Genomic DNA, 240963 nt, shown 5'->3' on the forward strand with positions numbered 1-240963 from the left:
ATTTGCAAGTCATGCCATCACCTTCCTGATGTCATGGTCCTCTTCTAGAAGGAAGGACAAACAACAACAGCAAAGTCTAGGGGTTGAAGGAATGAGTTCAGAGTTAGGTTTTCCTGAATTCTGCTGAGATTATAATATCGTGGACAAGATACCTTTCATAGACTTTGACAGATTTTGACAGTGCCCTCCTCCAACCCCCAACCCCTAACCCCTACCAGCAGCAGCACCACACACTCCTCAAAATACTCCTGCACATATGTCTTAAGGAACAGATACCTGAAGAAAACTGTGAAAGGGACCACCTACAATAATCCTGTTCCCATCACAACTTTCTCCATCGTGGGTTTTGACATATCTCGTGTCAGTGTGAGAAATTAAATGGAAATTTTTGGGGGGAGTTTTGCAGAAGCCACAGACAACATGCAACAGCCAGCAGAAAACACAGAAAAAATTTAGAAACTCAGAAATGCATAAAATATATGTATATTATTATAAAACATCAACCGAAATTTTACAATAAGGTACTATAAACACCCCATAAAAGAAAAAGAAAAAATTCAGACTTCTTCTCTGGTCTGAAGGGAGGGACAAAAATTTTATGCAGATTTTCCAGATCACAGAGGCACTGCACCCCTAAGCCCCATGATGTAGAAAGGATAACTCTAGTTTTCCCAAAAGTCAAGAACAACAAAACTCATTTCAAATACAAGGAGCAAATTAGTGCTGCATTCTTCAAGTTAAAGCACCCAGTTTTCTTTTCTGTTTTTTTTTAAACTACCAAAAGGGTAAATAAGGACAAAAACAGAAAGCAAAACTTTTTTAGTTCTTTGGGTTTAACAGTCTTCCTTTGTGGGAGTTTGTGCATTGGGATGGGCCTGCTGTGTCAAAAGCAAGTATCAATTAAAAAACCCAAACTATTCTTCAGGGCTTCCCACTCTTTTCCTTTCAGCAGCCCTGGCCTCAGGACCCACCTTGAAGCTGGTCTCTGGCAGTTCAGGACTCCCATTCCAGCAGACCAGCTAGAACCCAAATGGTGAGGGTGGGTGGGTAGAATTTCCTCCTGCCATAGAAGACCAGATTCTATTCCTAGTCTGTGCCCATAGACTGGCCATGCCCAACTCCCACCTTTAATGGTCATTCAAAAGTTGGGTGGGTTTCCTCTGTAAGTAATGAGTTGCCCATCACTAAAGTTCTTCAAACAGTTCTTCAACCATTTGTCAGGGATGAGGAAGGGTTTCCTAATCAGGTATGGCTTGGACTGTTGTTGTTTGCCCTTCATTCTCAAAGAGGACCATGACATCAGGAAGATGACGCCATGACTTGCAAGTGAATTAGATTGAAGCGAGACGATGCTGTGCAAAGTCACCAGCCTCACTTTCTTCTCCAGAGCCATCTGGGTCCGGTGGTAAGATACAGGTCAGGATGACTGGAGGTGGCCCCCATGACTTAGACTAGAGCATTTCTGAAGTACCTTCTGACTCAGAACCCATGATTCTAGGACTTATGCTTCCAAACAACGTCCAATGCTTTACAGAGCCCCATCCCATCCATAACATTCCTGGGTGTTCGTGAGTTGAGAGCCAATTGTTAAATTTTCACTGTGAGTATTTATACCTACAAAATCAGCAAACCCTACAAATCCAGACTTGATTTATTGTTTTGTTAATTCCTTAGACTTAAGTAAGTGATGAAATGTTAAGAATGCAAATTAAACTTGTGTTGCGCATATTTTTTTTTTCAGAGAGTGGGTTGTTAAACATTTATAAGTGCATCCCTGGTTCCTGTTTCCTGGACGGCTTTAAGCAGAGGCAAGATGACTACTTGTGGGGTATATTATAGTGAGATTTTAGGGGTTGGACTACATGGTTTTTGAGATCTCTTCCAACTTTGATATTCTGTGATTCAATGGATTGAGAAGTCCCTTTATTGACACAGATCCCATCTTTTCATGATGTCCATGGTGACTCTGAAAAATTCCAAACATACTGTGCCATAACAAGGGATGTACTGGTAAGTGTTTAACAACCATCTCTCTGGGGGGAAAATGTATGCACAACACACTTTTTTGTTTAATTGCATTACTGATATACTCTACATCACTTTCTGAAGTCTAGACAATCAACAAAACAATAAAATAAGCCTCAGAATATAGTATTTGCCAATTTGCAAGTTATAAATTCTCACATTGAAAATTTAACAATCATCTTGAAGACAAGTGCACCCCCCAAGTAACCTAGATAGGGATAATTCTTCTCCCTCAGTCCATAGAAGCCCAGCCACAGTGTATTTTCTTTGTAAAGCTAAAGGACTGTAATTGTCTCTTGGGGTCCATTCAGGCAGCACACCCTACATCTTCAGTTCTCATCATTACTGCTAGATGGGGTCCAGTGGACAGGATCCAGAAAAGGTTACTGGGGTAAGGACTAATTTCTTTTTTTTTTTCTTTTCTCTGTCATAAATTTAAATTTTATTTCCAAATCTTTATTCTTTTCCTTCCACCTCTTCTTCCCTCCCCCCACCCCAACCCCAGTTTAGAAAGCAAGAAAAACAAATTGGATAGGAGCTCATTTTTTAAGGGCCTGGGTGAACCTGGAGGGAGCTGGTCTGTTCAAACGCCGCTAAGATCCAAGACAGCCCCTGTAGGATCAGTCATTAGAAATTATTCTATCCCAGGAAGCATTTGGACAGTAAGTTGTCATGCTATCCATTTGTGTGTAGGAGAAAGTTACTGGTATTGTGACAAGAAGGGGGATAAAGTATTGGGGAAGGGGCTGGTTGCTGGGAGGCAGTTGGGGAAAAGTCGTGAATATCCCGGCTCTCTTTATGTCAAAAAGCCAACAGCAGAGGGCAGCACAAAACCACTGAAACTTGAAGAGAGTCAGGAATGTTACAATGGCTGGGGAAGGCAGGAGCTGCCTTGGCAGAGTCAAGGAGGTGGTGCCTTAGAGATCAAGGCTGGCGAGAAGAGAGAAGAAGCAGTAGAGTTCAACAGGAAGAGCATTGGTCTTGGAATTTACTAATCGAGGTTGGAGTCTGGTTCTTTGGAGCCCTGGACTTTGATGAATCGTTTCCTCTGCCTGAGTCTCAGTATTCTCAATTATATAATGACACCATCATACTAGCTGATCCAGAAGGTTTCTCCCAGTTCTGAAATATTCAGGAAGTCTATAAAACAGAGATGGAGACAGAGGCAAAAATACAGAGAGAGGAGAGATAGAGAAAAAAGAGAAAGGAGAAAGAGAGACTGACAGAGAGAGACAGGAGAGATGGAGAGAAGAGAGAGGAAAAGAGTGTGTGTGACAGAGACAGGAGAGACACACACACAGAGATAGACAAAGAAAGAGGAGACAGACAGACAGACAGAAGCAGAGAGAAGAGGGAAGGAGAGAGAGAAAAGAGAGAGACAAAGAGAGAGAGAAAGGAAAGAGACAGGGATGGGGGGAGAGAGAAACAGAGAGAGACGGAGACAGAAAGAACACTAGCACAGTAACAACTAGGGGGATTATGAAGGAGGATAACTAAGAAGTGGTAGCATGATCCAGTGGGTAAGATTTAGGACCTGGAGTCAGGAAGATTTGGGTTCAAATCTTACCTCAGGTCCTTACTAACTTACTCCATACTCTCTGGACTTTTTCACCTCTTCCATATCAACCATCTCATCCTATAGATTCCTCTTCCTTTCTGTATCTCCTCTGATTGGTAAGTCCCTGGCTCAGACCACCATTCTATGACGTGCCCTGCACACCATGCTCATTCTACTTCCGGCCCTCCTCTTCATTCACCAGACTTCTCCTCCACCTCCTTGCCAGCAGCTTCCCCAACCTTCCACCCCACTTCTCCACACTTCCTTCTAGCTCTCCTTTATATTTTTCTTTGCCTCATTAGAATGAAAGTTCCTTGAGGTTAGAAACTGATTTTCTTTTGCTTGTATTTTCATCAGCAGGACTTAGGACAGAACTTGGAACACAGTAAGTAGTTAATAAATGCACAAATTTCCTTCCTTCCTTCCTTCCTTCCTTCCTTCCTTCCTTCCTTCCTTTCTTTCTTTCTTTCTTTCTTTCTAGCTGTGTGACCCTAGGCAAGTCATTTAACCTCTCTGGATCTATTTCCTCATCTATAAAATGAGGGGATTGAACCTGATGACCTCCAAGGTCTGCTCCAGTTCCAAATCTATGATTCTGCAGTGTCTGGGTTGAGCTTTGAAAGAATCCAAGCTACTTAAGAGGCAGAGCTGAAGAGGGTGTGTGTTCCAGGCATGAACATGTCACAGAAGCATGGATTTGGAGCTAGGAGAGACCCTTAGAGACCATCTAGTCCAATCCTTGCCTTATACAGATGAGCAACCGAAGCTTTGAAGGGTAAAGTGATTTGCCTGACGTGGTGGAAGTAGTGAATAGCCAAGTTATTCCTAGCAGAGCAGCAAAGAGCACAATCCAGTTCCTCTGACCCAAAAGCTACCATTCTCTTCACTATAACACATTGTCTTGACTTCACTAAAGTGAGCTGGCAACAAGTCACCTGAAGAGTGCAGAACCTGGAATCAGGAGAGGAGAGGCCGAAATTCAAACCCTGCCTCTGCCATTTACTAATTTTGTTGCTTCATGTCATCTCTATTTCTATATTTGTTTCTGGATCTGTAAGAAAGACAGAGTGATGCTTATACAATCTACCTCATAAGGTTATGAAGAAAGCTCCTTATGAACTTTAAGGTGCTGTAGGAGTTATCTTCCTGATTAGAAGGAAGAGGTACAGGGTAAGGGATCTCTATTCAAAAAGGCAAAGTGAATCCTTGGGATGCTAACCAAGCCCTGTGCTGTGGGTGGGACCACATTGTTAAGAATTATCTAGGTTCTCTGTGAGTTTTACTAGGTCAGTGATATCAAATTCAATGAGAAATGGTGGCCACTAAACCACACATAAGCAGTCCTGCGTATTAAGGGACATATATGCATATGTGTATATATAATACACATACACACACACACACACACGTATATATGTATGTGTGTGTGTGTGTGTGTATATATATATATATATATATATATATACACACACACACACACACACGTATATATGTATGTGTGTGTGTGTGTGTATATATATATATATATATCTATATATATATATGTATGTATATATACATAAAGTTGTTGGAACATCCAGGTTGAATGTCTTTTTTTTAATTGCATGTAAAAACAATTTTTAGTGTTTGTTTTTTAATTTTGAGTTCTAAATTTTCTGCCTTCCTCCCCTCCCCCCTCATTGAGAAGGCAAGCAATTTGATACATAAGGGCTGCATATTGGCTTAGAAAATCACATTAATATTATCTATGTTTTATTGTATTTTTGCTTATTTTATTTTATTAAAATTTATTTTATTAAATATTTTTCAATGACAGTTTAATGTGGTTTGGGCCACATGAGAGGGTGGTGGGATGCCAGGTCCACATGTTTGACACTTCAGTATTAGGGCTCAAGATTAGAATTTAGACAGAGCTCAAGCTGGAATAAGAGAACCATGCATGGAGGTGATCATGTGGGAAAATTGTATTCAGATTCATATGAATTATATCCAACAATTGGATCCCAAGAGCTGACCCCCTAAATCCTCTGTTCCAGCATGAATCTTTCCAGTCTATTATCTATTTCCCTCCATCCTCTACCATCTAGGATCTCAAAGCTCTTATAGATTTGACCGTGTACTATGTTCCAGGTTCTGAGGTAGTTTCTGAGAATACAAAGACAAAACAGAAATAGTTCCTGCTGTAAAGGAGCTTACGTGCTTTATACAGAGGCATGTACACACATAGGCATATTCAAAACAAATACAAGGTCATTCATAAGCAGGATGGCACTAACAGCTAGGGGGAATGAGGAAAGGCTAACCTGGCTCTTGAAAGGAGTTTTGAAGGAAATTCCAAGAGTATTCTAAGGTGAAGAAGGAATGCATTCCAGGCATGGAACACCTGAGCAAAGGCACAGACATGGAATGTAATGTGTAAGCAAGAGGAAGAGGGCTAATTTGACTGGACTGCAGAATATACTAAGGGGAGGAATGTATAATAATGTTGGCAAGGTAGATCAGAGCCAGATTGTGAAGGATTGTAAATAACAAACAAAGAAGCAAGTATTTATTCCTAGAAGTAATAGGGAGCCATGGGAGCTTATTGAGTAGGAGAGTGACAGTCAAATACTCCTGTGCCCCTAAATCCCTGCTTTTCAGCTCCCTTTCATTGCTGTCTCCCCCGATTATATTATGAGCTTCTTGAAGGCAGGAATTGTCTTATGTCTTCCTTTGTACCCCAGTGTTTAGCACATAGCAGGCATTTAATAAATGCTTATAACTCTGACTTTCATATTAGAAAACTCTCTTTGGCAACTGCATGAAGAATAGACTGGAGAGGGGAGGGACTGAAAGCCAGAACAGTTGGCAGGCTTTTTACAGCACTCTTAGTGGAAAGCTATGTAGTACTGAACTATGGTGGTGACTGTGTGTGTAGAGAAAAGAGGAAGAATGAAAAAGATATTGCAAAAATCGAATTGACAAGAAACCCGGGTACCTGGAAGAATGGTGGTACCTGCTACCAGAAAGAGGGAAGTTTTAAAGAGGAGTGGGCTTGGAGGGATTATTCCATTTTGACTAAATTGGCTCTTGGAATGAAATTCCATTTTGGACATTGTTGATTTGAGTTTGAGGCACCTTTGGGACACCCAGTTGGAAATATACAATAGGCAGTTGTTGATGAGGGACTGGAACTCAGAAAAGAGAAATCTTATGATAATTAAGCCTGTGGGAGCTGAAGAAAGTGTAGAAAGAAGAGAAAAGAGCCCAGGGCAGAGCTTTGAGTCATACCTACAGTCAGGATTTGTTCATTCACCTTTGGTGTCTACCTGGCACTCAACTCTCACCTGTGGTTCCAGGAAGCCATAGTGTGCACAATGGCCACAACCTGGTAAACTGTCTCAGCAGACAGGCTACACCAGATTGAAGGTAACTGACGGGCCTCAAACTCATCGATGAGTTAGGGGGCTGTCTGCCTCAAGCAAGTGAAGACTTTCTCCCAGTGGAATGGGTAGATGAGAACAATTTGTTCCAAAGTTATAAAGGCAGCTAAAGCAGGCACTGTGGAGCACTTAGAACTCTTATTAGTTATCAAAGACACCAATGTCATTCATTGCATTTCTGGCCATCACCAGTCATCTTGGTTTTTGTCCTACCACTGGACTTCAATTACTCTTGAAGAGAGGGTGATGCTGACAATTTTGTTCAAGTACAACTCTGCCTCACTTATATCCATTTCATACATGAGTTAAGACATTACCTCATGATGTCATTGGTCCTCTTCGAAAATGAAGGATGGGGAGAGACTTCCACTTCCCAGAGCCAAGACGGCACAGTAAGAGGTGAGTCTCTCTTATCCTCCCCTATTAATCCTGAAAGCCCAGAAAATATCACCCCAGTAAAAACCCTGGAACAGCTGAAGAAGAAGAAAGATGGGGTGCAGCAGTCCAGTAGCCCAGGTAGCTTGAGGAATTAACTGGACAGTCCCCTCTTACCTTGGGGGAAGGGGAGCAGTACAGAATGGGAGGCATCCCAACAAGTTAGTGGAAAGCCCCACCTCAGCATACCAGGAAGAGATCCTGAAGCCTAGGTGGTGGAGCAGGCAAACACCAACACTTGGACCCCTGAGTGCCTCATTGAGGGTGGGGGAACTGGTAGAAACCAGCTCAGAAAACTACCAGGTGCCTCGGCATTCTACAGCAACTGGCTCTCCCAGTGCCTCAAGAAAACTAAAGGAAGCAGAGCTCCAAGGGGCCCCAGGTGGATAAACACCCTACAACATCCATCTGAAAGGAGCTGAAGAAAGCAAAAGGAAGGAAAAGCTTGGGTGAGCAGGAAATCTCCAGGAGGCACGCTACCCAATCCTGGTCCCAGACACTTGGCATTTACTATCTGTGTGACCCTGGGCAAGTCACTTAACCCCAATTGCCTCACAAAAAAAAAATTAAATTAAAAAAGGATAACAATTAGAGGTAATGATAAGGATCACGATTGAGCAAAGGAGACAGAGAAAGAGTGGGCAGTCAAATAAGAGAACCAGGGTATAGCAGTGTCATGAAAAGGGAGAGAGCAGTACAGTACGATACAGAGAATAGAGAGTTGGACTTAGAGTCAGGAAAATATGGGTTCAAGTCTCATCTCAAATACTTCTTAGTTGTGTGAAGCTGGGCAAGTAACAATTCTTCTGTGCCTAAATTTCCTCCTTTTTTAAATGAGAGGATAGGCCTCAATCACCTTTAAGATTTCCTCTACCTCTTTATGATTCCGTCAACACCTGGTGAAAAGAGAGTATCCAGAAGAAGGTGTTCAATAGCTGCAGAGAGATCAAGGAAGATTAGGATTGAGAAAGGTCATTGGATTTGGCAATTAAAAAATAGCTAGTAATTTTGCAGAGAGAGGTTTCAGTTGAGCTGTAATGATAAATTCAAAAGTCAGATTGCAAAAGGGTTTAGAGGGGAAGTAGAAGCAATGAGAACAAGTAGCTTTTTCTTGGAGGTTAGCTGAGAAAGGGAAGAGATATATAGGACAACAGCTTAAAGGGAAAATAGGGGGATGTCTACAGGTAGCAGGAAAGGAACCAGTAGCTTCAAAGAAATTAAAGATTAGCTAGAGAAAGGCGATGATAATGGGTGCAAATTGCCAGAGGAGAATCATAGTATCATAGCTTTAGAGCTGAAGAGATCTTAGAGGTCATCAAACCCAATCTCTTTCTTTTACATATGAGGAAACTGAGGCACAGAGAAGTTAAGTGACTTGTATGTGTTTACACAACCAGTTCAGTATCCGAGGCAGGTCTTTGTGAGAATAATCCCAATGACTTACCCACTACACCATGAAAGGGCATGGATGGGATCAGGGATACATATAGAGTTGTTGACCTTGTCTAAGAGACAGGCCTCTTCTTCATCATAGATTGGCGTATAGGAGGAATGAATGAGGGATGATCTCAAGGGAGATGTAGAAAACAAGAGGAGGGGGAGCTCATCATGAATTACTTTGCTTTTGGGGTGGCGTGTACTCCAGAGCTACTTTCCCAACTCCCACTTACAACTGTAGTAGGGTCCCCATAGGATGTTTTCTCTATGTCTCCTCAGGGCTCTAAGAGGTAACCCTGAAGAGGTGGTTTTCTAACATGATAGCTTATGAGCCCCCACCAGTGAACTTCTTCCATTATCAAATAATATCAACTGGCCAGCCAAAATGAATTAGCTTTTAGATATAGGTGTTTACTAAGGCGGTTTGGTAAGAATCGGTACAAAGTATTCCCCCCATAATTCTATGATACAACCCACCAGTACATATAGAGTGTGGTAAAAGAGTAACTCATAGCTCCTGGTTCTCCTCTTTTCCCCTTCATCAAGTTCCTTTTAAGTGCTACATAATTTTCTACTAGGCTCCTTGTAGAGGCCTGAAGCTGCTTATCCTGAGCACGGGTAGTTTGTCCTAAGCTCCTGAAAAAGATGATGCCCCAGTCGCTACTGTTCTGGGGACACTGGTAGGGTACAGATGGGAAGTCCAGACCTTCCAAACCTTTGAAATTCACAAGGTCTTCCTCTGGTCAAAGCGGGGGAGGAGAAAGAGGTACTTACCTCCCTTCCCCCTCTCCCCAAGCAATTTCCTCTCAAGGGTTTGGCTGAGATTGCTCCCACCATTCACTGGCCAGAGATTAGAATCCCCAAATTTGAACTAGCTTGATAGTTTTATATAAGTCCCATAAGGTATGATAAAGTATCCTCAACCAATCCAAATATATCTCCTGTCACACCTCTTGAAACACCTTTGATTGACTGATGCAGTAGAGGTACAATAACTTTAAGTGGGGTGGGATGATTGATTGACTCAATCAACCCTCACCATTATAAGCAAGAGGCAAGTTTCTCAGATGAGAGAGAGTGGGTGGAAGGAGGTTAAGTAAAGAAAAAAAAATTGGAACAGCTACTGTGGGGAGTGTGATAAAGAATCAGTTAGTGGTGTGGGTAGTAAGATTGCCTTAGTGTAGTAAAGGCCTGCTTGTTATTAGAGAAAATATTGTAGAGAACCTAGTCGTAACAGTCACACGACTTTCACCAGCTCTGTTCACAAGCACATGAGTAGGACTGCAGAAGGCAGATGTCAAGAGTAAACCAGAACTGGGGTTTAGCAACATACAAGCTGTGATAGGCCAAAGGAAATAGAATGTGAGAGTAGAAGAGAGTGGTCAATGAATGAATCAATTAACAAGCAGTTATTAAACAATTACTATGTATCAGCTACTGGGGAAGCACTGGGGATACAAGGAAAAAGCAAAACTAATCTCTGCCCTCAAGGAGCTTACATTTGAACAGGGAGACAACATCTACATAAATAGGTATAGTCAAAATACAAACGGAGTAGATAGAAGGCAATCTGAAAGGGAAGGCTAGAAGCTGGAAGAACTAGAGAAGGCCCCCAGAAGGAGCTGTCATTTGAGCTGAGTCTTAAAGGAAGCCAGGGATTCTCCAAAGTGGAAGTTGGGATGGAGAGCATTCCAAGGATGACAGACACTCAATGCAAAAGCAGGAAAATGGGAGACAGGGCATCATGTGGAAGGAACAGCAAGGAGGCTGGCGTGATTCAACTCTAGAGAGAAGGTGGTTAGCTAGGAGGTTGAGACTGGGAAGAGAAGAACATATAGCTAGAGAAGGGGGTGATGGTCTGGCAAAATGCTGAGGGATCCAGGGATTGGAGATCATAGTGAGAACAAAGAATATGTTTGGAAGGAGTAAGTCACAGTAGGACCTGATGACCAGAAAAATATACTACCGTCCTTATTAGAACATGAGCTCCTCGAGGGCAAGGACTGTTTTTGCCTTTCTTTATAGTTCCAGGACTTAGTATAGTGTCTGACACATAGAAACATTTAATCAATGTTTTTTGACTGACTGCCTGAAGTGGAAAGGGAGTCTATTCCAAGCTGTGTGAATAATGAACCTTTCCCCGTTCCTCCAGCTCTCCCCTGCATAGGACAGTTACTACTTCTCCAGCCTCTTCAAAGCCCATTCATTCTTCAGGAAGTGGGGAGATGGGGAGGTGGGAAAGCACATGGCATGTTTGTGATTAGATCTGACTGGATGAGCAAAGTGTTCAGCTTGACTAAGGTCCTTTCTTTCCGGTCCTAAATCACCAAGATTTAAATTAGTGGAAGCAATGAAAAGAGAAAGTTTGAGAGGCAGGTTGTATTATTGTTCAGGTGTGTTCAGTGACCCCATTTGGAGTTTTCTTAACGGAGATGATGGAGTTGTTTGCCATTTCCTTCTCCAGCTTAATTTTACAGATGAGGAATTGAGGCAGAGTTAAGTGACTTGCCTAAGGTCACACAGCTGGTAGGTGTCTGAAGCCAGATTTGAACTCAAGAAGATGGGTCTTCCTGACTCCAGGCTTGGCACTTCATCCATTGTGCCACCTAGCTACCCTAGAAGTAGGTTAGAGCTAGACTATGGAGGACCTTGAATGCCAGTCTGAGCAGTTATGTTGTTTAAAAATGATGGGTTCACAATAGAATAAGGTCAGAGGTGAGATGGCAATGGAGCTCTACAGTGAGACCTATGGGTGGATGTAGGCTAGCCAAAGCTTAGAACTTAAAAGAAAAAAAAAACCCTCCCTGTGCTATCGCTTCATTTGCTTTCCACTCCCTGACTTGTGCATCTCTCTTAGGGCAGAATACCTTCATCTTGAGGACCTAAGGAACATTTTAATGCCTCCAGAATGCCAGTGTTCCTAGCTCCTCCCAGCCTGTAGCCAAGAAAAGGATCCCCTGATACCTTCCTCCCTTCCCTGGCCTTCACTTTCCAATTTCCCAGTCCAGATCTGGTGTGAGATCATAAGTCACAGCATCATAAACCACTCCAGAGTGTGTAATAAGTGAATTATTTACCAATGACCCTGGCTAAGTGTTCAGTGGAATAAATGATTAAGCCACAGATCTGTCAAAAAGTTCTCATAAATAAGTAATTCTAGGCCTCCTTAATGGGCTCTGTAAATTACTCATTTGTGCCGTGGTGGGGTGGGATTGCTCTCTGGGGTAAATTCCTCACACCAGGATGATTTGTGGCTGATGCCTTCAGCCAGGTGGGACAACTTCTGCCCAGTATGCTTGGCAAATTCCCAGTCTGGCAGGCTTCTAAGCAGACCACAGCTTGAGGTGCAGCTTCCCAGGAATTGTGCCATCTTGTGTGACATCACCAGGAAAGTAGGGTCAAATGCACAGACTCACATTCCAGGCTCCTGATCCTTCCTGCTGCCTATAATTGTAGTGGGAGGAATGCTGTCCTGGGAAGCAGGAGACCCCAAATAAGACTTCATCTCCCTGGGCTTTATTTGCCTCAGTTGTAAAATGGGAATAATAATTGTTTAGGTTTATGATGGTAGGAGATCGCTGAATGTCCCTTCTGGCTTTAGGATCTATGATTCCATTCTCCAGTTACTATCACCTTCCTCCCCTCCCCCATGTGCACTATTTTGTGATCTTCCTTTGATTAAATTCTGGGCTATCTCTAGTGTGTTGCCATGCTTTTTTTTCTCCTTGGGGCCTGTAGCCCTCTCAATATCAGGCTATGTGCCAGCGGGCCCTAGGAGAAGAAGGAGATGCCAAGCAGATATGATTTGGGCTCCCCTGTCTCCCCTGAGGACAGGGAGACATCTGTTCTTATGGGCATCACAACATGGGCACTAAACCTGCTCAGAGGGAACAGAGAAAGGAAATCATATAAATTGGCTCATTTTGTACCATCATTTTATGCTTGCTCATAAAGGCATCACCCGTGTAACAGGAGGAGGGCCCTGGACAGCCACCCACTCCTGAGGCTAGCTCCCTCTCTCCCTCCCTTCCTCCTCCCTCTGCTTCCACCAAGGGTTATGGGGCTTAATGAACTGATTGTCTCTTTAGCTGAAAGAGGGCACAATTAAGAAGAGGAAGGTCATGGCCTGTGCTATCCAGGCAGCCTTAAAGCAGCCAGGAGGCTTTATCTCCCACTTGAGAAAGAGGAAATGCTTTTCCATCTTCTATAATGTAACCACCTCTCACCTGCTGCTTAGCTGAATTCCAGACTTGTAGGCTGATTTTTGTTTTGTTATGTTTTTGTTTGTTTTTAATCCACAAAGCTGGTCATTTCCCTCTTCTGCACAAAAATTTTCAGAAAGCTTTATCTACCATCTTCTACCCAAAGCCTTTTCTTATACTCCCAATAGCTCATTGCTCCAGGTATCCTGTATTTATTCTGCATAGACATAACTTATGCACGTACTACCTCTCCTGATAGAATATAAACTCCCTGAGAGCAGAGATTGTTTCATTTTTTTTGTCTATGCATTTGCAGTACCTAGCATATTGCCAGGTACGTATTTGTTTATTGATCAATTGATTGATGGAGTACTGACTAAAGTTCAAACTTGATGACCTGGCACTTACCAACGGTGTGACCCCAGACACTTAACAACGCCTCTGGGCCTTAGTTTCCTCATGTGTAAAATGAAGAGGTTGGACATGATGACCTTTTAGGCTCCTTCTAGAGCTAAATATTTGTTCCTGTAATCCTTATGATATCACTTCCCTGAACGCACTCCACATTCTGACCAAACTGGACTATGAAATTATGGACTGCTGGATCCCCAAACCATAGACCCTGCAGGGCCTTTCCTTTCTTAGTGCTTTTGTTCATTCACATTGGATGGTCTTTTAAGGTCCCTTCAAACTTTAGATAAATCAATCAATAGACATATATTAAATGCCTACTATATGCCAAGCATTCTGCTAAGCCCAAGGGATACAAGAAGGGGCAAAGGCATTCCCTGTCCTCAAGGAGTTTATAATCTAATGGGGGAGACAGCATGTAAACAAATATATACAAAGCACGGTATATACAGGATAAATAGGAAAGAATCAAAAGAGGGAAGACACTGATTAAGGGGGTTGGGGAAGGCTTCCTGCAGAAGGTGGGATTTGAGGACTTAAAGGAAGCCAGGGAGGTCAGTAGTTAGAGTGGAGGAACAAAAGCATTCTAGGTATGGGGATAGCCAGAGAAAATGCCCAGAGCCAAGAGATGGAGTGGAACATCCAGGAGGCCTGTGTCACTGGATAGAAGAATATGTGTTGGGGAGTAAGGTATGATTCTTTGTCTGATAGTCTGAAGTGAACTTTTCCCATCTTCCACTATTGAATTCTGGTTGCCTTTTCCATGAAGTCATCCTTGATCACCATGCCTACCTCACACAGTACTATGAGCATCCTCTCTAAACTGTATCTCTAGGGCCTAGTGCAATGAATTCAAGTATAATAAACATTTATTATTTATAGTAAATACTTAATAAAGATGCATAATAAAGGTTTGTTGAATGGAACCAGAATCCCATAACTCACATTGTTAGTGCCTCCATTTAGCCTTTATCATACTCCTTTGGAGTGATATGTATGTTTCTAAGTTGCATAGGATTTAACCATGGTACACATTAATGTATTTATCTAATCTTCCCATTAGACTAAGCTCTCAGAAGGTAGGTGTGTATCCTCTACAGCACCCAGAACACTATAAGCATGAATACTCTAGGAATCTGTGATGTTATCAATCTAGGGGCTCCCACTGACCCATTTCGTGGTCTTTATTTGCCTCAGTAAGTCTTTGATAGATGCTGTGATCCAATATTTCATCATCATGTGGCCAACCTGGGGATGATTCTCTCCAAACTGAAGCAGGCTACTGTCCATCATCAGGCCTTTACTCAAAAAAAAAAAATGACCTCTAGTTTTGCAAGACCTAGCAGAGATTATGGTCCAGCTTAATGGCCTTCAAGGACCCAAGATCTTCTGCTGCACAATGAGACATCAGAACAGGATATTAGTGGAGGACACTAGTAGATAGTCAATAATCCTTGCTGAACAAATAAGTGAATTCCAACAAATTCCATTTAATAAGGCATCTATTAAGTACCTGTTATTATTATTTAAGAAGTACAAAGATTAATTAGACATGTCTCTTACAAGAACTTACAATTCAGTGGGGAAGATAAGCCTAATACACAAATAACTATGTAACAAAGCTTTGGAACATAGCCAGATCACCTAAGATGGAGGCACCGACATGGTGAAGAAATGCTGAATGTCTTCTCTGGCTTGTCTTATTACAGCTATAATACCAGATAGGATGCAACAAAGGTAGGGAAGGGTTGGAGTGAGGCAGTGAGAGCACAGAGGGGGAAAACAATACTGATGGCTAAGGGAACTGAACTCACCGTATGGCATGGTGAGTGTGGCAGGAGTAGGTGGCAAGGCTGGCAAGTCAGACTGGAGCTAACTCTAGGTTGGCCTTGGATGCAGGGTCAAAGAATTTGAACTTTATTCACATACAGTGGGGAGCCACGGAAATTTTTTTTTAGAAGGGGAGTGATATGATATGATATATGTATATATATACATATATACACACATATCTACAATACACATATGTACTTACATAATCCATATGTGTATAGAGATATATATATGTACATTTATACACACATGTATATTCATACACACATAAGAAAGACAATTCTCAATGATGTAATGACTGAATTACATTTTTGGGTAGATAGAGCTTCCTAAGAAAGAAGTTTTTCTTCACATCAAGATTACATTTTCCTCTTTGCAACTTCAACACATTGTTCCTACTCTTTTCTCTGGGGGTCAAACAGAACAAATCTAATCCCTCTTCCACAGCGACAACTTTTCAAATACTTGAAGACAATAATCATTTCCCTCTCCGGTTTCTTCAATTGATTTTTATATGCCTGGACTCAAGACTCTTTGGACACTTGCCAGATAACCACTGTCATTGTGTGGTGTGGTGTGTGTGTGTGTGTGTGTGTGTGTGTGTGTGTGTGTGTGTATGTGTATTCTATCTCACCCAGGCTGGAAATGCAATGGCCACTCATTGGGCCAATCCCACTGCTAACTGGTATAGAAGTTTTGACCTGCTTTGTTTCCAACGTAAACTGGTTTGCTCCTTCTTAAACATCCTGATGGTCCATTGCTCTCAGAGGATCTCCGTATATTTTTGCTCCCTTAGTGCAGACACCCAATTGACTTTAGCCCTACTGTAGCCCAGAACTTCTGAACTCAAGCAATCCACCAACCTTAGCCTCCCTGGCAGTAGAGATTATGGGCATACACCACCATGCCCAGCCCAACCGTGACTCTTAAACTACAATCTGGAGAACCTAATTCAATATTCCAGAGGCAGGTGGTCTTACAAAGGCAGGGCACAGTGTTCTGTCACCTTAATACTAGATGCCATGCCTCTTTTAACATAGCTAAGATTGTACTGCCATTTTTGTCTGCCATATTGCACACTATTGACTCATATTTAACTTGCAGCCACTAAAATTTCTGGACTTTTTTCAAATGAAATAGTATCTAGCCATACCTCCCCTCCATCTTATATTTGTAAAATTGATTTTTGTAACCTAAATGTAAGATTTTAAATGTACCTATTAAATTTCATCTAGTGAGATTTGGTCCAATATTCAAGAGCATCAAAACCTTTCAGAATGCTGACTCTGTCATCTAGTGGGCATAAATTGCCTTTATTCAAGTCATTTTTTTAAAAAGTCAAACAGCACAGGACCAATGCATTCCCATGATATGGCAGGAAGATAACCCAGTGGAGACTCTCTTCCAAGGTGATGTCATACAAATAATGACTACTCTTTGGGTCTGGCCGTTCATTCAAGTCCAAATCCACCCTATTGTAGCTGTAATCTAGTCCACATCTCTCCAGATTCTCAACAAGAATAGGTTGACAGATTTTGTCCATTGCTTTTTTGAAATCTGGGGCGAAGTATAATTACTATCTAGAAATCCTATCAAAATAATAATAATGATAATGATGATGATAGCATGTACATAGTGCGTTAAGGTTTGCAAAGAGCTGTTATATATGTTATCTCGTTTGATCCTCACAACAAGCCTGGGAGATGGGTGCTATTATTATCTCTACTTACAAATGAGGAAACTGAGGCAGACGAAGATTAAGTAACTTGCCCAGGGTCATACAGATAGTAAATAAATGAAGTGGGGTTTGAATTCAAGTCTTCCTGACTCTAAGACCATAATTCTTACTCCCTGTGACACCTCAGTACCATTTTTTTTCCTCCTAAGAGAGAAAATGAAGCTAGTTTGGCCTGAAGGATTCTTAATGAAGCCATACTAGCTTTTTATTATTGTGGCTTCCTTTTCTAAATGTTCACTAGCCATCCTTTTCACCTTGAAAGGTTACAATAATACCTGTACTTCCTAACTTGTAGGGCTGTTATGAAGATCAAATGAAATGACGTACATGAAAGCACCTTTGTAAAACATTATAAAAATGCCAGCTGCCATTGCTACTAGTACGAGGAAGTTGTATGGCCTTCCTTCTTCTTTTAGGTAGGGTCTCTACTCTATAGCTTCATTATTTGTGAAATGCTATGAATTCCCAAAATACTTGAAGTCTCCATTTTTACAGGTAAGAAGATTGATTCCCAAGACAAAGAAAGATTTTTTTTCATTTTTTTATTCATCTATTCTTTCTCTCCTCTCAATTGGCATGAAGAATGGAAAGTTAACTGAACTGTAGTTCACCCATAAGTAGGAAAAAATGACTTGAAAATTGCCATTTAGCTGAGCCAAGGCCTGGAAAAAGGGTTTCAGGTAGAAGGAGGAAGAAGAGCCAGTTTCTTGCTCCCTGGGGGGAAATCATTGGTTTATTATGTTTCTCCCCAAACTGATGACTCTCTCATATTGCCAGGAGCCAACAGAGGCATGGAACAATGCCATTTGGAGCAGTGTTTCCAATTCTGAAAAATTAATTTTAAATGGAAACCCATCACACCTCCCCATGGAAAGCTTAGCAGGAAAGTGCTATTTAGACCTAACTTGGCTGCTGGGTCCAATCTGCCTGGTACTGTGGGTATTGGGTGGCAGAGGGAGTCTTATAGGATCCCCTACAACTTTGACAGCAACTGAAGGCATAACCCAAGGCAAACACACTTTTATAAAGAGTAGAAAGGTAGCTTTGCTATTTGGGCTAATTTACCCTAGGTCCATAGGATCAAAGATTCAGAGCCAGCAGGGACTTCAGAGAGCATCTAATCTACTCCTTTCATTTTACAGATGAGCAAAGTGAGGTCCAGAGAGGTTAAATAACTTGCCTAAGGTCATAGAGCAAGTAGTAGAACCAGAATTTGAACCCAGGTTCTCTGATGAGTGGGCATGGGCAGCTCCTCCTAAAAAACGGATAATATAGCCCTTGTGTCTTTTCTCACATTGTCCTTCTACAGTGACTTCCTCTACAATTCAATTTGTTAAAATCTTCAAGGATCATCTTGAGACCCCTCTTTTCCATATCACCTTCCACATCTTCCTCCCCACCCCAACCCCTACTTCAGTACAATTTTACAATCAGGACAGGTTTCCTTGCTCGTAGAAATGAATGAAAAACATATTTACTAAGTGCCATGTGCCAAGCATTGTGCTAAGCACTAGGAAAACAAAATATAAAAATCATGCAAGGTACTTACATCTAAATGGGAGGTGGGGAGGAAACCGCAACATACAGGACAGTGGAATATTTTCATTTGGAAAGTTACCAGGATTGTGAGTGAAGCCATAGGGGAGTAGATTGACTCACCCTTTACAGTAGCAATGGCTGTACTGATTTTGATTAGAACCATATTGTGGTCGGGGGAGGGAAGGGGACACAGGGTTAGTGGGAGGCCAAGAAGGCAACTGGAAAGAAGATGACCAAGGACGGAAATGAAGCATGACTGGAACTAGCCCAGATGTAGTCGAGTGTGTCATTCTCCATTGTACTGCAGCTCGAATATAATGTAAGGTTCTTTAGGAAAAGTTCTGTTGCTTTTGTCTGTTTTGTCTAGAAGCCTAGTTAAACTGAATTTATATAGCTATGGGGGTTCCTGTCTTGTCTCACCTATTCCACAGTATGAGGTGAGGGGGAGTAAGGTATGGAGGTAGGAGGAGGGGATGTCCACTGCTACTTCATGGTGGGGTTGGCCTCAGGGTGCACTGCGTAAGGGGAAGGGTGGGCGTAGGTCAAAAGTGCTGACAAATCAGGCTAGGAGGCAGTTCGATCTCTGGCAGAAAACATTCAGCTTTGGCTTAAATCAGGATCCAGGTGTGAGGTCACAAGACAGGGTTGCTGGGTTCGGTCATTTGTCACCTTGGCAACTCAACTATTGGCTTCATAGTCTATCCTCTTGAGCTGAGTTAGCTTCTCCTCTCCCAGTTCCCCTCAGCATCGTCCACAAATGCACGTAGGCAATCATACATACAAATACGCGCGTACACACATATCCACAAACAGCCTCTCTCCTTGATGTGCCCCAGCTACTATTATATGCAACAGTGGGCCACACAGCATGCCTCCTTATGACTAGGGCCTTATTATTAGCAATTATTATTGATAATTATCTGTCAATCAACAGGTATTTATTAGTGCTTACTCTGTGCCGGGCACTGTGCCAGGTGCTAAGGATGCAGAGAAGGAAATAAAGTAGTTTCTGCCATTAAGGAGTTTATATCCTTTTCAAGCTTAAAACTGCACCAGGCTTTTGGGACACCCTGTATAAGTATACACAAAATAAATGCTAGGTAATTGAGAGGGATGCTAGCTGCTTGAGGGATCAGGAAAAGGTTTAATGTGGAAGAGAGTCGTTGAACTGAACTTTTAAGGAGACTTTACTTATCAACAGTTAGTAATCAGTAAGCATTAATTAACACCTACTGTGTGCCAGGCACTGTTGCTAAGCTCTAGACACAAAAAATAAAAAGTCTGCTTATCAGCAATAGTTATTAGTCCTTGCTACATTTTGGAGTAGTGAATGCAGTGATAGCTTGGAGTCAGGAAGACTTGGTTTAAATATTGCCTTTGACACTAACTAACTGTGAGATATGGGCAAGCCAGTTAACTTTCTTTTTTTTTTAGGCAATTGGGGTTAAGTGACTTGCCCAGGGTCACACAGTTAGTGAGTGTCAAGTGTTTGGTCTGAGGCCAGATCTGAACTCAAGTCCTCCTGACCTCAGGGCTGGTGCTCTATCAATTATGCCAACTAGCTGCCCCAAGCCAGTTAACTTCTTGGGGACTTAATTTTCTTATTGGTAAAATGAGAATAATAGCACTTGTATTGCTTACATCATAGGGTTGTGTTGAACCTTCAATGAGAAAATGTAATCAGTTTGTAAATTTTCAAGTGCTATGTAAATGTCAGTTATTTTATTATTATTTCCATAGCACTGTAACATTTAGGAAACACTTTCCTTGCAATAATCCTATGAGTTAGATAGTAAAAAATATTATTATTCCCACTTTATAGATGAAGAAAAGGGGGCTGAGAGAGCAACTCATGGCTGGATAGCAATTCATGTGCAAAGGACCTGGTGGTCTAAATATCATTATTATTAGTTAATAATACTTATTGCTTAGTCATTTTCAGTCATGTCTGACTCTTTGTGATCTCTTTTGGGGGCTTTCTTGGCAAAGATACTGGAGTGGTTTGCCATTTCCTTCTCCATCTTAATTTTATGAAAGAGGAAACTGAGGCTTGCCCAGGGTTAAGTGACTTGCCCAGGGTCATACAACTAGTAAGTGTCTGAAGATAGATTTGAGCTCAGGTCTTCTTCCTGACTCCAGACCAGGCACTCTATCCACTGTGCCACCTACTTTCCTGTTAATAATAAAAGAACCTTATGTAACATGGTTTTAAGTCTCTCTCACTCAGGATGGTCACTCTCCTGTGGACGTGGTGCACACTGTTAATATCCTTCCTAAAATGTGGCATTCAGAGCTAAACAAAACACCCCAAAGGTAGTCTGTCCAAAGCAAAGTATAGTAGGATTCTTAACTCTTTTGCTCAACAAATTTAAAAATTCAGTAAACATTTAAAAAGCCAATATTATACGTTGAAATACAGTTAGGCACTAGAGATAATCAAATATTCAAATGGATCTGTGATGTCGTTGGTGTGGGTATTCCCTCTCACAGTGCTGATAGCAGCTCATCTTGTATAGCTCTTATCTGTAGACTCCCATGTTTGCCACAGGGAGTTCCCCCCAACCTGCTGGAGGTTTCTCTTGGCATAGAGAAGATAGTAGCAGAACACACAAGCTATCTGTTGGCTAACCTTTCTCTTGCCACTTGGCCAGCCTATTTTTTTTCCAACCATACATTTCTTCAATGACATCCTTTACTCCTGTCCTTCATCATTCCTTATTTGTTATATGTTGTGCCCTGCTTCCACTTCTGCATTGATGGTGGTAATGGAGAGGGTGTTAAGAATCACACATGGGTAACAACCTACACCATTATCTTCTGCACTTGGTCACTAGCATTTGTCTCTGTTCATTGCAGAGGGACCCTACCTCTAGTTAGAGGCATTAAGCTTCCTTTACACTCATTGGCATATTAAGCCCCAACCTGGGGTACAGTATTGCTCTTTGTCTCAAGTCTATAGCCCTCTCAAAAAGAGGAGCAGAAAAAAAGAGGAACAAAATGTATATATATTGGATAGAGGGTATTGGGTATTGAGTATATATTGTCTACACGTAAAGCAATGATAGCCACTTGTGAATTGACCATACTGGGCCAGTCCTTGCTTTCTGGTGGCCATTCTATCAGATAGAGGTGCTTTCCTTGCTGTCAGCTACTACCCCTATGGTGGAAACCACTGCCCTTCTTTGCGGGAGGTCAATGTTGTCCCACAATGGCAGATTTCCAAACCTTTCAGAATTTATAAGGTCACCTATTCAGGGAAAAATAAACAAAAGATGTAAGGGTATAGAAACCTAGGTATAAACTTGCCTAGGCATGACATGTGCTCGTGGCCTCATAGGGCAGCCACCCTTCTCCCCACACAACTCTCAGGGAAAGGGAGAGAGAGACACACAGAGAGACAGACAGAAAGAGACAGAGCAAGAGAGAGAGAATGAGAGAGACAGAGAAAGACATAGAGACAGAGAGAGACATAGAGACAGAGACAGAGACAGAGAAGAGGAGAGAGTTAGAGAAACAGAGAGAGGCTACTGAGTAGGTTGCCCCTTTTGGATATCCATTGAATTATGGATCAGCAGGCATTTGGAGATTCTTCATCATTACACAGTATAAATCACTCAGCAGTGAGTCATGTAGGGCTGGAAGTAAGCACCCTGCTACCCCTGCCAATGCTTCCATAGATTTTCCCCTCTACTTATCTATGCATGCTCTGTACAACTATCAGAAAGGCAAATCCAAGCCTGCTCAATGACCCTGTTACAAAACATTACCTTGGCTGTTAAAACTGTAAATGTAACATCCTTGTCCAAGGTTGTGCTATTGAAGGCCCAGGAGATATAAAGACAAAAGTGAAATAGTCCCTGCCCTAAGGAACGTATACTCTACTGGCCTTTTTCCTCTCTCTAATCTTCAGTCTCTTCCTTTCTACTGGCTCCTTCCTGGCTGGCTATTAACATGCCCAGATCTCCCTGATTCTTTAAAAAAAAAAAAAAACCAAAAACCCTCACCCTCAACATCCCCTAAAGCTATCATCCAAAATTACTCCTCCATTTCACCACCAAACTCTTAGAAAAAAAGCTATCCCTTCCTACTGTCTACAATACTCTCTCTTATTCACTTCTCAACCCTTTGCAATTTGTCTTTAGACCTCATCACTGGAATGAAAACTGCTCTGTCCAAAGCTACCAATGACCTCTCAATGGCCAGATTCATTGGTTTTTTTGGAATCCTCCTCCTTCAGAATGATTACCCTGCAGAATTTAACATTGTTGACTATTCTCTCCTCTTGGATAATCTCTCCTCTCTGGGCTTTTGTACACTGCTCTGTCTTAGTTCTCCCTCCATCAATCTGACTGCTCCTTTTCAGTCTCTTTTGTTGGATAATCACCCATATCCTACCTTCTAACTGTGGGAGTGCCCTCAAAGATCTGTCCTAGGCCTTCTTCTCTTTTTATGCACTTTCTCAGTGACTTCATTCACTTCCAAGCATTCAATTAGCATCTCTATGCAGATGCTTCCAAGGCCTCTCTCCAGAGTTCCAGACCTGTGTCACATTTTAACTGTATGCCCCAGAGACACTATGTTCTTCCCTCCACAAACCCATCCATCTTCTGGATTTTCTTATTTCTGTTGAGGGAACTACTCCCCTTCCTGTCACTCAGGTTTACAACTTCAGCTTCATCCTTGACTCCTTCCCCTCTTCCTCATCCCACCTATCCAATCAGTTGACAAATCTTATGGATCTTTCCTAACCAACTACTTTTTTCCACTCACAAGGCCGCCATGTTAATTCAGGCCCTCATCACTTCTTGCCTGGTCTATTACAATAGCCCCCTAATAGGTCCCTCAGCCTGTCCTCCAAACAGCTAAAGCTGGAGCCTGACTATGCCTCTGCTTCTTATTACCTCTACATTCAAATTTAAACTCCTCTGCATTGCATTAAAACTCTTTACAACTTAGCTCCAACCTACCTTCCAAACCTCATTGTATATTCCTCCCTCACACATTCTACAATCCAGCCAAATTGGCCTTCTTTCTATTGCACACATATGTCACTCCAATTCCTGTCTCTGTCTTTTCGTCACTGAGAATGAGAATGCCCTCCTGAGCTGTTGCTTCTTAGAATCCCTAGTGTCTTCAAAGATCAGTGCAAAGGCTACCTCCTACATAAAGCCTTTCCTGTCCCACCCCACAATTGCCTTGTATTTATTTTGCATATACTTACAAGTTGCAGAGAAAGTGCCCACCTGCATTGGTAGAGGGCGGTCCTATCCCTATCCTCTTATATAAGTGCTATATGCTTCTCGAGGGCAGGAATTGTTTCCAGTTTGACTAGTATCTCCAGTATCCAAAACAGTGTTTAGCATATGGTAGATACTTGATAAATGCTTGTGGATTGATCGACACTTTGCTTCAATTAATATAGTTTAAAAATGAATAAAATGTAAAGGTTTGGGGAAGTGGGTTGGCTGCCACTTCACACTGTTGACTCACATTGGGTTTGTAGTCCATTAAAATCCTAATTTCTTTTTTCATCTTCTCATCCAATATTTGTGCAGTTGGCTTTTCCCTCAAGTGAAAAGGAGCCTCAGACATGTGTATTATAAATCATAACTTTAACAGTCAGTGTGTGTTAGAGGAGTGGGGAGATGTGGTGAGGATGTCTAAGGTATGATAACTCCTGGGTGTAGTTGAGGTGGATTGGAGACAGAGCTCACAGAAGTTGTGGAATGAGTTCAAAGCAGGGAGGAGATTGGGTAGAGAAGAATGTTAGTCAGGTATTGAGCTTATTTGGGAGGTGGAAGGGTGATCTGGGGATCCAGAAAGGACAACAGCAAAGGTCTAAACAGGATATAGTAAACTTTGAAAGAGGAACTATGAATACAATGGTGGCAGAAGTCTGAACATAGCAATGGAAGCAGTTAACTCCTTCTAGTTCTCTCTCTCTCTCTCTCTCTCTCTCTCTCTCTCTCTCTCTCTCTCTCTCTCTCTCTCTCTCTCTCTCTCTCTCTCCCCCTTCCTCCCTCCCTCCCTCTGTTGTGGAAGTGGGAAGAGAAGTATCCAGCCTTTGGGAAGTTTTGAAGTCATGTGTTATCTTCAGGAGAAAAGCTAGGTTTCAGTGAATAAGAGAAGATGGAAAAAATGCTAAAGGAAGACTTGATCTTGGTGAAGGAATTTGTTAAAAAAAACTATTTCAGAGAGCACAATGAAAAGGTTGAGTAGAGTAGGCTAGGAACTAAGGATGGCTAAGGCTGAGATGAATAGAGATGAGTGTGTGGAAAGAGGAGAGGAAAGAGATTCAGGGTATGGAGGAGGCCGGTAGGCAGGAGAGAGAGCTTAATCTTCAATCTGAGGTTAGGTGCAATCTAGGCAGGTGGAGTTGGTGGCCTCTGCCCTCTCTCTTAATTTCTATAGTCATTGACATCACTCCCTTTCCCTCTCTTGGGGCTGCCTCCCCCACCCCCTAACACAGCTGGGAGAGGACTGTGAAGTACTAGGTGCTTTGATAAACGGTCTTCAGACAACAACACAGAAAAGGCAGTACATACCTTACGTACCGCGAGAAAGTTCCAACTCATCCTCCCTAGTTACTGATCAAGATATACTGTATGTATATTAGATTCATAGAATCTTGAAGCTAGAAGGGACCTCAGAAATTATTTAATCTGACCCCTTCTCAATGAAAGAATCCTGCCTACAAAATATCCAACAAATGGTCAGCCAGTTTTTACTTGAAGACTTCAATTGATGGAGAAATCCCTACCAGTCAAGGTATTTCATTCTGTTTTGGAATAGTTCTAATTGTTAGGAAGTTTCCCTATGTTGAGTTGAAATCTGCTTTTCTAAACTTCCCCCTGTTGTTCCTTGCTACTGTTTCTGGGTTCAGTCAGAAAATATCTAATCCATCTTTCAAGTGACAACCCTTTCAATATTTGAAGTTAACTATCTTATCACCCCTTAAATCTCTTCTCCAGGATAAATGTTTCCAGTTATGGCATACTTTCTGGTCCCTTCACCATCATTACAATGCCTAGGACCCTAGGATTTAGAGCTCAAAGTGACCTTACAAGTCATTTAACCCTATCCTTTCATTTTACAAAAAGGAAACTGAGGCACAGAAGCTAAGTGGATGCCTTAGATCACACAAGAAGTAAGTAGCAATGAGGATTTGAAACCTGATGCTTTGACTCCACACTCTCAAGTCCACTGTACTGTCTCCTAACACTTTTTTTTTCTCCTTCTACTCTTTTTGTTATGCCCTTTTCAATCCAAAGGTTCTTTTCCTCATTTGGGAAATCCAAAGCAAAATGAGAGTTTGGGACAGGACCAGGGAATATTGTGGTGAGAGCCCCAGAAAAAAACTGAGTGATAAATAGGATGGGGGTAGGGAAAGGAAGGAGCGATTAGAATGGAGTCAGAGGCCGAAGGAAATAGGTTTGTTAAATGACTAGTGTATTGGAAGGGTCTGAAGGGACTGTAGGTGAGAGGATCCAGAGCTAGGGAGAGTCTGGTGAGGAACTAGAAAAGGGAGGCAGCTGATCTTTTAACTCATCTCTCTCAAAATTCCATTTCTCCTGGGCTCACCCTACCCCAGGGCTACATTTTCAATGTCCCTCTGTTCTGTTCTGGGAGCAGAAGGTTTGGCTCTGAGGAGAGGATTGTGTGGCATTCCCCACTCCCTCCCCTTCCTCTCCTCCCTGCCATCTGACAGCCCCATTGTGGCTTCGACCTTTGTGGGGTGATTCCAAGGGGAAGGAACCCCCCTTCTCCCCCTCCTTCCATGTCCTGGCTCCTCTGCTGCTCTGGGTTGATGGTGGGATCAGGGGGAGGAGGCTCTGGAGGGGAGTGGAGACCCAATTTCTGAGCTGCAGTCTGTCCTTGGCCAATAGATTTATCACCCGGCGCAGCTGGTCACCTCTTCCCCTCCCAACCCCCATTCCCTCAGGGGCAGCAGCTGGGCTGGCCCCTCCTCTCCCCTTTTGTGGTTCCAGTTTATTTTCCAGTTAATAAAATGGGGGGGGGGTATGTGGAAATCATTGCACTACTTGGGGAAACATTTCCCTTCTGATGGCATCTTTTCCCCACTGCCCCATTCTAGCTCTTTCCCCTTTTTGTCCACTTACCACACACACCACTCTAAAAACTGCCATTCTGATACACCAAGCAGTCACCACTCTCCTCCAGGGCTCCCCACCTTCAGTTCCTCCCTCCCTCCCCATTCTCCTCTCTTCTTTCCCAGTGTACCCTGATTAATCAGGGGTTTTAAAACTGAAAGGGACCTTAAACCCACTCATTTTAGTGATGGGGAAACTGAGGCCCCAAGGGGGCAAGTGATTTACCCAAGATTACAAGGAGTAGTAACAAAAATGATATTTGGAGCCCCCAAGTTGAAACATATTTTCCCCTTAAGCAAACAACTGTTGTTTTTTTCATTTTTTTTTTTTAGGGATAGATTGTGACTTGTTGAAGGTCACACAGCTGCAGAGAGAGCTGAGATTTGAACCCACCTCCTCTGAGTTCTTATTTTTTACTTTACCAAATTGTTTTATTTACAGAATCCAAAAGTTGCCTCAGAAAAATGAAGCGATTTGCCCAGGGACACATATATAGCTAGAAAGTGACAATGCCAGTATGACAGCTGTCTTCCAATATTTGAAGAGCTGGCCTGTGGAAGAGGGAGTAGGCTTGTTCTACTTGATACAGTAGTGTAGTGGAAAGAGATCTGGCTTTAGAGCCTGGAAGACCTGAGTTCAAGTCTTGCCTCTGACACACTGGTTCTGGGACTCTGAAAAAATTACTTTACCTCTCAGTGTTCTAGGCAATTCCCTAAGATTATCAAATGCAGAAAAGGTGCCAGACTGTATTGGTGGAAAGAGTTTCCTCACCTGAGAGTTTCCTATGCCAATGAAATCATAGGTTCAGTTCCTATCTCTGCCCCTACTTGGCCTACAAGCAATGGGTAGACACCGAAGAGAGAGAGAGAGAGCTTTAGGCCTGATGTGAAGAACCTCCTAACATTTAAGAGATGCTTCTAAGTGGAATGGGTTACATCAGAAGATAGCATGCTTCTGCCCACTGGAGGGTCTTCAAGGAAAAGCTGTTTAAGAGAGGATCATTATTCAAGTATCAGTTGAACTAGATGGTCTCTGAAGTCCCTTTCAGTTTGGAGGTTTTGCAGTAACCTCCACATCAACATGAGAAATCAAACAAAAGTTTAAGAAAAAAGACAGGGAACTAGAAGGGGTAACGAGAAAACTGAGCCCAGAGTAAGAGAGATGAGGGGAGGTCAGGGCAGAGATGGAAGAGGGGATGGACAGGAAGACAGTCTAACCAGAGGTCCACTTGCAGTGAGAGAAAGGGAGGTCCAAACTTCACTCCCAATGAAGGTTGGAATGGGGATAACCCCAGAAAAGGGGCATTGAAGAGATGAAGGGGAATGACCTGGGGCAGCAGTTGCTCTACAAAGTGGTGGAGGTCCCAAAGAGATAGAAAGGGGATGAAACCAGGGCCCCACGGAATAAGCACATCCCTTCTGAACATCATATCCTGTGTGTAAAAAGTCCTTTATCCCTGTGCTAGTTTCCACTCAGGTGGTATTCAAACCCAGATACTCCGATGCCACATCTAGTATGCTGTCCACCATATTGCCTTCCATGTCTTACAGATCTCTGCTATTCTTCCCTAGTGCCCCCATCCCTCATTCCTCTTCCCTGTCTCTTTGCTCTTTCCCCTAGTATCCTCTCAGTTGCCTCCCCTCTCCCATGGTGTTTTCCCATCTCATCCCATTCTTTCCCTTCTCCCCCCATATTCCCATACCTCTGGTCTCTCCTACAAGACTCCTGAATGGATCATGCTGAAGAGTATGGGTCAGTGAACAAGGACTATGGCTCCAGGAAGAAAGAAGGGAGTAGAATAGAGAAGGAAATCAGAAGTACAGGATCCCTCTCACTCTAAGGCATAGGATGATGGGGGTGAGGGGAAGGCAGAGTCTTGGGTTGAAGACGGGGAGAGTTAAAGGCAAATTAAGTTTTTCATAGTATTTTATTTTTTCAATTACACATAAAGACAAATTTTAACATTCGTTTAAAAATTTTTGAGTTTCAAATTTTCTCCCTCGCTCCCTCCCTCCCCTGCCACCTCCCTGAAAAGGTAAGAATTTTAAATAGCTTATATATGTGCCATGTAAAACACATCTCCATAGCAAATTAAGCTTTTGGACCTGGTTTTGGCCACAGAAATCATTGTGCATTGAGATCTCAGAAAACGCTTATGAAATGCATGATCTTTGCCTGATCTTAGAGCTGATCCTGGATAATAATAACAAGAATAACAGCTAGCATTTATACAGTGCTTTGCAGTTTGCGGTTTACAAATATCATCTTTTTATCCTCACAACAACCCCAGGAAGTTATTATTATCCTCACTTTATTATTAATATTATTATCACTATTATTATTATTATTATTATTATTATTATTATTATTATTATTATTATTATTATTATTATCCTCACTTTACAGATGAGGAAACAGGCTAAATTGACTTGTCCAGGGTTGTGCTAGTGTCTTGAGGCCAGATTTGAACTCAAGTCTTCCTTGATTCTAGGCTGAGCGCTCTATCCACTGGGACACCAAGCCCCTAGAGGTGGCTGGCCACTTGTCCAGAAGCTGGACCATAACAGAAGATTTCCTGCTTCCGGTAAACCTTGGACTAGATAGCCTTTGACTGTCCCTGTCAGAAGGGGTGTGAAAAGAGCATGGATTAGGAATGGGTCACAGGCCTGGCTCTGTGACCTTGGGCAGGGCACAGCCCCTCTGTGATCCTGATTTAGCTCATCTGTGAGAAGAAGCCCTTGACCCTAATGACTTCTAAGGCCTTTTCCAGCTCTAAATCTATCATTCTTCCAAGTCTAAATCCTGTGATTCTGTGCATAATCTTGCAATCAATTCTCAATTTTCTGCACTAATAGAGATGAGGAGAGAAAGGAGATTAAAAAGAAAAAAACAAAACCAACAATCATTTCTCTTTGTCTTTGGAGTGTGTCTTTCCCCCTTAATACCCAAAATGGAGGAATGCTGGGATCTCACAATAATAGCTGACACAATTATTAAGCACTTTATGCTTACAAAATGCATTTCATTTTATACAAACATCCTGTAAGGTAAGTAATATAGGTATTATTATCCTCGTTTTACAGATGAGAAAACTGAGGCTCAGAGAAATTGTGGCTGGCCGCGGGCCAACAGGTAAGTTTCAAGGTGAAGAGTTAGCACATGGTAAGCTACTCATTTTCCCCCAAACTGCATTCTCTCATCCTTTTGGTTCCCCATTCCCTAGTCTATACAGGAGATAAATGGCCTCACTTCTCCAAGTGGATATACAATCCCAGTTTAAGCAGACCCGCCCCTCTCCCTCTGTTTTTCTTTCCAGTTCATAACTTCTCTGGCTGAGATCTCCTTTCAAATCCGTTCTCTGACATATACTGCTGTGTGTCCATAGACAAGTCACAACCACTCTGAGCTTCTCTTGGCTTATATGCAAAATGGAGCTATTAGTAGCACCTCTCTAACAGGTTTATTGTAAGGATCAAATTTGATAATTTATGCAAAATGCTTTGCAAACCTTAAAGTGTTACATCCATGCCAGCTATTATTATTATTATCTCCTTGGTGGGAAAGAAAAGATTAAATATTTTGCCCTTAGTAGAGGAAACTTTAATTCTTTCCTTCTGTCTCCTGCTGGGCTGTCAAAAACAAAGGCAATATCAAGAGAGGTAATGGGGGAGCAAAAGATGTGGGAAAGATAGAATGCCAGCTTTGCCCCATCTCAGCTGGAATTCCTGTGAGGTGACTTCTCTCCCTAGCCTTTCCATTGGCTAGCTGGGCGTTTGCTTTTCCCATGGATATCAGGCCTGGGACTGGTAGTGCCCAGAACACACACGGGCCCTACGGCTTCTGCTTTCAAACTTGAATTCCCCCAGAAGCTTCCGCGTGGGTTTGCTTTTGATGGTCCCAGAGCTGCCAAGGCCGAGGGATGGCACGGAGAAGAACCGGCTCTGGGCCCCAGCTTCTGATTGAAGAACTCCAGGGGTAAAGAACTCTGCTCCAGCTCGGTGATGGACAGGACTTAGGTATCTGAGCTCCTCACCATCGCTCCCTGTCCTGTGTTCATGGTTCTTTAGGCTATCCCACTTCACCCAAGAGACTCAAACCAGGCCACCTCAGCCCAGCTGTGATGTTTCCCCAGGAAAGATAGGAGCGTAGCAATGGAGGGAGGGGAGGAGAGAGGGCAGGCAGGCAGGCAGGCGAGAAGTACCAGTGAGTTACACCATTATAAATACACTTTAGGGCCGTGTGACTCGACCATAAATCTCGGGCTCTGCTCAGGTGATGTCACCCGATGCAGGCCTGTATTTATAGCTTTGTTCACTGTTCCCCAGGATTTTTTTTTCCAAGTTCAAGATAATATGTGTGTCCCGTTCCCCCCACCCCCACCCCCAACTCCCTGAACAATGGAAGATAAACTCTTCAGTCACTGCTTCTTTCCTCTGCTTCTTCTCTTCCTCAAGCTCTCCCAGAAGGGTGAATTCATCAACTTCTCCAGCCCCTCAGTACTTCCTGCTATCTAACCTTTCTTGCCTGTTGCAGCATTGAGATGGTTCCCAGTACCCTTTCCTATTTGGGAAGAATCCCCCTTCAGAGCCTTAAATCCCAGGCCACCTTCTCTCATCAGACTTTTTCATCTCATACTTAGATCATAGCTCTAGAGGGGCAGGACCTCAGAGGCCATAAAATCCCGCCTCACGGTATCATAGTAAGGATCAAATGCACTGATATTTGTAAAAAAAAAATTGTTTGCACATAGTAGGTGCTATATAAATGATAAATGCATCTTCCCTTCTCTTCCCCCTCCTAAGCCCAGCCCTTCCTCAGTGATAGTTGCCATATGATACAATTAATTGTCCTAGGTCTTTCCTCAGACAAAACATTGTATAGCTAAGCCTCCCTCTTTTGTGTATCTGAAGCTGATCTTTTAATGTATATTACATGTTTCTCTATTAAATGCCAGTTTTATAGATGGGGAAATTTAGGGCTCAGAAAAGGGAAATGACTTACCTAACATTATAAAGTAAGTGAGTGGTATGTCAGGGCCCTACAGCCTCTGGGTGCAAGGGTCCCCAGTCCTGATGGACTAGGGAGGAATTCAGGACTGTCAAGATCACAGCTGTCGATAACCTTGGGACACAGCTATCACTGCTCAACCTTTTGGTGTTCGCTGTGTCCTTAGATCTCAGGATCACGCATTACAATCCAATGCAAAAGCCTCCCTAGGAATACACATGACATAGTGGAACAGTAGCACAGACCCCACCCCACGTCCAAGAAAAAAAATCAATACCCAGTCAACACCAGCTAATCAATACCCAAAAAGTTTTACTAATCTACTTCAAAGAAGCTTCACCTGTCTCTTTGCTCTCCCTCCTATTAACAAAGCCAGAATGCGCTAGATGGGGCAGCTAGGTGGCGCCATAGTGCAAAGAGTGCCAGGCCTGGAGTCAGGAAGACTCATTTTCCTGAATTCAAATCCAGCCTCAGACGCTTACTAGCTGTGTGACCTTGAGCAAGTCACTTAACCCTGTTTGCTTCTATTTCCTCATCTGTAAAATGAGCTGCAGAAGGAAATGGAAACCACTCCAGTATCTTTGCCAAGAAAGCCACAAATGGGGTACTGAAAAGTTGACATGACAGACAATGACTGAACAACAGAAACGCAGTAGATGGGCCAGTAAAGGAGCACAGACTCAGATGCCTGAGCATTTATAAGCAGGCTACAGGCAGCCTTAGAAGACAAGAGGCTGCTGCCCTCCTGTTGTCTGTCTTGTCCTACAGATTGATTGTCCTGCCTTCCTAACTGATAATACTCTTTCTCAGTAAAAGGGTTATTTTCCCCAAATAGTATTTCCTGGTCTTTAAGGCCTTTCCACCTACTGCTCCTTCCCTAATTCCCTCATCCCTTCCTCCTATATAAATATTTCATTTTCTGGACGACTTCTCCCCCTGGAGCTAAGACTAGGGTGTTCCAGATGGATGAGTCTGAATACCAGCTCCCATCTGCATTGTCCCTTCTATCATCATTTCCCCCAAGGCCTGTCCTTTTTCCTGTTCCTTATTAATTCTGCTTCACAATGACCTTCTCTAGGAAACCTTCCAGGATAAAACCCACCTGGATCCAATTACTCCCTTACCTTCCAGCACCTCAATACTCCTGTTCTTCATTCTAGATAAGCAAAACAAGTTTTCCTTGTTTCTTCATAGGCTTTCCATTTAGAAGGGATCTTAGAAACTCTCCAGTTCAGCTGTTCCATTTTATAGATGAGGAAACTGAGACCCATTGAAGTCACACAGCTACTAACAACTGGTGAAACTAGATCTGAACCCAGGTCCTCTACTGTCAAAGCTGGTTCTCCTTCAGAACTTTACAGGTCCCTCTTCCAGCCTTTACTCTCTCAGGTTGCCTTCACCCTTCTCTACCCAAAGTCCTCCACATTTTCTCAATATATAAACAGCCATATTTCTATTGACAGCTTATAACCCTGGGATGATTATAGGTGGGAGAAGAAAAGGCAGGTGTCCTATCACTTTCATCAGATTAGGCACTCCCTAAATAGTCTACTAACCGTATTATTCATTCATTCACCAAAAAATAAATAAATAAGTAAGCGCTGATAATAACAGCTTATATTTGTGTTGTGTTTCAGGCTCACAAAGCACTGTCACATGAATTGGCTCATTTGATTTTCACAATCTGTAAGGGAATATATCATACTGAGTGCTTCAAAGTTTAAAATGTTCATTCTTCCCAACAAGCCTGTGAGGTAGGCAGGGCAGATATTATTAGCCCCATCTCGCATATGCTTCAGCTGTTTTAACATGTGAAGGGTGCCTCAGCTCCTCTCAGGGCTCAGCTTAAGTCCCATCTTTTACAAGAAGCCTTTCCTAGTTCCCCCAGTTCTTAGTGCCCCATTCCCACCAATGACTTTGTATTTATTTTGTGAATATTTTCTATTTTCTTATCAACATCACTGTTGTTCTCCCCATTGGATTGTAAGCTCCTTAAGGACAGGGGTTGCTTTGTTCTTGTCTTTGTGTCCCTAGTGCCTAGCATGGTAACTAGCATATTACACGCTTGATAATGCTCATCACATATGACCTGAATATGATTTGAAATATGAAACAACTTCCCAAGGTCACCAGCTGAGTCTGTGTGTCCTTGGGTTCAGGACTTGAGCCCCGGTCTTCAGACCTAGTTGTGCCTCTACTCTGGTCCCATCACTCTGCTAAGAGGCACTGTGGAAGGTGAGCCGCAAAGAAGAGTAAAACCTGGTCTTCTTCTTCCATTTGCATCTGCCCCTAGTACTAGGACGGAGTTTGCCAGAGTTGGGGAAGAAGTGGGGCTGGCTTTCAGTGCTGGAGGGGGAAGGAGAATGCCAATGGACTGAAAGTGGTAGGTCAGTGCCAGGGGCTAATCGCTGACCATGCCTTAGAGATTGGCCCTGATTGAGTCCCTGATGGAAGGGGGGGCCCAGAGGGATATTAAACTAGTTTCTCCCATCTGTCCATACTGAAGATGCCACCATGGCCATCAGCTGGATCTTGCTGGCACTGCCAGATATATCCCCTGGCATAAGATTAGGCAGCTGGTGGGGATGGGATGCACAGCAGTCATCCAGTGCCCCTGGCACAGGGCATCTGGTTGTTTTAGGTGACTGTGGTCAGCTGTGGCAAAGACCAGGCTCTGGGAGGCAGGAAAACATGTATCCTTGCCTCTCAGCCTTGGGGAAACACTGTCTGAGGACCGGCTCTAAAAAGGCCCTTGGGTAATCCCCTAGCTGAAAATGATCTCTCCCCCCTCAAATTTTCCCACAGCGCTTTGTCTGCATTTCTCATGTCTTCACCATGCCCTGTGTCATATTATATTTATCTTTTGTTATATTATACACTACCCCTACTCCCATTAGAGTGTAAAATCCTTGAGGGCTGAGGTTACATTTTTTTATTCATTTTCAGAGCAGCTAAGTGGCAGAATGGATAGGGTGCTGGGCCTGGATTCAAGAGGACCTGAGTTCAAATCTGCCCTTATCACTTACTAGCTGTGTGACCCTGGGCAAGTCACTTTACCTTGTTTGCCTCAGTTTTCTCATCTGTAAAATGAGCTAGAGAAAGAAATGACAAACCAGTCCTGTATCTTTGCCAAAAAGATCCCAAATGGAGTCACTCATGAAAAGTCAGATACAACTGAATGACAACAACTACACAGGAAATTCCCTGAAACACACAGAAAGAAGTTAAGAGACTTGCTATGAGTCATATAGCTAATGTCAGAGGCAGGATTTGAACCTGGGTCCTCCTACCTCCAAGCCAGAGCTTTCTCTGTCTTGCATATAAAAGGAAAGGGCTTATAAATATGTATTTCTTCTGCTGTTAAATTATAAACACCATAAAGGCAGAAACAGTATTTCATCAAGGCTCCATACCTCTCCCAGTGGCTAGCAAGGTGGACCACAAACAGTGGGTGCACAGAGCATGTCTGTTAAAAGAACAAATACAACCAGGAATCCCTAAAGTAATGACATAATAATAATATCACATTTATATAGCAGTTTAAGGTTTACAAAGTGCTTCCCTTACTACTTCTTGTTGTTATGGTTTATTATTGTCATCTCATTTTAACAATAATTGTTATCATAGTAGGGCTCTATAGGGAATGGTCCCCACCTGCACTGTCCCAGTCAGAACACAGGCACTGTGACAGACACCTCCACCCACCCGCCCAGGGTGGCTCCTCTCTCTCTGGCTGGTTATCCTAGCCCTCACGATCTGCAGTAGCACAGTGCTACTTAAACACATATTTTGTATTTAACCCTTTAGCCAAAATAAAGGAATGTGTCTGTACCTGTGTGTTGACTCATCTCATTAACCAGCAAAGACCTTAGGTGCTATGAACAGTGTGCTGTACACTAATTACTCACTAGCCTTGGGAATGAATGGAGCTCAAGTTTAGGGTTCTTTCCCTGTTTCCAACACCCCTCCCTAAAACTGAGCTACAATGGGCTGTCCCATTTACACTTTCACTTACTTCTCCTTGCTTCTACTGGGCCAGGCATGGGGAACCTTTGACCTCCAGGCCACATGTGGCCTTCTAGGTCCTTGGGTGTGGCCTTTTGACTGAGTCCAAGTTTTACAGAACAAATCCTTTTATTAAGGGGATTTGTTTTATAAAGTTTGGATTCAGTCAAAGGACTGCATTGAGAGCTAGAGGGCCACATGTGGCCTCAAGGCCAAAGGTTGTCCACCCCCATGTTTTTTAGGCAATCCCTGCTCTCCCCTGCTGTTGTCATACTTCATTCATTGTGGTGGAAAGAGCACCGGAGTCAGAAGACTTAGGTTCAAATCCAAGCTCTGCCACTGACAACATGAATGGTGTCAGGCCTAGTCACTTAACTTCTCTGAGACAGAGTTTACTTACCTGTAAAATAATAGAGTGAAGCTGGATAATCTCTAAGGTTTCTTTTAGTTCCAGATCTTATGCTTCTCTCCTACCCTCTATCTCATCCCCTCAGGACCAGGTTCTCCTTGTCATCTAATGGGGGCAATTAGCTAATCTGTTAAACTCATTGTACTAATGTGCCAAAGGGAAAAGGTTATATGAGCCTCTAATGACCTCTTCAGTTCCTGTGCCATATATGTGCATTATGATAAGGGTCTTCTAGCAACAATAAGTATTGGTTGGACAATTTTATTGCATTATCTGCTATAAATAAAATAGTAGGAGAATGATAGAGTAAATTTTATAAACTAGTACATTTGAGGTTGGTGTAAAATCTCTCTGGAATGAATCAATGATATTGAATACATAGGGTTGTACTCTATAAGCCTCAGTTTCTTTATCTGTAAAATGGTACTAGTAATACTTTCATAACCAGACAAGTCTATTATGAGCAAAATGCTTTATAAATATTTCATGAGAATATACATGAATCTAAAATTTTGTCAAAATAAAGAACTTTTGTTTTAGGGAAGTCCCTTCGCCATCACAGAAAACCTTAGGGAAGTCTGAAGCACATAGAGGTCAAGGGACTTGTCCAGAATCACACAGCTAGTAAGTGTCAGAAGTGGGATCTGAGTTCTAGCCTTCCTGCCTTCCTTCCGTCCACTAGCTCATATTACCTATTCTTTAAACAATATATACATTTTTGTTGTTGGCATTATATACCATATAATTCAACTCTTTACGAACATGTTTCTTTCTTTCTTTCTTTCTTTCTTTCTTTCTTTCTTTTCTTTCTTTCTTTCTTTCTTTCTTTCTTTCTTTCTTTCTTTCTTTTCGAGGTAATTGGGGTTAAGTATCTTGTCAAGGGTTACACAGCTAGTAAACACCTGAGGCTGGATTTGAACTCAGGTCCTCCTGACACCAGGGCCAGTGCTCTATCCACCGTGCCACCTAGCTGCCCAAGAATATGTTTCTTTAGAGAATAACCAAGAAAAGCTCTTCTGCCTTCCCAGGTTACTGATCTTTGTCCTAAATCTAACACTTAACCCCTGACCCAAAAGTGTAATGTTGAGAGTTTAGGGCAGGGCTTTCTGACCCTGTGGGCTTGAGGCCACATGTGGCCCTCTAGGTCCTCAAGTGCAGTCCTTTGAATTTGGATTCAGTCCCCACCCTGGGTTTAGGGCATGGTTATTGTTACAGCATTAAACATTAGTGTTTGTATTATTTAAAGTTATGCTTAATGGTTATTCCTAATTTGAACCCAACAACCCTAATATTACCATTTAGAGGAATCTTACTACTAATCTAACCAGCAGCCCTAGCCACTTAACTCTGAGGCTTTCTGACCCTAATCTAACTCTAAACTCCAGTCATAACTTCTAATCTAAACTAGGGGTTAATCTTGTCCCTGTGACCCCAATCCTATCCCAGTGATTCTTGTGATGATGTAGTTGGGACCTCAAGGAATTTGGGAATTATTTTTAAAATTTCCAAAATATTGAAGCTACAAGGTACTAAGCCCCCAACTGTTTGACAGTGGGGCTAAAGAATAAATAGGAATGACCCTCTTCCAGTCCCACTCATCAACTTTCCCTGCCTCCAGCTATCAGTGATAATTCTTTACATAGAGTCATACCTCTACAGCTGGAAAGAGCCATAAGAGATCCATTTTACAGCAGAGAAGACTGAGGCCCAGAGAAATTAAATGACTTCTCCAATGACATAGGAATTATTAGTTTTCATCATCTGAACCAAAGTTCCCTGACCCCAGAGCCAGCACCCTGCACATGTTAGCCTCTTTATAAATATTTGACTTGAAGGAGACTAGAGCTGCAGAACTTGTGACACTTATTCAATGGTGATGGCACCTGCCACATATGTTGGGTGAGGGATACATAGAGGGGGGCAAGGGAGATGGGGATAAGAAAAGAGTAAGTCGAAATGTTTGAGTCATTATGTGTCCCTACCATCCTCTTCCCCCTCTTTCTGATTCTCTGATTGTATCCCTTGCTGAAGTTTCACCCCATAGCCCCCACTTTATTATTTACCCTGATACCCCATTTCTGCATCCTCCTCTCCCCAGGGTGTACCTCCTTGGTTGGCTGGTCGGTTCAGAGTAGAGATCTTCCCATCCCTGTGTGCTCAAGCAATGAAATCCTAATTAAGCTTAATAAGCGGTAACTGGCCCATTTAGTGCAAATTGTCTCCCCACATTGCAGTCGTAATATGAAGCATTAAAGAGGAAGCACCATAAATGGACAGCATTGGAGTTCAGTCACTTCAGGGAGATGGTAATATGAGGAGTTCTCAATTCCCTAGGTGGACTTATCTCTAAAGTGCCTTCAGTCCCTTGCTACTAAACACACCAGACTCCTGGCAGATAATCTGTAGGAGGTAGATCATCTGAGTCCTGGAAAGCCAGAGGCAGAGCTTAGAGGTCACTTGAGTCAACCCCCTCGTTTCTCAGATGAGGAACCTCAGGCCCAGAAAGGTTGTGGTCAGCCAGTGGTCACACAGGTCCTTTCACTCCAGGGCTCACATCACTCCTCTACAGCCTCCCTCCTCCTCTCAGCCAAGCCAAACCCTACTTCCTAGATCTCCAGGACCCCATTGCTCTTCTTATCTAGGATCTTCTGCCCGGTAGTAAGACCCCCTCTAAGTTCTAAATTCCCTGGATCCTGCTGCAAAAGATCCCTGCTCTCTGTCACTAACAGCCTTATCCAGTACTCTGCCCCCCCCCACCCAGCTCCCATCTCTTCTTGATCCCAGACTCCCCATCTATGGAAGGCAGAGAACAGTGATTCCCCACTTCTGGAGTGACAGTAATTGGCATGTATTGAAATCTTTATCCAGACCTTAAGGCTAAAGGAGCTAAGGCTTCCTTGGGATTGCTCCTTTCAACCTTGAAGAGGAACTAGATGAATGTTGTTCTGAGTGTTACCACTGGGGCAGCTGGCCCTTCAATGAGATTTGAGCATAGCTGGGAGAGCCTTCACTTTTCAGGCTGGAGGAGAAAGCAGGGTGACACTCAGCTTGCAACCTTGCTAGGTGGGACTTTTCCCAGATCAGAACCATCTCTCTTTCCTTCCTTTGAAAAGCAAGGCACCTCTCCACCAAGCAAGTTAGGCCAGGCTGTTAGGGAGGTTGAGGTAGGGGTATGGGGGTGTGGGGGTCAGCCTACTGCTCCTTTCCCTTCTCCCTATAAAAGTACACTGATTGCTAGTTCCTTGAAAGTTCTATGGGACTTTGACACCATTGAGAGTTGTCTCCTAATCCCTATCTTTCTTCTAGTGCACATCAAATACTAAGCACCTTTGGGATGAGCAGGTTGAAGAGAGGATCAAGATGAGAGAGGATCAAGATGAGGACTTTGGAGCAGTCAGAGCTATGAAATATGAAAATGGCAGAGGGGAGGAACAGGGATGTCCCTTTCCCAAAGATAATGAAGGTGAATCCCTCACTACTCTGGGCTGGAGTCCCTGGAAGCCTTGCCCAGAGGGAAGGGGGTGGATAAAATGTGCTCTGTCAATCTCCAGGAACCTAAAGTTCTTGGATCCCTGACTCCTCCCAAGCTGAAATCTAGATTGCATCCCATCTTTTCCTCCTCTCTCTTCTACAGGCAGCAGGGACACGATCCTCTGGCATCTTAGTGGGGGGAAGAGTACAATTTATAGAATTGTTCTGCTGTCCTCAGCCTACATCAGGGAAAGGAATTCATTCCCATCTCTTGCAATGACTTCTCCCACTGACGGACATAAATTGCCCAGCTAGGTTCCTCCCTGACCTCTTGTTCCTTTTGTGCTCAAAAAATGTCTTAATATTTATCCTGACTCTATACGCAATCCTACTGCCTCTCCTTTTATCTAGGAGCAGTGGTTTCTTAGAGTTCACTTATTCAGTCTCTATCAATACCATACCCCACTATTCAATGTACTTCTGTTCTGGGTGTTGAAGAGGGAAGAAGATATGACCCCACCCCTTAGGAAGCTCTCAATGTGATGGGTAACACAGGATATATCCCTAGGGCTCAGGGACAGCACAGATAATTCAGTAATCCAGAACTCTAAACACCAGGACTGCAAAGGTGGGTAGGGGTTTGTTTTTTTCCCAAAGGGCAAGGAAAGATTCATAAGACAGGAAAATGTAGATAGGGCTTGGGAAGAACTAGAGAAGAAAGCTTGAAGTAGAGAAGGGAAGGAAGGGAACCCCAATGGTTCAACCACTGGGCATCCACGAGAGATGGAATGTTAGATTTGCTTACTTATGTAGTTCAGCCCTGCTGGCTAGAGGGAGTTAGGATAAATGAATACTGTGAGATGAAGGGAAAAGGAGTTGAAATCAAGGGGAAAAGAGGCTGGATCTAGGGTGGTACTGTAAGAGAGGGTGAAGGAACCTGGGAAGACATTGGAGGAGAGGTGTAGGAGTTGGGGGGGGGGTGTGCAAGACAGGAGGTAAACCACTTTAGCTATTAGCAGCAAACTAGGGAATCTCCCTAATTTGTTTTCAGGGTGGGAGATGTGTAGTATATATGACCCTTAGATCTCTTCTCTCATAAGGAATGAATGAATTTGGGGCTAATATTAAAACCATAAACCAAGTTGGTGGACCTTGGCTGGGGGACTTCTCCTGCCCAATCTTTCCCTGAACACTTTCATAACTTACTGAAAATAATATAGCTCTTCTCGGCCCCCACCTCCACGTCCATGCTCCTTCCCAGGGCTGGAAAGAAGGAGGCACGGTTCTAATTCTGTGGGGGAAATGAACATGAAGCTCAGGGGGTAGCGATGGGCCTGAAGGTAAACTGGAGGCAGTGGCGACCGTCGGTCAGCAGAGGGCAGCCGATAGCCACTCGTATGAACGGAAAAGCAGACGGCCATTCCTAAAAGGACTTGGATTGAAAAGATGAGGCCAGGGCGGGGGTGGGGGGCTTGGAGTGTTGGAAACAGACGAGAAGAAAGGAGGCCTACGCCTCTCTGGATCACATAAGCATTTGCAAAGTTGTGCAATCTCCGCGACTTCTCTACACCGCCCCTCCCCCCACTTCGCTTCTGCCTTCCTCGATCAGGAGATCCTTGGAACCCAGGCGTCCGGGGTCCCCGGGAGCCTCTCTCTGCTAGCGCACGGGGCTGCGAGCTGAGCAGGGGGGTGGGGAGAGAAAGGCGGATGGTGTCACATGGTTCGTAATAGAAAGAGGGCACTGGGCGCCTGGGTTCGGGAGTGCAGCTCCCTCTCTTTTCTTTCTGGGAATCCCCTCCCCGCACAGTTTCTTTATCTCTGCTCTGAAGGGGACTCAGATTCATGGGTGCTTAGAGATCCTCGCGTTTCCTCCTATTCATCATAAAAAGCCTTTCATGCTTGGCCTTTAAAAAAAAAGGTTCCAGTTTGCTTCTCTTAGGGGAAGGCTGGAGTAGGGGATCAGCAGAAGAAAGGCAAGGGTGTCCGAAGACAAGGGTCACTCTGAACTGGGTGCCACTCTTCCTCGTCCTAGTGGCACCAACAACATTTAACTTGCTCTGCAATGCAGCTGACGGGGGTGAAGCAGCCCCTCGAGTTTGGGACGGGAAGACGCTTGGACTCGTATCTGAGCCCCGTTATCTTTGGGTATGGGAATTCGGGAGAGGGGGCGCATACATCCTAGATTTCAAGAGCATTTACCGGGCAGTGGATATCTGGACTCCAGGGTTCTTCTTTCCCCCAGAGGTTAGAGCAGGGATGGGGTGAGAAAGTATTCCCAAGCTTCCCAACTCCTTTACAGAATTTGCTTCCTCTTATCATATTCACTCTGTCTAGACTCCCTGCCCCACTCCAGGAAGAACAGGCAACCCAGCTCCCTTCTCTGGAACCCTCTCACGCCCTCACAGGAGCCCCAAGGCACACTGAGTGGGTAGGGGGAAGGGTCCGTACCCCACCCCACCCCCGCCCAGCGCCTTCAATGGTCCCGCCTTCTCCTTTTCTTTCTCCTTCTTTTGCTCCCCTCCTCTCTCTCGCGCTCTCTCTCCCTCGATCCCTGTTTCTGCGAGGTTGTAAGGTTTTGGTGTTTTTTTTTCTTTTTGAAGGGGAGGGGGAGGAGGGTAATGTGGGAGGTGCCGTCGGAGGAAAAGTAGACGTCAGGAAGAGGGAAGGAGGGAGGGGAAGAGGAAAGAGAGGGAAAGAGACATAGAGACTCAGAGAGACAGAGATATCGAGAGACAAAGTCAGACAGAAAGGGGGATTAGAGAGAAGCAGGGAGGAGAGAGAGAGAGAAAGAGAGAGAGAGAGAGAGAGAGAGAGAGAGAGAGAGAGAGAGAGAGAGAGAGAGAGAGAGAGAGAGAGAGAGAAACAGGACAGAGGGAAGAGTGTGTGTGTGTGTGTGTGTGTGTGTGTGTGTGTGTGTGTGTGTGTGTGTGTGTGTGGAGGGGGCGGGGGCGGGCGGGGGGCGGGCCCCAGGGCTCCCCCTCCTCCCCCCAGCCCTCTCCTCTCTCTCTCCCTCTCTCACTCGCCAACTCCGGGCCCCAGCCGCGGGCGGGCGGGCGGGCAGACGGCGGACGGACAGCATGCTGAGCCTCCTTGTCTGGCTCCTCACTCTCTCCGACACTTTCTCCCAAGGTAAGGACCCCCGACTTCCCCCACACTCGATCCCTAGTCCCTTGACCCTACGCCTTGGGACCCCCTGTCCTCCTCCTGCTGGGGGCGAGGGGCAGCACGCAAGACGGGGTTCTCGGGAACGATGGGGGAATAGTACGGTTACACCCTCCCCACTTTGCGCCCAGCTTGAGGATGGAGGTGGTGGTGGGAGAGGGGAGGCCACGAGGTGGGCGAGGTGGAGGTCGTGGAGCAACGGGGGAGGGGGCGATCAGAGTGCAGAGGCAGGGGATGAGTTTCCCTTTTGATTTCTCCAAGTTGCTTTCTCTGGCTATGCGGAGGGATGGGGCCAGGAGGACCAGAAGGTTTGGGGATGATGATGGGGGTGGGAGTAAAGAGCGGATAGGACAAAGTGATCCCTACATCCCCCAGGGTTGGAGGACTCACACTCCATGCACCTGGAAACCGGTCCTGAATGTGGCCAAAATCCTGGATGCCTGGGTCTTAGCTAAGGCACAAGGATTTTCTGTTGTCTGGGGTTATTAGAGTATGGGAGGGGTCTTGCCCTTTGTGGGGGTAATTAACTCTGGAAACCCCCTTAGATGTAGGGCTGCCCCCTCTCTACTCCAGCTGGGGCTCTGGGGGTGAGGATGAGAATGGGGGTAGGGAGAATCTGTAGCCACAGCCCTAGAGCTGACTTGACCATGGTGGGTAGAGTTGTTGAGGAAGCTCTGGTTATTATCTCTGGCACAGAAATTGGGTATTTATTTATTTTGTTGAGGGGGGTTGCCAGCCCCCCACCCACCCAATTTTGCAGTTTCAGCATGTGTTGGTGGCTTCCGTTTGCTTAAACCTGACTTAGAAAATGAGTGAGAGGTGAGGGGGGGGGTTACCCTGGAGTCTGTGGTCCTCACTAGAGGGCACAGGAAGATGCTTATGACTTGAATCGATTCTCTGGTCATAAGGGTTGGATGTGGGAAGAGGGGAAGGGTGTCATAGTGACCCTTCTTCAGGTAGAATGTGTAACTTGGGACAAGGACCTGTGGAGTAGGGGGCCTGGCCCGATGGGTCTGGTTGTAAGGGACAAAACAGATACACAGATCTGGACACACTGAGACAGACAATGAGTCACACACATAGACACTGAGACATACAGACACACTGAGACACATACTCAGTCGAGCAGACAGACTCCTAAGAAGCAGATACAGAGTCCTACCAAGGTACATATATCCACGGGGCTAGAATGAGATGTAGAATGACACATGAACTTAAGACATGGACCCACACAGAGAGTGACATAGATACATACTGAGATACACAGTCACACAAAGATACACACATGCACAGAGATACCCACTCATTAACACTCATACATACCAATACACAGTCACATTCTGATTCTCCCTCCCAAGCCACACATACTCCATGAAACAGATACAAATGAACACATCAACAGATATGGGCTTACACATATATATACACAGAGACATCTATGGATACTCCCTTAAGAGAGAGAGAGAGAGACAAAGAGATTCAGACCTATAGACATTCATGCATATACCTACAGAGACATGTAATACACTGCAAAATGGAGGGGCTGATCTTTTATTTATTTATTTATTTATTTATTTATTTATTATTTATTTATTTCTGGTGATGGAGTTGGGAGAGGAGGGGAAGGTAGTCGAGGTTAGGATGCTGGACTGGGGGTTTGCTCTGCCCACTGAGTTATCTCTATGAGTGTTTATATGTTTGTGGAGTGGAGTGTTCCTCCTTCCTACTTCTGAAAACAAAAATTGGCTAGGGTTGGGCTAGGGGAGGCCCGATTCCCTGTTCTCCTTCCAAAGGGCATCAGTCCCTCTCTCCCCACCCCCCCTCTGGAGGGGAGAGGCAGCACATGGGTGGGGGTGGGGCTGGTGCTGAGGCAGAGAGGGAGACCAAGGCCAGAGCCAGGGCCCAGCCTGGCCAGTTAGCAAAAAGTTGGAAAGATGACTTAAGTTCTGACTTTCCTCAGCCAGGCTGCTGAAGAGGGAGGGGACAGGCTTGGGAGGAATTGCTGCTTGGGTCTGTGGATAGGGGTTGTGGGGGAGGGGTTTATGTGCCATGTCCATTCTCCCCCCCCCCCCACACATACCAGCAACATGGATGTGCCTGAGCCTCTAGGAACAAAAGCACAGCTTGCAAATAGGAGAGACATGTGGATTGCATCGAGGACGGAAATGGTCAGAAAGAGAAAAAGCATGTTCTCTCTCTCTCTCTCTCTCTCTCTCTCTCTCTCTCTCTCTCTCTCTCTCTCTCTCTCTCTCTCTTCCTGGAAGGTGTGTATATGTTTCTGTGTGTGTGGGCTCCACCACTACTACCCACCAAACAGGAGGCAAAGGCAACACCATATAAATGTGTTATGTTTTATTGTAGTATTGGGAAGAATCGTTCTTTTTTGATGAGGGGGGAAACCAACTACAATTAAGGAAGAAGTATGGGGGGGCTGTGGATTGCTGGGAAGTTTTTGGGGTGTGTGTGTGTGTGTGTGTGTGTGTGTGTGTGTGTGTGTGTGTGTTTGTAAGGGGTGATAAGGCATCAGGAAGGGAAGGAGGCAGTGGGATGACTGGGATACCTTGGGTGGGTTTAGAATTCAGAGCAATCTTCAGATTCCTCAATCTCTGGTGGGGGGTTGGGCAGTGGGAGGGAAAATGAATGGTGGGTTGCCAGGGGGTCCCCATGGTGGGGGTAGGGGGGATGGGGAGAGAAGAGGAGACAGTAGGAGAAGGGTATAAGAGGGAAGGGGAGAGGAGAAGGGGGCACACAACTGGGGAGAAATAAAATTCGCATTTAAAAAATTTCAATGGGCTTCATCAATCTTCATTTTTCACTAAATAATTTTCTGTATCTTATCTAAATGAAAACCATTATCCTTCCCCCCATTTCCATCATGTGCCGGCTCCTCAGACTGATTGCACTGAAAATTGAAATATTTATTCATTTTCTGGGAGATTTTCTCACTCCCCGGTCTCAGGGAGGAGAAATTGAAAAAGAAAGATTAGAGCTAATCAGAGCAATGTGGGATGACAGGCTCGCTGGGGGCCAGAGCTACCTCCAAAGGTAGCCCCCCCGGCTTCCAAGGGCTCTTTGGACTGATGCTTTAGGGTGCTTGCTGTGGGGGAGGAGGGGGAGGCCATTCTGGAATCCTAGAATTCAACCCTTTATGTGCTGTAGCATCCACAGGGAGAAAGGCAAGAGGGGTTTGGTGACCCTCTTCCCCCAACACAGCCCACCCTGACCGTCCCAGACTCTGAGATGAGGTTGGAGGGAGACAGAAAAGAAACACAAAAGAGGCACATTTGATAATTAGGACTCTCCTGGTTTCTATTCCTGATCTTAATTCTTTACCTTCCCCCTTCCACCCTTTGCTGATGAGGCATTTAGAGGCTAATCTTTCGGTCATTCATCGAACTGGTCCTAGGCATGTGTGGGCAAAGAAGTAGGAGAAGATGTGCCCCTTACCCCAACTCCCAACCCTGGTAGTCATTTTTTTCAGCTTGGCATAGAAGGCTTTGGATTTCTATTCTCCTGGAGGGCTGCTTTTGGTTTTTTGTTGCCGGGGGGGGGGAGTTGGGAAAATCTCTTCTCTCCCCTCCTTTTGGATGAATATCAACCATTACTCTGAGGCCTGCTCTCATTAGGGGTAGGGGGGGCCTCAATCTTCCAAGGGCCTCAGATTCTCACCCTTGGCTCCAGTTGTAGGTGACTGAATTAAGTGCCCAATGTAAGTAGGGACCATGTCTTTTATTCCTTGGATACGTATCCTTATAGCCCACAGCACTGAATTGGGCCCACCACAATATTTGTTAGTTGACAATTAATTGATTTGATCATTGGCATCACTGCCTGCCTCCTTTTGGTAACAGAATTCTCTTGCCTTTCCATTAAAGCCCCTGGAGATAACAACTGGACATTGAGGTGACTGGACCCTTCCTACAGTTCCTCTGTAGGGTTCCATTCTTCTCTCTCTCACCTCCCACTGCCACTTCCTCAGCTTTGTGCCAAAGTACCCTTCCCACCCTGCTACCACTTGGGATGATCAGTCACTGCAGATTTGTTGCCATTTATTTAGCATCTACAATGTGCCAGGCACTGTGCAGCTGGGAATGATGCTTCAGGTTTTAACTGACACAGAAAGGGAAGGGGATGGCCTCTCAGAAAATGGTTCTTGAAAGGTCAAAGGATCATAGATTCTGAAGTTGAAGGGATCTCTGGAAGGGGCTCAAGGATGGCAAAGTGAAGGAGGCTAAGGCTGCTAGAACTTGTTTCTTTTCATCTGTTGGCTTTATAATAATTTTATTATAATTTTATAATAATTATAATAGCAATTATATAGTGCTTTAAGGTTTACAAAGTGCTTTACAAATGTTTGCATTTCAGTGTCTTGGTAAAAGTTTAGCTTCTGGCAGAGGTAGGGATCAGGTAACTCACTGCCTGCCCTGATGTAGATCCCTGAGCATCTGGGAGGACTCCCAGAACAGGGTCAACCCCTATCTCCTTCTCAACCCACCCCAACTCACCCCATCTAATGATCAACTTCTAAGCTAGCCTGGTCTTGGCTGGGTAAAGACTGGGAGTAATATTTATGAGAGACTGACTTCTGTGCCCCATGTAGAATATTACTGCTGAATTTAAAGTTATTGTGCCAGCTGTAGGAAGGGAATGGGGAAGGCCAACGGTCTCCTATTCTTTGCCTTACACACCCCACAACTGGCATGCAGGGCAGTCTAGTTTGGACTTTCCTGAGCCAGTGGCTATTTCTGCTAGTGTCCTTCCTCCCTTCAGTTCTGTCCTCCTACTGTATCCCCCCCAGACCTTTCCCTGCTCCCCAGACTCCATCCCTCTCCCTCAGTTTCCCCTTTGTCTCTGCTCTTCCCCAGAATGTCTTCCTAGTCCTTACCTCTTTCCCCCAGCGTGCTCCAACTCTCACTCCCCCTGTCACCTCAGCCCCCTGCCCAGTGCCAGTCACTTTCTCTCCCAGGTGCTAAATTGCTACGAGATACAAAGCGCCTGAAAACAACCTTTGGGCACAGGGTGGGGGTGAGAACTTTAACCTTCCATGTTTTTCAGTCGCCTATAATTGGAGCATTTTTTCCAGGGCCTGGTTCTATCTGTGGCCAGTGGACTGGGATGCACAGTTCTCACCAATCCCCTCTAGAGCAGACAGAAATTATGCTCCCCTTATGTGCTCCTCTTCTTCCAGGTCCTGCTACCCCAGTCCCAACCAGAAGCCATGGGATAGATTTCTTCCCAAATACTTTGCTTCCTGACAATATCCTGTGGCATAAGTCCCTGGGGAGAAAAGCCTTTCCACTCTCTTAGGAATTCCCCGGCTATAAATCAGGGTTTGATAAAGAATATCTTTATAGGTCTTGAAGTTGGATGGGGGCAGGGAGAAAGAGAAGGAAGAATTACAGTAGGAGGAATAAAAGCCTGCCTTCTTTGCCCTAAGACCTGGCATTGGGAAGGGAAATGGGGCATCTAGGAATAAATGAGAAAGAAGAAACTTGAATACAGAGTACAGATCAAAAACTCCTCTTTTCCCAGCTTCTTTGTTCTCTCATTGCCCCAAGGCCTCCCTCCCCAGTGCCTATCCAATCTGCTGGGAATCCCAAAACAAAGGGACCGGTCAGTATACAGAGCCAGGGTCAGATGGAGAATATACGGAGGTGCTGCTTCTGGGGCAGCTAGGTGATACAGTAGATAGACTTAGGTGTCTAGAGTCAAGAAGACTTGAGTTCAAATCCTTCCTCAGATACTAACTATGTGACCTTGGGTAAGCAGCATCTGCCTCAGTTTCCTCATATGTAAAATGGGGAAAATAATAGCACCTACCTCCCAGGGTTGTTGTGAGGTTGTTGTGAGGATCAGTTGAGGTAAAATTTTAAAAAGATCTGAGCACAGTGCCTGGTCCATAGTAGGCACTATAATAACATTAGCTATTTTTCCTCCATTCCCTAATTCAGGGACTTTAAGGAGCCTAGATGGAAGTCATTAAGACTGCTATCCCTACCCCTTAATACATATTTGAGCCCACACACACATGTAAACATGAGCATGTTTAGCATCAAAGAATCATAGAATATCAGAACTGGGAGGTACTTTGGAGGTCATGCTCTCCATTTTACAGATAAGGAGCTTGAGGTCAGATAGGTGAAGTTATCAATGTTCACACAGCTAATGAATAGAAGAACTGAGATGTGAATGCAGTTCTTCTAATGGTGACAACTCAGCCATCCAAAAGGATTCCAGGGACCTGTCCTTTTTCAGGGTGGGACAAGACCATGGGTAGTGGTTGTATGAGTGGAGAGAAAGGTACCTAGGGCCAATGCTTTTTTTTTTCTACATCAGCAATGTATCCAGGCCCACTCATGAACACATGCACATGTTGTCCTTACTACAAGTCCGTTATGTACCCTATTATAGACTGTACTCCAGTGTCTACACCTGTGGACATGCAACTCCCATGGTTTATCCACTTGTACACCCGTAGAGTACTACCTGTTTCTCTTTTGGCATCAGTGGGCACCAGAAGCTCTTTAAGGGACCAGCCTTTGTCTTACTTAGTCTCTCTAAATGGTCTTCATGCACAAGAAGGGGATGCAAATGCAGTGGGAGGGTAGAACTATACCCAGGGGATGACAATGGAGATCACAGGCTCTAGGCTCTACAGTGGATACTCGACACGCTCCAACAATATAACGGAAACCGTAGGTTGTATGTTAATAGTAAACCATAGCGAGGGCCTATTGGACCAGCCTTAGGGCTCAAGGCAGTGATTCAGAACTGTAGGAGGCCTTGCATCTTTCTAGCCAACCCTCTTATTTGAAAGAGGAAGAAACTGAGGCCCAGAGAGGACTATATGTTTTTCCCAAAGTGATCCAGCAACAGAGATGAGACTAGAACCCGGGGCTCCTGTCCCTTTCGGGGGCCCTTCCCATCTAAGCATGATACCATTCCTGGGTTACATTCAGATCTCCCACTGTGTGACCCTGGTCCCTTCTCAGCTGGATGCCTCTGTTTTCCAGCTGTGATAGCTTCCCACCCCAGATACACAAGACAGTGAGCTATCGTTAAGTGCTTTGAGCTCTTGGGAGGAAGGCTGCTCTATCTGTGCCAGATGGGGCTGAAGATCACATTCGTGTTCTCTCTCCTGGCCCCCAACCCTCCAACCTCCCGACTTTTTCCCTTCCTCCACATTTAATTTCTCCAACGACTTTTATTAACCTCTGTCATCTCCAGGGGCTAGAGCTTCATCCCTCTCTGCTCCCTTCAAGCCCATTTAACAAAATTGTGATCGTATTGAAATAAATGTGTCTTCCAGCCAGCCCGCCTCTCTGGGATTAAAGGTCTTAAATCCAGGGGTGGAAATCTTGAGCTATTCCTGGCAAATTCAGTTAGTTTCTCTGTAGAGACTACTGCTGCTTCTTCATTCATCTTGGGTAAGGATGGGAAGTTAGGTTTGGGTGGGAATGGCTTTGGGAAAAGACAGTGGGGTAGGAGAGTCCTTTAGTGAGGGGCAGGTATAAAGCATACCCCAGAAGGTCATCGGGCATTTACTTAAATGCTTGTAGAGAAATCTGTGTTACCTTTGAAAAGTAGGTGGTGAGGTATAGAAGCCGTGTTCGATGAGCCCAGTGACCTGGTCCTAAAAGCATTTGCCTTGGTTGCTCCTGAGAAGTTGTCCCACCCAGCTCAGAGAGAGAATGCCAGGATTCTTTTTAATGTTGTTTATTCTTGAGGTTTTTCCTCTAAGCTTTTTCATTTCTCTCCTCTGGCATGGGAGAGCAGAAGCCTAGAGAGGATGCAAAATGGGAGGGCCACTGGCCACTGGTGGGATAATAAGCAGTGTAACTGTGCATGGAGTGTTGGACTTGGAGTTAGGAAGACCTCAGATCAAATCTGGTCTCAGACACATATTAGTTGTGTGACCTTGGACAAGTCACTTCACTGCTCTGTGCCTCTGTTTCTTTATCTGCAAAGTGGAGATGATAATAGCACCTACCTCACAAAATTGCTGTGAGAGTCAGATGAGATAACATATGTAAAGCACTTTTCAAACTTTAAAGAGCTATATACCTGCTAGCTATATTTTCTTGGGCTAATGATGTCATCTCTCTGGGCCTCAGTTTCCTCACCTTTAAAATCAGACTTTTGGACTGTCATTCTATGGCCCTTTGACTCAGTTTCAGTCCCTGTTCTTAACCTGATGTATCCTTTGGGGACAAATCACTTAATCAGTTAATCAGTTAATAGGATCTACTATATTCTAGTCACTTTGTCAAGTACTGGGAAGAGAAAAGACAAAGTCAAAACAATCTCTGCCTTCAGAAAGCTTCCATTCCAGTGGAAAAGACCACACATAAACAAGTAAATACAGAATATACACAAGTGATACAAGGTAGTTTTGGAAGGGAGGACCCTAGCAGTTGGTGGAATTGGGAAAAGTTTTATGTAGAAGGTAGCAGTTCAGTTGGGTCTTAGAGGTGAGGAAAGGTACATTCAAAGCATGGGGGATAGCCAGTGCCAAGACACAGAGGTGGAAGATGAGATGTCACATGTGAAAGGCTGTTAACAACAGATTACAAAATGCATAAAGAAGAAGAATGGGTAAGAAAACTGGAAAGGTAGGAAGGGACCAGGTTATAAAGGACTTGAAACGCCAAGCAGAGGAGTTTATATTTAATCCTAGAGATAACAGGGGGTCAGCAGAATTTATCGAAAAGAGGTGGGGGCAGTGACGTGGTCAGACCTTCAATCAGGTCTGGTTTCTGAAGCTCTGTTAAGGATACAATGGGGTGGGAAGAGACTTGAGGTAGAGGGACCAAATAGAATGTCACTGCAATTGTCCAGATGAGAGGTAATAAGGATCTAAACCACAGCATTGGCCATGGGAGTGGAGAGAAGGGAATCTATGTGAGCACGGGCCCTGAAGTCAGGAGGACCTGAGTTCAAATCTGGCCTCAGAGCAAACACTTGACACTTAACTAGCTGTGTGACCCTGGGCAAGTCACTTAACCCCAATTGCCTAAAAAAAAATGTTGTGGAAACTGAAATGAGATTCGGCAACTTTGGGGATACTTGGGGTGAGAGTGAAAAGTTGAGTATGATACTGAAGTGACTGGTGGTGCTCTCAATAGCCTCAGTTTCTTCTTCTCTAAAAAGAAAAGGGCATAGGAAGCAAAAGACATATTAGTTGACTGTTTATTCTTTGCCTTAGAATTGTTCTAGGCATTACATCATGATACTATCAGGAGATAATATGGCATATAACAGAGTCCCTTCCCTCAAGGAGCTTACAATCTTATTAGGGCAATGGCACAAACAAAAACAAAAAAAGAAAAAAATAGATAGGCAACAGTGTAAGGCAGGGTATATAAATGACAATTCATAGGACTGGGAACCTTAAAGGTCCTCTAATCCAACCCTTCCATTTTACAGATGAGGAAACTGAGGCCCACAAGTCACATAATATAGTAAGGGAACTGGGACTCAAACCTATCACTTCTGAATTCAAGCCCAATGTTCTTTTTAACACACTATGGTGCCTTTTTATAAATGCCTTATTATAGGCAGGAAGTAGCACTTACTGTCAACACCAGTCAGCAGTTGAAAGGAAGAAGACATTCCCTGCTGTCTTGGAATTATTGGAAGACTTCCTGGAGGAAGAACTTGAGTTTTTTGCCTTTGTTTGTATCCTCAGCATTTAGCACAGTGCCTGGCATGTGGCGTTTATTCACACTTGTTGATTGATTGGTTGATTGATTCTGCCGCTTTGAAGGATGACTTGAATTTGAATAGTTGGAGGAAAGGGGAAGAGCACGCCTGAAGGGGGAACTGATAAAGCTAAGGAGGCAGGGCTATATATATTTCTGGCATGCTTGGGGAACAGTGAATAGATCAATCTGGCTGGAGCAAAGAGTCTGCATAAGGGAGTAAGCACATCACTACTAAGAGGTTAGTTTGGAAGATATGTGGGACCCAGATAGTAGAGAGCCTTGAATAACTCATTAAGGAGTTTGGACTTTATCCTTTAGGCAGTGGGAACCCTTGGCTGGTTTTTGACAAAGGGTGTGACATAATGAAAGCTCTTGATAAGATTTGTTCCTTTCCCCACCCCACCATAAAACTTTCACCTGCCAGTAAGCTCAGGAAATGACTGAGGTAAAGAGATGCCCAGAGTTTGATGGAGTGGGAAGTAGTTAGCAGTGGGAATCCTGAGACTCTGAGCTTTGGTCTTGCCATCATCACTAACTAGATGTGTGACATTGGGCAAGATTAAGAATAAGTGGCATTTATATATACATCTAGGTGGTGGAGTAGATTGAGTGCTAGGCTTGGGATCAGGAAGATCTGAGTTCAGATCTGAACTCATATCCTGTCTGTGAGAACCTGGACAAGTCCCTTAATCTGTTTGTCTCAGTTTCCCCATCTGCAAAAAGGAGATGATAATAACACCTAACCACCAAGGTTGTTGTGAGGATCTAATGAAATAATATGTGTAATGTGCTTTCTAAACCTTAAAGTGCTCTATAAATGCTAGCGATTGTTGTTTATTATTGTTGTTATTATTAGTATATACCACAAAGTTCAATGTGATCTCTTTTGATCCTCAAAACAATCTTGTGATGAGTAAGGTGTAGCTCAGAGACATCTCAGTGGTCACAGTTATTAAATGTCAGAGAGAATTGAGAAGTTAAGGAACTTGCCCAGAATCATGCAGCTAGTATCAACCAATCAATAAACATTTATTATGCACATACTATGTTCCAGGCATTGTGCTAAGTTTTGAAGATATAAAAAGAGAAAAGAGACAGTCCCTGCCCTCTGTTGTTTTTTTCGTCATCTTTTAGTCATGTCGGACTCTTCGTGACCCCTTTGGGGTTTTCTTGGCAGAGATATACTGGAGGGTTTTACCATTTCCTTCTCCAGCTCATTTTACAGATGAGGAAACTGACGCAAACAGGGTTAATTGACTTGCTCAGGGTCACACAGCTAGTACGTGCCTGGGACTGGATTTGAACTCAGGAAGATAAGCCTTCCTGACTCTAGGGCCTGCACTCTATCCACTTCACCACCTAACTGCCCCTAGGAGTTTATAATCTATGGTATATATGTATCAGAGACAGAATTTGAACTCAGGTCTTCTTGGTTTTGAGACCAGCTCTCTCTCCACTATAACATACTGCATTTCATACAAGTGAAGGAAGCGATTAAATTCAAGGCATAGGAGAATGTCATGGATGGAAACACTAACTGCCAGATATGGGATGGGGAGGAAGAGGTGATGTCTGGGATGAAGGGATTAAAGTCAGGGAGAGGAGGGGTACTAAATATTAGCAGTGGAGGGAGGGAATACAAAGATGCCTGGGACTAAGTAAAGGGAGAGAAAGGATTAAATATGGGGGAGGGGTGGAACTAAGTACCAGGAATGGGGAGACCAGGTACAAGAGGGTTTTGTACTCATCTGTAGGGATGGGGGCACTAAGTGCCACAGAGGAAGAGGCTACGTGCCAAGGTCGAGGAACCAAGTTTGGGGAGTGGAGTGACAGTATGTCTTTTCCAGGGGCAGGATTCTCAAAGGCTGAGGGCTCACAAGGGCAATCCTATTTATGAATGGCCCCTTCTGATAATGCCCAGCTTTGCCCCACCAGATGCTCTAGATGAAGGAGCTCAGGAAGTCAGGCTCCAAAAGAGTTGATTTTTTTAGAAACAAAGGCAGGTCCGATAAAGCTTCTCCTTTCCAAATCTCCTAGCCCCTATGTCCAGTCTCTACATACACCTCCCCCCTCCCCGACAAATCCCCCGACTTCACCCGTGGAGCGCCAATGGCTCCAATTTCTAAATTAACTTTGTCCTTGTAATCAGCTTAGCTGAGGATTTTTTCCCCCCTCTCTGCCTCCTTCCTGAATTCTCCCAGGAAGGGCCTGGGGCTCTCCTCACTCCATTACCCATCATTGTCAAGCCACAAGATGCTTTTAACTGCATCTTCCCGTGCCTTCCTTAACTGGGAGGTTATTAACAGTAAAGGGGCTGAGAAGGGTAGAGGAGCAGGGGCCTTCAGGGGAGGACATACTCCAAGAAGCCAGAAGGCAGAGACAGGCACAGTAGAGCCTATGAAAGAGAAATTGTTTCTCTTTGTTCCTTTCTATCTCATAGTTTCCCTCTCCCCCTTTTCTATCAACATCACCATCATAATCATCATGTCTAACCCTTCTCATTTTACACGTGAAGAAACAACTGAGGTCCTAAGAGTAGAAGTGACTTCTCCAAGATCACACAGGTAGTAGACAACAGAGCAAGGACCAGAACCCATCTTCTCTGATTCCAAATCCAGTGTTCTTTCCAGCCTGCCATGTTACTTAACTTGCTCATTTTCTGGCTAGCAATGCTGATTTAGTCTAGTGATTCATCAGAATAAACCAGCTAGTAATATCTGAGGCTGAATTGGACCTCAGGTCTTCTTGACTCCCACGTTGAGTACTCTAATCACAAAGCCACCTGTGGAGACAGCCTTGATATTCTCTTTGCTTTATAGCCCCCAAGATGATTTTCTGTTGTTCAGTTGTTTCAGTCATGTCTGACTCTCCGTGACCTCATTTGGGGTTTTCTTGGCAAAGATTCTAAAGTCGTTTGCATTTCCTTCTCCAGTTCATTTTACAGATGAGGAAACCGAGGCCAACAGGGTTAAGTGACTTGCCCAGGGTCACATAGCTAGTGAGTATCTGAGGCCATATTTGAGCTCAGCTCTTTCTGACACCAGGCTGGGCGCTTTATCCACTGCACCACGCAGCTACCCAAGATGATTTTTAGTTCATCCGGACCACAGGATCCTGTGATGGAATCTAAAAAATGAACTTTGTGAAAACAGTGTGTTATATACTGTGGAAAGAGCCCTGGCTCTGAACCTTCCTGCCTGTGTGACCTCCCTGGGGCCTGTTTTCTCATCTGCAGCATTACAGGATTAGACTTCATGGCCTCTGAGATCCCATCTGGCTCTGGGTCTGTGATCCTGTGGTCTACATATCAAGACTGACCTTCCCCTTGGACTCTCCTGGACGATCTCAGGGAAATTCCTCAATTGGTCAGAATGGTTCAGAGAAAAAAGCTCTGAACTTATAATCAATTGGTAGCACAGTGGATAAAGCACTTTTCCTCTAGTGAGGACAAATTCAGCCTCAGGCACTTACTAGTTGTGTGACCCTGGGCAAGTCACTTAACCTGTCTATGTTCCAGTTTCCTCATTTGTAAAATGGAGATATTAACAACACTTGCTTTCCCAGTTGTTGTGAGGATAAAATACAATATTTATAAAATACTTTGTAATCCTTAAAGCACTATATAAATGCTTATTATTATGAGCTGTAGTCATCAGATTGTAATGACTGCTTTCCTTATTATCCTCTTCTCATACCTGCTGCAGACTATGGAAAGCAAGTTCTGAAGACATTGTCCCTGCTCTGAAAGCCTGAAGTCTAAATGAGACAAGCTAATGTTGGTAGAAATGTAGAAAGCCAGGCAGTGAAAAAATTGAAATAGAATAATTCTCTATTATCCATGCCAGTGAAGGCATCTGATAGCCTGGACGTTCTAAGAATCATCTTGGGGGTTATAGAGTAGGGAGAAAATCAAGGAAGGCTCTCTAGGTGTCATAGTGATTAGACTATTCAACCTGGAGTCAGGAAGACCTGAGTTCCAATTCAGCCTCAGACACTTAATAGCTGTTTGACCCTGGATGAGTCACTTAGCTTCAGTTTGCTCATGTGAAAAATGGAGATAATAATAACATGTATTTCACAGAGTTGTGAGGATCAAATGAGATAACATATATAAAGTGCTTTGTAAACCTTAAAGTGCTATGTGAATATCAGCAATGATGATGATGATGGTTGAGGATGGAAAGCCAAATGGTTATTTACAAGGCAATAAAGTATGTGCATGCTTTTTTTTTTTAATCAGAAGATGCACCTTCCTAATTATGCTTGGCTCAGTCCAGTATTAAAATGTATTTGTTTCATTCCTGAAAACACAGGAACCCATGGTGGAAGGAAGTGGCAGGTAGCAGGTGGCAGAAGAAAGCTCGTCAAAGACCAAAAACATTTTGTGTACAATTTGAAAATTACATAAGTCCCCTACAGATAATGGAGAGTTAGCTTCTCTGTTTGAAGTCAATTCATCTTTCAGAACTTGGAGTATAGGGAATTGATAGAGTATGGAACTTCTTCTTGCTCCAAATGCTGAGCTTTTTGGTCATGTTTGATGGTGACCCTCCCCTCAACCCACCCACTGGTGAAGTATGACACTGATGAGTTACTTTAACCAACAGGATATAAGGAGAAGAACCATGTTAGGAGTCAAGGACTGGAGAAATCACTTCTGTGTTCCAGAGAAGGGCAGGCAAAGGGATGGTGGAGGGAACATGACACAAAAAACCAACATCTAGCAGGTCATACAACTGGCAATTCTTTCTCCCAAAAATTTCAACTCAGAATATCAGGGGATTTTTATCCTAGGGAACTATATCTCCAATTTTATGGTGAAAGTCAAAAGGAAACATTGGAGTCACTTCTTATAAACTCACGTCAGCTAACTTTGTTGTATTCCATATGCACCATGCCATAAAATGATGAGTATATTTTTTACATTGTATACAGAGGTTAGAGTTCTATGTGTTTGAGATATGGAGGGGGACCTGGGAAGAAAAATTAGTAACAACTCATTCATGTAATAATTGAAGGTTTCCAAAACACTGTACTTTGTTGTTATCTTTGTCGGTCCTTGGTTCTTGAAGAGGACCGATGATATCATAAGGGTGACATTAGACTCGTGCATGAATCAGAGGTGAGGCAGAGCTGAGCAAAGGCATCAGCTTCACTCTCTCTTTGGAGCTGCCAGGTGAAAATATTCCAGCCTCATTTTACAGATGAGGAAACAGAAATAAAGAAAGATGAAGCAACCTGTTTATTGGTAAGGAGGCCAGTAAGAGTAGCAATGGGACATGAACCCAAATCTCCTGACTCCTTAGGGCCAGTGTTCTTTCCACAGTACCACACCCCAAGTGCCAGGAGAGGGCATCTACTTGCCAGAAGAAATTTTCTATTTGCATCTGTAAACCTAGTCACAGGCCTGGTCCTGGAAACCTTTCTCAGCCACCTCTTTCTCATGCCTCCAGTCAATCCTTGGACACAGCTTATTCTCAATAGCTGCTGTCTTCTTTTCTCCTCCTTCATGCCTCCCTTTACTCCCAGCTGGGACCCATGTCAATGATTTTCACTGGAATTTGTTTGTTTACAATTTTTTAAAGCCCCCAGAATGAAATTCTTTATGAGAGGTTTAAGGAAAAAACACTTTGACAGCTGCATATCAGGGCCATGACACTTGGAATGAGGAAAGTGACAGGAGAATATAGCCAAAAAGGGAGTGGGGTGGGAGTGGAATTGTAGCTTCAGAAAGTTTGGAAGGATTGTTTATTGAGTTTATGGGCAATAAAGAGCAGTGGCTTTAGGAGGGGTGGGGGAGTTCTGAGTTCAGGGAGTGGGTCAGCCTTTTGGTAAATCAGTCGGCAATGAAGACTGAGTGTTCTCCACTGGCAAAGCCCAGCCCAGCATAGGAGGCAGGGTGGAAGCATAGAGTGAGGAAGACATTTCCCTTGCCCTCAGCAAAATAAGGGAAACAGGCTATCCCCTTCCCATCTGACTACCCTAACTAAAAATTACTTAATCAGTAGTCTATGTCACTACCTAAGCTATGACCTTGGACAAGTCACTTCCTTTTTCTGCCCCTAGGTTTTATCTATAAACTGGAGGGATTGGACTAGATTATCTCTAAAATCTCTTCTAGCTCTAAATCCCATGACTTACATCAATAAGTCCAGGTGTCTGCAATTGGGAATGCTAACCAAGACGTTCTGAAAGGCTGCAGAAAAGGTCAGTCAGCCTAGAGTCTTGGTTGGGGGAAGGAAAAGCAGAATGGTTTTTCTTCTCTAATGCTAAAGCTTTCTAGAATTTTCTTTTAAGGCTGGAGGTATATCTCAGCCCATTCAAAGAAGGGGGGGTGTCTCTTTTTTATCTCTGAAGGTCTAGAAAGGAGATTTCCTTCATCTCCTTCACTCATCCATTATTACTTCTAACAACCCCCTAGCATTCAGAAAGTTCTTCCTGAATATCCACCTAGGGAACAATGGGAGTACCCCTCTTTCTGTCTGATAACCTCTCCAGGGACTTAAGGATTGTCATTGGTTCATCCTTCTCTCTTTTAGATTAAACCATCCCCTCTCCTCCAAGGTCTTTTTCATTGCCTTATGTATGGTAAAGCCATGGTTGAGGATTTCTGATGTGTGTGTGTGTGTGTGTGGGATGGAGGGAGGGAAGAATTTAACCCCTTTTTAGGTCTTATAGGGAAGTTCCAACTCAAGATCAGAAAGAGGAAGTAACAATAGAAATCCAGTTTGGCTTTAAGCAAACAACAAGGTCTTTCCCCACAACTCGTGTCCCTTTATTTAGTATAATTTACCTTCTCACGGGGTTATCCTGCCTGGAGCAGCTGGAGGATCCCTTTTCACCCCCCATTTGACATTGTATATGTCAACTCCATTCATTTCTCTCCCTCCTATGGGTTGGGCCACACAGGAATACTCACAGGTAGCTGGAATTAAAGCTCAAATCCCTCCAGGGATGGAATTTAGGCAAGGAAGAGATGGCCAGAAGAGTGGTACCCAGTAGGAAGTGCTTGCCTGAGTATCATTGATTCCACATATTCCCTCCCCTTGAGGTCATGTAGTCATGCCCTCTGTCCAGCATTGCCTTTTGGGATTAGGCAGCTGTTTGTAAGCCACAGAGTGATGTAACATCACAGTCAAATGTTCATTGGAGAACCATTCTGCGTGAAAGGAGAATTCAGACAAAAGAAGAAACAGAGTTTCTGCTCTTTGGGAGCTCCCATTCTGGTGAGGCAACATAGACATAGACAAGGGGATATATCAGTAATTACAAATTCTGAATTTGAGGCATCCGCAAGGGAGGTTGTTGAGGACTGAGGAAGTGGAATCAGGAGTCTGCCTGGGGAGGTTAGCTAGAGGACAAGAATGGGGACCAAAATTTGGAAAGTGAGTAGGGACAAACCTGGATGGCAAAAAGTAGAAGTGGTATCTCAAATGGAAGAAAATGGCCAATATGAAGACATGAAGGTGGAGGGATTGAGGGATAAAGAATCAGATTTGTCTTCCTGAGGCAGAGTTCAGCTTGAGTGGTCTCAGGAGAGGAGAGCTATATGTTGTTTCTCAGTCATTTCAGTCAGTATCCGACTCTTTGTGACCCATTTGGGGTTTTCTTGGCAAAGATATTGGAGTGGTTTGCCATTTCCTTTTTCAGCTCATTTTACAGATGAGGAAACTGAGGCAGGCAGGGTTAAGTGACTTGCCCAGGGTCCACAGCTCCTAAGTGAGCGATATCTATGCTTTATTAAGTGTGAGCCTTTGATTTCACCATGACCCAGGGACATAAATCCTTATTCTGGCCACAGTGAGGAAATGGTTAGGTATAAGTGGCCCTGCTGTTTTGCCCTCTGGAAGGTTTCTTACCCAGACTTAAAGACAGAATGCATAGAAAATAAGGTTAGACAGTAGGATGCATTTAATAATAGTACTAGCAATAATAAATGATAATAATAAAATAGGTATTGCATAGTGCTTTAAGGTTTGGAAAGAATTTCCCATGTTGTCTCATCTGGTCTTCCCAACAACCTGTGAAGTAGATACTACTATTATGCCCATTTTGCAGATGAGGAAACTGAAGCTGAGCCAGTGACTGGCTTTTCCTGATGGGGAATCATGGTTATATTTGGTTGGGGAAGCAATGAAATCTTTATTCACATAGATCTTCAGAATAAAATGGCCCCTGGTTTCTAAGTCTAAACTAGGTGCCATCCTGACCTGAGGCTGGAGAAGGGATGAGATGACCTTTGGTGATTTTGCCCTTCATGCATGATTATTCAGTGAAGTCTTCTGATAGAAAGAGGAAGTTAGCATCCTTCCTCTTCCCCCATAATATTGTATTAGCCCAAACCTGCACTTATCCATAGGATTTAGATGCCAAGGGTACTAATGTAGACTCCATGAACTTAAATATATATGTTTGTATACACATACATATATAATTATCAATAAATCATATATAATCATCTATATATAATTATTTCAGTATTAATTGGTTTTCTTGTAAGCTTATATGTTTTATCTTGTGGACTGAAAAACATTAATCTGAGAAGGGGTTCCATGGCTCCACCTATGCCAAATTGGTCAACACACACACACACACACACACACACACACACACACACACACACACACACACACACACAACCCTGATAAGAAACTCTGTTTTAGAGCTAGTCCATTCGTTTCATTTCACAGATGATGAGACTGAAGTCCAGGGAAGGTCAGTGACTTGGTTATGATAACACAGGGAATTTATGTCTGTCAGAATTAGAAACTGGGGGTCTCCCAGTCCAGTGATCTTTCCACTATACCATAACTAGATTCACAGAATATCAGAGCTAGAAAGGTCAATCAGAAAGTCAGTCAGTCAACAAACATCTATTAGGCACTAACTATATGCCAGGCACTATGCTAAGCACTGGGAATATAAATACCAGCAAAAGGAAAATAGTCCCTGCCTCCAGGATCTTCCATTCTAATCAGGGAAGACAACACTTACAAAAGGAAGCTGAAGAAGGGGGCAGGGAGGACTCATCTAGCTCAACTCCCTAATTTTACAGATGAGGAAACTGAGGCAAAGCCTCTTGCCTGCCCAAGGTCACCCAGCTAGCTAATAGCAGAGGTGGGCCTAGGATCCAGGTTTCCTGGCTTCCAAGCCAGTGCCTGCTTTAAGGGCATTGTCCAAAGCTGGGAAGAGGGAGCAGCGTCCAGTGGCTGGAGGCCTCTTCCTAGTGCCCTGGCACCAGGGGCCTCTCCCAGCCTGCTTGGCTGAGGTCACCCTCCTTCCACCCTGGAAATCCCCGGCCTCTCCAGGGCTCCTGGCTCCTGCTGGCCTCCGCCCCTCCCTCCCAGCCGCCTGGCTCCCTAGGCCCTTTCCCCTCCCGCTGTCCTTCCCCGTCTGTCGGTCTGTCACTCTGCAGGAGTAAAACGCTGCCTGCTCCAGGAGCATTCGGCGCTTGATAATTTGTGGATTATAGCTAACTCTCGATAAAGATTCCCCTAATTGCTTGGCTCACCTCAGGTTCTATCATCAAAGCAAAGCCGTTAGGCCCCCCTCTCGCCCTCCTTTTCTTTTTATTATCTCTTAATTAATCACTCTGGCTTTCACACTTAGCAGATAATTACAGTCTCCTGGGCACGCAGCTCATTTTCATAACCTCCTGCTCCAAGTAGGCAGCTGAGGGGGGTGAGGGTGGGGGGGGAGATGAGAAAGGGGGGGAAGGGGGAGGGAGAGGGGAGGAGGTAGGGTAGGGGACAGAAGGGAGGGAAGAAAACTTGATCGAGAGCAGAATGGGTCACACTTGCAGTGTCAAACCCTGAACAGTGAACCTAGGATGCCTGCCAGGTCTGGGCGAAGTGACTCGTTCAGAGAGTGGAAGGGAAAATGCCCAGAATGCCAGGTGACAGTGAAGGCGGCGTGGCCAAGAGTTAACACTGCGGCTTCCTCCCAGTCTCTATGAAAAAGTTCTGATTACCCACCCGAAGGGCCACCAGGCACAGGCCTTAATGCCCCCTGGCCAAGCCACAACACTGTGCCCTGGGCTATTGCAACTGATTGGCTGAGGGGCTTGGAAGAGAGAGGAGATTGTTTGAAGGAAATTGCGGATATTTAACCTGTAGAAGAGAAAACTTCAGGGGCACATGATAGCTGTCTTCAAGTATTAGAATGGCTGTCCTGTGGAAAAGAGATTAGATCGGTTCTGTTTGGCCCCACTCATCATCTCACTGTGTCACTACCTGTTTAAAAATCTTTAATAGCTCTTTATTTCCTCCAGGAGAATATACAAAACCATCAGCCTGTCATTTAAAGACCCCTCCCCCACAACCTGCCTCCCTAACTTTCCAGTGTTATTTCATATTGCTCCCCTTCATACATCCTCTAGCTACTAGCTCCTCCTCTTGTATGACCTTTCATTTCCCCCATCTCCATGCGTTTACACAAGCTGCCCACCTCATACTGGGATGCCCTCCCTCCTCCCTTTCACATCTTAGAATGCCTAGTTTCTTTCAAAGATCAGTTCAGGTGGCACTGAACACAAGTCCCTTAGTGATTCCTCCAGGTGTTAATGACCTCTTTTGTTCAGTCATGTCTCAATCTTCATTACCCCATTGGGGGTTTTGTTGGTCGAGATACTAAAGTGGCTTACCATTTCTTTCTCCAGCTCATTTTACAGATGAGGGAATTGAGGAAAATGGGGTTAAGTGACTTGCCTGGGTTCACCTAGCTAGTGAGTGTTTGAGGTTGGATTTGAACTCAAGAAGATCTGGGCCGACACTTTATCCATCCAGCTATCTAGCTGCCCCTAGCTTGCCTAACTCTTGAAATTACTTTGTACTTCATTTGTGTTCATGTGGTTTCTCTGTTCCCAATTCCTTCTCCATAGAATGTAAGATCCTTGTGGGCAAGGACCATTTTGTCATTGATAATATATCAAATAGAAATGAGTAAGTGTAAATATAAATGGTAATATAAATTGATAATATATCAACTATAAATGAATATGTGTAAGCTGGTTTGTTAACCTTTTTTCCTTAATATAAACATCTATTATTATCATTATCATTATTTCTAGAACAGTCTCAAAGTGAAATCTCTCCCTGGCTATCTCCCCTTCACCTCCTCTGCTTAGAGCACTAACCATTATCAGGCTTGATGGTATGCCATGTGTATTGGTACATAGCATCATATACATCTTGGTCTATGCTGCTGCCTTACTCACCTCTTCCTCCTCACACCTTGTGCTAGCCTTGGCACCACTCAGTGTGCTGGCTATAACTTTTCTGTAGGTTTGTCTGCTTAAAAATCCTCATCACAGCCTCAGCCAATCAATAAGACCTTAGGATACCTTATTGTTCCTCCACCCACAACCACCTGTGATCTCTGGCTCACATCGGTGCTTCATAGCTCATCATTGCTGCACCAGGGGAATATCACAGAACATATGGGCATCAAATAGCTTATAGATAATATCCCCAAAGCAAAAAGAAAACAAACCAGCAAAGGTCACAGAAATCTCATTCTTTCGTACTCCTACCCAGGCCCATCCTATCCTGTCTGCTTCATTCCTACTAGTCTATTCATTCATTCTTCCTTCCCCTAGAGCTACCCTGGGTGGGGAAAGGGGTAGGGTTGAAATGAGAAAAATTAGGCCTCTTCTTTCTCACCTAGAAAATTTGCCTGGATCTAGGAGGGCCATTTAGCCTATGAGTCTAGAGTGCAATAGGGGATGATTAACATGGAATCTAAAATCCTCTGGAGATTTCCAAAAGCAGATGCCTTCCTTTAAATTTATCATTGTGAGGCCTTAGCATACAGTTGTTGGTGACCACAAATGGGCTGTGGTCACAGTGATTCAGTGGTCTGTGGTGTGGCAGAAAGAAAGCTGAATTTAAGAGTCAGAGTACCTGGGTTCAGATCCTGACTCTATTTACTTCTCTTTGAAAATGACATAATTGGATTAGCTTATTTCTAAGGTCTCTTCCAGCTCTAATTTCTGCTATCTCAGCTTTAATCTCTTCATCTGCAAAAAAGAAGGATCGGACTAAATCACCTTTAACCTTCCTTGCAATTCAAAACTCTGTGAGCCTATATAATGTGGGCCTGGCTCCAGCAGAACGTCTTCTTTTTGCTCCCATCCTTCATCCAGCGTCTCTGGCCTTGCATTCCTGCAGTTAGAAATTACCTGCACTACTGCTTACCATGACCAGCCCAAGTCCATCTCTGACAAAACCAACCTGATGGCAGTTGGCATCATGATGCTGGTGGATCTTCCAACCTGTTGGCAACACAATGTCTCATGATGGCTCAACAAGTGGTTGGAAGTGTGAAAGGTTGAACAATAGGACATATAAGGTGGAATTAATGGGATGAAAGTCATTTATGGATGATCTTAGAATGGCTTGTCAGTCAACAAAGCATTAGGTCAGAGTTCTTGATTCCAAATAATAGATTGTAAGGAAATTGCACATAGTAGACACTTAATAAATGTTTAATGTTGAATTGAATGGAAATATACTGGCATTCCAAAAGTATTAGTGAAGTTTTAAGCTTTAGTAGCCAGGATTTTTGGAATACACTGTACTTAAACTGCAGGGTGAGTGAATAAAGTTATCTGATAGTAAAAACTTCTTCACTGGGTTGTCAAATAGGCTGACTCTAAAATCTCATTTTCCTAGAAGGGGAGAGCTTCCCGTCATCTAGAGTTAGGTTTTGGTTGGAGGCTGGGGAATGGACTAGACAAATTTTAAGTCTTTTCTTTTCTCAAAACTAGAAATAGTAGAGGGAGTTCCTAGCTCTCTCCTGAAAGCCATATGAGAACCATTAACTGTGTTCATATGATATTTAACCACATCAAACACTCAGAACTCTTATGGCATTTATTGTATATATCATTTTTGGGGATTGAGGTCTTCTGGACAGATTCTGGGCAATCTGAAGTTGGGAAGACCTGGGTGTGAATCCTGCCTCTGACACAAACTAGTTGTGTAAACCCTGGGCAGGTCAATCTCTCTGAACCTTAGTTTCCTCACCAATAAAATGGGGATAATGATATCTATAGTACTTGCCACATTGCGTTGTGAGATTTAACTGAGATAATGTCAGTTAAAAACTTTGTAAACCTTAAATAACAATGTTAGTTATAAGTGCCTTAGTATATACCCTTCCTGGTAGTATTATACTTTAATGTATATGTTCTCTCTTCCCAACTGTCCTTGGAGATCAGTTACTATATATTCTGTACCTGAACGTTTTTTTAATTAGGGTAGTCATATGGGGAAGGCATATCCTCTACTGTGATTTTCCCTTTCTCCTCCCTCCCAAAGGGTAATTACCTCATTTATTTGATGCAATTCAATTTATTTATTCAACAAACAGACTAAGTCAGTCACTTATTTAATTTAAATTAATTATTTATTAAGAGAAATTCATTAAGTCCCTACCATGTGCCAGGTACTGTGGTAAGCACCAGGTATACAAAGAAAGGCAAAAGATAGTCCATACCTTCAAGGAGCTCACAGTCTAATGGAATCCACTATATCAAGGCTTTCTGTTCATTCAGAGATGGTGCTAGGGACACAGAGGTGGCAATGATATAGGGCCTGCTTTTGAAGAGCTTCAGTCTAATAGAAGGTAAAGGCCTGTCTTGGGGATTTGGGTCATCCTTGAGAATGGGCCTGGAGATAGGATGGTGAAAATCGTGAACCAAGTTAGTTCCCTAGAGGCCTCTAATACAGAGTTTCTAATACTCAAGCACTTAAAATTCCTTCTTCCCCATTAGAGGAACATAGGAAGAAGAGACCACCAAGATATTTCTGCTGGAGAAAACAAACGGGCACCCACAGGTCCAACGAGGATCCCAGCTTCTCTGACGGGGACCTCTAACATGTGGTTTTTTCTATCAGTGGCCTTTACCCAAAGATCGACTTTGCAGCCAAAAAGCTCTGAGCCGGAATCACTAGACCAGTTAGGAATTGTAGAATACAGAATGTCTACTACACTAGGAGTGCACAGACTCCTGAGGTCTCCTCCTGTTTCACTTTTGTCTTTTACCCTTGGAGGAACTTAATAAATATCTATTGATTGATTGCTTAATTGACCTAAGAGGTCATTAGTCCTTCTTCCTTCTAGGGCTGAGGACACTTCACTCCAAAGAGGTAAGATACCATGCCCAATTAATCAGCCAGTCAATCAATCAACATTTAGGTGACCAAGATCACAGAGCTAGTCTGTGGAAGAGTCAAGACTAGAACTCAGTTCTCCTCCTCCCCTTTCCCTATCATTTTACCATAATGCTTCTCCAATACTTCTTCCACTACAGACCTCTGAAGTGGAAATAGGTAGAGTTGGGGCTACAATTTGCTTCTCTCTTAGAAAGTACTCCATTCTTGATTTTTTTCTGTCTGCACTATGGTAAAAAACAGCCTTTCTCTCCTCTCTCCTTAGCAGGGGGAGGCCACAAGGTTACCACCAAGGTTTGTGAGAGGACAACCAAAAATGTGTGTGCTTTCAGGGATGTGTCATTGAGAAGAGCAGGGGTAGCCAAGGGACCCCGTGCCTGGGCCATCCAGTCCTCAGCGTAATTTTTCTCTGCTACAAATAAGTTGTCTACTCAGGCCACTGGTGATTCCAGCTCAGAGCCTGCAGGCATCCAACCCTAGGCAAAACTGATCTTTCCTTTGATGACATCAAGGCCTCAGTCTGCCTGGATGTTGCCATCTTGGGGCAGGAAGTCACGGGCAGAGGCAAGTCCCCTGATGTTAGTGGTTCACTATGAAGTGCTATTTTTTTAAAAATAAAAGAATAATTTGCTTTTCTTGTTTGAGAGTTGTTTTTGTTTTGTTGAGGGTTGTCTGTCACAGAGAGGGCTAACTGTACCAGATCTCAGCTTTGTTTATGATTTTAATGTACCTTCTTTAATTGCCTAAGCATCCCAAATAAGAAAACATTTTCCAGAGTAGTTACCCACCAGCCAGTCAGTCAACTAGCATTTATTAAGCACTGACTATGTGCCAGGCACAGTAGAAAGAGTACTGGACTTACCAGGTAGGGGGTCTAAATTTGAATCTTGATTCCTCTAGTAACTATGTGACCTTGGGCATGTCACTTTCCCTCTGAACCTCCTTAATTTCCTCTTCTAAAACATGAGGAGTTTGGATAACATGATGTCTATGTTGCTTCCTAACTCTAAAGTTCTGTGACATGTGTGAGAGGTTATCCAAGGGACTGGATTTCCCCCAGACAAGAGTTGTTCTAATTTATTTAAGGATGAACCCAGTCTAGAGTTAATTGGCTGGAGAGCCAAGGTAACACTGCTTCACCCCTCCACATCACCTCTTCTCACACCTTTCCCCCCAACACACAGATCAGGCTCAGCAGTACAATGGAAAGAGCAGTCCATCTGGAGCCTGAGGCTTGGGGTTCAAATCCCACCTTTGACACTACCTTTGTGATCCAGGCAAAGTTATTTAACCTCTGTTTGGTATTCAGAGCCCTTTACAACCTGACCCCCTCCTAGTTTTCCAACGTTATTACACTTTACTCATCCCACACACACTTTGATGCCCAGTGACTGGGGCCTCCTTATTTGTAACACACAATACTCCATCTCTTAACTCAGGGCAGTTTCACTGGCTACTGTCCCCCATTCCTGCACTTCTCTTCTTCATCTCTGCCCCTTGTCTTCCTTCTAGCCTTAGCTGAAATCTTGCCTACTACAAGAAACATTTCCCACCCACTCCCATACTAATACCTTCTCTCTGTTGATTATTTCCAATTTATTCTATATATAGCTTATTTATGTAGCCTTTATGTAGTTGTTTGTATCTTGTCAGCCCATTAGACCATGAGCTCCTTGAAAAATAGATGTATTCTGCCTTTATTTGTGTCCCCAGAGCTTAGCACAGTTCCTGGCACATAGGAGGCACTTAATAAATGCTTGCTTACTGCCTGACAACCTCTCTGGGTTCCGGTTTCCTCATCTGTAAAATAAGAGAGTTGAATTATATCATCTTGTAGGTCCCTGGCAGCTCTCCATTAGTGACTTTTGTGATAATTTATACATTTTCTACTTTTCCAAAGGGGTAGAGGAAGTGGGGGAGTGTTTTAGGGAGAAGGGGGCAGTAGGGCCCAAGTCTCCAGGGACTACTTAGTGATCTGGCATCCTGGAAATTTGTGAAGTGTGTGTGTGTGTGTGTGTGTGTGTATGTGTGTGTGGTTGGGTTGGGTTGGCCCACCCTGCAGGAAGGGTATGGGAGAATTTGTGTGTATATTTTGATAAAGGTTTCTCCCTAAAGAAGCAAGCTCTCTGGTTTTGTCTTGAACTTTAGCTTTGGACTATGAAAAGGTTTTGCATAGTCTTGTGGGAACATAAACATTTGGCAGATTTCTTTCCCTGAAAGCTGTTTCTACTTTTTTTTTTTTTTGGTGGGTGAGGGAGACTTTGCCCAGCAAGATTAGGGCCCCCTCTTACAGCCAGGCCTCCCTACCCACCTCTCTCCTCTCAAACAGCAAAACAAAGCTAACTGGAGTGTACTGGGAATCATCTCAAAGCAAACTGGGCCATAAGTAGAAAGGGAAGCAAACAGTTCAGTCCTCCCAAGAGGAGAAATTACAAGGGAGAGAGAATAAGCAAATGGCTTCAGTGGTGAACAGCGAATTCCAGACATTTAAAATTCTTTTGGTTTTAATCATCTCAGAGGCAGGCTAGGAGTGTGGGGGAAGGGAAGAAATGAAAACCAGTACCGTGTCCTAAAAGAAAGAGCCATGATCACAATTTGCATGTCTCCTACACTGTTTGTCCAGAGGGCTCAAAGAGTTTATCATATATAAACTCCCTGGTATGGTATCAATCCATACCCCACCCCCACTCCTTCTAAACTCATCAATTCCCACCCCCCCCTAAGCCTTTCTTGATTAACCCTTTATGATTCCAACCTCTTCTTTCTTCAGTGTTCATCCCCCAGTTTATGAGATCCTTTTTCATTACACTCATTTACATAGGTGTGTCTGTTCATTTTTCCCAATTAGACAGTCAATTTCCCAAGGCTGGGAACCTTATCTTGGAGTTGTCTGCTAAACCTGGCCCCCTTTGCCCCTCTTTGAGCACCCCCAAAGTTGCTCTGAGGATGGTGCTGGCAATGTAAGGGTCTTAACTTGCCAGAACACTCTGAAGGAAGATTCAGGATGTATAAGGGCAGAGAGGTAGAGAGGGATAGAAAAGGAGAGGTCAAGTAGTCTGGGACCCAGAGAGGATGAAAGACTTTGTCCAGGATAATCCAGCAAGACAGAGGCAGAGTTGGGTTAAGGATCATGAGAAGGGGCCTTGGAGCTCATTTTGTCCAATGCCTTCATTTTCTGAATAAGGAAATAGAGGCCCAGGGAGGTTAAGGAACTGGCCATAGACGGCAAAGCCAGGATCTGAATCCAGTCCTGACTCCAAATCCGGTATTCTTTCCGTTGTACAGAGTTTCCCTCCCAATACTCACTCTGCATAGTGATCTGAAACAAAGCTACAACCCTTTTATAAGTGACCCATAGGCTCCTTAATGATAATAAAATAATAACAACTGCCATTTATATAGTACTTTAAAGTTGACAAAGGCCTTTGCACAGACTGTCTAATTTGATCCACACAAGAACCACACAAGGTCAGTACTTCATGTGTTATTATCTCAATTTTCAAATGAGAAAACTGAGGCCCTGAGAGATTAATTGCATTATTAATGATCGTACAGCTAGTTAATTTTCAGAGACAGGTCTTTTCAGATTTTAAGTTTTTAAACTAGGATATCCCTGGTTAGCAATCAGTTACTTAGTCCATTAGTTTTGCTACGCACCCATTCCTGTGCCAGGCAAAGAAGGTAAAGACATCTTCTTAGCTATGGGAGGGCACAGACTATTTTATTTTATTTTTGTCTATTTATACCCATTACCCAACTCAGTTTGACTTATGTAAATGTCCTTAAAAATGCTTGTTGTTTAGTTGATGCTTGCCTACAGGGAGCTTATGCTCTAGTTTTGGAGAAGAGACTGATACACAAAACAGTCAGAAACCAATATAAGAAACTATCCTTAAAGAAGGCAGTGTGGTCTGACAGAGTGCTGGGCCTTGATCTGAGGTCACATCTCACCTCTGTTACTTAGTTGAGTGGCCACAGACTGAGCCTCACCTTCCCCATCTGTAAAATGAGAATGATATGATATATTACCTGTAGCACTTAGCTCAGTGGATTGCTCTGAGGCTCAAATAAGATAATATATGTAAAACACTTTGCAGACTTAAAGTGACATAAACACCAGTTGTTTTATTTTTGAAGTGATAAGTTGTGCGGTATAGACTGTCAACCTCACTACCCTTTCCCCTGCTATTCAGTAAGCATGCTCCCTTTTACCTCCAGGATCAAATATAAAATCCTCTGTTTGGCTTTTAAAGCCCTTCTTAACCCACCCCCTTCCTACCTTTTCAATCTTTTTACTCCCCTTCAATAACTCTGGCAACCAGTGGCCCCCTGGCTATTTCTCCCACTAGATACTCTATCTCCTGACTCTGCATTTTCATTGACTGTCCCCCTCCCGCAGCCAAGGCAGGAATTTTCTCCCATCTAATTTCTACCTTCTGGTCACTGAGCTTTCCAGGCACAGCTCAAGTCCCACCTTCTACAGGAAGCCTTTCCTAATCGTTCTTAATATTAATTGTTGTTGTTCAATTGTGTCCCACTCTTCTTGGCAAAGATACTGGAGCACTTTCCCATTTTCTTCTCCAGGTCATTTTACAGATGAGGAAACTGAGGCCAGCAGTGTTAGTTGACTTGCTTAGGGTCACACAGCTAGTAAGTGTTTGAGGTCAGCTTTTTTTTTTTCCTTTTTACGATTATTTTTATTTTTAAGCATTTTTACACCAAGGACATTGGGAGCTAATTGAAATCAGTTGCCAGTCTGCTCCCCCAAGGAGGGGGTATACTTCCTGATAGAGAAGGCATAGAAGGCAACAGAATGGAGTGGAAAGAACACTGAGCTTGCAGCCAGAAACTGCGGGTTCCACACAATTGCTGTGTGGCCTTCTACATAAAGCCTTGGTTTCCGCATTTGTAAAATGAGGGGGCTAGATGAGGTGATCTCTGAAACCTCTTCCAGCTCTCATATTTTGAAGCCATTTTTGAACTCAGGAAGATGAGCCTTCCTGACTCCAGGCCTGGTGCACTATCTACTACACCATCTACCTGCCCTTTAATGTTAGTGCTTTCCCTCTAGCATTATCTCCAATTTATCCTAACAACAACAACCACAACAAGAAAACAACAGCAAAAATAGATTGTTTGTACTTAATTGTTTCCATGTTGTCTTGACCATTAGACTACCAGCTCCTTGAGAGGATGGGATGTTTTCTGCTTTTATTTGTATCCTCAGTGTTTAGCACATAGCCTGGCATATAATAGGTACTTAATAAAGGCTTCTCAGCTTGATTTGACTGTAAGGTTGTTGGAAAGGGAGATTCAATATCATTTATTCAATAGTACCTATAGTCAAAGTACTGAATTGGACTCTGTGGGGGATCCAAAGTCGAGTTATACAAATGTTCTGCCCCCAGGGAGCTTCCAGTCTGGTAAAGGAGACATGTAGACATATAAATTCAAGATAAAGTTAAGTATAGGCAGCTAGGTGGCACTGTGGATAGAGCTCCAGGCCTGGAGCTGGAAGACTCATCTTCCTGAGTTCAAATGTGTCCTCAGAATGGTAGGATTTTTTTTTTTTTTACAAAAACATTGGGTCCCTACTGGATAGAATAGATGGCTAAAGGAATCCATATTGATGGATAGGTGTTCCTACTAGGGGGAGCACCTTTGATTTCAAGTTGATGGGATCAATGTGGGGCATGGGGCAAAGTTCCCGAGAACTTATAAATGAACTAATTTGGCTGAAGTGTGGAGTATACAAAGGAGAAATCCTTGCTCAATTATGACTACTGCCACTGCTGCTGCTTTGTTTCCTTGGGTAAATTCACTTAACTTCTCTTGGTTCCAGCTTTCCGTTGGTAAAATAAAGTTGGATGAGATAAAGTTCCTTCCAGCTCTAAATCTGTGTTCCTGTGATCAGATTTGAAAAGATAGTTTAGTATTGGATTATCGAGGCCTTGAATGCCAGGTAAGAAATTTCTATTTTATTTACCCAGTAGAGAGGGGTCATGATGGCTTTTGAGTGGGGGAGCGAAATGATCATATAATCATATGTATCACATAATCAATGTATTAGGAAGATAAATTTCGCTGCCATATGAAAGATGAATTTGAGAGGGTTGGGGAAACAGGGAGAGAGAAGATTAGTAAGGGTTGGAGTAGTCCAAAGAGGAAAGACTTTATTTTAGAGGTAGGCTTGAATTGGGCCTTAACTCAGTTGACAATTGTTTGAAGGACTAAACCAAGAGAGTATGATAAGATTTCCCCAAGGAACATTGGGGCATTCTACACACAGTCTGGGGGAACTGGCACCTTTCCAACTTTACCCAGGCCATAGGGTATATAGAAGGGGTTTAGGGACCACCAATTGTCTGAACCATTGGACTGTTACTCCTCTGTCTTGAACTTTCTTTCAGTTCCTTTACCCCAAGGTTGGTGAGGCCTTACTTTCTTTCCCTCCATTCTTTCCCTCTGGCTTTTCTTGGCTAGTTTTCCCCTTGACCAGCTTTTCTTAGCTATGAGGTGAGGGAGGGAGCCTGAAATCTTCTAAGCAGAGATAAGGGGATAAGTGGAAAGACCCAGAGCTCTTTAGCTGAGGAGGTAAGAGACACAAGGAGCTCAGGAAGGAAGCAGGAGGGGGTGAGTAAGAGAGAGTTAGTTCAATCATGAAAAATCATGCCCCAGAAGCCTCTTTTGCTTCATGTGGGTACCCTCCCCTTGACCTTCCTCTCCTTCTTCTTCCTTCTCTGCTTATGTCTCTGCTTTCTTATGCCTTTTACTCACGATTTCCTTACCAACCCATAACCTCTGTCTTTGCCCTCCTCATCTGCTTTGCAACCCTTCTCTTTTACTCAACCTCCAGCTAGCTGCCCCTCCATTTCCCACATGCCCTACAATAATATAATAATAATAATAATAATAATAATAATAATAATAATAATAACAACTCACATCTATACACATTTTACCGTTTAGGAAACACGTCTTACTGTTTTCTGATGTTTCTCAAAATGTTACAATTCACAAAGTCCATCTCCATCCCCATCCCCCACCTCCACTCCCAATAGAAAAAGAGTTTTGGAGCCAAAAGAAACCTTAGAGAAAGAGTCAGGAGACTTGGATTCCAGTCCCAGCAAACCTTTTAACTCTGAGCCTCAATGACTTCATAGGCAAAACAAAGGGACCGGGGTAAATGATGTCTCCTAGTTTCTTTTCACACTCATTTAGTACTCGGTATAATAACAACTCCTCGCTTTGTGGGGTTTGGAGAGAATAAGTGACTTGTCTATAGTCATAGAGCCAGTTAGTGGCAAAACCAAGAGCAGAATCTAGGTCTTCTGAGTTACCATCTTGTGTTCCTGCCTGCTACCTGTGAGACCCTGGGCATGTTACTTAACTGGGCCTCAGTTTCTCTAGTTTACAAAATGAGAGTAATGGACTACATGGCCTCGGAGGTCCCTTCCGCCTCTAAATCTATGAGCCCTATGGTCTCTTTTTGCTCTGTTAAATCATTCTCTCTACTCCTACCAAAAGGGGGGGAAAAGTGTTGGGGTTTTTTTTTCATGATTCTGAGAAGGTAGGAGTAATATGGTAGTAACATATGTTCTTTGTCCTACTTTAGAGGTTGTAAGGTTTTTATCTTTGTCTCATCTTTTCTATCCAAAGTTGATTCTGGAGATGAGGGAGGAGAATTAGGAGCTGAGCAAATGAAAACAATGAAGGCAGGGGTCAGTATGGAGATACATGGGGGAAAGGAACCATCCTTGATTAGGAAGATTCAATGATAGTGGATGTTACAATGAAAAAAACAGGAGGCTGACAGCTAGGAAATGTGGTTCTAGTCCAAATTCTGCTACTAACTCAATGTGTGAATTTGGGTGAGGTGAGTAATTTGAACTGGGGGCGGGGGGGGGAGGGGAGAGGGAGAGTATTATTAGAGATCATTTATTGATGATCTCTAACAATTTTGATTCTATGACAGCATTCCAGGAAGGATGTGCTGCTCCACTGTCTCTGATGTAATAATAGCTGATATTTAGATAAAGTTTACAAAGCGCTTGATAGACACTATTTCATTTGATCCTCACAACAACCCCTATATCAGGTAGGTACTACAGGTTAATCTGTATTTTACAGATGAGGAAATTGAGACTTAGAGAGGTTGACTGATGGGCTTGCAATCATATAACTAATAAAAATGGGAACTGGGATATGAACTCAGATATTACTCCAAATTCAACACTGGAGCCTTGATGTCTACCCTGTTATTCTAGGACACGGGACAAACTTTTCCAGTGGTTCTGGCCTATGCTGCTTCCTTCCTTCCATGCCACTGGCAATTTAAAAAAAAAAGTCAGGATCTTTCCTGGCTACCTGGAAACTGGGGGAAGAGGAGGGAAGGTGAAACCATTACAAAATCATAGAATATTCATCAATCAGTCGATAATCGTGTATTAAGCAGTTACAATGTGCCAGGCACTGTGTCAGGTGTTGGGGATGCCAATACAAAGAATGGAACAATTCTTACTCTCAAGGAGCTTACAGTCTAACAGAGAACAAAAACCACACAGTGATAAAGCTGTAAGGGACCTTAGAGGCTTAAAGATCATTTAGAGGGAAGAAACTGAGGCTCAGAAAAGGAAAGTGATTTGCCCAAGGTCACATAGTGAGTAGTAGTCAGGACTTCAACTCAGAGTCCAACCCCAATCCTACTTGGAAATCATTGTTGGCCCCCCCCCCAGTCTTTTCCTCCCCCATTTCCCCTTTACCCTAAAGACTTCAAAGCACATTACAGAGCATCACTCCTCCTTTCTGATAGGTGTGTGGGGGTTCAGTGGGGGGTGGATAGATGATAAATTGGCTCTCAGTTTTATTGATGGAAGGGGGGTAAATACCTATAGAGAATATTAGAGATATAACCACCAAATCCTGCTCCTTCTTGGAATAAAGACAGATCCCCTCCTCACACCGACACATACACACATTCACTCCATGAACCCCTCCTACTGTGGCCCCCCGCTGGTGCTGTCATAGCAACCAGGGGATTAGGACCAGCTTGGAAACCCAAAGATTTGAGGAGGGGGTTTGCTAGAGAGGCAGGTGGAAGGCGGAAATGAACAAGGAGGAGCGGGAAAATGATAAAGGGATGGGGGAAGGGAGGGGAAAGAGGAAAGCAAGGAGAAAGGGGATGCAAGAGGAGGAAAAGGAAGAAGAGGGGGAGGGAAGGGAGAAAGAGAGATAGCGAGAGGAAGGTAAAGAGAATAGGGATGGATAAAAGAGAGATCTCAGTCAGAGAGGGAGAAAGGAGAGGGGAGGAAGAGGAGAAAGAGGAGGATGGGGAGAGAGAGAGAGGGAGGGGGAGAAAGAGAGAGAGAGGGAGAGAGAGAGAGAGAGAGAGAGAGAGAGAGAGAGAGAGAGAGAGAGAGAGAGAGAGAGAGAGAGAGAGATCCTCAACTTTTATTTAAAATCAGAGAGCAGTTGTATGCCTGGAGTCGTTACTATGGCAACGGCAAAGAAAAGGAGATAGAGAGAGAGTGTAAGGCCGTGAAAACCCAATAGGGGTAAATGTTTAAAGCCAGGAACAAAAACCATTCAGAGATAATTAAGTAACAGACAGCAGGTTCTAGACTCCTTCTGATTGTCAGGGGACCTGCCCCCACATTCCAGCCTGCTGCTTGTACCTCTCTCCCCACTCCTACCTTTTGCCTTCTTCCTTCTCCTCCTAAAGAGGCCTTCAAAGTAGTGGGGAATGAACACTGACCCTCCTCCCAATTTCTTCAAGCTGGGGCCTGGCTTTCTAACACTGCTTGTCTTTGGCTTTTAAGAAAAGATGTGTTGTTTCAGGGTGGGGTTGGGGATGAAAATTTGGAAATGAAAGTAAAATAAAATTGAATTAAATGAATAAAAGGTGTGACTTTGCAGCAAGAGGTGCTTAGGTCAGAGAAAAAGAAGAACTTTCTGACCTTGAGTTTTTAGATGGAAGACTGAGAAAGGTAGTAAAATTTCCTCCACACCAGGGATCATTAAGGAATAATAGATAGGCATTATGCTTGGTTGAGTTTGGATAAATCCAAGGTTTCCTTGAAATAAATGTGAGCTTGGAAAAGGTAAAACTCTTCTTCTAAAAATGGAAATTGCTGTAGTTCTGTGAGACTCAGAGTGGCAAAATATGTGGTGATGATGATGATGATGATGATGATGATGACTATGACAACAATAATAACACACCCATAAAAGGATAGGGTTTTGGAGCTAGAGACTCCTCTGCTGCTAACCAGCTGTGTGACCTTGACAGAGTCATTTCCCTTCCCTTGGCCTCAGTTTCTTGACCTGCAAAAATAGAGTTGGACTAGATGATCTTTAAAATACCTTCCAGCTCGATTCTATTCTGCTTAGCCAAGGGATCTGCCATTTCAGACTTCTCTATGGCATATCCCTTGGCCTCTAGTGACTTAGCTCTCACCAAGCCTCATATAAAATATAGCCAGAAGTTGAGACCAGATTGTAGAAGCTGGGAGTATTCTCTGGAATCAGAAAAGTAGAATTATCCTTCATCTGAGACTCAGAGCCAATAGTTCCACTCTCCTCCAGGACATTTGAAGAGTGCCCCTATTTCCCTCAATTGCTATCTCCTCAGGGAAATAGTCTTTTGGACTCTGCCTCTTCTAGCCTCCAAATTCCTTCTCAGAAGTCTTGATTGCCCTAGAGCGTGGTGATATATCTTTCCTCCAATCATCTCTGGGTGTAGCCTTCAACTGAGAGTTAGGGTAGCCAAGTTGGAATAATACCACTACTAAGTTTACAATTAACCAAGCACTTTCTTTGATGTGCACAGTAGAAATGCTGTTATTCCCATTTTGCAGACTAAGAAGATGTCAGTTTACTTGCCCAAGGTCACACGCTGTCAAAGTGGAGACTCAAACAACATATCTTCTACAGTGAAATCCAAGATCTTTTTGCTAGACAGTACTGCTTTACCTTTATAAAAGATGGAAGGCTAGCTCCAGCCAAGTCTCAATTCTCCTTCCAAAGGCAAGGTGGGGCTTTTAGGCCTTCAGGTCAAAGGCTATCTCACTCCATCCTCCCTTCTATAGAGAGGTGGCATGGAAAATCCTAAATCCTTTCATTTACTGCATTTCTCTTGATATGCCTATTTCCTTGACTTTTCTATCCTTCCTTTCCTTCTCCCCCATTCCTTTAGGGAAAGGAAGTATCCCTCTCAATCTCTTCACACTTGGCTTTGGAATGCACTATTAATAATACAAATTATAATTATCACTATTAATTATGAATAATAACTGTAAGATTTGCCTTGCTGATTGTTTAGTTTATGCCAATATTTAAATGAGTTTGTAATTCCCTGTGCACACCCGGACTGGCAGCCAGAACCTGCTGGGTAGCAGAGAGAAGTCAATCTGTCTGGGATTAAAATTTGGCCATGGATGATCCACAAAATTGAGAATCCATATGAAGATAATAGGTGACAAAATAGTGTTCAGTCAGACCAGATGACACCTTGTCACACAAAGAGGAAGTCCAGGATTAGGGGGGAAAATGATAGGACAGGAAAAGTTTAAGAAAGAAAAATTCCCTCTGTCCCTGCAGCCATCTCTTCCCTTTGTCAAAGAGTAATCTGGTTCCTGCAGCCTGGCTTCTTGATTCTAACTCATTGCCAACCCTCTTTTGATTTGGTCTCTCAACAAAACCTGAGCTTAGTAGCTCTCTGCTTCCTTGGGTGACGTATTCATTTTCTCTTACCTTAGTGGAGTAGAAAGAAAAGAAGTCAGGAGACCTGGGTTTACTGCTTCTCTTAGTTATTTGTGTGACTGTAGCACATCATTTATCTTCTGTGAGCCTTACTTTTACCCATCTGTAAAATGGGGATAATAATACCAATGCTCTTGTTTTGAAAGTTGAATCAGATAATATATTTGAAAGCTTCAAATCACCATACAGACATGAGGGATTTAAGTCAGAAATGCCCTTATAGAATTGTGTGTGTGTGTGTGTGTGTATGTGTGTGTGTGTGAGAGTGATATGTCTTCCTGTTCAACTTTCCTATTTTCTCTCACTTTCTTACAATCCTTTTTTCTTTCTGTTTTCTCATTCATTCTTTCAAGGTCTTTTCTCTTATTCCTCCTCATTTTTCTCCCTGTTATTCTCATTTCCTCTTCCTGCTTTCAAGGTTCCTGTCTTTTTTCTCAAGGTTTGTCTCTATCTCTGTTTCCTTCTCTGTGTATGTTTCCCTTTCCCTCACTTACCTTTTATAAAAGAAGCAAAGCTAGCACCAGCCAAACCAATTTTCCTTCAAAGGTTGCGTAAGGATAAATTAGGGCTCCAGATACAGATATTGTGTGTGTGTGTGTGTGTGTGTGTGTGTGTGTGTTTAATAACTCTCCCTTTTTCTCTCTGTATCTCTTACTCTTCTGTTGTTAGAGATTTTTTTCCCCCTCCCAGTTCCTTCTGGAAAAAAAAAAGGCAGTCTTCCCAATCTCTTTAGGCCTCTCACTTTCAAAGACAAAAGATCCTTCAGAATTAAAGAGGAAGAAGGGAGAAAAAAAAGTTTTTTTTTAAAAAGATTCCAGTTAAAATCCTCCACCAGGGTAAAAAACCTGACAGAAAAGCTTTGTTTGAAGGGAATGTGAAGGGGGAGGACAGGGGGGATGGGGACTGGCAACTCTCAACTTCAAACAGCAAAAATATCTTGAGAGTTGAAGAAAATCTAGAGATTTTGAAAATTCCCATTGAAGTGACTGGGATGACTTTGATTTTCTTTTTAACCAGGGATATTCTGAGAGCGTCTTCTCTGAGGTTCACTGACTGTCTTAAGAGGGAGAATTGAGGGGCAAGAGGAGGGGAGTAGGAAGCCACTGTTTTGATTTTTCAGTTGTTTGGGGTGGGGGCGGTTGTTTCCAAAAGAGTTGGAGGTGAATTTAGATGATAACTCTGCCAGGAGACCTCAAACAGACTGGAGTCCATTTAGCAACATATCTCTTGCCTCAGTTCTCTACTGAGAAAAGTGAGGTTGAGGAGGGAGAAGGACAGGAGCCCATCTTGTGGAACCAACTTGTGGTGGTGAAACTGGTGAAACTTTAGAAGGGACTTGTGGGCAAGTGGGAGGCGGCCTCGTGGTGTTGCCTTGGAAACAGAGTGGCTGAAAGGGGACCGGGAAAGCCAAGGGAAGCAGGAAGGGAGAGGAAAGGAGAGAGTCTGATTGGTGGCGGGAGAGAATGGAGTGTGCGTGGGTGGATGAGTAGGAAGGCAGGTAGAAGGACCTTAGTCAAATCATATTTCATTTCCTGTTGTGCCTAGGCATTTTTTTTTTAAAGAAGACATCCCCTAACTTTTAGCCTTTGAGCTAAAGAAGGCCATAGAGGTCACACAGAATCACAGAATTAGACCCATCTTGCCTAATCCATGCCTCAAAGGAATCCCCACTATAATAGCCAGACTGCGCACTGAGGCCTCCAGTGAGGGGGAACCCACCCCTCTTTGAAGGCAGGCCACTTCTCCTTTTGGGGTAGCTAGGTGGCACCATAGTACACAGAGTGCTAGGCTTGGAGTCAGGAAGACTCATCTTCCTGAGTTCAGATCTGGCCTCAGACACTTACAAGTTGTGTGACCATGGGTGAGTCACTTAACCCTGTTTGCCTTAGTTTCCTTGTCCGTAAGATGAGCTGGAGAAGGAAATGGCAAACCACTCCAGTATCTTTGCCAAGAAAACGCCAAAATAGGGTCACGAGGATTCAGATTCTGCTGAAAATGACTAAACAACAAAAATTGTTAGGAAGCCTGTTTTTGACATCTAGCCTGAATTTGCAGCTTCCCCCTATGGCTTCTGGTACTACCCTCTGGGGCCAAACTGAACAATTTTAATTCCTCCTCTGTGTGCCAGCCCTTTAAACGCTTGAACACAGCTTTCATTTCCCCTGAGTCTTCTCTTCTCCAGGCTAAACATTCCCAGGGTTTTCAACAGATGACATGGGCTCAAGGCCTTTCACTGCCACACTTGCGTGGACTCTCTCTAGCTTACCAGTGTCCTTCTTCCACCATGGTGCCCAGACCTGAAGCCAGTGCTCTGGATGTGGGCTGATCAGGGCAGGGGGCAGGGACACTTATCAGGGATCATCTGGTCCAGTGTCATCATTTTACATATGAGAAATCTGAGGCCCAAGGAAGTGGCATCCAGAGCCATTGAACAAGTCAGTGAAAGAGCCAGGACTCAAATTTAGGTATTCTGATTCCCAGTATATCACTCTTTACAGTGTACCCTGCTGCCTAGCAATCTCCCCGGCTCTATTCATTTCTATATGCTTGACCCTTCTCCTCCTTCCCCCTTCTCCCCCATGGAGTCCATGGGAGGAAAAAAAGCAGAGGGATATCTTTTCTCCTTGGGGAAGGGCAAGAGGAAAAGAAAGACTGGGTGCATAATGAAGCTGGTGGTAGGGGGAAGAAAAAAGAGTGGATAAAGGCAGAAATAGCAGGCAGGAGATAGTTGCACAGGCAGACCCAGGAGAGGAAATCTGGGCAAAGAGAAGAAAGAATAGGGACTGGAACCAATCAATCATTAATCGTATATTAAGTGCCTACCTTCATGGGCCACTCTGCAGTCAGCTCTCAATTATCTGCCTGTGGATTATACACTGGGGACTCTCTGTGGCAAATGTTTAATCCCAGACTGGCTTTGCCCTGACAGCCAGCACAACTCCTGGGCCCCCTCCTCCAGCCATTGGTTGGTGTGTGATCTGGGAATACAAACCCATTTTAATATTAGCCTGAGCAAAACATAATTAGGAAAAGAAATCTGCTTCTGCTGCAGCTGCAAAAAAGTTATATAAGGCATTTCAAAGCCACATAGAAATGACTTTGGATTATCTACACTGCTGCTCCCCACCCAAGTAACTGAAAGTTGACCAAACAAATTGAGGCAAAGGAAAAAAAAAGCCACAGTGCCTGAGGTCCAGGGGTTTCCAGTCTGAGACAGATATGCTGACATGGACAAACCTGAAAGGACTCACAGATCACAGGACAGACATATTACAAGGACATGAGCTGAATGAATTAGGACAGGAATAAAGTATCAGGAGGAGAAGAGACAGAAGGGAAAGAGGCAAGAGAGAATGAAAAAGAAAAGAAACTCAAGGCCAAGGGCTTTCTTTTGGTGTCCTACTGTTGGGGGATGGAGTAGTGAAGGCAGAAGAATTTACCAAATTCTGAGGAACAAATCCCAGGCAGTGAGGGGCAAATGGTATTACTGAATCTTTCCAGCCCAAGAAGCAAAAAAGGCAAAATTAATTCAGTGAGGGATTGCCTCTGTGTGTGTGTGTGTGTGTGTGTGTGTGTGTGTGTGATTATTGTTATTTCTGAAGTTTAAGACAAGCAGAGAGAAGCATTTGGAACTGACTGCTGGCAGGCCCTTGCTTCTTAGGTAGTTGGGAGGGGGTGGGGGAGATCTGGGGAAGCAAATCCTCCTGGGTATCAAGTCCACAAATAGACCCCAGGCCTGGCTCTTCCACCATTCTAGTTCCTCTCAGTCTGGACTATACAGTTTGGACACTTAACTTGGGTGGAGGGAGGCAGGAGTGGAAACTTTAGGGCTAATTATTGGGTCTCTCTCTGCTCTTCTAGGGAGCATGGGGCAGGAAATTCCTCAAATTCCAGGCTTGTAGGATCATTGCTGAGCTTAACCGCAGAGAGAGGGATAGCTGCCTCATCTCCATCTTTTCCTTTGCAACTGAAAACAGCAGGCAAAGTTTAAAAAAAAAAAGGGGGGGGAATGAAGACTAAGATAAAAGTCTCAAGCATAACAGTGCCCCCTCATAATGAAAACTCAAGCTCAGGGAATCTCAAAAAACTTGGCCCTGAAATAAGGAAGAGTATCATTCAAAATAGACTGCTGTGGGCTGGGACAGGAATTTTTCCCAGGGTGAACTTTTTAGATCCATAGAGTAAATCAGTGGAAAGGAACTTGCTTTATGAGAACCACAGCAAGAGCCGTCTTGTTTAAAGAATTGTAGTGGTTCAGGGAGTCCCGTTGGATGGGGCTTGAGGGTTTACAGCCATTTAATTCCATTCAACAAGCATTTGTGGGGTACCTATTATGTGCCTGGCAGTGTGATAGATATTGGGGATACTGAGTCAAAAAAGGAAGGCATCTCGGCCTCAAAGAGTTTGTTAGGTCCTAAGAGAAAGGTAAGCTTGCACCACTCCCATTTCTGTATGGACTCTCCAGTGCTAGAATCACCCCCTCATACACACATACACACACACACACACACACACACACACACACACATGCATGGACACACACACACTTTGTACTGAGGAAAATAGAATCTTGCTTCAGGCAGATATTTACCTCTTTCTCTTGATTGGCTTGCATGTGATTTATCCATTTGGTGGATTATCTGAGGAAAATGTTTAATCCCAGGTCTGGTTCCTTCAGGGATTCCCACCCTCACCCCCCAGTTCCCCTGTAGCCAAGAGACATCTTTCTCTCACCATCAGTTAATGTGTACTCTCAGGGAACACAGACCCATTTTAATATTACCTTCAGCAGAACATAATAAGGTGCTGCTAAAAATTCATTATAATGTGTTCCAAAGCCAAAGAGAAATTGCTTTTTGTATTCTCTACTCTACCGCTCTACTCCATTGGTTTGGCTAATTGAGACTTGAATGCTTTAATAATAATTGTGTAGTGGTCAGAAAGCACCAACCATCTCAGCATGGCTACTCCAGGGGACAGTCCAACCTTTAACCTTATGATAGATGACCTACCTTTTTTAAACTTTGAGAAGCTGGAAGTGACTGACTCCCCCTAAAGCCTAGTGACAAGGGGCTCATGGTCGTTTGCCCCGGTCACTTAGCGTAGGTTGGTCCAGTCTCAGCAACTTTTAAAGTAAGGCAAATGGACAAGAAGAAAGGAGATATAATCTGAAATGAAACCTCAAGAATTCCTGTTCCAAGAGGCTTTCTTCCTGATTTGTTTTTGGCTCTAATAAGACCTTTCTTGGAATGGGATTGCTTAAAACCTTCAGTGGTTTCTACATTCAGCATCTCTCATGGGGATCTTACAACCACAGTATGCAGGCAAGTCTGATCCTCCTGTCTAATTTATCTCTGTGGTTTCCCAACATGCAGCACAGTGCTATGCACATAGTAGGCACCCAACACATATTTGTGAAATTAGAATTCTCTTTGGGTGTTTCCCTTCTATTCAGGGCAGCTCCCTTATCCAGAGAGTGGGGGAGAATTTGCTGGTATGGCTGCCTGGTGTCAAAACAGTTTGTTGTTTTTGTTCATTCAAACAGCTGGTCAACTCAGTGAAAAAAGAAATCAGTCAACCGGGGTGTTGGATAGAATTGACTGGCCTAATTCCTGTGTGACTGGGGTGAGGGGCTAAAGATGGGGAAAGTAACTTACCTGGGGGAGTCCTGCTGCCAGGATGGTCTGATTAGGTGCTGATATATCTATCTCTTCTTGTGAGGTTTTCAGGGGATATTGACTTTAAAGAAGGTATAAATGAGTTCAGATAAATACAGCATAAATTGAGGGCAGAAATACTGAAGGGATATGGACAAGGAAGGGAGTGCCACTAACTACCTGGCCTTAAACTGTTCCACTATAAAATGATGGGGTCAGAGTAAAGAGACTCTAATGTCTCTTGCAGTTCAAACATTTTGGGATGCTGTCAAGTGGTTCTGGGCAAGGCTAGCCTCAGTGGGTTTCCTAAAGCAGACAAACTTTGAACTATACTTAGAGGGAGGAAAAGGAAATATATGGGTAGAGAGGAAGAAAGAGAATATTCTAAGTGGGAGGAGGGACCTTTGGGAAGGTTCAAAGTTTTGAATGAGCAGGTTTACCTGGCTGGAATGCAGAGTGCATTTTGAGGAATACTGAGAAGTGAGGGTGGTCAGAGCACGGAGAGAGGGACACCTGGAGGGAGAGTCTTTAAAAGGCTGTGCTGAGTTATTATAATAAGCACTAGGGATATTGTGCCCCAACAGATTATTTTAAAAATGTTTTTATTATTGACTTTGTTTTTCCATCATCATAGTTTTCCTCAGCATCCTTCTCCTTTTCTCTCCCCCTCCCTGAAAGCCATGCCATATAACAATTAGAATTTTTTAAACATAGAGAAAAAATCATTACGACCTATTGATAAATCAAAAATGTCCTAAAACATATGCAATGTGTGACATTTATGGACCTCCCACCTCTGAGAATGGGTAGGCTGTCCCAAACAGAGTCCTGAGAAGAATAGCATGATTATTTTGGAAGGAAGTTAATTCTTACTACTATGGATGAGAGGTTACAAATACCAATACTGTGATCAAGGGCAAGTCACTTAACTTCTCACTGTCCCTGGCAACTCTCTAATAGTATCAGTTACAGCCCAATTATGATCTATAGCAATAATAATACTAGCTAGCATCTCTATAGCATGGTTTGCAAAATGCTTTACAAATTTTATCTAATTTGGTCTTTACAACATTTGTGGAAAGTAGGTTCTATTATTATCATCCTCTTTTACAAATGAGGAAACTAAGGCAAATAGGTTTTTTGCCCAGCCAATAAGAATTTGAGGAAGGATTTGAACTCAGGTCTTCCTGACTCTGGGTCCAATGCTCTGGCTTCATCAGTAGAGAAAGTTTTCACCCAATGTTTAAAAGAAAAGTTCTCACAAAAAAAAATAGGGGAGAAGGAAGGGAAGATTAGCTATTGGAAGATTCACATGGATGGGCTGATGCAGTTGTTTGGTGGGTGGCAGGAGCCTGGTCCTGGATTGGGGCAGCAATAGGAATATATTAGGTGTGGCTCTCAGTATTAAATTGGGATCTTTGCAGCTGTCTCACAGAGCTCCTTTCTATCAGAGTCTAACCTTGGCAAGTAAATGCCCTGTAGGTAGTGTTTAGCAGACATTTTGTTGTTCAGTTGTTTTTCAATCATGTCTGACTCTTTGTGACCCCATTTGGGGTTTTCTTGGCAAAGATATTGGCATGGTTTGCCATTTTCTTTCTCCAGCTCATTTTACAGATGAGGAAACAGAGGCAAACAGGGTTAAGTGACTTGCCCAGGGTCACACAGCTAGTACGTGTCTGAGGCTAGATTTGATCTTCCTGAATTCAAGTCTGGTGCTCTATCCATTGTGCCACCAAGTTTTCTGCTTAACAGAGATACATTTATCAAAAGCCCCAATGAATTCAGGGACATTTAAAGGTCCTAGGACCCCTGTTGTCTTGTGTTGCCCTATGTCCAAATACAAACTTTGGCCTCAGCTCCCCTACCCTTCACTCTCCCTGACCTACTGACCAGCCACCAAAGGGCCTGGGACTGGTGCCGTTTCCCATACAAACTCAAGAGCAGATTGCTCAATCATCATCCCAAAGGGCAGAGCATCCCAGAGTTCTGGCAAGCCCTGCTCTCATCCAGCTTTTCTTTATCCTCCTACACATCTGCATTCCTTTAAATATGGTCAGGGCATCTGTGAACCTTCTGCTGGTGTCCAAGTCCTCAGCCCCGTTCTTCTCAGCAATTTCATTTTCCTTTTCTGTTCATCCTCCAGTCTAGCAGAGGGAGGGAGGGAGGAATCACTCAGTTTTCCCAAAGACTGTGGGAGGAAGAGACAGTGAGATTACCCTGAATTATCATGAACTTTGGCAGGCTAAAGTTTGGACCACTGGAATCATAGGATTTTATAACGTTGGAGAAATCTTAGGCATAGAGTCCAACCTCCTCACTTTATAGATGAGGAAACTGAGGCCATCAAAATTATGAAATTTACCCAAGGCCACTCACCCTAGGGCTCCTCCATGAGTTTTCATTATCATCTCAAGTACCTCAAGCCAACTCCAAATACAAGGTTGGGCTGGAGAAGGGAAGGACTTAGCGGAATTAAGACCAGGTTTAATAAATGAGATTGGAAGTTCCTTATGGTTCAACTTGCAGGGAACCTCATGAAGGGCATTTAAGAATATTACTTTTTTTTTTTTAATAAAGTCTCCTTTAAATCAGAAAATTCCATTAACCATGCCCTATGAGTATTTACTTTGTGATGTGATATGTGCTAGAATGAAGGCACAAAGGCCCTGGTCCACAGTAACCCCACAGTGAGATGCAATTTTCCAGCCTAGCCTATTGCCCATAAATGCTTTGTTTAGGCTCTAGGGGCAAGCTACTGCTGCTTCCTTTGTAAGCCTTGGAAAAGTGGACAAAGTTCAAGTTATCGCCCAGGGCCTATTGTCCCCTTGGGGAGCCCAGTCCCAAATGGGCCAGTGTTATGTATCATCCCTTTTATCATCAACAGAAAGCCTTTAGGAGCTGCCTATTGTGGTTGGAAACTGTACAGGATTCACTCAAGCCTTGCCCCTGGGGAACGTGTCAAAGATTGGCATCACCATTACAGCCTTAGTTATAAAAAGGCCAGAGGGACTGAAAAGTAAGATTAGTTGAAGTTGTAGAGGGTCAGATTTGGGGCTGATATACTTGGATTGAGATGGGATCAAGACCTGATAGTTAAAGCTATCCCAAAGTAAAATAGTTTGCCTGGATGGGTAGTGAGTTCACTGTCATTGCAGTTATTCAGGCAGAAGTCAGATGTTGAAGATGTTATGTAAAAGACCCTTTAGACTAGAAGGCCTCTGCTCCAAGGTGCTTTCCAGCTTCAAGAATCTGTGATTCCCTATTGACCAAATTTTAAGATAGGCTAACAGTAGAATATTCCAATTATGTTGTTCATCCATTTTTCAGTTGTATCCAACTCTTAGTGACCCCATTTGGTGTTTTCTTGGCAAAGATACTAGACTAGTTTGCTATTTCCTTCTCCAGCTCATTTTACAGATAAGGAAACTGAGGCAAAGCAGGTTAAGTGACTTGCCCAGGGTCACACAGTTAGGAAGTGTCTATGGCTGGATTTGAATTCAGGAAGATGAGTGTCCAGCATTCTATATACGTCACTACCTAGCTGTCTCATTCCTGTTAAACACACATACAATTGTGTTCATTTGAGAATGAGGGCAGTAGTTGCGGCAAGTACATGACCAGTGAAGACAGGAAGCCATCTCCTCTGATGAAGCCCCAAGTCTTGGATTCTAGTCCTGGCTCTTCCTAGAAACAGCTATTTGACCTGGGTGAGTCATTTATGTTCTCAGTCTCAGTTTCCTTATTTGCAGAATAAGGTTGTATTAGTTCATCTTTAATATCTATTTCGGCTCTTAGGCTCTAAGATTCTGTGATCAGTCTATGAAAGCTGTGTGGAGAAACAATGGATATTTCAGGAGCTATTTTGAATGATCAGAGGAAGGTAGCTTGGTAGACAGGATATGATCAACTGGGAGAAGACACGAGATCACAGAACCAAAGCTGGAGGATCATCTTGTCCAAATCTCTCATCTTACAAATGAGTCATGGAGAGGTTATTGCTGTTCATCCTTCATTCTCAAGAAGAACCAGTGAAACAAGGGTGATGGCTTGGCTTGTGCATGAATTGGATTGAAGCAAAGCAGAGTTGCGTGAATCAGGCCCTCCTCCAGAGTCAGTGAAGTCCAGTGGCAAGATAAAAGTCAGGAGACTGGTGAGGGCCCAGGATGCAGTGGATGACTTTGGTCTGAGCTGCACTGATTTGCTCAAGGTTACAATGTTAAGTCAGTGAGCCAGGATTTGGACCTTTGTTCTCTAACTCTGGATCAAGTGTTCTTTGCACAACACTACATCTCAAACTCAACTCAATCACAACTGAACTCATTATTTTCCCCTCCAGAGCTCTCCCGTCTTCCAAACTTCCTTATTTCTGTCAGAAGCACCACCATCCCTTCTAGTTTCCCAGGTTCCTATTCTTGGCATCATCCTTGAATTGTACCTCTCCCATATACCCAACCAATTGCCAAATCTTGCTGGTTCTATCATCACAACATCTCTCACATCTGATCCCTTCTCTCCACTCACAGAGCTACCACTTTCATTCAGGACCTCATCACTGGATCATTGCAGCATCCTTGTAATGAGTCGCCCTGCCTTAAGCCTCCCACCATTGCTGTCCGTCTTATGCTCAGCTGTCAAAATGATTTCCTTAAACACAGGCCTGACTGCTAAGCAGTCAACACCAGTGCTTTCCTTTTGTCTCTAGGATAAACTCTAGCGTTTAAAGCCCTTCACAAACTGTCCCCTTTTTATCTTTCCAACCTCATTGTACTTTATTGTCCCTTCCGTACTCTACAATCCAGTCAAACTGACCTTCTCTCTGTTCCTCAGACACAATACTCCATTGTCCAGTCTCTGTGCCTTTGCAGTTCTGTTCTCCATGCCTGAAATGCATTACCCCTTCACCTCTGCCTCCTGGAATCTTTTTCTTTGACACAACTCAAGTACTTCCTTCTACAGGAACACTTTCTTTTTCCTCTCTCTCTCTCTTTTTTTTTTTAGAGGCAATCAGGTTAAGCGACTTGCCCAGGGTCAAGGGGACAGATTTGAACTCAGGTCCTCCTGACTCCAGGGCTGGTGCTGTATCCCCTACACTACCTAGCTGCCCCACATGAACACTTTCTTGATCCCTTCGACTACTGGTGCCCTCCCTCTTAAACTATCTTGTATTTAATCTCTTTATATTTATGTTAATACTTATGCTTTATATTTTATTTATACTTTATATAGAAATATGTACTTTACATATCATATACATTTAATATATTTTAATATAAATACATATTATATATACATCTTTATATTTATTGTTCTCTTTGTATTTATATTTATATTTAAGTACATTCTCTGTATGTACTTAAATACTGAATATATAAATATTCTCTTATGCGCTTCTTCCCGTTAGATTGTAAACTCCTGGGGGGAAGGAATTGTTTTGTTGTATTTCAATCTCCAGGGATTATTCACAGTCTTGCCATAGAGTAGAAGATTAATAAATTCTTGTCAGTTGATTGATTTGAAGGTGGGAGAGGGATGAATGCCATAATGTAGGGGGAATACTGGGGGATCTGGAGTCAAGAGGATCCTTACTTCAGCACTTACTATGTAATTGTACGTCCCTGGGCAAGCCAAATAATCCTCCTGAGACTCAGTTCCGTCATCTAAAAAGTGGGCACGATAATATTCACATTACCTACATCAGAGTATTGTTAGGAAGGAAGTATTTAGTAAACTGTAAAATGCTTTGGAAATGAGAGTTGTCATATGGAGACAAACCATCACTGCAAAGAGGTTTATTAGGAGGGGGATACAGAAGGATTTTGGGAAGGGCTTTAGAATCCAAAGGGATAGGATTCCACTCAGATTCATTCTGTTTTACAGAAGAAGGAAGAAGTTAATAGAAGATCCCACACTCCTACTTGAGGCTGGGCTTCCCAAACCTGAGTTTGTCATATATCAGGATGTCCACAGTTATCTCAAAGATACTGTGATGCTCTCAGAAGAAAATGAAATCCTTAACTGGAATGTATGCACACCATCAATTTCCTCATCTGCAAAATGGACATGAGGATAATTGTACTCTGACCTCTACTGCTCTATGGTTTCATAAGAGGCAATAGTATGGTAAAGTCAGACATGGAACCTCAAGAAAACTGGGAATCATTTCCAAAAGTCAGGACCAGGGTGGTGATGTCTTGACTTCTAGCCATATCACATAGTTCTGGGTCTTCCTTTCCTTCCCATATTTCTCTAGATCAACAGCACTGCATGCCACTACCACCTCCTACACACATGCAAAAACATCTTACCCCAGAACATCTCAACATGGAGGCTTGAATTTGCAGGCAACCTAGGTGGGGTTTTCAGAGGTTCAGTCACCGTGTGTGACTTGCACTGTGGCATTGGGTGACTCCCACACAAAATAGCATCCCCTTTGCTTCTGCTAGCTCTCATATAGTCACATTCTTTCTCTGTGTCATTGCCCCATCAACCCTTCATTCATTGTCAATGGATTTCATGCTGGGGACTTTCTAGCTAATGGGTTTGAAGGTGGCAGGGGCCCCAAGAAGGGAAAATTTTAGAACTATCCTTTCTCTACATGCTTCTTTTTTTTTCCCCCAGCATGACTTCCTTGCAAAACTGGAATCCAGGAAAGGATGGAATATGCAAAAATTTCTTATATATATATATATTATATAATATATATATATATATATATATACATATATATATATATATATATATATATATATAATATATAATATATATATATATATATATTTCTTTTAGTAATGTGTAAAGGACACATGGGATGGAGAGGGAAAGAGATAAAGGCAGGGCAGGAAGAAAAGAGAAGTAGGGGAGGAAGGAGAAAATGGTAAGAAGAGGAACAGAGAAAACAAGACACTAAAAAGAAAGAAGGAAAAGGGAAAAGGGAAATTAAAATGAGGAGGGGAGAAAAAGGGCAGGGATAGGGAAAAAAAAAGGACCAAGGTACAAAAGGAAAAAAAAGGAGAGATGATAAAATAATCCAAGTTCAGATGTAAAAAGAAGAATGGAGCTAGAAAAGAGGAAAAGTCATGATAGAATAAGAATCAAGGGATATGGGAAGAGAGGAAGGGAGAGGAAATACCAAAGGGGTAGAGAAGGAAAGGAAGAAGAAAACAGCAAAGACAAAGGATAGAGCAGCAGTAGGATTAAAATGGGGGAGGGAAATTTAGTGGAGTGAGGGGAGAAGAGAAGGGACAGGTTTCGGGAGGAGACAATAATGGAGAAGGAGCCAAGTCAAGAAAGGGGAAGATTGAGAGAAAGAAAGGAAATGATAAAGTGACAAAAAAAATAGATAAGAGGGTGAAAGAGGGAACTGGGAGCAAAAGAGGAGGGGAGAGAGGCAGATACATAGAGACACACACACCCAGGGAGAGAGAGAGAAAGAGACAGAGAGAGAAAGAGAGAGAGAAGAGAGAGAGAGAGAGAGAGAGAGAGAAGAGAGAGAGAGAGAGAGAGAGTGAGTTGAAGGGAAGGAGGGAGAGAAAAACAGGGAGGGAGAGGCAAGCAGAGAAGGCACGCTTGGTTGGTTTAATGAGCCACTCTTCTCTCCCACTCCCCAGGAGAAGCGCTGCTAATTATCCCTCCATCCTCCCGGGCAGGAGGAGGTCAGGGGGTCAGAAGAAATGCCCTCATTGAGCAGAATCTGGAGGAAGGGAGTGAAGTGGGAAAGGGGGATGGGGCCCGGATCACTGAACTGAACAGGATGTCATATGGGGCCCTCTCCCAAGCATCTCCTAGCACATTCCCAGGATGGTTGCTTCTGTTTTTCTTTAAGAATGAGGGAGATGGAAAGGCTGGCGGGTTGGGGGGAGGGGAAGGATAAGAATGTTTTAGTTGAGACATTGACCCTCTGGAAAGAGTAGCAGTTCATTGGACTTAGAATCAAAAAACCTGGATTCAAATCCCAACTTATATTGTATAACCTTAGGCAAGTCACTTAAGTTCTCTGGGCCTCATTTACCTCAATCTGTAAAATGAGGGAGTCAACCTGGATGGTCTCTGAGGGCCATCCCTTCCAGCTCTAGATCTGTGGCCCTAAGTCCCAGTTCTGCCACTCTGAGATGTAAGACCTTGAGTGTTTTCCTCCTCTGTAAAATGGGGGTGCTAATATCTCCTGCCTACCTTGACCGTTAAATTAAAGCAAACTATTATTATTAGGAAGGAAAGAGCTAAAGGGGCAAAGGCATAGGGGCCAGAGTTTCTTTATTCCCTTGCCCTAATAATGATTCTAAAAGATATTTATATAAGACTTTCCAAAGCACTTTACATATATTATCTCATTTATGCTCACAACTACCCCACAAGGTAGGTAGTGCAGCTATTATTATCACTTTTTTTTTTTTGGTTCCAACCTGTGATTTCATTGGTGTAGGAAGAGTCCTGCTGAGGAAACCAGCTCAGCAGCTGCTCTGCAATTTATTATCTTGGGAGTTGTCTGTGGTACAGAGAGGCTAAGGGATTTGGCATTGAGTCACACAGCCAATGTGTGTCAGCAGCGGGACTTGAACCCAGGTCTTCCAGAATCAGAAAACAAAACTCTTTGTTCTGTGTCCTACTTCTTCATTTTACAAAAGAGGAAGACAAGAGAGTGAGAGGTTCACTGCCCTGCTAGCAAGTGGCCTAGCCAGTGCTGTATTTGAGCCCAGTTCTTCTGACCCTTTTGTCTCTACCACAGCTGCCCCAGCACCATCTCAACACTGGTGCTTTGCCTGCCCATTTAAACAGCTGAGGATGCTGTTATAGCAGACAAAAGACCAAGGACTTTGTCCCTTCCGGAGGGCACAGGAAGTCCAGAGAGGTTGATGGTGCCTTTATCATACACAGAACCGGGGATATCTGAGTCTCAAGTCTCAGCATCCAGCCCCTGATCTGCCTTAGCTCATGTTTTGCTGGCTAACTGGGGAATTGGATTATATAATAATAACACCCTGGATTTATATAGCACCTTTCTCCCAGAGAGCTTAAGCTACTTCACAGATGTTGAGCTGGCATCTGCCTAGGGTGGGAGCTACTCCCTGGAGTCCACTCTGGAATTCTTTTGTGATGCTGAATTAACCCTTTCAGCTACTAGGCAACCGTGTGGTTTCCAGAAGCTGGAGGGTCAACCCGGATTCCTGGGCAAAAGCAAAGCACAATTTCACTTTAAATATCAAATTCAGTTTTATTCCATTAAACAAATAGGGATTGAACACCTGTGTGAAGCTCTGGGCTAAGCATAATCTAGGTAGGATACATATATAGCAAAGGCAAAAAATAGGGTCTGGTATGGTGGCAACAATAATGGATTTGGAGTCAGGAGACCTGGCCTAAAATCTTTTGGTGTTTGGTCTTGGACAAGTTGTGTAACATCTGTGGGCCTTCAACTATAACATGAGGAAGTTGGATCAGATGATCTCTAATGTCCCTTCTAGCTCTAATCCTTATTATCCTATAAAATAAGGGCTAGAGCAGTGATGCGAAAATGAAATAATATTCTGAATACAGAGATCTCTTTGAAAGAAAAAAAAAGCATAGAGCTACACTGGTAATACTTGCTCACATTTCTGTGTCCCTTTATAGTTTACTAAATGCATTCCTCACAAAACCTCTGTGACAAAAGGCATTTTAAGAATTATTAGCCCATTTTACATCTGAGGAAACTAAAAGCTGGAGAAATGAAATGACCCAGCAGTGTTCATATAGTAAGTGTCGGAGCCCAGGTCTGCTGACTCTTTTCACTACACCATGCTAATTATACATAGCATTCAGAGATTTTATATCAAGTGCTGCAAGAGTTCTGGGAGGAGAAGCTCTCTCTCTTCCAGCTGGGGTGATCAAAACCTTCATGGAGCCTGTGAGTCAACAGGCATTTATGCTTACTATGTGCCAGGTGCTGTGCTAAATTCTAGAGATATAGAGAAAGGCAAAAGCAATCCCTGACCTCAGGGAGCTTACATTCTAATGGGGGGAGGGGGAGGAGAGACAGCATGGAAGTAAGTAGGTACATGCAAAATATATACAGAATTCAATGGAAGGTATTCTCAGGAAAGGATTGGAAAAGGCCTCCAGGAAAAGGCAGCCTTTGATTGGAGTCTAACAGGAAGCCAGGGTAGCTAAGAGGTGGAGATAATGGGGCAGAGTATTCAAGTCATGAAAGGGGGTGGGGGTGGGTAGCCAGTGCAAAGTCACAGAGTTGAGAAATGGAATGTGGTTTTTGAGGAATGGCAAATGGTCCAGTCTCTCAGGCTGATGGAATCCAAGGAGGGGAGTAAAATATAAGAAGAGGGGAGAAGTATGAAGGGACCATATTGTGAAGAAGTTTAAATGCCAAACAGGACAATATATTTGATCCTGGGGGAGTCACTGGACTTTATTGAGTGACTGAGTGATGGGGTGACCTGGTCAGATATGCGCTTTGAGTGATACTTGAACTATACCTTACAGGATGGCTAGGATTGGAATAGATAAAAATGAAGCAGTGAGGTAGGGGTTGGAACTGACTTCAAAGGTCCCTTCCAACTCTAATATATGACCCTCTTATATATACAGAAGCCATTTCCATTTCTCTTTTGAGTGGAGAGAGAGATGAATATTTAAGGCTTTCCACTACTTTGCCTTCCCTCTTCTGTGTCCTTATTTCTCATATTTTCCCCTAAAGAGACCCACCTCTCCAGCCAGGATAACCTGTTTCCTAACCTTTCCACATGGACTTAGCATGGTGCCTGGCACATAGTAGGCACTTAATAAATGATTATTGATTGATTGACTTGATGGTTTCTGCCCCCTTGCCTTGGTTCATGTCATTCTCTCTGCCATGAACAACCTACCCCTTCCTTTCCATCAGTTTATATCCTTCACTTCATTCAAAGTTTAGTTCAGGATTCAGCTCCTCCTGGAATGTCTCCTTTATAGACTCATATAAATTTACAATACTCACGTTCTCAGTTTGTATTTTGGTATGTTAATTAGCAAATGTTGATCAGTTACTTTGTAGAAGTGTTCTTCAATTGTTTTAAGGCTTATATCTCACCCTCCAGATTAGCAGGAGAGAAATATTATCATCTAAAAAGTTCATTCAGATTCAGTAGAATGAGGGGAAAATCCAGTTCTTTCTTACCTCTCTATCCAGTCTCATACCTGGGCACTTGGGAAGGAAGATGTGGTTACTGGTGTGAAGGCATGTGCTAGGTGGACGGGAAGAATGGAATATTTTTCTAGTGAATTGAGAGGGAGTCTCCTTTTTGTACTTTATCCCTGGGAAGACACAATAGTGACAGTCTGATCCCCTGCTCATCTTTGATTCTTTCCTCTCAGCCCTACATTTCAACCATTTGCCAAATATTATTAATTCTTCTTGCAAAACAATTCCTCCAGCTGCCCCTCTTATTATTTTGCTGGAAGAATGCAGCACTCTGCACACAGTAGGTAATCAATAAATGTTTGTTGTATTATATGGTGAATCCCTCACTGCCATTGCTATACTTCAGACCCTAGTTATCTCTTACCTAGACTATTATCCCAGGCTCCTAACTGGTCTCTTTGCATTCAGTCTCTCTCTATCCACCCACTAATCAATCCTACACATTGCTGTCAGACTCATTTTCCTCATTCATTCTTTGGTTCATTCAGCAATGTTCTATTAAACACCCATTATGTTCAGAGTATTATGCTAGGTGCTGGAGAGATAAAGACTTTAGATAGGACACAGTCCCGATTCTCATGGAATTTATAGTATGGTAGGGAGCTGACATAAAACAGACAATAATAATAAATAATATTAAGTAAAAAGTGCACTAGAAAGTTACAAAGTGCTATGTGAAGTCATGAGAGGCAACATGGCACAGCGGATGAATTCCTGGGCCTGGAAGAGAGGAATATTGGGATTCCTGTCCTGTCTCTTACTGTGTGACTAGGGGCAAGTCATGAATCCTTTTTCTGATCTTGAGCTTCCTCATCTGCAAAATGAGTCCAGGGAGGATGATCCCCATAGCACTTATATCATAAGTTGGTAAGGATAGGAACTGGACACATGATTTTTTCAATATAGGAAATTCCAGGGTGAGGAAACCCCTCTACCAATGCAGGTTGGCCCCTTCTCTGCAGCTTGCAGTGTTAGACAGTAGCCTCAAGAACAGAGAATTTCAGTGATGTGCCTGCAGTCAAATGGCCAATATATGTCTCCCTGATACTGAGGCCGATTCTCTATCCACTACTTCGCACAGCTGCTCGCAGGGTAGGGTCGTTGTGAAAATCCTATCAGAACATGTATGTAAAGGGTTTTGTGAATGTTATACAGTTATCCCTTCCACACCACAACTTTCTCCATTGTGGTTTTGATATATCACGGGTCAGCATAAAAAATTAAATGGGAAGTTTTTGGAGTTTTGTGGAAGTCACGACAACACGCCAAGGCTAGCAGACGACACAGGGCCTGTGACCAAATAATACTTAACCCAAACTTTACAATAAGGTACTGTAAACACCCCATAAAAGAAAAATTAAAAAAAATTAGACTTCTTCTTTGGTACAAAGGGAGCACCAAAAATTTTTATGTGGTTTTTCTAGATTGTGGGGGCACCATGCCCCTAACCCCCAAGATATGTAAGGGATAACTGTATAAATGTCAATATCTTATTAATAGGGTATTGAGGAAAACTTCATGAAAGACATGCAGCCTGAGCTGAGCCTTAAAGGCAGAGAAAGATTTAAAATATTTGGGTTGGGGTGAAAGGTGAGAAGCAGAGGGAGGGGAAGATGATTCTAGTTATTGGTGATGACCTGAGTAAAGGCGCAGAGATAGACCAAGAAAGCAGGATGGAATTGGGAAAGGTGAACAGTTTAAATCAGCATAGAGTGCAGGAAGAGGAGTAACGTGAGCTAAGTCCAGGAAGATACATTGGAACCAGATTGTGGCTTTGAATGCAAGGCCAAGGAATTTGGACTCAAAGGGAGAGGATTGAAGGCTTTTGAGCAGTGGCATGATGTAATCAGAGCTGGACATAGAGACAGCCACACCCTGCACCCTTTTGAAACCCTCTGCATTAGAAGGCCAAGATGAGGGGTAGATAATACTACCCATTTCCCACTGCAGCTTCCCAAACATTCCTATCCCAACCATTTCTCAGTGACATTTTTTCCAAGAGCCATGTAAACTATCTGTACTACCTTCTTCCTATTCTTGTTGCTGTCATTTACTGACCTCTGGAACATCTCCCCCGTTTTCTCAATGACCTTTCTACTGTCCTTTCAGCCACATCTTGTCATTATTCACAGAGACTTCAACATTTATGTCATCAACTCTTCTAACAATCTGATAATACAGTTTCTTAGCCTACACAATTCTTCCACCCCACTTTGACCACCCACCAAAAAGCATCATGTATTAGAACTCATCATCTTTTGGAATCACATGTCCAAAACTGGGAACTTCAGAATTCTACTCTTCAACTTCTTATCCTTCTATCTCTCTCCCATTCTCCATTCACATTAAAACTACTCTTCACTTTTGTTGCTGAGCATTACTGGAAAAAAAAAAAGGTATAGAATTGATCTGATTTTTACCCACTACAAATTTATGGTACATAACCTCAGCTTGACCTTCCTTGCTGTTTCACAATCCAATTTATTGACTTGCTATCTCATTCCCCAAGTAGCTGTTCCAAGTCTTTTATACTCTCCTCTGCCTCCCAACTTCATTCCTAGCCCCCCATTCTTAGACTAAATAGCCAAAGCCATTTTCCTCACTTTCCTGAGAAACTTGAGACCATGCAACTTGAGTTCTTCAACTTCCCTGCTTAGTTTCTCAAAACATGCCAGCATTATTACCTACTCTCGTTTCTTCCAAAGGCTCATAGATTTACAACTGGAAGGAAATTCAGAGACCATCAAGCCCAATCCCCTCCTTTTATAGAGTGGGGAAACTGAGGCCCAGGGAGTTTGAGTGGCTTGTCTCTGGATCACTTAGTAAATGCGTGAGGTTGTATTTGTACCTGCCTCACTGACTCCAAGTCCAGCACCATATCCACTATGCCACACTGACTTTCTGATCATAGAAAAGGTATTCCTATTTCTCACCAAGGATAATTCTTCTTTGTGTACACTTGATTCTATTGAGTCTCCTATCTTCTCCAGGATCTTGGTACAGTGAGTACTCAGGCACCCTCTTTCGTGTGAATCTTCAGTTGTTCCCTCTTCTATTTGCCTAGCAAACATGGTCTGGTATCCCCAAATTAAAAAAAAAAAGGCTTCCCTTGACCTTTCTACTCTACCCAACTACTATTTCATCTTTTCTTTGTTCCTTTTGCTGCTAAACTTCTCTAAAATGTTGCCTTTGAAACCTCACTAACTCATCTTTTTCCTTAAAGTTTTTTAGCTGGGCTTCTGCCTCCAGCGTTCTGGAATTACTTTTTTTAAAGACCACCAATGAACTAATCACTAAGTTACAGAATTACTGAGGCCCAAATGGACCTCAGAGGCTGTCTGCCTCAACCCATACCCCAACAAGAATTTCCATAGTCCAGGAACCTTTATTCTGCCCTCATCCTTCTTTACCCCTTACACAGGAGGAGAGAACAACTACCCTTTCCTACCTGACCCACTCTCCTTTGACTTTAGATGATCCTTGATTTCTCCTTCTGTCTCCTGCACTCTCAATTCCTCTTCCTCCTGATCTCTTAACGCGGGATCTCCCCAAGGGTCTGTTATATTCTCCATTTGTAATTTCATTCACTCCCAAGATTTTAACTACCACCTACATGCAAATGACTTACATATTTATAACATGAGCCTGATCCTTCTGAGTGTCACTTGCATCTTTAGAGGTATCATGGGGAAGGAGAAATAATTGTGTGTGAATCCCTATTTTCCTAGCCTTAGCTTCCTTATTTATAAAAGAGGATTGGATTAAATCACTTTTAAAGACCCTTACAGATCAAAATCCTGTGATACCTAATTCTACATGCATGCCCCCTCAACACTTCAGGCTCAACATTCCTAAGACAACTTGTTAGCTCTCCCTACAAACTTCTTCCTTTTTCTTTTCCTCTTTCTCCCCTTGCTACCATTATACAACCTCTCTCCCATAATTGAAACCTTGGGATTATCTTTGAACCTTCCCTATCACCCTTCAGTTAAATAATTTAATAAATCATATGCATTCAGATTCCACAATATCACTTAGATTCAGCCCCACTTATCTGTTCTCATTACTCCCACCCTCAGTCAGGCTTTTATCTCCACTTGCCTCAACTATTGCAATATCCTCATAACAAATTTTCCTATTTGCTTTTTCCCCTTCCCAAATGCCTTTATATGGTAGCTAGCACTATTGTCCTTGTGCCTGTATATTAAAAAAAAATGTAACTCCTCTAATCAAAACCTCTCTTTTGCTTATGGAGAAAAAAATCAAACTCCTTAACTTGGCATTCAAATCTCTTTACAATCTGGTTGTTGTTCAGTCATATCTGACTTTTCATGACCCCATTTGGGGTTTTCTTGGCAAAGATACTGGATTGGTTTGCCATTTATTTCTCCAGCTCATTTTACAGAGGAGGAACTGAAGCAAACAAGGTTAAGTGACTTGCCCAGGGTCACACACAGCTAGTAAGTTTCCCAAGGCAGGATTTGAACTCAGAAAGATGAATCTTCCTGACTTCAGGATCAGTGCTCCATCCTCTGCACCACCTACCTGCCTCACAAACTGGCACCTACTTACATTCTAGTTTACCTAACATTATTTCCCTCTATGTTCTCCAAACAAATGGACTCCTGCCCAGGAACTATATTCTTCTGTTTCTATGTTCCCTATGCTTCGATAATTCAAATGCCACCTCTTCCAGAAAGAAGTTAATTGTTCTCTCCTAGAATTTGTCCTGCTAGATAGATTCCTCCGAAGAGACAGAATGATATAATAATAACAGCTAGCATTTATATAATATTTTGCATGCAAAACACTTAATCTGTATCCTTTTAATATTTTAAATAATACAATTCTTTACTATTAATTCTTTAATTATTAATTAATATTCACTCATTACAAAGATCCTTACAAAAGCCCTGTGAACCAAGTACTAGTATTATTTCCATTTTAAAGATAAGGAAACTATGCCTGAAAGAGGCAAAATGACTTGCCCAGGGTCACACAGCTACTACTTGTCTGAGGCAGGACTCGAACTCAGACCGTCTTTACTCCAAGTCCAGTACTCCGTCCACTGTACCGCCTGGGGAGAGTGTTGAATTTACAGTCAGATGGCCTGGTTTTGCATAATGATTCTGATATTTAACACCTGTAAAATATCAAATGAGTCACTTAAACTCTATGACCCTCAGTTTATTCGTCTGTAAAATGAAAGCATATCCTGCATGGTAACTAAATATACAATCATCTGACCTATATTTTGATTTGCATTAGTTGTCTCTGTGTGCCGTGACTTATCTCTTCTGCCAGATTACAGGCTCCTTGGAAGCAGAGACTGCTGTTATGTCTTGCAAATGAGATCACAGAATCATAGATTTAGAGGTAGGAATGACATAGTAGGTGTCTAATAAATGCTGAATTAAAAAAACTGACAACTTTTCTTTAAGCTAGACTTAAAGGAAATCATTTTGCTCATCTTCATTACCATCCAGCTTTGATGCTGCATAAAGGAAAAGTAGGTCCTGCCCTCAATGGGGCTGCAGTGTGAACTAAATGCATTGGACATGAAATGACATTTCTAGGATGTACAGAGAGCAGGATGAAAACAGTAACCTAAACATGGGGCATTCACAGATCTGGATAGGTCTAGGGTAAACATGTGTCAGAGTTGTGAACAGGGCCATTAGATGTATGGTGTTATGGAAAGAACATTACAACAGGTGTTAGGAGACCAGGGCTATGGGCCCAGCTCTGGCTTTCATTCGATGTTTAATTTTTGGCAAATAACTTCCCCTCTCCAAAACTCAGTTTCCTCATCTGCAAAATTGAGTGGAGAGGGCTTGGGGGGAGGGTTTGACTAAATGACCTCAGACATGTCTTTCAGCTCTGAAATTCTATGTATTTGTGAAATTCCATGATGCTAGGCTTTTAGGCAGTTTTCAATAAACTACTTTTGTTAGTTAGTCCCACCCTTCCCTAAAGTGAAAACATAAATCAAGCATACCACAAATACTGCGGGCAAATACCTTATTGCTCACTCTTGATAGGTTTATAAATAGAATGAGAGGTCCATGCCCAGAAAGGGTGGGTTGGTGGGAAGCGATTATCCTTCTACTCTGGAGGGATTAGAATTTATTCTCCCCATTTTATAGGTGGGGAAAATTGAGCTAAGAAATGACTGAGTAATCCTGACCATAAATAGAAAGCTTTTCCCGTATGGATACTTTGCAGCATTTCTTTGGATACCTGCAACATTCCTGAGAAGAAGGGAGGAAAAACTAGATTGTTAAGCAGGCAGGGTAATGGTCATGATGAGAGGCCAACCAGTTTACCCAAGAGCGCATTGTTAAAGGTAGAGTTGGGATTCGGAGACAGATCTGTCCATCAAACTCTTCTGGCCTGGTGTGAATCTTGCTCCCATCAGGAATTGAAACCGGGGCTTCTTAATCTCATCTCCCTAGAGTGCATTCTAGTGCTCCCCTCGGTACTTAAGAGGGTTCTTGGGGTTAATGATCACCCAGCGTAGGACTTCTTCCTCCAACTTGACACTCACGAGGGCATTTGCCAGTAACCCATAAGGCGAGTGGAGTAACCTGCCCTGTTTATGCATACTACCCTTGAGGAGAGGAGGAGAGGGGAGGGGACCCAGGATAGCAGGAGTGGGCTGAGTCTCTGGAAATTTCATATAATAGATTGGACCTATCATCTTGCTGCTGGGCGGATGGACGTGGTTCGGTGTGGCTCCTCCTGAAAGCCCTCTCTTAAGTCCCCTGGCTTCTAGGTCCCCAGCTCTAGGTGGGAGAGGGATTCAATACAAGTGCTGACTCACACAGCCCTGAGCATCACGTCACCCCATCAAAGCCCCATCTGCTTCGTCCCCATTCCCGATGTGAATGATAATCCCATTATTAAGATATGTCTCATTAAGACATCTGTAAGACAGAGCCTACAAAATGCACGGTAGGAACTCGTCTGCTTCCTTTGGAAAGCTTCCTTTCCCCACCCCCATTCATTAACGATTACGGGTGGGTTTGCTTTTCTTTCTTTTTTTTTTCCCCCTTCCCTTCTTCCCTCAACAAAAAGTGTTAATTAGACATCGTTCAGAACAGGGATGTTACACAGATGAATTAAACGCGACCCAATCAACAAGCCCTCCCCGTGCTTCAGGTCCCCTGAATGAGAGGGGAATTGAAGGCAGTAATGGGGAACAAGCAGTAGGTTGTCTTCCCTAATACAGAATAATAAGCAGCGAGGTTTCCTTCAGCTTCGGTACATCTTCTCAGGTGTCAAACACCTTATATTCCTCTCCCTCCCTTTCTCCTTCTCCCTGGCCCTTACACACACACACACACACACACACACACACACACACACACTCTTCCCTTTCTGTCCTGTTTCTCTCTCTCTCTCTCTCTCTCTCTCTCTCTCTCTCTCTCTCTCTCCTCTCTCTCTCTCTCTCTCTCTCTCTCTCTCTCCCTCCCTTCTTCCTGGATGGCAGGGAGGTTCAGTATTCTAAACGGGACAAGGTTCTCCTCTGGCATCCTGGAGCTCAGCCATGAGGTCATCACAGTCATCAGCTGCCCTCAGAATGTCCCTGCCACAAAGGGGAAGGGGGAGGGGAGAGGAGGGGGGAGTGGGGAATGGAATATTTCTCTTTACAGAGCCTTACAGCCTGACATTCAGCCCCTAGTACTGAGCGCCCCCTGTGGGCCCTAGAAAGGAGAAGCTCAGTCCCTAAGCTTCTGAAGCTCCCACTCTGATAGCAGAGTAGGGCAAACAACAACCAGAAGAATCCAGAAGCAGACAATCTGGGTTCATATCTTGGTTCTGCCTCATCATAAGATGAATGAATGACAAATAACAACAAAATGGGGCTGTGGGAAAGTTGGGTAATATCTAGAATCCTCAGTTTTCCCGTCAATAAAAATGAGGATACTGCATAAAACAAGATGATGTATGTAAAGCTCTATAGAAGTGCATGTGATGTTTAATTGCATTCATAAGTGAATATGAGAGGTCTGGTGAGTGCAGGATATGGCTTAACAAGATGCTGAGTGCTGTGGGAATGATGAGAGCAGAGGAGAGGGGTCAGTCAGGAATCCAGTCCCCACAACACTCTTCTCAGTGGAGAATCCAAGGTGTAGTGAAGTCATACGTGGTGCCAAGAATAAGAGGATTATTAACCCTTGGATGTACATGCCAGTAGAGGGAAGCCATGGCACAGATAATCCCCAACCATAGAATTCATGCACCATTTGCCTTTGGCCTCAGAATGCAGTAAAAAACATTTGCTCCCCTTCTGGCTCCTCTCTCTCTGAATGCATCCCATCCCTGTCCTATTGTCAGTGACCTGAGCAATGGGACACCAGGGTTAAAGAGACCAAGGATCGCTGTAGATAATTCATAAAACAGAAAATTGAGATTGGACTGTACTTTCTGGTTATTAGAGGCTATGGATGTGTTATTGCCTCCCAAACCCTAGACATTGATGAGTATTTATCTTTCACAAGGGAAATAAAGCACACTGGAGGAGGCCAATATTTGAGCTTTGTACTGCTAAGTTAAATGTCTAACAAGACCCTCAGTTAGGCGGGGATATTTTCTGTTGTTTTTCCTGTCATCCTCTTCTGCTTCATTGGGTTTGCCTCTTATTTCTAGAGTCTGGAAGTTGAAGCCAGAATTAGGAAGAGCTTACCTCCTCCCCTTCCCTCTGGCTAGCTACTCAGGCTTCCTTACTGACTCTTTCAAGGGATCAATTACCTCCCATCCATCAGTTCCTTTTTTCTTTTGCAAGGAAACCTGCACAGAACAGCTCCCCAGGGATGTGGGCCCCGGGCAGTGAGAATCTCAGAGAAGGGAGGTCCAGATGTTCTGTTGCCGATACACAATCAGGACCATGCTTGAGATGTTGACAGCAAGGACTGCAGGAAGCTCTCCCCCCCAGCCCCATTTCTGCCAATCTCTCTCTCCTCTCTTTTTCTCTCTCCTCTTTCTTTTCTTCTCTCTCTCTCTCTCTCTCTCTCTCTCTCTCTCTCTCTCTCTCTCTCTCTCTCTCTCTCTCACCTTCTTGAGTTAGAAAGGCATGAGCTGAGAAAAGACAGGATTACCCTTCCTGAGCACCATGGGTAGATAGCTAAGTGGGGAGCATCTAGAGCGAAGGGAATGCATGGCCTTTGTCCTCAGAGAGCACTTCTCTTTCCTCCTCTCCTTTCCCCCAACATGTTCCCAGGTTAGAAAAGATTAAATTAACCTTCTTTCAATGGAATCAGATGTGAGATTGATGGAATCAAGTTTTGGTGGCTCCCAGGCAGCATTCTAACCAATGTCTTAATACCCAGTAATGAACCTTGGAATTTAGAACTTTCCATCTGACTGCTGGGGTATAGACAAATTTGCCTTATGACAGAGGAACAGATACAAATGAATTTAAGACTGGGTCTTAATTTCCTATCCTATACGGGGGAACAGTTTACAATTAATACCAAGAGTAAAATATTCCTCTCCATTCCCATCTAAAAATTATTTCTTGTTGACCTTCTAATGTTATGTGTGTTTGCTGGGTGACATTGAAGTGAATTTGCATTCCCAGAGTGCACATTGACTGGTGGTTGCAATGGAAAAGGTATAAGAAGATGAAGATGGGCAGTTTAGAAGCTAACAAGAGGGCTGGGGGAAGGGTTTCTTTTTACTTATAGTCAAGGAATCGAAGAGTTGGATTGAATCTCCAAGGTCATCTAGTCCAATGTGTAGCCGTGCAGGCATTTCTGTGACCTTCTAAATAAATGGCCATCCAGTCTTCGTTTAAAGATCACTATATCCTGGGCCAGCCTATTCTACTTTTGGAAAATTCTGATGCTTGTTGGGAAATTTGGCTTTACATGGAGCCTAAATCTGCCTCTTTGCAACTTCCATGCATTTTTCCTAATCCTGACCTCTGGGATTAAGGAAGAACAAACCTATTGCCTAAGACAACTCTTCAAATAATTTAAGACATCTATAATATTACCCTTAACCTTCCCTTCCCCAAGTTTTTTCCTTCAGCTCTCATATCTTCAGTCCTTATTGAGCAACCCATTCACGCGGCAATGATCTCTGGGCCCCTCACCACTCCATTTACCCTCTTCTGGACATGCTTCAGGTTTTTAATATCCTTCCTAAAATATAAGGCCCAGATGTGAGTTAGGACCCCAAGTGTATCTGGCCTGAGTAGAAGACAGTAGGACTGTCATGCCCTGTGACAATTCCATTATGCTTAGATTTAATTCAACAAAAGTGTTTAAATGCTAACTATATAAGGCATTATGTTAGGTCCTGAGGTTAAAATGATAACCTAAAATAGACCATAGTGGAATCTTCGTGCAAAAATATTTGAGTGAGAGCTCCTTTAGGGCAGGGACCATATTTTTGTCTTTCTTTGCATCCTAGAACTTAGCATGGAGATTTAATAAATAGCACACAGTAAACGATATATGCTTATATAAATTCAATGCTGATTGAAATAGTAAAGGGGTGCAAGAAAAGTAGAAGATTCAAGCAGTTGTATAATGGTAGCTTCCTAGAGGAGCTGAGTTCAGGGCAGAGTATGAAAGGAAGAGAAGAATCGAGTTTATAGAGAAGTTGGAGGACATCCCTGGGATGGATGGATGGATGGATGGATGGATGGATGGATGGATGGATAGGTGAGTGGGGTTATGACCTCTACTTTAGCTTAGAGGTACAGCTGGAGTGGGGAGCAGGATAACTAGAACCAAAATTCTGTTTAGGAGAGTAATAAGAAAGAAAGATGGTATGATGGGAGAAGAAGGGATAGAGGGAAAGTAAAATGGTTGGGATGGGAAGACGGGCTTTGATAGTCTGATGAAGTAGTTTGATCCAATTGCTTGTTTGGGAAATTAAGGAGGGGCTGCAGAGAGTATCTATGAACTATGTTCATCTCTGTGGCCAAGGAAATTGTCCAAAAATTATTACAGCCCTTTAAGAGCACAGCATTCTATGCTTCCTCTCTGGTAGAAAAATCTAAGGTAGCTCTTAGGGGCCCAGCTTCTAGAGGACCCTTTCTATGTCATATCATCCTCTCCTTTTTTTAAAGGCAATTGGGGTTAAGTGACTTGCCCAGGGTCACACAGCTATTAGCGTAAGTGTCAAGTGTTTGGTCTGAGGCTGGATTTGAACTCAGGTCCTCCTGACTTCAGGGCTGGTGCTCTATCCACTGCGCCACCTAGCTGCCCCACTTCTCCTTCTAAATCCTGTTCATAACTCTCCTCCTCTAGGAAGCTTCCTTTGATTAATCCAATATGACTCTGGCCTTTGATTTATGCCCCAGATGTTTGTGAAACCTTACTGCTCAGTGTCAGTATGTTTGCAATGGGTTTTCAAACTCAAATGAATCTGTGACTTCATCCATCCAGAAGTACTTTCTAAAGACTCAGATCATCACAGCCCATCATGCCTGTCCATCCTGTTTGATTCTTGTCCATCATATCCTCCCATGAGAGGACCAACATGGGAAACCACCAGAGTGCTTGAGGCCTTCCTCACTTCCTCTTAACATCAAGAGGGTACCAGTGATTCTAACCGTTCACCTGTCAACTCTAAATCAAAGCATGAAACTAGCCCATCTTCTCTTCCTGTCATACAATTCTTTGATGAGGCTCTTTGCAACCTTCTTCCTTTAAGTTTCTTGTTGGCTATAAGTGGTAGCCTATTCACACCCACTATGTACCTGTCTATGTAATATTCATCTTTGGTTCTATGAAGCAGTAATACTCTACCTCTTGCAACACTCACCTGTTTTTGTGTTACTTCTAATTGTCCTGGGGGCTGGATTGCTCTACTCTCCCCACCCTTCCACTCTGCCAGCACATACCTCTTGTTCCCAGGATCTTTCCCTTCAGTGTCCAGAACAAAATTCTGCCCACAGGGCACCCTTGCTGACTTCATTCCAGTGACTCCCCATGACTCAGATCCATTTCCTCACCACAGAAAAATAAGGCTGGCAGTTATGTCACCTGCCAGGCTGTCTGCTGCCTTAGGGTTCCTGCTGTTGGGGTAACACTTGGCTCTGCCCCAAAGTAGGCCTGCCACATGTTTGGTGAGGGGATAAAGAGGGAGCTGGTATGGATGGTTCTTTCCCATATTTTGCCGGTCCTCAAAGGAGTTAGAGCTCTGCCTCCCAGAGATGTATGGTTTGGAGGGAAAAGTACTGCTTTTAGAATCAGAAAACCTAGGTTTGACTACCAACTCTTCCATTTACTTTGTGACCTTGGGTAAGCTATTTTCTTTCCCTAGACATTCCTTCCTTCCTTTGCATAATGAGGGGGTCAGAAATGATCTCTGAGGAACCTTCCAGTTTTAAATTCTGTGATGCTTTGATAAAGTGCAAATTCGATCTGGTTGAGAGGAATAGTAAAATTCAGTTAGTGGATGGAATTCCTCAAATAGGGAAACAACAAGTTGGATTTGGAAGCAGAGAGGGGGAGACAGGGAGAATGGGTCATAGGATTTGGAACTCAAACAGGCCATCTGGTCCAGCCCTTACATTTTATAGACAAGTGAAGCCTCAAGGGCAAATGACCATCTCAAGGTCACAGAGACAGTAATAATAAGGCCAGAGTAAGTATTTGCTCAGGAGTCGTTTGATTCTAAATTACACTTACACAAAAGGGTCAGGAGAATTTCTCTTCCCTTGGATTCTCCCTTCCTCCAGCATTATTGGGAGGATAAACAAGGAAGTCACAAAAATTGTATTGGAAAGGGGAAAAGAGAACCAATGCATTCCATTTCCTGATGGCTCAAATTGATAGAGCACAAAACCTTTTTCTCACAATAGCCTTGTGAAGAAGGTACTGCGCTGTATATTGTCTTTATTTTGTTGTCATTGTTGTTCAGTTGTTCAGTCATGTCTGACTCTTCATGATGCCGTGGACCATAGCACATCAGGCTCTTCTGTCCTTTACTATCTCCTCATGTTCGTTGAACATGTTGGACACTTTCTGACCTGAGGGGCTTCTTATGTCATAACTCTTAGCATTTTGATACTGTTCATGGGGTTTTCTTGGCAAAGATACTGGAATGGTTCACCATTTCCTCTTTTAGTGGATCACCTTTTGTCAAAACTCTCTTGGGAAACCCTGCACGGTATAGCTCATAGTTTCTTTTTTTTTTTAATTTTTTTGAGCTTAGTTTTTTTTATTAATTTTATTAATTTATTTTGATTTATCAACAATCACTTCCATATGCTTTTGAGTTGAAAGTTTTTCTCCCCCTTCCTCCCCCCCACCCTCCCCAAGACGGCGCACAATATGATATAGGCTTTACATTTACATTCCTATTAAACATATTTTCACATTAGTGAAGTTGTAAGTAAAAATTAAAACCAATAGGAGGAACCATCAGAAAGATGAAACAAAACTCAACAGAAGGTAAAAATAAGTGATAGTGATTCAACTTCCATAGTTCTTTCTTTGGATATGGACAGCATTTTCCATCCCAAGGCCTCTGGAGATATCTTAGATCCTTGTAATGCTGAGAAGGGTTCAGTTTAACAATATTAGTCATTGCATAATGCGGCTGTTATTGTGTACAAAGTCCTCTTGGTTCTGCTCACTTCACTCAGCATCAGACCATATAAGTCTTTCCAGGTTCTTCTGAAGTCAGCCTGTCCATCCTTTCTTATAGCACAATAGTATTCCATTACATTCATATACCACAACTTGTTCAGCCTTTCCCCAATTGATGGGCATCCTCTCAATTTCCAATTCTTTGCCACCACAAAAAGAGCTGCTTTGAATATTTTTGTACGTGTGGGTCCTTTTCCCATTTGTATGATCTCTTTGGGATATAGCCCTAGAAGTGTATAGCTCATAGTTTCATTGCTCTATGCAAGACCCTCTGACATGACAAGACAGTGATCCAGAATGGAGTCCTAATATTATAGAGGTGCAACTAAGGCTCAGAAGGGCAGTGATTTCTACCCTTATGATCATGCATGTAGTAAGCATACTTGGCTCTAACTGCATTAATCTTTCCATTTTACCCTACTACCTCTCCAAGTCTGTAGCCTCCCCTATTTCCTTTGTATGCTCCATGCCCCAGAGGATAGTCTCAAGAGACTCAGTGAGAAAGACCTTTCTTGCCCTCTAGACTTTGAGATGGAAGGCAATCAGCATAGTGCCAAGTCTGGGGAATGATACAGGAGCACTTGTTCTGGATTCAGAAGACCTGGCTTGAAATCTCATCTCTGATGATTGTTCCCTATGTGACTTTGGAGTCTCAGTTGGTCACATAAAGGGTTTGGATGGGCTGGTCTTTGAGGTCCTTTCCAGTTTTATTGTTGAGGCACCTGGGGAAGAAAAGTGGCGACACATGGGGGAATGAACCATAAGCCCAAAGCTAGAAGGCTTGGGTTTGAGTAGTGATGGCCAAAGTGTTGCTTGGAACAAGGCACTTTGTAAAATGTAAAGAGGTATGTCAATATATGACTTATTGTTATTAATTAATTAATAAGAGAAGATTTTGAGGGGCACAGGGAACATGTTGGGGTCCTCAAATATTTAAAGGGTCATCAGATGGACAAATGATGAACTTATGGGTAGCTCTGGAGAGCAGAATTAGGCACAATTACCAATGTTAGCTTGGTCAAGTTGCTTAACTTCACTGGGCCTCAGTTTCCTCATCTGTAAAATGAGGAATTTGGGATAGATGACCTCTAAAGTCCTTCTGAGCTTTAACTCTATGATCCAAAAATGACAGAGACGCAGATTTCAGCTTGAGAAAAGGAAGAATTCTAACAATTAGGGTTGTCCAACAATAGAAATTCAATTAAATTCAACAAATATGTATTAAGAGCCTACTATTTGCAAGGCAGTAGACTAGGTCTAGGGGGTACAAAGACAAAAGCAAAACAATATTTGCTCATGAGGAGCTTACATTCTACTAGCATGAGGTGAGTAGAGTGAGAAAGAGATTCAATGTGTGCACGAATAAGTATAATTACAAGGTGATTTAAAAGGGGCTGGGGGGAGGGGAGGAGATTAGGGAAGGTTTCATGGAAGAAGTGGTATATGAGCTAGACCTTGAGGAAACTTCAGAATTCTAAGATATGAGGCAGTGCATTTGAAGCAAGGGGAAGGATAGAAGAAAAAGGGCTGCCTGATGAGCTAATAATATTAATAATTCACATTTCTGTTATGTCTAAAGGCTTACAAAGGATTTTACTCATAAAAAGCCCCTTAAGGAAGATAATGCAAGTATTTATTTCTCCATTTAACAGATGAAGAAACCAAAGCTCAGTAAAGTTAAATGATTTGTCCATGGTTACACAGCTATGAAGTATCAGTACTGGGATAAAAACTCTGGTCCCCTGTACCTGGACTCTAGGTCCCAAATAAACCCCTTCCCATCACTGAAGTTGTTTAAGCAGAGGCCAGAAGACTGTTTGTCAGGGGCACTATAAAGGACAGTCCTGCAGGGGCTAGATAAGTTGGACTCTATGACCTTTGAGGTGCCTTACAATTCTGAGAGAAGGTATGACTCACCAGCTCTCTCCAGGCCTAACCTGCCTGGTCTTGCATTGCAAATGCCACATCAGGGCCAATGATGTCTGTATCTTGCTTGCAATAGAATTGTTCAAGTGTGGGAATCCTGTCTGCTCTGCAGTAAAGAGTAAAATCACTTGGAAATATACTTCTCTCTATCGACCCAGTGGCTTTATATTCATTTTATTTTCCCGTATCAGATTGCTATGGCCAACAGTAAAATTGCTGGATGGGAGGCATGTGCTGCTTGCTTCCTTTATGACCCCTCATTCCCAATAAACTGGCCAGTGGAGAAAACAATTAGTGACATTGGCCTGAAACACCGGCTGGTGATGGGAGGGCTGGAACAGGGTCCAAGTGGACAGAGGAGGATGTTGAGAAATGGAGGGACTGAAGGGATTTGACAGACATGCATTAAGGGTGCAGTAGGACTAATACATGTTGTCTCCAATTTCCTGTAGCCCATTCACCAAATTCCTTGAAATTATTCACATTTCTATAGTCCTTAAGGATTTTATTAACTTTAATTTTTAAGCTTATTTTTTATTGACATCAGTGTCATGATAAAGTCATCCTCAAAATCAGGATGATCTGAATTCAAGTCCTTCCTCATTTATATCCTAGTTGTGTGTGACCCTGGACAAGTCATTTAATGTTCACTCAGTGTTCTAAGAGTTCAGAGATGTTTTAAGATGCAGAGAAGGTGTTAAGATGCAGTTCCCCAGGCCACTGAAATCACAGGTCCAGTCTCTCTCCTTATCCTATCTGTAGTTTTAAATTATCCTCACTTCTGGATTTCCCCCTCCTCTTGTCTTACCCAGTGAGCCATCCCCTGTAACAAAGATTTTAAAGGAAAGAGGAAATAAAGTAGTTCAGCAAAACCAACCAATTCATCAACCAAATCTGATAGTATACATGCTATTCTCTACTCCTAGTATTCCATTTCTGCAAAGAAGGAAAGGAAGTGCATTTTCTCCATTTTTCTCCAGGATCAAGATTTATCATTATAATTATACAAAGTTCAGTTTCTTTTCTCATTTCCATTTATATTCTTGCAGTCATTGTGTATATTGTTTTCCTGGTGTTGCTTACTTTAACTCTGTATCAGTTCATATAAGTCTTCCCATGTTTCTCTGAATTCATCAGTCATAATCCTTACGATGCAGTAATATTCCATCATACTCATGCACCACATTCCATTTGGCCATTTTCCAATTGATGTGCTTCCATTACCTTGCTACAAAAAAATGTTGCTTTAAATATTTTGGTGTGTATGGAATCTTTCTTCCTTTAACATAGGAATGAGATATCTAGATCAAAGAATATGTTATTTTAATGATTTTTTCAAGATGATTCCAAAAAGCTTACAAAAACCCTGTGAGGTAGGTAATGCAAGTATAATTATCCCCATTTTACATGAGAAAGATAGGCAGATTAAGTAGGTGGATGGATTAATGAATGGATGGAGAAAGATGTATAGGCAGAAATAGATGAGTAGATAGACAGACAAATGGACAGAGATGGATGGATAAATAGATGGATGGACAGAAAGAGATAGATATGTAGACAAAGATAGATGGATAGACAGATGATAGATAGTAGATAGATAGATGACAGATCATTTATTAAGAGCTTGCTATGCACCAGACACTGTGCTAAGCAGGGGGAATACAGATATACACAAAAAGAAAAAGAGTCTCCAACCTCCAGGAGTTTACATTCTGATAGGGGAATATAGCACATAAAAGTGAGCTGAAAAGCTGGGAGGGGGAGCAGTAGCCATGTGAGGTCAAGGTTTAGAAGTCTGGGGAATCAATAGAGGAACTGGCTTGGGCACTTCCTTTGGGAAGGAACTCACCAATGAAGAAGGAGTGGTTGACAGGACAGAGGCAACTCAATGGTGAGAACATGGATGGGAGGAGATAGGAAAGTCTGGATAGTTAAAATCAGACCTGCGAGAGCAGTGAGGCTCAGAGAATTGAGGGGGAGGCAGAAATAGCTCTAGACTAGAAGTCAGAGGACCTGGATTTAAATTTTGGCTGTTGTCACTCAGTATCTATGTAACTTTGGGCAAACCACTTCATGTGTCTGAGACTTAGTTTCTCCCTGTATCAAATAAGGGTATTATAGTCAATGATTTCTATGTCTCCTTCCAGCTTTAGCAAACTATGACTTCCTATGTGCTCACAGCTGGTGTCAGAGCTAGGATTCAAACCCAAACCTACCGACTCCGGGTCTAGAGCTTTTCCTATTACTCCAACCTTTTTGGGGGGCAGGAAGCCTCTGGAAAATCACCTTATCTAGAAAGCCTTCTCTGATTGAGCAAATCAGTCTGGTGGCTTCTTTCATTTGTCTGGGCATAGTCATTGCACCAAGCACCCATCTGTACTTCCCACTGAGGAAATAGATGATATCAATGTTGTTTAGTCAAGTCTAATTCTTTGGGACTCATTTGGGGTTTTCTTGGCAAAGATACTGGAGTGTCTTGCCATTTCCTTCTCCAGTTCATTTTACAGATGAAGAAACTGAGGCAAACAGGATTAAGTGACTTGCCCAAGGTCACATAGTTAGTAAGTGTCTGAAGCCAGATTTGAATTCAGGAAGTTGAGTCTTCCTAATTCTAGGCCCTGCACTCTATACACTGCACCAGATGACATAAATACTGTCCATTTATATCTTGATTTAATATTTCTACAACATCAACAACAGAAAGCGAGAGGTGTAACTAAGAATTCTGGCACTTAGGAGCAAATTCATTTGGGGGTGGGGAGGGTGGGGTGGAGGTAGATCTACAGAGAGAGCTCAGGGCACTTTGGTGTCTTAAAGACAGACACCTTTCCCAGAACACAGTTTCAAAGGAGACAGCATTCTCTTCACTGGAGGAACGTAGAGGGGAAGAAGTGACCCACTCTTGTTGGCACCTTGGGAGAAAGCTGTACCTTCCCAGTCCTGGTTACTGTTTTGTTTCTACCCTCTTTTTGAAAGGCCTATCTTTCCTTCCTTGTGCCTGTCTATAGTAAAAGAAGCTCACAATGGGATAGAAAAGGCACAGGGAAGAGAAACAAGGGTGAATTATATATTCAGAGGCAGCTTGGTTCACTAGATAGCTTTGTAGTCCGTAAAGCCTGGGTTCAAGTGTGGCCTGATTGACCCTGGTCTTAACCATTTTAAGCACTCAGTAACCCCCAGACAATTCTCTATGACTTGAAGTTGCAGAATAGTTGATAATCTGCATTGGTACAGAGACTTCCCTAAACACAGGTTGGAACCCCGCCCCCCCCAGATATATATACACATGCACACATGCTTTTATGTATCTACATGTAATTATGCATTAAATAATATACATTAATTATGTAGCTGGGATATGGAATAATGGAAGGAGCAGAGCCAGAGTTCATCATAAAGGGCTTCATAGCAGAGATGGAACTTAAATCAAGATTAAGGTTGGGAAGGAAGACAGACAGGATTAGGAACAGCATCCGTGCTGAAGAGCTGGGTAATAGGATTGAGGGGGAATGGCCTGTATGAAAGGTCAGAGGTAGAAATTGCTTAATAACAGCTAACATTTATATAGCATTTACTATGTGCCAGGCACTGTGCTAAGCACTTTACTCATTTGATCCTCACAACCCTGGGAAGTAGGTGCTGTTATTATCCTCATTTTACAGATAAGAACACTGAGGCAAACAGAGATGAGATGACTTGCCCAGAGTCACACAGCTAGTTAAGAGTCTAGGGCTGGATTTGAAATTGGGTCTTTCTGATTCCAGGCCTACCACTGTATTCACTACACCACCCAGATGCTTGAGATATGGCTAGGAAATGAGGGAGAAGTTAGTCGAGGTTGAGTAGAAATGCATTCATGCACTGGGGGGTGGAGAAATGAATTTGATGAGCCAGGAAAGATGAGAGGGTCGATTGAGAGTCTATTTTCAGAGCTTTCTAGGAGAAGGAAAATTAGTGATATCCACAGCAAACATTCTCAGGTATTTAGAGGAGCTCCATAGCGCTGGCATTTACTTTAGGGAAGTTCATACAAATGTACAATCTGTGTGGACTTGTGGACATTCCTTGCAGTTTCCTGAGTTCTGGTATTTCCATTTCCCCTTTTACTTATATGGGAGGGGGAATATTGGGAAAGAGGAGCGGGGATAAGACAAACCTGTAGAGCAAGCAGTTCTCACCCTGGAGGCTGTAAAATTTAAAAAATAAATATTTTGGTAAATGTATTTCAATATGACTATTTTTCTTTGTAATCCTGTGTATTTTATTTTATGCATTTAAAAATGGTATTCTGAGATGGGGTACATAGGTTTCACTGTACCACCAAAGGGGTCCATAACACATACAAAAGGTTAAAAAAAAAGACTCTACAAGTATGAAGGAAGGACTTTTCATGAGTCACATAGTAAAGGCAGGGCCAGAGCCAAAGCCCTAGGGTATAAGCATGGTTTGGCATGGTAGGTCTATGTGTGTAGCTGTGCGCATGTATATTTTCCCATTCAAATGGAGTTATTGGATGAGGATCATAAAATCCTGGGATTTAGTGCTAGGAGGGACCTTAGACATCATACAATACTCTGGTATTAAAGAGATAAGAGAATGTGTTTTTCAGGTGGCCTGGTGAGATAGTCAAGGCACAGAACTGGAAGCAGTTTCACCTGGGTTCCTTCTCTCCATGATCAAAATATGGGGAAGAGAAATGGATAAGGACTGAGAGAGACAGAAACAGAACCTACATTGTTATGATGCTTGCTTTGAGATCCTGGCTGAGATGTGTGTGTGAAGACTCCATTAGAATAGATTGCCAGGACCACAGAGAGGCAGATACCCTGTAACGAAATGTTCTGGCTTTACCTACCTAGTAGCCACATGATTGATTTAATCTCTATGTGAGAACCTCAGTTTCCTCAATTGCACAAAATGAAAAACAAATATTTATTAAATACTGTCTATGTTCAGACCACTTGACTCTGTGTGTCAGAGGGCACAAAGTTGAGTTGAGACCAATTTTTTCTAGCCCTTAAGGAGCTTTCATTCGAGGAGGAAGATCGGTCACCAACACATCACTATAATATGCAGTATTTCATCTGTACAGTACAGTGCTCTATGGAGTTTGGAGGGGGGGAGGTCTGTTATTGGTTCAAGGGAGTCAATTGGAGTTTCTAGGGGGAAGTAGCATTTGATCTAGCCTTTACAGAATGGATAGGAATCCAACAAAAGAATAGAGAAGGAGAGAATTTGGGGTGTAGATAACACCTTGAGCAAAGGCATCAAGGTGGGAGATTGAAGAACCAAGTTTGGAAGGCAGGTAGCTGTTCCGCTTGGCTTGAGAAAAGAGCACGTGGAGAGAAGTAACGGGGTGTAAGGTGGAAAGGTCAGATTGGCTTTGATGCTCAGCAGAGAAATGTGAACTTTACCGGAGGCTGTAGGGAACCCTTGAAGATTTTTGACTAGAGGAGTTACATGACTAGTTCTACTTTGGTAGTGGGACAGTCTTCCAAAGCAGTTCTTTGTATCGATGAAATCACACATCTGGTTCTCTTCTCCCCTCGGCCCAAATGTGTCCTTCCCCCCCCCACCCCATACATGTACATATACATATGCGTCAATCAATCCATCAACATTTATTAAGTACCTACTATGTACCATGCACTGTGCTAAGTTCTGGGGATACAAAAAGAAACCAAAAATAACAACCAGTCCCTGTCCTCAAGGAGCTTACAATCTAATGGGGGGAGACAATAAACAAACAAATCTTTACAAAGTAAGCTATATACAGGATAAATAGGAAATAATTAACTGAGGGAAGGCACTAGAACTAAGAACGTTAGGCAAGACTTCTCATAGAAGGCAAGATTTTAGCTGGTACTTAAAGGAAATCAGGGAGGTCAGTAGGAGTGGAGGAGGGAGAGAGTTTCAGGCGTGACTGGAAACAACCACAGAGAATACCCAGAGCGATGAGGTAGAATGCATAGAACAGTATGTAGGTGTATATTCGTATATGTTTATATCTGTAATATATTAGGTGTCCAAAAAGTCTTAGTGTGGCTTTTAAGCTATTAAAACTTTTAAAAGCTATTACAAAGCTTGCATGAAGATTTCTCAGATATCTTATATATATGATTCTTCTTCAAAAAAATATTTTTTTTCCCCAATTACATGTAACAACAATTTTCAACATTCCTTTTTTTTTAAATTTCAAATTCCAAATTCTCTCCCTCCCTCACTCTCATCCCGTCTCCATGAAATGGTAAGCAATCTGATATCAGTTATTGTATATATGCTTCGTAACAAGTATTATATATATCGTTATTCCTAATTTTACCCTTTTCTTGTATGCAAGTACAAAGAGCTTTGGATCCCAACTTAGAGCAGTGGATTCAAAACCCATTTTCCGCTTAGTGTACCTGTATGACCTTGAACAAATGGGGCTGTTTTTTATCTTTAAAATGAGAGGGTTGTATTAATCAGGGGTTCTTAATCCCAAAGGGTCTGTGATGGATGGATTTCAGGGTGTCTATATACTTGGATAGAGAAAAAAAGTACAGCTTAATTTGAATATAGTTGATTTCCTTTGCAATCCTATATATTTTATACATTTAAATATATTGTTCTAAGAAGGGCTCCATAGATTTCATCAGACTCCCAAAGGGGTCCATGACACCATAAAAAAGTTAAGAACCACTGGGCTAGAGAGATGATCTAAAGTAAGGTCGCTTCTAGCTTTAAATCCTCAAACTCTCAACCCCTTGCCCTTCCCATACAAAGTGAAATTCTTCACTATTCTGCTGAGAGACTCCTCCCTTCCCTCCATTTGTGGCCTCCACCCCAGCTAGGAGCAGACGGGCCTTTGTCTTTCTGCCTCAATGCTTCTTTTCAGGGGTGTAAAAGCCTCTGACTTGGGGAAGACTATAGAGAGGCTATTTGTGGGGCAAGAACCATAGGTGAAAGGAATCTCCCTAAATTCCTTTCTTCTCTGCTTAGGTTTTACTTCTCTCTGTTCATGGCCCTCCCTCTTTTCCTTTCCCAGCTCGCTTGGAATGCACAGAGAAGACTGCAGCCTTCCAGGGCCCCCGGGTGTAGGGAGGGGCAGAGAACAAAGCAGAAAACAGACCAGCCTCCAGTATATGGGGGAGAGGCCAGTAAAGGGGCTGAGCAGTGGGTAGAGGACTGCATAAAGGGAGAGAGGAGGAGGCCTCCTCCCCTTACTCTTCCTTCACTTGTTTCCTTCAATTTAGACAGGACAATGATAAGGGAGATTGTAGCTGCAGAGTTTCCAACATCTCTTGGATGTCAGGACCACCTATGTCTGTAAACTCTGTTCCAGAAAGCCAAAGGACATTGGTCTGGGGGCCATGGAAAAAGATCTGAGGGTTTTAGTTGACCGCAAGCATGATGCACTTTGGCTGCTAGCTAATGCGAAGCCATCTGAAGCTGTATATACGGCTATAGTGTCCAGAATGAAGGAGGTGATAATCCCCCCGAACAATGGCCTAATCAGATCATATCTAGAATACCACATTCATTTCTTGGAGCCACAATATAAGAGGGACACTGACAATCCGGGGAATATGGAGGGTGACTAGGGTGGTGATGGGATAGTACCCTATAAATCTTACTTGAGGGAACTGGAAATGTGTAGGCTGAATAAGAGAAGACTTGGGGGGGGGCATTATAACTCTATTTAATAGCTGTCCTTCAAGTGTTATATAAATGCTAGCTGCTATGCCTATGATAACGATGATGATGAAGGTCTCACTTGTGGATAAGGAGCAGACAAGCTGTGTAGCTCTAGGTATAGAATCAGGACTAAGAGGCGATGGATTTGGAGGCAGAAAACCTGGGTTCAGATCCAGCTCTGTCACTCCCTGGGTGATAATGGGCAATCCACCAATCCAATCCACCAATCCAACAAACATTCATTAAGAATCTACTTTGTGCCAGAGAACTGTGCTAGTCAACAAATAGCACCTCCCCCTAAGGGGATTATATACACTAAGGGCAAGTAACTTTCTGAGCCTGGGAGCTCCCCAGCATAAAATGATGGGCTTATACTAAATGTCCTGTGAGTTCCCTTCCAGCTCTAAATAGACGATGTTACAATGCTAAGTGAGTGGAAGTTACAGGGAGGAGGATTCTGATTTAATAAAAATAGGAGGTTTCCAACAATTTGAGCTGTCTGAAAATGGAACAGGCTGCCTTGCGGAATAACTTCTTTTCTCTAGAAGTGTTGATTCATTCATTCATTCAACAAAAGTTGATTATGTGGGGTGTGGGGATCTTCAGGGAAGATTAGCATCTCTGGTGCGAGGGCTTGCTCAGCCCTTTTCAGGGTTGCTTTTCACTTTTGGTGCCCACCTGATTCACCCAACTCTGACCTTTGGCTCTGAAAGCTGTAGCACACCCAGGTAAAACCATTTAGGCAGATGGGCTACACCAAGTTGAGGGTAACCATGGGGTCTCAAATCCGTCAGTGAGTTGGAGGGTTATCTACCCCAGGCATGTGAAGACTTTTGCTGGCAGAATGAGTGGATGAAAACAATTTGTTCCAATGGCCAAGAAGGGTGGGTGAAGCAAGCTCTGTGGAGAGCTTAGAGCTTGGTTAGACATCAAAGATCCTGAGCTACAACTAGTCATCTTGACTTTTGTCTTGCCACTGGACTTCAATGACTCTGGAAGACAGAGTGAGGGCAATGACTTCAAGCAGCTCCGCCTCACTTAAATCCAATTTATGCTCGAGTCAAAAGATATCACCCGTACCATTTTACCATTTTTACATAGTGATATCATTTTGGTGCTCTTCAAGAATGAAGGACAATAACCTTTAACTAAGTAAGAGGGTAGTTAGGTGGCACAGTGAATAGAGTGCCAGACCTGTAATCAGGAAGATTCATCTTTGTGAGTTCAAATCCAGCCTCAGAAACTTACTAGCTGTGTGACCCTGGACAAGTCACTTAATTCTGTTTGCCTCAGTTTCTTCATCTGTAAAATGAACTAGAGGAGGAAAAGGCAAACCACTCCAGTATCTTTGCCAAGAAAACCTCAACAACAATAAAAAAGAGTACTGTGCTAGGTACTGGGGGAGATTGAGGGTTTAGGCAAGACACACCTGCCCTCATGAATTTTACTGTCTAGTTGAAGGATAAGGAAAGGTCCAGTAGCATGGTGTACATCATTTGGAGTCAGAGGACCTGAGTTTGAATCCTGGATATGCTTCTTATTAGTTATGTGATCTTGGGCCTCAGTTTCCTCATCTGTAAAATTATGGGGTTAAAATAGATGACCCCAAAGACATCTTCTAGCTCTAAATCATATGATCCTATGACACGGAGATCTATAAAATATTATATTATGTAATAATATATATGTATATATATACATGCATGCAAACACATACATACACTAACTAAAGCATCTAAGTAGCATAATTGATAGAGCTCTTGGCTTGGAGTCAGGAAGACCTGAATTAAAATCCAGTCTCAGACTAGCTATGTGACCTTGGTAAGTCACTTAACTTCTGTTTGCTTCAGTTTCCACAACTGTAAAATGGGGATAATAATAGCACCCACTTCCCAGGGTCATTGTGAAGATCAGATTAGATAATATTTGTAAAGTGCGTAGGATACTACCTGACACATAGAAAGTCTATATAAATACAATTTATAATCATCATCATCATCATCATCATCATCATTATTACCCCAGAGAGGTGCGGAGACTTTGGTGGCCAACTGTCAAGGACATTGAAGAGAGGATTCTTGCTTCAGGCAAGGTTTCAAATAGATTACCTTCAAGATCCCTTCCCACTCTGAGATTCTTTCATCCTTTGATTTCACTTGCCTACTATGGGGTGTAGCCCAATCCTTGGTGATGAGACTGGGGCCAGTCAAGACATGGAGGCCTTATCATCGCCAAGATTGAGATGGCATCCAGAAGCACTAGCACTCTGTTTCTCTTGACCCATCTTCCTCTGGTGATGTAGTGTATGGGACTTCCTCTTCCTCCAAAGGGTTTATGTGTTCTGAGCTGCTTTGTAAGCCATGGGGATGCATTGTCTGGAACCATCCACATTCCTCCCTTCAGTGACCAAGGGAATAGACTTATAAGGCAGCCCGACAGGGACAGTTTAGCCTACTAATGAGTAGGCAGTCAACTAGGACACCAAGGGGTCAAACTTGAGATCTTAGCCTCTTTAGTCCCAGGTTATAACCAACTGAATGAGCTGCTCCAGGTTATATTGTGGAGGTGCAAGTGTTGTGTTAGAAAGGTTACTAGAATAATGAAACATATCTCCCTCCTCTTGGCAGAGAGGTGGGGGAGTACCAGGGCAGAATGTGGCATACGTGTTCATACAATCACTGTATTGGGCATTTTTGCTTAACTGCTTTTCTTTCTTATAAAGGAGGGCTTGATCTATTTTCAGAAATGACTGTCATAGAAATAGAATATCAATAAAACCTTGTTTTTTTAAAGAAAGAACACTAGATTCAGAGTCAGTATCAGTAGTTTGACTGAATTACGCACTTGTCCACTCTGTTCTTCCTACACTTTGCTCCTTCCAATGTACTCTGAGATCCAGTGATGCTGGCCTCCTTGGCCTTCCTCATATGAGACATTGTATCAGATTACTCTGGGCTGCCCCCCATTTGTGGAATGCTCCTCTCCTCCCCTGTGCTTCTTAGCTTCCTTTAGGTCACAGCCAAAGTCATGCCTTCTGCCGGAATCCTTTCCCAGTCCTCCTTAATCATAGGACCTTCCCTTGAAATGATCTCTAGCTTATCCTGGCTGTATCTGGTTTGTACATAGTCATTCATGTATTGTCTTCCCCTTTACACTATGTGCTCCTTAAAAAAAATAGTAATAATAAGTAACACATGTAGTGCCCACCGTGTGCCAGGCTAAGTACTTTACAAATGTTATCTCCATTGATCCTTACAACAACCGTGGGAGATAGATACTATTATTATCCCCATTTTACAGAAGAGGGAATTGACTTGCCTTGGGTCACACAGCTAGTAAATGGCTGAGGCCCAATTTGAACTCAGATCTTCCAGACTCCAGACCTACCACTGTGCCATCTAGCTGCCCCACCACCTGCTCCTTGGGAGCAGAGAGTTTTTCACCTTTGTATACCTAACGATTGTTGTTGTTTGTCCTTCATTCTTGAAGAGGACCATGACATCAAGGAGGTGATGCCATGACATGCAAGTGAATTAGATTTAAGTGAGGGAGGAGTGATTACTTAGCACAGTGATGCTTAATAAACACTTCTTGCCTTGGGTCATAGTCCTGGCCCTGTTACTATGTGACCTTCAGTAAGTGAGCCAACTCCTATGGACTACAGCTTCCTTCTCAGAAAAATGAGAATAATAGTGCCCGCTTTTATTTACTTCCCAATTGTTGTGAGGGTCCTAAGAGACGATGAGCATGACAATGCTTTGCAGATGTGTAGGATCATTATTATCAGACCTGAAAGTGCTATATAAAAGTTAGCTGCTTTCCTCCTCATCCCCATCATAGCTCTGGGACTTCCTGACACATCTGACCAGTCTGGGAGCTAGGGAAAGGACCAGCGCATTCACCAATGGACCCCCAAAGATTCTAGGCATCAGTAAACATCCATCATTTGCCAGCAGTGTACCAGGGGCAACAGATCTCATGTCTGAGAACTAGTCGATGCCCATCCTGGGCCGTTATTCGAAAGCATAAGAATATAGAACTTAGAGATCTGGAGGCGGAAAGAGGCTGAGTCTGCTACCCATGTCAAGGACAATCAGCCCTGGATTTTCTGCTTAATGCAGGGAGACAGGGACCTAAATAGTCCACAACAATGGATAATCCAGTGATTATTTCTGTATTGTTTGGTAAATCATTAATTTCATTGGGTGCTTTTTTTTGGAAGAGAGGGAGGGTAGTAGATTCACCTTCCTAATAGTGCCTGCCTGGGGCTAATGGTGAAATTAATTTGCGTTGTTGGAACACACACACACACACACACACACACACACACACACACACACACACCCCAACAGATGGAAGGGAGCCATAGCACAGGCTTGTGCTAGGTAGCAGAGGGAAACCAAACTTGAAATCTGCTTGTTATAGGATGATCTGCCCATTGTGGAGTAGTGCATAGAGAGCTGGCCCCAGAGTCAGAAGTACTCTGGGTTCAAATCTGGTCACATTGGCTGTGTGAGCCTGTATACCCCTCAGTGCTCTGGTCCATAGGGGAAGTTCCTCCCTGCGAACTCTCTACATAGATGAATCATGGGTCTAGCTATAATAAATGAATACATAAAAAATTTGTCTATAGATTTTCTGCATGGCACAATGGAGAGAGTGCCAGGCCTGAAGACCTGGGTTCAAATCTAGCTTCAGACACTAACAACTGTATGACCCAGGTCAAGTCACTTAACTTCTCTTTGCCTCAGTTTCCTCCATTATAAAATGGGAATGATAACAACACCTACTTCCCAGGGTTGTTGTGAAATGAGATAATAATTGTGAAGTACTTAATACAGAACATAGTACATTTTCAGTTCTTTCAGTTGTGTCTGACTCTTCGTGACCCCATTTGGGGCTTTCTTGGCAGATACTGGAGTGGTTTGCCCTTTTCTTCTCCAGCTCATTTTACAAATGAGGAAATTAAGGCCTACAGGGTTAAATGACTTGCCCAGAGTCACACAGTCAGTAAGTGTCTGAAGCTAAATTTGAACTCAAGAAGATGAGGTTTTCCTGACTCCTGGCCTGATACTCTATCCACTTGCACCAGCTAGCTGCCTGCATGGCACAGGTGCTATATAAATGTTAGCTATCATCATCATCATCATCATCATCATCATCATCATCATAGATAATATAGATAAAAACCTGAACTGTATCTGGATAATGGTAAATAAAGGAGACCCTGTGATAGAATCCATACAGGTATTTGAGAAATAGAATAATATAACAGAAACACCATAAAATTAAGAGAGTCAGTGTCCAGTACTGGTTTTGCTGATAACTCCTTGTCTAACTTTGAATTGCTCTGGACTTGAGCTTGAGCTAGGTGGCCCAAGGGATGGAGTGTTGGACTTTGAGTTAGGAATGTCAAGGTTCAAATCTTGCCTCTGACCTTTAGTGGCTGTATGACCCTGGGTGAGTCATAAAATGGGTATGATAATAGTACCTACCTCCCTAGGTTGTTGTGAGGATCAAATACTATAGTTAAAGTGCTTTGTACACCTAAAAGTACTGCATTAATGCTAGCAAGTATTGTTGTTGTTATTATTATTATTATTAAAGCCTCCTTCCTCAAATTCTACAGTTCTTTGATTTCGGGCAAAAATGGGTCTAGGGATCTGCATTATCTAGATAAATTGACTGTAGATGCAGCCTTAAAGAAGATCAGATTGTACTGAGCAGAATCTCTCCCCTTGCCCACCCTCACCCCGCAACTTCCATCATCAGTCACACCTAGCAGCCTTGGGACAAGGGGTTTTGCTCTCTAGGGAAACATCTCCCCACCCCTGTTGCCCAGCTAGACCCTGTAAACTGCTTCCAAATGGCAATTTAATTATTAATTGTCCTTGCATATTTCAAGATCCCTCTGTTCTTCCCAGTTTCCTCTAGCATCTGCTCTTTTCTCCCCTCTTCCTTGCGCACTCGAAGAGATGAGGAATATCAGTGTGGGGCAGGGTGATAAAGCCTCTTGTTTATCCCATTGCCCCCAGGCCTCAGCCAAAGGACAGGATGGTGTTTGCTGTGTGGGACATTTGGGCTTTTGGAGGAGGAGGATTGCCCTGTGCCCCCTCCGAGGGTGACTGGAGATTCCGGGAGAGATGATTGCTCAGACCCCTCACCTTCCACAGCTATCTAGGAAGCCCTACATGTGATTCGGAACCATCATAGACATCTGGCCTCCCTGGGGAAAAGGTGCCAACCCCTTCATCTCACCTATCTAATGCCTTATTTCCCCCATCCTTATAAACCTCCCTTCCTATGAATTTTTGGTATTTCCTGTGAGAATTCCCATTCTAAGAGAGGGGTGCCCTGTGAGATAAACTATCTTCTTGTCCTACCTGGGACTCTACCTTTTTTTTTTAAAAGCAAGAAGTGTTAAATGACTTGCTCAAGGTCACACAGCTAATAAGTATCTGAAGCTAGATTTGAACTTAGGTCCTCCTAACTCCAGCACCGGTGCTGTATCCACCATACCATCTGGCTGCCCCCTCTATCCCTTCTCCATAAGAGTCTGTCCTTTTATTTCCAACCTTGCTCCACATTCCTGTCCTACAGGGATCCTCCCTACACTGATCTCCTTTCCTCTAACACAAACCCCTAGATAGGGTCAGACTGATATTTAGCCCTCAAACTGGCTGGATCATTATTATTAAACCTCTCTGGGGCCTCAGTTTCTCCATCAATAAAATGTGAGAGTTAGGCTAAAGGCTCTCTAAGGTCCCTCCCAGCACTATCATTGTTCTCTGTCCTCATGAAACAGGTAGGCAAAGTAGTGGATTGGGCACAGGACTCAAGACAGGACAGCCTGAGCTTGAGTCCAGCTTCAGACACTCACCAGCTGTGTGATCCCAGGCAAGTCACATCATTTCTCTTTGCCTCGATTCCCTCATCTGTATAATGGGAATGTTAACATTGCCCCCCCCCCGGGTTGTTTTGAGGATCAATAGAGATCACATGTGTAAATGTCTTTGGAAACCTTATGACTCTATAGGAAAATTAGCTCTGATTAGCTGTATCTTATATCTCCCCAAAGGACTGAGACTTTCCTGAGGACAAGGATCATGTTTCTTCCCTTCTCTTGGTGGCCACCATTTAGCATGGGATGGTAGTGGACACAGTTTGCATTTATGTAAAGATTTCTTGTTCCTCATCTCACTTCATCAATCAATCAATCAATCAATCAATCAATCAACATTTATTAAGCACCTACCACGGGCCAGGTATTCTGCTAAGAGTTGAGGATACAAAAAGAGGCAAAGGACAGTCCCTGCCCTCAAGAAGCTCACAGTCTAATGGACTGATCTTTGCCAGAGCCTTGAGAAAGTCCAGGTGGAGAAAGCATAGGATCTGGAGCTGAATAATCTGGGTCAGAATCCCAGCTGGTACTTATGGAACCTTGGACAGGCCACTGAACCAATCTACTCCTCAGTCTTCTGAGATGGGAGATTGGGCCACAGAGGTCCCTCCCAACTATAAGCATATAAATCCTACCTTGCAGATGGAGAAACAGAAAGGAACAGAAAAGTGATCCAGGTTCTATGGGATCCCTCATCTTTTCAAGGATAGAGGGGGACCTCAGGTGCTCTTGGGGAAGGGAGAATGGGATCAAGAGAGAATAAAACAAAACTCTGGGAAATGGAGGAATAAAAAAGCCAGTCTGGAGTACCTCGAGGGGATAAAATTTGGTGTCTGGCCTTAGGAAATGCAATTACAGCCATAGCATCATAGAATTCTAGAGACAGAGGGAACCTAGGGGTAATCTGCTACCACACCCTAATTTTACGGATGAGGATTATAGATCTAGAGCCAGAGGTGACTTTAGCAACCATTCAGTCCAAACCCCTTATTTTACAGATGAGGAAACTGAGGCCAAGGAAGGTCAAGTGACTTGCCCAATGTCATTCAGACATAACTGAATCTGTTGTCAGTGCTCTTTCCCTGTCTCCCAGTTAAATTGAGGACATAGCACTCGTACTCTATGGAAAATCAAAAAGATGCATTTAAAGACCCATGTACATTCACAAATTGCATGATATTTACCAATTAGCAAGTGTTAATTTTGGTGATATGGGCTGAGTTCAGCAGGACTGAAGAGACATAGGGCTAATCTAGGAAGTCTTCCTAGAGGGGTGAATTTTTAATCTGATTTTTAAAGGCAGGGAGAATTGACTGAAAGGATATGGCATCCCTGAGTGGGCAGAGGGGCCTATGCAAATTCATTTTTTAAAAAATTACCATTTGCCATATGCAGAGCATTGTGTTTGGAGTGGGGGAAGGGAGATAGAAATGTGAGAAGAAACATACACAGTATCTGTCCTCAAAAATTTATTATCTAATAGGAAGCCTAAAATATCCACAAGTAAGTACAATCCAAATTGTTGTTGTTCAATGACATCACTGTGGCTGAGCAGTCCAACATGAGCGGGGAAGAGCCTAGCACAGGTCAGGCACAAATAGTCCATTTGGACATTTGGGATGGAGATGTCTGGATTTGCGCATCTCACATTTGCTTTGTGCTACCGAGATTCTGCTTTGTTCATAAAGCACAGTATGTTCTTTTATGTAGGCACTCATGCTGAGCAGTCCTATGCCAGCATCTCCCATGTCTCACAATCAATACTAAATAATATGATAACAGCACTTTGTAAACTTTAAAGCACTCTATAAATGTATACCTTTTGGGGGGTTTTGTTTTGACTTTCTGTCAGAATGTTCCAACAGAGAGAGTGAGAGATTTGGAGAGGGAGGGATCACTTCTAGCCTGGTCAACTGGAGCAGATCTTCATGGAGGAGGTGATGCTTAGAAGACCTAGAAAGAAGAAGACTTGAATGGGTGGAGATATTAGGAGTCAGTGCCCTGAGGCAGGAAAGAACATTACTTAAGGGGAAAAGCCCAGAGGCTGGAATTTGTAAGTTGGAATTTAGTTCTGAGTTGGGGCATTCTTACATAACAGGGTGCTGAGATGGGTATGGCCAGTTCTCAAAGTGACCTAGAATATGGTTTGGCCATGCTAATAATCAAAGGGCAGCTACTATATCAAACTGGGTCTTTGAGCAAGGGAGAATGGCAGAACTGGAGTTCTAAGTCGGGGGTTGTTTGGAAGTCACTCTGTAGTAGAAGGTGGGATGCCTAAAGAACCCTGGAGAAGTATCCTGCCTGGATAAGTGCTTGGTTGACTTTGTGGTCATTCAAGGTCATGGCCAAAGGTCCAAGGTGGGGAGGAGGGCAGGATTCCAAGAAGTCTACTGGGAGGCAAGGCTCTGAAGTGACAAGCATAGCCCACACCTTGTCACTGACCGTCTCCCCTCCACCCCAACCCCCCAACCTCATCATGCCTATGAATTACGAGGAACCATCCCAGGCTTCTTTCTTTTTGACAAATATAGAATAAGAGAACTTACTCAACTGTAGGACTTAGAAGTGACCAGATATAGGGGAGTTTACAATTTATCGCTCATTAAAGTTAAAAAGTCACATTAAGGGGGCAGCTAAGTGGCACAATGGATAGCACTCTGGCCTTGGAGTCAGGAGGACCTGAGTTCAAATCCAGCCTTAGACACTTGACACTTACTAGCCGTGTGATCCTGGGAAAGTCATTTAGCCCCAATTACCTCATCCAAAAAGCAATAAATAAATAAAAAGTCACTTTTAGCCCATGGGGCTCTTCTGAGCAGCAGCTGAGCAATGCAATTGGGCATTTGGGGAAGATCGTATTTATGAACAATGTGTTTGTGATGGAAAGAGCACTGGACTAACAGTTAAAAAGACCTGAGCTGTGTGATCCAGGACAGACTATTTCATAGCTCTCTGCCTCAGTTTCCTTACCTGTAAAATGGGGTGTTTGGATTTAATGATCTCGAAGATCTCATCCAGTTTTAACTTTCTGAGTCCATGGGGACACCTGGGTTCTAATGCCTGGGCAAAGTCACTTTCCTTTATTGGGCCTCAGTTTCCTCATCTGTAAAATGAGGAGAATAGACTAGATTTATTAATTTAACATTCCCAGCTCTTCACAGATGGCAGAGCTCACAGAAGAACATATACTATAGCAGTTATCATTGTGCTTCGTCTGCGCGGGCAGTAATAGCACAGTGACTTGACTTTGGCTGCCTGACTCACATCTTCTCTGCGGGGTAGAGAATAAGCCTGTTTAGTTTTCAAAGGCCAGCAGATGGCTCAGTTGATAGAGCACCAGGCCTGGAGTCAGGAAGACCTGAGTTCAAATCCAGTCTCAGACACTTATTACTTGCATGAAGGTAGGCAAGTCATTTCACCTCTATTTGCCTTGGTTTCTATGTTTGTAGAATGGAGATAATAATAATAATAGAACCTACCTCCCAGGGTTACTGTGAAGATCAAATGAGATAATATTTGTAAAGTGCTTAGCACAGTGCCTGGCACATAGTAGGTGCTTAATAGATGCTTATTTCCTTTCTATTAGCTCTTGCTCAGCTTCCTGTTGTTCGTAGGGCTAGAGGTAATGCGGGAGGGACTCGAGGTGGTATCGTAGAATGTTAGTGGGAGGGAAACACTAAAAATTATTTAGTCCATCCCCATTTTACAGATTAGGGAACTTGAGGTCTCCAGATATAAAGTGACTTGCCCAAGGTCACAGAGACAGTAGCAGGTTGAATCTTGGTCTAGTGGTGTTTCTACAAAGGAAACAATGGTCCTCAAAGCCCCCATTTCCCCTTCGCCAGTTGCAGTTTGTCTTGTGAGGCTGATACTGTCAAAGAGGTATTGAGATGGCACCTCCTCCCCCATGGCCGTCTCTTTAGTTCCTCATCATTCCTCCTCTTTGCCACCCTCTTACTCTTTCTTTCCAAATCTGTGATGGCATCCCTGATTAGGAGCTCCTGGTGAGGAACCTGCAGATTACCAGCTTCTCACCCAGGTAGAGTCCTAGGGAGTTCCCTGGGGGTAACTGAGAGATTAAGTGACTTGCCCAGGGTCTCACAGCCATTATTTATATAAGGCCAGACTTGAATCCTGAGTTTTCCTGACTTTGGGGCCATTCTTAATCCACTAGGCCAGGTGCCTCTCTAACCATCCTATTGTTGTTCAGTCTGTCCGACTTTATGTGACCCCATCGATGTTGTCCATGGGGTTTCCTTGTTCAAAGATATTGGAGTGGTTTGCCATTTCCTTCTCCAGTGTGTCCCCATTTTACAGATGAGGAACTGAGGTAAATAGAGGTTAAGTGACTTGCCCAAGGTTGCACAGCTAGTAAGTGTCTGAGGCCTCATTTGAAATCAGATCTTCCTGATTTCAGGCTCTATCCACTGCATCACCTAGCTGCCCCAACCTTCCCATTACCTAGCCCCAAATCCCAACTACTCTTCCCGGTGAACAGGGGGGAAAATGACTTTCCCCTTCCCACACTATGTTGAAATTAAAATGAGCTACTCATTGATCCTCCATCTTGTCTGGCCTTTGTTCTTCTCACATTCCCCATGACAACCCTGGACTCCTCTCTCATCTCCCCTCGATGAAAATCCTTCTCTTCCTTTAAGGCTCAGATGGTGTGCCACCTCCTCCATGAAACCTTCCTTGATCCACAACTTCCTCACTGAAAGTGACCCCTCCCTCCTCAGATTTCCTTATGGTATTTCTTTTTACCTTTTTTACCCTTTCCACATTCTAGAAGTACTACTTTCAGAGGCAGAGGGTCTTGGCTGGACAGTAAAATGAGAGATTGCATTCATTGAGTTCTAACATACCTCCCAGCTCTCTACTATGATTAGAAAGGAGGGAGGTGGGGAAAGAAATAGCAGAGGGAAGTCCTTAGAAAGGGAGGAGGTCTTTCCGTGGTTCCTATAGGGTGACATTTGCCACCATTACCAAATAGCTGTGCTTAGCTCTACAGTTTCAGTCTCTGCTCTGCCGCCAGGCACTCTCCCTCCTGGCTTATACTTTTTTTTTTTTTTGAGAAACTCAGCAGAAGTTCTCAGCCTCTCATGCTCCCTTCCTCTTTTCCTGATCTGGGAACTGAGTGTGTGGGGGCAGATCAGCTGGCAGGCCTTGGGGAGGTGGAGGAAAGGGCCTGGACCCTGGAGGCCCTGCATCAAGTCACCAACAGGCACCAGGAGTTGGCAGCCTCAATACCCCCAGCCTCACAGGCACCAGCAGCAATCTCTCTCCCTCCAGTACCCCTGCCTTGCGAGCACTGTCTTGGGAATGCAAACACGCCGTTAATTTGTGTGCCTTGCAAATACTTTATTGGCATTCGTGGCGTTGAAAGTCATGTAATTATGAGGAGAATTTATATGTCACTGGGGCTGCCTGGGCTTCCTCCCTCTGCTTCCTTCCAGGCGCTGCAAATATTGAAGGCTGGTTGGGAAGAGAATCAAACCCACCCGCCTTTGTATCTATGCACCCTGTAGATAAGGTTTTAATTGAAAATTGGTTCGTCTGTTCCTTGTGCCTAATTACAAGCCGCCTACGCTGCCGTTGGAGCGGGCAGACAGGAACTGGGGACCCTTGAGGAAAATTTGGGATTGGATCGGGAGACAGTGATGGCGGTGGCTTCAGAGGCTGGCCCTGGCTCCCCAAAGCTTCCCAGTTCTGACAGATGCCTTGGTATCAAAGCGTTTGAGCTGGAAGATACCACAGAGATCTTATGCAATCCAACCCCTCCATTTTTACAGGTGAAGAAACTGAGGCTCAAAGAGATGAAATAATTTGCTTAAGGTCACAAAGAGGCAGGACAGGGTTTATCTTACAACCCAGGTGTCCTTACTTCCAGTCCAGGGATCTTTCCACTATGCCACAGGGGACCAGGTAGAGAATTTATGTTTCTAGTCTGAACCTCAAGGACCCTGTGTATTTTTTTTTAAGGCAATTGGGGTTAAGTGACTTGCCCAGGGTCACACAGCTAGTAAGTGTCCAGTGTTTGGTCTGAGGCCAGATTTGAATTCAGGTCGTCCTGACTTCAGGTGCTCTATCCACTGCACCACCTACCGACCCTGTGTATTAAGAGGAGGGCAGGGCTTGGCATCAGAAAACCTGGGTTCAGACCCTAATAAGTGCTGAAACATATTAGCCATGTTACTTTGAAAGAATATGTTCACTTTGAGCCTGCTTCTTTATCTGTAAAATAAGAATGATGATTTTTACTCTTCATACCTGTTGAAGTCATTGTAAGAAACTGCTTTGTAAGGTAGGAAAGGAATAAGACTTGGGAGCAGGCCCGAGCCTACAACTTCAATAATATAGGGAACTCCCAGGGCTCTTGCCTTCTTTGTCAAAGGGTGGGCATCATCTCTTCTCTTCTCTTTTGACATCTATCATTAGGTAAGGGAACTCCCTCTACCTATGAAGGCTGGCCCTTTCTTGGCAACTTGTCATCTGAGGTGAAGGAATTGCCTAGAGCAGTGACAGGTGAAGTGACTTGCCCAGAGTCACACAGCTAGTATGTGTCAGAAGAGTAAACTTGGACCTGGGTCCTTCTAGCTTTGAGGCCAGTTCTGTATCCTATCCCACTTCATCCACTCTCTGCATTTGATTTTTGAGACATCCTCCCCCATTCTCACTCTCTTTCATTCTTCTTCTGCTCTTTACTCCCTCAAGGAAGACTTGCTTTCTTAGTGCCTCAGTTTCTCCCTTGGAATTTCCCTCCCAGCTCCACTCTCCCTCAGCCCCTGTTCCTTCCCACTTCCCTTCTGCCCCCAGAAGGGAAGGTCTGTTGGGATTGTGTCCCTTTGATTGTGTATCCTTGAGTCTGAATTCTGACTCCTCTAGCACAAGGGAGTGAGATCATGAACTTATAACTGGAAGGGCTCTCAGAAGTCACCCCCTCATTTTATACATGAAGATACTCAGGCCCAAGGAGTGGAAATGAGTTTTCCATTGTCACACAGGGAGTAAGTGGCAAAGCCAGGTTTTGAACTCAGGTCCTCTGACTCCAAACTCAAAAATCTTTGCACTGTACCTAGAGATGCTGCTTTAGGTAGGAGCTTTGTCCATTTTTCCCTCCTTGTCTCTCTAGATAGAGATCCAGAGGGGGTCCAGGAAAACTTCCATGAAGAAAGGGAAATGCATCTCCCATTCTTCTGGGCACAGGGGATGATTCAGACTAGGAGGATGGGAGAGAGGGACACTGGTCAGCTCCTGCCCTCTGCCTGATGACTCTTGAAGGCCGGTGCTGGAAACAGAGATCATGCTGGCTGAAATGGACTAGAATTGGCCGAAGGACGTGGCTCAGGGTTTGGAACCAAGGGGGAAGGAGAGGTCCTGCTTTATGCCCCCCACTCCCCTCCCCCTCTACCACCCTTTTCTCATCTTTGAGTCATGTGCCATGCCTGCTGCATTTTGCTCTAACAATAATTCCCCTGCCAGTGAGCAGGAGGAAGAACTCATTTTCCAGCTCCAGCCGGGCGGCTGTGAAATATGATTTCTAAAGTGTTAATAATGCATCATGTTTAGATAGCTCTTTACATCTTCAGGAGTGGTTGGCTAGGCAGGGGGGCTGTCAGTTCAGGCCTAGGATTTGGAGATACGATGTCCTAGTTCATTTCTGGTGTTTCCCCTCTGAAACAGGGCTCTTGCTGTCTGAATGCCTCAGTTTCTCCCTTTGTAATAAGGTAGGAATCCTATCTTCTCTTATGACATCCATCTCAACTCAGTGTGAACCTCAAAGATCCTCCTACCATCTTTTACCCTGAACCCTGAGGAGATAGGAAACACGGACCAGGCACTTGAGGTAATACTCAGGAACTGTGGACACAGACAGAGAAAGAGCAACAGAATCAGACAATCGAGACCAACAAAGCTTTAGAACTTTGTGGCTGGGAAATTAAAAGGGACTTGGGGAAGCAAAGCCAGTTGTTGAGTCAATCTTGGAGAACTTCCTGAAGTAGGGGAATGTTTTGCAAGACTGGAAAGAATGAGAGTAATGAGAATAAGGGAAGTGGGAATAGGAGGACAGACACCCGTGTGAAACCTGTTAGATGGGAGAAGGTCAGGTAAAGGAGACCAGGGAAGTAGTATCAGAAGCACAAATACCATGAGTCTAGGGAAAGTGATAAATGGAGGGGCCATTGATCTTCCTACAGCTTGTCACACCTCCTTCTTCTCCCCTCTTCCCCTCACCTCACCTACCACTTTTGTCACACTTCTCCTATGGACCTGCAATGTCTGATTTGATATTACAAGTATTTATGTGTGTTCTATCCTTGTTCTAGACTGTAAACACCATGAAGTCAGGAATGGAGTCTTATCCAAACTGTGTATATTATCCAGTGCACTCAAGTGCATAGTAAATGCTTGTTGTTGAATCAAAAATTGAATCCGACGGCTGAGGCTCAGCTTTGGGAATGGGAGTTATGTGTCAACCTCTTCTGGTTACTATAACTTCAACACAGAAGAAGCCAACTTAGTTTTCTGAGCCAGGTGATAAATTCTTGAGTTGAAAGCAACCTCCATTACTCCTAAGGTTCACTCCCAATCTCTCAAATGCTTTTAGGGCCTGTTTCCTAGAGAATTCTGTTGGTTCATTAAAGATGGTGGTATAGAGGCACAAAGCAAGATCCAAGGGGGAGGAAGAGATCAAAGTGTGTCATAGTTGGGGCAAAAAACCCAACTCCATTTGGAGTCAGAAGACTTGGGTTCATCTCTAGCCTCTGATGCCATCTGGAAGAGAAGATGTGTGACCTAGGGCAAATCACTTTCTTTCTATTGGCTTCAGTTTTCTTATCTATAAAATAGTCTGTAGATGTTCTCTTCCAACTCAGTGTATGGTCCTCTATACCTAAATGATTTTCTAGCCCTCTCTCCAGAGCTATTCCTTTCACAAAAATATTTTAGAATCTACATCCCTCACCTCCTTCTCCCAGGCTTTGTTATAGGCTTGGAATACACTACCACTTCCTGCTTCCTCTCACCCCCTATCACCTCAAGCCAATCCTTGCCATACCACACAAACATGCATGTATATTCTCTCTCTGTCTGTATGTCTCTTTCTCCTTGGACTAATCTAAAGAGAAGAAAATTTGGCCTTGTTTGAACTAGAATTGCCTAGGATAGTTTCCTCTTATGTCCCACTCCAAAATACTTTACTCTTGACTGGTATATAGTGTCAACATGGTGTAAGTCTGCCTCCTTCTACACAACAGAAGTGTTCCTGAAAAATGGAAATTCTGTGTTTGTAAATAGAGCTGTCCACAGAGCCTTGGTAAGCTCCCTGGGAGGTCAGATTTGAGTACATTTCAACTCCATGCCATTCAGCAAACGTTTGTTAAAAGGCTACTGTCTGCAAGGTCTGTGCTAGCCCCTTGGAATGAAGGCAAAGATGGAAAATGACAGCCTGGGTCCTCCAGGTGCTTAAAGTCTACCATGAGGCTAAATCTGAATATAAGGAGGAAGAGCAAGCAGCAGCAGGCCAGGATTGCCCCAAGACCCAGGACTGGCACAGCTCCTTCTGTCCTCTGGGGAGACTCTCAACTGCACCAGAACCACCTGACTGCTGTCCCTGCCCCAGACCTCCCCCAAGCCACCCTGGAGGAGGAGGAACAGCTGTTCCAGACAGGCTGAAACTGTTCCAGCCCCAATACCCTCTGCCAGCCCAGCCCTGTGGGGTACAGGGACAGCACCCTCACCACACACAGATGCAAATTATCCCCAGCTTCCACCTCCTATTTTCTCATCCCCATCTTCTTCAACCCAATCCCACCTATGTCCTACTCTTACCCTGTGCATCCCTTTGGAATTCCTTGTTTCATTGTGAACAAAATTCCCTTCATCCTGGACCTGTTTCTCTTACATCTGTTAGCTCTCACTGAGACTTGGATCCCCATGGATAACACTGTATCCTTGGCCCTCCTTTCTACCACTGACTATATTTTTACCCATAAACCTGTCCTCTATTACACTTGTCCTGGAGGGATTCATCATACTCCTTGCTTCCCGCTGCCACTTCCAGATTATTTCTTTGCCACCATAATTTGACAATCTCTCTTTCTCTGAAGTTCACATTATCAACATTTTCTACCTAATATAGATTATAGTACTGTTCTATAATTCTTCCTCCTTTCTCAAGGTGTTCAGTACCTATGCTCAAAATTTTTTCCTCTTCCCCTGTTTTTGCTCTTACACTTGGGGACTGACATTCCCTCAAACCCCCTAACCTTCTAAGTCCTCAGTCTTTTTAATTCCCAGGACCTACTCCTTCATTCTGCCTCCACCACACAAAGGGATGGTCACATCATAGATTTCACCATTATCCACATGTTGCACTTTCCTCATAAAACACTTTGACGTTCTCCTATCTGACCATAACCTCCTAGCATTCCATCTCTCCCTATGCCTTACCCCTCTTAAGACTATTTTTTACCTTCATCAAGACTTTCAGTCCCTCTGCCCTTCCCCACTTTCCCAGGCCATCATCCCTGCTCTCACTTCTGTTCCTCTCTTGTCTGGTGCTTAGAGTCATTCAATTCAACTCTACACTATCTTCTCCTATTGAATTCCTTGTCCTCTGCTATATCCTTGCCAAAGCTCAGCCATGGATTACTCCCACCATCTGCTTCCTCTTATCCCTACTCACATGTTACTGAAGAGAGCTGCAGGAAGTTGCACAGCCAGGCTGTACAAATTCATATTTATCCAGCTTCAACTGGACTCTCACTGCAATAAAGCAAACCTTTTATTGTTCCCTGATTGGTTCTCTGTCTCACTTCCCACAAAATTTTTTTCCAAATCTTCTGTTCTTTCTTTAAGCCTCTCACACCTTCCCCTTATCACCTCTCTCTCTGAACTGCTAACTTTGCCTTTTCCTTTACTGAGGAAATTGAAGTCAATTGACATGACTTCCCCCTCTTCTTCCTCTCTTCATCTAGAAATTCCCTTAACATCTTCTTCTACTCCCCCTTCCTTTCCTTTAGTCTCTGATAAGGTAGCCCTTCTCCTTGCCAAGACCAGCTTCTCTACATGTGCTCACTATCTCATCCCCTGTCTCCTCCAGTAGATTGTAACCTCAATCATCCCTTCTCAATATCTTCAGCCTTGTCTCCATATGTACTACCTCCTTCAAAGATGCCTGAGTCTCTCCCATTCTGAAAAACAAAACAAAACAAAACTCTTGTCTTATCTATATCCTTCCTCCCTTTCTCAGCCAAACTCACAGAAAAAAAGTTGTCTATACTCACTGCCTCCACTTCCTCTCCTTTCACTCACTCCTCAATTCTTTGCAGTCTGGCTTCTAACCTCATCACTTGACTGAACCTTCTGCCTTCAATGTCTCCATTGTCTCTCCCTCCCTCCCTCCCCTCTTCTCTCTCTCTCTCTCTCTCTCTCTTCTCTCTCTCTCTCTCTTCTCTCTCTCTCTCTCTTGTTAAGGCAATTGGGGTTAAATGACTTGCCTAGGGTCACACAGCTAGTTCCATTGTCTCTTTATTGCCAAATCTGATAATCTTTCTGAGTTTTCATTCTTCTTCACCTTTCCACTGTATTTGACACTGTCTGCCATTTGGAACTGTCCTCTTTTACTTTTCATAACACTGCTATTTCCTTTCTACCTGTACCGACCTAACTGCTTCTTCTCAGTCACCTTTGCTAAGTCATAATCTGGATCATGCTTACCAACTATAGCTGCCCCCCCCCCAAAGCTCTGTTTTGGACTCTTTATCCATCCCTTTCTACACCATTTTCATGATCTCAGTTCCCATGAGTTTAATTATCACCCTTATGCAGATGACTCCCAGTTCTATGTATCAAGCCCTACTCTCTACCCTGAACCTCAGTTTCTTACTGGATATTTCAAGCCAGGTATCCCAGGGACACCTCAAACTCAACACATCTAAAATAGGAATTCATTAGCTTTCCCTGCAAACTCATCCTTTTTCTAAACTTCCCTCTTGCCGTTGAGTGCACCCAGGTTCATAACCTTAGTATTATCTTCTACTCTCATTCTGCCTCACCCCACAAATTCAATCAGTTGCCAGATTTTGCTGTCTCTCCCTCTGTAACATCTCTCTCACCCAACCCTTTCTTCCCACTCACATAGCTATACCACCTTAGTTCAGGCCTTCATCACCTCTCATGGATTATGACATCCTCCTAATTGGTCTCTCTGCCTAGTCTCTCCACAATTCTATCCATCCATCCATCCATCCATCCAACAAAGTTGTTTTCCTTAAGGGCAGTTCGGGCTGCTTTATTCCCCTACCCAGTCAAATCCAATGGCTTCCTATTAACACTGGAACCCAATATAGAGTCATCTGTTTAACTTTTTTAAGCTCTTCACAACCTTGCCTCAACCTATCTTAATTTGCTGTAGCACTCTGTGACCTGGCTAACCTGGTCTTCCTCACATATAACAATCGCATTTCCCATTTCTGTGCCCTTGCACTCTCTGTGCCTCCAGCTTGGAATCTACTCCCTTCTCACCTCCAACTCAGAGAATTCCTCTCTTCCTTCAAGACACAGCTCAGGCACCAACCTGTGCAGAAAACCCTTCCTAATCCCCTGAAATGCTCATGCCATCTTTTAAAAAAAACAAACTACCTGGTATTTAACTACTTTGGATTCTCTGTATTTATTTTCATATTTATTCAGTATATACTCATATATATATGTCCTTGTGGTCTCCTCATTTAGAACTGAAGCTGATGGTGAGTAGGGATGGTTTCATTCATTTCATTTGGATCCTCAGTGCCTAGAACAGCGCTCAACACTTGATAGGCACTTAATGAATATGTGCTGATTGCTTGAATGAAGGTAGGGTGTCATAGGGACAAAGGAGAGATACAGAGAAAAAGATCTTGGAAAATTTGAGAAGGGAGAAAACATTCTCAGCAGGGACTGATGATGGGGGCAGGGAAGATGATGGAGAGTTTGGAAAAGGAGGAAGACCTTGAGCTAAGCCTTGAATAAAGAAAAGGATTCCCCGAAGTGAGAATGAGGAGTGAGTGGATTCTAGGCCAGGACAAATGCCCCGAATGAATGTGCAGAGACAGGAGGAGGCCAGTGGAGTTTGGAGAGTGGCAGCCAGCTCCATGTGTCTGAGACATATGGATATTAAAGGGGAGCAGAGTCAGTCAGTCAATAAACATTTAATAAGCACCTTCTATGTACCAGGCACTGTGAAATACAAAGAAAAGTAAAAGACAGTCCCTGCCCATGAGAAGATCACAATCTAAAGGGGTAGATGACAGGCTCTAAAAAACTATGTACAGAGCAGCTATGGACAGGATAAAGAGGAAATATTCAACAGAGGAAAGGCACTAGGTCGTGGATACGTGTTTTTTGTTGCCTGCTTATTTAGAAATGAAGCTGCTTGTGAGTTGGGGCTGTTTGATTCATTTTATTTGTCTTCTCAGTGCCTAGGACAGTAGCTGGCACTTAATGGGCATGTAATATATTGGTAGGGGGATTTGGAAAGGTTCCTGTAGAAGCTGGGGTCTAAGCTAGGACTTGCAATATGCCAGAGAAGGCAGAAAGTGCAGGTGAGGCGGCCAGGCATTCTACATGTGGGGGACATCCAAGGGAAACAAGGCTGGAGCCAGATTGTGAAAGGCCCTAGCTGCCAGGCTAAGTTATATTTTAACTTAGGGGCCATTGAAGGTTTTTGAGCTTAGTGGTGACTTGATAAGACCTGTGTCTGAAGAAGATAAAAGCTGGCATTTGTAGAGCATGTTAAGGTTTGCAGAGCACTTTACATGCTAATTAGCATTGGTCCTCAAAAAAAGCCTTGAGAGGTAGGGACTATTATCATCTCCATTTTGTAGATGAGGAAACTGAGGCAGGCAGAAATTAAGTGGCTTGCTGAGGATCACATAGCTAATAATAGCTAACATTTATATAGTGCCTACTATGTGCCAGGCATTGACTTAAGTACTTTACAATTACTATCACATTTGATCTTCAAAACAACCCTAGGAGGTAGGTGCTATTAACATCTCCATTTTACCGATGAGGAAATGGAGACAAAAGACCTTCAGGTCTTCCTGATTTCAAGTCCAGCACTCCATCTATTTTGGGCAGCTTGGTGGCACAGTGGATAGAGTACTGGGCCTAGAGTCAGGATGATTCATTTTCCTGAGTTCAAATCTAGCCTTAGGCACTTCCTAGCTGGGGAAGTAACTTATCCCTGTTTGCCTCAGTTTCCTCATCTGTAAAATGAGCCAGAGAAGGAAATGGCAAACCACCCCAGCATCTTTGCCAAGAACACCCCACATGGGGTCATGCAGAGTCAGACACAATTAAAAACGTTTCAACAACAATCCATCAATTGCCTAGAAAGAGAGAAAAGAGAGACAAAAGAAGAGTATTTCTAACAGTCTTAGAAGACATCAATACTTAGAGGGCAGGAGGATGATCAGCTACTGAAGGAGACAGACAGAGGAGGAGAATTGGGAGAGAGCAGTGTCACGGAAGCAGTGGGGTTTTCTTAAAGGAAGGCATGCCTGTAGCCAGAGAATCTTCATGTGCTGCCAATTTCCTTAGCCATCTCTGTGTGTTGCGTGGCTGGCTCAGATTGTTGGCTCTCAGGAGGCAGAGCTGAGGGCCGTGTAATTCTGTTTTTACAGTGTCCGGCACAGCTCAATTAGGGACTAACTGAATGTTTTGTGAGGATGAGGATGACGATGATGAGGTGTCTCCCTGACTCTCAGCTCCTCTGCCTCCCATCACTTCCCAGGAAGACAATTCCTCATGCAGTTTCCCCCAGCGGATCATACTGACGCTGCTGTTCAGCTGACACGAGAGCTGACAAGTTATTAAAAATCCTTCATTATTATTCTGAACTGCTGCTCTCCTGCTTTCCTCCTCACCCTGCCCCAGGCTTCTGAGGCCCAAGGCTGTCACTGAGATGGCCTGGGCCCCCTGACCCAGAGCAGAGGCAAGGACTCCCAGAAGGAGGCCAGGAAAATGTTGGCAGCTGGCCAGATGCAGCAGGCCCCACATGGGGCTGTGAGACAGGACATCTCAGTTCCTGACCCAGCTTTCAGCATGTTCTTTCTACTCTCCATAAGGCATAGGGGAGCTGTGTGAGGGTGGTTAAGGGCTAGGAGATCTTTAAAATGAGGAGTGGTAGGAATATGAGATGCCATTTCTAGTACTTCAGGGCATGAAGCATGAGATGTCATTTTCAGCTCTCTTGGGCATTTGGTCTGGGACACGTTTCTGAAGCATGCACATTCAGGGTGATCACTGGGACAGGGTTTCTCCTGAGAGGTTGGGTTTCAGCTCAGCCACTCCTATTCCCTAGGGGAGTAGTGACAAGCCAACTCCATCATCTTGCTCTTCGAGCCAGGGGTCCAAGCTCAGCTCATCCATCACCAGTCCCGATAATCAGATTTGGCTGCAGCAAGAATGGGACATAATGCTTCGTTCTGCTCCCAGGGATGACAGCTGACAGACCCCAAGGGAGTGCAGGAGCCTTAGTATATTGGGGTTCCTTAGATAGACCTGGGGGAGATGGAAAGGGAAGGTCCAGAAAGAGGGTCCACTTGGTTCAAGGTCATATTACAAACAGGAAAGGAACATAGGTGTCCACAGTTCCAGCCTCTAATCAGTGCCTTTAACGATTAGGTGAGAACAGAAGCACTCTTTGCAATTAGGTGGGAAGAGAGGATATCTGTAATTTGACTAGAAATCTAGGTGTCTGAGTTCAAACCCTAGCTTGGTCTCCAGGTGGGGGAGTAGAAGAAAGGCCCCTCTTTTCACTGCACCTTGATTCTCCTAGCTTAGTAATAATAATAATAATAATAATGTATTATGTAATCATTTATTACTAACATTTATATAATGCTTTAATTTGCACAAAACACTTTGTATGCATTTTCTTATTTTATCCTCACAACAACCCCATGAAATAGGTGCTACAGGTATTATTGCCTCATTTTTATTTGTTTTTATTTTTATTTTTAAATAATATTTTTATTTTTGGTTTTCAACATTCACTTCCATAAGATTTTGAGTTTTAAATTTTTTCCCCTTCTCTCTCCTCCCCCCCTCCCCAAGGCAGCATGTGATCTGTTATACCTCATTTTTAAAATAAGGAAATTGAGACTCAAAGGTTAAGTGACTTGCTTATAGTCAATGCTGTCTCTTACCTTTACTAATCATAAATGTAGGAGGCATCATTCGAACCCATGTTTTTCTGACTACAAGTTCTGCACTCTATTCACGTCACTCAGTCAATAAATATTTCCTATGTGCCAGATACTGTGCTGAGCGCTAGAGATACAACAGAAGGCAAAGACAGGCCTTGCTCCCAAGGAGCTTATGTCTAATGGGGAAGACAACATGCGAACAAGATATATATACATGATAAATTAGAGCAATCTCAGAGGGAAGGGACTAGTATGAGAGAACATCATGAAAGGTTTCTCAGAGAAAGTGAGATTTTTAGCTGGGAGACTTTCTATGTCCCCCAGCCCTAGCAGAGTACTTTATTCACTGTCCCTCCCTTACCTCCCCAGAGAAGCATACCTTGTAACAAAGAATTAAAAAAAGACAGAAAGAGGGGGAAAATGTTCAGTATCAACATAACAACCGAGTTGATGTAGGGGTCTACACCCATAGTCTGCCTCTGCAATGAAAAGAGGAAGGTACATTTCAGCCTCTCTCTCTCTTTTTTTTTTGAGGCAATTGGGGTTAAGTGACTTGCCCAGGATCACACAGCTAGTAAATGTCAAGTGCTTGGTCTGAGGCCGGTTTTGAACTCAGGTCCTCCTGACTTCAGGGGTGGTGCTCTATCGACTTTGCCACCTAGCTGCCCTCAGACTCTCTTCTTTAGGGCCAAACTGGATTGTTGTAATTATGGGATCATAGCTTTCTCATGCTTGAAGGGATCTTAAAAGTCATCAAGTGAACTCCATTTACAGCTGAAGAAACTAAGGCCCAAAAAGTGTTTTACCCAGGATCACACAGCTGGTAAATGCCTATAGAATGATTTGAACTCACATCTTCCAGACTCTGAATCTTTAATTTCATCTTGTTGTTGTGATTCTCTCCATAATAAATGTTTGTTGAATGAATGAATGAATAATTAGAATCCTAACTGCAAATCTGGGAGAAGTTAAGATTAGAGTTTGGAGCTAATATTTGGACTATCAATCAATCAATCAACAAGCATTGTCCTACTATGTATCAGGCACTCTGCTAGTTTTTAGGGATACAAAGTCACAAACAAAACACACCCTCTACTCAACAAACTTATTTATACTCCCCAGGGGAGAACAGCAAGTTACAAATAAGCCAATATAAAGTAGATGCAAAAGGAAGCACAGAGCCAATGGATGATGCCTGAGCAGTTGGGGGAGGGTTCAGAAGGAAAAGCTTAGGCTAGTGTAGGAGCCAACACTGGAGCATCTGCTTTGAAGAAAACTGGGTATTCTGAGAGGCAGAGGTGAGGAAGGAAGGCCTTCCAGGCATGGGTTACAGCCTCTGCATGTGGTGCAGGTGAGAGATGGAATATCCTGGGTGAGGAGTTTGGCCGGACTGCAGACTGAATGAAAGGGAACTAATGGGTAGTGTGTTTGGAAAGACTGGAATTAGATTGTAAAGGGCTTTTAAATGCCAAAGGGAGGCGTTTGCCTTTTATGTGTAAGCTATGACCTACACCTGTCCCCCAAATCTGTGTCTGCCCCACAGCCAAGATGCACCCAAAGACTTTGTGCTGACCCCAAAGAGGTCTCTCTTTGTCTTGTTGTCCAGCTCTTAGCACAGTGACTGGCACATAGTAGGCTCTTAATAAACATTTATTGACATCTGACCCCACTCTCAAAATCCTCTAAATAAAGCTTAGGTTTATCTTACTACTAGGCTTTCCCAAATGGGGTTAACTCATCCCCCAAAATCAGTATATAATATGTGCATCAGGTAAGGGGCAGCCCTTATTTCATCCCCACAGAAAATGCATAGAATGTTAAGGTTATAGAAACATAAATCCCAGAAGAGTCTACAAGACACCTCCCCACATACATACTTACAGCTGCCCCTTCCCCCCAGAACTCAACTTACTTTGGAGGCTGCAAAATAGTTACTCACCTTCACCTCAGACCTGTACTGTCCAACTAATTTACTAACTTAGCTTTCTAAGTAATTCACCATGCAGGAAATATGTGGAATTTCTCCACAGTCATATTGACCAAGGAAAGTTTCTTTTCCCTCTAGAAGACTGGTGCCTGAATACTCAAATGATGGATTGGCTTGGATTACAGTGAGATCAAGGGTTGAGGTTATTATTACAAAGGGAAGGTACAAGCATTTATTAAGCACAGGCACTGTGCTATGCACTTTACAAATGATATTTCATTTGTTCTTCACAACAACCCTGGGAGTTTAGTGCTATTATTATCTCCATTTTACAGATGAGAAAACTGAGGCAGACAGGTGAAATGACTTGCCTAGGGTCACACAAATAGTAAGTGAGTCTCTGAGGCTGGATTTGAATTCAGGTCTTTCTGACTCTGGGTCCAGCCTCAATACATTAACCCACCTAGCTGCCTCTATTAGATTAGGATAGTATAATAATGACAGCAATAAAAATTGACACGTATGTATCGCTTTCAAGTTTGCAAAGCATTTAGCATACATTATCTCATTTAAGACTTCCAGCAACCTTGTGAGGTAAGTGCTATATCCCCATTTTATAGATGAAGAAATTGATATGGACAGAAGTTGTGACTTACCTGGATTCAGTTGTAGCTCCTTTTTGGTTTAGGATAGGTTTACTATTAAGGGTTATAGCTTTAGGAGTGGAGTTAGGATGTACTGAAGAGGTTACTATATCATTCCCCCATAAATCTCATTCTTTTTTTTTAAGCTTTTACCCAGAAATGCTACTGGTGCCTGATTCTTTTTGTTGGTCTCTGAAATCCTGTTAATGCCAACTGTCATTCGTATCCTTCCTTGAACACTCTTATCATCAATTACCTCCCCTGCTTTTCTTCCCTTCAGCCATCCATCGTAGAATTCTTACATTGATTAAGAGCTTGGACTGTATGACTTCTAAAGTAAATTCCAGCTTTACGGAATTCTATGAAGCATCCTTTTCCTTCCCTCCCTCTCAGTTATTTCCTTTTTCCCCTCTCTGGGAGATTTTTGGTCAAAGAAGAGTAACCCTTTCTCTTAAGTTCATGTTTCCCTTTCTAGCTGCCCCGCTCCCACACACACATATTTCCTTATCCTAGGGTCCACACCTACCACATTTGACTGTTTTGGTTATTTTCTTTCTGCTGAACTCCTTTTGGCTTTCTTTGTAGCACAGTGCCTGCCATATAGTATACACTTAAAAATTCCTCCCACACAATGATTGACACACCGCTCCCCCAACTCCCCCCCACAACAATGCACAAGCACTTACACAGAAGCCCATAGTTCTCTCAGAATATCTCCCACCTTTGGGAAAGAGTTTCTCATCCCTCCTTTTTTCATACCTTTCCTCCTGACCCTCCTCAGGTTCCCTCTTTCCTGGCTCCCTTGCTTCAGACCCAGCACCCCCCTCCCAATCGGCCCAGCTCCCTGGGATCACTTCATCACCTCTTCGAAACCCAAGAGATTTCTTTTCATCTTCTCTCATCAATCAGCTAAGCTAAGTCTCTCCCAAGATCCTAGCTCCTCCTAGCAACCTGACCTAGAGCAAAGAAAATCAGCCTTTCCTTGAAATAACAAAAACACAACTTTTTGAGAAGAGACAGACCGGGATAGGGAGTGGGGCATAGGGAAAGGAATTCCCATTTTAAGCAAAGCCTTAGAGAAGGAGAGGAGGGTAGAAGAGAAGGGGTCAACTTTGTCTCACTCACAGGAAGCAGGGCTCCGAGCTATACCGCTCTCTATTGCCCCCTGCTTTAGACACTCTTGCCCCTCTGGGCAATTGTTTTCTTCTCTAGAAACTAGATGGAAGGTAAGTAACTGGGGAGAATTTACACTCGCAGCTGAAAATCTCCCTCCCCACACACCTCTAGGCCCTAACCCGTCACCCAGCCCTACCCTCCCCCCCAGCCCTACAACCCTGCCCCCTTACTAGGAGAGGGTCCTATAGAACCTTGATAAGGTTTTGTTTCTGCCAGCCACTCTAGGCTCCCAACCTGGCTCGTTCTCCCAGCACACTGCTCCCCTCCACCCTTCCCATGCCCTCCCCATCTCTCTCCTCTGCCCACCCCCATTCCCCCCCACCCCCATCCCTCAGGCCAAAGACAGCGAGCTTGATCGACTCTGACGTCCAGGGAAGGCATTTTCCGCTCGTTGGGATGCACGGCGCCCTGTCCCCCTCGCCGGGAGATAATCGAGGGGGAATATTGGATCGTCCGGGAAACGAGGTGCTAAATTTGTTGTGAGATTGGTGTCACAGGCAATCAAGGGGAGCCTCTCAGCATCGAGGGCCGAGCAGCCAAATGAGAAATCATTAGGTTATTGCAGAAACAGCGGACGGACGGGTGGCTGGGGATTGGGGGGAGGGGTGGTGGTGAAGGATCGAACGTTGCTGCTCTCCCCCACCCCCGTTCCCAAGGGGCCACTGCAGGGGGATTAGGAAGGAAAAGAGAAAAAAATCTGAGATACAGAAAGGAGGAAGTTTGGGGGGAAGGGATAGACTGATGATCTGTGAGCGTAAATGGCAACCAGATGCTTGGATTCCTTTCTTCCAGGTGGTTCAGTGGATAGAGTGCTGGACTTGTGATCAGGAAGACCTCAGTTCAAATTTTGACTCAGATTATTTACTAGCTGTGTGACCCTGGGCAAGTCACTTAACCTCTATCAGGTTTAGTTCCTTGTCTCTAAAATAGGAATAGTAATAGCACCTCTCTCCCTGGACTGTGGTTAGAATCAAATGAGATAAAGTATGGAAAGACTTCACAAACCTTAAAGTGCTATAAAAATGCTAGCTATTATTATTTTCACTGATGTGATTGGGATGTTTTCTTGAGCCTTCTTGTGAAAGATGGGAGTGGTACAGAGCAGCTGGGCCATATTTGGGCAATCACAAACTCAGACATCTAGACACACAAGAAAGACAAACAGTGTAGTTATCCACAGCTCAGGTGAAGTACCTAGTATGTGAAATTGAGGGTGAGGGTAATTCTAGGAAATGGGATGGGCTATTGTGAATAAGCGTGTCAGACCTTGGGCAAGTCACCACCTCTCTGGGCCTCGGCTTTCCCTGTTTATAAAATGGGGAAAAGTATGATTTCTAAGGTCTCTTCCAACTTTCTCTATAGACCGGGTAGGGGAAAGACAAACTTCTCTTTACAGCAATGCAAGGAAGCTTCCTGGAGTGGGCAGGAAGGGAACAAGAGTTTATTAAGCACTCACTGTATGTTAAGTACCTTACAAATGTTATCAGATTTGATCCTCACTACAACCCTGGGAGGTAGGTGCTATTGTTATCACCATTTGACAGCCAAGGAAACCAAGGCAGACAAAAGTTAAGGGTCATATAGCTAGTAAGTGTCTGAGGCCAGATTGGGACTCAGATCTAGTCCCTCATCTACTGTGAAGCTAGGCAGTTACTTAAGGGAGTAAAAGGGACAGGGGGAAAGTAAGTGGTCTGTTTTAGGTGGCCTAAAAGGCCGTCATTTCACTGGAGCTAGAAAGAAAGTAGGAGGAGTATGGCAACTAAGTGGATCCTCAGGGGACCACAGCAGACTCAGACAAAGTGTTACCCCGTGGGCACTGCACTCCTCCTCTGCCTCCCCTTGAACCTCATTGAAATTAGGGCCCAGATGCCTTGAGATGCAGGAACTGCTGCTTTAGCAAAGCCTGGAAAGAGAAGAGTCCGTGTTCTAGCTGCCTTGGGTGCCTTACAGCTGATGGCTGTCACCACCTTCCTCTGAAGGACCTCTTCTGAATAGAGAAGGCAGGTGAAGGGACCTGAATGCCCAGCGTCAGACCAGTGGCATTTATACTGCAAGTCAGACAGGCAGCAAACTGGGTCAAGCCCAGCAGGGAGGAGCAGGGACAGAGGAGCTAAGTAAGGGACCCAAGGGGCCTGACTTCAGGTCCCCAGGCCCCCATCCTGACCAGTCTCCCAACTACAGAAACCCTGAAGCCTCACCCACCCACATCCCTTTTCTGGATGGGAGAATATTTAATAGCACCATATTGCCACCTTAGTCCTCCAGCTGTTAATTATGGAATCTCTATCTCCAGGTTCCCTCAGCTCACTGCAGCAAATTAACATTCCTTGCCCTTTGTACACACAGAATGAACCGAGTTAGATGGATCGATTTGGGAGCATGCTCAAGCTCTTTTCCTTTAAGCAGGATTGATCCAGCGGACCCCATTTCAGGGCTCCTGGAGCTGCCTTTCCGGGGAAATCTTTTTTAATGGAGATTAATTAGAGATACCTTGATGTTCTGGTTAGGGCAAAGTGTGCACCATTCTCCACCCACACCCCTACCTTCCATACACACACACACTCTCCTATTATATTCAGGTGTCACCAACAAACACATCATGGTGCAAGGACACATGCACCAACACATTTACCAATATTTGTCTGCTCATAAACATATACATACCTATGGGCCTCTTTTTCTCTAAACATTCTTGATGGTGTTCTATACTTGCCTCCTTCAGGAAGCCCTCCGAGATTCATAGTCTCCATCTTGCTTCTTCTAAACTTTCCTACTATCCCAGAACTAAAATCTAGAGCTCTGTGCACTTCCATGTCAATGTTCTATCACTTTGTGCCTCTGCTTTCTGGGGTGTTGAGGAGAGGGTGTCCTATCTCCTCCATCATACTGGAGCCTCTTTGAGGGTAAGGACTTTGTATCCCCATTAAACTGGAGTCTCACTGAAGATAAAAAAAACCTAATCTTTCTCCTTTTGAATCTCTTGCCCCCTCTTCCTCCCAGTTCTGAAAATGAAAGATAAAAAAAAATACCAGCAAGTATATAGATTTTTGTTTAATTTATTAATAAATGTATTATGCTAGGTGCCAAGAGTATTCAGAGATTTAATAACATGTGTTCCCTGCCTTCAAGGAACTTATAGTTTACTTTAAAGTAAGAGAAAAGATAAATAGGACTTGGTTGTGAAATCCAGTGTTCTCAATTTATATTTTAATGTTCAGGTTAAGCCGGCTAGAGAGCACTAATGTCACAGTGAACTTTTCTTCCCTTTCCTTTTTTTAAAAAAAATTACAGCAATGTATCAAGGTTTATCCAGGCCTTTTGTGTTGTGTGGGTTTGTTTTAAACATATACCATGGTGTTTTCCATGGACTGTGGGCAGGTAGTTCTGCTGGGAAGTCTCTTCTGTAAGCCTTACAGCCACCCATTCAGGCCTACCTCCACTGAAATGATACTAATGATGAGCTTTAATGGTTCGGGTGTCCAACGGGAGAACAATTTTTTAAAAAGATAATACATGTCACCAATCTTAGAAACAGAGGCAACCTAGTGTAGAGAAGAAAACACTGGGATTGAATGGAAGACCTGGGTTCTAATCTCAGCTTTTTCACTAACCTGGTCTGAGACTTTGGGTATATCACTTCCATTCTCTGGGCTTCAGTTTCCTCATGGGCAAAATGAGGGCATTTGACTAGAATCGAAACTCCCTTCCAATTTGGCTATGGTATGAATCTGTGAAGATCAGACTAAGAATCAGGAGATCTTGGTCATGGTTTCTTCTTTGCTGGCCTAGCAGCTAGGTGGCACAGTGAATAGAGTACCAGGCCTGGAGTCAGAAAGACTTGAGTTCAAATCTGGCCATAGACATTAGCTTGTGTGACCTTGGGCAAGTCACTTGACCCTGTTTGCCTCAGTTTCCTCATCTGTAAAATGATTTGGAGAAGGAAATGGTAAACCACTCCAGTATCTTTGCCAAGAAAACACTAAATGGGGTCATGAAGGGTCAGACATGACTGAAAAACAACTCAGAGCAACATTTCCTCCTGTGTTTCTTACCTTTCCTGTTGTTGTTTGTCCTTCATTCTCAAAGAGGACCATGACATCAGGAAGATGAGGTCTAAAGGCTAAGACCACCAATAGGATAATGTGGATATATCCTTTATTGGCTCTTAGAATTAAACGTGGACATTTACAGTGCTCTGAGATCCTCAAAGAATGGGGCTGAGACTGGGGAAGCAACGTTTCCTCTTGGCTTAAAGCTATGTTCTTATTGTTAAGACTAATGATTCCGTATTATTAGAGGTGGCATGTCTGCCATCATTGAATATTAGAAAGTTATATTCATAATTATAATTAGGAATAATCAAGTGAACTGAAGGGAGGTTTTCAGAACTACAAGTCATCCACCTCCCTAATTCAGGAGGCATTTTTCTCCATTGCCACGAAGGTTCATAAGATCATGGTGTTTAGAGTTGAAAGTTACCTTGGCAACTAATTTAGTCCAACCTCATTTTACAAATGAGGAAATTGAGACCTAGAGAAATGTGACTCTCCCAAGGTCACCAAAACAATAAATGTCAGAACTAGAATTTGAGTTCTTGTTTCTAAACCTAGTATTCTTTCTGCTATGCCATACCACCAGGTGCCAGGTGCAATAGGAGACAGTGAGGTTAGAACCCAAGAACCCTTGACCTTTAGTGTGGAGAGAATACCAGCTTGAGGAAACACCAATGATCTCTACCAAATCATTTCCCGTTACCTTTGCCTCTCTGAAGCTCCTGATACTGTTAAATACTGCCTCTTACTAGATACTGTCTTCTTCCTTATCTTCTGATCCCCTTCCTCTTTCTCTGCTTCTTTGTCTTCTTTGCTGGCTCTTCAGCCCTTTCTGTGTTCCTTGGGTGTCCCTCCCACCCAAGTTTCTATACATGGCCCTCTTTGCTTTTCTTTCTATATTCTTTCTCTTGGCAAGCTCATTCACTCCCATGGTTTCATCTACTACCTATATAAAAAGAGCACCCAGCCCAGACCTCTCGAGCTCCAGACCCACATCTCTATCTCAACCAACCCCACAAATTCAACATGTGCAAAACAGAGGTCACTTTTCTTTCCTCTTAAACCTACACCTCCTTCTGACTTCTGTTTCTGGCAGTGGCTGCACCATTTGTTCAGTCCCCCTGTGTCTGAAACCTCAGTGTTATCCTGGGCTCTTCCTACTCTCTTGATCTTATCTAGTCAGTTACCATTTCCTGTAAATTCTCCCTCTGTAGTATCACTCCCATTCATCTTTTCCTCTCTATTTCCACTGTTACCACCTCAGTGCATGCTCTCATTACCACCTGTCTGAACTGTTGTAGTAATAGGTCTTCTCTCCTCCACCATGTCCCCCCTCCAAATCAGATTTCACACGAGTTTTATAATCAGCATCAAGCCTCAACCAACCAGTTTCCCAGTATCCCAGTGGGAGAGTAATGTACTGGCAATGAGGAGAGACTGGTGTTCAACTCTTGCCTATGACACTTCCAGGCTGTAGGCAAATTATTTACTCTCTCTTAGCCTCAGTTTCCTCTTCTATAAAATGAGGATAATAATGCCTCAGAGGGTTGTAAACCTTAAAGCACTGTGTAAATATCAGCTATTATTACAACTACCTGGCCCTTCCTACATACTGCACTACTCTCTAACTTACTAAGTACCTCAACAAGGGGACATCACTGTTTATAGATCATGGACAGAGAGTGACAAAAAGACACCAAATTCAGCCCTGCCCTCATGGAATTTATAATTATCATATTTAAAGTAAATTAGAGAAATACTCCAAAGTGCCAAGTGAGATCAAAGATGGAGAGTTAGTATTGCCTAGGAGGATTAGCAAAGGCTTCATAGAGAAGGTACCATCTTTGGGCTTTGAACGGTGGAATTTTTGAAAAGAGTAGAAATTTTAAAAAGGGAATAATTTAATTCAATTCAGTAGACTTTATTAAGCACCTACTATGAGCTGGGCACTGAGCCAAGTGCAGGGAATAGAAAAAGAGTCAAGAGACAGTCTCTCCACTCAAAGAGCTTACAATCTAATGATTAGGATGAGGATAGAGACAAAACCTGGGACTTCATTGGTATAGGGAACTCCCAGGAAAGAAACTACCTCTAACAATACAGGTCATCACCTTTTCTTAAAGAGTTGTCCAGCTTCTTCCAATTTTGTTTTTGTATAATTGTTTGCATGCTGCTTCTCCAATAGACTGTGAACCTCTTGAGGGCAGGGACTGTCTTTTACCTTTCTTTGTATCTCTAGTACTTAGCCCAGAGCCTGGTAACTACTGTGCTTAATAAATGCAAGTTGACTGACAAAAAAAAAGTTGTCCAGGGCACTAATAGGTCAAGTGATTTGACCAGTGTCATAACCATTATATGCCAGAGGCAAGATTTGAGCCCATGTATTCTGGGCTTTGAATCTATGTATGTATGTGTGTATATGTATGTATGTATTTATATGTATATATAGCCTACATAGATATATGAATATATATATACACATATAATATGAATATTTTTAATAGAAAATAAATTATGTGGACATGGAAGCTTGGTACAGCCAAGGACAGCATGCAGAATCCTGAGGACCTACAACATTCTTGGCCAGAGATTATAGGATAATAATCATAGCTAGCATTTATATAATGATTTATGGTTTGCAAAGAGCTTTGAAAATATTATCTCATTTGATGCTCACAATAACCCTGGAAGGTAGGTGCTATTGTCATTGCCATTTTACAGATGAGGAAACTGAGGCAGACAGAGGTGAAGCAGCTTGCCCAGGATTACACAGCTAGTAAGTGTCTGGGTCCAGATTTGAACTCAGATCTTCCTGACTCCAGGTATAACTCTCTCTTCTCTATACCATATGGCTGTATAAGATTATGGATTTAAATCTGGAAAGGACCTTAAGATTTCACCAAATCTACTCCTCTCATTTTACAGATAAGGAAACTGAGGCCAAGAAATGAAAAAGCACATTTTTCCAGGGCTCTGTTCTTTAATTGGCATTATATTGAATGCCATGAAGCCAGAAGGTCAGACACAAATCATAGAGGCAGGAAGGGAGCTGGAAGTGGTGGTGGGAAGGGTTCTCTAGAATCTAGAATTAGCAAGGTTAAATGTATTCAATCAGACAGACTTTTTTGGATGCACTCTGAACAACAAATATTTTGTCAACATGTGTAGTTAAAGTGTGTGTGTGTGTGTGTGTGTGTGTGTGTGTGTGTGTGTGTGTGTAAGATGTCAGAGGGTGTCAGGACTGTGGAATAGCAGGGTCCCAGAATGGACTCCCAAAGCAGACTCTTGCTTTGAATTAGTTCCTCAGTCTCTCAGTCAATAAAAATCTTTCCAGTTCCCCACTGCCCTTTTGGGTAAACCTGACAGAAATTTCTTCCATTTCTGGAGAATTTATTTCTTTTTCATCAGCCTAAATGATCTAGCCTTTCAGATGAGACCAGAGATTGGTAATCCTTCCCAAGATCCCTCCCACTGACCTTTCCTGCCTTTTGCACCACCCGATCCCCTTCCTCCCCTCCCTCCAGCCTTCCTTCCTCCTGTTCCCCTCTGTCCATCCTGTCTTCATTTTCATTTTCCTCTCTCCACTGGTTCTTTCCGGTCCTCTTTAAAAAAAAAAACCTAAAAAAAACCCCTCTCCTCCCCTCCCACTTATTATCTATGTCTCCCTACTTTTTATTTCATTCTCATTTTTTCCACCCCCCCCTTCTCTTGACTTCTTTTCCCCTTCCATCCTCCATTACTCCTTCCCCACCCTACCCTTTTTTCTTTCCCTCTCTCTACAACCTGGCTATTTCTCATGGTCCTCACTTGCTTTCTTTCTTCCTCCCTCTCTCCTTCCCCCTCTCTCCTTCCCCCATCTCTGCATAGTGTCAGCCCCACATTTCTCCCCATCTCTCTCTTCTCTTATTCTCAACTCATTCCTGTCTCTGTGTTCATTCATTCACTGTCTGAGTCTCACTGGCACTCCCTCAACCTCTCTTTCTCTCACTGTCTGGTTTTGTCTTTGTCTTAGTTCTTCTGTCTGTGTCTCTGTCTTACAGTCACTCTGTTCTCTCTCTCTTTTCTTATGTCTGCCTCTCTGTGTTTGCTATTGTTCTGTCTCTTTGCCTGGGTCTCTGTCTTCTCATTCCTGCTGTCGTTTTTTCTTTGTCTCCCAGCCTCTCTTCCCTTCTTCCTTCTCTGCTTTTGTCCTCTTCTCTCTCTCTCTCTCTCTCTCGCTCTCTCTCCCTCTCTCTCTTCTTCTCCCTCTCTGTTTCTGTCTCTGGTTCTCACCGCCTTCCCGCCTTTCCCTCCTTTCCCCCTTTACCTCTCTCTCTTTCTTTTCTGATTTCTGCCCTTGGCTGCCACCTGCCTCCCTGCTTCATTCACCTCCCTTCCCTTGCCTTCCCCATGTAAGCCAGGGTGAAATTTAATTTTTCTGCTGAACCATCCACACCACCTGACCCCCCCACCCCCACCCTATCTCTGCCTGTCATACCTGTTACAGCCAAACCTGCTGCTCACTACACCATTGTCCTTCCCATAAAACATTCCCAGAATCCCCTGCCAAGACACATTTGCATATAGTTGTCAGTTTGGTCTTGGCTCATGGTGCCTTGGGGTTGGCAGGGCAGAGGGAGTTTGAGGTTCAAAAGAAGCAGATGAGCTGCAAGACTTTGCTTCTCCTGGCCCTTTCACTGATGGATCTCAAAGCATTTATGAGGCCAAGCTGCCCCAGACTGACAAGTAACCTAGGACTACAGAGGGAATGTGACCTGTCCTGCTCCCCCTGATACATTGACTCCCAGACAGTGAGTGGCAGAACATGCAAAGGACCATTACTGGGACTCCCAGCCTTCTTTTTCCCCCTGTAAATCATATGGGAAGAATCTCTGTTACAGAGGGAAAGTAACTCTTCCCTTCTCATGTCTTACATTTCTTTCTCTCACAGCCCCTGGCACAGGGCTTTCTACACAGTGGATGATCTGTGCACACGTGGTTGATAGATTGGCTGAACGTGGAAGAAATCTAGGAGCCTAGACAAGTTTGGTTAACAGAGACGAGTTGTAGTCATCTCCATACACTTTTTTTTTTATTCCTCAAGGTTAAAGGAATAATCAGCTGGGAACTCTTGGTAGTGGGAGCAGTGGGGGGTGCCTACTGAGGCATGGCAAGCAATTAGTGAATGTCTCCCATTTTATTCACCCCCTTTTGCGGGTTCCACTCTTACCACTCCCAATGACTAACCAGCCAGCAGCCCACAGTGGCATTCTGCCCAGATGGACAGAAGTGCTTCCAGATTTTGGCCAGTTATAAAATCCCATCTGGTCTTTGGAAAGACACCCCTGCAGCTGCCCATCCTTCCCCCATCTCAGAGATGGCCTCTGAGGTGATTGGGACCAAGTGGAAGGGAAATGAAGAGGCTAAGCCATCTGGGATCAGGAGGGCAAAGGACAGAATGAAAGCATTTGTCTGGCCAATCAGGACACCTGGCTCCGAGCATGGGCTTTCAAGGCAAGTTCGTTTAAAGAATCTTAGGCCTTCAGAGCTATAATCTTATTGATTCTGCCTCATAACAGATTTTGAATGTGTCCCCTTTTCTTGCCCTATATAGACACCACCATAGCTCAAGTCCTCAATACCTTTAACCTGAACTATTGCAAAAGCCTTTTTAATAGATTCCAAGCATCCAGAATCCCTCACCCTTCAATTCATCCTCCACAAAACTGTTAAAAATGATCTTCTTAAAGCACAAGTTGGACAATGTCACTCCTCTCAAGAACCATCAATAGCTCCTTGTTACCTCTAGGATAAAATACAAATTCTCAACCTGGTATTTAAAGTCTTTCACAGTCTGGGCCTAAGCAACCTTTACAGGGGGGAGTTAACAGTTTTACCCTTTTGCCCAACAAATTATTTCAGTCAAACTCTTTTCCTTGCTGTTCCTTAGATATGTGCATTCAACCTCACGTCTCCTCCAAGCTGCCCCCCATAATTCCTTCTAACTCTTAGAATTTCTGGTCCCCTTCAAAACCTACCTCATGGGAAGGCTTTCCAGATCCCCCTAGTGGCTAGGATTCTTCTGATCCTCATGTAATCATAGGTATTTGCCTGTGTATGCAGAACTGTACTTCCCGAGCCGGAAGGGACCTACGAAGTCCAAGTAGTCCAACCTCTTCATTTTACAGATGAGGAAACTAAGGCCTTGAGATGTTAAATGATTTGCCCAAGATGGTAAGCCTCAGAGGTGAACTCTCAGCCCAGGGCCTCGTATTCCAGAGCCAGTGCTCCTTCCCCTCCCCTCACAGTGTGCCAGCTCCTTGAGGACAGGGATTGTTCTGTTTTGTTTCGGGTTTTGTTTTTCTGCCTTTATGTTTCTATTTCCCAGAACAGCGCCTTGCACAAAGTAGAGGATTTAAATGTTCGTTGAATTGTGGACCTGAATCTCAGAATTCCCTTTCACAAATTAGGAAACTGAGGGCTGGAGAAGTGAAATGATCAATCAACCAGTAAACACTTGTAAAGCACCTACTATGTGCCAGGCACTGTGCTAAGTGCTGGGGATACAAAAAGAAATAAAAGACCATCACTGCCCTCAAGGAGCTTGCATTCTAATGAAAGAGACAGCATGGAAGTAAATATTTACTAAGCAAGCTGTATACAGGATAAATAGGAAGTAATTAACAGAGGGAAGGCACTGGAATTGAAAGGGCCTGGGGAAGGCTTAGTGAGTTAAAAGCACAATGAAGATTTGAATAAGTCTGCTTTTGGACAAACTTTGTCTATTTCCCTTCCTTTACATTGTTGTTTTTCAGTCATTTTAGTCCTGTCTGACTCTTTTTGACCCCATTTGGGGTTTTCTTGGCAAAGATATTGGAGTGATTTGCCATTTGCTTCTCCCATTCATTTTACAGATGAGGAAACAGAGGCAAACAAGGTGAAGTGAATTCTCCAGGGTCACACATCTAGGCAGTGTCTGAGGCCAGATTTGAACTCAGGTCTTCCTGACTCCAGGCCTGGTGCTCAATCCACTGTGCCACTTACCTGTCCTTACAGTTGTTGTTTATTCATATCTAACTCTTCAAGACCCTGTGAATCATGCTGTCCATGGAATTTTCTTGGCAACTACTGTGCCACCTAGCTGCTTCCTTTACACAGGCTGGTCTGAATGCCTTGAATGTATTTTCTCCTTACTATGGTCCCTTAGAATCCTTAAGTTCCTTCCAGGCTCATTTCAAGTGCCACCTCCTAGGAGAAACCACTCCTTCCTCAAATTATCTTGTATTTGTCTGTATGTGTTGCCTTTCCCCTCCCCTCGCCAGTAGAATATAAGCTCCACAAGGGCAAGAATTGTTTTATCCTTTTATATTGGAAGTATGGAAAAATCATTTGTTAAATGCTTACTACGGCCAGGCACTGTGCTAAGCACTCAATACATTCCTATTGAATAGGAGGCCATGGGAGTTATGGGAGGGCCTGGAAGCCCAGCAGAGAGGACACCTTAAGTATCATAGTAGCAGGGATTTAAAGCTGAAAGGGCCCCTCAGAGGTCATCTAGTCCATCTCCCTCTATCTGATAGAACAACACTAAACAGGGGTGTAGTTCTGGGTGCTCAATGCTTTCTCCTGGATGAGCCAGAGGGCAGGATATAAATCAGTCCAACATCAAGCAGATGTTAAGCTCCTACTATGTGCCGGGCATCATGATAAGCACTGGGATCACAAAGACAAATGAGTGAAATGTTCCCTACTCTCTGGGAGTTTACACTCTTAGCAGATGGGCAGGGTACCATGCTGAGCATTGAAACTGCCAGCCTGACAGTGGAGAGAAGGGAAGAGACTTCCCAACACCTAAGTTCTGTTTGGTTTTACCTTTTCCTCACTTTGGACTCAGTCTCTGTCTCCCCTGCCCCGCCTCCTTAGGTGACTGTCTCTCTCTCCTCTCTGACCCCACCTCCTCTCTCTGGACACATACACTGTCTGCCATCCTACCCCACTGCCATCCCTTTCTCCATCTCTCCCAACTCATCTCTCTATGTCTCACGTCCCTGCCTTTCCTGAGCTCTCTCCCTCTAGTCTCTAGCTCTGTCTTTCCTCAGGCAGATGCTTCCCCATCCCTCCTCTCTTTCTCCTCCTCCTTCCCCCTCCTTTGTAAGCTTCCTCTCCCTCTCTATCAAAAGTGTAAATCTCTCTCTCTCTTTCTTCTTTTCTTTCCACTCGACTGGCCCAGCCCGGAGAATTGAAACCCTCTTTTCTCAGTAAGAGAATCCAACATGAGGGGGCCTCTCTGGCTGTTGTATTTTTCATAGATCGGGAAAGAAATGGCTTGGAGGGGGTGGTGGAAAGGGGAGGAGGAGAGGAGATGTGAGAGAGGAGAAAGGGGAGGGAGCATCAGCGGCTGAAGGAGAGTGGAGCGTGGAGAGATTTAGTTCCATCTGAAAGCTGTCAGCGCGAATCAAAGGCTTTCCTTTGAACGGTCGGTGTAATCGGGAGCAGAGAGCACAAGGAATGAAGCTTGGGCCCAGGGGGTTCATTATGGTCCCATTTGATAAATCTTGGGAGACAGGGTTCTGACCCCCCCCCACCCCAGTTCCTTTCTGACCTCGGCTCTTGCTAGCTTCCAGGGAGAAGCGGACCCACTCTTTTCCTGGGTCCAGGGCTAGGGAGGTGGAGGAGTGTGTCAACCAGGTAGCAAGGGGCTACATTGGGATTCAGGTCACAAGGGTACAGGTGTGTCCCAGTGCTTGGGTGAACTGAGGAGATGACATTCTAGCAGTGATGGGACAAGAAAGGAAGGTGTATGAATGTGTGTGCGTGTGCACCAGCAAAGGTGTGCCCACTTAGAGGCCTATCTGTACATATGTTCAGAAATATGTTTACATGTACAGGCCGTGATGCAGATGTGAATCACAAATTCTTTCCCTGCATTCTTCTTTATGGTTTGGAAAGGGTAGTGAAGAGGAAGGGTGGAGTATGTAGAAAATGGATGAGACGTGTTTTGGTCCCAGGGATCAGAACTAGGGCAAATTTGGGTTCAGACGAGGAAAAAATTAGCTAATGACTAGAGCTGTCCAAAATTAGAATGGGCTACCTAGGTTGATAGTGAACTCTCCATCACTTGAGGTCTTCAAGCAGAGACTAGGGATTTTGTTGAGGTGACCCCTGTTCAGGTATGGTCAGACAGCATCATTTAGTGGCTTAGTGGCTAGAGTACTGGGCCTGGAGTCAGAAAGACCTGAGTCCAAATCCAGCCTCAGACACTTACTAGGTATATGACCTAGGCAAGTCACTTAACCTCAGTTTCCTCAGCTGTGAAATGAGGATAATAATAATATTTACCTCCTAGGGTTGTTGTGAGGAGAAAATTGAGATAATATTTATAAATAAACCTTAAAGTCCTATATCAATGCTAGTCATGATGATGAGGAGGAGGAGAAGCAGGAGGGGAAGGAGGAGGAGGAGGAGGATTGTGTTTGGAGTCAGAGGACCTAGGTTAAAATACTGGCTCTCTACACCTTATTACCTTTGTGATACTGGGCAAGTGCCTTGGTTTCTTCATCTGTTCCAGATTTAAAAATAAAATGAAGTGAAGCCTTCAACAAATCTGAGACTGTGTTATTCTTTATGATAACAGAAACATCAAGGGTAATTAGGTGCCACAGTGGTTAGAGTACTAGTCGTGGAGTCAGGAAGACCTGAGTTCCAATCTGGCTCAGACAGCTGTGTGACCTTACCCCTGTTTGCCTCAGTTTCTTCATCTGTAAAATGAGCTAGAGAAGGAAATGGCAAACTGCTCCAGTATCTTTGCCAAGAAAACCCCAAATGGGGTCATGAAGAGTTGGATGTGACTAAAAATGACTGAACAACACCACAATAAACATCAGGAGGGTGGAGAGGCAGAGAGGTAGGAGAGCCAGGAGAGGGATCAGTCCTAGAAGGGAGAAGAAAGGGGAAGTGAGTATATTCTCAGGAAAAGGCAGTATGTGTACTACAGAGATTTAGCTAAAGGACCTAGGCAGGATTCAAGCCCTGACTTCACCACTTATTGGCTGCATGACCTCAAACAAGGAGTTTTGCTTCAAACCCTAGTTTCCTCATCTATAAAATGGAGATGGGGGCAGCTAGGTGGCCCTGGAGTCAGGTGGACCTGAGTTCAAATTCAGCTTCAGACACATAACACTCACTAGCTGTGTGACTCTGGGCAAGTCACTCAACCCCAATTGCCTCAACAACAACAACAAAAAAATAGAGGTGCTTACTCTACCTCACAGAACTGTTGTATTGTATGAAAGACATTTTGTAAACCTTAGGTGCTATGGAAATGTGTATTAGTGTATTCTTCCAGATTGAGGTAGCTGTTTAGTCTAGGTAAGTAATGAGAGATTGGTTTGAACTAAGGGGTGAGGTTTGAGGGGAAATGAAGGATCATTTCAGTCATGTCTGACTCTCTGTGACCCCATTCGGGGTTTTCTTGGCAAAGATACTGGAATGGTTTGCCATTTTCTTCTCTAGCTCATTGTACAGATGAGGAAACTGAGGCAAACAGGGTTAAGTGACATGCTCAGGGTCACACAGCTAGAAGGTATCTGAGGCTGGATTTGAACTCAGGAAGATGAGTCATCCTGACTTCAGGCCCCACACTCTATCCACTATCTAGCTGCCTGAGATGGAGGCTAGGAATGAGTTAAGAATAGGGTGTATAAGGGGCCTTTTGTACTTCTGCCTTCCTAGTCACTCTCCCCACTTGAAATTTCCTAAGCAGTCTCTCATTCCTAATCACTCCCTAGAAATCATCCTTACTTCTTCATTCTAACCTTGGCTTTTAACTCATCCCTGGTACCAATAAGACCCTGGTTTGTCCACCTCAGCAATTCCCAGTTTAATGAAGGAAATATGACATACACCTCCAGGACGTGGGCAGAAATGCAAAGGCAGAAAGTCTTTGGGAATTGAGCTGTAGACATCAGGGTTGGGGAAAATCTGTTTATCACATATCTTCATCTACAGTGAGCTTACATGTAAACAGAAACATATTCCCTCACCTCCATGCCAACAGTTACACGTAGCTCTACCCTGTCCCCATCTTGGTCTCAATCATCCCTTTCTGTGTTTCTTTCTCTCCGTGGGTCTGCATTCCTCCTGGGTCATGGTGTCTCTGTGTCTGTGGTTCCCCCCGCCCCCATCCCTTCCTTTCTCCCTCCCTCTCTGTTCCTGCTTCTCTATTCCGTTCTTTCCCTTTGCTTCTGTGTGGGTGTCTCTGGCTTTGTCTCTATTGCTCAGCATCGTTTCCTCCTCTCTGTGTCTCTATCAGCCTCTTTCCCCTCAACCCCCTCTCATGTGTGTGTGTGTGTGTGTGTGTGTGTGTGTGTGTTGTGTGTGTGTTCACTCTGCCTGTCTTCACAATGGCTGTTTAAGAGTTCACCACATCTGTGATGGTGTCTGAAGACAGGGGGGAAGAGAGAGATCAAAGCAGGTGGAAATTCAGAGAAAACCACTGACAAAAATTGGCCCTAGACTGAGGCTGCTGGCCCTGCTAAGCAGGATTGGTCTGCTCTTCTGATTCCCGATATGCTTGTACTCAGGGCCTGGCTCTCCCCTGCCAGTTTCCCCACAGCTCCCTGCTGAGGGAGGCCCAGCTCTCCCTGGCAAGTCATTTGCCAGTATTGGTGTTTGACTTCCATCTCATTTCCTGGAAGCCACTCAGGAAGGAAAAGATAGATAAATGATAGACTAGAGGACTGAAATGGTGCTGTTTGCTCCAATGGCAGGTTCCTCTCTGCAGCTGTGGCTTGGCAGAAGACCCAGTCAGCAGAGATCCAGTCCAAGTCACTAGGACCAAGGGCTGGGAGCTTAGGGACTGCGGGGTTCTGAGCCTGACTTTACTTAGTCACTCAGTCAATAAATATTAAGTGTCTACCATATACCAGGCAGCTAGGTGGTACAGTGGATAGAATACCAGGCCTGGAGTGAAAAAGACTTATCTTCCTACATTCAAATCTGGCCTTAGACACTTCCTAGCTGTATGATCCTAGTCAAGTCACTGTTTGCCTCAGTTTCCTCATCTGTAAAATGAGCTAGAGAAGGAAATGGCAAACCACTCCCATATCTTTGCCAAGAAAACCCCAAATGGGGTCATGAAGGGTCAGACGCAACTGAAAAACAACTGAACAATAATAAAATTTGCCAGGCACTATGTCAAGTGCTAGGGATACAAAAAGAGATAAAACACAGTACCTACCCTGAGAGAGCTTACAGTCTAATGGGAGAGACAATATGCAACAAATACATGCAAAACTACATGTATGCTCTCCACATCCCCACCTCCAAACTCAAGCTTTGTGCACTATCCATACACGCATGCCCCCTGTATCTCACCCTGGCCTCCTTAACTCTCTTTGAGTCCTATCCCTTTCTTTTTTTGCCAACCTTGCTCTAGTCACTGAGGAAAATCTTCTTGGTCTGGCTTCATTCTTTCTTTCCCCAGTTAGGCACCTCCAATCCTTTTTTTTTTTTTTGAGGCAATTGGAATTAAGTGACTTGCCCAGAGTCACACAGCTAGTAAGTGTCAAGTGTATGAGGCCACATTTGAACTCAGGTCCTCCTGACTCCAGGGCCAGTGCTTTATCCACTGCAACACCTAGCTGCCCCCTAAAATAGCATTGCAGGGACTTGAACTCGGGTTCTTTTTTCAATCCAGTGTTCTTTCCACTGCATGCATGATTTTTTTTTTTTTGGTGGGGGAGCCTAGGCAATAAGGTTAGGTGACTTGCCAGGTCATACAGCTAGTTAAGTGTCACATGTCTGAGACTAGATTTGAACTCAGGTCCTCCTGACTCCAAGGCTGGAGTTTTATGCACTGCACCACCTAGCTAGCCCCAATCCCCCCAGCTTCAGTCTTTGGAGCTTCCTTCTGCTGGTTGGTCCTTATTTCTGTGACTTGGATTTACCTTAGATCTGTGACCGAGGATTATCTCCCCCACCAGCCTGAGGGCTCCGGTGGGATAAGACTATGTTTCTTCCTGCTGACTTTGACCCCTTAAGGGTAGGGACTGTGTCTCATTCTATCTTTGCATCCTGAACACACCCCCACCCCCACAGCACCTCACACTTTGCTCTCAGGGGTACTTCGTAAAGTGGGAAAAGACACAGATTTGGGTTTCTCCTCCATGCCCCAAGAATTCACTCCTGGTTGCTGCCCTGTTCTTGGGCATCATCTTGTTGAGAGAAGTGAGAGTCAGAAAAGAAAGCAGGACCCTAGCAAGCGGATTCAAGATTACTTTTTCTCCCATTCTCCTAACCTCATTAACCCAGTTTAATTTCTTGAGTATAATTTCTTTCTAAAACTCTCTCGTTTGTTGAAAAGTTCTTCTTATTGTCTAACTTCAGAGAACCATAAATCAGAGAATGTTAAAGCTAGACAGGGACCTTAGAAATTAAGGTCACCCAGACAAGTTAATGGCAGAACTGGAATCTGAAGCCATTTCTCCTGAGATGATATATGTAAAGTACTTTGCAAACCTTAAAGTATCATATAAATGTTACCATTATTATTTCTTGTCTCCATTCTTCCTCCATGGTGCACTAGACCCTGTTCCTTCACTGTTACCCTATTGGGGAAACTGCTCACTGCCTCTTACAGACAATGAGTACAGGGGGTCCAGGACTGCTGAGTAAACTTCAGGGCCCAAAGTTTTAAGACTAATTCTGTCTCCAGAACTCCCAGGGCATCCTCAGGACAAGTTCTTGTGCCTCCCCCCCTCCCCTTATGTCTCAGTTTCTCCCTTAAGAATGGAAAGTGGGGTAGAAGTGGTTATGGGGAGTTTGCTGCACGTAGCTCCCTGAAGAAATGAGCAAGGACATGAATAAATTTGAATAATAATGAGCACAGAGCTGGAATTAATAATGCGGGCTTCTTACCTGATACCACCCCTCCAATTGAGATCTCCAAGCACAAAATCCTTTTGAATACAGGTAAGGCTTATTCCCCCACTCCTTAGAAGATGTGGCTGCAAGGTCAGGTTTCAGGAATGTGGGGGACAAGGGTCAGGAAAACAGAACATCGAATAATAATACAGGGATTTGTGCTTATTAGGAATGGAGATGCCTTGCAACCCCACCACTGAAGATGAACTTAGAAATCTACTAAACAGAGAATAGAAATCATTGTTTTAAATCACATGCTGTCCATTCGTCCTCCCCTGCCTCCACACCAAGTGTTTCTCTACTGTTGCCATGACCAGACCCTCCAGGGCACTAAATGAAACAGAGGGAGAAAGGAAAGAAACAACCCTTGCCCTGGAGGAACCTCCTGGGTTCGATGGGCACAGGATAACACCACTCTTTCCTCTTTCCTTAGATACAGACCGGCACTCCTAGAGATGGATAGGGTGAGGTGAGAAGGTAGGGCTCCACTGTTTGGATAGTGGGGCCAGGTTTCCCCTCTAGGACACAGAGTATGAATGTGAGAAGTCCCACCACAGACTGGAAAAGGCAGCTAGGTGGCATAATGATGGACTTTTGAGTCAGGAAGACCTGAGTTTGAATTCTGCCTCAGATACTTACTCCCAGCCTCAGTTTCTTTATGTAATAGTAGCCAGTCTCCAGGTTTTTCTGATGATCAAATGAGAAAACTCTTTAACACATGTAAACATACTGGAAACCTTAAAGGACTGCATAAATGCTAGCTGTTGGGTAGGTGAGACTAGAGTGGGAAAAAAGTTAGAGTCTACATAGGTGTGAATAGTGCAAACTGGGGTGCGGAGAGCAGAGCAGGAGCTCCCACCCTCCCTTCACTTTCCTCAACTAAGGAAGCAAGGATACCTTTCACTTCTCTGAACCCATCAGCTAGCCGTTCAGCTCATCCCAAGCCCTGGTCCTTGCTTTTCTGGCTGGATCCATGCTGGAGGGAGTTGGAGAGGGTGGCTGGAGGAAGGGGGGAGAGAAGAGAGGGGTAGAACAAACCCCACAATCCAATTCCCTGCTCCATTTAGGCTTCACAATTAAAGGCAATTACACTGCAGTTTTCTAATCAAATGCTCCCGGCCCCTCTGCCAGCCAGGCAGCGATGTGTGCCTCTCTTCGATGGGGAGCGGGACAGAAGCCACGTCCTAGACTGGGAGCTGCCAAAGGGCTACGCATGTTGCAGGTGCAAGTGTGCACAGGAGATCCTGGAGGGAATCTCCGTCCAGGGAGAGATTCTGCCAGCAGGCTTTGGGGCAATGTGTGAGTTTAGGGTAGGAAGTAGAGCCAAGGCCCTCCTGGGTCAAGCCCAGCCAGGGATAGATGTAGACCCTTAGGCACATGTGTGTGAACATGTGGACAGCAGGCACAGGCTGACAGGTGCCAAAGAGGCCCGCCCTGCGGCCCCTTCCCAGAGCCCCCAACCACCCTATAGCACTATGTGATAAGCACAAGTGCCTGAATCGGGGGGATGAGGGGAGGAGGTCACATGCCTGCACTCCTACACACCATCTTTCTGCCTCACTGCCACAGCCAGTGATCAACATTAATTATGCATCATTAATTAACATGGATGATTGGACTCTTGTAGCCCAAGCTGCTATCAGGAGATCTCTAAGCACGTTATGGCTTTGAACTTCATTTCTCCTGGAAAAGGGGAGGGGCTAAAGGGAGTAGAAAAAGAAGGCTGAAGGGAAGGAGGGGTGGGGCAGAGCTAAAGATGGGGCTGTGCAGGGAGCCTGGTCAACTTCCAGTATCATATGATTTAACAGTGCCCGGGCGGGGATGGAGGGGGTGGGGGAAGGTGGTGTTAGAGAGTTTGAAAAGTGGGAGGGGTTGATTCCCCTTTCCCACCCCTTGCTCCATCCCCCATACACACAATTACACAATTGAGGGAAGGTGGCAGAATGGTTGCTCACCTGATGCCCACTGTTTCTCTCTGCCAGGAACCCAGACCCGATTTAGCCAGGAGCCATCTGACCAGACGGTGGTGGCTGGGCAGCGGGCAGTGCTTTCCTGTGTGCTGCTGAACTATTCTGGCATCGTGCAATGGACCAAGGATGGGTTGGCTCTGGGCATGGGCCAGGGCCTCAAAGGTAAGGTCTTTATCTTTCTGAGGTGCCTTCCAGTTCTCGATCTGTTTTCCTTTGATCCTGTGATCCTATGATCCTTCTACCCCCCAGATAATTTTTTGCCCAAGCAGCCTGTTTTCTATTCACATTGGCAGCTTTGGAGTTCTGTGCCTGACTCTAGCTTGCTCTTCTGCAGTTCTTTTACTGTCATCTCTGTTCCCATTTTTCTCTCCTCTCTGACTCTGTCTCCGTGTATGTCTTATGTGTTCTATGTGTTTGTGTGTACTTATCTATCCATGTGCACATATATACATATACACACATAAATTAGAAATATACTTCTGCCCAGACATTTTGTCAGGTAGTTTGTTTCTTCTCCAAATGTTTCTGTGTTTAAAGAAAGGTGCTGAAGTCACAGAAGGACAGAGTAAACCAGGGAGAAAAAAAGACAAGGAGACTGGCAGAGACAGCCAAAGAAACAGGGTGGAAGGTACATGTGGAATCAGAAAAGAGGATTCTCAGCAGATGTTCGAGGTGAAAGGCACTTTCGGGAATATCTAAATCTAAACCTTCTTTGTACAGATGAGGAACTGAGGGCTCAGAGAGGAAGCAACAAGATGGAGGTTACACACCTAGTAAAAAAATCCAAATTTGATGGTCCCCCAAGTTCCCCAGTCCAATAGTCTTTCCTGTACAACATGTTATTATGTGGTACAGGAAGCACTAGATTTATCTTCAACAAATTTTTCATTCTGGGGTCACCCTTCTGGGTACCTTCCCACCATTGTCTAATCAGTATGAGAGCTCAGGGATGGGTAAACTCATTTTATCATCAACCAAGCAGATTCATTTATTCATCAAGTCTTTATTGAGTACCTGCTGTATAGTCAGAGCTAAGCAAATACAAGTGAGCTTTAAACACACACACACACACACACACACACACACACACACACACACATCATATTCCAAAGCCAAACGAAAATGATTTGAGGGATATTGAGTATTGGGGGATTTTTTGTTATGGCCCTCCTCTAGTGAAGAAGATAATGGAGAGGACTGTGTAGTGATGCACAACAAGAGAATAGAGATGGAGGTTGGATTCATTGCTGAGATAGAGAGACAGAGAGAAACAGAGAGAGATCAATAGATATGGAGTGAGAGGGATCAATAAAAGGCTGGACAGAGTGAGATAAAGGGAAGAAGGAGTGTAGGGAGTAAGGCTATGGAGAGCAGGGGGTGGGGGGTAGGCAGCTAGTCAAAATGATGAAGAGAGACAGAGAGGAGAGGTTGGCACAAGGTGGGGAGGGCTGAGACTCAGTCAACCCATCCCCCCCATGTTCACATTCCCAGAAACTCCTTGCCTAGCAGGGAAACTTCATCCACTGTCCCCTTCAGAGGCCAAGGGATGTGGGGGAAAGGTCTCAGTCTTGAGGGAGGGAGAGCTGAGTCTCTGTCTGAGTCTGAGAAAGTCCCACAGAAGGATCCCCAGAGAGCTGCTGCCTCTGCTATGATGTCCTATATTTCACAGATATTCTCTCTGTCTCTCCCTCCCACCGCCTTGCTCTGCGGCTCACTCTTTTCTTTCCTATTATTATGAGAGACATTTGTCTGCAAACAGCCTCTGAGGTTTCATCTGCTTCTGTTCATTGCTTCCTTCTCTGCCTACCCCCACCTCCTTTTCTTCTGTTTTCAGGTTCTCACATCGCCCTCTTTGGCTATAGGGGATTGTGATGTCACAATCCTCTGCCTATGTCCTGGTTACCTCTTGGTTGTATCATATGATAGGACAGGGGAGGAATTGTATCATAATTAAATATGAAGTCTTGGTATAGAAATGGGAAGATTGGGTGATAGCAAAAGCAAAGTGGGGGACTCTAGGGAATCTAGAGATGGCTTTAGGGGCCCTCTGGGATAATGGGAATTGGGTGGAAAGGAGGTATCTACATTTGATTGATACCTAGATCAGCTCACATCTGACCTCTTTTCATCCCCCTAGCATGGCCACGATACCGGATTGTGGGCTCTGCAGAAGCTGGGCAATACAACTTGGAGATTACAGATGCCGAGCTTTCCGATGATGCTTCCTATGAGTGCCAGGCCACTGAAGCTGCCCTGCGCTCACGAAAGGCAAAACTCACTGTGCTGAGTAAGAGACTTTCCTTAGTGTCCACTCTGACCCTCCCAGTGTCCCTCCTCATTGCCATCCTAGCCTCTTCTCCTGTCCCGAAAATGTTACCACTGCTTCTCCCTACCGACACCCCTTTCCTAGTCTCCTCTTTAATCTCTCAAGGCTACTTCTCCTCTGATCCTTCTGTCACAGAAATCCCTATTGTCCCATTCAATACAATGTCCTGGTTTTCCTTTTCAATTTTTCAGTTTAATATAATGAACACTAAGTGCATACTCTACGTAGAGCATTGTGTTAGGACCTATGATGCAAACATTAGCAATGACAGTCTTTGCCCTCAAGTTGCTTAAGGTCTAAAATAATAGTGAGGGGATACAATACCTGTACCAGTAAGTATGAGATGAGGTAAATTGGAATAAGGATGAGGGCAGAGGTCAAGACAAAATCTTAAAGAAATATGAGGTGGGAAGATCACTTTCTACTATGGGAATCATGGAAGGTTCTGTGGGAGAGCTGACACCTAAGGAAATTTGAAGGAAGAGAACAATTTAATCAGATGGAGATTCAAAGAAAATGTATTACAAGTATGGGATGCTTGCATGAATGCAAAGATGTAGGTGGGAGAAAGAAGACAAGACAAGATCAGAAAACATCTAGTAGTTTAGTTTGGCTAGAATGTAGAATGCCTGAAGGAAAATGGTACAAGATAAAATTTGAAAATATCAGTTGGAGTCAGATTACAGAGGACTCTAAATGTCTGGTGAAGGATTTTTTTTGTTTGTTTTTGTTTTGGAACATTTATCGTATAGGCAACAGACAGCCACTGGAGGGTTTTAAGCAGGGGACTCTGCATTAGGAAGATGATTTCAAGTTACTCCATTAAGAATGGGCTGCAGATAAGAGGAGTGAGTCAAGGGTAACGGTTACATTATTCCAGGAGAGACATGATGAGGGTCTGAACAAGGGCTGCATCAGTGTGCCTGGAGAGAAAGCGATTGATTCAAGAACTACTAGGGAGTTAGAATTATAGGACTTGTCAATGGGTCAGGGGGAGGAAGAGAAAGAATGAAAAATTACTGAAATTTTAAAAATGAGAGACTGTGAGAAACAGAAGTAGGGAGGCAGCTCAGGTTTTGGAAGGAAGTTAAGCAGTTCGGCTTTGGCTGCGTTGATTTTGAGGTGTCCATGAAGCATTTAGGAGGTGATAGCAGGCAGTTGGAAATGTGGCATTGGTGTTCAAGGGAGAGATATAGACTGGAGATAAAAAATCGGGAGTAATCATCTGCAGAGAGGTGATCGTTGAGGCTGTGGAAATAAGGGAGATTGCCAAGTGAGAGCGTCTTTCTAGATTTTAAATAAGAAAGAAGAGGAAGAGAATAAGCATTTAAGTGTCTACCGTGTGCCAGGCACTGTGCTAAGTACTTTAGAAATATTGCCTCATTTAATAAGAGAGCTAAGGACAAAACCTTAGGGAATGCCCATACTTAGGAGGTGAGAGAAGGAAGATGAACCATAGTGGGGAGACTGAGAAAGATCAGACAGGTAGAAAGAGCAGTAGAAGAGAATAGTCTCAGAAATAATGGTAGAAGTGACTAGCAAGGGTATATGGATGGATAACAGTGTCAAATAATGCAAAAAGGCCAAAGAGAATAAAAAAAGATCTTGGAGAGAGGGAGGGGGAGAGAGAGAGAGAGAGAGAGTGAAGATCCCTTGGTAAGAAGGGAACTTTAAGACTAGAACAAAAGGATCACAAAATCTCAGAAGAGATCTCAAAGGCCATCTAGTACAACTTAGACCTAAGTAAGAAACCTTTCTACAATATGCTCAACAAGGAGTTATCTGATCTTTACTTTAAACAGGCATCAGGGAATACACTACCTCCCAAAGTAGTACATTCCATTTTTGGAGGACTCTAATTTTTAGGAGGGCAGCTAGGTGGTAAAGTGGATAGAGAGCTGAGCCTGTAAGTTAGGAAGATTCATCTTCCTGAGTACAAATGCAGCCTCAGACACTTATTAGCTGTGTGACCCTGGGCAAGTCACTTAACCCTGTTTATTTCAGTTTCCTCATCTGTAAAATGAGTTGGAGAAGGAAATGGCAAATCACTCCAGCATCTTTTCCAAGAAAACCCCAAATGGGGTCACAGAGAGTCAAACGTAACTGAAAAACCATTGAAAAAAAATTTAGAAAGTTTTTTTGGCCCTAACATCAAACCTTTGCAATGTCCACCAACTAACTGCTCCTAGTTCTGCCCTTTAAAGCCAGCTCAGAACAAGCCTAATCTCTCTTCCATATGGTAGTCCTTTAAATACTGTCAAATATCCATAGACCTTCAAACCCATTCTCATATTACATGAACCATCCTGATTGTCCTCCTCTGGCTGCTCTTCAATTTATCCAACTCCATCCTAAAGTGTGGCACCCAGAAGGAAGCTTAGTACTCCAGATATGTTCTGACCAAGGCAGATCTAGCACAGAGGGACGATAATACTCCTCACTAGTCCTGCAAATTATGCTTGTCTTAATGTAGCCCAAGACCGTACTAGCTTTCTTTCTTTTTTTTTTTGTACTAGCTTTCTTGCATGTCATATCACATTACTGACTCATTTCAGCTTTCATTTCACTAAAGCCCCCAGATATTTTTCAGAAGAATTACTGTCAGGGGCAGCTAGGTGGCACAGTAGATAGAGCTCTGGCCTTGGAGTCAGGAGGACCTGAGTTCAAATTCGGCCTCAGACACTTGACACTTACTAGCTGTGTGACTCTGGGCAAGTCACTTACCCCTGATTGCCTCCCCCCAAAAAAAAAAGAAAAAGAAGAATTACTGTCTAGCCATCTTATACTAGAGAAATTGAGGTTTTAGCCCAAGTGTAAGACTTTTACAATGCTGTAGCATGTCAAGATCTGTTCATCTAATATGTTAGTTATGAATGCTTAGAGCTTGGTCAGATATCAAAGACACCAATGTCAGAGAACCTTTAATATTGTCTAGTCCAAAGGTTTTTAACTTTGTAAGTATCATGGACCCCTTTGATGGCCTAGTAAAGCCTATGGACCCCTTGTCAGAATGTTTTTAAAGGCATAAAATAAAATACACAAATTACAAAGGAAACCAATTATATTGAAATACAGTTATGAAAATATTTTTAAAAGAAGTTTATAAAAAACAAACAAATTATGGTACCCCCAGGAACTAATGAAATCCCACAGAGGTTGACTGAATTGTCCAAAGTCATATAATCAGGCAACAAGCAATTATTCGGTCCTTACTAGTGTCAGGCATTGTGCTAAGTGCAGGAATATAAAGAAAGACCAAAACCAAACCAAACCCAGTAAACAGCAGACCCAGGATTTGACCTTAGATTCTCACATACCCAATCCAGTGTGCTTTTCTCTATGTGGCCTTATTGTTTATCAGTGAGTGCCTATTTGAGGGTCTACTCTTTAGCAGACCGGTCCGCTTGCTTTCATTGCTGCCTCAAGCAACACTCAGTAGCTCCGGAGGAGGAACCAAAACTAGGATTGTAGGTTAATGCCACCATTGGGATAGGGATTATCAGGACAGTAAAAACCAAAGAAGGATACAAGGAAAGTTCTTATAAGGGATGCCTTAGTTGGAATTGCCCTCTAACTAGGGATAAGAATTTGGAGAAATTGTTAGGAAGATAGGTGTTTTATTTGTGGACCTAGGAATGACTGTAGGTTCTCCTTTGTGCTTTGGGACAGAAAGAGACTGCTTTTTCCCTAATGCAAGGGGGAGAAGTTAGGAAGCCTCTCTCTGCCTTTGGCTTGTAGGAAAGCAGTCAGCCATAGACTCTTGGCCTCCCAACTCTGCTTGGTTTCTGGGCCTCCTCCTTTGCTGCTGCTGTCTCTGAGCAGTTTGTCCCCATGTTCCTCTTCCCCCCACTTCATCTCCCTGTAACATCATAACCCTGAGCAACCCCTTCCTCTGGTCTGTTTGTCCTCTTTGGCTCCTGCTAAACTAAGTCTCAGCAACTTCATTAACACCCTTAGTATAGGCTAGAGTTGAAAGAATGGGACTTGGGACTGAGAATAAATATATGAAGTAAGAGATGGGGATGTTGCGGTCTGAGAGGTTGAGAGGTTGTGACCCCTCAAAGACTGAATTACAGGATGGGTCGTCTGGAATGAATTCACAGACTCAAGCATTCTTTAAGTCGAGGTGGCAAAGTTTATTGTTACACTTTTCAGTGGGAAAAGACTCTTAAGGATTCCTGCAAACTTAGAGAGGTACAGTTAAAGTTTATATATGATAAAATACAAAAAACATGTGCCAAATATGCTAACTAGGGGATTCAAAGTGGGATTAGGGAGTGGTTAAGGAGTAGTCAGTTCTTAAAAGAACATGCACTTCTTGTACCTACTTTGCAGGTGTTTTACCCAGAGTTCATTAGGAAAAGCCCAAAAGGGGGGCCACATGGAGGTGTGGTTTTAGGCCTGCTACTTCACTAAGTCAACTGGAGTTCAGGGTAACTGAGAGTTGTCCAGTCTGCCACCAATCAGTGTCTTGTTTGACAAGATAGATGTAGAGAGTACACATATGTCTTAAGCCTAGAATACAGTTAAAGGGGCAGCTAGGTGGCGCAGTGGATAGAGCACCGGCCCTGAAGTCAGGAGGACCTGAGTTCAAATCCGGCCTCAGACCAAACACTTGACACTTACTAGCTGTGTGACCCTGGGCAAGTCACTTAACCCCAATTGCCTAAAAACTAAAAAAAAAAATTTTAAATAAAAATAAATAGAATGCAGTTAATGAGGAGCCCAGGATGTAGATAATGTGGTAGGGGGTGGTAGGATAGTATAGTAGTGGGTAAGAATGTCTTTAGGACCCAGTGCAAAGCCAGTTTAAGGTAATAAGTCCTTCAGGTGCTGTTTGGAACTGCACCAGGGAGAGAGATAAGGGTCTTGCTGGGGCCCACTCATGAGTAATTGCTAGGCACAGGGTCCTTGGGCTGGGGAGAAACTGTCAGGAACAGTGTTTCTGAGGCTAGGGAGAAATTGGGGTCCAAGTACAAGCACCCAAACACAAGCACCCAAGCACCCTGTCAGGGGAAGGGCAAGGCTGGGAGGACTCAGAGACTGTACTTGTGTCCAGGACAACCTCTCCCTACCTTTCTGTATACCCTCTCCACTCCCCAGACTTCCTCCCCCCAGTCTTGAAGAAGTTGTATCCTTAGGATCTCAACCTGGCTCCAGGCATTCCCTCTAAAGCCGCCCACCACAGGAAAAGCAGAAGTCTTCTCAGGACACCCGGGAGCCATTTGCATAATTAGAAGAACCTCCCCAGGGCAGATTAAAGGAATGAGGTCGCCTCTGACACACTTCTGCCTGGAGCTGGGTTTGCCTTCTCTCTCTCTCTCTCTCTCTCCCCTAGACTCCTCATTTCTCTGTCTTTGTAGCTTAATCTGTGGGTCTGTGTGTGTGTCTTTATACTTGTGCCGTCCCCATTTCACCCCTCCACCTCCTTCTGTGACATAGGGTCTGTGTGTTCTGTGTCTTTCCTCTCCGTAGGCACCTCTGACTCTGTCTCTCCCTGATTCTTTCTCACCCTCTGTGTGTTCCTTTCACCTCTCTGCCCCTTTCTTTCTTTGTTCTCTCACCCTTCCCTCTATCTGTGCTAACTCTCCCCCATTGATCTTTCTCTATCCCCACTCTTCTGCTATTTCTGTCTCTCTTCCTCTATCTGTGCCTTTCTCTGTCTTTCTTTGCCTTCCCTACCTCTGTCTGTCTATCCCTTCTCTCACCTCTGCCCCTCTCCACCTCTAGTATCTCTTCTGTGTTTCTGGGTCTTTGTATTGCTGAATTTTTTTTTTCACTCTAGTTCTTTCTGTCTAGCTGTTTCTGGCTCTACTTTTTTTTTTTTTTACTACGTTTCTATTTCTCTGGCTGTGTGTCTATCTCTGTCTTTCCTGTACATAACAATCCCTTTGTCCTTCGACTCCATCCCTGTGTGTCTTTATATTTCTCTCTCTCATTTTCCCCTTGTCTCTATTTCCCCCCTTTCCTTCTTCCTACCTTTTAAAAAAGCTTCTTCACTGTCTGTTATGTTCCTTTCCCTTCTCTCTTTCCCCTTTGATTTTGCATTGTCCTCTTTGCTCCCCTAAAATGGCCTTAGAGCTAGAAGAGATAACTTTAGGGCAAGGAAAGGCATTGGGGTAAAGAAAAGAGACCAAAGGGTGCTTGCTGTTAAGCTGTGAAGTTATTCAAATTCAAGAAACAATTCAACAAAATGCTTTTACTAGACGTGGGCCAAGCACTGATCAAAAGACAAGAATAAATTAGAAGGGCCTTGTCCTCAGGAAACTTGCAGTCTATGAAACTAATGAGAACATTACGATGTGCCCTGAGTGACTTGGGCTGGTCACATGACCTGTGTGTATAGACATAACCAGAGATTCTTGGTTCTAAGACCAGTTCTCTATCTCCTAGGTCAGGCTTCGTTTCATAGCCCCTTATTTTACGGAAGAAACAACTGAGGCCCTTTAAGGTGAAATCATTTGCCTCCAAAAGTTCTCTCAAAAGTGGTAGAGGAGGGGATAGGCAGATATAGGAGGTGTGGGCAGCAGAGTTAGTTTGCTAGAGAGGACCTCAGCTGAGGTGTCATTGGAAAGAACACTGACTTTACCTGTCTGACTCTGAGCCTTAAGTTAATAGCGAAGTCATTTAACCCACTCCTTTAGTTTTCTCATCTGTAAAATGGGATGATTGGATTAACTGGACTCTGAGATCTTTGCAACTCTAGAGATATGGCCCTAGCAGTCAATATATTACAAATGGATATGATTGGCAGAAGAAAAGGGGAAGGGGCAGCTGGAAGGACCTTCAGGGATTAACTTCTGGCGTAGTGTAGATAGGAGGGGCAAATAGGGACTTTTTTTTCCCTTTTTTTGGCTAGGCAATGGGGTTAAGTGACTTGCCCAGAGTCACACAGCTAGTAAGTGTCGAGTGTCTGAGATCTGATTTGAACTCAGGTCCTCCTGACTCCTGGAGCTCTATCCACTGCACCACCTAGCTGCCCCCAAACAAGGACTTCTTGCAGGCTCCTGGTCCAGGCAACATGAAGGATGAATTATGCTGAGAGAAGGTAACTCCAACTGGTCTTTCTTCCTCCCTCTTTTTCTCTTTTGTCCTTCAGTGTTCTTTACCGTCCTGCTTGCCCTAGGGCAGCTAGGTGGTGCCATAGAGCACAGAGCACTGGGCTTGGAGTTAGGAAGACTCATCTTCATGCATTCAAATCTGGCCTCAGACATTTATTAACTGTGTGACCCTGGGCAAGTTACTTAACCCTGTTTGCCTCAGTTCCTCATGTGTAAAATGAGCTGGAGAAGGAAATGGCCAACCACTCCAGTATTTCTGCCAAGAAAACCCCAAATGGGGTCACAAAGAGTTGGACAAAACTGAAACAACTCAACAACAACTGTGCCCTGTTCTGCCCTGCCCTACCTACCTTGTTCTGCCCTGTCCTGCCTTGCTCTGCCCTGCCCTACCCTGCCTTGCCCCAGCCATGCACTGTTCTGCTCTGGCTTACCTTCCTCTGTTCCCCTTCTCCCTTCCCTTCTGCCTCCCAAACTTCCAACTTTCTACAGCTAAACAAAGGCATTGATAAGGCTAAGCTTTCCTTGGTTCCCTTTTGCCTGGAGCTCAGTGTTTATGGGGGGCTTGGGGTGGGGCCCATAGATTTTGACACCCACAAAAACAGAAGGGAGCATGCAGAGTACCTGAAGCCTTGCATTTTGCCAACCTGATGCAGTCTCTTTACCTGACCCTCACCTTTACCCATATCTCCTAATATGCACCTCTTCCACTGCTACCCCAAAGAACAAACCTCCTATTTAATCTGCTTCAAACAATATGATGTCCCTATTCTCCCTCATGCTGCAGGATTCTAGATAAAGGTATTATCTTTTGAAGACACATACACACATTTAAATACAGATGTGTGTACCTATAAACACGCATACACATTTAAACACTGATACTGGGGAGGTCCAGAAATGCATTCCAGTCCAGCCATCTGAGGATCGGCCTGACTAAATTAGAGAAGTCTCATCACCAGAAAGTTGCTTCAGGGTAATGCCATGACATTTTTTTCAGTCAGTTATTATGAAGACCATCTATTAAAGTATAGAGGGCTTATGATCAGCTGTGGTGGAGGGAGCACCCACGTGGAAGAAATATCAACCCCTTGAAATATAAAAATGCATGGGCATATTCAAGTCTACACAAATGTACACATGTGATCATAATAGATGCATACATGCAAGCATGTGTGTGGTTATACAAGGCACATTTAAACTCAGATATATGTGCATACATGCATGTAACTTCAACTGCAACAAGCATTTATTAAGTATGCACTACGTACAGAGTAGTGTGCAAGGCACTAAGGGACATATAATAGATTATTATGCATAGACATGGCTCCCTGACTTCTTGAGCTTAGGGTCTAGTGGAAAGGTACTATATATACACAGATAACTGTAATACAAAATAATACATGCTGAATATATTGGAGAAATAAAGATTGAGAAGGGAAAAGAGATACATTCCAACCTGGAGGAAAAAGAAAAATGGAGACGAGAAAATAAGAGGCCTGCACAAGGGATGGGAAATGGTCCAATCTGTTAGGAACATAGACCATGTGGAAGGGAAGTGTATAAGATAATCCTGGGAAGATAACGTGATCTAAGATTCTGGGGAGTTTTTGGTGCCAGCACAAGGAGGCTGAAGTTTATATGATGAGCAACAGGGTGCTCTTGAAGGGTTTTCAGTGGAGGGGTGACATAACCAGGTCTATGAATAAATCTGGGAGCAGTTTGAAGAACGGACCAAAGCAGAGAGAGGGTAGACAATGGGAGTTACTGCTTTTCTTGTAGTTTCTGCACATGCATTTCATCTCCATGCCTTTTCACAGGCTGTGACCCATGTCTGGAATACACTCCCTCCTCACTTCCACCTGTTACAATCATCAGTTTCCTTTAAAGCTCAGCACAAGTGCCACGTTCTACATAACTCCTTTCCCGGTCCCCCAAGCCTATAGTGTTCTCCCCACAAAAATGACTTTGTATTTATACATTTTGTATGCACCTATGTGTGTGCGTGTGTGTTTTATATATATAATCTCCCCCTATAGAGTTCATCTTGTTAATTTTTTGTCTTTGTATTTTCAGGACAGTCCAGCAGGTTGAAAGTGCATAATAAATGCATGTTGTTTGATTGAATCCAATTCAACAAGCATTTATTAAGAACTTGCTATGTGCCAGGCACTTTGCTAAGCACTAAAAATGCAAAGACAAGAGTGAGCTCCCTGCCCTTAAGAAGCTTACATTCTACTGTGGGGAAATAACACAATAAAGAAAATAAAATACAAAATATAGACAAAGTAATTTTGGGAGGAGAGAACTAACAACTGGGAAGATCAGGCTAGCCTTTCTGTTGGATTGTAAGAGGCAGAGATGAGAATAGAATGCATTTTAAGCTGGGGAGACAGCACGCATAGAGATGCAGATTGACTGCTATGTGTAGGGAACAGTAGGCAAGCCAGCAAGGACAGTTCTCCCTTTACATAAATTTACATTTTGTAGATTCAACTTTACATAAAGAATCCTGAAAAAAATCTGCATTCTGAAAAAGCACCTATGTTAACTTTACTGTACAGTTCTATGCTCATTCTCTCTGCTTCTGCCCCTTGGCTGAGCCGTTCAGTGGCCTCCTACACCCCTAACAAAAAATACAGAACCCTAAAAAACCAAAAAGCCCTCCAAGGAAGAACAGACAGGCCAAGAGATCACTACTGATGCCAGTTAGGGGTCTTGGATTGAGACCTCTGTCACGAGACAGGAGACCTTTGTCCTACTTTGCCCACCTGCTCTCGTGACAAGCCTCTGTGTGTCTGTCTTCTGTCTATCCATGTGGATACCAGGTATCTGTCCCCAACTCCTTCATATCATCTGTCTTCTCCTGTCTCTGTCCATGTTCTGCTTCCACATGTCTGCCCTTCTTCCTCTCTGTTACAGTCAGGCCCCCACATGATTAGCCCTACCTCCCCTACCTCCCTACTCCCACCATCTTGTTCCTTCTCCTCCTTTTGCTTCTCTGCCCCTACCCCTCATGTGTCTTTGAATCATGTGTGGGCCTCCTCCCTCCACAGGCACACAGCCCCCTTTCTGCCTCCATCCCTTCCCCATATATGTGTGGGCAAATTTACATTACGTAGAAATTACTTTACATAGAGGTCTGTGGAATAGTCTACTTACATAAAATAAGAGCTATCTGTATGGGTGCTCTATGGAGGGCATGAAAAAAAGTATTGATCAGTAAGCCTAGAAAGGTAAGCTGGAGTCAAATTGTGGAGGACTTTGAAAACCAAGCAGAAAGGTTTGTATTTCTTGCTAGAGTCAAGAGGGAGCCATATAGCTTTCCTGAGCAGGGCAGTAACATAGTAAAACCTCTGCTTGAAGAATATCAATTTGGCAGCTGATTGGAGGATAGACTGGCAAAGGGAGAGACTGGAGATGGAGATTATTTAGGAGGAGCTATGGTGATAGTAATGGGGAGAAGTGATGAGAGCCAGTACTAAAACACTCAGTGTCTATATCTCCTAATTTGTGCCATGGATTCTGGGCACAATCAGAGCGGGAAATATTCAAAGCTTGTGCTTCAGGCCTTGAATGTGTCTTCATGGTCCTCACGTAGCAGTGACTTAGCCCACTCCTTCCACCACACCATATCCTACAAGAGGCAGCCAATTTGGGCTCTTCCCAACTACATGAAAGGAGGAACAAGGGGAGAGGTAGATGTGGGAGACATATGCATCACATAGTCGGCTAGAGGGAAAAGCGTATCAGTGCTGGAGAGAAAGTAGATTAGAAACTCAACAGGGGACCAGGCCAGGCCTCCCCATCCTCATCTTGAGGATGACCAGCTCAGCAGAAGGGTAGGGGAAGATATTTTTACAGTAGTAGGAGGGTGAGAAGCCAAAGCGTAAGAGAGGAAACCAGAGAAAAATGAGTGGAAATAGAAGAGAGAGACCAAAAGACCAAAAATCTGAAGGAGAAAACCTTTAAAAATATATTTCTCAATGTCAGTAACAAACCAAAGGAAAAACCTAGCTCACAGAGAAGCTCATAAAGACAAAATGAAAAACAAAAAATTGAAAGAGAGGCCAGAATACAACGAAGTATTAGACTCAAAACATGTACAATATGGTGTGTGCTGGGTCTTCTGGCATGCCCCCTTGGCACACATTATCATTGGTCCTTCTCCTCAGAGAGGAAACTAAGCAGTGACTCAGTGGCCTTTACAGGATGTACTATGCACCCAGCCTATCCTCTATACATGCTTATGATTATACCATGAATGAAAATGAGGAAAACTCTTCTAATGAAAAAATCCTTCAGACTCTCCAAATATCATGAACAATATAAAAAAAAATGCCAGAATGGCTCCAAAGAGAAAATTTTAAAAGAAGATATTAGGAATGAGATTATGTCAGAAATCAGAATACTTAATGCAAAATTTTAAAGACAAGCAGCAGGGTAGAAATATAGACGACATGATGGAAAATTTCTTTAAAGAAACAGAGGCTTTTAAAGAAAGAATGGCAGATTTGGAATATGAAGTACTTAAGCTGATTGAAATTTTGCAGAAGAGAAGCAAAAAACAATTTTACAAGAACCCATAGAATCTATACAAGCCAAAGCAACTAAAATTACAGGCAGGCTATGCAGATATAATGCAAAAATATTTCTCAGAAGAACTTAATGCACATATTTACATATCAATATTTAATATATATATATATATATATATAATGATAAGTATATGTATACATACATATATATGTAAAAACTGAAAACTATATATTAGGAATCCATGTGCCTGGAACTTTTGAACACAGACAACAAAGTGCTGATGGATTGAATCCCCAGACTGCTGCCAGAGAAACACATACACCTAAGCACAAACATCACATATATCAAGCAATCAGTAAACATTTATTAAATGCCTATTTGTCAGACACCTTGCTAGGCAATTAGGACACAAAAGGAATGGAGAAACAAAGGCTAAAATGAAATAGTCTCTTCCCTTAAGGAGCTTGTAGACAGATGTATATTTATGCACAAGCATATTTAAACCTCACACTTAAAATTCTCAAATGTGTAGTGTTTAAATTTCTCAATTTCAATAACAAAATGTTGCAGGCAGCCAGGTAAAAGATCTTTTAACCATGAAGAAATGCCAATTTGAATAACTCAGGATTATTCCTTCGTCACAGGAAACTGGAAAAGAGGATGGAATGTATATTGTGTAAAGCAAAAGAGCTCAAGCTACAAGCTAAAATAATATTCTGCAGAATTGGGTTTAATCATCAATGAAAAAAGATCTTTTATAAAAGAAAGACATAAAAATAAATTAAAAAGCAGAGATAAGCAGAATATTTGACTTGTAAACATTCTAAACAAAAGAAACACAAGATAGGAAAATAAGTATAATTTTTGAGCAAAGACTAAGTAATGAAATTAATTCACTCACGTTTATAGGTTATTTCTTAGAGAAAAAAAAAGTTTAAATTGAACAAAGGGACCATCCAGGGACAAAAAGAATCTGAAGTACTGATTATTTAAGGAGAACTTAAATAAGGGAAGGAAGAAAGCTGAATAAACATTCAATCAATAAATAAACATTAAGTGCTTTCCTATGTGCCGGACACTATGCTAAACACTGGGGATGGGGGAAAAAGGCAAAAATGAAGTCTCTGCTATTAGGGAGCTCATATACATGTACAAGATGTGTAGAGTGTAAATGGGAGGTAATATCTAAGGGAAAGCATTAGTAGCAAGGGGGTTGGAGGTCAGGAACAGGAAAGATTAATTGCAGAAAGTGGGATTTAAGCTAAGTTTTGAAGGAAGCCAGGAGCTAGAGGTGAGGAGGGAGATCGTTTCAGGCATGGCAGACAGCCAGTGAAAAGGCACCAACTTGGGAAATGGAGAGTTGTGTGAAAGGAACATCAAGAAGTATCATAGAGTGGGTAGAGAGGGGAGTAAAATGTAAGAAGGCTGGAAAGGTGGGAAGGGGATAGGTTGTGAAGGGCTTTAAAAGACAATGTTATATTTGATCTGGAGGTCATAGGGAGCCACTGGAGTTTATTGAGTGGAGAGCTGATGTGTCAGATCAGAAGATCACGTTGTTAGCTGAGTGGAGGATGAACTGGAGTGGGGTGAGACTTGAAGCAGGGAGACCAACCAAACTATTGCAATAGTCCAGGTATGAGGTGATAGCTGGTGCCAGGGTGGTGTCTGTGTGATTGGAGAGAAGGGGACGTATACAAGAGTTACTGTGAAGTTAGAAACAACAAAGCATGGCATGTCTGTGGACTAAGTCCTCCCACAATATCTTTTGTGGGAGGGATAACGGTAGATGTGCAGAAGGGGGAAGGGAAGATAAAGTACAGTGGGGAGCTAGAGATGCACTCCTACCTAGTCTATAGTAAACTGAGTCTCTCAACAAAAGTAGAGCCTATGGAAAAGTAAGAGAATAGCAATGGAGGGAACTTATCGGGATGGGAGGAATAGAGGTAGGGTCTTGTCCAGGAAGGAAGAATAAAAGGGTGATGCTAAAGAATGTTCCAATAGAGAGTTTGTGTATGTGAGTCTGTGGAAAGGGGCCTTAAGATCAGTTTTGTCAGAGAGGGAGGATGTACACATTAGGAGACTATCTTCTTTGAGAAATGGTTGTCTCAGGACTGCAACCAACCTCAAGAGAGGGAATGTGACTCCCTAGGGAATTCTGCACCAAAGGTGCCTAGGCAGGGAGGATATAGAACCAGAGATGAGCTTTAGGAGTGGTGAGTGAATATTGTGAGTTCATGGGATAGGGGCTGTTCTCATGATTCTGGACAAAGAGTGATTCCAACCACATAACATTACTTCCAGTCAATACAGCTTCCTTCATAAATTGATATTTCTAAGAGTTCTGGACAGCAGGGGAAAAAAAGGAAGGATGGTGTAAGATCTATAAATTTAATAGCATAAAAATGCTGTAGAGAAGAGAGTTTAAATTTGGTGCCCAGAGACTACATCATGAGAGACACAGAATGATAAAGGAACAAATAAGAGTACAGTCAACAAATTGGAGAGTTGAATTCAGCATAGACTACGAGGTAGTGAAAAAATGAGGACAAAGAAAAGGAAAATATAGAATATTACCTAAACTAAGGGAGTAGAGAAAGAAAAATTTTAAACCACATGCCTGACTTAGAAAGTGAAGGGTCAAAAGAGAGTTCAAAAGAGATAAGTGAAATAAGGACAGAGAGTTGAAGGAAGAAATGAATATTTAAAGAAAATTCAAGGAATTTGTAATAGTGTTAGTAAACAGTACTGTGTGTTGGGAGGAGAGCCTAGAGGAATAGACTAACATAAAAATATTGTAAGCAAAACTAATTGTAGCAACAAAGTTCTAACTTAATAGAGGAAGGGGGCAAAAATCAAATAAATAAATAAATAGAGGAAAGCACAGGCCTAGCACCATAACCCAAAATATCAATGGATTAAACAATACAAGAAAATGATAGAGTGGCACAATAGCTAAGAAAACAAAATTTACCAATCTGTATATAAGAAAATAGATCTAAAAATAAAGACAAAATACAAAATGAGACACTGGAACAAAATTTACTATACATAAAGTGATTGCAAAAAAAAAGGCAGGAATTGCAATCTTTACAAAAGCATAATGTCAAGAGTGATAACCCAGGAGATCATATTATGTTTAAAAGTACCATAGGTGATGAAACTATCAATACTAAGTATATGCACTAAATGGTATCATATCTAAAGTTATAAAGGAAGTTAGCTGAACAGGAAAAATGATTAGATAGCAACATAATAACAATAGACTTTAATGTTCTTTTCTCAGAGCTGGATAGATCTAACAGAATGATTAATAATAATATAAAAAATAGACTACTAAACAAACTGTTGGAGAAGTTAAATCTGAAAGACATAGGATCTTCTGAATGAGAACATTAAAGTATGTACAAATTTCTCAATAGCATGGTGCCGTTGTAAAAACAGACCACATGCTAAGGCACATGGAAATTGTAAATATTAAAAAAAAATGATAGAAATACTAAGCATATCGTATATATCTCATAATGCAATAAAATTACTATTTAATATAAAGAACACAAGCAGAAGACAACTCAGTACAGCCTTAATAATGATATCTAATTAATGAGTGGGTCAAAGAACAAATCATAGAAACTATAACTAAAAGAGAAGTATAACAGTGAAAAAACACAGCAATCCTGGGCTACAATTAAAGTCCCACTCAGGGGGAAAATGTCTCTGAAACATACATTAACAAAATTGAAAAAAAAAAAGCTGAATGCACAACAACAACAAATCCTAGAAAACCAACAAATAGGCAAGGCTGAAATACAACAAAAGAAGAAATCTCAGAAATTAGAGAAAATGTAAAACAAAAATACCATAGAAATGATGAAACTAAATGCTGGTTCTTTCAACAGACTAAAAATTGATTTTAAAACCCTAAAATAGGTAAATAAAACTATAAAAGCAAAATGAACAAGGTAAAATCACAACAGAGAAGGAAGAAAAATAATCAGAACACAGTACAGCCAATTATGTACTGGAATAATCAAAAATTGACAAGAAATGCAGGATAACCTTCCAATATCAAATGCCCTAATTAATACAAAATGAGAGATATTGAACAACCCATTCTTTGAAAATGAAATTGACCAAACCATAAGGAAATACTAAAGAGGACAGGGGACTCTGACCCAGAGAGGTTTATAGATGAATTCTATCAAATATCTAAAGGCAAGTAATACCTATGTCATGCAAATTATTCTCAAAAAAAAATAGAAAAGAAAATATTCTATGAAATATACAATCTCAATACTTGAACCAGGGAAGGATAAATCCAAGAAACACTGTAGACCAATATTACCACTAATATTGATGCAAAATTTTTCACTAGCAAAAAAGATTTTAGTAATACTCAAGCACTCAAACTGATGTTTGTGCTCATAAAATTCTAACAGTTAAGATCACAACTTGCCCTTCCAAATCATCTTGTTCAACTCTTCTACATATTCTCCCATAAGTTTGATACAGGTAGTCCACTAACATGTTTGGAGGGGGGAGCTGCCTTTTCTTCTGACATTTTGAAGAAGGTACTAATGCAGTACTCTGGCTATTCACTTAAAGAACTCCACGTGACCAACTCATCTTTTCTCCTTGTCATACATTTCCTAGATAACATCTTTTATGCTTGTTACTCAAAGTTCCTTGTTGATAGTATATTGTTCGCTGCCCACACTTAGCCATATGCCTCTCCATTGCCCTTTGTGTAATAATCCATTTTTAATCCTTCTGAGACTGTTGTGTTCTATATCTGACTGCCAAACAGCAATATATCCAAAAAATTATTCGAGTTGGATCTATACCAGGGATGCAAGGATGATCAACATTTAGGAAACAATTAACATAATTAATCATAACAAAAACAAAACACATGATTATATCAATTGGTGTAGAATAAACCTTTGACGAAATATGATGCTCTCTCTTTTTTTTCTGCTAAAAACTTCTAAAAAGCATAGGCTTTTTATGTTTAAAAAATAGTAACATGGGTGATGAAACTATCAATACTAAACATATGCCCCAAATGAGATAGTATCTAAAGTCATAAAGGAAGTTAACTGAACAGCAAAAATACCATTAATACAGACATTTTTATGACAAGAAAATACATGTTAGTCATGTCCAACTCTTTGTGACCCCATTTGGGGTTTTCTTGGCAAAGATGCTGGAGCAGTTTGCCATTTCTTTCTCCAGCTCATTTTACAGATGAGAAAACTGAGGCAAACAGATTTAAATGACTTGCCCAGGTTCACACAGCTAAGAAGTGTCTGAGGCCAGATTTGAACTCATGAAGATGAGTCATCCTGACTTTAGGCCTGGCACTCTATCCACTGTGTCATCTATATTTAAAACTAAAAGCTAGCATTATTCACAATAGGGAAATGAGACTTTCCCAGTAAATATGATGGCAAATTGAAACTCTTTTCTCTCCCCACTACACATAATTTTAGAAATGCTAGTGATAGTAACAAGAGGAAAGGAAAAAAATTAAAGACATAAATATTAATAAGGAGGGACAAAATTATCCCTGTTTGCACTGACATGATTTACTTAGAAAACTCCAGAGAATCAGAAAAGAAACAAATTGAGACAACAGATTTTGTAGAAAGAGGATAATAAATAAATCCGTTAAAATCAGCATTTGTATGCAATCCAGGAGGAAATAATAGAAAGGGAAATCCCATTTAAAATAACTGAAAATTCAGTCAATCTACCAAGACATAAATAGCATTATAAAATACTTTAAAGCAATAAGAAATGACTTAAATAATTAGAGGGAAATTCATAGCTCAGATTTGAACTATGTCAATATTTAAAATTATATCTAAATTAATTTACAGATTTAGGGTTATACCAATCAAACTACTATGGAGGTACTTTACAGAGCTAGACAAAATAATTACTAAAAATAATTTGGAGTGATAAAAGAAAGTCTAGATTTGAATTTCCAGGCAACAATGAAAAAAGAGTATGAAAGAGAAAGAAATAGAGCTCCCTGTTCTTAAATTGGATTATAAAGTAGTAATCATCAAAACTATGTATTACTGGTAGCTAGGTGACCTGATAGAGCACTGGACTGGGAATCAGAAAGCTCTGGGTTCAGATACTGCCTCAGACATTTATTACAAAAGTGACTTTGGGCAAGTCACTCAACCTCTCATTTTCCTCAGCTATAAAATGGTAATAATAACAACACTTATCTCCCTGGATTATTATGAGGGTTAAATGAGATAATATTAATAAAGCTCTTTGCAAACCTCAAAGCACTCAGTAAATGCCTCAAAGCACCCTATAGATGCTAGGTGTTATTATTATTAAATTAGAAAAGCAGGTAATTGGCACAAACTAGATAAGAAAGAATCAGAAGTAATTAAATATAACAACTTAATGTTTGCTAAACCTGAGAACATCACTACTTGGGGAAGGACTTTCTGCTTCATAAGAACTGTTGGGAAAACTGGAAGCAGCTTAGCAAAAAATATATTTAAACCAGCACCTTATGCCATCAATATAGCACAATACTTTCTAAATGGATATCAGACTTAAATATGAAAGACCACATAGAATGGGGGAGATGAATAGTTATCTTTCACAAATATGCTGGTAGGGGAGGAAAGGAGAATTCTTAACCAAACAAGAGAGAAAGGAGATCACAGATGATAAAATAGATAATTTTGATTACATGGAATTGAAACACTTTTTCCACACCATCAATATAGCTAGGATAAGAAGGAAAATTGTCAGCTGGAGGGAAAAATATCCCTTTGTGTCAAATATCTGTGATAAGGGTCTGATGTCCTAGTTATATAAGGAATTTACACAGATTTATAAGATCAACAACCATTTCCTGATGAAGGTGATCAAAGAATATGAACAATTCTCTAAAGGATTGCAAACTATTAACACAATTAAAAGAAAGATTTGTTTAGATCACCAATAAGAGAAATGCAAATTCAAGGTTTCACCTCATAACCCTCAAATTTGCAAAAATGACAAAAGATGGAAATAGTCAATTTTGGAGAAACTTATGGAAGACAGACCCAATAATACAGAATTGGTGGAGTTGTGAATTGATCCAGTCATTCTGGAAAACAATTTGGAATTGAGTTAATAAAGTGATTAAAACCTCCATATTTTTTCACCCCAAAATCCCATTGCTTGGCATATTCTCTAAGGGAGGGCCAAGATAGAAAAAAAATCCCATATATACCAAAATATTTATTGCGGCACTTTTTGTGGTAGCAAATAACTTGAAACAAAGTACGTGTTGATTGATCAGAATGACTATATAAAATTATATCAGACAAATATAAAGGAATATTATTGCACTGTAACAACCAGTGAACAATGAAGGATTAAGAGAAATATGGGAAGATTTTTATGACCTGATGCAGAGTGAAGTAATCAGAGGCAAGAATATATATGATTACAAGGATATAAAGTATAAAAATAGCAAAATGAAATTTGGACACAGTGTGATTATCATGGCCAAGCTTGGTTTGAAAAATGCATTTCCTGCACTCCTTTATTGCAGAGATGGAGGGCTATGGGCGACAGATTGTTTATGCTGTCAGATATGGTCAATGTATTGGCTTGGTTTTGCTGAAGGCTTTTCTTTTTCTTTTTTTCTTAATCTTTGTAACAAGTGAGGTTTCTTCAGATAAAGAACTTACCGAGGCATATATTTGGAAATGAATGTGATTTTTAAAAGACATGGTACAAGAGAAAGGAATCAGGTGCTAGAGTCAGAGGATCTGGGTTAAAATCTCACCGCTGATATTTACTACCTGTGTGACCTTGGATCAGTCACATGACTTCCCAGGGCCTCATTTTTCTCAACTATAAAATAAGGAGGTTGGACTAGATTGCCTCCAAAGGCCCTTCCAGTTTTCTATCTGTGGTCCTATAAATTAAGTGTCAATTAAAAATAGAGATGAGGACAGATGAAGTAGAAAGCAGAAAAGACAGGATTTTCAAATTATTAAAAAATGTGAGATGATTGAGAAAGGAGTTCAAGATAATGCCTACGTTTTATACGAGAGGAACTGGTTAGATAGTGTTTACATGACAGAAATAGGGTGTTAGAATCCTAGGCTTTGAGCCAGGAAGACCTTGGTTGAAATCTCTCCATCAATCAGTCAACAAGCATTTTTTATAAGCACCTACTATGTGCTAGATATTATGCTAGGTGCTGGGGAGACAAGTACAAAGGATGAAACAATCTCTATCTGCAAGGAGTTTACCCTCTAAAATCTTGATTCAGAAAGGCTAAGGTCACCCACTGCATCCTGAGCCATTGCAGTTGTTTTGACCCTTGTCTTGCCACTGGACTCCGATGAGAGCAAGGCCCATGACTCTGCAAGTCAAGACACCATCCTCATGGTGTCATTGGTCTTTGAGAATGAAGGACAAACAACATACATGCATGACATAACAAGTACACACATAAGTGTTTGCAAGATGAATATAAAGAGGATAAATACAAAGTAATTAACACAAGGTAGTTTGGGAGAAAAGAAACTAGCAGTTGAGGGGATCAAGGAGGTCTTCATGTAGGAAGTGGTGCTTGAGCTGCATTTTGAAGGAAGACAGGGTTTCCTGGAAGTGGAGGTGAGGAGGGAATCCATTCCAGGAATGGGGGAGGTAGGTCAGCCATCACAAAAGCAAGGAGTCCTCAGACATTAACCTATTGTGTGACCATGGGCAAATTACTTAACTTCAATGAACCTCAGTTTCCTCACCTGTAAAATGGGTACAATGATAGCAACTACCAACAGAATTATTATAAGGATCAATTGAAATGACATAGAGTGTGTAAAGTGTTTTGCAAGCCTTAAAACTATATGCATGTGAGCTATTATTTAGTGTTTACATTAGTGGTGTCATTATTAATGAGGCTCTCCATTCTAGTGAAATATGGAAGCAGTGATACTGAGCATGTGGGAGGAAGAGTAAGGAATTTTTTTTTTATAAAATTTTATTAATTTATTTATTTTTAGTTTTCAACATTCACTTCCACAAGATTTTGACTTCCAAATTTTCTCCCCATCTTGTCTGTCCTCCCACCCTAAGACAACATGCACTCTGAATACCCCTTCCCCTAATCTGCCCTCCCTTCTATCTCTTCTCCCCTTCCCTTATCCCCTTCCCCTTCTATTTTCCTGTAGGGCAGGATAGATTTCTATACCCATTGCCTGTATTTCTTATTCCCCAGTTGCATGTGAAAACAATTGCTTTTTAACATTTATTTTTAAAACTTTTGAGTTTGTCAACTATTTCTCAATTACATTTTAATCTGGTTCAAGGCATACTCTGGAGTGCTTAGCTGCACTTGGCTGCATATTTGACACCTCTGCTGAGCACTGTCACATTTAGACCCTGATCCTGGGAGGGATCAGCACACTGTAATTCCAGGGTACAGTCTGAAAGCCATGGGCCTGACCCTCTCTCCTTTTCGCTATTAAAAACTAGTAATAAATAGACCTTTGTATAGCCCTTTTCTGGTTTCCAAAGCTCGTTACATACATTGTTTCATTTGATAATCTCACCAAACCCTGTGAAATAGGTATAATGGGTAGTATAATTCTCGTTTACAGATGAGAAGACTTGGGCTCAGAGGGGCTAAGGGACTTATCCTAGGTCACACAGCTAGTAAGTATCAGAGGTGAGATTCCAAACAAGGATTTAGCACCTCCAGGTCCAACATTGTATCCACCACAATTCACTACCTTCCAAGCAAATGTGTCATGAGTGGTTGAGCCAAATATGAGATAAGAACATACAGAATTTTATTCTTTCTCCATCCTCCACTCTTCCCTTAGCACCAAGAAGTTCATAATGAGAGGACTTGCCAAGGGGAGGTGTATCCTGCCTTGTTCTCTACCCCCACTGAGTTCTGCTTGGGCACTAAGCCATTCTAGTTTTTAGTACACTCACCAAACAGACATTTCTCACATACCTCCATATGTATACTTGCCTTTCTATCTTTGAGGTTCCTCCCATCTCAGGCCCAAGGCATGGAAGGAGGCTCTGAGGCTCATGGACTACACCAGAGACAGCAACGGGCTAGGAGTCAGGGTATTTAAAACCTTGTAGGTAGAGAGATGCTTCAGAGGCACCAAGTGGCTTAGGTGGTAGGGGGGTGGGTAGGTGACTCAGAAGGACTTTGCCCTCACACTGCTATCCCCATCGACCTCACCTCTGGCTGACTTTGTTTTCCTTTTCTTCCACAGTCCCCCCAGAGGATCCTACAATCGATGGGGGCCCTGTCATCCTGCTGCGGGCAGGGACACCGTACAACTTGACGTGCCGAGCTTGCAGTGCCAAACCTGCTGCTACCATAGTTTGGTTCCGAGATGGGACGCAGCAGGAGGGGGCTATGACCACAACGGTGAGGTTCTAGGTCCCATCTTACCTGCCTAGCCTGAGTTCCAGGGTCACCATTCATGTCTGCCCTGGACTTGTACTTGGTCTAGCTTGGGATCCAGAGTGGGCTGCTAGGTGGCGCAGTGGATAGAGTGCCAGGCCTGGAGTCAGGAAGACTTATCTTCCTGAGTTCAAATACAGTTTCAGATACTTACTAGCTGTGTGACCCTGGGCAAATCACTTCATCCCAATTGCCTAAAAAAATGAACTAGAGAAGGAAATGGCAAATCACTCCATTATCTTTGCCAAAAGAACCCCAAAATGGGTCACAAAGTCAGACATGACTGAAAAATGACTGAACAAATTGGGATCCAGGGCATCCCTCCATCCACATTTTGTTCTTAGTCTTAACTTACCTACCCAACATGGGCATCACCCTGTCTCCCTGTTCCCATTAAAAAAAAAAGAAAATTCCTCAATCAGACCCCACCTCATCCTCGTCATCTGGATCCCATCTCACTGATTAATTGAGGTTAAACAGTAAGAAAGTATTTATAGAACTCCTTTGTACCCTTCATAAGGGTACCCTTATCCTGTATTTCTAGGTTTATCTTATATTTTTCTACACTGAAGCCAAACTAGAAAAGTGTGTCTGACCCTCACACATCTCTAGCATTCTTTCACCTCTATTGACTTTGCTCAGATCAGTCCCTATCAGGGAATGGGCTTTCTCTCTCTCTCTCTGTCTCTGTGTCTCTGTCTCTCTGTCTGTCTGTCTGTCTCTCTCCACATTTTTAATTTCTATCCATCCTTTGAAGCTCAATTCAAATGCCACCTCCTCCAGTAAGCCTTCCTCAGCCCACAACATCCTTCCCTTCTCCTCAAATCTCACATAATGATTTGCATCTCTTTGTTGCACTTACCACATAATTATGCATTTTTGTATTATCTATGAATGGGTCCTATCCACCTACTAGATTGTAAATGTGTCAAGGGCAAGGACCAAAGGTTATTTAAATTCTGCCTCTCCCTAGATTCTAGCACAATGATCTGCACACAGTAGGTGCATAATAAATATGTTGAGTGAATGAATGCCGAGCACTGTGCTTAGCATGTAAAGGGCTACATAAGAAAATGACACTATGCCTACCCTTAAGGAGTTTATAGTCCCTTTGGGGGAGATAAGATATATATTCATGAAAAAAACAAATAACTCTACCAGGCAGTATATACTAAAAACCAAATGAGTAGTGTAGACTTGTAAAGGCTGTAGGAGTTCTAAGGAAGGAGAGGTCACTGTGGGTTGAGGGAAGGCATGGAAGGCTTCATGGAGGAGGTGAAACCTAAGACCCTAGGCAGCAGAAATGGGACAACTCTTTAGGGTTAGAGTTCCATGTTTTCTCCCTTCTCCCTAGAAAACCCAGCTTTAATTCCTAAAAGGATGGGTGGGTTATTCTTGTCTTACTTTGATTTTTTGCCTTTCTTCTAACACCCCAATCCCACCACCAGGAGGTGCTAAAAGATGGAAAGAGGGAGACCACAATCAGCCAGCTGCTCATCTACCCCACGGATTTGGACATTGGGCGTGTCTTCACCTGCCGAAGCACCAATGAAGCCATCCCTGGTGGGAAGGAGACCTCTATCGAGCTCAACGTGCATCGTGAGCCGGGGCAACACGGGGATGGCCTGGGCCTGGGGGTGTGGAGGAGCAGGATTGCTGTGTGTAGAGGAAATAGAGTACAGTAGAAAAAGCTCCAGATTTAGAGTCAGAATATGAAAGTTTAAATCCCTAGGCCACTAAATAGATACAATCCAGAGTTGGCACTGAGTATAAATCACACCTTAGACATTTATTAACTATGACATTGGGCAAGTCATTTAACATCTATTTGCCTTAGTTTCCTCATCTATAAGATGGCCATTTAATAATATCTACCTCCTAGGTTATTGTGAGAATCAACTGAGTTAACCTATTTAAAGCACTTTGCAAATTTTAAAGTTCTATACAAATTCTAACTTGGTCTCCTCCTCCTCTTTCTTTTCTCCTCTTCCTCCTCCTCCTTCTCCTCTTTCTCCTCCTCTTCCTCCTTCTCCTCCCTCTTCTCCTTGTCCTTCTTCATCATCATCTTCTTCTTCTCCTCCTCTTCCTCCTCTTCCTTCTTCTCCTCCTTCTTCCTCATCTTCTCATCCTCTTCTTCCTCTTCTTCTTCTTCCTCTTCCTTTTCCTCCTCCTCTTCCTCTTCTTCTTCCTTGTTATTGTTGTTGTTATTGTTATCTGTGTGACCTTGGACAAATATATCACTTCCTTTCACCTGTACAATGAGGGGTTTGATGACCTATCTTCTATTTATCTCTAAAAGCACATGATTCGGGAAAATAAAGGGTGGGGCAGGAGAAGCATGGCCCTATAAAATCATTCCTCCTGAGCAGGCTGGGCAAAGGCTTTCAATGAGTGACCACACTACTTAGAATGACCGAATCCCAGAGCTGCAAGGTGCCTCACAGGCCACCAAGTCCAGCCTCTACCTGAACAGATAAACTCTGCAGCATCCCTGGCAAGTGGTTGACCATCTGGTCTGTGCTTGAAAAATTCCAGTAAGGGAATCTACCTACCTCTGGCGGAGATCCATTTCACCTTTAGCATTCCCCTTTGAGGATAAAAAAAGAAAGGCAATGTTTTTGGCCAGTTTGGGAGAATGGTCAGCCCTGAATTCCAAGGTGGGGGCATAGCAATAGGAACTGCAAGGTTACTCTTGCTCTGAGGATTGACCATGCTTCTGATTGAAGTAACATCGCCGCCTACTGACAGCTATATGTAATGGTACCCACAGAAGCATCCATTCAGAATCTTGCACTTTGTACTCAATCATAGAATTTAGAATTGTAAGGCACTTTGGAAATCTTCTAATCCATTCCATTTTATGGATTAGAAAAGTGAGGCCCAGAGACATCAATTCAACTCAACTCAAATAACTTGCCTAGGATTACCCAGGTAGCAGAGCTGGGATTTGAACCCAGGTCTTCCAACTCCAAATCCAGGGCTCCTTCTGCTTCATCATCTTCATTCCACCCATGATGAGCATTTTATTGAGCATTTGCTGTCTCCAGCATGTCTACTAAGAGCCAGGAGAGATGTCTTATTTACAAAAGACACAGTCCCTCCCCTTAGGTGATTTATTTAATATTCCTAGGCCTCAGTTTCTTCATCTGTAAAATGGAGGCTTCATCAGTAAAATGTGTGTGTGTGTGTGTGTGTGTGTGTGTGTGTGTGTGTGTTATGTTAGACTAGATACCCCTTTCTGCTCCTGAATTTGTAGCTTTTCTCCTCATGGACTTTTAAGTCTCCATCTTTATTTTCAATCCCCTAAAAGCCATGAGGGCAATAATCCCTTGGGGACAGGGGTAAGGAAGGTAATTTATTCAATGCCATTGATAAATTTTGAACCTAGGTTCCTGATTTTCCTGCCCTGTGTGTCTGTCCCAGTGTTGGGGGGGGCAGGAAATGGGGGAATTGGGGAGAAGGACAGGAAGGCTTCTTTTCAGATTTGACTGGTCCTGACTTCCTTCTTCCCCTCTGTTATGTAGACCCACCCACTGTGACCCTGTCCATCCAACCCCAGACTGTTCAGGAAGGGGAGCGAGTTGTCTTCACCTGCCAGGCTACAGCTAACCCTGAAATCCAAGGCTACAGGTGATGGGAAAGGGAGAGGGGCTGAGGTGGGCACTGAGTGAGAGGGAAGTGGGTTCAGGGAGACAGGTAGAATACAGGTGATACTGGGGAGAGCAACATGTTTTAGAGGGATAGTGGCAAAAAAGGAGGAGGGGGGTAGGAGAGAGAGGAGGAGATGGGGAGGGGACCTGGGCATAGAGACATGAGCAGGCAGGGATATCTATGAACAGTCAGGTTGCCAGGAGGGTATGGTATAAAGGAATCAGATCGCTCTTTTCTCTTGTCCCTCAGGTGGGCCAAGGGTGGGATTCTAATTGAAGATGCTCATGAGAGTCGCTATGAGACAAAGGTTGATTACTCCTTTTTTACGGAGCCTGTGTCCTGCGAGGTCCACAATGATGTAGGGAGCACCAATGTCAGCACACTGGTGGATGTCCACTGTAAGTTATCAATGGTTTGGGAACATGGGAGTGGGCCATGGTAGGATGGCCAGGAAGCCTGAAGGCTAGTGGCTCTTGGGTGTGATTTGAAGTCACTTCCTGAATAGAGATAGCCTTAGAAGAAGGAAGAGGAAAGGAAGAAAGAAATGCAACTCTATCTCCTTTCTGGCCCTTTCCCTCATTTCTCTCTTCTCCCCTACTGGGTCCAGACTATTTGAGAGAAGAAGGGACTGAGGAAAGATTTAAGGGAAGCTGAAAAACAATAGAATCATGCTAGGAGAGTGAGTAGAAGAGAAATCGAGATAGTTGGTATGGGAAGGTACACCCTGATGAGATTGGGACCCTTAACAAGCCTCTCCTTTCTACTTCAGTTGCCCCCCGGATCGTGGTTGACCCCAAACCCACAACCACAGACATCGGCTCTGACGTTACCATCACATGCGTGTGGGCTGGCAATCCTCCTCTCACCCTCACCTGGACCAAGAAGGACTCCAACATGGTAACACCCCTTTCAGGCTATCCAGGCATGCTCAGGGTTGGGATGTTGGAGTAGAGAGTCCCTACCACATATCTTAAGCTTTGGACCAGGATGGGCAGTTTTACGTAGCGGATAGTGTGCTAGACTTGGAATCTGGAAGACCTGAATTAGAATCCCGCTTCAGACACTTTTTTAGCTGTGTGACAATGGGCAAACTCATATACAAATGGAGATAATAGTAATACCTATTTCATAAGGTTGTTTTGAGGATCACATGAGTTGATAGATGTAAAGTGCTTTGAAAAACTTGACCTATGTAAGTGTCAGCCATTTTTGAAATATTTTGTGGAGCATGAGAAAGAACCCCAGAGAGCAGCTGGTCTTGGTCAAAGGCAAGAGGAGGAACAAAATGATTAGTGCCAGTTCGAGAAGGGTATGGGGAAGGTCTGGACTGGGGCATGTCCTGCCTACCTCATCTCAGGATGATGAAGATGCTAGTGTCTTGGAAGAACAAAAATGAATACTAATTGGTTCTTTGGGGGAAGATTAAAATAATTGGTGTGCTTCACCTTAGAGAAGGAAAAAAAGTCATGTTTGAGAGATTGAACCCAAATTGCAACAAGTGAGATTTTAGTCAGATAGAAAGAAGAGCCTCTTGCCTGACTGCGTCAGGAAACCCAGGTGTGGGCAACTTCAGGAGGCTAGGAATTTATCCCAACCAAAAGAAAATTGTTCCCTCTCCCAGAACTAAACTGGGGGTCGGGGGTGGGGCTTGTAGTCTCTAGGGCCCCATTTCAGCTCCGGGATTCACCAGCTCCCTTTCTTACTCTCCCTCTGATGTCGTGTGGAGCCTTGAATTGCTTAAGGAAAGGAGGCATCCTGGTTCCACTCCTGAGGTTGCTCTCTCTGACCAGGTCTTAAGCAACAGTAACCAGCTTTACCTGAAATCAGTAACCCAGGCAGATGCGGGCATCTATACCTGCAGGGCCATTGTGCCTCGAATTGGTGTGGCTGAGCGAGAAGTGGCACTGTTTGTAAATGGTAAGCTGAGTGTTGGGTAAGAAGTGTGGGGGGAGAACCTGGGGGCTGAGGCACCAGGACTGCAGATGCATCTCTCTGTCTCCTAGGGCCCCCCATCATCTCCAGCGAGGCTGTGCAATATGCTATTCGTGGGGATGGTGGCAAGGTGGAATGTTTCATTGGGAGTACACCACCCCCTGACCGAATTGTGAGTACTGGGGAGACTGCTCATCTCAGCATCAACATATTCCTTATCTCTCTGCCACTCTTTCCCTTCTCCAATTTCTTGTTCTCTGCCCCTTTCTGTCCTTCCTGTTTTAACTCTTTCTTTTCTTATGAAGTTTTCACCCTAATATTTTCCATTCCTTTTTCATTTTTTCCTCTTCTTCTCTTGTCCCTTTTTCCTTTTTTCCCTCTTGCCCCTTTTTACCTCCTCTCTTGCCTTTGTCTTCCTACTCTGTTCTCCATGTCAACCAGCCCTCTTCTGCTTCCCCCATGCCCCTCCCCCTCACTCTGAGCCATTAATTCCTTCCGTGACCATTAACCGTCAAACCCCTCATCACATTTAATGACCATTTGGCTAACTCCAGGGCTGCACGGGGACACTTCATTACCACGGCAGCCTGGGCTGCAGGAATGATAGGCTCCCCGGGGGATGTTCCTTTGCACATCCGGGAGGATTTATCCCTGGAAAAGAGCCAGATCCCAGCAGCTAACATAACCCCGCTCCTGGTCTCCCACGGGGTGGAGGAGGTGATTCTGGACTAGACCTCCCAGCTAGGGAGCACAAGTGTGGTGGTATTAGAGGCTAATGCTCTTGGACTGACCTGTTCTTGTAATCTATAGATTGGTTTAAAGGTCAGCTTAGTCTAGATTGTTTAAATTTTTAAGTTGAAGGTTAAAGTAGAAATTAGGGGTAAGGTTAATTATATAGTTAAGATTGGAGTTGGAGTTAGGTTAAGGCTAGGTTTGAAGTTGTGGTTAATTGGCCCTAAGGTTAATCTTGGGTTGGGGTTAAAGTTACATTTAATTGATTAGGTTAATGTTAGGTTAAGACTAAGGTTACTATAGTGAAGGTTGTTACTGGTTTGTGGTAAGGGTTAATACTGAGTGGGGCGGCTAGGTGGGGCAGTGGATAAAGTGCTCAGGCCTGGAGTCAAGGAGACCTGACTTCAAATCAGCCTCAGACACTTACTGAGATGTACTTGCTGGGGGACCCTAGGCAAGTCACTTAATCCTGTTGGCCTTAGTTTCCTCATCTGTAAAACGAGCTATAGAAGAAAATGGCAAACCACTCCACTATCTGCCAAGAAAACCCCAAATGGGGTCACAAAGAGACACAACTTAAAATGACTAAACGACAATAATGCTAAGTGTAAGGTGCGATTCATTTTAGGATCATTGTTGGGTTTATGGTTAGTTGGAGAATTACATTGCATTTGAATTGCAGTTAAATATTGTAACTCTTAAATAGAATGGGGATTCAGGGGGCAATGATATGAAGCAGAAAAGCTTAGGGGTACACACCTCTTACTACTCCTTGACTTCTGTCCTCCTCTCTTTCCTAGGCTTGGGCCTGGAAGGAGAACTTCCTGGAGGTGGGGACTCTGGAGAGGTACACTGTGGAGAGGACCAACTCGGGCAGTGGGGTACTTTCCACCCTGACCATCAACAATGTCATGGAGGCTGATTTCCAGACCCACTACAACTGCACAGCCTGGAATAGCTTTGGGCCAGGCACAGCCATTATCACATTGGAGGAGAAAGGTAGGAAGAGAAGGAAGGGGAAAGCTAGGGAGGGGAGGGTGGAGAGGTGTTGGAGCACACAGGCATTTCACTCCAGAAGCAGGGCACATAGCAGGATTCAGTCATCATCCTCTTCTGTCCTGAGCTGCGACAGGAGTGACAAAGTCATAGTGCCAGTGGGAGAAGGGCATGGGGAAGGTCCAAACTGGGGAATGTCCTGTATACCTTATCTCAGGATGAAATGAGAATGCTGGTATTTTGGAAGAACAAAAATAAATAGTAATTGGTTCTTTGGGGAAAGACGAAAATAATTGCTTAGAACCCTGAACAATATATTTAGAATCAGGATGGGTAGGGAGGCAAGTGTCTGAGGGGAAAAGTGCTTAGCACAGTACCTAGCATTATAATAGGTGCTTAATAAAATATATTAATTATTGATTGGTTGAATAAAAAGACCCTATCTTTGCCCTCCAAGATCTCCTAGTAGCAAAATCACAGACTTTCAATGCTACGAGAGATGTCAGTGGCCATGTAGCCCAACATGTCACGAATTCCTTCTACTACATACCCCCCCAAAGGTCATCCAGCCTCCAATGGATGGTATTATTCAAAAATATCCAATATTGCTCCAAGACGTCCCATGAGGAGGAACTTGCTATTTCCCAAGGCAGTTCACACCACTTTGGGATAATTAATTGTTAATAAATTTTTCTTTACATCAAGCTGAAAAATCTGCCTCTTGGCAACTGCCACCCACTGCTCCTAGTTCTTTCTGCTCTCTGGACCCAACAAAGCCAATCTAATCCCTCTCTCATATTACAGTCCTTGAGACATTTGAAGACTACTATCTGGGCTCCATGAGGTTACTCTTCTCTATGTGAAAGGTCCCCAGGTCTTCCAACCTGCCTTCATACGGCACAAACTCAAGGCCCCTCTCTGTTCTGGTGGCAGTCCTCTCTTTAATGTCATAGGATAAATAGAAAGGGTCCTTACTTAAGGGAAGCTTACAACTTGATGAAGAAGACTTGGTCTCTGACCCCAGCAGCTCCCGTTGTGATAGAGAGAATAGTATACCTCACTTGGAAAGTCATTTGAGATCACATGAAGGGACACATTGACAAGGGCATTTAAAAATGCCTGTGCAGGAAAGTTCCAGTGTGTGTAATGCATCAGGGGAGGCTTTTGGAATAAAAGGAATCTTGGACAAGATCTGAAATGAAATGCGATTCTGAGGAAGAAGAAGAGTAAAGGAGATAAAGTTTCTAGATCTATTCTCAAACCTGGTGAGAAGCTGAAGCTATGGGCTAATGGCCCACAGGAGGTTAGACCCAAGGTTATTGGTTGGGGGGTCAGTCAAGCTACATGCATTTATTAAGTGATTACTACATAGATGCTCAATGTCTGCATGGGAAAGGAGTGGATAGACAAACAGATATGTGGCTGGCCTAAAGAACAGTGACCTAGACTTTCTGGCAGATGAGGAGAGGGAACGGAATAAGCTGACCAATCTAGCCCTAAAAACTAATATGAAGGTGTGGTGGGGGCATTCTGGGAAGATGGCAAAGTAGTTCAGATATTTCCAGGCTCTCCAGATTTCCTCCATGAACAGAAAATTGCCATGAAATGAACATAGAGAAAAATAAAGGGGCAAAGCAATTGTCCTCCTACAATAACTTGAGAGGACCTCAGAAGACAGGGTCTCCAGGGGCTGAGGTTTGGCCTTAGTGAAGTGTAGACACCTCCAGGCCAACTCAGCTGAATCAACAAACAGCAGGCCCTGAGAGCAGCTCCAGACTAGGCCTCAAGAAATTTTACCTCACAGGTGAAAAGGTCTAATTGTTAGAAAGTTTTTACTTATATTGAACTAAAATCTGCCTCTACATGTTCCACATGTTACTCCTAGTTCTGCCTTTGAGGCAGACTCTAATTCTTATTCCACATGAGAGTCCTTCAGATACTTGAAGGTACCTGTTATATACCCTCCAAGTCTTTTCTCCAGGCTAAACATTCCTTGTTCCTTTAACTACTAAACATTTTTGAGCCCCTATTGAGAGGTTGTGACTGACAAAAATGAAGTGGTTCCTTTCCCCAGAAAACTTACATTCCACTATACTCTGGTAACTAAGTCCCTTGATAGATTGTAAGGTCCACAGGGGCAGGGAACATAGCTCATCTAAATTTTGTGTCTTCATCAGAACCTAGGACAGCGCTCTGCACACACTAGGTATTAGTAGCACATTTTTATTGTATCCTGTTTGAGGGCCAATCTAACTCTAGCACCACATTTCACTTAGTTTCAACTCTAACCCTAATCTTAAAACCATGCCAAAACCTAGTTCAGGTTTTAGCCTAATCCTAAACCACTCCCAACCTTTACTTTTCCCCTAAAACTAATCCTAATGTTAAACCTTAATGTAAACCAGTAGTGTCAAACTGAAATAGAAATGGATCCCTGCACAGCTTACTGAATAGTGACTTAGAAAACCACAAATTAACATTATTTACATTGTAGTGTATTTTTATTTATTTATTTTGTTAAACATTTCCCAATTACATTAATTTGGTTTGGACCCCACCTGGGAGTTTTGCCTGATTTGAGGAGGCAGGCCACAAGTTTGACATCTCTGAAAACCCAATGCCAGTTTTAAATTTAAACATAAATATAACTTAAAAGCTACTTGTGGTATTTCCTAAAATTTGCTTAAGCCCAGATTGAATCCTAAATTCTACTCTAAATTGAACTGTGACCCCAAATTTAACCCTAATTTTGATGCCAGACTGAACACTTACTACAAATATAACCCTTAGCCTTACCCCCAAACTGAACCCTCTCCCCAAGCCTTGGCTCTGATCCCAAAATAAACCTTCTCCCCAAACTTAACCCTTGACTCTTACCCCAGTATGACCTCAACACTACTCCCCGCCCTTCCTCCACAGAAGTTCTTCCTGTGGGCATCATTGCTGGGGCTACAATCGGTGCAGGAATCCTCCTCATTCTCTTCTTCACTGCCCTTGTCTTCTTCCTCTACAGGCGCCGCAAAGGAAGTGAGTATAGTTTCTAAGTTAACTGGGGTCCTCCTGTCCACCTCTGCTCGGAAACCTCCTTGCCAGGATTCCTTCCCCCTCTTGCCCCACCCCATGGCCTCCTGACAAAATGGATTCTACAACACCCCTTCCTGGGAGTGGGAGTGAGGAGAGGAAAGAACTGATATCCTTAGCAGAAGATGCCACAGACTCATTTCAGCTAATGCTCGTCTACCTTCCCTTTAACCCTAGGCCGAAAAGATGTGACTCTGAGAAAGCTAGACATCAAGGTGGAAACAGTGAACCGTGAGCCTCTCACCCTGCACCCTGACCGGGAGGATGACACTGCCAGTGTGTCTACTGCCACCAGAGTTATGAAGGCCATCTATTCGGTGAGGGGCCCAGGGCACAATTCCCTCCACCATTTCTCCCACTGGCTACTCTTTTTCCTGAGCCTAGCCTTTGTGTTTTGAAACTACCATGCCAGGGAAATTCTGCCTTGGACAGAGTTCCTAGAAAAGGCAAGTTTTTCCCTGGGTAAGGGCAGATAAGGCAGGCTACCTTCAGGCTGCCACACATATGCCCCATTTGTAACCTGGGGGATATCCCACCCTCACCCCATGACTTTTTTAGAATTGTAGCTTTTTAAAGCTGGAAAGACCTTAGGACTCATCTAATAGAACACCTTCATTTTACAGGTAAGGAAACTAAAGTCTTAGGGCAGGGAGGTGATTTGTCCAAGGTCATACTTTGAGTCAGGAGCAGACCAAGGACCGGGTCTCCTGGCTTCCCATGTTGGGCACTTGCCCTCACTTCTTTAGCAGAAGGTGGCATGGCCCTTTGCCTTTAACTACTTAACCTCTTACTCCCATCTACTCTCCTGTCCCCATAGTCATTTAAGGATGATGTGGATCTGAAACAGGACCTTCGCTGCGACGACACTAGAGAAGAGTATGAGATGAAGGTCTGGAGTGGGAGTCCCGGAATTGGCAGGGTCAGGGCGGTGGGGATGGGGAGGTGGTGGAATGAGGGATATGAGGCAGATCTGTAGCTATCAATTTTTGTGCCTAGGGGAAGCTGTGTGGGAAGTGACCCAAAATTAACTTTTAAAGACAAGTTTATTTGAAGTAGGGGGGTGGGGTGGGTGGATGGGAAAAAGGGACACATTGAAACCACTCCAGTGGTCACATCAGCCAGGGGCAAAAAGTGTAAACCATCTGGGAGCTTTCTATTTTAACTAATTATTTTTGCTAACTCAATTTTAAGCTAAGCTATTTCCATACTGCTAAAGGAATATAAGTGTCCTTAGCATCTTCTACATTTTGGCACCCTGGGACAGAGCCTTAACCACCTTGCCCTAGTTGAAGCTCCGAGGTGAGACATGGAATAGGTCAGAGTCAGAGAAGAGTAGGCACTAGGAACATGACCCAGATATGGCAGAAGTGTTGGGAAAGGCCTAGCCAGGCCACAGGGATTGGGTCCCAAGCCTTAGGGGAAAGTTTCTCTCTAACTGTTCCTGTTTCTTTTCTCCCTTCCCGTGTTCTAGGACCCCACCAATGGCTACTACAATGTCCGTGCACATGAAGACCGCCCCTCTTCCCGGGCCGTCCTCTACGCCGACTACCGTGCTCCAGGCCCTGCCCGCTTTGATGCCCGCCCCTCCTCCCGTCTGTCTCATGCCAGCGGCTATGCCCAACTCAACACCTACACCCGGGGCCCTGCCCCTGACTATGGCCCTGAACCCCCTGCCCCTGGCCCTCCACCCCCAGGTGGTGGTGAGCAAGCCAATCAGCTCTCCTATGAGAACTATGAGAAATTCGGCCCCCATCCCTTCCCTGGGGCAGCCAACTACCCTACTTACCGGCTTGGCTACTCTCAGCCCCCTCCCCCAGGTTTGGAGCGGACCCCCTATGAGGCTTATGACCCCATAGGCAAGTATGCCACAGCTACTCGCTTCTCCTACACATCCCAGCACTCAGACTATGGCCAGAGGTTCCAGCAGAGGATGCAGACTCATGTGTAGGGAGCCTGGGGTGGGTGTCTCTGCAGGGCAGAGGAGAAGGCTCTCTTGACTGTTCCCTGATATTCAGGGGCATTGCTGTTTGCTTCCGTCTTCAACCTATCTTCCCCTCACCCTCAACCCCTGCCCCAGCTCTCCTCCTACTGCTGTTGGGGGGAAGAATATGTGTCTGAAACACCCCCTATCCCAAGGATGGTGCTTCATACCCTGAACACTTGGGACTATTCTGCTTTCTCTCCTTGGGGAGATTTGTCTCTTCTGGTCTGTCCCACTCCCTACTCCTTCATCTCCCCCACTCCCCAGCATGGAGGCAGGGAGAGTAGGGGCTGGGGAAGTGACAGAGAGTTATGTTTTGTTCTTGGTGTATGTCTCTGTCTCTGTCTCTGTCTCTCTGCTCCCCCTCTTGTCTCCCTTGAAGTGGGGATCTTGCTTTGGAGGAAGGGGGATGCTGAACAGGAGTGGCCAGGTTGTGGGCTATGAGAGTCCTTAGTAGGGAAGAACAGGCATACCACCAATAATGTGACTCAGGAGCTCCTGGTTGGGCCCTCTGCCATTTGCTCTCACACCCTGAATTTGCCCTATATGGAGTCTGGACAAAGAAACTCAAATCCTAGTTCAAGGGTGACCCTAGTTGCAAGTTCAAATACAGTCAAGTTCAACCAGAACCTAAATATTCCTGCAGCTAGCCACAGCTGCTGCTTCTATGTTCCGTCCCCTCCATGGGGAACTAGATTTCCCCAGTATCTCCTTGTCTAGCCCTGTTCCCTCCTTTAGAAAGACAGCATGGTACGGTGGAAAGATCATTTGACTAGGAGTAATAGGGTACATAGGTTTAAAGTGATGCTTAGGCCTGTTCCCACCAGCAAATACCTGGCCTGGCAGAACAATCAATGATTCAAGGGACAATAGAGGAAACACCAGAGACTCTGGTCGCAATTCACCAGCAAAGGGGATAAATGTGCTTTGGTGCAGTACTTAGAATTGGCACCAGAGGGAGCCCTGACCTCTCTGTCTTCCCACTACCACCCACCTCACCACCATCACTATCAGCCTCATCTCTCCCTAGCTATGCCCTCCTTTGTCTTTGTCTCTGGGTAGGAAAGGGGTGCAGAGGGATAGACCAAGGTAGTGTGGAGGGCAACTAAGAGCCAGTAGACTATTTTCATAAATTTCAGGAAACAAAAAACAAACAACAGTGAAACTATCTCAAAAAAAAAAAGTGCCCTCCCAAATGTAAGCCCCAGTAAAGAAGAGAGGGAGAAGGCAGAAGCCCAGATGGGCAAGAGTGGCCTCTGCTTCTCACCCAGGAATGGGCATTGTCCATCACACTTCCAGTCTCCAAGCACTTTGAATCCTTATTTATTCAGGCAGTGGAACCCGTCAAGTGGTCTGACTCACAGGCTGAGTTGCCATAACCTGGGAAGGATTGGTTAGGAAGACCTTTTCCTGAAGGGTAGGAACTTCCAGGGATGTCCTCAGATGGGTTTTTCTGTTAAAGTGTCTTTTGTTTGTTTCTTCTGGCTCAGCCAGAACATTTAGTTCACTTTCAGTGCCTTGAACATCAAACTTTTGTTGACTACCCTGCTGGGGGGAGCCAGGTGCCTCCTACTAATCCTCGTAGGAGGGGTGATTAGGAAGAGAGATTAATACCCAGAAATCACCACCAAGGGAGAACATATGTTCCTTTGGGTGGTAGAATTCTAAAAAGTAACCTCATTCCCCATCCCATCCCTAGGTCCCTAAGTGTTCCAATCTCTCTTCCTGGGACCTGTCCCTCAGTCTCCACCCTTCTAACCAAAGAGAATAGAAGCTGAAGGAGTAGGCTTAGACCCTGCCCAATCCCCCACCCCTCCAAAAGAAATTAAAAGCAGGACTCATCTTATTCTTTTTGGAGGGGAGAAGCAGCTGTGGAGCCTCTGGTCAGTTTCCCATAGATTATTTCCCAGAATGCACCATGCTCCTTTTTGGTGGTCACTGTTCATTAATCCTGTTCATGTTAACGAGCTACATGCTCATCAGCTACGCACCATCAACACTCTTATGGATGGGTCTGTGGGATGACATTCACCCAACCTCTCCTGTGTAAGAACAGAGTTCTACTTATGAAGTAGGCCCTGGCTCCAAATATACAGGTTACTCATTTATAATTCAAGGGTGGTGCTTGAGGTGGGTCACATATTGGAGACATCTGATGAGTTCCAAACTTCTACATCTAAAAGTTAACTTCCTTTGAAGTTGTTCGTGAGGAAAGCTCTCTAGGAAGATTTCTTAAAGATATAGGTGTCTATAAACAAATCCAGCTGTCAATCATCTGGGCTAAAGGAGAGAAAAATCCAGAGATCCTAGGGGATCTAAATCTGAAAATAATCTGATTGGTTGATTTTTTTAAATGGAAAAACCAAAGGGTTTTGACTTAAGAGTGGCCAGTGAAGACATGTCAAAAATGTATATTTATCTGTTTCTCTTCTTTCCAAGCTGAGCTCTCAATGTTTTCTCTGTTCAATTCAAATGTTAGCTTCTCCCCCTACATTCCCTCAACCCTGGCTAGGTAATTGGAATGGAAGAGGCCCCAGGGAAGTGTGGGTAATTTGGTGGGCTCTTGAAACCACTTGAAGAAAGTGGGGCCTGAGTCAATGTGGGGGGTGGGAGGAGGGGAGAGTATCAGAAACTGGACTGAAGCCCAGAGGTAACTCTCCTAGAGGGTTTTTGATGCACTTGCATTACCTAGCTCTAGGTTATCCATCTTACCATTTAGCCCAGGCAATTCTCCTTCCTCCTCCTTGAACATTCTACTCATTTGTAGACTTTTCGCTCCAACTATAGCCCTATGGGAGGAAAGAGAGTTTGAGGTTCCCTCCCTATGCTTGAGCCCAGCTACTGAACAGGCCTTTGAAACCTAAGTCCTTCATCATTTTCTCCATTCCTGGGGAAGTTATGATCCATATAGGCAGCAAGCTTGGAAAGGAAGGAAATAGCTCATTAAGATGTATGTGTGTGTATATACACACACACGTATATATGTGTGTGTATACATAAATACATACATATATATGTCTGTATGACTTATGATACCATCTGTCCCCAGTGTGAGTAAAAAGCTGAGAATCAGCAAGGAGGTCAATAGGAAAGACCTACAGCATTCCATCTCCTCTTTGAGTTTTCATTATGGGGCTTCATCTTTTGGTTAGAAATGAAGTGAATTTCCAGAATATCAGGCTACACTTATATAAACATTCATAAACAGAAACACATTCCAAACCTCAAAGCAAAATTAATTTTGGATTAATCATATAGCTTCATTTCTCCACTCAGAGTTTAAGGGTTGATTATTGCAAAGACATCTGTAAACATTCCCATCCTGGGGAAGGATGGACAAGTACCTGTTTTCTGGAGCTTAATAATTTGACGACAGAAGCAAAGGAATTAGAGATTCTCATATCCTGGAGGGATGGAAGCTCCCCCACAGGTAACAGGTATGGCCCTTAGAATGACCTACTCTGTGCAGAAGCATCTAATTCTGAGGTCAAGGACCTGTCCTGGTCTGCTTTGGGGAAGGTGAAGTAAAGCATCAGTGACCTTTCTATTAGAGAAGATATAAAAGAACAAGAGAAGAGTTGATAATAAGAGGAGAGAATTGGCAGTGGGAGGTAAAGGAACTTTACAGCTTTTGTACAGTCTTAGATCTTGAAGAGACCATTTCACTTGTGCTTTGGGTAGGGGTGGTGATTTCTTTGGACAAGCATCCTCTCTCTCCCAAGTTGGGTAAGGGAAGAGAAGGGTGATTTATACTATCATACTATGCTATGTGGAGTTCAACTTTAGCCATGGTCTCTGTTATCCATGTCACTATGGAATCTTATGCCCCTTTAAATCTGCCCGCCAAATCCATTGGTGGATATGATCAAAGACAAAAACAGGAGTTAGGAGATAAGGGCATCGTTGATGTGATCTGTGGTTTACCATCTCCCATTTTGGTGAGGGGAAAAGGAAGGTTAGTGTGTCTATTCTCCTATCTTTAAGAAATATAACTGCTCTCAAGCCCAAATGAGCAACTTCTTTTCTCTAAGATTTCTAGGGGTGTTTTCTTCATCTTATTTCAATGTTTTGCATGGGGGAAAAGCACAGTGGAGATTCCAGGGCACATGGTTCTGAGATCTCTTTTCCCCTAACCTCTGGACTCCCTGAAGTGGCAATTAGGCAGTCTTCCAATTTGTTTTATCCACGTAGACTTGTAAGGTGGGTCATTCAGGTTTAAAAGCTTCACTGTGGAGTTGTCATTTAGTTTGACATCTAAAAGACTCACATGAGCTGGATGAGTCCTCATTTTGCATGTTTTCTCCCACTCTCACTAGCCATTCTAATTCTTGGATCCAATTTCCTAGCTCATGACCCTTATAAGGGTGTCCTCCTCTCAGAAATTTAATGTCTCTCCTCCCTTTTGCTGTTCAACCTTGGGTATCACCACACCTCTCTGTGCCTCTGTTGGCCCTTCTGATGTATAATGGAGGGATTTGCCTAGATGGAATTTATAAAGCCCCTTTCCCCATGAGCATTGGGGTAGGGATTATGAAGTATTGAAATGCACAGGTGTAATGTAATTTGAAAAGCTTTATTTTTGTTAAGAGGTGAGAAAAGAAATTTAACATCCCCTGTCCTTCACATTCTTTTCCTGCCTCCCTCACCCCCCCAGGCCATAATGGTGTCTCTTACTCCTAAATATGTCTCAACAGTGTCCACTACAAGCCATTCCACCCTCTTAGGTTCCATTGGCCACAACTATATTCCTTCTGATAACTGGGCTGAACTTTGGGATAAACTGGGGTTTGGTTGAACTGGGCTGGGAGGATTCCAGAATTTTTTAAAGGGGGGGAGGGGGGAAATCTTGCTTCCTTGCATCACTGTGAGTGAGCTCCAGGTCCTATCCCTGGAGAGATAATTGCTGCAGAGAAGTCACAGGCCATACTGGGCAGTCCTGGTACGAACCTGCCCTTAAAAATAATAATAACAGTAATAATAATAATCACCCGCATATAACTGTTAATCATTCTTTGCTTGCCTCCTGACTTTTCTCTAGGCCCTCGCATTGGCTCTATTTCAGGAGGTGCTAATGTGCTGTGGCCCTCCCAATAGAATCAATGCACTGTGGACACTCCCCACTCTCCCTACCCCATGCTTTACACATCTGGAGATTTCCTGATGCCATACACCCAGAATTCACCTTCATCTAGAAAGGGGGCAGTCTAGCTCCTGATACAATCTCATTAGCAATAGTGACCTGGAAGAGTTAGCCTCCAACAGGCACAAAAAAAGAGGATCAGAACTATGGTTGCCATTTTTGTCTAAGCCTCTATCAGGTTTGCATACATGGTCCCTCTAAAGTTGAAATTCCTTCCCCAGGTCCTCAGTATTAAATGAATGGATCCATGATGATAATTAAGAAAAGAGAAAAAATATATTATTTTTGTTAGGACAAACCATCGTAGATTTTTAGCAATGTGTATTTGTGCATCCCTCACACCTTTTCCTATTCTGCCTTTTTCATTTTCCTTTTTTTTTAAATATTATGTACTATATTTTTAGTCTTAAACACACTATATATTATATATATTTAATTTTTTATATATATAAATATAAATGTTAAAAAAAAAAAAAAGAAAAATCGTGCCAAATTGTGTATTCTTTGTCGCACGTGGGAAAAGAGTTTCTGGAAAAGCTGCCTGGTTCTTTGTGAATTATTCTAGATTTAGGGAGTCTAGAGTTTATCAAATGGAGATTCTAAAGGATAATATTCCAGTAGTCTGTACCTATGAGCTATAGGCCATGGAGAAGGCTTACTTTTTGTTTGTTTTTGCTTCTTAAAAAATATTGATTCTATCCTATCAGCAGTCTTGATCTCCAAGGAGCAAACTTTGGAATCATTAAGAACCCAAGGAAAAACTAACTAAACATTCTTCATTTCCAAGACACTATAGTAGTAGAAAGAGTCCTGGCTCTAGAATCTGAGGACCTGGGTTCAAATCCCACCAACAATAACAGTAGCTTACATTTACATAGGGCTTTAAGTTTTGTGAAATGCTCTACAAATATGTTATTTAATCCTCACAAAAACTCCGAGAGATGGCGCTATTATTATCCCTATATTTACAAATGAAGAAACTGAGGTACAGAGAGGTTGAGTGACTTGCCCAGGGTCACACAGCTAGGCGTGTCCAAGGCCAGATATGAGTTCAGATCTTCCTGACTCCAAGTCCTGTGCTCTATCCACTGCTTGGTGCTAGCCACACCTGGCTTGCTCTGCTTTTAATATTTACAACTGATGTGGCCTTGGGTAAGCCATCATTTTCCTGGACTTCAGTTTCCTCATCTTTAAAATGAGGGTGTTGGACTAGATTATTTCTGAGGCCCCTATCTGATCTATAAGCCTATAAGAGACAAGCTCTTAGAATTCTAAAACAATCTGTTAGAATCATAGATTTGGAAGGGCCCCCAAAGGCCATGTAGTACAACCAAATCATGGATCTTGTCGATGATGCTCCTCACAAATAACTAGAACCTGATCAAGGGGTCCAGCAATGAACGGCTCTCTGGGCACAATTCCTACAGGTTTTTCAACCTTCATAATTTAAGATGAGATTGAGAGAGATTGATGGACCACCCCCATTTTGGCTGGAATTGATAGATCAACTTTTTTCAAAGCACAAACATCACTTCCAGTATACCAACAAACTGGATTTATAAAGACGGAGACATTTCAATTAAATACAAACAAAGGGGATGTGGAAGGAGACTTAAACCCACCATTCAAGAGATTTAAGTAGCATTCACAACCTGGTTATTTCTGCTCTACATCACATCTTCTATCAAGAGGTAGGTTTTAATTTCTTAACCACTTCTAGAATTGTGAGCTAATCTCTATTAGAATTCTGAAATAATCTCTATTAGAAGTCGAATCATCTTTCAAACTCTAAAATAAACTATTAGAATGCTTAGGCTCACATAAGAAATGATGAAAGGGGCAGTTTTAGTGAAACCTGGGAAGACTTGTATGAGATGATGCGGAGTGAAGTGAGTAGAATAAGAAGAGTAATTTATGCAATAACAACTGTAAAAACAAATAACTTTGAAAGCCTTAAGAATGATGATCAACACAATCACAGTCAAATAATGATTCCAGAGGACTAATGATGGAAGCATGTTACCTACCTCCTGACAGTGAGGTGATGGACTTAGGGTACAGAACAAGACATTTTTTGGACATGCCCAATGGAAGAATTTGTTTTGGTTGACTTTGCATATTAAAAGGTTTTTTTCTTTTTCAGTGTTGGGGGGGTGGGGTGGAAGAGAAAAAATAAAATTTGTTAATTAAAAAATTAATCTAAAATAAATAATTTTTTAAAAGAATACTTAGGCTCAGGATCAAAGTTACTGTGACTCCTTCCTTTTGAACCTGACTTAAGGAAAATAGATATTGACTTTCAAATGGCGCATGAGAACCATGGAATGGTTGAACTGGAATTCTTCACTTTTCTGAGTCAGAGGAACTTGAAATGTCTATCCCTGATTTGCCTGCCTGACATGGCAGGATGGGGTTGAGGGATATTCGGGAGCAAATTATACAGTGTTGGGAAAGTGAAAGTACTTTGAAAAGTATAACACAATAAGATTGAAATATAAATGCATGTGTGCTTATAGCATATGTATTTCATATGCGTTATATGTGGAAGGATGGATTATGCATGAATTCATCTGCCACCTTCTTTTTCATAGGCTCCAATTAATGGTTTTCTCAGGATGAGAAGGTATGGATGGCTTGGAACCTCTACCAGTGGAGAAAATGGCCACACTTAGAGAGTTGTGCCTAGATGAGGCAACTTATATAAATCACTTCATAAGCCTTAAAGCACTCTATAAAAGCCAACTGTTTTTGTTTTTGTTGTTATTATGGATGAGTCACCAAAATATCTACCATCACCTTCTAAGTGGAGTAAGACATAAAACTGAAAAAGGCAAAAGAGGTCAAGTCAAGTGGATAGAGACCAGGGTTTAAATCTGGTCTCAACCTGGGCAAGTCACTTACCCCTGATTGCCTCACCAAAAAAAAAAAAGGTCAATTCAAATCAACAAGGATTTATTAAGTGCTTGCTATGTTCCAGGCGTAGTACTAAGAGCTAGGAATACAAAGGCAGGCAAAAACAATCCTAGCTTTGAAGGAGCTCATAAGTTAATGGGATCCATCAGGAAAGGGGGAACAACATGCAAACAATCATGTACAAACAAGATACGCACAGAATGAACTGGAAATCATAGCAGAGACAAGGCACTGACATTAAGGAGAACCTTAATGCTTCTTGCACAAGATAGAATTTTATTTTACTTCTTTTGGAGGCAATTGGGGTTCAGTGACTTGGTATCACAGCCCTCCCTCACTCAAACCAAGTCAATTGCAAGTCATGTTATAATCTCCCTGATATCATGGTCCTCTTTGACAACTAAGGACAAACCACAATCCACTGCACCGCCTAGCTGCCCCAGAAAGTGGAATTTTTAGCAGAGACTTGAGGAGAGCCAGGAACTGGAGATGTGGAGGGAGAAAATTCTAAGCACAGGGTATAACCAGTGAAAATGCCCAAAGTCAGGAGATGGTATGTGCTGTACCAGAAACAGTCAGGAGGATGGTATCACTGGATCAAAAAGTATAAACTGAAAAGACAGGAAGGGGGCAGGTTACGAATGACTTTAGAACACAAACAGGATTTTATACTTGACCCCGGAGAGGGGTGTGTGTGTGTGTGTGTGTGTGTGTGTGTGTGTGTGTGTGTGTGGTGGAGGGTGACATGGTTAAACCTGCCATTGCTTTATATAGAACCTAAATTTTAGGGCAGACTCTTTAATTCTATTACCACACTGACTTATATCTTTCCTTTCTGGAATGTTGTTTTAGTGGGGTTTTTTTTTTTTGGTCATGTCCCAACTCTTCATGACCCCACTTGGGGTTTTCTTGGCAAGAATATTGGAGTGGTTTGCCATTTCTTTCTCCAGCTCATTTTACAGATGAGGAAACTGAGGCAAGTAGGGTTAAGTGACTTGCCTAGGGTCACCCAGCTAGCAAATGTCTGAGGCAGATTTGAACTCAGGAAGAGAAGTGTTCCTGACTTCAGGCCTGGTGCTTTATCCACTAAGCCACCTAGCTTTCCCTTTGAGGGGTGCTCTATCATTGTCAGTAGCTTTTTTGAGTAGTAGTTGAAGTGTGAACTCGTGTCAAGGGAGCTCCTTAAAAGCTCCCTTGGTGATGGCTTTGGGGAGTTTAACTCACCACTTCCTAATTATCCCTTTTTGAGTACACCAAGTTGTATCCTTGAAAGACTACACCATTAGAAATAATAACAGCAATAAAAACTCTGGCATCCACTAATATTTTAGACTATACTATGATTTAGGATGGTTATTCTGCCTTGAAGGAAATGCTAAAGGCAATGTCACTGGAGTCTGGGGACCCAAGTTTGAATCTTGGCTCTGTTATTGACTAACTGTGTGACAATGGGGAAATAATTTCTCCTGTATGGGCCTCAGTTTGTTATATGTAAAATAAAAGAATTGACTCTCAGGTCCATTCTAGCTCTGAATCCTATGATCCTGATGTGCAAAGAGAAATATGAGCCTTTAGTATGGGTTGCTAAGTCTAAAAAACACCTTCTTCATCAGTTGGAATGGATATTCAACACTGAACAAAGACCCCTATTTTCCCCACTCTACAACCATGTTAGAAAGTCCAAAAGTTCTTCCTTTTCAGCAGCTGCCAGATTACAGTGCCTGGCCCAAATGGCACATTAGTCCAAATAGTTTTTGCTTAGAGGCTTATGGAAGATTGGGAGGACTGTAAAAACAGGCCAGTGAACTCTAAAGTTGGAAAGGGACCTTTAAAATCTCAGCATCTAACACTCTCCCTGCATCTCATTATTTCCATCTGTAAAATGAGGGAAAAGGGAGGGAAGGGGTTGAACTAGATGATCTCTAAGGTATGTTCTAACCCTTGTGTTCTTAACTTTCTAGCCCCTAAAGATCTTGCTCCCTGGCACCTCTATGTAGCGTCTTTTGGGGAATGGTCATGGCCTCCTGCCTTTCCCCTAGAACCCAGGTGCTAGTACTTCTTGGAGCAGCAATCAGGGGAGTAGAAAAAGCTCATTTTATCCAAGCTTATTTGAAGTTTCTTATTTCCCTCTTTCATTTTAGCAATGACAGAGGTGACCTCCCAGGGAGAGAGAAACCATCATCAACTTCCAGAACTGAGCAGAATGTCTTTACCTTTTTTTCTCTCCTCTCTCTCTTTTTTTTTTCTCCATACAGCACTGCTGTCTTGTGGTTGCTGCACAAACATATCCTGTATTTGTTTGTAAATTGGGAAATATTTCATTTTTTTAAAGCTTCGAGTTCATGCTCCAACACCCTTGCCGCATAGCCCATCTGTTGTCTCCTGTCTCTAAATTTCAAACACACACTGTGCTTTCTTTCCCAAGAGAGCCAGGTCACCAAGTGGCCTGGATCTCCAGGTTTGGGGATGGGCTTCTTTCCTGGCTCATCTTTCTGTCGGCTGCTGACCAGCAGCTGTGTCTCCACTTGTTTTTGTTTCTTCCTCTAGAAAGTGACAGGAGACTTAGAGAATGTAGTCAGTGAATAGGACCTTAGAGGATCAGCCTCCCCTCTGGAGGCCAGGATCCCATCGATAGCACACCTGACAGATGGCTATGAAGCCAACACTTCCAGTGATGGGAATAATAATGATAATAACTCACATTTATATTGTACTTTAAGGTTTACAAAATGCTTTCCTCATAATAACCCTGTGAAATAGGTAGTATAAGTATTATTATTTAGTGGAAAGAGGGGAGGAAAGAGGGGAAGACTCAGAGAACCTGAGTAGAACACTGCCTTGCTATTTACTTGTCTAATTTTGACCAAGTCACTGAACCTCCATGAACTTCAGTTTTCTTACTTGCAAAATGAGGGGGGAGTGGATTCAGTAACCTGTAAAAATTTTTTAAGATCTGAATCTCTGACTTTATGACCTCCATTTTACATATGAGGAAACTGAAGCTTACAGATGTTTCCTATGACCACAGAGCTAGTAAGTGTCAGGGCTGGAATTCAAAGAGTATGCTTCTCCTGACTCCAAAGCTATCACTCCTTACCTTATACCACAAAGTGCTCACCAACTACTGAAGCAGCCCATTTTACCATTGGAAAATTTTGGGGTTTTGGTGGTGGTGGTGGTGGTGGTGGAGGTATTGAGAGTAGAAAGTTCCACCTTCTATGGAAATAAATCTACCACCTTGTTACTTTCATTCACTGATCCTAGTTCTTGCCTTTGGAACCCCACAAAAACAACAACAATAACGAGCTAAACTCTCCTTTGTATGACAGGTCTGTCATATGGATTTGAAGACAATGATCTTTCCTCCTCCTTTTATCTCCCAGTGGAAAAATCAAGGTTATTATTGTCTTTTGTAAAGAAGCATTTCTTTTCTTTCTTTCCCATTCCTCACCCCCCCCATAAAACAACAAAAAGGAAAAGGGAAACCCTCACACAGTCCAGCAAAACAAATTCCCATATTGATCATGTCCAAAAATGTCTCATTCTACATTTTAACTCTTTTACCTTTCCAGCATGAGGTGGATAATACAAATTCTGCTTATTTCACTCTGTATCAGTTCATACAGATCTTCCCTGTTCTCTCTGAAACAGTCCATTTTGTCATTTCTTATGGTTCAATAATATTCCATTACTTTCATGTACCATAATTTGTTTAGCTATTCCTCAATGGGTAGGCACTTCCTTAGTTTCTAGATTTTTGCTACTATAATTATTTTTGAACACAAGTCTTTTTTCTCTTCCTTTGATTTCTTTGGGGTATAAGTCTAGTAGTAGTACTGCTGGGTTAAAGCTATGGACAGTTTTGAGCATATCTCCAAACAGCTTTCCAGAATGGCTAGACCAGGGGTGGGGAACCTTTGGTCTTGAGGCCACATGTGGCCCTCTTGGTCCTCAGGTGCAGCCTTTTGACCGAGTCCAAGTTTTACAGAATAAATCTTTTTAAGGGGATTTGTTCTGTGAAGTTTGGATTCAGTCAAAGAGCTGCACTTGAGGACCTAGAGGGCCACATGTGGCCTCAAGGCTGCAGTGCAGGTTCCCCACCCCTGGGCTAAACTAATTGTATATTAATATGCCTGTTTTCCCACAGCCCCTCCAACATTTGCCATTTTCCTCTCTTGTCATATTTGCTGGTCTAATGGGTGACAGGTAGAAACTCAGAGTTGCTTTAATTTGTGTTTCTCTAATTATTAGTGATTAGTACATTTTGTGTACAAATCACAATTAGTGATTTGGTACATTTTTTTTAATAAGGTTCCAACATCCCAAATCTCTTAACTAGTTTAAATAGCTTCAGTTCCTAGGCAGCTAGATTGTATAATGGAAGGAGCTCTGGACATGGAGTCAGGAATGGCTGAGTTAAAATCTTCAGATACTTATTACACATGTGACCCTGCACAAATAACTAAACCCCTCTTAGTCTCCTCTTCTGTAAAATGGGAGAAAGAATAGCACATGCTTCAAAAGGTTGTTGTGAGGATCGAGTATGACAACACATGTAAACTGCTTTACATATATTAAGGCACTAGATAACTGCTAACTATTATTAGTAGTTGTAATAATAATGATACTTCTTTCATTAGACTACAATATAGCATTTCCAATCACCTCACCACCCAGGAGATCCTCCTTTGGACACCTTCCAACTTTACAAGGTGCTTCCTAAAATGTAACGCCCAGAGCTAAACACGATTTAAGAAAATTGCCCTAACATGCTTTCATAATAGTTCCAAGTATAAGGGGAAACCTTTGTTCCCAATCCCTTGCTTCCCTTTCCCTTCCTGCCTTCTCAGGGCAAACACAGACACTTTCCTCTGGTTGTTCCCCATGGAGAGGAGAATAGTAGCTTATCTGTCTGCTGGTACTTTTAAGAGGGGTAGGATGTTTCATCTTTGCCATTGCAATAGTTTCAAAAGTTTCATAGGATTTGAAGCTATTAAAAAACAAACAAACAAACAACTTAGAGTTAATCTAATACAATCCTCTTATTTTAAAGATGAGAAAACTGAGGTCCAGAGAGAGGAAGCAGCTTGCCAAGGGTCACACACCTAGTAAATAGTAGAAATAGGATTTGAACACAGATCCTCTCTCCAAATCACTGGAGGATCCTCCCAGGTCCAGGAGCAGGAATGTCTGTGGAATGGAAAGGTAAGGCGATGGAAATGGGGTAAGGGCCCCAGACTCCTCTGTCCTTCTACATTTCCTATCTCCTTGACCTAGGCTCCTCTCAGGGGTTATCTCAGAACTTAGAGTGTTTATTTATACATCCAGGACCACATTTGGGTAGTTTACATGGTAAAAGAGATCCTGTACCATCTTGTGTGTTGTTTACAATGAATCAGCATGTTTTCATCAAGAACAGGTCATGCCACACTATCCTCGTGTTCTTTCCTGACAGGGTTACTAGATTAGTAGATGGGGGTGGGGGGGAGGTATAGTTGACCTAAATTTGAAAAATGCTTTTGACAAAATTGCTTATGTTATTCACATGGAAAAGACAGAAAGATGTGGGCTGAGTCATATTGCAGTTAGGTAGATTTAGAATTGGTTGAATAACTGGACCCAAAGAATTGTCATTATCGATTTATGTCAACTTGGAAGGGGGTCTCCAGTGGACTGCCCCAAGGATCTGTGTTTGTTGCAGTGCTAGGTGACTTTTTTTTTTTAATCAGTGGTAGGGATAAAGGTATACATAACATTTTCATCAAATTTGCAAGTAACACAAAACTAGGAAGGATAGCTAAAACACTGACTTCCAGGGCCCAGTGATATCTCAATATGTTAGAATATTGGGACAAATTTTGTAAGGTGACATTTAATGGAGATATGTATTTAGTTTTATGCTTAGGTTAAAAAAATAGTCAATCAGTCAGCTAGCATTTATTAAAAATCTATTACATGTAGGAACTGTGTTAAGCATTGGGGATTCAGAGAAAGTCCCTGCCCATGAGGAGCCCAGAGGGGAAATACCACATGCAAACAGCTATGTACAAACAGGATATATACAGGGTAAACTGGAGATAATCTCTGAGGGAAGGCACTAAGATTAAGGAGGACTGGAAAAGGCTTCTTGCTTAGAAGGGAGGACTTTAAATGAGATTTAAAGGAAGCCAGAAGAACTGCACAAGTAAAAGATGGAGGACATTTGGCTAGACAGTGGTTCTGGAAAAGATTTGAGAGCTTTAGGTAACTACAGGTTCAATATGAGTTGCTAGAGTGAGATGGAATCCAAGAATGATTACATGATCTTAAGCTACATTAAAAGGCATTACTAAAACAAAATCTAGATGTGATTTCATCAGTGTGGGGGAGCTCACAGCATGGAATATCCCTCCCTTTACTTATGCAGGTTGGCAATTCCTCCCTAACTTACAGTCTTAATGACTTGCTCAGGGTCACGTTGCCAATATATGTCAGAAGCAGTTGAACTCGGGTCTTCTGGACTCCAATACCAGTCCTCTGTCCAGTATGCTAGGCCACCTCTCTAACAATTAAAAGGATATATTGTCTTGCTGCACTCTGCCCAAGGCAGAACAGATCTGGAATATTGTATCCAATTATGAGTGTCTTATTTTGGGAAAGATATTATTATTTAAAAAAAAAAACAACTGACACATATAACACTGCAAGGTTTGATAAATAAATAGCTAAATTTAGATTTGATATAAGGAAAAACTTCCTCACAATTAGAGTTGACCCAAAGTGAAACTGGCTGCCTTGGGAAGCAGGGGGTTTCTGTTTGCTAGAAGTGTTCAAGCAAAGTTTGGGCACTTACTTGTCAAGGAAGATGTAGATGGAGCTCTTGTTCAGGTAGAGAGGTTGGACTAGGGAGTCTCTTAGGCATCTTCCAACCCTAAGATTTATTATTCTTGGCAATAACCACTGTCCCTCAAACTCCCTTATCTCTCAAGCTTCAAGGTTCTTATCTGGACTGGAGAATCAGGAAACTTAGTTTAAAGTCCTATTTCTTTCATGAACTTTAGGAATCCAATTTTTAAAACACACTTCAGTACTTGCTATATGTAAAGCAGCTCAGTGGCTCTGTGGATAGAGTACTGGGTTGGGAGTAAGGAAGAGCTGAGTTCAAATCCAGCCTCAGATACTTACTAGCTATATGACCCTGGACAAGTTATTTAAAACTCTGTTTGCCTTAATCCACTGAAGAAGGAAATGGCAAACTACTCTAATATCTTTGCCAAGAAAACTCCATGTCCATTATTGGTTTACTATGGTCCATGGGGTCACAAAGAATTGGACACAACTGAATGACTAAACAACAATGTGTAAAGCACCATGTTGGGCACTGGGGATATAAAGAGGTCAAACATTGTTCTCAAGGTGTTTACAATCTAAGAAGTCACTTCCCTTCTCTGTCCTCAATTTCTTTTTTTCATAATAGTATATTATTTTCCCCCAATAACATGTAAAGATAAGTTTTTAACATTCATTTTTATAAAATTTTGATTTCCAAATTTTTCTCCCTCCCCTCTCTTCAAGACAGCAGGCAATCTGATATAGGTTATACATGTACAATCATGTTAAACATATTTCCACATTGTCATGTTGTGAAAGAAGAATCAGAACAAAAGGGAAATCAGGAGAAAGAAAAAACAAAAAAATAGTGAAAAAAGTATGCTTTGATCTGCATTCAGACTCCATAGTTCTTTCTCTGGATGTGTTTAGCATTTTCCATCACTAGTCTTTTGGAATTATCTTGGATCATTGTATTACCGAGAAGGGCTGTCTATCATAGTTAATCATCACATAGTTAATCATTAAATAATCACACATAGTTAATCATCAATGTTGCTGTTGCTGTGTACAGAGTTCTCCTGGTTCTGCTCACTTCACTCAGCATCAGTCCATGTTAAGTCTTTCCAGGTTTTTCTGAAGTCCACCTGCTCATCATTTCTTACAGAACAATTGTATTCCATTACATTTATATACCACAACTTGTTCAGCCATTCCCCAATTGATGGGCATTCCTTCAATTTCCAATTCTTGTTCTTAGTTTCCTAAGTTAAATGAAGGATTTCAAGTCAATGCTTAAGCATGGCATTATGCTTTCTTTGTCTCTGTCTGTCTGTCTGTCTCTCTGGCACTACAATACACAACATTGCTCATAGGAACCAGGAGCAGCTTTTTCCCTTTCATAGCAGGACTTAGGATTCTTTCCTGTGATAATGGCCTTGGAACTGTGGTCTGACCCTTTCAGCTATCTATTCCCTAGTCATCTACAGAAACACATTTCCAGGCCAGGCATCTTGAGGTACCTATTGTAATAGCTGTAGTTATAGCATCCCCTTTATATAATTATAGGTGGTGCAATAGAGTGAGTGTTGGCCTTGGAATGAGGAAGACCTGAGTTCAAATCCAGCTGCAGACACTTACTAGTGTGACTCTGAACAAGTCATTTCACCTCTATCTGTCTCAGTTTTCTTATTTGCACAATGGGGATAACAATAGCACCTACTAACAGGCTTGCTGTGAGTCTCCATATATATAGAGTGCTTTGCAAACCATAAAGTATTATTAAAAGCTAGCTGTTATTGTCATTATCTTTGTTTTACAAATGAGCAAACTGAGACTCAGAGAGTGACTTACTACCCAAAGCCATATAGCTATTAAATGTCAAGCTCAATTGTGTCAGACACCTAAACTGGTTCTCTTTCCCTAACTCCAGGGGCACAATAAAAATTTCTTTAACTCAGACACAAGCCCTCAGGACATGAACATTCTCTAGGTCAACAAACCAAGCAAGAAAAGTAAGTTAGAGAATTCAGCTTTGGAAACAAATATCATTTCTATTACTGATAATTTTTCTGTAAATTTCTACAGCAGTTTGAGCTACGATAGCTAGAATACTGAAAGTAAAATCAGAAGGCTTAAATTTACATGTCTGCCAACCATGTGACTTTGGGCAAGTCCCTTCCCTCTCTAAGCCTCACTTTCTTTATCTATAAAATGAGGAGAGGTAGCTAAGGTGTAGTGGATAGAGAGTTTGTCTTAGAATCAGGAAGACCCGTATTCAAATTCTGCCACTTACATGTACTGCCTATGGGACCTAGGACAAATCACAACCTTTCAATGCCTCTGGGCAACTTTCTAAGACCAACAGAGCAGGTACTGATTTGACAACAATCCTATGAGCTGGATGCTACAGGTATTATTACTCTCCCATTTTACAGCTGAGGAAACTGAGGCAGTATCTCTTTCACAGAGTTGTTTGGAGTATCAAACAAGATATATGAAGTTGTCAGGGTATAAGCTGAGCTCCATGAGAAGTTCTCCAAAGCAACCAATCCAGGGGGCTCCCGATTACATTGTACTGATAACATACATAAAGTGCATTGAAAATGTTCAAGTACTATACAGGTGCCAATTGTTGTTGTTATTTTGTTATTTCAACATCTCTCTCCCACTCTTCTCTCTCTCTCCCTCTGTCTCACTCCACTTTTCCAGGTCACACAGCTAGTAAGTGTCTGAGTTTGAATTTGAACTCAGATACTCCTGACTCTGGCGCTAGTGCTGAACCCACTGGGCCACCTAGATGCCCCTACGTATTTATCTTTTGAAACCTCTGTCCTGCCCCTGAGTCCATCTTATTTCTGGACAAAGATCTCTCTGGCTTCTTTCTCTCCCTTGCTATCTAGCAAGTCAATGTTCTCTGTGCAGTCTTTTTTCTCTCCTTTGGGCAAATTGAACTTTCCTGACTCCTGAGGAAGCAGTAGCTCTAAATTCCTTGTTCCCACCCTTGCCTCAGACTGAACTACACCCTGACCCACCTCCCCAGACTTCCTGGACCTCAGGTTTATCTTCTTCCTCATTGTCTAATCCAGTGAACTGACTCCTCTCTTTCTCTAGCCCTTCTCTGCCCACATCTGAAAGTCCAAGTCCTATTTCATCATATCCATTGCTTGGGACCCAAAGTCCTTTTTACATCTTCTTGCAAGTGCTAGCGGCCATCCCTGCTGACTTGTTACAGATGAACTCTTAATCATAAATTATAATGGTAGAATCATATCATGGTAGAATTAGGAAGGATGTTAGTGATAATCTAGCCCAACCCCCTCATTCTACAAACAAGGAAACTCTGAGTCCCAGAGATGAAGTGACTTTTCTAAGGTCATATAGAAAGTTAGTTCAACAGTCAGGAAATGAACTCAGATTTCTAAACACACAATTAAAGAATTTGAAAGGAACTTAGATCAACTAGCATCAACAAGAATCCTTTGAAAACATTCCCAACAAATGGTCATTTACCTTCCATTTAAAGATCTCCAATTATGAGAAACTAGTCCCTTCCTAAGTCAACCTGTTCAATTTTGGGGCAGCTCTAATTAGGAGCAAATTTTTCATCATATCCAGCAAAAATCTGCCTCTCTACAACCTATATACATTCATGGATCACAGTTCTATGACAGTAATTGAGCAGAAAAAAAAATAGAATCCTTCCTCCCCATGACATTCCTTCACATACTTGGAGACAACTAGCATGTCTCCCCTATGTGTTATCTTCTCCAGGCTGAACAGCATCATAGACTTGAGCTGGAAAGGATCTTAGGGGTGGCTAGGTGGCGCAGTGGATAGAGCACCGGTCCTGGAGTCAGGAGGACCTAAGTTCAAATCCAGCCTCAAACATTTGACACTTCCTGGCTGTATGACCCTGGGCAAGCACTTAACTCCAATTCCCCACCAAAAAAAAAAAGTGGAAAGGATCTTAGAGGCACTTATTCTAACTGATTTTACACTTAAGAAAGCTGAGGCCAAGAGGTGAAATGACTTGTCCAAAGTCACATTAATCTTAAGCAAATAGTATGTCTGGAACTCGAACCCAAGTCCCTTAACATTCAATCTAGTATTCTTTTCACGGTGCTAACACAGTTCCTTCAAGCAATCACTTTGTAGCCTGATCTCCAGACCCCTCAACATCCTGCTTGCCCTTCTCTGGATATACCTCAGTTAACAGTCTATCATTCTTTCTGTTGGACTACACAGTCTGGTATAAAATGATCAGACTCACTTAGATTGTGAAGATCATGGTGGAGTGGAAAGAGGACACAATGGGTGCCATCCCCATGGTGAGGGGATGTGTGATCTTGGGCAACCAGCTCACTTCACTTTTTTGGTCCTCAGTTTTCTGTTGGAGAGGATGATCTCAAAGGCACCTTCCAATTCTAATCCTATGATTCTATAACCTTCATCCCTTTGCCTGTTTCCTCCTTCACACACACACACACACACACACACACACACACACACACACACACACCATTTTCTGACACCCTGGCCCACCCCCTCCCCCAATCTTATATACCTTGACCATGAAATTTGAAACTAGAAGGAAAAGCACTCAGTCAAGGTCAGAGGGAAGATCAAGAAACAAACAGGAGTAAAATTGTAAAATCTAGTATCCTCACTTATTAAAATAATGTGTGTGTGCATGTGTGTGTGTGTGTGTGTGTGTGTGTGTGTGTATGTTTTGGGTCTGGCCAAATGTCAGCAAGAAAGGTCTGAATCTCAAGCACTCAGCAGATGTATGGACAGGTGATCACAGGTACTACTTGGTTTAAGATCTCTATGGAAGTCAAAGGATCTCAAAACACTGTTAAAACCAATGAGAGAAAGAGTGGTCAGACAGAAAAGGCTCTCCTATGGAAGTCTAGACATTCAGGGGTTGCTTTAAAGGTCTGGCTCCTCATGCTATAGGAGAAAGAAAGTACTGAATTGAGAGTCCAGTTCCAAAGTCACTTAGGTCACTGACAGATGAAGACATCGAAAGATAAGCAAACACCATACTCTACTATCTGAGACATCAAGATGGCAAAAGCTGTGCATTCATTTCTAGGATTGTCTCCTCTCCCCTTATTTTTAACCTGGGCTTCTTCCATAGATGTCTGACTCTTGCCACTAAAGAGTAAGCTGTCTAAGGACAGGACAGGTTTCAGGTACATTGTGCAATGAAGGGTAGTGATCCTTAAGGCCCTTTCTAGTTTTATGAATTGGAGTCTTAGGGGTAGGAAATGCCTTGGAGCAGCATGAAAGAAATGGGGGCAGAGGAGAGATCATAGAATCATAGAATTTGAGCTGGAAGGGACCTCTGAGGTTTTCTGGTTCAACCCCTGCCTTGTATAGATGAAACAACTTGGGCACAGAGATGTTATTTCAGAGTCACAGAGTAGAAAACAGCAGAGGCATGATTCAAACCCAGGTCCTTTGACTCCTCTGGTAAACATTCTTTACATTGTACCATGCTGACTCCATTAGATTGTGAGAGGAAGGATTATCTTTTTACCTATCTTTGTATCTGCGGCACATAGCACAGTGCCTAGCACATAGTAGGTGCTAAATAAATATTTATTGACTGACTCCAGTCAGTACAAACGTCAGACGTCAGCTATTATTATTATCTCAGGAGCCATAAGTGTGTTTTGGGGGATGTCAGTTCAAGTGAGTTAGTCCCAGGCAGAGATGTGACACTGGAGGTCAGCAGACAGGTTAGGACTAGATAAGTAGATTTGAGAATCATTAGCATAGAGATGATAATTGAATCCTTGGAAGCTGATGAGATCACTGAGTGAAGTAGTATAGAAGGAGAAGAGAAGAGGGCCTGGGACAGAACCTTGTGGGACATCCAGAGTGAGTGGGGCAATTGAGTGTTCAAAGTCCTTGGAGATCCTTATGTTGACCATCCCATGAGTAGGCCACAGGTACATGCCCCAGAAGCTCTTCAGGACAGCCCAAGTCAACTCCCCCCCAGTGTCTGCTGAACCTTGGAGCAAGAGAGTCAGATGGTGACTGGAGTCAAAAGAGGGCATGTGTGAGGAAAGTGGAGGACCTGGAGAGCAGGAGTACATGCCCCTCTCTCCTCCCCCTTCGCCTGCCCCGCAAACCCCAGGTCTAGTGCTGCTCCACTGCCTCCTCTGGTTGCTACTGCTTCTGTGCTGTGTCCCACAGTGTCAGCCTTCTCTCTGTCTCTCCATGCTTGGTGTATTATGCACGAGGCAGGCAATTTGCCTTCGGCCCCGGGGACCCATCTCAGAGACAAGAAGGTAGTTTGTTCTCAGTAATGGCTTCTGCTGGAGTGTGGCAGGGCCCAGAGACAGAGTGGGGAAGTGAGGGGGAGGCAGAGGAAGGAAGAAGCGAGTAGAGAGCGGCCTCTGTCATCTTCTTCCCCCTCCTCACTACCCGCCCCTCCCCCCTTCCCTCACCCTATCTCCAGCTCTTTCTGGCTGACTCTGAAAGAGCAGGACATTGAGGGGAAGGACAGAGGTAGCTGTCTGGCTGACCCGGCAAGGGGTGAACTGTGTGTGTGTGGGGGGGGTCCCCTCTGCTGAAAATCAAGGCCTGGAGGCATCTCATTCTATTGTTTCTCTTTCTCTAAATTTCGTTGTTTCCTGGTTTTTTTTGTCTTTTTATGTCTGCTTAACTCTTTTTCTTCCCCTCCCTTCCTCTGTGTGTGTCACTCCCCTTTTCCCTATCCTGCTTTCTTCTGCCTTTTCTTTGTTTCCCATCCTTTGTTGCTGTCTCTATTTCCTTCCCTTTTCTCTGTCTCTCTGATTTTTTTTCTCAGGGACCGTCTCTCTATCCCTATCTGCTCTCTGTCTCTCCTTGATCTTCCTCTTTACCTCCTCCCTTTTCTATTCCAGATTTCTCTCTGTCTTGCTCTCCTTGTTCCCCTTGTCTCTTTCTCCCTACTGCTAATCTCTCCATGCTCTAGTCTCTGTCCTGAGGACCTTCCCCTTGCCCACACCCACAGCTCACCACCCCCATCCCAAATCCACTTATTTATTTTCAGATAATGAAAATTAAGTGCCATTGATTTTAGTTCTTCCTTTATCTTCTAGTCTCTCTAAACTTCTCAGAATGGACTCCTTCCCTGACATCTAGAGTGCTCTCATGGAGGCACACAGGAATGAAGAGTTAGAACTGCAAGGGACCTCAGAAACTGTCTAGCCCAACCCCTTCATTTGATAGATGGAGGAACTAAGACCCAAGGAAGTTAAGTGACTTGCCATACAAGTAGTAAGCATCACAGGCAGGATTTGAATCCAGATTCTCTGACTCCAGCACCAGTGCTCCCTTCTCATTGGGTCACACTATTTCCCAGAGATTTAGAGACTTAAGGCTTAAGGCTTAGAGACTTAAAGTTTAAGGCTCTAGAATTGGTCTTCTCAAAGCATCTGGGTAGAGAAGAGGAGCAAATTCAGCCAAATGACTGTCACCTCCTGCTGTAAAAGAGTAGCTGTGACCTTGGCCAGAACCGTCCATGGAGCACAACTCAACATTCCATCAATAAGTCTTTATTTAATGATCTACTGTGTACCAGACACTGTGCTAGGTACTGGGAATCCAAATATAAAGAATGAAATAATACCTACTCTAAAAAAGCTTATGTTCCATCTGCGGAGATAATATGTATGTATAACAACATATAAAAATAAATATAAAAAGAATAATTCCAAAATAAATTAAAAACAAGATAGGGTAGAAGGGCACTACTAATGAGGGGGAGGAGATCAGGGAAGGCTTTATGTAGAATATGGTGCTTGAGCTGTCTTGAAGGAAGTGACTTTATGAGGTAGCATGGAAAGATGGCCAATGCAAAGGCACAGAGATAGAAAATGAAGAACAGAGAGAAATCAAGTCGACAAGCATTTATGAAGCACCTATTATGTCCCAGGCATGCACTGTGCTAAGCTCTGGGGATGCAAAGAAAGGCAAAAAATAGTCTTTGCTCTCCAGGCATGCACAATCTAACAGGAGGACAACATCCATACAACTATGTCCAAACAAGATATATGTAGGAAAAACTGGAGATAATCTCAGAGGGAAAGCACTAAGATAAATGAAGATTGGGAAAGGCTTCTTACAGAAGACAAGTCTGAGGGAAGCAGAGTATCGAATAATGAGACTGGAAATGTAGCTTGGGTCCAGGTTGTAAAAGGTTTTAAATGTCAGAGGAGTTTATATTTCTTCGTAGAGGTAATAGGGAACTAGAGGATTTTATTGAGACAAGGAGTGACATGGTCCAATCTATGCTTAAGAAAAATCACTTTTCAGTTATGTGGAGGATGAACTAGAATAAGGAGAGACTTAAGACAGGGAGACCAGTGGGGAGGCCATTGAAACAGTCTAGACAAGAGGTGCTGAGGGCTTGAACTAAAGAATTGGCTTTGTGAGTAGCAAGAAAGAGTCATTGAGATACTGAGGAAGTAGCAATGACAAGATTTTGGAAAAAGATTGAATATATAGGGTGAGGGAGAATGAAGAGTTAAAAATTATGTTGAGGTTATGAACCCGGGAGTCTTGAAGAATGGTGGTGCCTTTAACAGAGAAGTTCAGGAGAGAAAAGGGTTTGTTGAATTTGAGATTTTTAGTCAACAAATGTTCATTAGGTGCCTACTATGTGGTAGCAGTATGCTAAGGGTTAGGGATAGAAAGAAAGGTAAAAGACAATCCCTGGTCTTGAGTTCAGTCTGATAAGAGAGATAACATGCAAAAGATGAGGAAGAGCACCCATGTATGGGGGACAGCCAGTGAAGATGTCCAGAGTTGAGAGATGAAGTGTCTTGAAATGTGATTTCTGTGAAGCAACACTAGTTTCAACCTTTTACCATCAGGTCTCTGGCCTTTTTGTTTAATTCACATTGTCACTGACATCAGAATGCTTTTTGCCTCTCAACATTTCACAGCCCATAGTGGTTTCCAGAACAGTTATACCAGAGTATAACTTTGGGCTCCTCCCTCTACTGATTCTCACACTCACAAGCTGGGTTCTGAAAAGACAGCTACTATTTATTCAAGGACTACCCTGTAGGTAGGGATATGGGTAGGGACTAGTGCACTAATTTCACAAGAATAAGAAACTTCCAAATGAGGAAAGTCCTTCCACCAATAGAGATCAGCACCTTCTCAATAACTTCTGGTCTTAGAAAGTTGCTTAGAGCCCTGTGAGTTAAGCAGATTGCCTAGAGTTACAAATTCAGGATGAGTTGGATAGGGGTCTTGAACTCAGGCCTTCCTGGCTCTGTGGACAGCTCTCTACCTACCTTACTTCACTAAACCATCACTCCCAAATCCCCATCAGTGTGATTCCCATTGACAATCAACTGATACAAAACACTGCCCCCATGAAGCTGGGGCACACTTTGTGACAAATGCACATAGTTTCCCAGGGAAGATTGGGCACAAAATTAGTTTTTGTTTTGTCTTTTGTTTTCAAAGAGGACCAGTGACATCACAGGTGATGTCTTGACGTGTGTGAATTGGATTTAAGCAAGGTAGAGTTGCACAAAGTTGTCAGCCTCACTCTCTCTTTCTGAATCATCAAAGTCCAGTGGCAAGAGAAAAGTCAAGACAATTGGGGATGGTCCAGGATGCAGTAGATGACCTTGGTATCTTGGGATATAAAAAGAGGCAAAAGATAATCCCTGCTCTCAGTGTAATGGATTGATCTTCACCAGGGCCTTAAGAAAGTCCAGATAGAGAGAACATGGGATCTTTAGGTGAATAACCTGGGTTAGAATCCCAGCTGGTACTTATGGAACCTTGGACAGGCCACTGAAGCAATCTACCCCTCAGTTTTCCTAAGATGGGAGACTGGGCAACTGAGGTCCTTCCCAACTATAAGCATATAAACCTACCTTGCAGATGAAGAAACTGAAAGGGACAGAAGAGTTATTCAGGCTCTATGGGGTCCCTCATATTTCAAGGATGGAAGAGGTCCTCAGGTGCTCTTGGGGAGGGGAGAATTGGATCAAGAGAGGAGAAAACAAAAGTCTGGAAAATGGAGGAATAAAAAAGCCTTGAGTGTCTCTGAGGGGATAAAATTTGGTGTCTGCCCTTTGGAAATGCAATTATAGACATAGCATCACAAATTTTTAGAGACAGAGAAGAACCTAGGAGTGATCTGTTCCAACACCCTAATTTTACAGATGAGGACCATAGATCTAGAACCTAAGGTGACTTCAGCAATCAGTACAATGACAGTGAGGCACACATATAGGTAACACATGTGGGCAAGGCAACTCACAACTCTGGAGAAGCAGGGTCCCTCAGACCTTTTTTAATTGCCAAGGCTAGTTGTTTCTGAGTCTATGGCAGGTTTTCCTCTCTACTGCCAAGGACGATGCTTTTTGAAGCTGCCTCTGGCCTCAGGCAAAGGCTTTTCTGAATCCATTTCTGTCTGTATCTTGGCTCTCTTTCCCCACAACTCTGCCTTGAACTCTCTAAAAATGACTTACACACTGCTAGATGGTGTGTCTCCATCTAGTCTAGTAGCGCTGAGGCCAGCCTGAAGGTGGTTCATATTGGCTTGGGAAAATTAATAATGCAGATTAGATGTAAATGTGTTTTGTGTGTACATTTCTTGACAGGCCAGTTGTTATACATTTGCCAGCACCTCCCCTGGCTAGTAGGTCTCCTGCTGGGTGCCAAGGCTAATTGGGGGGAGGAAGTGGAGAAGAGGAGGAGAGAAAATCTCTTCCTCTTCTGAAGAATTCTGGCTCTCTCAACTCCAACCGTATCCAGGGTTTAGTCACACAAAGCTCTTGGGTAGTCCATTTGCTTGTTTATTCAAATGACCAGGCTCCTTCTAATTCCAAAAGAGAAAAGTTTATACATTTTGCAATGGGATCAATGGGTATTAATACATTGTTGCCACATCAATACCAATACCTCTTCTTTTATGACTCTATCAGCTGAACTGGGGTGGGGATGAAGAAACAATTCTCCCCTCTTCCTCCATTATAGGAGCTATTGGGGAAAAGAAATAATGTTGCACCTAGGATAAGAAGGGAAACAGTAGAATAGGAAAAAAAAAGTTTTGTATCAAAGTGCTCTGATAATGGTTTGGTGTCCAAAATATGTATGTATGTATAGGTATAGATATGTATGTATGCATGCATGTATATACACACGTATACATGTATATAGATATAGGTATAAACATATATATGTGATATCTAGATATATAATCAATAGCCATTTCCCAATAGATAAGCAGTCAAAGGGTATAAATAGAAAGTTCTCAAAAGGGGAATGGCAACGCCGCATTCACCTCCATATAAAAGAATGCTCCCAGGCACTAACAATAACAGAAATACACATCAAAATGACCCTGATTCTTTTCTCTTCCTCAACCCCACATCCAATAAGTTGCCTAGTCTTCCTGATTCCACATTCACACCATCTCTCACATCCATCCCCTCTTCTTCACTCTCATGGCTACTAGACTAGCTCAGGTCCTCATCACATCTCAGCTGGACCATGACATTACCCAGCTTTCAAAGAGCTGCCAAAAATAATCTTCCTTAGGTACAGATCTCTCCAGGCCATTCTGCAGCTCAAAAGGATCAAAGAATTATAGATTTAGTTCTCCAGGGACTCCAGAGGCCATCAAGTCCAACTCTCATTTTACAACTGAGAAAATTGGGACCTGGAGAGTTCTTTGTCAGGGTGACAGAGCTAATAAAGTGACTTGGTGAGGTAGTAAATATTGGTAGCAGAGATTTGAACTCAGGTCTTCCTGATTGCAAGCTCAGCTCAATATCCGCTGTGCCATCCACCTACCTTAGGGCTTCAATGGATCTCTGTTTCTCATGGGATAAAATACAAAATCTTTAGTCTGTCATTTAAGACCCTACAAAAGCCAGTTCCAGTCTTCCTTTTCAGCCTTACTTCCCATTATTCGCATTCATGAAGTTAATGTTCCAGACAATCTGAACTATCAACAATTATTCAAACTTGGCACCTCATCTCCTGTCTCCATGTATTTATGCAAACCATTTACCATGCCTGGAACTTACTCCCTTCTCACTTCTACCTATCAGAATCCTAGTTTCCTTCAAGGCTCACACCAGGTGCCACTGTCTTGGGAAGCATTCACTGATTTCCATACTTCCATCCCCTACCACTTAAAATTCACTGCCTCCCCAAAATTACTTTAAATCTGTGACTACTTTGTATCCCACCAGAAAAAGTAATCTCCTTGAGAGTAGAAACCATCTTTTTTTTTTTTATCATAGTATCCAAAGCAGTTTGTATATGACAGGCACTTTAAAAAGCTTCCTGAAACAAAATCTATAAAATGAGGGGAATAGAACAAATGCTATCTTAAATTAGCTCAAAAATTTTATGTCCGTGCCTCTAAAGTCTTTCTCCCACATCTTGTGGTGATATGGAAGTGACCCCATGTAGATTCCAGAAGGCTATCCTGAACTCTGGAAAGTCATGTCAGACAATCAACCAATCTATTAGCACTTAAGTGCTTACTATGTGCCAGGCTCTATGCTAAGTGCTAGTAATACAAAGAGTCCTTGCCCTCAAGGAGTTTATAGTCTATCAGAGGAAGTGATATGTATACATATAAGTACATGCACAATAAGTAAAAAGTAATTGGGACGGAAGGTTGGGGAGAGAGCACTAGTGGCTTGGCACCAACATGGATACAGCTGTTTGGCTATCTGCAGGAGTGTGTTAGTATATGTTTAACAACCAACTCTTAAAAAAAAAAAGAAGATATGCAAAATACACTTTTAAGTTTAATCTGCATTGGTTACATTTTCTCTATCACTTTCTTAAGTCTAGACAAACAAGAAAACAATAAATCAAGCCCGGATTTGCAGTATTTTCCAGGTTTCAGAGATATGAATGTTCATGCTAAAAATCTAACAATTGGTTCCCAAGATCATCATCAAGCTTCTCTATCCAGCACACCCCGATATGTGCCTGTTGTCTGAGAACCAGCTTTGCTGCTAATTTTGAAGAGGCTCATTTCCAGAAGGTTGGTGGCAAGTGCTTTTTTCCCCCCCAAAGCAACTCACAAAGACTCTCTACAAAGTTATGGAGGTGTCATAATTTGTATTAATGGGAGGAGGGGGAGGGTTACACATAAACCCATACCAGTGAAATCACAGAATCTGAAAGTCTGAGTCTATGCTTGAGAGGACATTTGGTACTACTGTAGGGCCCCAAGAAGGACGTGATAGAAACACAAGGGAGGAGGTAGGAATGGAGGAGCAGTCTGTAGAAGCCAACAGGTCTGGACTGAGGCGTTTAGGAGGAGAAGAGAATAACAGTCTTAGTAGAAGATGCCTAGAGCCAAGACTTGGTATTGAGAGTGAGGATGGCAAAGCGGAAAGAACACTGCACTGGGAGTCAGAAATCCTAGATTTATATGCCATGTACTAGCTGGGTGACTTAGATAAGATCTTTTACCTAATTTAGCTTCAGTTTCCTCATCTGTAAAATGGGGTTATAATGCTGGTACTATTTACTTCACAGAGCTGTTATACAGGATCAAATGAGATAACAGAAAGCTTTCTGTCAACCTCATCATGCTTTTCCTATATATGCTATTATTTACTGATAACTATTATTGAGTGGCAGGATCTGAATGAGGGAGCATTTATGTTCCATTAAGAGGAACACAAAGGTTAAAGGGAGCTCAGAGGAAATAGATGTACCTTGGAACTACTTACGTTCTGACATGCGAAGAACTGGGAATATTCAGGATCCTGGGAAAGAGGATATCCCCAAATAGTAGATTGGGATTTACTGGTAGATCTCCAGAATGGTTGCTTCTACCAGAGTCTTTTCTATGGTACCCAAGAGAAAGTGCCCCAGAATGAGCCCCCACTCAGACACAATGCTGTGAATGTTCTCCATCACTTAGCCCCAAGGCTTCATCACTATCATTTATTCCACATCCAATGGATTTTACAATCAGGGCCTACCCCTACCTCTTTCCTTCCCTCTTGTGTGTCATGGGAATAAAAAAATCAATACACCTTCATTAAAAAAAAAAGTTTGGTTAATCCTGGTAATACATATGAAAAGAGGATAAAGGTATAGAATTGTGTGTGTGTGTGGGGGGGTATCTAAGTATATAAGGGTGTGTGTGTTTTATGCATGCCTATATGTGTCTCCATATGTAAAACAAGGATAATACTTTCATTATCCATATCATAGTGTTGTGTGAGGGTCAAACAGAATAATGTATGGAAAGCATTTCATAAACTTTAAATAAAAAGCTATAAAAATGTGAACTGCCATAGTGATAATTATAATGATGATGATACGCATTAGCTAGAATGAAAGAATTTCTATGTGTTCATGTATGAGCACAAGGAATACATATGAGTGGACTTGTATGGCTGAATATATGGATTTGTGTGTAGATACAAATGATAATAAAACTAGCTGACATTTATGTAGCACTTTGAAGTTTGCAAAGTGCTTCACATATATTACCACATCTGAATCTCACAACAGCTCTGTAAGGGAGGTGCTATTATCACCTCCATTTTGTAGATGAGTAAACTAAGACTGAAAGAAGATAAATGACTGGCCTAAGGTCATGCATCTAGTAAGTATATGATGGATAGATGTATAGATGAGGATACGGGCATATATGTATGCATATATATGGACATGGGTGTTAATGGACCACACAAATGCATGTTAAAGTGGATTGACACATATGTACATGCATGTATAAGTATACATGTATATATACACATATACATGAGTGTGTATATACACACAGAGAGAATGACAGAGAGTGACAGAGACAATAAAGCATTATAGGCTTTTTGTCACTCTCTGTCATAAGATCCAAAATCAGGGCTTTTTAAACTTTTTCCACTTGTGACCACTTCAGCACTTCTTAAACTGTGGGTTGTGACACACAACCCACAGTTTAAGAAGGGGATGATCACAGCTCTGCAGGTATAGTGTAGAAGCTCTAGACAAGAAGCCATCCAGTCCAATCCCCTCATTTTCCAGTTGGGGAAACTGAGGCCCAGGATAATTGACTTGGCCAAGATCACACCATTTATAAGCATCAGAGGTCAAAGACAGAGTGCTAGAATTGGAGTCAGGAAGAGCTGGGCTGGAATTGTGTCTCTGACACTAGCTACATGATGATGGTCAGGTCACTTAATCTCTCTGAGCCTGACTTTCCTAATCTCTAAAATGGGGCTAATTCCATCTGTAATCCCACCTCATATGGTTGTTAGGAGGATCAAATGAGATAATGTGCATAAAAGAACTTTGTAAATCTTAAAGTATCATATAAATGTAAGTTACTATTCTATGATTGGATGTGTATAGATGTGCATATGTGTGGATAAGGGTGTGTGTGCAAATAGATGGATTTATTATGCATGTATATATAATGTATACATACATATATATATGTGTGTGTGTGTATGTGTGTGTGTGTGTGTGTATATATATCCATATATATATATATGGATGAGGATTTAAATGTGGACTGTGCACTGGGGTCTCAAGCATGTGTTCTGCCCTGAGCTATGATGAAAGGGAGAGGTGAAGGAACAGAGGCAGCAGATGCAGCAAAGAGAAAGGAAAAGAATGGACGGCCAAGAAAGAATCTTCCCTTCAATTACAGTCTTTTTGAGGGAGAGTTGGGACAAAGGGACCAGGAGAAGGTGCAGGGGCAAGAGGGAGAGAAGAAAGAGATTGGAGTCAGGACAGAGTGAGGGACGACAAGGCAGAGTCAGAGACTCAGAGAGAGAAAGATAGGGAAAGAGCGAGACATAGACATGGTAGGTCTAGAAAGAGGCAGTAGCATTTCTCAAGGACCTACTGAGAAGGAAGCTTTATTCTGGTAGCAGGTCCAAAGAGAAAGAGATGATATCAAAGAAAGGAAAGAGAGAGGGGGAGAGAGAGAGAGAGAGAGAGAGAGAGAGAAAGAGAGAGAGAGAGAGAGAGAGAGAGAGAGAGAGAGAGAGAGAGAGAGAAACAGGTAACCACAGAATGAAGCCCAAGAGAAGGGGTGAATATTTCTTGTGGCTCATTTTGAGGAGACAAGGAGAGCAGCAACAGGGGCCTTCAGGTCAAGAAGAAGGATAGCTCTGAGGCCTCCCCTCTGGCCTTCAATCCAGAGATGGATTGAAGACTTAAGTCACAAGCCCTGGGAGGCTGAATTTTTCCTTTTTCTTAAAATTAAGCTTAGCATATTTACAGATTCGATTTATTTTTATTAGCTCCTTGCTGGTCAGCATAAAATAATTATAACCTCAAAATTACAATGAAAAACACAGTCATTTTAATGATAAAAGACTAAGAACTTCAAACTATATAATTTTTTGTCAGCTCCTGTTCTAGCTAAGAAAGGGACTCTAGTAGGAGAAAGAAGGAACAAAGGGGGTGGGGGGAGAGGGGAGGGAAGTGGGACGAGGGGAGACAAGAAAGAGAGGAGAGTCATGAGTGGGTGAGGATAGCCATAGACAGGGAAATTGAAGAGATCATAGGCAGAAGGAAAGGACCTCTATACATCAAAATATTTGTAGCATTTTTTAATGGTAGGTTAAAAAAAGGCAGCTAGGTGGCACAGCGGATAGAGTACTGGGCTTGGAATCAGGAAGACTCATCTTCTGAATTCAAATCTGGCCTCAGACACTTACTAGCTGTGTGACCCTGGGTGGCTATGACAGGAACAGCAGCAGCAGCAGCTTTGGAAACTCTCAGCCCAGAGATGGTAAGGGATAGGACAAATGGTCAGGAAAAAAAAAAAGATTAGAGGGGGCCCCGAAATGGCACTTGGCAACTCCATTGCCCATGGTCAGTTCCAGGTCACAAGTCCAGGGCAGAGAGGAGCAGAACTTGTGGCTGCAAGGGAGCAGGAGTTCTCTCTGGGTAAGACCAGAGCACAGACCAGAAGATTAGTGAACACAACTCTCCCTGGAACATACCATCTTGGAAGCACTGAAAACTTACAGACTCCTGAAGCTTGAGACAGTGATTCCTCACCCTCAGGTGAACAGAGCACAACTTTAACATAACGTTCAAATTCATATTTATGGCCACAGCCAGAGCATGAGAACATGACCTATGACTCCACAGAAGAATCTAAACTACCTTGAGTAAAGGTAAACAGCAAAAGAAGCTCTAACTATTCCATGGGAAAACTTGTACATGACTCTGGGTCGTCCCTGGTCCTATGCCTTCTTTGTTCTGTTCCTATATATACTTGACCTGGTTAAGAGTAATATGGGGTTCCACTCTTCTATCCTCCTGCTGCCAAGAACTAGGTCCCTTGTGAGTCAACTCCAACAATTAGCCCTAATAAAACCTATTAATAACCAAGCTGGTATGGTCTTCTCTTTCTTCAGTGTCTCAGTATTCTCTTGGAGTGAATGACACCCTACAATTGAGAAAGAAATCTAGCCAGTAAACCCCAAGTTAACTAGGTAGTTTTGGCCAACAAAATTTATCTTCCTTTGGGCAGAACACCCTTAGGAAAGGGCATAATATCCCATGTGAGGAAAGGAGAAGAGAGGAGAGGAGAAGAGAGGATGAGCTGAGTTGCCCAACTGGAACTGGCTAGCTGGGTCCTCATTTGGGCAGCTCAGATTACACAGATGTTGTGATTTGTCCTTCATTCTCAAAGAGGACCATTACATCAGGGAGATGATGATATGACTTGCAATTGAATTGCCTTATTTTTTGGGCCCTCTTGGCTCAGAGTGAATGTAAATAGTAAGTGTTTCTCTTTTGGCCAGCAACCCTGAGGGTCTTCCCTTCCCAGTTTGATTTTTATTATTTTTTTTTAATTAAAGGGGCCATCCCTTGACTCATTCCTTAAAGAGGCCCATTCTCTGAATGGGCATTGCCTCACTCAAAGTGAGAACTTGAAAAGACCTTAGCTTAAAAGGGCCAAGGTCTCCCACTGCATCCTGGGTCATCTCCAGGCATCCTGATCTACATCTGGCCACTGGATTCAGATGTCTCTGGAGAAGAAATTGAGGCTGGTGACTTTGCTCACTCAAATCCAATTCAATTCCAAGTCATGTCATCATCTCTCTGATGTCATGATCTTCTTTGTGAATGAAAGACAAACCACAACCCTATAATTGGCATAATCAGGGCAGAACAGAATCTGTCCATGTATGTCAAGAAATAGACTGGAAAAATGAGCAAACCACAAAAAAAGAACCTGATTATAAAAAGTTACTATGGTGATAGGGAAGATCAAGACAAACTCAGAAAAAGACAACAAAGTGAAAATAACTACCAGAAAAGCCTCAAAGAAAATTGGATACAAGTCCAACAAGAATTTCTGGGGGGCATCTAGGGGGCATAGTGGATAGAGCACTGGCCCTGGAGTCAGGAGGACCTGAGTTCAAATCTGGCCTCAAACACGTAACAGTTCCTAGCTGTGTGACTCTGGCCAAGTCACTTGACCCTAATTGCCTCACTAAAAAAAGAAAAAGAAAAAAAAGAATTTCTAGAAGAGGTAAGGAAAGAGATAATAGCAGTAGAGGAAAAATTGGGAAAATAAATGAGAGTAATGCAAGAAAATTATGAGAAGAGAATTAACAGCTAGGTGAAAGAGACATAAAAATTCTGAAGAAAATAACACCTCAAAAAATAAAATTGGCCAAATGGTAAAAGGAGTACAAAAGCTCACTGAAGAAATAGTTCCTTAAAAATTAGAATTGGACAAGTGGAAGCTAACAACATCATGAAACATCAAGAAACAACAAAAACAAAGTCAAAAGAATGAAAAAAAGAAGAAAATGTTAAATATCTCATTGGAAAAACAACTGCCCTGGAAAATACATCAAGGAGAGATAATCTAAGAATTATTGGACTACCTGAAAGCCATGATAAAAAAAGAGCCTAGACATCATATTTCAAGGAATTATAAGGGAACTTGTGTCAATATCTTAGATCCAGAGCGTAAAATTGAAATTGAAAGAATCCACCAATCATTTCCTGAAATGAAAAATGAAAATTCTAGGAATATTACAGCCAAATTGCAGAGCTCCCAGGTCAAAGAGAAAATATTGCAAGCAGCTAGAAAGAAACCATTCAAATATCGTGGAGCCACAGTGAGAATCACACAGGATTTAGCAGCTTCCATGTTAAAGGAGTGGAGGACTAGGGATATTATATTCTGGAAGCCAAATGATTTAGGATTACAACCAAGAATAATATACCCAGCAAAACTGAGTATAATCCTTCAGGGGAAAATATGGAAATTTAATGAAATAGAGGATTTTCAAGCATTCCTGATAGAAAGACCAGAGCTGAATAGAAAATCTGACATTCAAACATTAAGATTCAAGAGAAGCATAAAAAGGCAAACATGAAAGAAAAATCTTAAGGGACTTAATAAGGTTAAGCTATTTGCATTCCTTATGGGGAGATGATACATGTAATTCCTAACAACTTTATCATTAAAAGAAAAAGGGAGAAGAAAAATGGGGGAAATTATCTCACTTAAAAAAAAGTACACAAAGGAAGAGCTTTTACAGAGGGGGAGAAAATAGGGAGGGTGGAATAGTGTGCCACACCTGAACTTCACTCTCATTGAATTGGTTCAAAGAGGGAAACATATATATCATATCTATGTCTATCTATCTAAATATAGATAGGTGTACATACAGAGAGATAGATTGCTTGATACACAACATACTTAGTTGGGTACAGAAATCTGTCATACTCAACAGGGAAGTAAAAGGGGAAGGGGATAAGAGAAAGGGGAAGTGATAAAAGGGAGGGTTTATCAAGGGAGACAGTGTTCAGGAACAAAATAGACCTTTGAAGAGGGCCAGGGTAAAAAGAGAGAAGGATAAACAGAAGAAAATAGGATAAAGGGGAACATACAGTTATGTGGATGTGAATATGTGAATGTGAATGGGATGAGCTCATTCATAAAACCAAAGCCGATAGCAGAATGGAATAGAAACCAGAATTTAACCATATATTGTTTATAACAAATACACTTGAAACAGAGACACATAGAGAGTTAAAATAAGGGACTGGAGCAGATCTATTATGTTTTAGCTGAGGTAAAAAAAAGAGGGGACAGGGGTAGCAATCATTTCCAACAAAGCAAAAGCAAAAATAGATTTGATTAAAAGAAGTCATCAGGAAAGTTACATTTTGATAAAAGGTACCCTAGACAATGAAGTAATATCAATACTAAATATACATGCACCAAAAGGATGAGCATCCAAATTCTTAAAGGTAAAGTTAAATGAGTTATGAGAGGAAGTGGATAGTAAAACAATTCTACTGGGGGACCTCAACTTACCCCTCTTAGAACTAGATAAATTTAACCATAAAATAAATAAGAAAGAATTTAAGGACATGAGTAGAATCTTAGGAAAGTTAGATATGATAGACCTCAGGAGAAAATTGAATGGGAATAGAAAGAAGTATACCTTTTTATCAGCTATACATCACATCTTCACAAGAAACCTGACCATGTATTAGGGCATAAAAACCTCGCAAACAAATGCAGAATGCCAGAAATATTAAATGCACCCTTTTCAGATCAAAATGCAATAAACCCTATATCCAATAAAGGGTCTTGGAAGCATAGATTAAAAAAGATTAATAGAAGCCTTGCCAATAAGATCAGAGATGAAGCAAAGATGTCCATCATCACTATTATTATTCAGTATTGTACTGGAAATGCTAGCCTTAGCAATAAGACAAGAAAAAATAAATTGAAGAAATATAAATAGGCGATAGGGAAACAAAAATATCATTCTTTGTAGATTATATAATATACTTACAGAGCCCTAGAAAATCAACTAAAAAATAATTTAAACAATTAACAACTATAGCAAAGTTTCAGTTTATAAAATAAACTCATATAAATCATCAGCACTTCTATTTAACAACAAGATACAGCAGAAGAAGATAGAAAGAGAAATTCCATTTACAATAACTACAGACAATATAAAATACTTGGGAATCTACCTGCCAAGACAAATCCAGGAACTATATGAACACAATTACAAAACACTTTTAACACAAATGAAGACAGATCTAAACAACTGAGAAATATTAATTGCTCATGGGTAGGTGGAATCAACATAATAAAAATTATAATTCTACCTAAATTAATTTACTTATTCAGTGCCATACCAATCAAATTAACATAGAATTATTTTATAAAGCTAGAAAAAATAATAACAAAGTTCATCTGGAAGAACAAAAGGTCAAGAATGTTAATGGAATCAATGAAAAAAATGTGAAAGAAGGAAGTCCAGCAGTATTAGATTTCAAACTATATTACAAAGTGGTCATCATGAAAACAATCTGGTACTGGCTACAAAATAGATTAGTCAGTCAACAGAATAGTTTAGGTACACAATACATAGTAGTAAATGACTGTAGCAATCTAGTGTTTGATAAACTCAAAGAGCCAAACTTTTTGGGCAAGAACTTACCATTTGACAAAAATTGCTGGGAAAACTGAAAAGCAGTTTGGCAGAAACTAGGCATAAAACAACATCTTACATCGTGTACCAAGGCAAAGTCAAAATGGGTGCATGATTTAGACATAAAGAGTAATATCATAAGTAAATTAAGCAAGCATGGAAAAATGTACCTGTCAGATCTATGGACAAGAGAAGAGTTTATGACAAAACAAGAGATGGAGAGCATTACAAGAAGTAAATAGACAAAACCAATGAAGCCAGAATTAGAAGAAAAACAAGAAATAGAGGGAAAATTTTTCATCAAGTCTTTCTGATAAAGGCCTCCTTCCTCAAATACATAGGGAATACAGTCAAATTAATAAAAATAAGAGCCATATGCCAAGTGATAAATGGTCAAAGGATATGAACAAGAAGCTTTCAGAAGAAGAAATCAAAGCTATCTGTAGTCATATGAGAAAATGTTCTAAATCACTATTCATTAGAGAAATGCAAATTAAAACAATTCTGAGGTACCACTTCATGCCCATCATATTGGCTAACATGACAAAAAAGGAAAATGATAAATGTTGGAGGGGACATAGAAAAATTAGGGACACTAATGTGCTGCTGGTAGAGTCATGAACTGTCCTACCCATTCAAGAGAACAATTTGGAGCTATGCCCAAAGGTTTAGAAAACTGTGCATACCCTTTGACTCAGCAGTGCCAGTACTAGGTCTGTATCCCAAAGAAATCTAAGAAAAAGGAAAAGGACCTGTGTGCACAAAAATATTTACAGCAGTTCTTTTTCTGGTGGCAAAGAATTAGAAATTGAGTGGACGCCCATCAATTAGTGAATGACTGAACAAGTTGTGGTATATGGTTGCGATGGATTATTATTATGTTATAAGAAATAAGTAGGATGGTTTCAGAAAAACCTGGGAAAACTTATATGAACTGATACAAAGTAAAGTGAGCAGAACCAGGAGAATAATCTACACAGTAATGGTAATATTGTAAAGGTAATTAGTGGTAGAAGACTTAGCTACTCTGATGAATACAATGATCCACAGTTCTAAAGAACTCATGATGAAAAATGCTACCCACCCACACAGAGATTACTGATGAACTCTGAATGCAGATTGAAGCATTTTTTTTCCTTTTTAAATTTTTCTTGCTTCTTCCTCCTAGAACATAACTAATAAATAAATATGTATTGCATCTTTCCCTCTCTCTCTCTCTCTGTATATATGTGTGTGTGTGTATATATATATATATATGTATATATATATATATATATATGTATATATATATATATATGTATATATATATGTATATATATACATATATATATATATATACACACACACATATAATAGGCATCATATTTCTTGCTTTCTCAATGGGTAGGGTAGGGTTTGGAAGGTGGAAGAGAACTTGGAACTCAAAATTTAAAGAAAATTAATGTTAAAAAATAAATAAATAAGCAATTAAAAACAAAACAACAACAACAACAACAAAAAACCAAAAAACAAATGTAATAGTCGTTACCTCAAGGTGCATGCATAGGGAGAAGCATGCACCCTGGCCCTTTCTGGTAGGCCCTTTGATAAAGGCTATGTTCAACTGTCACAGGTTTCTGATTGGTCTTTGTGTGGTCGTGGTTCTGTTAAAGAAGACTGGCCACTGAGCAGAAAGAGTGCCCTCAGTCAGCTTTAAAGGGAGAAACAACTTTCAGTCTCTCTTTTTCTTCTCTTGTGAATTATGTGGCTTGGCATTCTGGCAATTTTCTACTGAACTCTAAATTTTTTGGATGGGGGAGGGCAGGGATTTCCTTTCTTCTTGGGAGCTGTGAGGGTCGCTTGCACATAGACGAGAAAGTGTGCTCTTATTTAGGTGATCCTAAGACCCTCATGGCCTCTCACTTTGTGTTTCTTTCCCTAAGCGTAATTGACTAAATAGAGATCCTGAGACAGACATTTCTAGCCTCAGGGACAGCCTTGTTGAGTTCCCTGCAGCTCAGGAAATGGAATGTAATATGAATTCTTTTTCCACTAAGGTATGCCTACTCTGGACTCATGCATGAAACACTTTGTGAGGCTGCTGAATAGGCATTTCACCCTCACAGTGGCCCTATTCTGTCCAAGCAGCTCACGAAAAGTCTCTCTCTTCTGGAAAGCCAGGGCATGGCTTGGAGATCATCTTCCTGGCATGGTCATCTCCTCCAATAAGTTATTTCAGAGGTCATCTGCAGAATCTAGAAGCTCTGGGCTTCTTAAAATCCCAGGTTATTTCCAGGCCTAGAAATATCCATTTCAGGATACAACTTGTGGAAAGTGACAATTGAGTTAAGGAAACTAGGCATTCTGAGAGATGGAAGTGAGGAAGGAGTGCATTTCAAGCATGGAAGACAGCCTGGGCAAAAGAACGGGGGCAAAAATGCTGTGTATAAGGAACAGGAAGGCCAGTTAGGCTTGGGCTAAGGTACACAAGGAAAGGAAGAAGTGTTCAATAAAGGTGGAAAGGTAGGTTGGGGTCAGGTTGTGGAGAACTTTAAATGCCAAATAGAACTTATTTCTAATTCTAGATATAATATGGAATTACTGGAATTTTGTGGGGTAGAGGATCAAAATGATCACATTTCTGTTTCAAGAAAATCAGTTTGGCATATGTGTGAAGGATAGATTGGAGAA

General features: G+C 42.9%; 1 protein-coding gene across 4 annotated transcripts; it reads left to right on the plus strand.

Moving 5' to 3' along the window:
* The first annotated feature begins 42627 nt into the window (after nucleotides 1–42627).
* Nucleotides 42628–209337, plus strand: KIRREL1 (kirre like nephrin family adhesion molecule 1). Of its 4 annotated transcripts, none has more exons than XM_020991446.2 (15): nucleotides 42628–42732; nucleotides 165224–165373; nucleotides 167349–167498; nucleotides 189406–189563; nucleotides 191048–191198; nucleotides 193124–193229; nucleotides 193500–193648; nucleotides 194020–194147; nucleotides 195041–195167; nucleotides 195254–195354; nucleotides 196715–196913; nucleotides 199830–199937; nucleotides 200169–200308; nucleotides 200809–200910; nucleotides 201463–209337. In XM_020991446.2, exons 1-15 carry the CDS (start codon nucleotides 42681–42683, stop codon nucleotides 201937–201939), a joined length of 2298 nt encoding a protein of 765 aa, XP_020847105.1. In that variant the 5' UTR covers nucleotides 42628–42680; the 3' UTR covers nucleotides 201940–209337. The 4 variants fall into 4 exon arrangements, with proteins under 4 accessions (XP_020847105.1, XP_020847106.1, XP_020847107.1 ...); XM_020991447.2 differs by having other exon boundaries at nucleotides 200809–200880; XM_020991448.2 differs by lacking the exon at nucleotides 42628–42732 and adding an exon at nucleotides 72480–72605.
* Nucleotides 209338–240963: the final 31626 nt, after the last annotated feature.

This window comes from Phascolarctos cinereus, unplaced genomic scaffold (assembly GCF_003287225.1).
Source record: "Phascolarctos cinereus isolate Bilbo 61053 unplaced genomic scaffold, phaCin_HiC Scaffold_5;HRSCAF=322, whole genome shotgun sequence".
In the NCBI taxonomy this organism is placed as follows: Eukaryota; Metazoa; Chordata; class Mammalia; order Diprotodontia; family Phascolarctidae; genus Phascolarctos; species Phascolarctos cinereus.

Excerpts from the sequence above, each read along its gene's own strand:
- KIRREL1 (XM_020991446.2), top strand. The coding sequence starts at position 42,681 with ATGCTGAGCCTCCTTGTCTGGCTCCTCACTCTCTCCGACACTTTCTCC. Across the intron at positions 195,168-195,253 it reads AGTGGCACTGTTTGTAAATG|GGCCCCCCATCATCTCCAGC; the intron begins GTAAGCTGAGTG and ends TCTGTCTCCTAG. Across the intron at positions 200,911-201,462 it reads GGAGTCCCGGAATTGGCAGG|GACCCCACCAATGGCTACTA; the intron begins GTCAGGGCGGTG and ends CCCGTGTTCTAG.